At 39.8% G+C, this 261110-nt stretch overlaps 4 protein-coding genes and 2 pseudogenes across 18 annotated transcripts; 5 read left to right on the plus strand and 1 right to left on the minus strand.

Moving 5' to 3' along the window:
- The first annotated feature begins 13308 nt into the window (after positions 1-13308).
- On the plus strand, positions 13309-100087 carry GRAMD1C (GRAM domain containing 1C). 3 transcript variants are annotated; one of them, XM_032406563.1, is made up of 18 exons: positions 13309-13386; positions 17986-18135; positions 32776-32860; positions 42184-42287; positions 42892-42987; positions 48823-48903; positions 63905-64023; positions 66697-66829; positions 69979-70141; positions 77258-77395; positions 84137-84255; positions 86241-86383; positions 87159-87262; positions 88772-88948; positions 90261-90318; positions 92362-92472; positions 92694-92799; positions 98117-100087. In XM_032406563.1, the coding sequence occupies exons 1-18, from the start codon at positions 13360-13362 to the stop codon at positions 98195-98197; spliced, it is 1995 nt and encodes a 664-aa protein (XP_032262454.1). In that variant the 5' UTR covers positions 13309-13359; the 3' UTR covers positions 98198-100087. The 3 variants fall into 3 exon arrangements, with proteins under 3 accessions (XP_032262454.1, XP_032262455.1, XP_032262456.1); XM_032406564.1 differs by lacking the exon at positions 17986-18135 and having other exon boundaries at positions 13316-13386; positions 98117-98197; XM_032406565.1 differs by lacking the exons at positions 13309-13386; positions 17986-18135 and adding an exon at positions 31437-31459 and having other exon boundaries at positions 98117-98197.
- Positions 100088-100526: 439 nt separating this feature from the next.
- On the plus strand, positions 100527-108351 carry ZDHHC23 (zinc finger DHHC-type palmitoyltransferase 23). 8 transcript variants are annotated; one of them, XM_032406574.1, is made up of 5 exons: positions 100527-100777; positions 101384-101553; positions 103567-104277; positions 106039-106206; positions 108077-108351. In XM_032406574.1, the coding sequence occupies exons 2-5, from the start codon at positions 101411-101413 to the stop codon at positions 108342-108344; spliced, it is 1290 nt and encodes a 429-aa protein (XP_032262465.1). In that variant the 5' UTR covers positions 100527-100777; positions 101384-101410; the 3' UTR covers positions 108345-108351. The 8 variants fall into 8 exon arrangements, with proteins under 8 accessions (XP_032262465.1, XP_032262457.1, XP_032262460.1 ...); XM_032406566.1 differs by having other exon boundaries at positions 100690-100777; positions 101284-101553; XM_032406569.1 differs by having other exon boundaries at positions 100690-100777; positions 101284-101553; positions 106048-106206.
- Positions 108352-114302: 5951 nt separating this feature from the next.
- Positions 114303-210947, minus strand: CCDC191 (coiled-coil domain containing 191). Of its 3 annotated transcripts, XR_004299791.1 has the most exons (18): positions 210706-210947; positions 208329-208367; positions 200241-200382; positions 196517-196660; positions 192947-193125; positions 191067-191290; positions 187848-188001; positions 176196-176386; positions 160493-160742; positions 156519-156976; positions 155610-155722; positions 153129-153211; positions 152089-152190; positions 131423-131566; positions 128100-128252; positions 127426-127571; positions 126893-127026; positions 114390-114470 (listed from the first exon to the last, which is right to left on the minus strand). XR_004299791.1 is itself a non-coding variant. In XM_032406561.1 (17 exons), the coding sequence occupies exons 1-17, from the start codon at positions 210793-210795 to the stop codon at positions 114326-114328; spliced, it is 2757 nt and encodes a 918-aa protein (XP_032262452.1). In that variant the 5' UTR covers positions 210796-210943; the 3' UTR covers positions 114303-114325. The 3 variants fall into 3 exon arrangements, 2 of the variants coding, with proteins under 2 accessions (XP_032262452.1, XP_032262453.1); XM_032406561.1 differs by lacking the exon at positions 126893-127026 and having other exon boundaries at positions 114303-114470; positions 210706-210943; XM_032406562.1 differs by lacking the exons at positions 126893-127026; positions 208329-208367; positions 210706-210947 and having other exon boundaries at positions 114303-114470; positions 196517-196655; positions 200241-200347.
- Positions 135001-135721, plus strand: LOC116633839 (annotated as a pseudogene).
- LOC116633838 lies at positions 143800-144585 on the plus strand (annotated as a pseudogene).
- Positions 210441-231884, plus strand: QTRT2 (queuine tRNA-ribosyltransferase accessory subunit 2). 4 transcript variants are annotated; one of them, XM_032406576.1, is made up of 9 exons: positions 210441-210521; positions 215948-216165; positions 216956-217011; positions 218719-218795; positions 220372-220584; positions 222442-222641; positions 225297-225448; positions 227560-227677; positions 229783-231884. In XM_032406576.1, exons 2-9 carry the CDS (start codon positions 215966-215968, stop codon positions 230012-230014), a joined length of 1248 nt encoding a protein of 415 aa, XP_032262467.1. In that variant the 5' UTR covers positions 210441-210521; positions 215948-215965; the 3' UTR covers positions 230015-231884. The 4 variants fall into 4 exon arrangements, with proteins under 4 accessions (XP_032262467.1, XP_032262466.1, XP_032262468.1 ...); XM_032406575.1 differs by lacking the exon at positions 210441-210521 and adding an exon at positions 211095-211196; XM_032406577.1 differs by lacking the exons at positions 210441-210521; positions 218719-218795 and having other exon boundaries at positions 216125-216165; positions 216956-218680.
- Positions 231885-261110: the final 29226 nt, after the last annotated feature.

The raw sequence follows: 261110 nt of genomic DNA on the forward strand, positions 1-261110 counted from the left end.
ACCTATTTTACAATTTGTATGTATTTATCATTAAGTTCTAATCACAATGAGCACAGTTTCTATTCTTATCTTTAGTAGGCAGAATTAACACTTAGCCATGAATTATAACTGCTAAATTGCAAATGAGCTCACTAGAGATTTTTTTAAAATGATACTCCTGTGGCCTGTTAGATTCAATAAAATGGATAATGTAGTTTCTAAATATATCTAATTTTCAGGAAGAATGTTATATGAAAGAAAATATTGTCTCAATATGTTTGATGATCTCTAAATTTAATTACACTATCAATAGTGTAAAACATTTGCTTATATCTTTGTAAAAGCAAAGTGTTCCTATGTAAAATAGCAATGCTAAGGTTGCAAAGTTGTAGATGTGGTTAAGGCACAGGGATAGGAGAGGGTGAGAGGGATGGCAGGTCAAATTCAGGTATGTTTATTTATTTAACATCGTAAGTTATAGTGCTACATTAGATAATTAATATAAGGCATCCCATTTCAGAAATTGGCTCCAGGTGGATTTAAATAATTCACAGTTTAATGAAATGCAATCTAGAGACCCAATACCTTTAGCAAATGACGTAGCCAGTCTCTCAGTTTGCACTTCTCTCTTTTACCCCAACACTAGCTTCTACTTCACATGTATTCTTCACTTTGACCAGTCTCTAAAGTTGTTCGTCCAGTGGATCTCTTCCTACTATCCCAGGAAATGTTATCCTTTCTTGGTCTTTAAACTTCTTTTGGCTCTCTGTTAAACTTCTCTATTGGCTTTTCCCTATTAGGTTAAAAATATATTCCAGCCATTTGCATCTTACAAAAACCATTCAAATCAAAACAAATACTTTCTGTCCATCTAACATTCAATAAGCAACACTTAAATAAAAGGATCCTTATTTTTGTTAACTTTCAGTTACTTAAAAATCCCATGAAATAAATCATGCATACAAAAGAACATATAATATTTACATGGACAATTTAACAATATAAATATGTATGTATCCATTACTCAGATTAAGAAATAGAACATTTAAGTAACATAGAAACCCTCCATGTCCCTCCATCAATTGCATCCATCTCCCTTCCCTTAAAGATAAACATTACCCTGACATTTGTGTTAATCAGTTCCCTCTTTTAATTTATAGATTTGTTGGGCGCCTGGGTGGCTCAATCAGTTAGGCATCTGCCATTGGCTCAGGTCATGATCCCGGGGTCCGGGGAATGAGTACTGAGTTGGGCTCCCTGCTCTGCCGGGAGTCTGCTTCTCCCTCTGCCCCTCCTCCCACTCATTCTTTCAATTTCTCCCTCTCTCTCAAATAAATAAATGAAGTCTTTTAAAAATTTTATAGATTTGCCACCTACATATGTATCTCTAAATAATATATTCCTTAGTTAAAAAAAAAAAAGGAAAGAACAGCTGAGCAGCAAGTGAGTAGCAAGCAGCAATCTTTCTGTAGGAGGAAGGGTGACACTGACACTATCAGATAATGGTTCTAGGAGAAAATCGACTCAACAGAGCCTATGGGTCATGACTTGGCGTCAGGTTCCCTGAGCATTTATAGAAATCCTTTCTAGGGAGGTCAGTGGGCGAGGGCCTCCCAGCATCCTGGCAAGCATAAGGTTCACCATAGTTTGGGCCCTTGGACCAGATACTAGACATTTAGCAAAAGTATGGCTAGAGAGGGGCTCCTGGGTGGCTCAGCTGGCTTCGGCTCGGGTCATGATCCCAGGGTCCCGGGATCAAGCCCCGCATTGGGCTCCCTGCTCAGTGGGGAGTCTGCTTCTCCCCCTCCCCTGCCCCCGCTTGTGCTCTCTCTCTCACACACACTCTCTCTCTCCAAATAAGTGAATAAAATCTTTAAAAAAAGAAGAAAAAGCATGGCCAGAGAGAGTGGAGGGCTCTGTTTTCTGCTTCCAAACCTCCCCTGGCTACTTGCAGCCCTCAAGAGAAAGTCAAAGCAGAAACCTGTAAAGTGAAGCAGCAGAGCATGGAGGCAGAATAGCTACTTTACAAACTAAGTACAGGAAAGAATCTGAGCATGGCCTGTGGGGGGATTCTGTCCTCAGCTACAGGAGAAGGAGAAAGAGAAAAAGAGGAGGAGGAAGGCGGTGGCCGATGACAATAAGGATCCTAGGGAAGCCAGTGCCCACCGGTTTGTCTCGAGCTGCACTGCCCCAGTAGGAACTGGTTGCCTTCCACCTCTGCTCCCCAGCTGCCATCCTGGGATCTGCCTTTAGGCTTCTCTTGGGGATTCTCTTTATCCTTCTTCTGGTTCCATTTCCAGTTTTTTTGTATCCCACATTTTGTCTTTACTGGTTTCTCAGTGTGCAGTTTCTCCAGGAGCTTCTTTCTCAGGTAGGGTGGTAAATGTTTTGACACATTATACATCTTAAAATCACACAGTTGCCAGCAGTCTGGAGGTGCAGAGACGACCTAGAAACATAACTGCTTCTCAAACAACTTTGACAGTAGTCCTCCTTATTTTAGCGAACATTCTACTCCTCCTCCCCTTCTTATTTATCACTAGTTCCTGGGGTACTCTGGTGTTGCCAATTTCCAAGCCTTTTCAGGATTCTGAGGTATAAGTTAGGTTGGTCCTCAGTTTTCCCCAATATCAGTTGAGGACTTGGCTTTCTCAGTTTTATAAATCAGTTACCCCTTGTTCCACTGCTTTCTAGCTTATGAAATTTCCTTGCTCTTGTCCTCTCCTGTTCTCCCTATCCACAATTCCTCTTATTGGGGTTTTGGTGGGTTTCGGGAAGGAACAAAATTAGATATATATGTATAAGATACATTGACTCACCATTTATGGGTTAGCAGTTCTAGAAAAAAAATGATAAAAATTAAGAATGGTCTTATGAGAGACTATGGATTCTGAGAAACAAACTGAGGGTCCTAGAGGGGAGGAGGGTGGGGGGATGGGTTAGCCTGGTGATGGGTATTAAAGAGGGCACATAGTGAATGGAGCACTGGGTGTTATACACAAACAATGAATCATGGAACACTACATCAAAAACTAATGATGTAATGTATGGTGATTAACATAACATAACAAAATAGAATTTAAAAAAAAGAATTAAAAAAAACTTTTTTGGCTTTTTGATAAACCAAATTTATAATGGTAAATAATACCAATCTTATAACCACAGGGTAATGAGCCCTTGATATATAGAAATAAACCTTGAATTCAAAAAAAATAAATAAGAACAGTCTTTTCCAAGGAACTGTACTAAAGTCAGTCATACTAAACATTTAAAAAAAATTGAAAGAGTGAAATTTGTAAACTTCTTAAAATTCTAATAATAAAATCTAAGGGAGAGAGTTGTAATTCAGGAAAATTTCACTTAGTAAAGGGGCAAAAACTAATGTACGTTCTTTTTTCACTTTGTTTTTGGCCTGGCCAATGGAGCTCAATGAGAAGGAATGAAGAGGTGGTCCCAGGACCCTATGTGCTCCTGGCAATACCCATAGCTATCTCGTTAACACTCGTATCTTCACTACAACTAGCTGCCTCAAAGACATCGTGATGGTTAATTTTATGTGTCAATATGACTGGATCACAAGGTGCCCAGATATCTGGCAAAACATTACTTCTGGGTGTGTCTGTGTGAGGATGTTTGAGAATGAGACTAGCATTTGAATCTGTATACTGAGTAAAGCAGTTTGCCCTCCTTAATGTGGGTGGGCAGCATCCAATCTGTTGAGGGTCTGAATAGAACAAAAGTCAGAGGAAGGGAAAATTTGCTTTCTCTGCTGGAATGCTTGAGCTGAGATACCAGGCTTCTGCTCTTGGACTGGGATGATTCTGTTGGCTCTCATAGTCTCAGAACTGTACTGCCAACTTTCCTGGATCTCCAGCCCGCAGAAAGCAGATTGTGTAGTTGGTTATGTATATATATAAAATGGATTCTGTTTCTCTGGAGATTGATATAGCCATCAAGACTAACCTGGTTATGCCCTATAATTTTATTTATGTCAGTCAGTACAAGACATCCAAGGCTTCCAGCTCCCTCTACCCCCAAACTCTCACCACCATGCAGCTCTATCCATCCTCTTGCCCTCTCCCCCATCCCCTGAATCTCCAACTCTCAAATTCCTTCTTAGTGTGCTGTGGAATTCAAGATCAAACATTAACAAAATCCCCTATATTCTAAATGCTCAGAGGTTTTTTCCACCCACCCCCCGAAAATCCTCTAGAACTTCTCTTCACTTTGCTGTGACTGAAACGTAGCTTTCCCCTGAGGACACTGCTTTCCCTGCGGTCCTCTCAAGTGGCAGTTGTTTTTTCTCCCACACTGTCACACCGCTGGTGGGAGCTTCACCCCCAGAAGGCCCTCCGTGATCTCCGTGATCGTGCCTTCCGGGAGTCATGCCCTGTACAGTCGCCTCCCACAGTGAGTCAGCCTTGACCCTTTAACCCAATGGGAGGTGGTGTATGTGACAGTGCGTAACTCCTACTGCAACTTCCGGCTTGGTCTTTTGCATCAACATGCTCTGAGGAAAGGCACTGCCGTACTATGAGGGCTCAAAGCAGCCTCTTGGAGAGGCCCATGCGAAGAGGAACTGAGGCCCCAAAGCAACAGTCAGCACCGGGTTGCTGGTCATGTAAATGAGACACCTTGAGGGTGGATCCTCCAGTTTCAACCAGACCTTTTGATGACTGGGGCCCACATGGCTAATGAGGGCAACCTCATGAGAGGCTGAACTGCCCAAGTGAGCTGCTCCTAAATCCTTGACCCACAGAAACCATGAGAGATAATGAATGATTATTGCTGTTTTCGGCCACTTGGGTTTTAGGTGATGTGTCCTGCAGCATAGTAAGTAACTGGAACATGTCTGGGCCCAGAGAAAGCGATTGCCTTTTCTCCTGTTACTTCCAGACTCCTCTCCTTCACTCTTCCCTAAAACCCTAGCTTTGAATTTCGTGTGAGAAAACAATGCCCCATGGGGCACCTGGGTGGCTCAGTCAGTTGAGCATCTGCCTTCAGCTCAGGGGCCTGGGATTGAGTCCCACATCGGGCTCCTTGCTCAGAGGGGATCCTGCTTCTCCCTCTCCCTCCACCTGCCACTCCTCCTGCTTGTGCTCTCACTCCCTCTCTCTGTCAAATAAATAAATAAAATTGGGGCACCTGGGTGGGTCAGTTGGTTGGGCGACTGCCTTCAGCTCAGGTCGTGGTCCTGGAGTCCCGTGGGGTGTCTGCTCCCCCTCGGCGGGGAGTCTGCTTCTCCCTCTGACCCTCCCCCCTCTCATGCTCTCTCTCTCTCAAATAAATAAATAAAATCTTCAAAAAATAAATAAATAAATAAAATCTTAAAAAAAGAAACAAGAAAACAATGCCCCAGACTACCTGTCTTTATTATAATTGTGGACCAACTCATTCATGTTCCTTTTTTTATTGAAGATTTTTGTCCCTTGCTTGTGGTCACTTTCCTCTATGCAGCTGTTTTTATACTTGGTGTTTTAGTCCATTTGGGTTGTTATAACAAAATACCATAGACCAGGTGGCTTATAAACAACAGAAGAGAAGTTCACTTCTCACAGTTCTGGAGGCTGGGACGTCCAGGATCAAGGTGCCAGCAGAGTCGTGCTTTGGTGACACCCTCTTCCTGGTTCTTAGCTGGCACCTTCTCTCTGTGTCCTTACACGTAGGAGGGGCAAGGAGCTCTCTGGAGTCTCTTTTATAAGAGCACTAATTCCATTCATGAGAGCAGAGCCTCCCAAACACCCCACCTCCCAAAGGTCCCACCTCCTGCTACCAACACCTTTGGGGGTTAGGATTGATTCAACATACAAATTTTGGGGGGACACGTTCAGACCATAGCACTTTGTGATTTCAATATCCACTAAGATTATATCTCCAATCCCTGTTTTTTTAATTCCTTGACCTCACCCCCATCATTTTGTCTACTCTAGGCAGCCACCCACTCAGGCTCATATCAGAGAACTTACCATTATAACCGCAGCTTGTCCATAACCTCAATTACAAGCACCATATCTTATTTTTCCAACTCATCACCTCTGATTATTTTTTTTTTTAAAAAAATAATGTTCTGGGGCATCTGGGTGGCTCAGTCGGTTAAGCGTCTGCCTTTGGCTCAGGTCATGATCTCAGGGTCCTGGGATCCAGCCCCGCATCGGGATCCCTGCTCAGATCCCTGCTCAGCTCCCTGCTCAGCAGGGAGTTTGCTTCTCCTTCTGCCCCTCACCCCCGCTTGTGCACGTGCTCTCTCTCTCTCTCTGTCTCAAGTAAATAAATAAAATCTTTACAAAAAATGACTGTTCTTATCCATTGTGAGGAGTATCGGGTGTTGTATGAAGTGTTGAATCACCATATTGTACACTTGAAACTAATATTACACTGTATGTTAACTAACTGGAATTTAAATAAAAACTTAAAAAAATTAATGTACTTATCCAAATTTTTATGAATTTTGCCAGGTGAGAAACAGGATGAGCTTCTTCTTGTCACATTGTTTACATAGAGCTGACAACTCTTAATTGTAGCTATTACCAGCCATCCTTCAACCCCAACTAGATTTACCAGCTTTTAATCCTGGTATTATTCACTTTTCTTTCACAGTCCTATAACCTTACTTTACCTCTTACCTAGTTGGGATTCCAAGGGCAATCATTACTGCCACACACGCACGAACACTCATTTCCCTTGCTCCCCTCTTGCTTTAGCATATTCACCTGGTAAAAGTCAACTCTAATTAAATCCAGCTCAGCCTTTTCTGTGCTTGCCCTAGTGCAACTGCAGAAAAACACACACCTGTGCAGGCTGGTTTCACTTTATTTTGACAGGTTATAATAGTTTTTAATTTTATGAAATAAGGAAAGTTGAAAAATAGTATAAAGACTTCCCATATACCCTTGACTCACATTCCCCAATTATTAACATTTCTGTGTTTGCTTTGTTTGATTAACCTCTCTCTCTCTGCGCATAATTTTTTTTCTGAATATTTGAGAGTGAGTTAAACCTAAATACATGACTTAAACATAAATAAGTATACAGCAGTATATTCCTCCAAACAAGGACATTCTCACCGTAGTATAATTATCAAAAATGGAAATTAATATTGAACAAATACTATCACCTAATCTGTAGACTTTATTCAAAGTTTTCCAGTTGTCCCAATAATGTCTTTTATAGCAAAAAAAAAAGAAAGAAAGAAAAAAAATTCTGGTTCAGGATCCAATCCAAGATCATACACTGCAGTTAGTTGCCACATGTCTTTCATCTTCTTTAATATGGAGCAATAGTACAATCTTTCTATGGCTTTTAGGAGCTTGATATTTCTGAGGAATTCAAGTCAATTATTTGTAGAATATCCCTCAATTTAAATTTGTCTGATGTTTTCTCCTGATTAGATTCATAGCATGCATTTTTGATACCATATGTAGTTTTGTTCTTTAACAATATATTTTGTAGATCTTTCCATAATCAGTACTTAAGGAATTTCCTTATTCTTTTTTTTTTTTTTTGGCCATTATTTCCTCAAATATTCTGTCTCTTTCTCTCTCTCCTCTCCTTCTGAGACTTTCATTATAGGTATGTTGGTCCATTTGATGGTGCCACAGATCTCTTAGATTCTGCTCATTTTTTCTTCAGTCTTTTTTTTCTCTTTCTGCTCCTCAGAATTGATAACTTCAATTGACCTGTCTTTAAGTTTGCTGACTCTTTCTTCTGTTGGCTCAAATCTGCTACTGAATCCCTCTAGTGAATTTTTCATTTCTGTGATTGTACTTTTCAACTCCAGATGTCCTATGTGGTCCCTTTTATAATTTCTTTATTGATAGTCTCTATTGGGTGAAACATCATTCTCATAGTTTCCATGTTTGTACATGGTTTCCTTTAGCTCTTTGAGCATATATAAAATAGTTGATTTAAAGTTTTGTCTGTTCAGTGTCTGGGCTTTATTAGGGACAGTTTTAATGAATTTTTCCTATATATGGGCCATGCTTTCTTGTTTCTTCTTACAAAAGTCTTGTAATTTTTTTGTTGAGAACTGGACATTTTGAATATTATAATGTGGCAACTCTGGGAAATCAGATTGTCCCCCCTCCCCAGAGTTTGTTGTTGTTGCTTGTTCTAGTACTTCTTGTTTTTTTTTTTTTTTTATTGTGATAAAATATACATAAGATAAAGTTTACCATTTATCCATTTTAAGTGGCAGTAAGTCCATTCATGTTGCTGTGCAGTCATCACCACTGTCCCCCTTCAGAACTTCCTCATCTTCCCAAACTGAAACTCCACACCCCTTAAACAATAGCTCCCCATTCTGCCCTTCTTCCAGCCACTTGAAACCACCATTCTACTTTCTGGCTCTATAAATTTGACTACTCATAAGTTGAACTAATTTTGTAAATTTATGCTCTTTGTTATGTGTGGCCACAGAAATCTATTCTGTTAGCTTAGTGATCAGCTAGTGATTTGACAGAGATTTTTAAACTCCAAAAACCAAAGGAAGGAAGGAAGGAAGGAAAGAAAGAAAGAGAAAGAGACAAAGAAAGAGAAAGAGAAAGAAAGAGAGAAAGAGAAAGAAGGAAAGAAAGAAAGAAATGAGGAAGAAAGAAAGAAAAGAAAGGAAGAAAAAGAAAGAGAGAAAGAAGAGAATAAAGAAAGAGAAAGAAAGGAATAAAGAGAGAAAGAGAGAAAGAAAGAAGGAAAGAAAGGAAGAAAGAAAAAAGAAAGAAAGAAAGAAATGAGGAAGAAAGAAAGAAAAGAGAAAGGAAGAAAGAGAAAGAAAGAAAAAGAAAGAGAAAGGAAGGAATAAAGAGAAAGAAGGAAAGAAAGCAAGAAGAAAGAAAGCAAGAAGAAAGAAAGAAAGAAAGAAAGAAAGAAAGAAAGAAAGAAAGAAAGAAAGAAAGAAAGAAAGAAAGAAAAGATCCATAGTCTTTGCAGGCCATGTTTGGTCATGCCTACAACATTCATTCTGGCAGTTTACAACTCTGCCTTTGCTTTGCCTTCCTGCTGTGCAGAGCCTCAAGGCAAGAGTTTAGGGCCTTCTGAGGTCGTTTCTGTGCATGCTTCTGTGCGTATGTGTGACTTTCTAGATCCCCTGGAATTTCGAGGAGCTTTTCAAAGCCCTTATTCCCTAGCCTTTCCTCCCAAACTTTTCAGATAGCCCATTGTTTGCCTCAACTGTTTTCCTTTGCTCTAAGTTGCAGGGGCTAATTCATTTGCCTGCAAATGTTTGCTACCAGCCCTCCCCCGCCTTTTTTTTCTTAAAGATTTATTTATTTGACAGAGAGAGACACAGCGAGAGAGGGAACACAAGCAGGGGGAGTGGGAGAGGGAGAAGCAGGCTTCCCGCGGAGCAGGGAGCCTGATGCGGGGCTTGATCCCAGGACTCTGGGATCATGACCTGAGCAGAAGGCAGACGCTTAACGACTGAGCCACCCAGGCGCCCCAGCCCTCCCCTTTTAAGTATCTGTCCCACCCCTGGGAGAGTTGTGAGTTAGCTGAAATAAAGGCAAATCATTGAGCTGTCCTTCAGGGAGCCACTAGACAGGTCAAAGCAAGCAACCCCAATTCTTTAATAAGTTCTGTGCTACCCCTTCCAAGGCTAGGAACTTGAACCAGGAATGTGGGCTCTTGTGGAGTGGGGGATGGTACCAGAGTAGAATAAAATGTCACAGAGCTCTCTTACTGAGACTCAGCTGGTTTTTGTTTTGTTTTGTTTTTGTTTTTGTTTTTTGTGAGAGGGGGAGAGGCAGGGGGAAGAGAAGAGGGAGAGAAGAGAACGAATCTTAAGCAGGCTCCATGCCCAGCACAGAGCCCAAAGAGGGGCTTGATCTCACAACCCTGAGATCAGGACCTGAGGCAAAATGAAGAGTCGGACCCTTAACCGCTTAACCATTTGAACCACCCAGGCACTCCTGTCCTTTCTATGGTTAGGTGCCTTAATAAATCGTATGTAGAAGGTGGGAGGAACAAAGTGCAGCGAAAACTGATTGACAGAGAAGCAGCCGTGACTCCCATTAGCCAGCATAGGTGGATATTCGGTCCTTTTTGTGGTTTGAGCCATGTCCACATTTTTGTCTCTGTTGACATGACTATGGACTGGACTTGTTTTGGTCTTGCTCGGTCATGGTCGCAGAGTAGCTCTTTTAAAACACAGGTGTTGTGTGTAATTTTTTATGTTCCACAGACCACTGTGGCCTGCTAGGAGTACCCTGCCATCTCCTGGCGGTCAGGGACTGCTGGGAAGCAATCCCAAAAAACTTGCACACACTCAACTCTTCGCATCTATTCACTGGCCTGCACTGGTGCCCATATATTCTTTCATGATACTGAGGATGATGAGCCACGTTCCTATTCTAGGCCAGCCCATCCACTTGCATCGTAGATCCTACCCCTTTCCCAGTCAAGGTCTTCCCTCCAGCAGCCCTCTCTACCTCTCCAGCATCAGAAATTTTACCTCTCTGTTGGATCATTCCCATGAGTATTCAAATATGCTGTTATTGTTCCCATCTTAGAAAAAACAAATAAAAATTTGAAAACGACGCAAAAGAAAAAAACCCTCCTTTGACCCTAAATCTCCCCTCTGCTACCACCCAATTTCACTGCCTCATTTAGAGCAAGACTCTTCCAAGTAGTGTTCATACATACTACCTTCTACTCCCTTCCCTTTTCTCTTGAATCTGCTCTCAATCCAAAGTTGTTCTTGTTAAGGTCACTAATGATCTCCAGATTGCTAAATAGACAGCGATACAGAACTATTCTCGGTTGTCATCCTACTTGACCTGTTAGCAGTATCAGACATCTTCGATTTTTTCATCCTCCTTGAAATACTTTATTTGGCATCAGGGTGAGGTCTTTTATCTCACTGGCTATTCCTTCTCAGAGTCTTTGCTGTTTCCTCTTCATCTTCTCAACTTCTAAATCTCTATTTTAAAACTATGTCATCCTTGGGTGCATGGGTGGCTCAGTTGGTTATGTGTCTGCCCTTTGGCTCAGGTCATGATCCCAGAGTCCTGGGATTGAGTCCGGCATCAGGCTCCCTGCTCAGCCTGCTTCTCCCTCTCCCTCTGCCTGCCGCTCCCCCTGCTTATGCTCTCTCTCTCTCTCTCTGTGTGTCAAATAAATAAATAAAATCTTAAAAAAAATATTATGTCATCCTTTTAAAATTGGATCTAAAACCTAAATGGTGATTCACCTAGCCCAACCTCAGGATCGTTATTAGATTTTCATTATTTTCCTCCTTTACAAATATTTTAAACCATTTAGTGGGGTGTCACTGTGAAGGGTTTTAAAATCTGAGCAGGGTAAGCAGGGTGTACATGCAGAATGCAGTGACCACGATGCCAGGGCAAGGGGTGTTAGGGTGGGATGGATGAAGAGGGAGTCTGTGCAGGGGGGTATTTAATATTGCACATTGAAGGAGATATGGCAACAAATGGTAGCATGTGATTTGGGGCTAGATTCTTTTACGACAAAGGATATTAATTGGACAATTGGTGGAATTTTAATATGGTGTGAGAATTAGAAGGTAGTAATATAATGTTAATTTCCCAATTTTGTTGGTCATATTATGATCGTTGGGAAGAAATATTCACCTAAGTATTCAGAGTTGATAAGGCACACTGTTGATAGTTTACTTTCTTTCTTTCTTTTTTTTTTTTTTAAGATTTTATTTATTACCTATTTGACAGAGACAGCGAGAGAGAGAACACAAGCAGGGGAAGTGGGAGAGGGAGAAGCAGGCCTCCCGCCGAGCAGGGAGCCCAACACGGGGCTCAATCCCAGGACCCCGGGACCATGAGCCGAGCCGAAGGCAGACCCTCAACGACTGAGCCACCCAGGTGCCCCAATAGTTTACTTTCAAATTGCTCAGGGAAAAGTTATTGTAACGTATTTGCAACTTTTCTGTACGTGTGAAATTGTTTCAAAATTTAAAAAAATTTAAATAGTTTTAAAATACTTTACATATAACCACATTCATCTTGTACCATTAAAAAATATTGGCAATATTAAATTCTTTCAATCCAAAGTAGAGTTCTTGACATGACTTCAATTCGAAAAATAGGTATTTTTTGATTCAGTCTATTCTTATATACAACATTGAAGGAAAACAACTTATGCTAAGTTTTGCAGGACAAAGACAAGAGTATATCCCTTCTTGATTATCTTATTAGGTAATTATTCTTTAACATGTAATACATTTAAAAAAATATATGCAGTATCTGACTTCTTGTGAAAGTGGATTTGACTTTTTCTCTCTCTTCAACTTTTATGATTATTTTCAAACATACAGAAATAGAAAAAGAATAACCGAATAGTGGTATACCCTCCACATAGATGGAATAATTGTTAACATTTTGCTATTTTGCTCTCTCTTTCTCCTTATCTATTGTCTTAGTTTAATTAGGCTGTTAGAACAAAAAATACCATAAGTTAGGTGGCTGAAACAACAAACATTTCTCACGGTTCTGGAGTCTGGGAAGTCCAGGCTTGAGACACCTGCAGATTCTGTGTCTCGTGAGAACCCACATCCTGTTCATAGACTGCAGTATTCTTACAGTGTCCACATATGGTGGAAGGGGATTATGTGTCAACATATGAATCTGAGGAGGACACATTCAGCCTATGGTGTCTATATTTGTTGAAGGATTTGAAATCAAGTTGCAGGCATCATGACATGTCACTCTTAAATACCTGAGCACGAATTTTCTGGTAATAAAGACATTCTCCAACATAACCACAAAGTATTAATTATTCATAATGAATATCAATAACTTTATCCACAAATTGTTACTTCTTCCATAACACTAACTTTCATATATATTTCATATTCAAGCTTCCTCAATTGCTCCAGAATGTCGTTTATAGCTGTTTTTTGGGAGGGAGGGAACCAGGATCTGCAACACTCAATAGCTTTTAATCAGTAACTTCAAGCCCTTATTTGAAGGAACAAGACTGCCACGCAATTCACTTTTTTGCACATTGGAGCGGAGTATGTATTGTGAGAAAGAGAGGGTGAGGGGGTGCTTTATGAGGAGTGACTTGTGCCCGGAAGCCATTTCACCACAGGCACAGGAGTTTGAGGTTGGGAGGTAGGTAAGGACTCGGGCTCATCTCGATCCCCAGTAAAGGCTGGCCTCCAGGCTAACAAATTAACATTACATCCTTACGAGTTAGCCAAAGGCAACTGCCGCCAGAGGGCGCAGGGCGCGCCGGCAGGACCCCAGGTGGCCCTCGGCGGTCTGGCGGCGGGGGCGCGCAGGGCCCAGAGTCCCGAGCGCACGCCGGGGAGGGGGGGTGGGGGTGGGGGTGGGGTGGGCGCGGGGCGCGCGCCGGGCAGCCCCCTCCCCGCGCGGGGCGCGCGTGCGCGGTTCCGCGGCGGCGGAGGGAGCCGCGATGGAGGGCGCTTTGACTGTCCGCCAGGTAAGCGGCGCCTCGCTTGGGGCAGCTTCCCTAGCGGTGGCTGGACCGGCAGTTTTCTTCACGATAGTCGTTTGAACCCGCTCAGGTTATGATAATTAATTCGTCCCTTCTCTTGTCTTGGTGCTCTTTGGAGTAATTTGGAAAGTTGTTACCGAGGAAACGGTTTCCTGTGCTTCCTGCGAGCCTTCCCCTCTGGGCGACGGTGGAACGTCTGCTCCTCTATGGGCGTGGAGAGCTGGAATTTGGTCCCGAAAAGTCCTAGTCCAGATGTCTCAGCCTCAGGCCCCACTGACTGAGGCCCCTTGGTCGCGATTCTGACCCGACATCACGTCGATCCGGTCTCACCCGCTTCCCCTAACTATCAGCTCTTGAATAAAGGACCCAGAACTGGAGTTTAAATCACTGTGCTGTCAACCAAGCTTTTGGTTTCAACCAGTTTTGTTATTTGTTTACTGCCTTATTTGATAAAAGGAAGAACTTGCTGATTCATCTTCAGGGTGAAAGCCTACTTTTGTTGCAGGAGTACCTGCATTTCTGAACACGATACTCATTACTTTTACATTGGTTGTGTGTATAGATTTTACTTTTAGAGAATTGCAATCAGTGCGATACCTTTTATTTGAGAGGCATTTTACAGTTTACAAAATGGCAGAGGCATTCAAATAATTGTTGAATGAACAAATGAATGTACTATTTCAATTGATTCTTAAAACATTACAATGAAATAGGCGTGATAGATATTAATGAATCCAGTGAGTTATTTTTTCACCCCTGTCCCTGGCACTGGGTGTTGAGATGAGATGGTGAGCAACAGAGACATAATCCCTGCTCTCAATGAGTTTATAGTCTAGACCAGAGAGAGTTTTTACCCCTACTGCAGAGTGAAGAAAATAGATTTAGAGAGAATGCCTGCCAAGATCACACAATTAATAAGTTAAAGAGGTAGGATTCTGTTGCAGGCGAGAATGCCAGAATGAACCTCCCCCCAAAGAATTTGATTTGGGTATAGAATGATGCCACACACACACACACACACCATGAGTGTATGAAAAGGCTTATTACTTCTGTATAATGTCTTACTAAATACCTACATAATGAAAAGGGAAGAGCAGGACAGGCTTCTCAAGCAGACCCTAAATGACTTAAAAGGGCAAGGAAAGGAAGCTAGATCTGGGTTTTTATTGAGGTTAAAATTGGGGTCAGGGAGAGGGTTCCTGTGTGTGGACTGGGGCTTGCTTGGTTTGACTCACCCACACCAAAGGTAAGATCGCCCAGGCTTTCTTACCAGTTTCCCCATTTGAGGGACAGAAGAGGAAGAGGAGGGGCTTAATAGCTGTCAGCAGGCAAACGTAAAAAAATGGAATCAAACTCCTTACTATAATTCAACCTGCATGTTCGGTTAATGACTGAAATGTACTATTTTTCATTTAGTTTTTGACCTCTTGTAAGTAAGCCATCATGGCTGTCTATGAGGCCTGCAGCCTGCACCTAGTAGGAAGGTGAAAGTTACATTGAATGCCTTGTTCAAGAGCCCCTCGGTGTATTTTGAGAAATAAAATGAGTGCCTTGGTCACTGTTAGTAATGTCTGGAACTCTAACAGGGATAGGAGTGTCTTGGTGAGGCCTTTTATTATGGCTTTCGTGTATGTACAGACATGTGTGATCTTGATTTATATTTTGAATATCTGTGAAACAAGAGATTTCCAGAGTTCTTTACCCCAAAGGGTGCAGCTCTTAGTGCCCCAAGAGTCTGTAAAAACGTGCAGATGAAGCCAGTTGTTGGCCCAAGCATCCAGTAAGATGACTGTGGGAAGTTCAGCCAGTTGTGCTGACCTTTGGGTCCTTACCTTTATCAAGGACATCTTGGTGAAAAGCAGTAGATATCCGGTGAGCTCCATTGTGTGTAATGGTGGTGATGCTGTCCACTGAATAGAAAGTTTGTACATTGAACTTCAAATGGGAGTTTGAAGTGTACAAACTCTGATTGCAGTTCACTCAGTTGAACTCAAGTTACTCCTCAGGTTTTCAAGGGATTCAGAAGAGTGGTGACCTCTTCCAGCACCATGACATCTGACAAAAGAATGAGGACAGGGGAGAGCATGTCCTCCTGCAAGTGAGATATGCCATGGGGCCCAGATTTGGTTTTATCCTGTGGCAAGGCCTTGGTAGTTATGCTGAGCTGCAAGGTGTTGCTTCTAGCATGAACAGCTGGAGATGGAGGATCACAGGCACAGGGCTTGTAGATCCTCTTTTTCCAGGAGAGTCCATTATGCTGTCAGGAGCTGCCGCTCTAATGGCATAGAGTGTGGGACTAGGGAGTTAGTTTCTTGCATCGGAAGCCTATGGACAACTTACAGACACTATGGGTGGTCCAGAGACTCCAGGAGTCATGGAAAGAAGCTGCTAAAGTCTCTGTGGTGAAGGATTCTTTGTGTGTATGTGTGTGTGTGTTTGGGGTGGGGGGGGCGGGAGGGAATAGCACTAATGGGAGTGTCTGTTATATTACAATTTTGACAAATTTTAGAATCATTTTTGGGAGGGGTCCTCATTTAGCATGACTCATTTGCAAGTAACAGTGTAGATAGGCTTAAGTGAAATTTGTAAACGAGGAATATATTTCTCTAGACCCCCCAAATGCCTAATAAATGTTGAGCTTGTTTTAATGTTGTGGGTGCCGAGAGGGATTTCTTGACATTGTTAGGGGTGGAGAGGCCCTTGGTTTACCAAATAATTTTCAGGAATTTAACTAAGGTAGCAGTCCTTACGCTGTGTTTGGGCAGTGGTCCATCCCCTTTTCGTGAACTCCTTTGTGCATATTTGTATGTTCTGACTGGGTATGTCAGAAGAATGTCTTCAGAGGATGATGTAATCAATGTAATGTCATACCTGTGCTCCTGGAGAAAAATGGATACAATTACGATATTGCCTGTAAAGTTTGCATGTGATGGCAAGCCTTTTGAGGTATCCTCTGAATAGATAGGTAAAGGTATATCGTGTCCCACTAGAGGTGAAGGAAAAATGTGACTGAGAGGTTATTGAAAGAGACATTGAATAGAATATTAGCCAAATTTAGAATATCAAGTGTTTACCAGTTTCTGATTGGATAGAGTCAATAATTTCCATAGTATTGGGGACAGGGGCCTTCATGGGTAGGAGCACAGCATCAAGGACCCAGTAATCAACTGTGAGGCACCATTCATTTCTCCAACTTTAACAGGCCACACTAGGCTGTTAAATGGAGAAGCAGTAGGGATAATCACTCTTTCACTAATTAGGTCTTATATAATAAATCCCAATCCTCGAAGGCCCTGTTTTATGTTATATTGAGTTGTATTTACTATTTTACCTAGGGGTTCGCGGGTAGTCCATGGGGTCCCGCTTTTTAAAAGGCCATTTGTAAGCTCGGGTCATGATCTCAGGGTCTTGGGATTGAGTCCTGCTGGGGCTCCCTGCTCAGCAGGGATCCTGCTTCTCCCTTTCTCTCTGCCCCTCCCCCTGCTCATGCTCTCTCTCTGTGTCTTTATTTTCTTATTTTTCTATGTTTTAAGATTTTATTTATTTGACAGAGAGAGACACAGCGAGAGAGGGAACACAAGCAGGGGGAGTGGGAGAGGGAGAAGCAGGCTTCCCGCAGAGCAGGGAGCCCGATGCGGGGCTCGATCCCAGGACCCTGGGATCATGACCTGAGCTGAAGGCAGACGCTTAACGACTGAGCCACCCAGGCGCCCCTCTCTCTGTGTCTTTAAAAAAAATAAAATAAAAACCCTGAGCTTAAGTTGAGTTTGAATTACCCCTTCGCTATGCCACATGGGTGCGCTGGGTGGTTTTCTCTGTAACCCCGGAGGATTAGGATTTTTGTTACAACAGAGGCATAGAGGGCAGCAGCAACAGGGCAAGCAGGAACAGCAGAGGTATTTAAGGGGCCCGGCGAGCTCATTGTTCTCACAATGGCTGCTCCCTTCCCTCCTCCCGACTCGTTTCTCTCTTTTTTTAAAACTCCATAATGACTCTTTCACGAGTGACCACCCACTGGGCCCATATCTTGCACAGGGTATACTCTTTCCCCGAATGCTCCATAGATTGGGGGTCAATGCCTGATTCATTTATTTTTAACTCCATTGTTCGTATAAATCAGAGTGAATTTACCAACTTCCCAGAAGTGGTTAGTAAGGTTGCTTCCACTCTCTTAGTATTGCAAACATTGTTGACTCCATGTACACAGGGCTTTACTTTATACCCATTTTAGGGTATAAAGATTACTCTCCAAAGAGGTTGAACTAATTGTCACTCCCATTACATGGTATTTTTTGCTGTTTAATGTTCCTCTAGCTGACTATGAACTTCTGGAGGCTAAGGACTTTGTTTTATTCAGTTTTTAATACCCAGTGCCAGTTAAACTACCTAACAAGTAGTAGTAGTTGGAGAATATTTGTCACATGTGTAAATATATGAACTGTAGAAGAAAAAACATAAATTACTGTTTTCTAAAACCTTAAATATTGTTTTCAAGTTAATTTATTTAGCTTGAACATTAACTCTTTTCATTTTAAAATGAGCATTTCCCAGTAAGTAATTTAAATTATTGATACTTGTTTCCAGGTAATAAATGAAGGGGAGTCAAGCTTTGCCACTGAGCCACAGGAAGAGTTAGAGGAGACTCCCAGTCCAGTTGTGGATGAGAATAATATAGTTTCAGCAAAAAAACAGGGGCCAAATTTACATAACTGGAGTAGTGACTGGAGCTTTTGGGTAATATTTTTCCTTTCTTATAACTTCATTTTAATCTTAAATGCAAAGTTTCTTTAAGTTTATAGCAATTTATATAATATTTATAATATTGTCTTATTCGCTTCTAGATTTCAGATATTTAAGTTTTAGTCCAGAGTCCAGGACATTTCTGATTATGCTCTCCTTTGGCCACTAGAATGCACTGTTGTCTGGTTTGTTGGAGTGGAATTGTCTGCTTCAGTTTCCCTGGAAGAAAAACTACACCACAGAATTGGATTCCACTTACACTGTTGTTCACTGTATTGGCAAGACTAACGTTATGCAGAAACCATATTTCTAAATATTACTGAGAAATCAGCTATTTTACATAATTTTTATTTAAAGAATTAGTTTCGGTACCTAAAAGGAAGTTTAACAATGTTTTGACCTGTAGTGTATAATAATTATAAGATAGGTTTTAAAGTTAAGAGTTTCACATTCTGTTTGCACTGTACTTACTTGGTTGCATAACCTGAATATGGTTCAGGTTTCCCCCACTGTAAAATGAGACTCCTGCTTGTTGATTAGGTGCACAGAGTCTTTTGGTAAGAACAGCATTTCTATTGCTATATGAATGCTAGCATTTATTATCTTAAAGGGCTTGTTCTAAATCTAGCAGTTCCTATGAGAGTTAGGAGATATTTGACAGAATCTGGTATAATGCAACTATAAGTGAAATTTATATAAGATTATAAGGCATTTATAGTTCCAATATTAATTTATTAGAAAGCTGATCTCTTGATGATTAGGTATACTTGGTAGCAGAATTTCTTATAATTTTAGAGTAGCTTAAAAAAGACATGATATTAACGGTTATAAAGATTAGTACAAGTACCATTATTCTGTTTATAATTAGTAGCTCAGTTTTTGAATATTATTGAATCTTAACATGAATAACAGTTTCTTAATTCCTATTAAGAAACTCAACGTAAGTTTTTAAAAACCATATCCTGAGGAAAATGTTTAATTGCTAAGAAATATACCAAATAACTACACATCCTGAAAATTATGTCATCTATATTGATTATATTATTTTTGGTTACATTCAGAGAAAGTTTATGACTATTATAGTGTTTTGGCCCTTCTGCACTATGATTTTTGTAGCTTTCTTATAGATTGGAAAACCTTTATAGTTCCAAGAGCTATCTACAGGGCTGAAAAGTCACTCCACAGTGACTTTTTTATTCTTGGCAGACTTAAAGCAAGAAGAAGGGTAAAACAAGAAAAGGAACAAGCAGGGGAATGAGGATTTAGTAATAGGAGAGAGGAAAAAAAGAGGTATGTGTTCTAGAGCTTTGCTACTCAAAGTGTAGAATGTGGGACCAACAGACTTGGCATCACCTGTCAGCTGATTAGAAATGCAGAGTCTTGGGGCGCCTGGGTGGCTCAGTTGGTTAAGCGACTGCCTTCGGCTCAGGTCATGATCCTGGAGTCCCTGGATTGAGTCCCGCATCGGGCTCCCTGCTCGGCAGGGAGTCTGCTTCTCCCTCTGACCCTCCCCCCTCTCATGTTCTCTCTCTCATTCTCTCTCTCTCAAATAAATAAATAAAATCTTTAAAAAAAAAAAGAAATGCAGAGTCTTGGGCCCAACCTCAGACCTACTGAATTAGAATCTTTATTTCACGAGAATTCCAGGAGATTTGTATGCGCATTCAAGTTTGAGAAGCACTTGTTTAGACCGTTGAAGGTCTACTTTGGCTCAGTTTAGGTCTCTGTGCTGATTATAAGCACTTTATTTTGAGGAATTTTTTTTTTTGAGGAATTTTTATATGAATTCACATTGAATAGATTTATTTATTTATTTATTTATTTTTTTTTTTAAAGATTTTATTCATTTATTTGACAGAAGAGAGAGAGAGCTAGCGAGAGCAGGAACACAAGCAGGGGGAGTGGGAGGAGGAGAAGCAGGCTTCCTGCTGAGCGGGGAGCCTGATGCGGGGCTCGATCCCAGCACCCTCGATCCCAGGACCCTGGGATCATGACCTGAGCCGAAGGCAGATGCTTAATGACTGAGCCACCCAGGTGCCCCCACATGGAATAGATTTAAAGACAAATACAACATCTTAAAAGTTTTACTGACTTTTTCAGAGGTCACTTACCCAGAAACTGCACTATCAGAACTGAGAAGAAAACAAAAACAAAAAGAGCCTGAATAGCTAAACCAAAGGTCATGCTGATGTATCTTATGGAGGAGAATTCCTCAATTACTCATTTGGAATATCTTTAATATATTTTTGACATATTTTTTATAAGCCTAAATTAGTTGGTTCCCATTTTGTCATTGAATAGGGTATTGGAGATAGGGGAATTACTTGGTGATAACACATGGACAACAGGAAGAAATGACATCAGAAGGACAAAAAGTGTAGCAACGTGGACCTCTTAATGTGGAGGCCAAAGGTCTATGCGGATTAGTTGGTTCTGATATAATACGGTTATTGGTAGAAGTGATGGTTAAGAAGTCTGCTTCAGAAGCAGAAGTCTCCATCTGCTTCTACTACTGACACCACCCTGTTGGTGTTTTCACATTCTCCTGGCAGTAAATGAATTGAATGAGTGTAGTAAGATGGCTGTATTCGCTGAGGGATCCAAGATCAACACAAGAAAGACCAGTATCAGAGCAGGAAAATATTCATGAGGCACATGACCTGGTAGTTAAGCAAAGAATTGAAAAAGCATCAGAGCCATTTCACTGGAATACCCAAGGAATCTGGATTTGTGCCTTCACACTTATGGAAGGTTTCTGCCAAAAGGAATTGATAACTTTTTAAAGTTTTGGTATTTAAAGAGTTAAGCTCCAAGGACCTGAAAAACTCACTGGTGTAGAATAACTCATATATTCTGGCTTGGCTAATAACTCAGTTGTTCCACAGTAGTGAATTTAGAGGGCAGCATGAGATCATTGAATGAATTGGAGATTGGGAACAGAAAATCTGGCATAGGGGCACCTGGGTGGCTCAGTCATTAAGCATCTGCCTTTGGCTCAGGTCATGATCCCGGGGTCCTGAGATTGAGCCCCGCATCGGGCTCCCTGCTCCACGGGAAGCCTGCTTCTCCCTCTCCCACTCGCCCTGCTTGTGTTCCCTCTCTCACTGTGTCTCTCTGTCAAATAAATAAATAAAATCTTAAAAAAAAAAAAAAGAAAAAAGAAAATCTGGCATAGAGTGTACACTCTGTCCCTGGTAATTTCACTGTGTGGTGCTCTTGAGTATGTTGTTTAACCTGTCAGGTGCCTCACTTATAAAATGAGAGATTGGGCCATGGTATTGCAACATTGGTGTGTCTTGAATCAATATGAGAAAAAAGGTGGAGGGGGTGTTTGGCTAGCAAGTGCTCATAATTTACATTCCTGGTAGCTGCGTATCAGTCATAAAAAACTCTGGGCAAATACAGTGGGAATATGTTACATGGGGAACACCTTTCCTTAAGAGTGGTAAAAAGAGTTGAAAAGTGCTGGATAAGAGGACCTCCTATTTGTAATATTGGAAAATATATTTTGATGATTCCCCATAAATAAAAAAATTGTGAAAACTTGACAAAAGGATACAAGACAGTGAAACAGAGTTCACTGAAAGTTTTTTGTTGTTGTTGAGGTTGGTATCTTTTTAGACGTTATCCATTTAATCTTGTGCTGCTTAACAGATTGGCTAGTGAGTGTCTTTCTAACAGTAGGACTTAGTTTTTTAAGTTCTATTTATTTATTTAATTCCAGGGCAGTTAACAGCTGACAGTAGGACTTTTAATTTATTATTATTTTTTTTATTTAAATTTTTTTATTGTTATGTTAATCCCCATACATTACATCATTAGTTTTAGATATAGTGTTCCATGATTCATTGTTTGTGCATAACACCCAGTGCTCCATGCAGAACGTGCCCTCCTCAATACCCATCACCAGGCTAACCCATCCTCCCAACCCCCTCCCCTCTAGAACCCTCAGTTTGTTTTTCAGAGTCCATTGTCTCTCATGGTTCTTCTCCCCCTCCGATTTCCCCCCCTTCATTCTTCCCCTCCTGCTACATTCTTCTTCTTCTTTTTTTTCTTTCTTAACATATATTGCATTATTTGTTTCAGAGGTACAGATCTGAGATTCAACAGTCTTGCACAATTCACAGCGCTTACCAGAGCACATACCCTCCCCATCCCTCCCACCCCACCCCCCACTCCAGCAACCCTCAGTTTGTTTCCTGAGATTAAGAATTCCTCATATCAGTGAGGTCATATGATACATGTCTTTCTTTGTTTGACTTATTTCGCTCAGCATAATACCCTCCAGTTCCATCCACGTCGTTGCAAATGGCAAGATCTTATTTCTTTTGATGACTGCATAATATTAGTAGGACTTTTAATTTAAACGAGTTTGATTAGAGCGCTTGGGTGGCTCAGTCAGTTAAGTGTCTGCCTTTGGCTCAGGTCATGATCCCAGGATCCTGGGATTGAGTCTCACACCGGGCTCCCTGATCAGTGGGGAGTCTGCTTCTCCCTGTCTGCTGCTCCCCCTGCTTGTGCGCGCTCTCTCTCTCTGTCAAATAAATAAATAAAATCTTAAAAAAAAAAGGAGTTTGATTAAATCACCATAGACCTGATAGTGAGACCAACAGCAGCGGATTTTCTATTTCAATCCTGTAATATAGAAATAGGAATCTTAATTGTTACATTTGTTTTCTTTTTTATTTAAAAATTAAAATATTTAATCCTAGTATGTGGGAAATGAGTTTTATTAGTAACTTTTAAGTCCCAATGTAGCAAAAATTATGTGAAGGGAAAAAAAACTTTGAAATAAACTTAATGGCAAATAAATATTTATGCTTTTTTGGTCCTTAACTGTTAGTAAAAATACATAGCAGAAGCGACTAACAATAAAACCAAACCCCAAAAAACCCGCAAAACAAAACCTCTTTTTTTTTCCTGACTAAAATAATGCTATATTCCAGGTGGATTACTGTCCCACAGGAAAAGCATATAGAGATTTGCAGCAGACACATTTATTTAATGTAACTTCTCTTAGTGATGTAGGGCTAGTAAGTATTGAGAGTAGAAAAAAGCCTTTGAGATTTTCTGTTGCCTATGTTTAGAAAATGACATACTGGGGTGCCTGGGTGGCTCAGTTGTTTAAGCACCTGACTCTTGATTTCAGCTCAGGTCATGATCTCAGAGTTGTGAGGTCAAGCCCCACATTGGGCTCTGCACTCGGCATGGAGCCTGGATAAGAGTCTCTCTCTCTCTTTCCCTCTGTCCCCCCTCCCACCCCTCTACTTGCACACTCTCTCAAAAAATAAAATAAAAATAAAAAATATTTTTGTTCTAAAACATTTTTTTAAAGATTTTATTTATTTATTTGAGAGAGAGAGAGAGTGCATGGTGGGGGGAGTGAGGAGCAAAGGGAGAGGGAGAAGCAGACTCACTGCTGAGCAGGGAGCCCAGTGTGGGACTCATGACTTGAGCCAAAGGCAGACGCCTAACTGACTAAGCCCCCCAGGTGCCCCTGTTCTAAAACAAGAATAAAACAAGTCTAGATTTTGAACCATTGTATATGTACAAATAATAAATACTATACTTATGTTTTGTTAGAAAAATATTTAGAATTGAATTTTTCTAGATCATAATCAAGTTTTTTCTGATTATAAAGAAATCAGAAATATTGACTCTGTACTTTATCGTTGACTTATAGCATGATCATAGTCATGTTATTCACAAGTAAGCTTTTCTACTTATAAGTGGGGGATAAAACTTGTCACAAACCTGATTTAGAGGTAGGTACGTCATGAAGATTAATTAATGTTGCACTGTTAAATAACAATAAAAACAAAAACCCAAGAGGATTAATTAGTATGTTTGTAACATACTTTGGCAACTTTGAAGAGGTGTTTTCTGTAATCACATATTCGTCTTCCCCAATGTATCTTGGATTTATTCAAGCTAAAAAGGTTATTCTAGACTTTCACTTTGGTAACTGAGAGAAAAGAATAAATTTATTTTCCAATTTTTGTTGGATTTGAAAATCATATTTTATCCAATTAAAATTTAATTATAGATGGATTTTGTTTGAAAACCTAGATATCTTAATACTTTTAGGTTTAGTTATAAGGGAATAGGAGCTAGCATTTCTGGCAATATGGAACGAGGACCGTTTAACTAAAAAGCTCTGCCGCTACAAAGTACCTGGAAATGCTGGATGAAATGTTACAAACATGTTTTTAAAATGAATGTTTGGGCTCACAAAATAGCAAGGGAAATACCTAAGGGCTAAAAAAGAAGAGGGAATTGATTACCAGAGTTGTAAGCCCAGGAGCCAATGCTGAGGCAGCCCTGAGGAGTTTATTTGTCTCAGTAACGAAAGCTTTAATGGCCACACTGGGATCAGAGATGATGCCTTGGACTTGTAGGAATAAGATTGGTCGCTTTGACAGCTTCCTTACTTTATAAGGAACTCCTTATAAAGCCATGACTCTTGAAGAGTTAGACATTCTGTGAAAGGTAGACTAGGAAAGAAATTCACCTACACCTGCCCATTTGAAGACAAGGAAGCCTACCTGCCTAACTTGTGCTTGGAGTGGTGGAGGAGGGAAATCTTCCTGAGAGTACACAACTCTGTCAATCTCTCATGATGTTTTGGGACCTGAATTTAATATTTTATGAGTGAGCAGAAGGAGATTCAATAAATAGCATATTAGACCCTCAAAACTTCAGATAAAACTACCAGATAAAAACTATAAAACTGGGGCACCTGGGTGGCTCAGTTGGTTGGGCATCAGCCTTCGGTTTGGGTTATGATCTCGGGGTCCTGGGATTGAGCCCCACGTCAGGCTCCCTGCTCAGCGGGGAGCCTGCTTCTCCCTCTGCCACTCCCCCTGGTTGTACTCTCTCTCTGCCAAATAAATAAAATCTTTAAAAAAAACTATACAACCATCATTTGATATTATTAAAGACTTATTAGAAGGAATTAAGCACGTGATAAATGGATAAGACATTCTTTTTTCTTTTTTTAATTTAGGGAGAAAGAATGAGCAGGGGGAGGGGCAGAGGGAGAGACTCTCAAGCAGATTCTGTGCTGCACACAGAGCCCAATGTGGGACTTGATCTCATGACCTAATCTGAAACCAAGAGTCAGACACTTAACTGACTGAGCCACGCAGGCACCCCTGGATAAGCCATTCTTAAAGACACCAGGCAGATTTGGGAAACAACCAAATACAGTTTCTAGATAAAAAATATGGTCATTGAAATAATAATTTAAAAATTCAGTGGACATGGGATATAGCAGCTAAAGAGAAAAATCAGTAAACTAGTATATGAGGAAATTGTTACACTGTGCCACTGAGAGGTGACAATAGAAAAATTTGAAAGAGAATGGCTTAAGTGATAAGAAGAAAAGAAGAGGAGTCCAATATGAATCTAATAGAAGTTTCAGAAGATCAGCATAAAGGCAATATTCAAAAAGATATGCCTGAAAATTTTCTACTCTTGATGAAAGACCAGAATCAGGAAGTACAGTGAGTCTCTCACAGGATAAATGAAAAGAATATATGAGCAGAGACATTATTATCAAACAAGTGGCAAAGGTAGATATACATGAATTAAGATAGTAATAGCTTTTAAAAAAAAGTTTATTTATTTTTTTAGTAATTTCTACGCCCAGCATGGGGCTTGAACTCACGACTCTTGAGAGTCACATGCTCTTCTGACTGAGCCAGCTGGGTGCCCCAGGAATAGTAATTTAGTAATTCATTTGAGTGTCTTCTGTGCACCAGGCTGTTCTAAATGTCTCTGCTATTCTAGAGCTGATTGGGAGATGAATAGTGTACACATAAGCAAATGTGTAATATATTTTTTGTTGTTTCAAGTTTTTATTTAAATTCTAGTTAACATAGAGTATAGTATTGCTTTCAGGGTAATTTAGTGATTCATCACTTACATACAACACCCAGTGCTCATCACAACAAGTGCCCTCCTTAATACCTATCACCCACTTAGCCCATCCACTGCCCACCTCCCCTCCAGCAACCCTCAGTTTATTCTCTATAGTTTATATAGCTAATAGTCTCTTATGGTTTGCCTCCCTCTCTCTTTCTCTTTTTTTGCAGATGTGTAATATTATGTCAGGTAGTGATAGAAGACAATAGAGGAATGTAAGGAATAGAGAGTCACATGGAAGGGAGTAGCATTTTCAGTTAGGATGGTCTGGAAAAGCTTTTCTGAGGAGGTGGCATTTGAGAGAGCCCTATATCGGGGACAAGGAAAGAACACAGATGAATCACGTGAAGACAGGGAAAGGGGAGTGGTGTTCTGTGGAAAGGCAAGAGGAAGGAATAAGATTGGCCTGTTTGACAGCTTACTGATGGGGTCAGATGTGGTGAATGAGGAAGAAGAAAAAGGTCAAGGATAATGATTCCTAGGTTTCTGATCAGTGCACCTAGGTGCATGGAAACATCACTTAGGGGAAGAGAAAGACAGGAGAGAAGTAGTTTTGGGGGTTGGGGAAATCAAGTGGGATGCATATTTGATATGCAAGTAGAAAAGTCTAGTAGGCTATTGGATTTATGACTTGAATCTCAGGAGAGAGATTGAAGCGGGGAGTAAATTTGGGAGACTTTGAGTATGGATGGTATTTAAAGACAGATTTATAAAGATTGGATGAGATCATCTAGGGAAAAAGTATGGATAAAGAAAAGAAGTGGACTCTCCAATGTTTAGAACCTCTCTCCAATGTTTAGGTGGTAGAGCAGGAACTAGCAAAAGAAACTGAGATTTGGCTAATGAGATAAAATCTTAGGAAGTGTGGCATGGACAGAGTGACCTATTGTGATAGAGTAAGGTGAGGCCTGAAAATTGACTATTGGATTTGCAAAGTAAAAGCTACTAGTGACATTAAAAAGTATAGTTTGGGGGCACCTGGGTAGCTCAGTCGGTTAAGCATCTGCGTTCGAGTCAGGCCATGATCCCAGGGTCCTGGGATGGAGTCCTGGGTCAGTCTCCCTGCCCAGAGGGCAGTCTGCTTCTCTTTCTCCCTCTGCCCTTCCCCTCTGCCCCTCCCCTCCTCTCTCTCTCTCTCTCAAATAAATAAATAAAATCTTTAAACATGTATACTTCTTTAAAGATGACAACATCAACATGGAAAAATATTTTGGAAAAGTAACATGACTACTAAGAAATTATCAATAAATTAACATATTTAATAAATGACAGAGAATATGGAAAATAACTGAAATAGTAATAGTGTTATTGGGTTATTAATTAAGACTTCATCTTAAGTATATGCTTTCTATTATCTAGGATAATGAGAAATTCTAAAGATTTTATTTATTGAGAGAGAGAGAGAGCACAAGTGGGGGGTGAGGGGCAGAGGGAGAGGGAGAAGCAGGCTCCCCACTGAGCAGGGAGCCTGACTGGGGGCTCAATGCCCCCGAGATCATGACCTGAGCTGAAGGCAGACACTCAACCGACTGAGCCAGCTAGGCTCCCCAACGATGAGAAATTTTAAGTAGCACATACAAACCAAATCTAAAATAATACAAAAATTCTAGCTCAGCATTCTCTATCTGCCTTTCCAAAAAACCGTTTATTAGATATGAGATGTGAATTTAAAAGCCATGACATTGTTCCTATGAGCCACATCCAAGAGTGAGTTTCTATTACATTAGTCACATTTTGCTCAATAATTAAATAATTTTACTTGCGTTATTTCTCTGGTGATGATGTTATTGACAAGGAGTAGTAAAATAACCTAAAGATAGGTAGTTGGAGGGAGAACAAAGAAGAATGTGAAGATACAAATGGCCAACAGACACATGAAAAAATGCTCAACATTACTCAGCATCAGGGAAATTCAAATCAAAATTGCAATGAGATACCTCACACCAGTCAGAATGGCTAAAATTAACAAGTCAGGAAATGAGAGATGTTGGCGAGGATGTGGAGAAAGGGGAACACTCCTACACTGTTGGTGGGAATGCAAGCAGCGCAGCCACTCTGGAAAACGGTATGGAGGTTCCTCAAAAAGTTGAAAATAGGGGCACCTGGGTGGCTCAGTTGGTTGAGCGACTGCCTTCGGCTCAGGTCATGATCCTGGAGTCCCTGGATCGAGTCCCGCATCGGGCTCCCTGCTCAGCAGGGAGTCTGCTTCTCCCTCTGACCCTCCTCCCTCTCATGCTCTCTGTCTCTCATTCTCTCTCAAATAAATAAATAAAATCTTTATAAAAAAAAAAAAAAAAAAAGTTGAAAATAGAGCTACCTTATGATCCTGCAATTGCACTACTAGGTTTTTATCTAAAGGATACAAACATAGCAATTCAGAGGGGCACCTGCACTCCGATGTTTATAGCAGCAATGTCCACGATAGCCAAACTATGGAAAGAGCCAAGATGTCCATCGACAGATGAATGGATAAAGAAGATGTGGGGTATATATATACAATGGAATAATACTCAGCCATCAAAAAATTGAAATCTTGCCATTTGCAACAATGTGGATGGAACTAGAGGGTATTATGCTAAGTGAAATAAGTCAATCAGAGAAAGACAATTATATGATCTCACTCATATGTGGAATTTAAGGAACGAAACAGAGGATCATAGGGGAAGGGAGGAAAAAATAAAACAAGATGAAGTCAGAGAGGGAGACAAACCATAAGAGACTCTTAATCAAACAGGGTTGCTGAGGAGAGGGGGTGGGGGGATGGGGTAACTGGGTGACGGACATTAAGAAGGGCATGTGATGTAATGAGCATTGGATATTATGTAAGACTGATGAATTACTGAACTCTACTTCTCAAACTAATGATATACTATATGTTAATTAATTGAATTTAAATTAAAAAAATTAAAAAAGAATGTGGAGAATGACCTCTGAATCAGCATTAAAAGCACTTCAAACATTTCTGCCTCCTATGTAGAATTAACACATTTATTCTAACCCTACAGACTCTCTCTTTTTATTTTTTTTCCTACTTTTAGTTTGAGATAATTTTAGACTCACATGCCATTGTAAGAAATGATGGAGATAGGGCCACCTGAGTGGCTCAGTTGGTTAAGCTTTTGCCTTTGGCTCAGGTCATGATCCCAGAGTCCTGGGACTGAGCCCCGTGTGTTCCAGCTCCCTGCTCAGTGGGGAGCCTGCCTCTTTCTCTCCCTCTGCCCCTCCCACTGCTTGTGCTTGTTCTCTCTCTCTCAAATAAATAAAATATTTTTTAAAAAAAGACATGATACAGATAACCTGTACTCTTTAAACAACTTTCCCCCAATGATAACATCTTACAAAAGTATAGTACAATATCACATTGACACACATTAATATCACATTGATAAGGAACATTTTCATCACAGCAAGAATCCTTTTTATAGACACAGCCTTTTTATAGTGCCCCTTCCCCCTACTCAACCCTTGTCAACCACTAATCTGTTCTCCATTTTTATAATTATGTCATTTCAAGAATATTATATAAATGGTATCATACAGTATGTAACCTTTTCAATTTTCACTCATAATTCCCTGGCAATCCATCTATTTTGTTTTGTGTACCAAGAGTTCATTCCTTTTTAAAGTTTATGTATGTATGAATGTATATATGTGTGTGTGTGTGTGTATATATATATATATATATATTTTTTTTTTTTTTTTAAAGTAGTCTCTATACCCAGTGTGGGGCTTGAACTCATGACCCAGAGATCACGAGTCACACATTTTTCTGACTGAGCCACCCAGCACCCCAGTTCATTCCTTTTTAATGCTGAGTAGTATTCAGTAGTATTCCAAGGTATGGAAGTACCACAGTTTTAACCGTATATCCATTGAAGACTATCTGGGCTACCTCCAGTCTGGGGTTATGGTGAATAAAACTGCTGTAGATATTCATGTACAGGTTTTTGTGTGAACATAAGTTTTCATCTCTAGGGGTAAATGCCCAGGAATACAATTGCTGGGTCATTGATAGTTGCATATTTAGTTTTTAAGAAATCGCCAATCTGTTTTCCAGAGTGGCTGTACCATTTTATGTTCCCACCACAATGTATGGGTGATCCAGTTTCTCCATATTCTTGCCGCCTTGCTGAGTGTTTTTATCATGAAAGGAGCCCTTCCATGTAAATTTTAGAATAATCTTGTGTCAGATGTTTTTTAGGATACCATTTTAATTCCTTTTGATATTTCCACTTCTGGTGCTCTTTATTTCTTCTTGTGGATTTGAGTTACCATACTGTAACATTTCTTTGCAGCCTGAAGGACTTCCTTTTGAATTTCTTTAAAGAAGGTCTGCTGTCTGCATTGTTTATGATGAGGAGTCAGCCATTAATTGTACTGGTTTTTTACCTGTATGTACGAGTCATTTTTCTCCTGCTGTTTTCTTATTCTCCTTTGTCTTTCAATAATTTAACTATGATATAGTTCTTTAATTTTTTTAATTTAAAAAAAAATTTTAATTTTTTGTTATTTTTAATTTTTATCTATTTTTTATTATATATGTATATGTTTTAAGATTTATTTATTTTAGAGAGAGAGAGAGCATGCATGAGTTGGGTAGGGGCACAGGGAGAGAGAGAGAATTTCAAGCAGACTCCCTGCTGAGTGCAGAGCCCATCTCGGGGCTCCATCTCACAACCCTGAGATCATGACCTGAACTGAAATCAGGAGTCAGACACGTAACCAACTGAGACACACAGGCACCCTAGAATCTCTTTCCTTTATCTTACTTGGTTAATTGAGCTTCTTTGATCTATCGATTAATGTTTTTCCTCAGATTTTGAAAGTTTTAACCATTGTTTCTTTAAATGTTTTTCTGCCTCCCTTTTCCTTCTGTTATTCCCATTTCTTGTATTTGAATCAATTAATGTCGTCTCACAGGTTTCTGAGTCTGTTCATTTTCTAGTCTTTTTTTATCTCTATTCTTCAAATTAGATAATTTTTGCTAATCTATCTTTAAGTTCACTGATTCTTTCCCTGCCATATTGAATTTTTTGTTGAGCCCCTCGGAGCCCCTCTGTGAATTTTTTATTTCAGTGGAATGTAGTTTTCAACTCCAGAATGTCCTTTTTTTTCCTTAAAAGAATTTAAAAAATGTATTTGTTGAGATTCTCTACTTGTTGAATCATTATTGTCATATTTTCCTTTAATTCTTTTTTTTTTTAAGATTTTATTTGTTTATTTGAGAGAGAGAGACAGCATGAGCAGGAGGGGCAGAGGGAGAGGGAGAGAGAGAATCCCAAGCAGACTCCATGCTGAGCATGAGCCTGATGTGGGGCTTGATCCCAGGACCCTGAGATCATGACCTGAGCCGAAACCAAGAGTTGCATGCTTAACCAACTGTGCCACCCAGGTGCCCCTTCCTTTAATTCTTTAAGCATGGTTGTCTTCAGTTGTTTAATATATTTATAATAACTGCTTTGATGTTTTTGTCTGCTAAATGTAGTATCTGGGGACCTTGAAAGACTCTATTGCCTGCTTCTCTTTTTTTAGTATGAGTCACATTTTTCTTTTTCTTTGCATGTTTCATAATTTTTGTTAAGAATTGTACAATTTAGATGATGTATTGTAGCAACTATGGATTCTGGTCACATCCTTTCTACCCCTAAAGCTTGTCATTGATGATTTTTGTTTGTTTAGTAACGTGCCTGGAGTAAATCTGAGAAATCTATTTGTCTGGTCTCTACTCAGCTTATTGTTGTTGTTGTTGTCATTGTTTTTATTTTTAAGGCTGACTTCCCAGTGGTCACCCCTTATGTTAGCCAGTGATTGGTCAGAAATTGTGCTCAGGTGCATAGTGCCAGTGCCATTTTTCCCTTCTGAGAGATCTGTGTATTGGGGAATGCATTCAATGTTCAGGACATTTTCAAGTTTGTCTCAATTTTTATGTTTTCCCTCAGGAAACTTCTTATGTCTCTAGCCAGGAATCTGTGGATAGTTTGGGAATTCTCTAGTCTCTGCTACACATGCATGCAGCTTCTGTTTAGCCAGGAATACATGGGAAGTTTATCAGGCCCATTTATGGCTCTCTCTCCTCCAAGATCTCTTTGTTAAGTCCCCTGCTAATCTGCCAGTGTGCTTGTTTCTTGCCCCAATTGAGACTGCAACCTCACACTCTCGTGGATAACTTCAGAATTTTCCCTTTTACTGCTGGGCGTAGCTTTTCTGCTCTCCGCGCTGAATCAACTCAGCCACCTCTGTCAGCAGAGCTGCTAGTTTTCATGGCCTGTAGAACTGTCACGTCGGCTTAGTCGGTGGGGGAGGAAGAGTAATGAGAGCTGGCCAAGGAAGCAGTGCCACAGACTTCTGCGGCTCCTAAGTTCAGTAGATTTTCATGAACAAATACTTCTCAGTTTATTGTATACCTTTGGTCAGTTTCCAGTAGTTTGAGATGATGTTTTTGAGGTTTTTTTCCCAGCTGTATATTTGTTTTTGCAGAGAGAATTTGCTGAACTCCTTACTCCAGTATGCTGGGAGCTTCCTTTGCTTCCTTTTGGTGGTTTTTGAAATGTTTATGTATGTGGTTTTTCTTATAAAAACATACAAAATATTGCATAAAAAGCATGTTATTTTACAGCCCATTTTAAATTTATTTTCTAAGACACTACATTTCACTTAATCTAATGAAGATTATAAGTAAATGGAAATTTAATCTTTTTATTGTTGCAGATTTCAAGTTCCACCTATAAAGACAGGAATGAGGAATACAAAAGACAGTTCACTCATTTACCTGATACAGAGAAGCTGATAGCAGGTAAAAAAGACAGGAAGTTGTAAAAAACCATTTTACTACCTCATTATCAAAATAGAACTGACGAGTGACAATATTTGTAGAAAATTTAAGCCTTTGTGCTAGACAGAAAATATTTTTCAAGATAAGCTTCATATTAGATAATGTAAAACCAAGTTGTAATTTGGGGTGGAGTGACTTCTTTCTCTTTTTTTTTTTTTTTAAGATTTTATATATTTACTTGACAGAGAGAGAGATAGCGAGAGCAGGAACACAAGCAGGGGGAGTGGGAGAGGGAGAAGCAGGCTTCCCGCGGAGCAGGGAGCCCAATGCGGGGCTCGATCCCAGGACTCTGGGATCATGACCGGAGCCGAAGGCAGCCGCTTAACGGACTGAGCCACCCAGGCGCCCCGGGAGGAGTGATTTCTGAGATAAAAATATTAAGTACTCCCATGGGTCCTGCCCCTGTACTTTAATAAAAACCACCATTTTGCACCAAAAAAAAAAAAAAAGTACTAGCTAAGAAAATAGAACTAAAAGAAAATTATTGTCACAATTTCTTCTGGTGCTTGTTTTATATGGTTTTGTAGGAAAAATTTTAAATTTGATGTTCAATATATATTACCTTTCCCTGGAAAAAGGTACTCCTTAACAGATTGTAGAGCAGTTTTATAAAATTTCCTAGGGCTATGTTATTTTCGTGTAATCTTTCATTTCTTTAAAAGTTTATTTATTTATTCTTTTCATAATCTCTATACCCAGTGTGGGGCTTGAATTCATGACCTTGAGATCAAGAGTCACATGCTCTTCCACCTGAGCTGGCCAGGTGCCCCTCATGTAATCTCTCAGATAGATTTTGTTTGCAATAGACTTTAAGAGGAAAAATTTAGCCATTTTCCTTATAAAAGTGCTTAATTTTTGATATAAGCTTAATATAGATTCTTTGTAATCAAAATATAGAACTCAATTTTAATTTTAGTGTATATTTCATTTAAACCATTTATTCATAGAAATTTCTGATTTCTGGTACTGTTGGGCAATATACAATAAAATGTAACTGAATTTCTAGTAGTTCAGCTCAGTACCAAAATATCATTATAATGACTTAAAACAATTTCTAAGAACATTTGAAAGTAATGCATTCTCATGACAAAATATTCAAACACTGTATAACGGCATATAATGAGAAGTGAGTGGTCCTTCTGACCAAGACCACTGCAACATTCTTCCTGGGCTATATAACCACTTTTAGTGATTTCTTACGTATATTTCCAGAAATTTTCTGTAGGTATTTCAAGAGGCATATACGTATATTCCTAACAGAATTTAAATGGGAACATACTGTGCTTACTCTTTGAACCTTGTTTTGAGCTCTTTTTATTAGCATTACTTAAGGATCCACTTCATTCTTTTAATGCCTGCCTGGTATTCAATTAAATGAACTTTGTACCATAATTTATTTAACAAATCCTTTATTGATGGACATTTTGATTGCTTCTTGTCTTTTACTATTTCTGATAATGTTGCACTGAAACTTTTACATTTGTTTTGGCACATATGTGCACACATATTGTAGGATAAAAAATTTTATGAAGTGGAATTGTGGCAAAAAGGTAAGGAGCATTTAAAAAGTTTATTATTGCCAAGTTACCCTCCAAAAAGGCTGTACCAATTTGCATTTTCATTAACAGTGTATGTAAGTACCTGTTTTGCCACACCTCAGGACCTTTGCTTTAGTAAAATTTGGTAGGTAGAAATGGTACTTAATCATTGTTTAAATATGCATTTCTTTAATTATAAAGGAGATTGAACATCTATTCATATGTCTATAAACCATTTGTATTTCTTTTCCTGTGAACATTTCTCTTCAAAAACTTTGCCCATTTTTCTGGTGGTTGTTTGTCTTTTTCTTAATTTGTAGTAGCTTGTTAGATGTTTAAAAAATTAGATCTTTTTTCATGTGTGTTGCAAATGTTTCTTGCCAGTTTGTCACTTGAAATTAAATACTTTTCATGGAAACCTTTATAAAATTTATCATACTTGTCATTGCCATCTTGAAAGAATCTGATGATACAGTGATATATACTCATTATAAAACATTAAAGCTATACAGAAAAATATAAAGAAAAAAATTGAAAATTATCAGTAATCCTAACACCTACATATAATTTTGGTTAAAATTGTTTGGATAACTTTCTAGGTATTTTTCAGTGTGTAAATTCGCTTTCAAAAATTTACATTTTATAGTTTTCTCTCACTGATATAATAAACCTGTTCATTGTATAAAATTTGGAAAATGCAGACTTTTACAAAGTAAAAAACTAAAACCATGTATAATTTTACCAAGCTACAGACTGAGAGAAAATAGTTGATAATCCCATATCTGATTTAAAAAAAACCCTTGTCTTTAGAATAAAGCTATTCTTTTTTTTTTTTTAAAGATTTTATTTATTTATTTGACAGAGAGAGACAGCGAGAGAGGGAACACAAGCAGGGGGAGTGGGAGAGGGAGAAGCAGGCTCCCCGCAGAGCAGGGAGCCCGATGCGGGACTCGATCCCAGGACCCTGGGATCATGACCTGAGCCAAAGGCAGTCGCTTAACCGACTGAGCCACCCAGGCGCCCAGAATACCCTGGGATCATGACCTGAGCCAAAGGCAGTCGCTTAACTGACTGAGCCACCCAGGCGCCCAGAATAAAGCTATTCTTGAAAGTCAATAAGAAAAACACAACCCACTTTAAAAAACAGGTAAATAGGCACTTTACCAAAGATATATATGGATGACAAATAAGCATATAAAAAATGCTCAACATCAATTATTATAGGGAAATGCACCTTAAAGTACAAGTAAACTACATGCTAATGAGAATTGCTAAAATTAAAAACAACAACAAAACAACTGACAACACCAAATGATGATGAGGATACAAAGCTATAGGACTCTCATCCATTAGTGGTGGGAATGCAAACTGGTGCAGCTGCTTTGGATGGCAAGTTGGCAGTTTCTTGTAAAGTCAAACATACACCTAATCATATGACCTACTAATCCTAGTTATTTTCTCAAGTGAACTGTAAACTTATGTTCACAAAAGTCCTGTACATGATTGTTTGTAACATCTTTATTAACAATTGGGAATAACCAAGATGTCATTCAACTGGTGAATGAATAAACAAACTATGGTACATCTATACAATGGTATACTATTTAGCGGTAAGAAGGAACAAGCTATTAATATGCACAGCAACATGGATGAATCTTCAATACATTTTCCTTTTTTTTTTGTCCATATGATTCCTTTATTATCCTTTTACTTTTTATTGGATCTGTAATGATGGCCCCTTTCATTTATTTTTTTCATTTTTTAAAATTTAAATTCAATTAATTAACATATAATGTATTATTGGTTTCTGAGGTAGAGGTCAGTGATTGAAAAAAGCAAAACTGCAAAGGTTACATATTTTATGATTCCATTTATATGACATTCTAAAAATGCAAATATATAAGGATGGAAGACAGATCTGTGGGCACTGGGAGGGGAGAGTGGTTTCACAAGGGAATTTTTACAGTGATTCTATATGGTACTATGGTGGTAGTTACATAATTGCATGTTAAATCTGTACAGAGGTAACTTTATTGTATAAAAATTAAATCAATCAGGATATCAGGAGATCCCAGGTTGCAATGCCATTGGTAAAAAAAGAATCTAACTGTATTACAAATGAGTGACATAATTGCACTCAAGGGTGGATTAGCATATATACATCTATTCCCTACCTGTGTCTGTTGCTAGGGACTAGAAACAGTGATATCCCAGTATCAGTGAGCATGTCCAGGACCCAGATATTGGTCTCTAAATACCATTCCCCAATGAAAGGAATGAGAGCTCTGGGGCTGGGACAATGAAAATACAAGATGAGTGACTGTGGAGTATCATACAGTCTTACAGTGCCAGAAAGTAACGAAGTGCTTAAAAAAAAAAAAAAAAAGGAGCCAACTTGAAAGAACTCCCAGTGGTCAAAGACAGAATAATTTGAGCAATAAAATAATGACAATATTGGATTATAACCTGAAGAATAAAATAAATATCCATGAGTCTATATTGATATAAATGCTTGAAGGCTTAATAGGTTCTTATTCTCTGTGCATATAATAATGATGATGAAGAGGATCTCTAAAAGATTTTAACCAATCCATGTATATTTATACAACTGATTTCACCAGTGTGACCCCATGTGTAGCATCCAATATACTGATAAACAAGCCACTAATTTCACTAATGAAAACCCTTTTCTAATGTGTCTATGCTGATTAGCCAAACATTTGTTGTTAAACAGTAATAAAGGTAACAGAAGGGCTTATAGTAGCCCCTGAAGGAGTGTAGTCCTAATTAAATTGTTAGCTGACCTATCCCAAGGGTGAATTCCTGATTAGGACAACCTACTATACCTAGAATATTTCTAAACATCTGCTTTAGCTGGAGTCTGCCTTTTCACTTCTAATGTTCATTTGTGCCTTCTTTTTTTCTTGCTTAATCTTGGCCAAAGAAAATGTTATGTTGGGGAAATATAATTAAAAAGAAAATATCCTACCCATCCTGAAAACTCCACAAAAGTAGAAAAGAAAGAAAACAGTTTTTATTATTGAATAAGCATTCAACTGGAATGGGATGTGCATCACGGGTAATCTGTAAAAGAGATTGTGAAGAAAGACGGAAAGAAATCTCGCCCTTTTAAATAACCAAACAGATGCAACCCTTTACACATGTTCTAAAGATAAATGATAACTAGTCCTCAAGTAAGAGGACTTTATAGTACTATTTATCACATACATTTCATCATAAATTCACCTGATAATTGGGGCTACTCTCTGTGTTAGCTAACTGACTTTATGCAAAGGAAAAATAAACTCATATCTTTATGACAGGAGTTAGTTTTGCAACTTGTATCAAGATGCCGGCCGATGGTGAGCTCCTACCCTATCACAGAAACTGGGAGATAAGGGTACTATCTCTCTTGATGTTTACATTTCAAAGAGATGGCTACTAGGTCCTTGAGAAAACATTCCTGGGTTCTAAAACCGGCAAGGGCTTATTTTGCTTTTAAAAAGATTCACATAGGGGCACCTGGGTGGCTCAGTCGTTAAGCGTCTGCCTTCGGCTCAGGTCACGATCCCAGGAGGGTCCTGGGATCGAGTCCCTCATCAGGCTCCCTGCTTGGCAGGAAGCCTGCTTCTCCCTTTCCCACTCCCCCTGCTTGTGTTCCCTCTCTCCCTGTGTCTCTCTCTGTCAAATAAAATCTTTAAAAAAATAAATAAAAATAAAAAATAAAAAGATTCACGTATATCTCAAAGCAGCAAGAAAAAAAGAATTTACAAATTTTCTACAGAAAATAATCAAAGAAGTGAAGAGGGAGTCTTTTTTTCCCATTTTGCACCAGGGAAAATTAATTTTTTTCTTTTTCAATTTGTATTTACCTTTACAGTTGTCTCAAATAAAAAGCAAACAACACAAAAAATGTAAAGTATAAAAAAGGAGAATGGTTGGGGAACTGGGTGGCTCAGTTGGTTGGGTGTCCAACTCTTGATTTCAGCTCAGGTCATGGTCTCGGGGTTGTGGGATCAAGCCCCACCTCAGGCTCCACACCCAGTGTGGAGATTCTCTTTCTTCTCCCTCTGCCTCTCCCCGCTTGCTCTCTCTCTAAAAAATAAAAAAAATAAATAAATAAGGAGAATGATTTCTTTTATAACTTAAATATTAAATCTGAAAGCAATCCTAAAAATGTTGTTCCGGAGAGTATTTTTTAAAGCAATGTTAGCATTATTGGGCTCCCAAAGATGATTGCTGCTAGAAAAGAATACTTTGGGATGTGTGTTTCCTGACATGATTGTTTAAAAACCCATTCTTTTAATTCACTGTTATCTCCTTTATGGATAGATGATGTCTAAATTCTTTGATAAAACTGTAAATAGGACATCTTGTTTATTTATTGTGCAATCTTACTCTAGAAGTATATGGTGCTGATTCACTCCATCTGTATTTCCATAACATATTTCCACTGTAACCTTTGTTATGTTATAGTTAATAAAATAAATCTTTAAGAATTAGAATTGAAACAATTGAATAATTGTTTCAAAATTGATTATGTAATAGCTAGTTAGTTGATGTTAACACACACATCAAAGTGATCTATATTGCTTGGTTAATTTACTTAATTTTATTCTAACTTTCTAGTCACTAATTATAAAGTTATAAAATCCATAAAACGATTTTTGATAAACATTTCCTTATTCCATTCTAGAGGAATCAGATTGTTATTTGACTCAAATTAGGTAGAATATTGCCTTCTGAAATGATAATTACATGTTTACTTAACAGTAGAGAAATTGGGAGTAAAAAAAAAAGGAAAATCTGGCTTAAAATTTTTTTTTCATTTCCTGCATGGACCATATTGCTAGAAAGCCATTTTATAAAAAAAATTTATTGAGGTATAAGTTTATTCCAATAAAATATATCTGTTTTGGGACTCCAACCCTCCCTTTAAAAAAAAAAAAAGATTTATTTATCCATCCTAGAGGTGGGGGCGAGGAGCAGAGGAAGAGGGAGAGAGAGAATCTTCTTGCTGAGTGTGGAGCAGGACATGGGGTTCCATCCCACCACCCTGAGACTATGACCTGAGCCGAAATCAAGAGTCAGACGCTTAACTGACTGAGCCAGCCAGGTGCCCCAGGGAAACCCTTTTTTAAACCACTGAAAAAAGTCCATCAATCTATATCAAATAGCCTTCAGTTAAAATAATCCGGTTGGTTGCTATGGCTTTGAACATAGTTTAATGTAAAATAGTGCCCTGGTTCTCATGGTGCGGTCCACAGGCTAGCGATGTTGGTGTTACCTGGGATCATGTTAGACTTGAAACTCTCTACCCTGCTCCAGACTTGTTTAATCAGAAACTCTGGGAGGGGCCTAGAAATCTGTGTTTTAATAAGTCTGCCAAGTATTTCTTTTTTTTTAAAAGATTTTATTTATTTATTTGAGAGAGAGAGAGAGAGCACATGAGGTGGGGGAGGGTCAGAGGGAGAAGCAGACTCCCTGCTGAGCAGGGAGCCCCATGCGGGACTCGATCCCGGGACTCCAGGATCATGACCTGAGCCGAAGGCAGTCGCTTAACCAACTGAGCCACCCAGGCGCCCACTGCCAAGTATTTCTGATCTGAAATGCGAGAAGCACTAAATTAATAAAATGTTTCAGTGGCTTAGATAAAAATTTCAGGACACCCCAAGGTGACCTTGAGCCCAATCCCTGTTTTAGAGATGCATACTAGTAATGAGTAACTTAATCTACTTAATTATTTACTAGGATTTTTGTTTGGGGCATCTCAGTTTTGTTTTGCTGAAGGAAACATTTTGAAAGACTGAATTACTTTGCTCAATTTTTAGTATTTGCTTACAAATTTAGCATGATTAAATTTAAGTATTTTTAGGTTTATACCTCAACGATGTTTTCCTAAATTGCTAATCACTTTATATAGTTTTTAAATTTATCAGTTAAACTACATCTCCTCACAGTGATGAGGGAGCATAAGGCAAGCTGAAGACAAAGCATAAGCTGACACCCTGCAACCTCCCTCCTCCCCCCACTCCTGGGTGGAACATGTGTGACATTTTTCCAGGATTCTCCCAACTGTCTTTTTTTCTTTTTTTAAGATTTTATTATTTATTTGACAGATAGAGAGAGAAAAAGCACAAGCAGGGGGAGCAGCAGAGGGAGAAGCAGGCTCCCCGCTGTCCCAACTGTCTTAATGTTAATATCTTGCTAGGAGGGAAAACAACCTTAACTTGACAATGTGATGGCCTCTGGTATCTTGTAGGTATCTTGTAGATCGGTCCTCTTTAGCATATGAAAGTTCTTTTGAAACCTCCCTTTTCCTTACTTCCCCCAACTCCTGAGTATATTGTCAGCCACCCCTGACACCCAGTACAGCAGCTCTTTCTGCCCACTGGGTCTTGTCCCTGTGCTTTCATAAACCACCATTTTGTACCAAAGATGTCTCAAGAATTCTTTCTTGGTTGTGGGCTCTAGAACTCACCCCACCGAACCTCACCTATATTCCCAAACCCCATCAACAGTAGCCCTTTATATCTTGAATTATTGATAATTTAGCCATACTATTTACATTAGCCAAAGAGCCAATCTAAATCATGGTATTAACTTAAGTTAGTGGCATTTACCAGAACTGGATTTTAGTGCTGAGGCAGAGAGGATCAACTTTGAAACTAACTTAAAATGTGTAAAATTTTTGGAGTAATTATTGTCCCTTTCCTCACCCTTTTCCAGTGTCTACCTAATCACCAATCTCCCATCAGTGCTACCTCTTAAATATCTCTGAATCTAACTACTTCTTTCCCTTAATACTGTCATTTCTTGGTCTGAGCCACCATCAATTTTCCCCTGGACTTCCAATTCATTTATATGAATCCATTCTCACAGTGTGAAAAAAGTAGTCTTTAATAATATACATCTGGGGGCACCTGGGTGGCTCAGTCATTAAGCATCTGCCGTCGGCTCAGGTCATGATCCCAGGGTCCTGGGATCGAGCCCCGCATCGGGCTCCCTGCTCTGCAGGAAGCCTGCTTCTCCCTCTCCCACTCCCCCTGCTTGTGTTCCCTCTCTGGCTGGGTCTCTCTGTCAAATAAATAAATAAAATCTTAAAAAATATATATATATACATCTGATCATGCCCCTTCCACTTAAAACTCATCAATGGCAAACAAAACAAAACAAAACAACTCATCAATGGCTTCTTGTAAAGTTCACAGTCTACCATAGCCTGTGAACCTTACATATCTAGTTTCTCCAGCTTCTCTAGCCCAGAGTTCTTTGTATAGTTGCTTAAATGTGCTTTTTTTTCTACCACGGGGCTTTGCACATGCTCTTTCCTCATGGTCCAGCTGACCATTTATTGACCTTTAGTTCTCAGTTTAAAGACTACTTTTTCTGGAGAACTTTTTCTGATATACTCTTTCCCTGCCCAGTCCCCTCATACCTGTGTCCTCTTTGTTATAGTCTCTCAGACTTTCTCTACACTTTGATCATTATACTTATTTTTGTATTTGTTTGTTTATTGTATTCCTTCCCTTCTAGAATGTTCTATGAGGGCAAGGTCCATGTTTGGTAACGCTAGTTTCCAGCAAAATATCTGGTGTATGGTGCCCAAAGTATCTGAATGAGTGAGTGATTGAATGAACAAACTAATGAACAAAGAGTGATGACTTTTCATGTGTTAAAGTAGGATAAGATTATAAAGTTGCCAGATTTTTGTGAATAAATTGTTCCTTATTCTTGTGTATCTAGATTATGCTTGTGCTCTTCAGAGGGACATTTTGCTTCAGGGACGTCTCTATCTTTCAGAAAACTGGCTGTGTTTCTATAGCAACATCTTCAGATGGGAAACTACAGTAAGACGTATTTGGATTTGATTTGTTGATACAAATAATTGCGTAGATAGAAATATATACAGTCCTCCTAAAAACAATATACTTTAGATTCCAAAGTAAATTTATGTATATTTGTATATAATACTTGTATATACATGTAATCGATATATATACAATATGTATATTGTAGAAGTGTGTGATCTATTTTCTTAATACATCGAGCTCCATTTGTACATATTTAATACAGTTGGAGAAAGAGATTTCAGGTTGAAAAAAGCTTGAACATACATCCATTTGACTGCCAAAATCATGTCTTATGTGACAGACTGTCTGAATTTTGTTTGTGTGTGTATGTGTTAATATGGAACACGAACACCCACATGTCTTTTCACACTCTATCCTAAACTTAGAGATAAGAGCTGTGGAGGAAATTATTGATGGGGGAGAATGTCTGACTGCTTACCCTGTTTTTCTCAGAGAATGCAAGCATTTGCTTATTATTATTAATTCCTTCAGGTTTTTCAACAGAATATTCTGGATTAGATTGATGTAATACTTGGTATTTTGTGCTGTACATGTTTCTGAAAAATCCATTTAATAATTTTTCATTCTTTTGTGTGCTTAGATTTGTATTGCATTAAAGAGCATAACCTTCATGACTAAGGAGAAAACTGCTCGACTCATCCCAAATGCTATCCAGATTGTTACAGAGGGTGAAAAGGTGAAAGACTTTTCTACCTTTGCTTTGTTATATAATGTGGAGAAAATCTGCATCATACTGATTCATCAGTGTTGGTAATTCTTCTTGGAGTTAGGAATTTGTAACAGAGATATATTGTATTTAATACTAGATTTCTGTATAAATACTTATTTCTAATTAAATGACTGCTAACATTTTTTTTAACATGTAATCATGTAATCTGTTTTTTTTTTTTTTTAATTAAATCTGCTAACATTTTTTGTGCTTTATAGTTCACAGAGAACTTTCTCCCATATTTTTCACTTCTTCTGTAAGAGGTAGGTAGGGTAAGCTTTGGTAAAACATCATTATTTCTGAATACCCTAATAAACCCATGATATTGTTTAGTCAATGATACTTGCACAGTAGCAACTAATAAAAACAAATGGTTCTGGTGAACAGAGATTTGGACAGCATATAAGTAAACACATTATCACTATAATACTTTTTTTTAGGATGGCAGTTACTACAATATCTGCCATTTTTTAGTGGGGATATATGAAGAATCTTTCTGAACCCACCTGGAAGATTGATTAGGGCTCTGTGTGTGACATTAGAAGCATAATGCTGACAAAGAAAAGGAAAGAAGGAAGGAAAAGAAGGCAAGTATGGAAGGGAATGAGAGGGAAGGGAGGAAGGAGATAGGAAGCACAGAAGGAATGAAGGGAAGCAGTGAAAGAAAAAAAGGAGAAAGGAAAGAGAAGCAGGGGAGAGAAACATTATTATAACATTGAATCATTGTAATGATACTTTTAAATCTTGTAGTTTCTTTCAAATGTACTTTACATTTTATTTTTATTTTTAAATAATCTTATCCTTACAGAATGCTTCCCAGTACAGTACAAAAAACTTTCTCCTCTGAACTATTTGAGAGTAAGTTGTCACTCTGAAGCCTCATCACTCCAGATACCGCTCCAGATATTCTAGTGTGTATTTCCAACAAAGACATTCTCCTGCATAAGCACAACCTAACCATCAAAATCAAGAAGTTAACATTGAGCATTACCGCAGTTCAGTCCTCAGACCTTCCTCAATTCCCCCATTATTCCAATAATATCCTTTATAGCAAATAGACATAGTTTAGAAATACATAATTACATTTAGTTGTCATGCTCTTTAATATCCTTATTCTGGAATAGTCCCTTAGTCTTTTTTTGACTTTTGTGCCCTTGACATTTTTAAAGATTACGGGTAAGTTATTTTGTAAGATATCCCTCAGTTGTGTTTGTCTGATATTTCCTTGTAATTAAACTTGGGTTATGCAATTTTGGCAGAAATGACATGAAAGTGATGCTCTGTTCTTTCCATTGCATCCCATCAGATGACCCATGATTTCAATTTCTACCATTACTGGTGATACTCACTTGGATCACCTGATTAAGATGATGTTTGCAAGACTTTACTGTAAAGTTAGTTCATTTTCCTTTGTAATAATACTTTGTGGCAAGCTACTTTGAAACTATGTAAATATATGATTACTTATCAGACTTTAAATTTATGCATTCACTTACTTTAATCAGTATGCCCTCATAGTTTTATTCAATGAGTTCCAATCCATTACTATCATTATTTATTTATATATTTATTTATTTATTTTAAAGATTTTATTTATTTATTTGTCAGAGAGAGAGAGAGAGAGAGAGCACATTTGTGCACAAGCAGGCTCCTTGCAAGGAGCCCGATGTGGGACTTGATGCGGGGCTTGATCTTAGGACCCCAGGATCATGACTTGAGCTGAAGGCAGACGCTTAACTGACTGAGTCACCCAGGCGTCCCATCATTATTTATTTTGATGCTCAAATTGTCCCAAATTTGGCCAATGTGAGGCTGTCAGTGTCCTTCTGACTATTCTCAGCACTATTTGAGCATTTCCTTGATTTTTGGCATATTACAGGCTTTCCCTGCGTCACCCCTGGAATCAGTCATTTCTCCAAAGAGTTCTGATTTCTTTTAAGGGGAGACTGATATTAGAAGCCAGTGTGTTCATTGCTATTGGGGTGTCACTATTTCCAAGCCCTCTAAGTGGTCAGAATAAGGGTATATGTAATATATATATAATTATATAATACATACACATATATACCCACTTGCACATCAATGTCTGTCTACTTACCTGTCATAAACCATGAATTTACCCTAATATCTCTAATTCCTATCAAAGACCACAGAGTTCATTTTTGTTTTCTCCCTTTCCTATTTGTAACTCCCTTCCCTGACTGTGAGAAACCAGGTTCCTATTATCCTCAGTATATTTACCTACTTGATCAGTTGGCCTCTACGTAACCAATCTTCCTCTCCTTTGCCACTCCTTCCCCACATGGATGCCCCCTCTTTCCTTAAAAAAAGATTTATTTATTTATTTATTTGAGAAAGAGAGTCTTAAGTAGACTCTGTGCTGAGCACAGAGCCTGACATGGGACTTGATCTCATGACCTTGACATCATGACCTGAGCTGAAACCAAGAGTCAGATGCTCAGTCACCTGTGCCCCCGAGGCGCCCCACCCCCCCTTATGGATGCCCTTTTACCTGACTTGGTTTCTGACACTTCATGTCAGGCTGCTGCCCATCCCGTCACGACACAGATGCTCTCACCATGTGAAAGCTTTCCTCACTCTGCTTAAGCTGATATCCCATACTAAACACCTTTCCTGCCTTTACTTTACCCTGTGCCAGGTCACTCATCTAAAAGGATGCCCTCCATTCCCTGCTTGTGCTTAATATTCTATGACAGTTTGTCACTGTGTGTGGTTGCCCCCCTCACCCTTTCAGGCTTTGACTCCCCAGCACAAAATCACCCTCATGGACTCCATCACACTATGTCACCCTCACCCGCTCTAGCTCTAACATGCTTTTGTAGGCTGCCACCATTTGTGGTCACATTCTTCACCATGCTTGGGTTCTGATACCCATGCCAGGCTACCCCTTTACACTGTCACCCTCTGTAAGCTCTGACTCATGCCCCTTACCCTGTTCTTGTTCTAACACCATGTTCCATGGAGGCCCTTCTTACCTACTTGGGATCTGACACTCCACATATGTTAATCCTACGTGACAACCTCCTCGACTTTTCTGGTTTTGACGTTGTTTTGGGCTACTGCAGCTCCTTCTCCCTACCCTCACCTCTAGTGTGGATGCCTACTTTCTCTGTTCCACCAACAGCTTTATGGCTGAACTGTTCAGGAAGGGAAGAAGAGCTAAAAATCATATTCTTAATTTTACAATCAATACATGAATATATTGCATTCCGTAACAAAATCATCAAACAATTCTTAAACTAACATCTTCCTTCCATGCCTATAATCCCTAATCCCATTGCTTTTCTAGATGCAAACACTATTATCAGTTTGGTATGTATCTTTTCAGACTTTTTCCTTTGTGTGTTTATAGACACACACACACACACGTATATATATCTTTGTGTGTCTATATGTATATACACACACGTGTCTATATACATATATGTATATGTCTATATGTATATAGACACACAAGTATGTGTGTATACACATATATGTGTATATATATATATATATACACACACACATATAGTTTTGATTTGTTTTTGAAGTAAATGCTATTTTATACATGTTGTTTTTCAGTTCTTTCTTAAGAAGAACTTAATAGGGGCGCCTGGGTGGCTCAGTCATTAAGCATCTGCCTTCGGCTCAGGTCATGATCCCAGGGTCCTGGGATCGAGCCCCGCATCGGGCTCCCTGCTCCGCAGGAAGCCTGCTTCTCCCTCTCCCACTCCCCCTGCTTGTGTTCCCTCTCTCGCTGTCTCTTTCTTTGTCAAAAAATAAATAAAAATCTTTAATAAAAAAAAGAACTTAATATCTCTTGGAGTCACAGCTTAGCACATCTAGATGGAGCTATTTCTGTTTATTCATATGCTGTATAATATTTCATCGAATGAATTTACCATGGTTCATTTCCAATATTTTGTTATTATTAACACTGCTGCAGTGAACAGCCTGACCATGCCTTCTTAAGCCCAATGTGTGACTGTTTCTCACAGTATATATAGTATATACTGTATATAGTGACATTTCAGGGTCAAGCATTTTAATTTTAATAATGATAACAACTTAACATTTGCTGAACATACTTGTTCTAACACTGTTTTAAGTTCTTTATAGATATTTTCTCATTTAATTCTCACAAAAATTTGTTACTATAATTATTCCCGTTTTTCTCAGATGAGGAAACTAAGGAAAAGAAAAGTGACCCAAAGTCATAGAACTAAGTGGTAGATTGTATACAAGAGTGGATAGAATTGATAAGTAATTTAGTTTAAGAAGTGGGGACTAGATAGACTAGGAGATTTTACTTATCTATATATCTGAACGAAAGGTTGTAAGATTATTATAATATAAGAAAGCAAAACAGTTTGGTCTAAGAAAAGGAAATGGAGGATAGTAATTAGTCATCATTAGGCCAGATGTTATATATATAATTCCATTTGGAAAATCTCTTCGATATATCCTTGTTATGAAAAGTTTTGCTTTACGGAGAGTATTACATAGCAACATTTCAATTTATTAATTGGAAAATAGCACTTTAAAATCTTTCTATGAAAAGCGTAAATATCCAAAATAATATTTGTTTGACATTTTATTTAGCAAATCAAACATATAACTGAGCTTTCTCATCCCTAAAAATAACTACTCAATCATGAAAAGTCACTAACTATGGGGTCGGAAGAGATGATACACTGAGAGACTGTATTTAGTGCTGTCACTTGTCAGATTTTCTCATAAAAGCCTATTTTAAAACGTGACTTTGCAAAATCAGTTAAATGCAGAGGAAGAGATAGGGCTAAAAGCAAACATAGAATTATAGATTGAAACATGCTATTTTTTTTCCATAGCATTCAAAGCAAAGTTAAATTTTAACATGGGTGTTTTATATCTATAATTAGTAGAAATTAAGCATTTCTGGATTTTTTTAGAAGACTATGAAAGATGATATGATTTGAAATTAAGATCCTTAAAATAAATTGATCTCTGAAATCCACTTGAATTTTTTAAAGATTTATTCATTTATTTATTTTTAGAGAGAGAGTGCGTGCATGAGTAGGGGGAGGGTCAGAAAGAATCTTCAAGCAGATTCCCTGCTGAGCACGGAGCCCCAAGCGGGCTCCATCTCATGACCCATGAGATCATGACCTGAGCCCAAACCAAGAGTCGGTCATTTAAGTGACTGAGCCACCTAGGTGCCCCCGCTTATATTTCTTTTATTCTTTATGTATACTTGGCTCAGATGGTCACCAAATCAAGTCTCTTTGGAAAGTTCAGAATAAATAAAATTTTAATTTTTTTCATAAGTTTTTAAGATGATTGCAATAAATTATATGCACATAAATATTTACCTATTTAAGCTTCTTTTCTGAGTAAATATTGATAAAATTGTATTTGCTGTAAGATAAAGTTTTTAAAGATTTTATTTATTTATTTTATTTGAGAGAGAGAGAGCATGTGAGTGTATGTTGAGGGGGGCGGAGGGAGAAGGAGAGAATCTAAGCAGGCTCCACAATGTGGGGTTCTATCTCACAACCCTGAGATCAGACTTAACAGGCTGAGCCACCCAGGTGCCCCTGTAAGATAGTTTTTAAAGACACCTTGTTCATGCACCAATTACCTGTTTTTCTTTTATTGTAGCAAAGAGCGAAACAAAAATAATATATGAAGTAGGGAATGGTGTCCTACTAGTTTGCTTTAACCATAGCAAGTGCCAACAGATCTTCATGATAGATACTCTCCCCCACCCCGACTTTTTTTTTAATGACACTAAAATTATCTTACTATTTTTCTTTGCAGTTTTTCTTTACATCTTTTGGTGCCAGAGAGAGAAGTTACCTCAGTATCTTTAGGTTGTGGCAGAATGTACTATTAGAAAAGGTAAGTGTTCATACCAGAGGCAGGTGCTTCTTATAATATCAAGCTCCCAGTGTTTGTGAGTTGAATTTTTCTGGAGTTTTTTTTTTTCTGGAGTTAATTTTGACTAGATTATTCAAATTCTAAGATGAAACTTGAAGCAAAACAGAATCCATAGTTATGTTAAGATGTTAATTTTACAGTAAGTCTCGACCCCTTTATCTGCAGGGAATATGGTCCAAGACCCATAGTGGATGCCTGAAACTGCAAATAGTACTGAACTCAATATAGATGCTATGTTTTTTCCTATACATCCATACCTATGATAAATTTAATTTATAAATGAGGCACAGTAAAAGATTAATAAAAATAACTAATAATAAAATAGAATAATTATAACAATATATTGTAATAAAACTTATGTGAACGTGGTATCTCTCTCTCTCAAAATATCTTATTGTACTATACTCATCTTCTTCTTGTGATGATATGAGATGGTAAAATGACTGCATGATGAAATGAAGTGAGGTGAATGACAGGCATTGTGACATATTGTTAGGCTACTTACCGACATTCTGATGGTATGTCAGAAGGAGGACAGTCTGCTTCCTGACTGTAGTTGACTGTGGGAACTGAAACTGGGGAAAGTGAACCTATGGATAAGGGGGGACTACTGCAATTCCCAGGGTAACCACCAAGAAAATAACTTTAAAAATATGGTAAAAGAAACATCAAGGGAGTTAAAATGTTACACTAGAACTATCTATTTAACATATAAGAAGGCAGTAATGGAAGATGTAGATACATAGAAAACAAATAGCAAAATGGCAGACATTACATTAAATCATTAAACATAAATAGATTAAGCACTTCAATCAGAAGGCAGAGGTAGGCAGAAAGAATGAAAAAAAACAAAAACACATGATCCAACTATATGCTGTCTATATGAAACAGGTTAGATTTAAAGATACAAACAGATGGAAAAAGTATACCATACAAATAGTAACCAAAAGACAGCTGAAGTGACTGCAGTAGTATCAGACAAAATAGACTTTAAGACAAAGGTTAATAGAGGCAAGGAATGATATTTTATAATAATAAAAGGGTCAATCCATCTGGAATTTATAACAATTATAAACGTATATGCACCTAATAACAGAGCCCTAAATTACATGAAACAAAACTAGCAGAACTGAAGGGGGAAATAGATAATTCAACAATAATAGCTGGAGATTTCAATACCCCACTTTCAATGATGGATGGAACAACCACAGAGATCAACAAGGAGATAGAAGGTTTGAACAAAACTATAAACTAGAACTAAAAGACATCTATGGGACACTCAAAGCAGAATATACATCTTTCTCAAGTACACATGGAACAATCTCCAGACAGACCATATGCTAGGTCATAAAAGAAACCTTAATAAATTCAAGAGGATTGAAATAATACAATGGACTACAGTGAATGACATTAGAAATCAGTAACAGAAATTTGGGAAATTCATAAAAAGTGGATATTAAACAAAACATTCCTGAATAACCAATGAGTGAAAGAAGAAATCACAAGAGAAGTTAGAACATACTTCGAGTTAAATGAAAACAGAAACACAACATACCAAAACTCATGAGGTGCAGTTAAAGCAATGCTTAGAGGGGATTTTATAACTATAAATACCCATATTAAGAAAAGGAATGATCTCAAATCAATAACCTAACTTTCCACCTTAAGAAATTAGGGCAAGGGAAACAAACTAAACTTAAAGCAAATAGGAACAAGGATATGCTAAAGATTGGAAGAGAATGAATGAAATAGAGAATAGAAAGACAAGCAACAGAACAAAAAGTTCTTTCTTTGAAAAGATCAATAAAATTTAACTAGACTGACCAGGAAAAAAAGCTTAAAATTATTAAATTCAGAAGTGAAACTGACAACATTACTACTGACCTTACAAAATGAAAAGGGTTCATACTATGGACATCGTATGCCAACAAATTAGTTAACCTAAGTGAAATGGACAATTGTGACTAAAAAGTCATAAACCATTGCAACTGACTCAAGTAGGAATAAAAAATCTGAATAAACCTATAACAAGGAAAGAGATTGAATTAGCAATAAAAAATCTATCCACAAAGAAAAACTCAGGCCCAGATGGCTTCATTGGTGAATTCTGCCAAGTGTTTACTGTAGAATTAACATCAATCCTTCACAAAGTATTTCAAAAAATAGAAGAGGAGAGAACACTTTGCAACTCAGTCTATGAGGCCAATATTACTTTGATAACCAAGTCCAGACAAAGAACATCACAAGAAACCTACAGGACAATATTTATGTTCACTGTGTCTGTGTTCATTTTGTTTATGAATATAGACATAAAAGTCCTCAACAAAACCAAACCAATTTAGCAAATCAAATCTAGCAACATATAAAAACAATTATATGCCATGACTAGGTAGGATTTATACAAGGTTGACTGAACATATGAAAATCAGTCAATGTAATACACTATATTAGTAGAATAAAGGACAAAAACCACATGATCATCTCAGTCAATACAGAAAAAACATGTGACAATATCCAACATCCTTTCATGATAAAAACAAAAACAAAAAGTGGGACTACCAGGGAATTTCTTTGACTTGATAAAGCTCACAGCTAACATAATGGCAAGAGACTAATGCTTCCCCACCTTAGGTCGGGAACAAGACAAGGATGTCCTTTCTTGCCATTTCTATTCAATATTGTATTGAAGGTTCTAGCTGGGGAAAATAGGCAAGAAAAAGAAGTAAAAGACATCCAGATTAAAAATGAAGAAATATAACTATCTCCACTGGCAGGTGATATGGTTTTATATATGTAAAATTCTAAGAAAGTCTGTAGAAACCCATTAGAACTAATAAGTTCAGCAAGTTGCAGAATATATGATCAAAATACAAAAATCAATTATATTTTATACACTCAAAATGAACAAAAATTAAATAGTTCACTTACAATAACATCAAAAATAATAAAATACTTGGGAATAAATTTAACAAAGGAACTTTAAGATGAACACTGAAAGCTACTAAATATTGTTAAAAGAAATTAAAGAAGACAAGTGAAAAAAAATCTCATGCTCATGGATCAGAAGACTTGATATTGTTAAGATGGCAATACTCCCCAGATTGATCTGCAGATCCCTATCAAAATCCCAACTGGAATTTTTTTTTTTTTTAAGAAATTGAAAAGCAGATCCTAAAATTCATGTGGAAATGCAAGGTACCCAGAATAGTCAAAACAGTCTTGAAAAAGAAGAACAAAATTGGATTAATTAGTCTGTTAGGGCTGCCATAACAAAATACTAGAGACTGGATGGCTTAAACAACATAAATTTATTTTCTCATGCTTCTGGAGGCTGAAAGTCCCAGATCATGGAATAGGCAGGGTGAGTATCTGGTGAGACCCCCTCTTGTTGGCTTGCAGCCTTTTCACTGTGTCCTCACATGGCTTTCCCTCTGTTCATGCACACTCTTGGTATCTCTTCCTCTTATATGAATACCAGTCCTATTAGGGTAGGGCTCCACCCTCACAACTCTGTCTTAACTCAGGCTGCAATAACAAAATGCTGAAGACTGGGAGGCTTAAACTACAGAAATTTATTTCCTCATAGTTCTAGAGGCTGGAAGTTTGCGATGGGGATGGCAGCTTTGGTTGGGTTCTGGTGAGAACACTTCCTGGCCTTCTCATTGTGTTCTGACACAGCCGGGAAGGAAAGAGAGAGCCAGAGCCAGAGCAAGCAGACTCTGGTGTCTTCTTATAAGGGCATTAATCCCATCATGAGAGTCCCACCCGCATTTACCTCATCTAAAGCTAATTATCTCCCAAAGAACCCATCTCCAAACACCATCACATTGGGAGTTAGGGTTTCTTTCTGTCTTTCTTTTTTTTTGGAGTTAGAGTTTCAACATACGAATTTTGAGGGGACACAGTTCAGTCCGTAGCAACCTCATTAACCTTAATTTTCTCCTTAAGTTTCCTATATCCAATTATAGTCACATTGGGGGTTTAGGGCTTCACCTATCAACTTTAGGGGGATGCAATTCATTCCATAACATTGGAGAACTTGCACTTTTTGTTTTGATGTTTACAACAAAGCTGCAATAATCAAGGCAGTAGGTTTACTGGTGTGTCTAGACATATACATTAATGGAATAGAATTGAGAGTCCAGAAATAAAATCTTACACTTATCAGCCCTAATTTGATTTTTGACAAGAGTGCCAAAACAGTTCCACAGGGAAAGAAGTCTTTTCACCAAATGGCACTGGAATAACTAGATAACACATACAAAAGAATGAATTTTGATTCCTACTTCAGACCATATACAGGAATTAATTCAAGATGAATCATAGACCTAAATGTAAGACCTTAAAGTATAAAACTCTCAGAAGAAACTGTAGTTATAAATCTTCATGACTTTTGGATTAGACAGTGGTTTCTTAGATATGACACCAAAAGCTCAAATGACAAAAGAAAAAAAACAGATAAATTGGACTTATCAAAATTAAAAACTTTTATGCTTGAAGGTGTCCATCAAGAAAATGAGAAGACAACTCATGGACTGGGAAAAATATTTGCAAGTTCTATATCTCATCAGGTATTTATATCCAGAACATATAAAGAACTCTTACAACTCTACAAGAAAAAGACAAATAACCCATTAAGAAAATACACAAAGGAGTCAAATAGTCATTTCTCCAAAGAAGATATACAAATGACCAATAAGTGCATGCAAAGATGTGCAATGTCATTAGCCATTAGGGAAACATAAAACCATAACGAGATACCACTTCACATTCCCTGGGATGGCTGAAATAAAAAAGACATTAACAAATGTTGAGGATATGGAGTAACTGGATCTCTCATACATTCTGGTGGGGTTGTAAAATTTTGAAAACTTTGAAGAACAGTTTGTCAGTTTCTCAAAATGTTAAACATAGTTAACTGCCTGACCCGGCAATTCCACTCCTAGGTTTTTATGCAGGAGAATTTAAAGTGCATGTTCACACAGAAACTTGCACTTGAAGGTTCTTAGCATTATTCATAAAGCCAAAAAGTGGAAACATCCTAAATGTTCATCAACTGATGATTGATGAGCAAAACGTGTATTCACACAATGGAGTATTATTCATCAATAAAAAGGAGTGAAGTACCAATACATGTTACAACATAGATGAACCTTGAAGCATTATGGTATGTGAAAAAAGCCTATCCCCAAAGAACATATATTATATGATTCTGCTTTTATGAAATGTCCAGAATAGGCAAATTCATAGAAGTAGAAAGTAAATTTGTTTCCAGGAGGAGGGAGGAATGAAAAGTTGACAGCTAATGGATTTGGGTATCTTTTGGGTGGATGAAATGTTCTAAAACTTGTGATAGTTGTACACCTTAGGATATGCGAAAAACTTCTGAATTGTACACTTAAAGTGAATTTTGTAGTATGTGAATTATAGCTCAATAAACCTGTTAAATCTGTTATTCAAAAAAAAAATGGTTGGGGGGTGGAGTACAGATTTCCGGCTGATAAGAAAGGCTCCTTTGCTGCTGGAGCGCAAACATGGCAGGCCAGAACTTTACCTCCTCTCCTCCCCACTCTCCAGCTAAGACCCTCACTGGAGTGGACAAATTGTGGCCTCCGTGGCTCTTAGGGTTGAATGGTTTTCCAACCTTAGGGCAGCTGCTGTGGTCAGGGACTTCCAAACAGTGCCCCACTGGGATGCTTTCACTTCCCCGAGTGCTGGGGACAAGAAGTGGCCTGGAAGTCCCCAGATGGAGGAGAGAGGTGGGGGTGGGGGAGTTTGCTAAGCCTAGCCCCTCCTCCCTCCATAAGGGAATAGACAAGGCTGGCAGTGAAGCACCATGTCCAAGCTTGTTCTACTCTCGTGAGTCTTTCTTGGTATTTGGGCACCCTGGCTCCTCGGAGCCCCACGTTCAGATGCATTGTTACAGTTGCAGTGGGCTGCTCTTACTGGCATGGGCTGGAAACTCCAGTGTTGCCCAAGGGACCTGGTTAATGCTACCCTCCAAAGCCAAGTTTTTTGAGTGCTCTGGAAATCCCCCAGGTGCATTCCCTCATTCTAACAAGGAGCCAAAGACGGCTACTGGGCTACTGCATTTAGTTATGCACCTGATCTGAGTGTCCTCCCCAAATCCCATTTGCGCTTATCACAGGTGAGAAAGTTGGTATACATCCTTATGAAAACAAGTAACTCCAGGGAAGTGACAAAGTTCAGGTTTACTGATGAGCCAAGGAAGAAACTGAGATCTGAACTTTAATGAAAATATTTAAAAAGCTCTTTGGTTTTTTTTAAAGGTTTTATTTATTTGTTAGAGAGAGAGAGAGCGCGCTTGCATGAACGGGGGGAGGGGCAGAGGGAGAGGGAGAAGCAGGCTTCCTGCTGAGCAGGGAGCCTGATGTGGGGCTGGATGTGGGGCTTGATGCCAGGACCCCAGGACCATGAGCAGAACTGAAGACAGGTGCTTAACCGACTGAGCCACCCAGGTGCCCCAACCTTCTAATTTTTTAAAGTGATAAAGCCACATTGGTTAGATTTCCTGATTTTTTGTAATACTATTAAAAAAAGGCAAAATCTATAAAATACACAACATAACTACAGAGTTCTATAAAACAACACAAGTCATTTGAATAATACGTCTTATATATATTAAAAATATTTTAAGAGAATTTAAGTTAAGAATATTATATTCATGTTCACTTGTAATTGGGAATCTGAGAGTAAGAGTAAAGATGTCTTACTTAGCTTACTTCTTACATGAGAAGGCCTTAAAAACAAAGCACATTAATCTAGAAAAAAGATTAAGGTATATACAACAAAATGATTTTAAAATTGTGTGTATGTGTATGTGTGTTTTATTGATTTCTCCAATAAAAAAAAATCCACAAAAAGGGAAAAAAAACGGAGACAAATATGGTGCCTTTGAAAAAGAACAATTTTTTTTAAAGATTTTATTTATTTATTTGAGAAAGAGAGAGAGCATGAGCAGAGAGAGGGAGAAGCAGACTCCATGCTGAGCAAGGAGCCCAATGCGGGACTCGATCCCAGGACCCCGGGATCATGACCTGAGCCGAGGCAGACATTTAACCAACTGAGCCACCCAGGGTGCCCCAAGAAAGAATGCTTTTATTTTTATTTTTTCTTAAGATTATTTATTTGACAGAGAGAGAGAGAGAGAGAGAACTCACAAGCAGGGGAGTGGCAGAGGGAGAGGGAGAAGCAGGTTCCCCACAAAGCAGGGAGCCTGAAGTGGGGCTTGACCCCAGGACCCTGAGATCATGACCTGAGCCGAAGGCAGATGCTTAACTGACTGAGCCACCCAGGCTCCCCAGGAATGCTTTTAAAAGTACATTTTTTTTCGGGGTGTCTGGGTGGCTCATTCAGTTAAGTGTCTGCCTTTGGCTTGGGTCATTGTCCTGGGGTCCTGGGATCAAACCCTGAGTGGGGTTCCCTGCTCAGCAGGGAGTCTGCTTCTCACTCTCCCTCTGCCACCACCCTGTCATGTTCTCTCTCTCTCTCTCAAATGAATAAATAAAATCTTTTTCAAAAAATAAAAGTACATCTTTTTCATTCATAAGGTTCCTCTGATGCATGGCTTCAGAAAGAACAGTTTATTTCAGATATTTGGCTTAGTTTAACATAAATCCTCAATGTTTAGACATGTGTTTAAACTGTCAGTATGCTTATTCGTGCAGTAATTTATATCATTTCAGCTTAGTTCACAACCTTTGAGCTTAGCACCCTTTTTCTAGATAGCTCATTGAGTATCTGGGATTTGTGCGACCAAAAGACAGTGGCCACTGCATTCTTTGATACAAACAATTGATGGTTTCTGTCTTTTGTAAATAATTGTGCAACCATGGTTTAAGATAAGACTCTATAGAGGCCCTTCCCCACCCTCAGCTATTTTGTTTAGTTTAAAGCTCTTACCCCTTCCACGCTCTATATCAGAGCCAAGCATTCCTGCCAACTGTTTTTGTAAGGTCCACAAAGTAGGAATGGTTTTATTTTTTATTTTATTTTTATTTATTATTATTATTTTTTTAGGGGAGTGAGGAGCAGAGGTAGAGGGAGAGAAAATCTTAAGCAGGCCCCGTTCCCAGCGCAGAGCCCAGTGTGGGGCTTGCTCTCACGACCCTGAGATTATGACCTGAGCTGAAATCAAGAGTTAAGACACTTAATGGGCTGAGCCACCCAGGGCCACTGGCTTTACATTTTTAAACGGTTTTTCAAAAAATAAAAGGAATATTTCATGACAGAATAGTATTTCATGACAAATTCAGATTTCACTGTTCATTAATATAATTTGACCGACACATAGCCATGCCCGTTTGTTTATTATAGGGCTGCTTTCACACTGCAGCAGCAGAGTTGAGTAGTCCCACCAGAGACCGATTTGTCCGCAAAGCCTAAAGTATTTGCTATATGGCCTTCCACAGAAAGTTTTTGACCTCTGAACAATACTACAGCCAAATTTATCTTTTTAAAAAATGTATACCTACTAATATTAGCTTCCTGCTTCATACCCATTTCCCTTGGAATAAAAATCTAAAATTTTTTATAAGGTCTGCACGATCTGGTGGCAGCCCACCACTCCAGCTTCATCTCAGTACATCTTCCCTGTTCTTAAATGTTCTGCCTTTTTTTCCCCCCCTGCACTAGATCTTCAGACATGGTCTTTGTGCCTGCTTCTTTCCCACCCCTTAGTTTGAAGTGATACTCATTAATAAAACTAAGTCAGATCCATTCCTTCACCTTTCTGTAACATCTTGCACTTTTCCTTTGTAACATTCATTACACTTGTAATTCTTGTTTTATTTCTGTTCTCCTCGCTTGACTATAAACATCTTGAAGATAAGGATAATGTCTGTCTTGTTCATTGTTTTATGTCCAGTGACAAGTGCAGTGTTTACTGCATAGCTGTTTTGGCATACATCTTGATTTACCCACTATCATCTAGCACTCTGTCAATAGTGCCCTTTATTCTCAAAAGTGGACAGTAATTTATAGGGTTGTATTATAAATAGCTGATGCTCAGTAAATACTTTTTGACTCAATTTAGTAAAACCTCAATGATTTAGACTCCCGATAATCATTACATTTAAGTAACAACACTTTTTCACTTCTCTGCTCAAGGAAAAGGCAAATGATGGGGAGAAAACACAGGCATTTAGTTACAGAAACAACATTCAAGGTATGCCCTAAGTTGAATGTTCATTTAACTCAATTTCTTAAACCTCTTTGTGCCATGAGAACAAATGATTATCTTGAAACACTAAAGAATCCTCAGCTGCCAAAAGAATGTTATTTTCTGTATACTTGAGTTATTAAGAAAACAAGATGTAGGGACGCCTGGGTGGCTCAGTTTGTTAAGCGTCTGCCTTCAGCTCAGGTCATAATCCTGGGGTCCTGGGATCCAGTGCCCCGTTGGGCTCCTTGCTCAGCAGGGAGCCTGCTTCTCCCTCTGCCTGCCTCTCCCCCTGCTTGTGTTCTCTCTCTCTCTCTCTCTGTGATGAATAAATAAAATCTTAAAGAGAAAAAAGAAAACAAGATGTGTATATATAAGGTTATTACTTTTAACCGGCTTAAAACTTAAAAGACTTTTGTTTAAAGCTCAAATCTTAATATTAATCCTTTCATGTTCCTCGTGATATTATCATATAATTGGATTTAGGATTTTTGATACAATACAGGCAGGATGAATCAAAATGTTCTTTTTGCACTGTTTTTCTCTCAGATAATAGTGGTCTCTCTTGCCAGTACATAGGGGCTGCTATGAAGCTAGCTCTTCATGCAAATTTAAGAATACATTTGAGAGTGATTATTATTATTTTTTTCTTGAGAGAGAGGGAGAGGGAGAGCGAGTAGGGAGAGGGGCAGAGGGAGAGGGAGAGAGAATCCAAGCAGGCTCCATGTTCAGAATGGAGTCCGAAGTGGGACTCTACCAGAATGGAGTCCGAAGTGGGACTCAATCTCTGAGATCAAGACCTGAATCAAAATCAAGAGTTGGACCTTAACTAAGCCACCCAGGTGCCCCGAGAGAGTGATTATTTAAATCCAGGGCCTCTGAGAGCAGAAATCTGCACACATTTTAAATTGTAAGGGTTAAAGAGACAGAATGGCTTTCAGACTTAGTCCCTAAGGGCAGAAGGAGATGCATGTGTCAGAATTAGGGATGAGGTGATGAGAGGCACTCTTCAGATGTGTACAGACCCCTCCCTCTCCAAATTATGATATCTCTCATTCCAGCTTCTATTTTGGGAATTGCTAATAGGAGAATGACAAAAAGGGGTCCTGTTCCTGAGGTGCGTTGGGGGAAAAATGGTTTAAAAACAGTTGATTGAATGTGTTAGTATATATAAAGAAGGAATATGTCAGTCTGAAGGGGGTTTGGCTGGACTTAGGCCAAGAACTTAGGACTTAGGACAGAAAGGTAGAGTCACAGAGGTAGATTGTTATCATTAGACAATGTACAGAGATGAATCATCAGGCCACACCAACATCACAGTTGGTCCTTGAAAACTGTCCACCTTTGCTCTGATTCCATGCTTATCATGCAAATTTCTGATTACTAATACGTGACTGCCAACGTGTTGAGGCACCCTGTGTGGCAGAAGGAAAGATTTTGGATGATTAGAAAGGTCTGTTCCCCTATAGTGCATTAGCATATTTACCACTGAGTGAGTATATGAGGTCTGGGAGTGTGGCTTGTTACAGTCAGCCACTCTGAGTGCAACTCCAGGGCGCTGACAATGCGGAGGCCATTCTCCAAAAAGTGGTCAGTTTATGAAGTTAATGTCAAATTCTGAAACCTTTTGGAAGAGTGGCATCCCGCCTTCTGCAGACTCCTCAGCCTTATCAAATCCCCTTATTCTTTCTTGGGCCTCTCCCCAATGATCACTTCTTTTGGAATTACTTGGAAATCTAGAAGTTTTCTAGTAGTGCTATAAATCTAGTAAGTGCAACATTCAAACCTACCTGGGAAAAAATAAATGTAAAATTGCTAACTATTTTAGTCACATTTTCTATATAATAGCCTGGTAATGGAGAAGTATTTGTATTCTTATATTGTTCCCTCTTTTTTACCTTTTTGATTAGTAGAACTCCTCCACCTCTTTTCCCTTGGTCAGTGAAGTGTGCCTCCTTCTACCTGGTCCCCCAAGCCAGAAACCTGGATGTATCCTTGTTCCTTACCTCTTCTTTTCCAACCATGTCGTGTTTTTCATGAAGGCCCTCATCGTGTCTAGCTTGAACCGTTACAAAAGTCTCCTAATGATCTCTTTTTAACACTGTAATCTGTCCTTTAGATTGTTACCAAAGCGATAATAGTTTTAAAAGAGTATCTTTCAAAAACACAGTTTTGAACTTTTTACTTTTCTATGTGAAACTAGTAGGTGACTTTTTATATTTTCACAGTGTAGACCCCATATTCTTCAGCATGGCATACAAGGTCCTCATGCTCTGGCTGCTTCCCCCTTCCCACTGACTCTTTTCCTCCTCCCTTCCCCTTCTCTCCCCACCACCAATGCTAGTCATGGTGAACTGGTTTGCCAGGCTGTTTCACTCCTTGGCACATTTGTACTTGCCATGTATGTGGTCCTTGTACTTGATCTGTCACTATATACTCCCTCCATTTTGAGCACCTTCTTCCCTTGATTTCCATGACAGCATTCCTTCTGGACTTGCCTCTTACCTCCCTGGTATTTCCCTCATTTTTTTTTGTTGTTGTTGTTGGCCACTCCTCTTCTACTCAGCCTTTGTGTACCAGGCTTTCTTGGGGCTAAGTCTTAGGTTCTCTTTTCCCCCTTAAGCCTACTAAATTTACTATATACTCATGGTTTGCTATAGGGATTTTTGTATTTAGCAAAGGTATATAAAATCACTTCCAGTATAGCTAATGTATATTTTTCTCATAGCAATTTGGTTACCATAGTAGAGTAAGGATATCTATCTACAGTTTCAGCCTGTGAGAACTACCATAATATGTCAAAAGCATTAATTTTTAGACAGTGGACTCTAGCCCCCATGTGTGCTCTCTACAGTTTGAGGGAGTAGTATTCTCCATTGTCGCTCTGGTCTTTCATTCTGCTATTGCATACAATAATTAGGTTTTAACAACCCCCCCAAATGATATCGTCGCAGTTCATTGAGTAGCATTTGATGTTGTCCACACATCTTACTAAATTAAATGGAATAACTAGGTAGAAATTGGGGCAAGCTGTGATTTTTCATTTAGAAGAAAATTTTTCTTCAGGGAAATAAATTGGAATTGGTAGATGAGACTCTCTGTAGTGTTTATTACAGTCCAGGTCCCTGCCAGGAAATTATTCTGAAGAAAGTAAGAAATATTTTTAAAGGAAAGAACTATTGAGTAATAAAGATACAAACTTTTCAGTGATGAATGATGTGCTGAGTGCTTATTGGAATTGCTCAAACTGAATAGCTTGCTCTTCCTGTTATTTCCTGGCGTTCCATTTATAATACTCAAGAGATAACAATCTTTGATAGTTGTAAAGGGTTAATACACAAGTCTGATGGGGCTGCTACATCCATACTGAAGAAGTGGCATATGAAGAAGTAATAATGACATCGTCAGAGTTGAATAGAAAGTGTTAGCATGGAGAAAAAAATTAACCCTTAATATATTTAGTCTCTAAAATGAGATTGGAATAATATTGCGATAGGCATCTTACATAATTGAGCACAAGTAGATATTTTCATTGACATTTTATTGTTCCTAATCTTGTGTGGAAAAGAAGAAATTGAGAACTGTCCCTTTAATAAAATCCTGTTTACCTATCTTCTTTTAGTAGGAGTGGCTTAGGAACCTGTAGAGTGAGGTATAACTACCACTTCTGCATTCTGACCTGCAACCTTGGAAAGAGTGCTGATTCTACAGACCAGGAAGTGACAAATAATGTGCTTTAAACTCAGTAGAACATGTCTTTCATAAGGAAAAGCCTCTCATAACGAAATGAGAAGATTAAAGCAGTGATTTCACATAGTTGTCATTAAGTATTTGGAACTCTGATGCAGATAAAGACTGCAGAATACTTAGGATACAAAGCTTTCTGGGCCAGAAATTGATCTTCTGACTTTTGAGTCTTATCTGATTGCTACTTGGTTCATCTTTATTTTGTTAAAGTACTCTCTACAGGCTGAACCTGGGAGACCCTCCATTGTTTGCAGGTAGGTGGTCAGCCTTTGTTGAAAATTGAGGTTGTTTTCTAAAACAACCTAATTCAGAGAATTATTATTCAGAGAATCATGAATATCAGTCTGGGTATATGTTTTAATGTTTAAATATTCAGTATGACTACAAATAACCACATTTTTTGTGACTTCTGACCAACTTTGTAAAGTTATTTTTAACAAATTAGTAGATCTGTAAGATGGTGAATTTAAAAAAAGATGATAAAAAAAAGATAGTGAACTAAATGAGTTCTATTTTGTTTTCCATTAATTTATATATATGTACATACTTTATACCTTTTATATAAAATACTATATATACTTTTATATTTTTATATTTGTATATATAAATATATACTTTATATATAAGAGTTCATATATATATAAACTAATAGATAAAAAAGTATATTACTCTATTTACTGTTAACTTCCTGATAGTATTTGATAATATATTTTAAACATTTATTTATTTATGTAGTCAAATAAAATTGTGTTTTTGTTGTTAATATTTTATGTCTAAGTTTCATATTTTTCACTCTTAGGAAGCTGTCTGAATATTTATCATTGGTTTATCCACTTCCTTTAGTCTGTTTTTGGAATACTTTGATATTTATTATTCCAGAGAAGTTTTTATAAAAGGTTAATCTTCCACAAGTATATTGAAATATTTCTTGTTTCTCTTTATAAAGTTAACCGTCCATTTATGACACTAAAAGTATTTCAAAGATAGTGTCTTTGAAAGATTGAGTTATTAGTATGAGCTAATTGCTATTCACAAATGTCTTTTTTGGTGTGGGAGTCAGAAATGTGTGGGGGTACCTTTAGGATCAAGGACAGTGGCTCCTTAACTTTCTCTGCCACTAGTGATCCTTTTTATTTTTCTTTTATGGACACTAATCTTCAAGACTTTGCCCACCAAACAAGTGGTGTATACTAAAAAATAAAATGTTAGAACATTATTGTTCATTAGACACACATTATTTACAATGAGAGTTTCTTATCAGCCTTAGATAACTATTCTAGGCTAATGTAATTCAGACCCAAAGAGCCCTGACATTTTACTTAGTTTGAATAACTTTATTGTAGGTAACTGTTTGGATATTTTTGATTTTTTTTTTTTTAAAGATTTATTTATTTATTTGACAGAGAGAGAGACAGCGAGAGAGGGAACACAAGCAGGGGGAGTGGGAGAGGGAGAAGCAGGCCTCCCGCCGAGCAGGGAGCCTGATGCGGGGCTCGATCCCAGGACCCTGAGATCATGACCCGAGCCGAAGGCAGACGCTTAACGACTGAGCCACCCAGGCGCCCCTGATATATAAGGTTTTTAAAATGGTTGAAATATTCAGATAAATCATGAATTAAGAGGATGGTTCTGAATTGATGATTAGAACTCTGAATGTTGATCCAGTGGTCATAATAGACTGGTTGGATTGTAGAATTTAAATTGCAGATTGGTGATTGCCAGATACCGTGAACAAACTATTGTACGCAAAGACCATTTTAAACATCTTACTTCCCATTTACAGTAGTTACTATGTTACACACTTTAAAATCAGCATTTTATCTACTCCCCCTATCAACCCGGTCAGATAAGTTTTGTGGACCTGTTTTTTACAGATACAGAAAACTGACATCTAGAAAGGTCAAATAACGACCAAAGTTACACATTTAGAATCTGCACAACAGGTCATTTTGACTTCAGAATTCATGTTTTGAATCACTATGTTATCCTATCCTATATTTTCCAATACTTGGTGTAATTTTTCTGTCATTTTAGAGCTTGACCAGACAGGAATTCTGGCAGCTGCTCCAGCAGAACTATGGCAGTGAGCTAGGCTTAAATGCTGAAGAGATGGAAAACTTGTCTCTGTCCATCGAGGATAATGTGCAGCCAAGGTAGAGCAAAATGTTTTGAAATTTCACGATTTATTAATCATTAATTCAAGCAGAATTATTTTAGACTTTACTAATTTAGAATTTCTATTAATTCATCCTTGGGTAGAATTTGCCTCTTTGTTCGCTGTAGTGGAATGCAGTGAAAGGTGAGGACAGGGAGTAGTTTGCTAAACTGGTAAGCAAATACAGGACATATAAGGAAATGTTAGTTTTGTAACTGTGCTATCTAGGATTTGCTTAAAGTGTGGTTTTAGTAAAGCTTTTTTTAAGGATCTGGAGAAGTACCCAGTGACATCTCTGATCGTATGGATAACAATAAAATAAATTAGCTGGTAGTTATTTTGAAGAATACAAAGATAATCTGATGTTTCCTCGAGGAAACCCTAAAGTAGTGCTTGACATGTAGTTGGCACTCGATGAATATTGAATGCATTAATGAAAGGAACTGATAGTACTATGGGGAATGCAAATAATTATAATATAAGGTTGAAAATGATAAAGGCCCAAAGGAGCAATAGATAATGTAATAAAGAGATTCAGAGGTGAGAGATCGTTTTTGACTGATTGTGATTCATTGGGAAGAATGGACATTTTTATTAACCTGTACAAGTAAAAGTGCGTTTTGTCCAACGGTAATTGAGGTCATAGCAATAAGAACAATTAGGGATAATACATCAAATTCTATAGTAGACATTACAAGTGAAAGAAGCAAGTGAAAGGAGCAAGTCCCTGAAGACCACATATTGTATGATTCCATTTATATGAAATGGAATCCAGAATGAGTGTATCCATAGAGACAGAAGGTAGATTAGTAGTGGCCAGAGGCTGGGAGGAAGGGAGAATGGGGAGTGATTGCTAATGGGTACAGGATTTCTTTTTGGGGATGAACGTGTTCTAAAACTATGTAGTGGTGATCATGACTGTGCAACTCTATAACCACTGTATTGTACACTGTATTGGGGTGAATTTTATGGTATGTGAATTATATCTTAATAAAACTCTTACTTAAAAATTCTATAGCAAATAAATCTTAAAATAGAAATCTTTCAGAAGTCTCACTGTGTACATAATTTTTCCTTTATTTAGGTAGCCTTCTAGTTATGCTGATCCTCTTTATACTCAGCACCAACATTTTAGTCTTTTTTATGTGGTTACACATACATATTTTATTAGTTTTCTGTAAAGTTAAAAATTTCCATTGTACTGCTCTTCTTGTAAAGTTTCCTAGTCTCTCTTAGGTATTGGAGCTGGGTAGAAAAGCAATTGACATAATGCAGAGAGCCTTGGATTACGGTGGAGAAGATCTGGATACTAGTCTGGACTTGGCCACCAAGTAACTGCACAACCTCAAGCAAATCTCTTAGCCTTTCTGATCCTCACTTTTCTCATCTCTGAAATGAGATGAGCTCCAAGGTCCCTGCCACCTCGAGGCGTTTCTAGTCTTTGAAGAAGGGAATGAATATTTTTGACGAGTTGCTTTGTATACTCTAAGGTCCAGCTTTTTGAAGTCACCAGAGAAGCTGCTGTTTTCTTCTGGTGATTGAGTGCTTTCTCAGAGAATATGTGGCCAGATCCTCATTCCCTCTCTTCCTTTTCTCTTTTTTCCCATTACCGACAGAAGCGTATGTCTCAAACTTTTATTTCCTCAGCTCTTCCCATCTTCTTTGTCTTCATTTTCATTCTCTCCATCACTCTCTCCCTCCTCCTTTTTCCTTTCTGTATTTCTCCACAGCTCACCCCCATCCTTAAAATCCTCACATGCAGACACTCAGCTGCTGAGCTAGTCTCAAGGCCATTTTTCTTGTTGGGTCCCCTTAGCCCTGCCATTCTGCCTGGCCAAGAGTGACTTGGTGGCAGACCTAAGTATTATTTGGGTGGGGTAGAATAGGGGTGTTCCTTCCTTAGGATAACATGGCTAAAGATGATAGCCTGCTACTTTATTTTTAAAAAGCTTTAAGTCTCTATGTAGCAAAGATTACATAGGAATAATTGCTTAGTAAGTTTGAGACCTGGACATTAGATCAGTTGTACTCCTTTTATTTTTCATAGATTTTCCTTTCTTTATGTTCCTCCCTGAGAGAGGAAAAGTAGGTCTCAGGACATTTGTTATAGTCATGTTCCTATGACCATATGAAAGCTGTTCCTTAAACTTTGTTCTTAGGAAGGAGAAGAGCAAAAAGGCGGGCATGGACTGATTGATGGGGTCTGTGCTCAGATATCAGGAGCTCCCCCTCCTGGGAGGGACTCACCACCTCAGCTGGAACTGAATCAGAAGGAAGGAGATCTGAAACTGCCTCCTGGTGTTGACTGGCATCCAACAAACATCTACCCTGCACCTTTCAAAGCTGTGTGGTGGTCTATAACTGAAATTTAAACAAACTATAATATTCATTGTATTAGTTGTTACAGCCACTTGTACATGGTTAATTTTTTAATGGTTTCTAAAATTTATAAAATCTCATGTGAGCATATTTTGTTTTCTGAAATGAAGTCAACTTGCATGTGATTTAAGAAGATGGCCTTGTTATAAGTAGGGCTTATTTGTTACATTACAAAAACCCGTTTGTTGTCAAAATGCTTTATAATAGCAAAGGACCTCAGTGGGGAGACTAAATCACTCATTGGTATGGAATTGACCTTGATTATATTTCTATAATGATGTGTTTCTTACAGACGTCCAGGAAGAAGTAGCTTGGATGACTGTGGGGAGAGAGATGAAAAATTTTCCAAGTCTATCAGTTTTACCCAAGAATCAGTTAATCGGGTTTCAGAAGCAGAGTCAATTGATGGAAATCCACCAAAAGGGGTTAGTGCATGGTATCCCTTTTAAAATATATCTGATGCTGCTATGTGTTCATCATAATGCAAGATCAAATAAAAATACACTGTACAAAATGTTTAAAAATTTAAGATGTCAGGCTGTCCCTTTACCTTAGGAGAAAGATTTTAATTCTGTAAGTAGCAGAGGTTATATGGGAATAATATGTGGTTTTGTTCAGACCTGGATATGGAGCAGAACTACCAGACAGTTTCCTGAGCATTAGTCTATAAGGGGGTTGGACGTCATTAAAGATATAATAATATAGAGGAATTCATAGTTAGCAGAATTTTTCTCAGATTAAGTGGTATGTGTGGTAGAAAGAATCTGTTTTGAATGGGGAGATGAGAACCCTGCGCTGCATGCTTGAGTAACAACGGGTGCTTCTTAAGTTGACTATGAAAGCGGGCACATCCGGCTAATTCATAGTTACTTAGTTTCTTCCTTTATTTTTTCAAGTATCATTATAAGCCCATTGCTTTTTTTTTTTTTTTTAATTTCAATGAGTTTCTATCATCTGAGTCGTCATATTTATTTTTTTAAATACTCGGTTTGTCTCCTCTGCCAACAGGAGCCACTTCAGGTTGGCTTCTTTGTTTTTTAGAAATGATCAATAATCTTTGATGGCTTCCTTTCTTTCTAGCACAACTATGTGTCCCAGGCACACTTTGTACACTTACTGTCCCAGACTTAGTATCAGCCATTTTCCTAATGGGCCATAGTTCTTAGTGAAGAGTGGCATTTGGAGACCACCTTCTGAGTCCGGAGAGGGCTCCTGCTGCAGAGCTTTCGTTCTGCTGACTGGGATGCAGGTCTGGGCCACAGCTGAACTTCTTGGTGTAAAGCAGAGCCTTGCTTTCAGATCCAACCTCTGCCACTTGCTGCCTGAATGCCCTTAAAGAAGTTAACCTAATTACTTAACATTTCTATGCTTTCGTTTTCTCAGCTATAAGATGAAGACAATAATACCCCATAGGGGTTTTAAATAAGGATTAAATGAATTAATATATGTGAAAGTGCTTTGAACGATCCCTAACACACATTAAGTATTCAATAACCATAAGCTATTATAATTGAAGGTGAATCTGCATGTAGCTAGCAAGGGACCTTTTCTACCTTCTCCCATGGAGCTCCCAGCATCTGTGAATAAGTGTTGGGAAAACACTGAAATAGAATATGTAAAGGCCACCAAGTTATCAACTTGTTTCAGGCAACTGTCATACATCTATCCCAGTCTGATTTTGTATTGTGGATTTCTTACAAAACTATCCATCTAGAGACCCTTAGGAACTTACTATTGGTACAAGGGAGGTGATTCTGGATGCCAATCTCTGTATATGTTCTCATGGAGAAAACCAAACCACTCAATTTTAGGGAGGTACCAGGACAGGAGATCTCTTGCAATTTCCTCATCCTTTTACAAAAGCCTGACTTTGAGGACTGGATTCTCAAAACTACTAATCTTGAGTCTTTCTTACTACTGCCCTGTGACATCATCTTCTGTACCTGCTCTTACAATAGTTAATCCATTGGTTCTTGCTTCTAGTTTTATCCCTAAAGGATATCATATTTCCTTTAGGGAAAGGAAATGGAATATAGAGGAAGACTTTAATGTTTTAAGAGTGATCATATGTTCATTGATGTTTAGTATAGAGATTTTCGGGTTATGGAATACAAGTAATAGAGAAGTTCACTCCTTTTTTTTTGCATTCAAGAACAGTATAGTGAGGTTCTCAGATGTCAACAAATATCATATGTCACTTACTTTGTTTCATTTTTACTTCCAAGAAAGTTGGAAATAACAAAAAGTGAAAAATAACATTTTTTTAAACATTTTTAAATGGAATTATAACTTTCTTAGTTAAAAAATTAATATTCTTTGGAAAAATTCAGGAAATACAGAAAAGAATGCAAAGAAATAAAAGTTGTCCAGATGCCAACCACTCAAAGATAGTGACTGTTACTTTTCCTAAAAGTATCTGTCCCTATTCTTTATAATAGGAACCATATCTTAATTATAAACAACAGGAGAAATATGTGTGGAAACTTACTCTACTTAGCATTTGCTAAAGAGGTTCTGAGTCAGCTAAGTAAGCATGTTGCTTTGTAGTGTGAAACTCCAAAATAAATCAAATCTCAATTTTAGCAGTAATCTCTGCTTGAAGAATCAGTCCTCTGACTAGGGAGTATAATCCTTTCATAAATTGTGTCTTGGGTCCCAGTTGTTATTCTGCTTTCTGAGTGGCCAATAGAAACTTGTCTCCTCCTTGGAGCTTCTGCCTTTCAGTGCTGCTCAAAGATCTCACGGGGCAGGAAATGTAAGAATTAGAAATATGCTCTTTCATCTGCTTACAGACAGATAATGCAAGAAGGTACTTTGCTGTATTGTTTATATTTTTACACTGTTCTATTAAACCTAATTATAATACAGTTCTACTTGAATACTAACATAGCAATAGCATTCATACTTTAATGCCTAACATTAAATTTATTATAGAAATGACGTATCTTGATTAAATCATCCCCAGAAAGTATGGATAGAATGATATATTGAATATCTTTTAATGCCCAATTTCTTAGTCCCTTAACAGCAAAGCCAACTGTGTTCTTACAAGTTTGCTATGAAATTAATGTTTCCTGTTAATCCAGTCTCCTCTACTGTACTCTTACGTGACTCTTACCTATTTTCTTTCCCTTTCCCCTGTAGTTACTGGTCTTGAGAATGGGGGAGTTCTCTTCCTTGAGATGATGGGGCAGGTATTGTCTGGGGACACTAATCGGGTTTGATTCCTCTCCCTTTCCCATCCCAAAGAACCTGCTGTTCCATTATTTTTGTCCCCTGCTCCCCTTTCCCTTCTGCTTAAGCGATTCACATGATGCTAACTGTGAGTTCTTTTTATATGATGTTCTTCATAAATTTATTGTTCATTACTGTGTAAGAAGATGACTTTAGGATTTATTGTAAGATAATATATTATTATTTATCAATATTTTATGGACTGTATTAGAAATGTGATGTAAACATAACAAACATATTTTTCAAAGAGCTGTATTTCAAACCATCTTTATTATTAAAGATCCCTCCTTAAAATCTAAGCCAATAATATGTTTTTTTAACTGGATTGTTTGCCTTTTAGGGGTCAGGGAAAGAGGAACCCCAAAGTGAAAAACAGATGAAAAAGAGTCCTTTACTAACTTCAGAAAAGAGGTTAAGTAGAATGCCATCAAAATCACTGGACTTGAATAAAAATGAGTATCTTTCTCTGGACAAAAGCAGCACCTCAGATTCTGTTGATGAAGGTAAAGAATTTCTTATAAATTTTAATAAGATTTCAGTTGTGTCTTTTAATGTTTATCTTTGTATTGGGTGAATGCAGATTGAGAATTTAGTTGCATTAGACACATTCTCACTCTATAAAGAACCAAAAGAAAGGTGGAAGTTAATAAAAAATAGCGGAAAGAAGCTGCTAGGTCTAACCCATCTCCACTTTTCAGAAGCTTGGAATTTGAAGATCTCCATGAATGGAAAGGCAAATCTGAATAAAAATCTTAATAGTGTTATAGACACCATAATTTACTTTCTTTTAACTACCAAAAAAAAAAAAGAAAGAAAGAAAGAAAAAAAAGAAAAAAGGAAGGAAAAAAGAGAGAGAGAGATACGAAAGTAGAAAATTGCTTAAAGGAAACTTTATAAGAAATCATGTTCTCTCTACCTTCTCTAAGTTAATACCTGGGGCTTGTCATACTTATTAAGTGGGCATTTTAAGGAATCTTTTTTTTTTTTTAACTGTAAGATTGTTGACATCTGAAACAGTGAAGTGGGGAAACATGGGGAAAGATACCGAAGAGTGACTACTTTCCAATTTCAGGAAAGGGAGCAATGCCAGTGGATTTTGCTCTTTGTGCTTTCTGTCCAGCAATGCTCATGATATTAGCAATGGGGACATTATAGTGATTTGGATCTGTGGGATATGATTGTATTCGCTAGTCCAGTTACTGTTCAGATTAGACCTGGTGTGGGAGCCCCTGAAGCCTTTTTTTTTTTTTTAAAGATTTTATTTATTTATTTATTAGAGAGCGAGAGAGAGAGAGAAACAGCATGAGAGGGGAGAGGGTCAGAGGGAGAAGCAGACTCCCTGCTGAGCTGGGAGCCCGATGTGGGACTCGATCCCAGGACTCCGGGATCATGACCTGAGCCTAAGGCAGTTGCTTAACCAACTGAGCCACCCAGGCGCCCCTGAAGCCTTTTATTATAGTGAAAACCAAATCCATGAAAGCCAAAACTAAATCCAAGTCAAATCTAAAATCAAATACAAATCTAAAAGCAAACCAAGACCAAATCTATGAAAACCAAATCTAAATCAGCTTTGGTTTGGGAACACTGTAGCAGGTATCTTTAATGAAAACTAAATCCATTGCTCTTGAATACATAAATAAAAATTCAGTAGTTCCTAAAAATCACAGAATGCACTAAGAAGACAGTTGTTGAATTCTTTTGAAAAGATAGTTGAGAGTAAGTTCTTTTAAAAGGATTGAGCTCCATGAATGACTAGACTCTCTTAGTGTCCTTACCATTCATGCTTTGGTATGCAGCAGTATGAATTAGTAATCTTGCCTGGCTGAACCTCTGACTTTAGGAAGGTCTGCTCTGGCACCCAGTGGCCACGCAGGTAAGTGACACCAAAACAGGGATTTCTTTTCCTCCTCTTTCTTACCTGCTTTTTTATAAGAATGGTTCTTAAGAAGAAGTTTCCTTATTGATCCTATCAAATTAACATTAATGATAAGCTTCATAAAGGGTAATATTAAATCTCATGTGAGCTGCATTCATATCTAGAAATAAAGAATAGCAGTAGTGTAGTTGCTATATTGCATGGGAGCCCTGATCCCATTTCCTCCCTTGCTGGTGTCCCTTAAAGACTGGCTTTACAGCATTAAGACCTTACATACAGTATCCAGCCTTCTTTTGTGGAGGTTTTCTTTAAGGTGCACGGGATGACTTTTCTCTTATTAGATTATCATTACATAACGAATCAAGTACTTCCATTGCTTTCGCTAAGCAGATTTCAAAATCTCAGGCTTATCAGACCTATTATGTGCATTGAATTAATGAATCTATTTTTTAGTTTTTGGAAGTTGTGGGGTTGTGAAGACACTTGAAGTCAGTGAACTGGGGAAAATAAGAAAGGTCAAAAGAAGCAAACCGTCCCAGGAAATTTGTGTGTGGATTTAGAGGGTGTTAGGTAGGTGGCAGATTATTTTAAACCCAACATGATTTTATTTAAAATGATAGTATTTTGATCTACCATTATGAGCACTCAGTGAGAAAATGAGAGGATTTTCTTTTTTCCTCTTTTCTGCCACCTATAGATTGTAATCTTTGGGAGGGGGGCACTGGACCATTTTGAAGTAGAGACTCCCTCTAGACTCGTGTATCCCTGAGAGGAATCAGCAAAGCAGCGTATCATGAAATATCTCACAGAGGGACCGGAAGCAGCTAGTTCAGTCCCTTTGATGCAGAGTTTAACTGAAGCCTGTGTAGGGAAAGTTAGCCTAGAATCTGCTTTGACTGGCTTCTTTTTTTAATGTTCTTATTCTTTGGTAGGCAGTTTAGAACCCATCAAGATTGAAGGGTGCCTCTTTGGGGATATTTCTGTACTTCCAGAAATGGGTTCCGGGCCGCCAGCTCCTGAACAAAATGCTGAGCATTGTGTTTTAATCTGTTAAACCATGTACGAACTTAAAAATTTGATATGTAATACTTCACAGAATAAGCTGTAGAACCTTGTTTATCTAGAGTGTTGTTGCTGACAAGCTTTCTTCAGCTTATTAACTACATGCCCAGTTTTGGGGAGGAGTTCAGAGCATATGAGAAGGTGCTAGGTGTTTCCTGGCAGATGAAGATGAGTTGACACAGTGTATTCACATCTACAAGTATAAGGAAATTATGGCCATGTTTTCGGCCACAATAATATTTCTCTTGCTGTTAGGATTTACTTCTTTCACCTGCCCTGCTCTATCATGTCATGGATAGTCTGTGAAACCTCTGCCCCAGGAGGTAGAGCCTTGAGTGGAAACTGACAAACTGTCTGATGGCATGAGACACCTGGGCTGTGTCATGACAGAGTTAAATTTAATTTTATATAGCTGGGATTAGAATGTGTGACAGGATTCCCTAACCAAAGTCACTTATGTTGAGAATGGAAGCTAAGTCAGGCAAAGATTAGGCTGGGGGAGGGGCACATAAGAATAGCAAAATTGAGGGGCGCCTGGGTGGCTCAGTCGTTAAGCGTCTGCCTTCAGCTCAGGTCATGATCCCAGGGTCCTGGGATCGAGCCTCACATAGAGCTCCCTGCTCCACGGGAAGCCTGCTTCTCCCTCTCCCACTCCCCCTGCTTGTGTTCCCTCTCTCGCTGTGTCTCTCTCTGTCAAATAAATAAATAAAATCTTAAAAAAAAAAAAAAAAAAAGAATAGCAAAATTGAAATCCATGACCTATAGCTGACAGAACAAGATGAATGGGAAAGCCAAGCAAAGAAAAACAGGAATCAAATATCAGGTGATGCTTATTAATTACTAAAGGTGAGGACAAGTAGACCTCTTGAGAAAGCTTAGCAAAAGCCATGTCTAGCACATCAGGGAAGCAGCCGTGAGACTAAACCAGGTAACCCTGACATAGTTACCTGAGTCAGGTTTTTGAACAACACTCTCAATTGAACTTGATTTTTCAGATGCAAAGAAAACCCTCAATCTGAGTCAAGAAGACAGCAGGTCACCAGTTTTTGGAAGATAGAAGATATAACAAATTGTGTGTCCTTAGTTAGTCAAACTCCAATCATCTACTGTTCTTGCATACCTACCTAGTACATTTTTCATGAACCCTCAAAACACTGTCAGCATATGTTTTATTCCTTCATGCCCATGTCCTTCTCATATTTATTTATCTGTCTCACTTTTCCCATCATTTCCACTGGCCAAAAACTGATAGATTTGAATATTTTCAATTCAAGAAATATTTCTTCTTTATTGGAAATAGTAACCTGCTACCAGGTTGAGTGGTGTCCCTTTCCCCACTTGAAATACCACTTGCTAGCTTCATATGTTACAGCAGTATTATTGGTGATGTTACCTGTACAGGAGGCTTTAAAGTACTGTGAATGTCATAAATAATAATCCCAGGTGGAAATAGTTTATTTCATGTCCTTACTTCTTTGAATTAATTTACATACAAAAGGTACTAATAATTTCCAATGGTAGTACCATGAATTCTATTCTATCAGTCATAATACAGAACAATTTAATAATGGAGTTTAAGTGAAATGTGAAAATATATTAAAATGTTTATATGAGTGTAATTTTCTTTCCTTCATAAATGTGAACAAGAAACTTTTTTTTTTTTTAAATCTTTTTTTTTTTTTTTTTTTTTTTTTAAGATTTTATTTATTTGAGAGAGAGAGAATGAGAGACAGAGAGCATGAGAGGGAGGAGGGTCAGAGGGAGAAGCAGACTCCCCGCCGAGCAGGGAGCCCGATGCGGGACTCGATCCTGGGACTCCAGGATCATGACCTGAGCCGAAGGCAGTCGCTTAACCAACTGAGCCACCCAGGCGCCCAAGAAACTTACTTTTGAAGAATTACAGTTCGAGAACTCCTTAGAGAAATGACTGCTTCTAGGGCTGAGGTGGGGAATACACAAAATGAAGCTGGAGTATTTTGTAGGGCCAGAAATAAAGAAATGCTTAAAAAAAAAAAAAAAGGAATATCAAGAGGGCATAGGAGTCAACCTGAAAGAGCTCCTAATGGCCAAAGTAAAAAAATTTGATCAACAAAATAAATAATGATAGCACTGGATTATAACCTAAAGTATAAAATAACTATTCATGAGTCCATACTGATATAAATGATCAAATAAATACGTAAATGGGGGAGAAAGCACAAGTTTCAAATAATATACATAGATACTCCCCCTTCCAGGAGGTGGAGCTTAATTCTCCTTCCCTTGAGTGTGGGCTGAACTTAGTGACTCATTTCTAACAAACAGAACATGGAAAGATGAACATGGTGATGTTTACAGTGGAAGAACCTGCCAGACGCCACCTTAACCAAGTGATCATGGTTACCATTATCATAAATCACGTTGATAGCCCAGATCCCCTGAGTCTGATGAGAAGGGCACTTCACCTTTGCAGGCATTCTTCCCCAAATCCACAACCCCAGTCTAATGGTGAAAAAAACAGACAAACCCAAATTGAGGGACATTTTACAAAAATACCTGACCAGTGTTCTTCAAGTGTATAAGGCCATTAAAAAAACAAGGAAAGAATGAGGGACTGTTATAATATAATTGGAGGAGACGAGGGAGATAAACAACTAAATGCAATGTGGCATTTTGGATTGGATCCTTGTACAGAAAAAGGACATTACTGGGAAAGAGTGGGAATAACACCCAGCTTCATTAATTATAAATTAAAAATTATTCCAAAATAAAAAGCTAAAAAATATGGTTGTACAATGAAAGTCCTATAAATAAAAATTGATCCTAATATAGCATCTTCAGTAGTTATTCAAAAATAGTTAACACTTACATGCCAAGTACATAATGTATACAGGTGTTTAAAATTGACATGGTTTCTACTCACATGGAACTTAGACTCTTATGCAGGAGAGAGGCAATAAACAAGTCAATAAGCCAATAAAGATATAATTACAAATAGAGATAAGATCTGTGAGGGAAATGAGCAGGATCAATAGAATCACCTATACTTGTCTGCTTTCTTTGTGAATATATGAATTATTTTTACAATGAACATATATTCTATTTCAGAAAAAGCTATTTCTCAAGCCTAATTGGGAAGTTATCTCACAAAACCTTAGCACATTACCTAGTTTCAGTGATTTATTTCTATACCAAAGGAGCCATTATTTGAAATTGCCATGCCTAGCTTTTGCCTACATATAGTATTGTTGCAGGGAAAAGGTAAATCAATATCTGCCTGATAGCCCTAAGTTTTTTGCACCTGTAGCAAAATAGACACAAATCATTTAATGAGGGAGAAAAATCAATAGTTGGGATGAAGGCAGAGCTAGAAGAATTTTTCTGATTCTTAGACTACTGCCTTTACCTGACCAGACTGCTTCCCAATGGCTTAATATTGACAGATGCTCTACACAGATAATTCTTAGAGCATAATATCTGTAATATGGGGAGCTTTTGTCACAGTTTTTATTCTGTATTGATGGAGCATAATCTTGGAGATAATAAATAATCCCAGTCCTGAAATCATTAAAATTTCATATTGGTTGCTTTACTCTATTTCCTTTACCAGGCTCTTATTCCTGGCTGTCTTTTTCCTTCTCTTCTCTTTTTTAACCTTTTCCTTTCGTTTCGTTTCCTTCCCTTTCCCTTTCCCTTTCTCTTTTCCTTTCCCTTCCATTCCCATTCCATTCCATTCTTCTAAATTAAACTCCTGGCAGTATAAAATAGAGGTTAAGTTTGTGTGCCCTAGAGCTGCAGTGAATTCAAGTTCCATTTCAGTCACTCACTAGTTATGGAGCTTTGGCAATTCTGTTCCTCAGTTTTCCTCATCTATATGATGAGATGATGATGATACCACCCATCTCCCCGGATTGCTGTGAGGATAAGATGAATGGATACTTGTAAGATGCTTAGTATAATGCCTGACTTACAGTAAGTACCCTATAAGCATGGGCTATTTTATATAATGTTTCCAGGGAACATGGGGAGAGGTGAGCAGATATTGTTTCTTTATTTGCTACCAGTAGTTTTCAACATCATTATCATTATCAGGTTCCCAGAAAAATGTGATATTCCATTATTTAGCTTTGAAGAATACTTTTCAGAAGGATTTCTTAGTTCTTTCGTGTGGTATTGAGAATAGGTTGTGAATACGATGATACTTATCTTGGGGCAGTCAGCTTTAAATCAGGCTGGAAGCATTATTCAGCCGACTGAGTTAGTGCAGCAGATGTTAGAGCCGTTCATTATTTAATATTTACTGAATGTATGAGCATTCAGAAATAGGACCTGCTAATTGCTGTGGTAGATACACTCCTATGTGTACGAGTATTAACCTTGTCACTTATGAAATACTCTTGAGAGATATATTGTGGAAGTTTAATATCATTCAAGTTAGATATTTTTGTATCTTTTGGGTTTTGATGACTGAAATATTGATCATGTATAGTTTAATTAGATATATATTATGTATACTTACATACAGTACCTATGTATATAATGCCAATTTAGAGTTTTAATAGTGTTTTGGAATGTGCTGATAATTGTAATCACATTTAAAAACCATTTTGTGCCAAAACAAACAAAACAAAATCTTGAAATTACCATTCCTTGGTTTCTTCCCTTTCAGTCCTGTGGTTTGTTTGTTTGTTTGTTTCCCCAGAAAATATTCCTGAGAAAGATCTTCATGGAAGACTTTATATCAACCGTGTTTTTCATATCAGTGCTGAGAGAATGTTTGAATTGCTCTTCACCAGTTCACGCTTTATGCAGAGATTTGCCAATTCTAGAAATATAATCGGTTGGTCTTGTGTTTATCTAATGATAAATATGGGAGAATTTTATTATCCTTTAAGAGTTGAGCCTGTATAAATTGATTTATGTTGTCAGGCGGAAAATTAATCTTTGATTTTATTTTGGTGATATGTAAACTGGTATTTAAGCATTTTGGTTAAATTTACATGTAAACATTGACTAATTGTTCAGTTAGTCAGATCCTACCTACAATTCAGTTCAAACTCTTTGAAACTAAAACTCCGTTTATTTATTAACGTAGCAGTTCAGTTGGGTTGAACCTTATTTAAAAGGATTCCGTTGTGGACCAGTTGGGTTCTAGGAGGGTATACATTGATACGGTCACTTTGCAAAATGGTTTGGCAGTAAGCTGAACGTAAAAATTCTCTCTGATTCAGCAGTTCCACTAGTAGGTATGTATCCTTCAGAAATGGATACATGTGTACTCTGAATGACATGTACTGTAGTGTTCATGGCAGCATATTTATAATGGTCCCAAAGCAAAACAGCCCAAATATCCACCAGTTACTAGAATGGATAAACAAATTGTGTATGTTCACACAGAAGACTACTGTATAGCAATGAAAAAAAGCAAATTGCTGTTACTTATAACAATATCAGTAAATCTCACAGATTTAATGTTAAGCAAAAGAAGGCAGACACAAAAGAGTACATACTATGATTTCTTGATATAAAGTTCAAAACAGGCAAGACTAATTTATGGACACAGAATCAGCATAGTATTTACTGTGTGGAGAGTTGGGTGGGTAAAGAGTGGGAGGGAACTTCTGGGATGTTGGTAAAGTCTATCTTGATCTGGGTAGTGGTACACATGTGTGTTTTCTTTGTGTAAATTCATGGAGCTATACACTTCAGATTGCAGTATCTATGGTATATCTCAATGAAAATACAAAAAAAAAAAAAAAAGATTCCAGTTAGGAAATTAGTTATACTCATAAAAAGGATTTCATTGATTCTGTGCTGAAAGTTCTATTTTGGTAAACATCTCAAATAAGCTTATAGTTCGTTTGAAACTGAATTTATCCTAAATATTCCAATATATTTTATAAACTTTGGGAGCACATGGTTTAGCTTGCTATAATTTTATATAGCAAACAGTAGCAGCAGAGATTCATATAAGTTGAGTCATTTGATATAGTCAAAGAGAAAGTTATTCTACAGTCAATTTATTATTTTTATTTTTTATTTTTTTTTAAGATTTTATTTTTATTTTTCGACAGAGACAGAGAGACAGTGAGAGAGGGAATGCAAGCAGGGGGAGTGGGAGAAGCAGGCTTCCTGCCGAGCCGGGTGCCTGATGTGGGACTCGAGGGATCATGACCCGAGCCGAAGGCAGACACGTATCGACTGAGCCACCCAGGCGCCATCTACAGTCAATTTAAATAGTTCATAATTGAGCCACTTTATTAACCATTAAATATTATTGCTTTATGTGAAACTTCTATGTAAACATAACTACATATTCATAGAATATATCATTGATACAGATTCTAGGTACAAAAAATACTTTTTTCTTAGTATTCAGAGAGTATAGCAAAGTGATTTCTCATTGATAGCTATTGAGTCCTGTGATTATGTTAAGAACTTTATGTTTAAAAAAATCAGTTTTTCTGTTCTTCTAGATTTAAGAATGTGGAATATCTGAGGGATATAAATTTTTCTCTTCCCTCAGTAGCTTATGTTTAACTATATCTCTTCTGAATCTATTTTGTATTTTCTTGCTATTCGTGTCTATCTGGAGAACTTGATATTTCAGAAGAGTTGAATATGTTATTTTTCTTAATTTTCTAAGATGATACCTGTTGATATTACACTGCCATTGTTATGGCTGAAAAGGCCCATGAGGGACTAGCATGGTATTCCATGCTGGTACGAAATTAAGTTTTTTTTTTTTAAATAGATTTTACTTATTTATTTGAGAGAGAGGGAGAGCAAGGGGAGGGGCCAAGGGGAAGGGAGAGAGAGAATCTTAAGCAGACTCCACACTGAGCACAGAGCCCAACTTGGTGCTTGATCCCAGGACCCTGAGATCATGACCTGAGCTGAAATTAAGAGTAGGAGCCACCCAGGCGCCCCTGAAGTTTATTCTTTGACTCACAACTGTATTAGGTGTCTGATATCATATCTAGCTTCAATATGGGTGACTATATTTGCTATCTGATGTTATAAGTGGCTTTTGGAAGCAAAGGCTTCTGGCTAATTACAAGTATAAGCAGTAATAGGAATGTTGCTATCTAGACCTAGAATTAGCCAGAAGGTTTGCTCCCAAAGAGATAATCTGTTTATGATTACACACCATTCTGCTATCTTCTGAACTTGCTACCTGGTAATCAAAGTTCAGTTTCTTGAGAATGGGTTTCCAAGGCTTCTTTTTATTATTTTTATTTTTTTAAAAGATTATTTATTTATTTGAGCAAGGGAGAGAGAGAGCACAAGCAGGGGCAGCAGCAGAGGGAGAGGGAGAAGCAGGCTCCCTGGTGAACAGGGAGTCCAATATGGGGCTCAATCCTAGGCCCCTGGGATTGACCTGAGCCAAAGGCAGACACTTAACCAAATGAGCCACATAGGTACCCCACAAAGCCTTCTTTTTAATAATATTAAGAAATATTTCTTTTTAACAGAAAGATTTGTGTATAGTCAATTGTTTGTGGATTTAATCTAATTTCAGCACGAAGATGGTACTATTGGATTTTTTTTTTAATTACAGAGCTTTTAAATAGGTATTCATTTAAATTTTTGTTTCCAGATGTGTGAGTCTACTTTTATAATTCAAAACTAAGTGTTAAGTCTTCCTGTTCACCTTTTTAATTTTGAAAATTGTAAACCTTCAGAAAAGTTGCATGAGTAGTATAATAAAACCCATATGACATTCCCAAAATTCACCAATATTTTTTGTGGCAAAATGTACATAACATAAAATATACCATTTGAACCATTTTTAAGTGTTCAATTCAGTGGCATTAAGAACATTCCTGTTGTGCAACCATCACCACCATCCATCTCCAGAACTGTTTCATCTTCCCAAACTGCAGCTCTGCCTATTAAATCATAATTCTCCATTCCCCCTACTCCCAACTGCTGATGATCACCATTCTACTTTGTGTCTTTATGAATTTGACTGCTTTAGATACCTCATATAAGTGGAACCACACAATATTTGTCCCTTTGTGTCTGGCTTCTTTCTTTCTTTTTTTTTTTTTTTTTTAAGATTTTATTTATTTATTTGAGAGAGAGTGAGAGAGAGAGCACAAACAGGGACAGAGGGGGAGGGAGAAGCAGACTCCCCACTGAGCAGGGAGCCCAAAGCGGGGCTTGATCCCAGAATTCTGGGATCATGACCTGAGCCAAAGGCAGCCGCTTAACCAACTGGGCCACCCAGGTGTCCATGTCTGGCTTATTTCACTTAGCATGTCTTTAAGGTTTATCTGTGTTGTAGCATGTATCAGAATTTCATTCCTTTTTAAGGCTGAATACTATTCAATTGCATGTATATTGCACATTTTGCTTATCCATTCATACATTGATGGAGTTTTCAGTTGTTTCTACTTTTTAGTTATTGTGAATAATGCTGCTGTGAACACTGATATACAAATCTCTGTTTGTGTCCCTGCTTTCAATTCCTTTGGGTATATACCTAGAAGTGGAATTACTGGATCATAGGTAATTCTATGTTAGCTTTTTGAGGAACGGCCATACTGTTTCCCATAGTGGCTGCATCATTTTACATTCTGCCCAGCAATGTATAATTACTCCACATCCTTGCCAGCACTTGTGATTTTCAGTCTTTGTAATAACAGCCATCCTAATGGGTGTGAAGACTCACTAATTTAAAAACTTTATTATATCAAAGGATTTGCAGAATATTCTGCAGTTCCTGCCTTTTTATTACCTTAACTCAGTGTATCAAAATGGCACATGTGTCCTTTGTATATTGTTGCCATTTTTTCTTATATTTTCATCCCCAATTTTTTCTATCATGATGAGCTTTACTTAGGTATTAGGGGGCTTGATTATTCTAAAATATTGTTAATTATATGATGTTATGGTATTCAGTAGGATTGTTGGCAACATTGGTGACAATACAAGTGGAAGACATACTTTTAACCTTGTTAATAGTTGCTTTGTTAAATAGTATGCAGTTTTAACAATAGAATTCAATGATATCTTAAAATTCTGTTGCTAATTAATAATGGATTATTTGTATAATTTATAATTTTTTTGAAACAGACTGACATATGATCAAACAATTTTTTGAAAATTATTTATTTATTTATTTATTTATTTATTTTTAAAGATTTTATTTATTCATTTGAGACACAGAGATACAGAGAGAGAGAGAGAAAGCATGAGCAGGGAGAGAGGCAGAGGCAGAGGGAGAAGCAGGCTCCTCGCTGAGCCAGGAGCCCGATGTGGGGCTCGATCCCAGGACCCTGGGATCATGACCTGAGCTGAAGGCAGACGCTTAACCATCTGAGCCACCCAGGCGCCCCTGAAAATTATTTTAAAGTAAGTTTTGTATCTTCTTTCATATACAACTAAAAAAATTATTTTTTACAGCAAATTCTGTATGGTAGGGGTGCCTGGCTGCTCAGTCAGAAGAGCATGCAACTCTTGATCTTGGGGTCATGAGTTCAAGCCCCATGTTGGGTGTAGAGGTCATAAATAAATAAATAAATAAATAAATAAAATAATATATATATTACAAAATTTTGCGTGGTAGATTCTATAGTTTGTGATGCTGCCTTTTTAGTTTAAAGATTTTTCCAGATATTCAAAAGGCAGCTTTGGGGTCCCTCAAAAAATCTGGAGACCTAGCTGTATGAAAGAAGTTGAGTAAAATTGGCTATATCATAAAGCTTGCTTCATTTTTTTTGATGATGGGTAATGGGTTAGATAAAGACTTCTATATTTTAGGATGCTGACAAATAGCAGTCAAACATACTAATTGTCTAAATCCATGAGTGCTAACAGCATTAGGTGATTTAGTCAGATCTTTGAAAAGAGTTCGTGATGCTGTTACCTATATATTCCTAGTCTTTGGCTTGCTAAATGATCTTCGCTGTATGGTGCTGTGTTCTAAAAATATATATATGTTCAAAGTATGTTTTTACTCACTGTGTTATTATTGTTTTTTTAAATAAAGATTTTATTTATTAGAGAGAGAGAGAGAGAGAGAGCGCGCACAAGTTGGGGGGGCAGAGGGAGAGGGAGAAGAAGCAGACTCCCTGCTGAGCATGAGCGATCCCAGGCCCCTGAGATCATGACCTGAGCCAAAGGCAAATGCTTAACCAACTGAGCCACTCAGGCACCCCTCACTGTGTTATTATTAAGCAAATAACAGGATTTTAACCAAGATCTTGCCATAAATACAAAGAGATTTTCTTATAGCTTTCTTAATTATAGAAATGTTATATAGTTATTTATATTCCATAGCCCCCTCCTTGATTAAAGATTTTTTCAGATAAGCCATTAACACATGATTTCTCATTACATGATTTCTTATTAATGTGATTTTTCCACAAGTTAGGATCAAGGGCTTATTTTTGCATAATGGCAAATGTCTTTCAAGGTTTTGTCCTCAATAATGGGAATGTTAAAGAGTTGTTTTGTTTGTGTTTGATAAGGCAGGTGCCATTACTTCTCTTCCCAGGTATTGGGAACTTCAAAATGAAGACTAGAGATGAAACAACTTTTAATTTTCTTTTCTAAAGAGAAAAAGTGTATTTCTAGACCACAATTAGAAGTAAATGGATCAAAGATGGGGAATATGTCACATACAAGAATAGTGCCTTACGTTTAATTTTATTTTCCTTTAGTGTTAACACAGTCATAATGAAGTTAGGACTGGCCAAAAAGAAAATTTAAATAATTAAAAACTACTTCATTCCATTAATCATCAGGAAAATGCAAATCAAAACCACAATGAGGTATCACCCCACACCTGTCAGAATGGCTAGAATCAGAAACACAGGAAATAACAAGTGTTGGCAAGGATGTGGAGAAAAAGGAACCTTTGTACACTGTCGGTGGGAATGCACATTAGTGCAGTCACTGTGGATAACAGTATGGAGTTTCCCGAAAAAAATTAAAAATAGAATTACCATATGATCCAGTATTTCCATTACTGGATATTTACCCAAAGAAAATGAAAATACTAATTCAAAAAGATATATGCACCCCCATGTTGCAGCATCATTTACAATAGCAAAGATATGGAAGCAACCCAGGTGTCCATCAATTGATGAATGGATAAAGAATGGTATGTGTGTGTGTGTATAGATATATATAATGGAATATTACCCAGCCATAAAAAAGGAATGAGATTTTGCCATTTCCAACAACATGGATGGACAAGGAGGGGTATAATGCAAAGTAAAATAAGGCAGAGAAAAACAAATACCATATGATTTCACTCATATGCGGAATTTAAGAAAACAAAAGAAAAAACAAAGAACAAAAGAGACAAAAACCAGACCTAAATACAGAGAACAAGCTGGTGGTTGCCAGAGGGAAGGTGGGTGGGGGGATGGGCAAAATATGTGAAGGGTATAAAGAGTACATTTATCATAGGTAAAGTATAGAATTGTTGAATCATTATATTGTACACCTGAAACTAATATAACACTGTATGTTAATTATACTTAAAAAAAAATACCTCTGGTTCCATTTTAAGTTGTACTCTTCAGATTTTTAGAACCAACTCTCTTTTTATGTTTGCTGTGAGTAGATGTAGTGTCCACCCCTTGGAAAGTAGAACCTGGAGGTGATCAACTGAGAACCATGACCTACACTATAGTCCTTAATAATCCACTTACTGGAAAGTGCACTGCTGCCACAGAAAAGCAGGTATGTCTACCCTGCCAGTATTCCAAAATAATCATATGTGTGGGAAAAGAGAGGATGCTTGTCATAGTCACCAGTTTACAAGACAATTTTAAGAAACAAGCGGCAAGAAAAAAAAAAGGGAGGAGAAACTGTCAGATTAAAAAGAGATTTAAGAGGCATATCAACCAAATCAACACAATCCTAATTCAAACAAACCAACTAAAAATGTATTTATGAGATTTAAGGAATTACTAACTTTTACATGTAATAATGGTATTGTAGCTATATTTTAAAGAAAAGAGTATCTTTTAAAGAGATACAATAAAGAAATTACAAAGAGATACACTGGCATATTTATGAATAAAATCATACTGATGTCTGGGGTATCCTTTAAAGTTAATCTAGCCAGGCAGAGCATGGTGGTGGAGGGAGGGAATGTGGGGATGGGGTACAGATGAAGCAGGACTGAGCAAGAGTTAATGTTGTTGAAGCCAGTTGATGAGTTTATGAGGGTTCGCTAGACTTCATTTCTACTCTTGTGTGTGTTTGAATTTTTTCATAATAAATGGTTAAAATAGAACACTACTAGAATCTGATATACAGGATCATGTCAAGAGTTAGGGCCAGGGACGCCTGGGTGGCTCAGTCGGTTAAGCGTCTGCCTTCGGCTCAGGTCATGATCCCAGGGTCCTGGGATCGAGTCCCGCATCGGGCTCCCTGCTCCGCGGGGAGCCTGCTTCTCCCTCTGCCTCTGTCCCTCTCTCTGTCTCTCATGAATAAATAAATAAAAAAAAAAATCTTTAAAAAAAAAAAAAAAAGAGTTAGGGCCAAATAACTAGAGGGCTGCAGTATGGGAAAAGATTATAAGATAGTCAGTGCTGTACTCAGTGGCCAGCATGGCACTGTCTTTATAGTGGGGTTTGTGTTTGACCAAATTGTATTGAAGTAGAGTGTATCTGTTCTGGTGGCTCAGTTGGTTAAGCGTCTGCCTTCAGCTGAGGTCATGATCTCAGGGTCTTGGGATTGAGCCCCACGTTGGGCTCCCTGCTCATTCGGGAGCCTGCTTCTCCCTCTCCTTCTGCCCCTCCCCCTGCTTGTGCTCTCTCTCAAATAAATAAATAAAATCTTAAAAAAAAGAAAAAAGAAAATATCTTAATGTCTGAACTAGTTATGTGATTGTGGCTTTTGTCCAGTATTAAAAGGACTTAAATTTTTTTCAAAAGATTTTCTTTCTTTTTTTTTTTTTTAAGATTTTATTTATTTATTTGATAGAGAGACACTGTGAGAGAGGGAACACAAACAGGGGGAGTGGGAGAGGGAGAAGCAGGCTTCCTGCGGAGCAGAGAGCCCGATGCGGGGCTCAATCCCAGGACCCCGGGATCATGACCTGAGCCAAAGGCAGACGCTTAACAACTGAGCCACCCAGGCACCCCTTCAAAAGATTTTCAAACATTTAAGAAAAGTTTGGTATTTTGATATTGGGGTCTTTGATAACTTTGAAAAGGTACGGTTAAAATGAGGAAGGATTGGCCAGCAACCACTCCATATCCTGTTTAGGGAAAGCAATGTTTTCTTTGGTTGTCCTTTTCCTTCACTTTTTTGGTGAAGGGTGATTGTTAAATTTTTAAGAATTTTGGGGTGGATCCCTGCTTCCTTCAATTGGATATTGAATTGTTCCCCTATCAGCAACATTTAAAATTCTTTATAAACTAATCACATACACAAGAGACTATATGGTTTCTCTCTCCTCCTCAAACCTAAAAGAAAGAAAAAAATAATTGTACAATGAAATGACAGAGAGGCAGCAAATACTATTTCTGTAGGTCCCATCTTCTCAATTCATAGATGGCACAGCCAACATGGAGGCTCTTCTGGTTTGTATGTAGGCTTCTCATGTCTTTTATAATTTTTGAGAAGGAATTCTAGTTATATATATTCTAAATTGGCAATGAATTTAATATATTAAACTTGTACCTGCAAAAAAATTTTTAATCTTATTTTGGCAGACACTCTATAAAGAAAGTCGGGAAGCACAATTTTATTTGGTAGATTCAGAAGTACTGACACATGATGTTCCCTACCATGATTACTTCTATACCCTGAACAGATACCATATCATCCGATCCTCAAAACAGAAATGCCGGCTGAGGTGAGCTATGGTAAATGAGTGTTTTAGTCAGCCTAGGTGAGATTATATTCTGGAACACAGCAATCCTAAAATCTTAGTAGCCTTACACAACCAAGCCTTATTCTTGCTCAATTTACACATCCACCATTGATCAGCAGAGGGATGGGGTTCCTCAGTCAAGGCCCATTGCTGATGGGTGCTTTGACATCCTGGAGCAACCCAATCCAGAATATGTGTCATTTCAGTTGCTACAGGAAGAAGAGAGAGTTATAGAACTGTGTTCACAGTCCAGTGACCAGAACTAGTCGCAGGACTCTATTTAATGTCAAGGTGGCTGTGAGTTCTTGAGGAGCACATGGTGAGCACATTGCTGCAATGGGAAATAAGAAATGGTGGTGCATCAAAGATAGTGATGGGCCACCATGTGCTTTGCCTGGTCTTGGCGAATGTAGTTACTTTCACCTAATTTTTGACCACTAGAGATTGTTTTATAAAAGGCATTTAGAAAATTTAGAATTTATTTTGAGCCTTTATTGCTATTTAAATAAAGAAAATCCAGGGCTAGAGAAAGAAAAGAATAAAATGCCAAGTACTTAGAAGGAAAATTTCATGAAGTTATTAGCAGCATACAGCAATTTTTTAAGAAATCATCATTAGTGAACAAATTTTCTTTTATAATCTAATGACTTTGAGTCTTTTCGGCTTTCCACTGAATATCATCTTACACTTAATTGCAATGTTAATAGAGCTAAATTCTTTCCTTTAAATAAATATTCTTCTTTCCTCATTTTATTAGAGTTTCCACAGATTTGAAATACAGAAAACAACCATGGACCATTATCAAATCTCTAATTGAAAAGAATTCCTGGAGTTCCTTGGAGGACTATTTCAAACAGCTTGGTTTGTAAATTTCTTGATTTATCTATTTTTGTAAAGATAGTATTTATTAACAAAACAGATTGATTCTTCATTTGGATTCATAGCTGGAACTAGTAGATGATAATTGGATTGACTCCACTGAATGGTTCTAACTATACCCCACTGGGAATTTGAAAACTTCTAATTTTTTTTTTAAAGACCGAGAGAGAGACAGCGAGAGAGGGAACACAAGCAGGGGGAGTGGGAGAGGAAGAAGCAGGCTTCCCACTGAGCAGGGAGCCCGATGCGGGGCTTGATCCCAGGACCCTGGGATCATGACCTGAGCCGAAGGCAGACGCTTAACAACTGAGCCACCCAGGCACCCCAGAAAACTTAATTTTCATTGGTCTAACAAACACTTACGTTTATTATATGCCAGATGTGTCCTGTGTGCTTTATAAATATTAGCCCCTAACAACCCTGTGGAGTAGGTATTATTTTTTTTTCCATTTTACTAAAGAATAAATATTGAAAGAGAGAGAGAAGTTAAGTGACTTGTCCAAATCACACAGTTAGGAGCTATCACAGCCTCTTCAAGGAGCCAAGGAATCTGACTGCAGTGAGAGACTGCTTAACTTGATCACAAATACACACTTGTGCTCCTTGGTGCACCCCCCTTCTCCTGCAATCCTTATGAATGCAGCTTCCCTGGGTTTATGCAGGCCCACTTAGCAATGGTAGATATCATGTACGTGTATGGATTTGGTGACAGTGGGTACTAGACTGGGGAAGTGATGTAGTTGTTCTGTTTGAATATTCCTTAAAATAAAACATGAGAAAAAAATATATATATACATGAATATAATTAATTCTGGTTAAAAGCTCAGGGTAAATTAAGTCTTCATCATCTAATTTGTTGACTATTTTCCTTGCTCTTCTCTCTTGGCTATTCTTTATTAAACTCCTAATCAGGAGCAAAGAAAATGAAATTCAAAAATTAGTTTGGCCACTGGATAATGAGCTTCTAATAAAAAATCTGGTGAAGGAAAGGTCGAAACAAATGACAAAAATGAGGTTTTTAGGTTGTTTGCAGATTTTCCTTACCAATACTTATTTTTTGCAAACCCTTATTGAAAAGTAGAACTATTATATGCTGCTACTTCCTTTGATATTGACAGTCAACTACCACAATCTATCTTGGAAATCTTTCTAATGATCAATATAAGTGGCTAGCCTGTTGTTTTCATAACTGAAATCTTTATGTTAATATTTAATATAGCACATGGTGAATTTGCTCTGATGATCCCATCATTTATTAATACAGATAATTCTTCCTAGAATAGTGAAGCCTCATTATATGATCATTTGCCATCCAAAACTTTTTATTAAGAGTAAGGTTTGAATCTAGGCCATAAGAACCTAAGTAATAGTTAAAGAAAGTTACCAAGGCTTAAACAAAAACAAAAACAACCTAAAAACAAAACCCCTCCTGCCCCTATATCTTATAATTGAAGTTTCTCCACTATCTAAAGATTTTTTTTTCCTTCTTAGAATCAGACTTGTTAATGGAAGAATCTATGTTAAATCAGTCCATTGAGGACCCAGGAAAACTTAGCAGCTTGCGAAGGAGAAGGCGAACATTCAACCGAACAGCAGAAACAGTTCCTAAACTTTCCTCTCAGTGTTCTTCTGGAGATGGGGGCTTAGATGCCAAAGGGGATATTTCAGGTAGCTGTTATCTGGTAAACAGAGATGGAAGATTTTAGTTTACTTACATGAAGGAGAATATGTGTCTTGTTTATGGACACATCAGTTAGGAGGTCTCCCTTTTTCCTCTCCTTTTCTGATAATGTTTATCAAACTCTGAGTTCCTTAAAAATAACTAATGTATAAGTGTAAAGAAGCAGTCACAAAATGGCAGGCATATGGCCAGTTGATGTATTTTATTGGGCCCACGTAATATTTTAAAAATTGGACATTTTTATATAAAAACTCCAATCTGACAGCTTTGGACTCAAATCCCTTCACAGCAACAATCAGTCAGAGCTTAGTAGTAGCTACTCCAATAGACAGAGCATGTGCTCCCCAAGTCACCAGTCCCTACCACTGTCCCCTGCTGCTGGATGCTTCACTCGTGAATTTCTGACCTCGCATTTACAGACATTTGGTTTCTACCCTTGAAAGTACTAAACTGATTATATGCTTTTAATCCTTATGTACTCTCAGGTCTAGCCCAACAACTTGCAAAGAAGAATTTGACTTTTACTATCCACACTCTCAATTTTGAAGACACCTTGCCTCTACTGTTACTCCCTCCCTCTCAGAACTATAAAAGTCTTCCTTCTCATCCCTCTACGTTATCAAATCCTCTTCTAAGGCTTATATCTTAGTGTGAATGTTTGTCTGTGATGTAAGCTTAATAATGCTTTAGTTTTGGAATTTAAAAGTTTGGGCAGCAGAGAACAGGTGAGGATAATTTAAAAAAAATTTTTTTTTAAAGATTTTTTATTTATTTGACAGAGAGAGACACAGTGAGAGAGGGAACACAAGCAGGGGGAGTGGGAGAGGGAGAAGCAGGCTTCCCGCGGAGCAGGGAGCCTGATGCGGGGCTCGATCCCAGGACCCTGGGATCATGACCTGAGCCGAAGGCAGATGCTTAATGACTGAGCCACCGAGGCGCCCCTAAAAAAAATTTTTTAAGGAGAGAATCGCTGTACATAAACCCAGCTCAAATATTATTTGCAGAGATGGAACTTAGCTAGAGATCATACATGATGCATTGAATTGCTTATTTTAGAGTAAATTAAATTGCAATGTAGGCCGAATTTGCAGGACTGGTACAGGTTTTCTTTTTGTAGATTTGTTTCTAATTACTCCAGATATTAGAAATCAAAATGGGTGCAGGGAATTTACCCTACATCAAGTTGTCTTTACAAATCATGTAAAAATTTTCTTCTCCAGTTCAAGTGGAATTAAATTTTAACCAGTGTTTTTTAATCACAGTCCTGTTCTAATATATTTGTGTGTGTGTGATCTGCAGGAAAGAAAAAGGAAATGGGAAGCTATAACATTGCCCTTATTGTGGTGATGAGTATTTTGTAAGTATTTGTTTTGAATGCTTATTTTGCTTGTGTCTTCACTTATCTTTTAATAAGTTCCAAAAGGATTTGGATGCATTTGTATGTTGTGTAGAAATTGCCACTATTTGACTAATTTTGGTCTACAAAAACATTAATTTTATATGCTTCCGTATGATAGTTTTTGGTTTTCAGGAGAATTATTAAATTTGAGGGAATGCCAAGTACACATTCAATAAATGTTTTTTCATTAATTAATTAAGTAGGCTTCGCACATGGAGCCCAACACAAGATTTGAACTCATGACGCTGAGATCAAGACCTGAGCTGAGATCAAGCATCAGACGCTTAACTGACTGAGCCACCTAGGCGCCCCTAAATGTTTTATTTGTTAAATTAATCTGACTTATTTCTACCATCACAGGTTTTTATTGGAAGTTCCCTAAACTTAAAGAGAATATTTATCTAGGGGCGCCTGGGTAGCTCAGTCGTTGGGCGTCTGCTTTTGGCTCAGGTCATGATCCCAGGATCCTGGGATTGGGCCCCGTGTCGGGCTCCCTGCTTGGCGGGAAGGCTGCTTCTCCCTCTCCCACTCCCCCTGCTTGTGTTCCCTCTCTCACTGTGTCTCTCTGTGTCAAATAAATAAATAAATAAAAAATCTTTAAAAAAAAAAAAAGAGAATATTTATCTATGTAGGCTGATGAAATTCCCAATAGTGTCATTTTGCTCTATTTGATTAGACCAGTGATCTTTATCCTTTAGGATCACTTTCTAAAATGCAGATTTCTAGGCCCCAGACCCAGAGATTGAGTCAGTAGGTCTTGAGCAGGGATCAAGAACCTCAGAGTATTCTATAGGAATCTACTCAGGCAGACATATTTAGACGACTATTATCTACGTGGCTGTATTTGAGTATTGAGGTAGTCAATTAGATTTAATTGAATTGGTTCTGACTGGGTGATACATTTTTTGGAATGAAGTTCTCATATCAGCTACTTTTTCTAATTATAGATTTCAGAATGTAGAAAATGTTTGATATACCTTTGAGTTTTACAAAAGATTTTCATATTCTGCTTAAGTTGGTTTGCTATGACAATTTTGCTTAAGTTGGTTTGCTATGACAATTTTGAATATTAAATATCAGTGATCTTTTATAGTACTATGTACTATGTACTTTTATAGTACTATAGTACTATGCAGAAAATTTATAGTCAGATGTTGAAATGTTGATCTACATACCATTTTAGTGCCACAGTTATATCATAGATTTGATTTTCTTGCTCCTACCTTAGTTTTCATTTTTTTAAAAAAATCCTCTTCTGGGCAGGTAAAGATGAATACTGCATATTTTTAAGGGCAAGCCAATATTTTAACAGAAAAAATAAGAGAGATATGATGCCACCTGTATATTTGCATATATGTGTAATAAGAAATATATCCATTCAATTGAAAGGCTGCTATGAGAACCAATAGAGTAAGTCCATTTAGCATGTAACATTTTATATATGATACCATTCATGTATATTTGGGATTTTATACTTCCTTTGTCTACATTGAACTAGAAGAAATTTTTCTGAATAGTAATTTAAAAAATTTGTTTTGGCTTTCCATGGGAGTAAGGTGCCTGTTCATCCATGTAAGATCAAGTCCATATTGATCTTCATTTCCTTTTTGAAGTGCAGCATTATGGGGTGTATAATTGCTTAAGCTGAAGGCACCCAAAAATAGATCTTGAAAGCTTACCTGGTAGATTTCTAAGCTGGTGGTCACACATCAGCACTGGCTGGGATTCCTCCCAGAGAGTAGAGATATCAGGGACAATCCCAACCGGCTTTCTTTGAGGACATTACTGTCACTCTAGTTACCTTTCAACTTTTTCCTGTCTATTTAATACCTAAATGTAATTATTTCATACAATAAAATAGGAGTAACTGCTTTAAATAATAACAGTTGGAAACTAGTCTAGACGACATACATTTTTAGAGTTTTTGCGTGTATGTTCTACATGAGCTGTGCTTTGGGCCTGGATAAGAGTGGATTAACAGGTATGATTTGCTCTGCCTAGTTTGCTGTTGCTAGTTCTGTTGAATGTGACGCTGTTTCTGAAGCTGTCGAAGATAGAATATGCTGCTCAGTCCTTTTACCGTCTCCACCTCCAAGAAGAGAAATCTTTACAGTAAGTCTTTCCCCTAACCTGTTATTATTTCAATAATTCTTTAGTTGTAGAAAACTTATTCTAGTTTAGAGATTTGGATCTGCTAACTGTTCTGTAGTCATAAACTTTTTTTGTTTAATTTTTTGTTTCGTTTGCAAATTTATAGGACATGAATGATTTTTAGAAATGAAAGATTAGAAGCTATTCCCCTGATTTTTAAGATTTTTTTTTTTTTCTTTCAGTTTAGCTTCTGATATGGTGTCAAGAGTGGAAAATATTCAAAAGAAAAAGGATCAGGCCCATAGTCTAAAAGGAGTGCTCCAAGACTCCATCGTGATGCTTGAACAGGTAGGCAACTCTGTACCATAGGACTCAGTACTTTCATAGCAGTATGAACCAGTTGCTCTTCTGGTTGTGTGAGAATATTCACGATACCATTATTTGAAGAAACTCCCCTCCTAGAGGCGACTACCCTTGCCAGTTTTTGTATTATGCTTTTTATGTGTACAGTCACTTGTATTTTTTTTCAGAATGGAAGCATACACTGTTCCATACCCTCATTTTATAAGTAGTAATATATTTTGAAGATGATTCCTTATCAGCATGTACATTTGACTCTTGAATAATGGTGGGGTTAGGGCTGCTGACCCCTGCGCAGTCGAAAATTGTGTATAACTTTTGACTCCCCAGGAACTTAACTACAAATAGCCGACTGTTGAGCAGAAGCCTTACTGATAACACAGTCAAGTAACACATATTTTGTATGTTATATGTATTATATACTATATTTTTACAGTAAAGTTAAGCTAGAGAAGAGGAAGTGTTAAGAAAATCATAAGAGAAAACACATGTACAGTGCTGTCCTGTAAAAAATCTGTGTACAAGGGGTCCCATGCCGTTCAAACCCATGTTGTTCAAAGGTCAACTGTATACATCTACCTCATTCTTTTTATTGATACTCCTATATAAAAATTTATGCTTAATATTAACTCTTTTTATAGAAATGGTAGATACTGTATACACTGTTGATTATTTTATCTATTAACCAATATCTTGGAGATGCTTCCATATTAGTATATAAAGGACTTCCTTTTCTTTTTTTTTTTTTTTTAAAGATTTTATTTATTTATTTGACAGAGAGAGACACAGCGAGAGAGGGAACACAAGCCAGGGGGAGTGGGAGAGGGAGAAGCAGGCTTCCCGCTGAGCAGGGAGCCCGATGCGGGGCTCGATCCCAAGACCCTGGGATCATGACCTGAGCCGAAGGCAGAGGCTTAACCACTGAGCCACCCAGGCGCCCAGGACTTCCTTTTCTTTTAATGACTGCATAGAATTCAACTGTATAAATGTGGTATAATTATTTTACCAGTTCTCCATTGAAGAATGAACATTTAGGTTATTTTGATGTTTTGCTATAAACATTTATCTCTTGAACATGGTATCATCAATATGTGCTGCTCAGTTCCATGAACCAAAACTTAGAATTCCCTTAAAAAATAAAGATTACTATTTCCATTATGATATAGTATATGCATACTTTTCAAGATTGAAAACTAGAGAGTGGTAGAAGAGAAGAAAACCTATAGTTCTAGCATTCAGGCAGTCACTGTTAATATTTTGTTTCCTCCCATCCTTTTCTGCTATGCATTGGTTTGTTTTTTAGAAGATCCATTTATTGAGCATTTCTCAGGATATCATGTGGGGCATTAAACTACCTACCTTCAACTAGGCATTTTTCAGTTGCACAGTATCTACAGCTCCTGGTGACATTCTCCACCCCCCCACCCCCCTCAGCAAGAGTGGGTCATATTTGCACTTTTCCTCCTCAGCCTCCTATTTCTCTCAAGGAGAAAAGAGAGTTTTCCTCTCCTTCTATAACCAAATCTACAGATCTCCAATCGCTGCACCCCGTCCTCTTGTCCATGCCTGTCAGAGCATTGCTCTGCCTGTCAGTAGAGTCCCACCAGGTGTTAGTGGGAGATTCCATCCGTCACCCTCCAGCATCTGCTTTCAGTCTCCCTCAATCAGCTGGATCTTTCCCATCTGCACATAGCCCTGCTCTAGTCTCTCCTACATTAAAGCACCCACACCATCCACATCCTTCTCTGTCTGCCCATCTCTCTTGCTTCCTTTCACGGTCTGGCTCTTTCAGAGTTGTCTGCTGTGGCTGTCACTACTTTGTCCTTCATAAGCCATTCACTTTTTAAAGGTTTTATTTTCACCAAAGTGACTCCTTCACATGGTTAACTTTTCTACAAGGTTTGTTCAGAAAAACAGCAGTCCCACTATATACTTTGCCAAACACAACAATCCTTAACTCTTTTAGTTTCTTTTTGTGTTTACCTCATATTTATAAACAACAAGCATGTATTGATACTTCTTGATTTTTCAGTTTTAGACATGATCTTTCAACCTCCTATTATGGAAGACAAAGGTTTTCTTTTCTTTCTTCTCCTCTTTTCTGATTCCCCCATCCTCCCAAGGAAGTTACAATTTTGGTTAGTTCAGTATCCAGTGTTTGCTTTGTTTTGACTAAGTTTGCTATTCTGAGCTGAGCCATGGAATAAACCATGACTCCTTTTTCTTTTCTGTGCTTTTTCTTATCCCTGAAATTGTCTTATGACAGTTAATTAGTTTATTGTATTATTTATAAGTATCTCATCTCCTAAAGCTCTGTTGTAGGCGTCTCCTCTCCTAACCTTTGTTCACCTCAGGTCTTCTACGAGTGGAGCCTTCTGACTGGCTCCAGTCAGGCCCAGGGGCCCTCTCTGCAGGTGCACAGCTCTGGTCCCGGGGATTCCTGTTGAATACCTCCTCTGTTTCCTATATCCAGAATGGTTTACTCCTTTCTTTGAATGAAACATATCCTTTAGTAGCTTCCTAAGAAAGAGAACGTGGACGTAATATTTTAAGACTTCACTAGTGTGAAAAGTTTTTATTCTATTCTTCCCCTTGATTAATAGTTTGGCTGGGGGTAGAATTCTAGCTTGGAAACAATATTCCTTCAGAGCATTTCTCCATTGTTTTTCAGCTTCCAGTGTTGCTATTAAGAATTCTGAGGCTGTTAGCATCCCTCATTCTTCAGTCTGGAAACTCATGCCCTTTAGTTCTGGGAAATACTGAGTTACACAGTTAATGATCTCCTCCCCTCCACTCTCTCTCTTCTGACTTTCTACGGCTCCTGTAATTCAGATGTCCGCCTTCCTTTGGACAGGCTGTCTAATCTTATTTTTCCTTTCCAGCTTCCATGTCTTTGCCTTTTTGTTCTGTTTCCTCAGAGTTCCTCAACTTAATCTTCCTTCACATTCTTATGTCTTTCACTTTTTGCTAACAAGTTTTTAATTTCAAAGACCTATTACTTTTTTGAATTTTCTTTTTTTTTTTTTAATGGCACTGTGATCTTTTAAAATGACTATATATCTTCATCTCTCTGATCATATTACTGATGGTTAAAAATTTTTCCCCTTCTTGCCTACTCACTTTCCATCAAGATCCTTTCCCTGTTTTGGTTTTTGTCCTTAGAGTAAGAGGATTTCATTAGATGTCTGTAGTCCTTGGTTGTCTGCTTGTGTGGATCAGAAGCTCTTAAGCTCTTAAGGTGGGTTGGGTTGGTGTACCCTGAACTTCTCTGTAGATCTGGCAGGGCTATTGGTTGAGAAATCCTGGTATCACTATCTTTAGGTCTTTCCTCTTAGATTGGTCAGTTCCCATAGAGGAGCATCTGAAGGATTAAGGGCTGGCTGCCAGCATTTTAGAAGCAGAGTGAAAGTAGAGGGATGGAGGAGGGCAGGGCATAGGGGGATGGTCTCAACACTTTTTTGTATAATCCTCATTTTTAGTCCCTTTCTCTTTATTCCGACTTCCAGAGATTCCTGTCAATTCCTGAGGCTTTTGAGGATTCTTCAGGGTAAATGTGGTTGGTTCTCAGCTTTCTCCACAGTTAGTTTAGGATTCCACTTTTTTTGGTCTGCTAAGTCATCCATCTGCTTTCTAGTTTCCGATATTGTGTTGCTGCTTTTGCTGTTTCTGTTCTCCCTGTCCTCCTGGATTTATGCCTTAAAAAATCCCTTTATTGTGCTTTTAGTGGGGTTTCAGGAGGGAGCAAAATTAGATGCCTATATTTAAGCCACTTATTTGCTCTTCACCTCACTCCTGCCTTGTTTTCTTCCCTCATATCTCCCAATGATATTGCTCAAGCTAAGGTCCCCAGTGACCTCTGGCTTTTAAAATTAATATACCTTTTTTTAGTTTACATCTTACAGTGTGAGCATTTGACAAGAGCTGACCACTCCTTTCTTGAAGCGTATCTAATCTTTCCTTCTTTAAAACCATAAAAAACCCAGCCTTATTGTGATATAAATGACATACTATAAAATTCACCTTTGAAAGAATTCCTAGCATATTCACAGAGTTGTACAACCATCACCACTGCCTAAATCTAGAGCATTTTTATCACCCCCAAATGAAACCCTGTTCCCATTAGCAGTCTCTCAGCTCCTACAATCACTAATCTACTTTTTATTTCTATAGGTTTGCGCATTCTGGACATTTCATATAAATGGAATCATATACTATATGGTCTTTGTGACTTGTACCTAGCATAAAGTAAAACTGCTTTTTGCTGGTTAAAACCATCTCCTCTCCCTGGCCTAGTACTCCAGGCTTTCTCCTCTACTTCCGTTTAGGTGGTCTCATCCACTCCCCTTACTTGTGCTACACATGTCATTGATTCCCAAACCCATCTCTCTTACCGGACCTCTTCCCTGAGCTCCAGGCCCACGCAGTCATCTGCTGACTTGGCATATTCACCTGGATGCTAAGAGGCCACCACTAATTGATCATGCCCAAGACAGAATTCAGTTTTCATCCTGAGCCAGACTGATTCTCCTCTAGCTGACGTATTTCAGAAAATGACACTGTCATCCTCCAGTCAAAAACTTAATGCCTTGTGGAAGTATATATTTATATATGTGATGACTTGTTTTAGTTCTGTATCCCTCAGTAGTCTGTAAACTCCATGAAGGCAGGGATAGTGCCTATTTGGTTTACCATTGTATACCCAGTGCTTGGCTTAGTACAGACCCAGCATGTAATAGATAAACAATTAACATTTACTGAATGAATGAACAAATGAATGAATATAAAAAAGCATAAAACATAATTCTTGCTCTCAAGTCGCCTATAATTTTATTAGAGAAATCAGATGTCCATGTGTATTGTTAAAAACTATAAAAAAGTATAAAGTGTCAAGTAAGTAGTAATACTTTGGGAGTTTAAAGGCAGGATGATTAGGGAAGGTGACACGGAGAGGGTGGGGATGAGTAAGTTTTAAATGGCTGAAGACAGGCGTGAGCATAATAGCAAGCAGAGGCCTGGAGGGAGAACTTGAGTTGTTTAGGGGATAGTGGAGAGGCCAGTGCAACTTGAGAAACCATTTAAGAAAACCACCTGCTGGGAGGCAGAATGCACAGCAGGAGAGTGGGGAAAAGTGCAGGACCACAGTGGACAGTCATACCGACGCAAACCCTGAGCAGCCATGTGTTTTATAAATTCAGTCTTTTATTTGGGCATCAGTATAAACAAAACTATATTGAATATAAACTTTTGGCATAAAAATAAGAAAAAATGTAAACAAACTGATTTTGAAAATTAATTTTGTTTGCAGTTAAAGAGCTCACTCATTATGCTTCAGAGAACTTTTGATCTACTAAATAAGAACAAGACTGGCATGACTGTCGAAAGCTAGTGATCTCAAGGTCTGAAAATGTAGAGACACTTGGAACTAAAAGAAAACATCTTAAAGAAAACCAGAGGATGAAGGATTTTAATTGTCACAGGAACATTTCCACATTTTCTCATTATTGGTACTTCTAATATGAACATTCTTTTTAATAACATTAATTTGATAACTAGTTTCTGATGGCCTTACAATCCATTCTTTCACTTCTTATACATAATTCTAAGCAGTGAATTTCTCTAGTGAAGCATGAAGTATGTTGTGGATTTGAATTTCTGATACAAAAAGAAAATGAGATACTCTGAACTGATTTTTACAGTGAGGTTTGAAGTTTGATGCTTTATCTGTTAGCACAGAATCAGTAGGTGTCCCATAGGCTGCTTTCCCAGTTGAGATACATTCAAGAGGCTAAAGAAGACAACAGAAGAATAAACCTCTTTATCATTACTACTTTTGAAGGACCAATTTTCAGGCATATAACATTTCTAAGTTTGTGTACTGTAAATATTACAATTTCTTCACTTATTTAGCATGCAAATTCAATAGTCCAACCTTTTGAGTCTGCAAGTTGGTAATTATTATCTGAAACGTTCTTGAGCCATGTTGTATTTTTCTGAAGAAATGGTTGTTTCTTCTTCAGGTAGCTATCAGAGGTGAGATTATCTTGCCCCTTCATTTATCAAATGACAGAAGAGTCAGTTCTGGAAAAGGAAACATATAGGATACCAACACTCAAAATGAAGAACCATGCTCTGATTTTAAGAACCAGAGGATTATGTTAAAATCTGGGCATTTAGTGACAGATCAGATGAATACTTGAACTAAGCTTGGCTTCAGCTTAGCACTCTTTTATGGTGGAAGTGAAACACCTGGTTGAAAATAATTTGTGGATTACTTTTCAGTAGCTACATATGTCTTCATTTATTCATTCATGTGTGCGGCTTGTTTCAGCTGGTAAGTTATAACCAGACACAAACTTTAGCTCTTCAATAAAAACTTTTGGGGGCACTATGTCCCAATACTAGGGCACTGACTGAAGTTTGAAATCAGACAGAAGCTTTGGCTCTTTCATGAAAAGTTTTTAGGCATATATGTCTCAATACAAGTGATGTCTTTGGAACAAGAGAAAGACAGTGCTTAATAACTGGTATATATTCTTACTGTTTGGACAATGCTTGCCTTTAGTTAAATGTTTCTTTCTTTCCCCAGAGCCACAGGAGATAGCTAAAGTCATTTTTGAGATTAAGTACAGGGAAAATGGATTTCTCTGGGTGATTCCCAACAAACCTACCTTGGGGTACCAGTGTACTTACCTGGGGATTTTTTGATTTATGAAGTGTGGCTGTGAGTGAGTCACTGGATTATAAACTTGAAGACTTTGTTCTCTGTTAAATTCACAAAAAAGATCAGTGGCAAACAATATTTTTGTGGTGTTTCTGTAAAACTTGTACTTCATAAATATACCTCAAAGAAAATTACCAAAGTTGCTTTATAGATTAAGACTAAACATGTATGTATGCAGAACTTAATTGCATTTGAGCCCGTTACGTAAATTGAATATCAATAAAACCCAAAATGTCTTGAGTTGTAGTTTTTTTTTTTTCTGTTAAAAAACCCCCCAAAACACAAATAACTAGAAACCTGCTATAGTGAAAACGTGTATATGGGCCTACACTCTTTAAAAAATTTTGTGCAAAAATAAAACTCAAAGAGGACTCATTTCATTTCAAATATGCAGACTGTTTCATTTCAAATATGCAGACTGTTGGAACAAAAGTACTAGTCGGCCTGCCGGTCGAATGTAGAATCTGCTCGCCAGAAATCATGAAAATGAACAAGCTTTATAAATGAACAGATCAGGGACAGCGATGGGCCTCTAAGGGAAGGCTGGAGAATTTGGGGGCGGTACCTCGGTAACAATTTGCGGTGGAGATCTCCACCTAAGCTTGTGGCCGGCGTCCGAATGAAGACTGGCCGACCCACGGGTCTCCGGTGCTTAGGAAATCCTCCGGGTTCCCGGGTTTCCCGTCTTTCCATCGGCACCTCCCCCCGGCCCAGGGCTCTGGGGTTGCCCCGCCCACGTACCGCCCGCAGCCACCGGCGGGGCCGCACCGGCGCCGGGCGGGGCGGAGATGCCGGCCCAGCCCTAGGCCCCGCCGCCGGCACCCACTCCCAGGTGCCGGTCCTCAGGTCCTCGCTTTCTCCCGGCGCCAGGGCCTCGGGCCGGGGGTGGGGCCTGACCGGCGGGCTCCGCCGGGCGCCGGGCGGTGCACGTGCGGGCGGGCTGGGATCCCCGGCGCCGGGGGCGGGGCACCCGGAAGCGCGCGCGGACTTGCCACGCCGAGCCGCCGGGCAGGAGAGCGGCGGGGAGGCGGGCTCGCTGCCCGGGCCGCGGCCGCCTATGCTCACAGGTGGGCGGCGGCGGAGGCGCGGCGGAGCGGAGCCGGGGTCTCCGGTACTCCAGCCGTCATACAGAGAGCCCAGCGGAGCAGAGCTCGGAAGACGCGTCCGCGTCTCGGGAGGAATCTACCCTTCTCCCCTCCACCTGGGCCTCTTTGGCTGCAGCCGCACCTCGGCCCCGGAGCGCAGGTAACTTCCCTTCCAAGGTCATTCTTTGGGTGGGGCGGCGCTCGCGGCCCGCCCACGTCCTCACGGTCGGCGGGGGCGGGAGAGGTGCGCCCTGCGCGGAGCTGGAGACGCGGGGCTGGACGGCGACCCCGAGCGCTGCACGGGCGTCTGGTGGCCTCACCAGAGCCGGGTGCGGGCGCCGGCCCCGGCGGCACACGCTTTTCTCCGCCCGCAGCCCAGAGGGCGAGTTTCCACCTGCACCCGGGCTTTGGGCGGGGACCGCTCGGCCCTCCCCATCCTGCACCGGCAGGTGAGCGCAGCCGCCCGCGCCCCGGCTGTCTGGGCCCGTGTGGTCGGCTGTCACCATGGGAACCGCTGGTACCCAGACGGCGCCAGCCCTGGTGGGAAGGGGCGGTGAAGGCGGCTGGGAGCCCCTAGAGCTCCCTGTCTGGCCGAGCCGAGCAAGAAAAGCCTGATGAAAATGAGACTCCCCCTCCCCCTCTTTCCTCTCCTGTTTGATTTCTCAGGCGTTGGCGGATAACCAGAGCCGTGGATGTGTTTACAAGATGTGAGTCGTGTTCTTTTCACCTTTACCTACTGAGTGCTTCTTACACCTCGTGGTGACAGGTGGAAATCGTGACACAGAAGGGCAGTATGAAGCCAGTGAAGAAAAACAAAGCGGAAGAACCTGAATTGGAGCCCCTGTGCTGCTGCGAGTACATCGATCGAAATGGGGAAAAGAACCACGTGGCCGCTTGTTTGTGTGATTGCCAGGATCTCGATGAAGGGTGTGATAGGTAAGGGCAGAGCCTTTCTTGAAGTTGACCCCACTGGCTCTTTTGAGAACTACCATGCTTACTTTAAGCTTAGCCATCCAGAACACTAGAATTTGCTCTTGATGCTATTCCCAAGGATCTAAAATTGAGAGTTGTCTTCTGTGTCAGGTGTGAGGATTTTATGAAGGTGAATTACTCAGTAGTGCACAACTGTGCAGCTATCTATTCCTCTCAGTTTAGTAGGGCATTATTATTTTTCACTTCAAGGGAGAAGATGAGGGAGAGAACAGGCAAATAAAGGGATAGTGGCAAGTTAAATGTATAAAAAATAAAGTGCAGACCAGCAGAATCTGTACATTTAAAGTGAACACATTGGTACCAGGACATTCCTACATTCTCAGTGTTCTCAGTATCTAGAGATCGACTACTTGAGGCTGGACTGCACCTGGCCACAAAGGGTTGAAAGATCATGTTCTTGCTGTTGGCATTAGTCTCACCCCTTGTCCCTGGGGAGGAAATCCAGCCAGGGGGCATGTCCCTGCGCCGGACTGGCTGTTTTCAGCATGGGCAGCAACACTGTCTTGACTGATAATCATTGTATTTGGCTTTTATTTTCACCGTTATCCCAAGTCTTGGAAATTACTATCCAAAAAGATGATTTTTAACATCAGAGAAAAAATTTTGTACCAAACAGTAATAACGAGGTTTTAATCCATTTTCTAAATAATTATATACCTAAAATTGTTGCCCTATGGAAAGCACAATGTGGGAGGAGAATAAGAATGTTGGAAACTTGCTTATCCCATTAATGATTACTTCCGGTTAAAAAAAGTCACTGTAGTGGCACGTTGCTGACTTAGAGCTTGGTGCATTCATCTAGACATGAAGAGCGTCTTGGGACCACTGTAGTTTACTACCAGATACCTGAAGGCCCTATAGACCTTTTGTAATTCTTCCTTGATAGTGTCTTTGGTCTTTTTTACAGGTATTTTTAAATGGACTTAGTGTAAAATCCATACGGAGAAAATGGAGCACTCTGCTTTAATGAATGGAAAAATGATGCTGTTTCCATAACCTCCATCACTCGAGACCACAGCTCTTCCATTAACCTTCTAACTCTTTCTGTCTGCTAGCCCTTGAGACCTGGGCCGTCCCTGAGCTCTCTCGCCTGCTCCTGCCATACCCTTCCCTGGAGATAGGCTCCCAGTCTTCCCTCTGTCCTGCTGCTCTGTGTGACTCCCATGTACTTACCTCCTCTCATGTCCAAGTTGTTGCCTTTTCTAAATTGTTTGTCTACAATCAAGAATTCTTGTTCCTTGTCTTGCTAGCCTAAGTGTGCAAACATGTCAACAAATACCGTGCGTCCACGAAGCTCAGTCATTTCGCTCTGACTAGTTTGCTCTCCACTCTTCCTCATGCAGCCCCCTGGCCCTGCTAGACTGGTGACTCCCCGGGCACAGGACGGGTTCGTGCTGTGCACGTGCCGCTCCACTGGAACGCCTCCCTGCCTCCCCCCCGCCACATGCTGGCCTGCCGTCGAGGTGGGGCGCAGATCCCACCTTTTTCACAGCGATCCCTCTCACGACTCCACCCAGCAGTGTCCACTCTCCTTTGAGCACACCTTACGGAGTTTGGCCACAATAGTTCACCGGGCGATTTTGCTGCTTTGTCTCTTCTCTGATCTTTCCCGAATTCCCATGTTGTCTTCATAACTAGATTATGAAATTTTTTGGGGGGATCTTAAGTCTCTATACTCACCCAAGTCTGAACAGTACTTGTACAGAGTATGTGTGTATTCCTGTGTTTGCTTCGTGGAGAAATAGTGTTAACTGTTAGATTTCCAAACATTATCTTCTCTTTTGTATTAAGTAAATGCTGTGTGATCCGAAGAGCTCGTGTTTAGTGGTACGGAAGTAGAGTACTTGGCATTTAGCCTCTTTCATCATTTCTCCTGCTGTTTAGCCTACAGTGGTCCGTGGTTTTGAATTTAGCAAACCCATGTGAAGTGCCTTCTCTTTGTGCTCTTCTGACTAGATGGATGACATGTAAATCCGTGCAGCCAGAGACTTGCGAAAGAATCATGGATACTATTTCTGATCGCCTCCGAATTCCTTGGCTTAGGGGAGCCAAAAAAGTTAACATTAGCATCGTCCCCCCACTCATCCTCCTGCCCGTCTTCCTCCGCGTGGCTTCCTGGCACTTCCTCCTGGGGGGGCTGGTTTTGAGCTCCCTTCCTGGGCTGCTGCTGTGGTACTACTACCTCACCCACAGGAGGAAAGGACACACTCTGTTCTTCCTGAGCCTCGGACTCTTCTCTCTGGGCTACATGTACTATGTGTTCCTGCAGGAAGTGGTCCCCAGAGGGCGCGTGGGGCCCACTCAGCTGGCTCTCCTTACCTGCGGGTTATTTCTGATACTCTTAGCCCTGTACAGAGCCAAGAAGAATCCAGGCTACCTCAGAAATCCAGCAAGCAAGGACAAATCTGTCAGCAGTAGCCAAGTTGAATGCCTGAGCAGAGACGGGCTGGAGAAGACCAGAGGGCTCCCCGGCGCGGGATCGTCGGGCAGTCTCAGCAACCGCACGCCGAAGGACGATCTTAAGGGCTCTTGCAGGGTGTTGGCCGGAAGCCCTGCCAAGGCGAAGGAGGACTGGTGTGCCAAGTGTCAGCTGGTGCGGCCGGCCCGGGCGTGGCATTGCCGGCTCTGCGGCGTCTGCGTCCGGAGAATGGATCATCACTGTGTCTGGTATGCTGGAAAGATTTGGAGGCTTGCAAAGTGTGAAGTCCCCTAAGACCCTGGCCCTGTTTGATCTTCCTTTGTGCCATCCTAAAATTTCACTCCTTCCCAGCTTTACACCTTGCAGATATTCGTGGGCTGGTATGATGTTCCCACTTAGTCATCCGCTTTCCCAGTTCCACAGATGTAGTTCCTTCAGTCATTTCCCGAAGGGCTTTGTTGTTGTTGTTGTTGTTGTTGCTATTTTGCTGTTCTCTTCCGAGCCGCCCCTCAATGACTTTCTCCTTTGTAAAAGAGAAGTATTTGCAGGTGAGTGACGTTTTTTAAAAAAGAATTGGATCAGAACCAATCTAGGTATATTTCCCTGGGCGGTGCCTTTTGAACACGGAGCTCAAGAAAGTGTTCCCGTACTTGTAGGGGACTTTGTCCCCTTGCCGTACACCCTTCATCGTTTTGATTTCTCCTAGCCTACATTGTTGAGGTAACGCCCTGCCAGGTAACTCCCTATTTTGTTATTTGCTATTCGCAGAGAAATGGGCTTTTTTAGTGCCTGCCACCTGGCCAGTGCCTAATGAGGACACGGAAGGCCCCTGCCATGTGAAGCGCAACTTTGAAAGATAATGTTGCTGCTTCACGGAGTAAATCTAAAAGGGGGTAGCGTTTATTCAGATGTGAATGCTGTAAGTAGCATGTTTGCTACTCTCTAGCTCTTAGCTCTCAAGGCACTTGTGGTGAGTGAAGTATGCTTTTTATGGCTAGGATTCCGGTCATGTAGCATACCTTCTTCCCCACATGGGAGGGGATGTAGGGGACGGAGAGGGTGCAGGAGGCCAGGAGGGCCTTGGAGTGGACCTCAAGCACAGGGATACCTCTTTCCTGGAGCTTTCTTTAGGAATAAACAGATATTTTCACTTTTAGATTTTAACTTCTGAGAGTCTTCATCATGTATTCTTGTGTGCGTGCGTGTGCGTGTGCGTGTGTGTGTGTGTGTGTATATGTGGTGGCCCATTTACAAGAGTTGGTTTGCAGAGGGCCTGATAGCTCTGAATAAAAAGCTCTCTGCCCACTGGGGCCTCTTGGTGTGCGGTGGGCTGGAGAGATGCCTGTACATTCCGCCTGACAAATGGCCACGAGACAGAGCTTTCTCCCTGACAAGTAGTCTGCGTGTTATCGAGTTGTTCTCCACCCCACAACACATTTCTAACCTCTTGGGATCTTTGTATTAATATATGTATTTAACATATATTTTCCCATAGTGTGTAATACTTTCGGTTTTTTAAGTTTTCCTAACTGATACCAGCCTTTCCTTATTGTGGTAGTTACAATATTAACCCTCTTCATGGTTGGGTAATAGACTCGTTATGATTGAGAAAGATTTGTTAGCTGGGTTCTGCTTTTTACTTAGCTTTTCCTAATGATATGATTTCACTTTGGAAGGAGTGGAAAGTATAAGACTACACCTCTCAGTGGGCAAGTTTTTAATTCCCTAAAGTTGAAAAATAAGAGAACTTACTTTTTAATAACTGAAATTCACATGATCCCTGTTTTGAAACTTTTGCGTTTATTATGTGAGTTATATGGAGAACGTCTTTTTCCTTTTTCATTGAACTATAGCGGATCTGCAGTGTTATGTTAAGTTCAGGTGCACAGCACAGTCGTTGAGCATTTATATTCATGATGCATTGATCATCAGCATGATAACTTTAGCTCCCGTCTGTACCAAGAACTTTAAAAAATGTTTGCTTTTTCTTCCCCCTCTGCTGTTTTGAGGATAAATAGCTGTGTTGGAGAATCAAATCATCAAGCATTTATACTTGCCCTTTCGATCTTCCTGCTCACCTCGGTGTACGGGATAACATTGACTTTGGACACCATTTGTAGAGATAGAAGTGTCTTCACAGCTCTCTTCTATTGTCCTGGAGTCTATGCAGATTACAGGTGAGATGTGACTACCAGAGCACGAGGCCCAGAGACGAGGGAGTGGGCGTTGCTATTAATGCAAGGGGCCGTGCTTTGCTGCTAGGTTAGGAGTTTTCAACCAAAACATAGGACAGGTTATTGGATGCTGGGTATCTTTGAAATGGCCAACAAATTGTGTGTTTTTCTAGGGTGATGGCAAAAGGATCCTTGACCCTTACAGAGTGAGGAACTAGTACCCTGCAAATAGGCCCGGGTCACTCGCATGACCACTGGCATGCCCCCCGGTAGCAATGGTGAACCAAGAGCTGTCAACTGAGAGTCCCAGGGGATGTGTGGGGTCTGTTTTGTCGTAAATGATCATGGCAAGTCACTTGATTGCGGCTTTCTCGTGCTCTTTAGCCCTATCTTGATTGATTGCTTCTGACCCTTTTGTGGAGCTCTCACAATTTCTATAACATTTACTTTTTAACTTCCACTGGTTTGTCCTGTTCTACTTTTTAAAAAAATCACCACTCATGATTACTGTGGTATCTAGGTCAAAATTTCCTTTGTTAGGTTGGGGCACATTTATATATTGTGAAGATCTCCATGCCTTGTCAGAAGCTGGGGTTTTGCAGCTTTGGGCCCAGCGAGCCCCTCCCCAGATTGCTGTGGGCCCCCTGCCTGGTTTCTTTGTGCCCTCCTCCTCTCCTTTTCCTCTGATGCGGATGCTGTTTGGTATCTCTGGCCAACCCCTCCCCCACTCCCCCAGTCTGAGCTAGGACAGCGCTGCCCCCAGGGTCCTTTTCTTTCTTCTCACTCTGTTCTCAGAACAATCCCTGCTTTACCCACCTAGCGCCCCTGTGAAGGTATTTGCTTATTAGTCTGTGGACAGATCTTCCATTGCCATCATAGATCTAGATATTTGTGGGCATTATTAGAACACACTGGTCCTCCTCCTCCTCGGGGTAAGTTCCTTTTATTTTTCTATATTGAGAGTGTTAGTAGGTTGTGAAATTCTGCAGTCACACTGCGCATGATAAATGTCCTAACAGCAGAGCACGTCTGTATGTCACTAAGCATGAATTTTGTGGACTTTGTGTGGGCCACTGATGTGGAATGAGGAACACAGTCCGCCATTGGTACCCCCCGTCCGTATAGGTGCTTCACGTCACCCTGTTGAGCCCTGGTGTTCCTCATCTTTATGGTGGGGTAATCATCTCTGAGTCCCTTTCAGCTTAACAAGTGAAGATTCAGGATGGGTTCATTTCCAGCTAACTCATTTGCAAATGTTTGAAAATAATCATTTGGCGGACATTAGTCAGCCTCTCCTCCTGTCTTCGTAAGGAGCTGAAAGGAGCTTTCTTGTCCTGTGTGATTCGGTTTGGCTGGAAGAAGCTGGACCGGAAATGTGACGGTGCTCCTACATAGAAGTAAAGGACTCGCGTCTCCCTTGTGTTCACCAACATTGTACTGAAAAGAGTGGAGACGAACAGCTTTAGCACCGTTCCAGCTTCCTGGGGGACGTTTATAGCACGTCATGGTGCCTTCGTTTTCCCCTCGGTTAAGAATAATTTAGGAATTGTTCATTCATCTGATAGCTTTTGAATGCTGTTATGTCAGGCACTGTGTTGTTTGTGTGGGGGATACCGAGTGCAAAAATGTCCTTGCTATTCTAATATAACATCCTAGGAAAAGAGGCAGCAAGAATGACAGCATAAAACAGGACATGAGTAGTCAGAGGTTAAGCATTTTGGTGTTCTGAGGGTAGAAAAGCATCTTCCAACTGGGATAGTTGGGGAAGGCCCCAGAGTCCTTGGTGATGGGTGCTGTGTGTGTCAGACGTGAGGATGGTGCCGGCTTTGTGACTGAAACGGTCGGCATCCTGACCCGCCCTTTGTCCTCCCAGCTCCGCCCTGTCCTTCACCTGCGTGTGGTACTCCGTGATCATCACGGCGGGCATGGCGTACATCTTCCTCATCCAGCTGATCAACATCAGTTACAACGTCACCGAGCGGGAAGTCCAGCAGGCCCTGCGTCAGAAGACGGGGCGCCGGCTCCTCTGCGGGCTCATCGTGGACACGGGCCAGTACAACCGGGGCTTCCTGCGGAACTGGCACCAGTTCTCCACCCTGGGCACCGCCCCCTGCCACCACCCCGCCGAGGACATTGTCTGAAGTGCCTTCTGTGTGGCTCTGTGAGGGGTAGCTCTCCCCTCTGCGCCCTCCCAGTGTACCCGTCGGCGTCCGTGCAGGATGTTCGCTTTTATCCCCCGTTTCTTAAAGGCTGTCTAGGGCCATGCTCAGGTTTAGACACAGGACTGGGAAGAAATGATTTTTTCTGACTTCACCTTAAGAGATTTTTATATCGAAGCAGTAAAAGTAGAGTCATTCTTTTCCAGTCACCTTGTTCACTAACTCAGTCACCAGGAGCGGGAGAGGATGCAGATTGCTAATGCACAGCTTGATAGAAGCCATTCCCATCCATTAGCAGGGGAGAAAGAGTTTGGATTAGGATCGTTTCCAGTCCCTCTTTCAATTCCTGATAGCCATGTGACCCTTCGTTGAGTCACTTCCCCGAGTCTCAGGTTCATTCGTAAAGTGGGGTGCCGCCGCCTGCCCTGGCTACCTCACGGTCGTGAGGGTCGTGCGAGGGACCAGGCATGTGGAAAGCACTGGAAAATGACGGAAGCACCCAAGAGGGATGAATTATTATTAGGAAAACTCAAAGACCGAGAAAAATGTTTGCAGGTCAGAATATGGAAGCCAAAACTATCCGAGGAATCCATTTTCAGCATTTCAGAGTGAAAGAAAGATCCTGAAATACCACATCGTACCACATTGTACAGTTATGGTAATTTCTCTTTCTGAAGTATTAGACATTAGCTACTCAAACAGAAGATGATTGGATGGATTCACAGTGTCATCTGATCCTGAAGGGACAGTCAATAACAGTTCTATTTATCGGTAGTGTAAGATACAGTGGTCATGAGTTTAGGTGGTGAGTCCTTACATTTATCTCATTTCTTCTATATTTATTGTTTGGATTTACTCTGAATAACTCCAAACTCTAACAGGCATTACTGTTTTTTTCCTCTTTCCATGTTTCACCTGGGAAGGTGCTAGCACACTTTTGATGAGGCTGGAAGAGGAGAACAGACACTCCTGTGGGGGAACAGTTTACACCCTTTCCTGGGTAGGGTGACTGGTCAATATCAAGGGCTCGATTTTTTTTTTTTTTTCATGTAAGTAATGCAAACACTGTCAGTTACAGTACTCGGTTGCAAAAACCAGTTTTCTGGCATTTATATTCTGGCATGAACTCTGAGGAGTTGATGGACATCTTCCTACTTGCACATTACTTCTCATTCACCTTGCCCTAGACAAAATATCTCACTTGGAGAGAAAAAACAGGGTATTTATGGTGTCCACTAATTAATGGATTATGGTTCTTCCCTAGCTCTTCCTAAAATCTTTTTTATCATATCTTGAAACTGAAAATGTATAAAAGATTAAATATTTATAGAGAATGGGTCTGTTCTGCCAAGGAGTTAGGATGAGGCAATTTCGGATGGGGGAAAATACCCTCTTGAAATATTTAGTTTTTTACATGTGCTTATTTTGCAGTCCCAAAGAAAATTCATGAGTCCTTAAGTTTGCTTTGGTTTATAGCTTAATATCGGGGAAATATTGCCAGTTTTTTCAGTCTGTCTGTGCATGCTGTTGTCGTAAGAAGTTCATAAATGTTGAGAGGAAATACTGGTACTTCCTGCGACTCTGCCCTCTGCAGCTAGCACCATCCCTAGTCCTGCCGGGAAACAAAGCTGTCCTCAAGACAGTCAGCACCTCCTTATAGAGGCTTGTCGCTGCTCTCCCCAGAGATAGATTGTTTAACCAGTGAGAGGCTCTCTATTCCACTGGGATGAGCCAAAGAGCAAGTCTGGGGTGTTAGTCTGTGGTTTCTACAGTGATGCCCTGGCTCTGGCCCAGAGTCAGGCATTCATTTGGAATTAACATTGGATCTGAGAGAACTAATTCCTTCCTGCTAGGTTTGAGATAAGAGAGAGAGGAATAATGTCAAGGACAGCACATGCGGCCAGAGCTCTCTAGTTGTAGTCTCTTGAATGCCAGATGTATAGCCAACTCTAATCGTCTAACAGTTGATAACAGAATTCATAGAAACAATAGTATAGTCGGTAATTTTAGCCTCTTGCCAAATCTTTAACAACCATCAAAATATGACATGATAAAGATGAGTAGTACCCGAGACCGCAGTCATGTGGGAGAATTAGGAACGACTGCCATTTTTATAATAACACAGCCCTAATGTTTTCTCTACATGGGGCGTCTCAGGTTCCCTCACCTGCATAAGGACTCCTTGAATATTACTCCGGCTGGTTGGGATGAAGTTGCTTGTCTTAAGTTCCTTGAGATCATGATTGGCATTTTACAGGAGAAAGCTCAAACTTTTGAAAAAGTTCTGTGGTTTTATGGGGATAAAAGCCTACTGAAGTATTTGTACCACAAGGAGCAGCAAACAAGGGGCTCTTTGTGAGCAGGGTTTCTGAAGGCCCCGGGACACCCTAAGTCTTAAGTCTACGCTCCTCGATTCTTACACCTTTTTATGACCTGGAACTATTTGAGGGATTTTGTCCTTTTAAAGGACAAAGCCTCCAGGAACGAATGAGTCCCAGAGAAACCTGTGGTGGCGGCGGCGGCCATGGGAGAATTGCTCTGCAGTCCTATAAACCAGCAGTTTGTTGGCCAGAGAGGCAAGTCCTCCCCCAGCACAACTCCCTTTTCTCCACCCCCCTCCCGCCCCTGCCCCTCCATCCTCAGCCTGTTAATAAACATACTGATATGGAGCTTTAGCAAACCATCTACTATATTCTGACCACTTACATTATGGTCATGCCATCGTGTGCTATTCCTGAGGAAGGGAAATGGGCCCATTCGCAAGATTTAAGGGAAAAATAGTTAAGGATCAGGATTGCATGAAAGGAGAAACGTCCTTTAGTATTTAAAATGCTTTTTTAATGATACCCAAAGAGTACTTCGTGGTTCTAGCTGGGCCCACCTGAAATGAACTGACCGTGAACAAGTCTTAAGTGAGTTTTAGGGACACTGTTGGTCATCTCACCTCAGCCACCTGTGTCTGCTTAGGATACATTCAAGTAGTGTTGTCCTTTGCTGAATGAAGTAATTGTTGTCATCCACTGTGCCACCTGCCTAGCAGAAAGACTGCTACGAACTTTCTCTTATGCAATAGTCCTTGGTACTTCTAATATTTTTAGTAAGAGAAAATTTTCTATACTAGAATCTTCCACTGCCAGAAAACACAATACCAGTAAGGTTCACTAGAATACTGACCCATCTGCTTCGTAGACTATATTTCCTTTGGGTAGGACATTAGCTTTTTATTACAAAACTCAACTACCATAAGCAAAAATATGACATCTAGAAGCACAGTTTTAACCAGGATGTTTAACAGTGTTTTGTGAAATTTAAGGGTCTCTTTAAACTTGGTAAGTGGGTTTATAGGACTTCATTTTAGCCATATGTAGGTACCCTGCATTTGAAAAAAGAAAATTTCCTCAAGTAAGGGAGGATAGAGACTTTCGTTGGGGCACCTGTGTGGAATCTGGTTTTCTCAGCAGCAGCGCAGCAAGTATGGCATTTTATGTTAAACACTGCCAAGGTGTGATGCAGGGGAAGGAGGAGAGCTATGCTTAACTCTAATAAAGTCCCCTGGGTTCCTGTGGGTGTTTGCTGTGATTAACGGAAACTTTCTGCGCAATCAGCTACCTGTAATCTTGTTGCTAATGGGCTGTTAGCCCACTCGCGTCGGCACCCCGTGCTTCTCTATAATGGCGGCAGTAGCCACAGACTGAGTGGTTCATGGAGACAAATCTCTCAGAGGCTGCAGCTAATTCCAGCTCTTTCTGAGTTGGGCTTTTGACTTACTGCTACTCTAGCCTTCCTGGTGGCACCTTCTCTCCTAGAAAATTCATACTTTAAAGGCAAAGCTTTAAAACCAGAGCCAGTCGACTCCAGTTACCGATGCAGCACACACCCTGGATTTATTCCCGTGGCACCACTGACACGATGCCATGTTCTAGAACGGGGAAGCTCAGTCTGCTCTGATCCTGTGGTCTGGGTGGATTCGATGATTTGCGTTGTTAGGACTTTTGAACCTTTTCACCTGATTACATTTCTGGGTCTGATGTTAGGCTAAAGGAAATCCAGGAATATTTAATGTTCGCTATTTAATGCAACTGGCCCAGCAACATTAAAGGGGATTCCTGACGCCAACTCCGGAGGCTGCGGGCTAGACGTTTTGCACTGTTTTTATACATGTATTCATATCCTTTTTATCACCTCAGACTCAGACACAAGGCCTTTTAAATGGAGATTTAAAAAACTACTGCCATTTATGTAAAATAATGTACCGTGACCAAGTTGCTTTAAATGGAAAATAAAGTGCTTTCTTTAAGGGAAATAGTTGGTGTTTATTGGTGTGTCTCCTGAACTCTTTTGCCTTAAGAGAAGCCTGTGTTAGAGCTGGGCCGCTCCACTGGCTACCGAGGTGTCCCCGTCCTGCGGACCTAAGTTATCCCTGGCCCTAAACACTCCGTTTCCTGGTGGTTACTTTGTCTAGTTTTATAGGCCAGGGATACTGCTGCTTTGGGCATTTTGTTAGCAGTACTGTTTCTAATCATGTCTTTCTTTAGGATAGCCCAGCAAGAGCTACAGATCATTTACTAAGGGATTTTCCTGTGGGTCTTTAGGAGGTTCCATAAGTAGGTAAAAAGTCCTCACTGGCCCAGTCAGAATATGGGCTGCCAAAGACTCAATGGCTAATTGATGCTTGAGGTGAAGTAAAAATAAAGGAAAGCTTAAGAGAGGAAACTTAAGCTTTATGGGATTTAAGACTAAGTGGCTTAGTCTTAAAAAGAGTTTTTAGATGACAACTGTATAATCATATTAAAGGAAAAGACATGTGAGGACAGGGACACTGTAGAAGGAATAAAGTTCAATTTAGGGTGTTCTGTCATTTCTGAGTAAATCCTCACACATGTTCCACAGGAAAAGGATGTAAGTCATTGTGCAGGTGGTGGAGCTGGATATCCCTTCTAGGAAGTAAGGACAACAACAATTTATTGAACACATATTCAACTTTATCTTACCAACTCGAATTTTCAACCTAGCAACTACTAGCAGTTACCTCGGCTGCAAGGGACTTTCTTGTTCTACCGGTGCACTTGTCTATTACTTAGATTTGTTTGTTATAACGAACATGTATTTTGTAATGAAAATGTTTTTTCTAGCAGGTAATTCAGACAATTCACAGAAGAGCATTTTGTCAGTCTCTATAGTCATCTGCATCTTAAAGATGAAATCGTTCTTTGAATTCATCTCGATATGTGGATCAAACCGAGCGGAGGACTAGAAGAGAGACGGAGTGTATTATTTAGAAGCTGCAGTTGGAAGCATGCACAGACGTTTTAACGAATTGCTGGACTGCCCCTGAGAGAGCCCTTAGCTTCTGGAATTCCCTCCATGCCTGTCAGCATGCACTGAAGAGAAGGATCTTTGGTGCCACAGTTGCCCTGCAATGAGACAGTCGCTGCCCTTTGCAGCAGCTGACTGGGTCCCATTTGGGATGCGGCTTCCCAGCAGGGTGGGCACAAAGGAGGGCGTCTGGCAGAGGGCCTCTTGCCAACGCTACGGTACTAGGTCACGGACCACCTGTGACTCCTTTTCTGCGTACTCACTGCCTTTAATTTCTATTAAGTTACATTTGTCAACAACTCATATGTTAAACTATAGGGACACATTTTCTTTCAGAGACTGAGGCAAGCAAACACTTGTCCTCTTTAAAGTTTCTGATGCTAAAAATATATAGGATGCATTTGAATAGTTGAGCTTTACACTGTTCTTTGAATGATCCTGCTGTGATAAATTCTTTAGTGAACTAATTAGCAATCCAACAGAAATCAAAGAAGGAAGTAAAAATTCCCCAGAGAGGCCCTTTGATCCAAGAAGTGCCCGGCAGGCCACAGAGCAGGTGTCTGCGTGAGCATGCGGATGCCCGGCCCGCACGTGGCACCCGCTCTCTCAGCGCCGGTGTCCGCCGCCGCCGCACCCGGGCCTGGGGCTCAGCGCAGCGCGAGCGGCTGGAAGTCTGGGAGAATTTCAGCCACCTTCCGGCGGAGTTGCTCTCGCCTTTCTTCTTTTATTTTTTCCTCTTTCATAAATTTTACAAACTTCTTCCATGTCTCAAAGGTGATCCAGAGAGTCCTCCTTTAAACGGAAAAGGAAGAAAAGTTAAACACGATGGAAAAGTTGACTTTCCATCTGAAGTACATTAAAAACTGTAGAAGAAGAATTCTTTGAATACAGTGTTAAAAGATATGGAGATCAAAATTGGAAATGGGACAGTGAGAAATGCTAATGAAGAAAATACAGCGGCGAAACAGGATGGAGGGACTGATAGGTCATTTTTATTTTCCATCAGGTGATCAGGGAAACCCTCCGTGAGGTGACATTTGGGCAGAGCACCCAGGGGCCTCTGAACACGCAGGCCATGAGACACCCCCAGGTGATCTGATCACAGCCTGTGTCTTGTGCTCAAGACAGGATCAGTGGACCAAAGGCTCCAGCAGCCAAAGCCCTCAAGGCAAAGATGCTGGAGAAGCAAATGGAGCACCACAGTTACAGGCACGGAGGCCCAGGTACTTGGACGTCCAGACCGACCTCACTGTAGTGCACTTCGCAGATACTGCCTGTTTTATAAACTGAAGGTGTGCAGCAACCCTGCACTGAGCGAGTCTTTCGGCACCACTTTTCCCAATAGTGTCTGCTTACTTCGTGTTTCCATGTTGCATTTTGGTAATTCTCGCAGTATTTCAAACATTCTCATTATCATGGTATTTGTTACGGTGATCTGGGATCAGTGACGAACCATGCCCATATGAGACAGCAAACTTAACTGATAAATGTGTGTGTTCTGACTGCTTGACTAGCCATTCCATCTCTCTCCCTCTCCTCAGGCTTCCATATTCCCTGAGACACAATGATACTGAAATTAGGTGAGTTAATAATCCTGCACTGGCTTCCGTGTGTTCAAGTGAAAGGAAGAGTCACATGTCTCTCACTTTAAATCAAAAGCTAGGAATGATTAAGCTTAGTGAGGAAGGCATGTCAAAAGCTAAGACAGGCCAAAAGCTAGGCATCTTTTGCCAAAAAGCCAAACTGTGAATGCAAAGGAAAAGTTCCTGAAGGAAATTAAAAGTGCTAGTCCAGTGAACACACAAATACTAAGAAAGCGAAACAGCCTTATTGCCGATATGGAGAAAGTCTGAATAGTCTGGAAAGAAGATCAAACCAGCGATGACATTCTCTTCAGCCAAAGCCTAATCCAGAGCAAGGCCCTAACTCTCTTCAATTCTAGGAAGGCTGAGAGATGAAGCAGCTGCAGAAAAGTTGGAAGCTAGCAGAGGTGGTTCATGAGGTTTAAGGAAATAACCATCTCCGTAACATAAAAGTGAAGGGGAAGCAGCAGGTTCTCCAGAAGATCCAGCCAAGATAATTCATGATGGTGGCTGCACTGAACAACAGGTTTTCACTGTAGATGAAACAGTCTTATTGTGGAAGATGATGCCATCTAAGACTTTCTTAGAAGTCAGTGCCTGGCTTCAAAGCTTCAAAGGACAGTCTGACTCTCTTGTTAGGGGCTAAGGCAGCTGGTGACTTGAAGTTGAAGCCAGTGCTCCTTGACCATTCCAAAAATCAGGGCCCTTAAGAATTCTGCTAAATCCACTCTGCCTGTGCTCTATAAATGGGACAATAAAGCCTGGATGACAGCACATTTGTTTACAACATGGTTTACTATCTTAAGCTCACTGTTGAGACCTATTGCTCAGAAAAAAAAAAAAGATTCCTTGCAAAATAGGACTGCTCACTGACTATGCACTTGGTCACCCAGGAGCTCTGATGGAGATGGACAAGGAGACTGTTTTCATGCCTGCTAGCACAACATCTATTCCACAGCCCATGGATCAAGGAGTCATTTTGACTTTCAAGTCTTTATCATTTAAGAAATACATTTCTTAGGGCTATACCTCTCTATATAGTGATTCTTCTGATGCATCTGGGCAAAGTAAATTGAAAACCTTCTGGAAAGGATTCACCATTCTAGATGTCATTAAGAACATTCATGATTCTCAGGAAGAGGTCAAAATATCAACATTCACAGGAGTGTAGAAGAAGTCAATTCCAGCCCTCATGGGTTGAGGGGTTCCAGACTGGAATGGAGGAAGTAAGTGCAGATGTAGGGGAAACAGCAAGAGAACTAGAATTAGAAGTGGAGCCTGAAGATGGGACTGAACGACTACAATCTCATGATACAACTTTAATGGACAAATGGTTGCTTCTTATGGCCGAGCAAAGAACGTGGTTTCTTGAGATGGGATCTACTCCTGGTGAAGATTGTTGAAATGACAACAAAGGATTTAGAATATTACATAAACTTAGTTGATAAAGCAGCAACAGGGGATGAGAGGATTGACTCCAATTTTAGAAGTTCTACTGTGGGTAAAATGCTACCAAACAGTATCATATGCTACAGAGAAATTGTTTGTGAAAGGAAGAGTCAATTGGTGCAGTCAACTTTATTGTTGTCTTTTTAAAGAAACTGCTGCAGCCACCTCAACCTTCAGCAACCACCATCCTAATCAGTCAGCAGTCAGTAACATCGAGGCAAGACCTTCTACCAGCAAAAAGATTATGACTCCCTGAAAGCTCAGATGATGGTTAGCTTTTTTAGCAATAAAAAATTAAGGTAAGTACATTGTTTTTTAAAACATAATTCTAATGTACATTTAATAGTATAGTATGAACATAACTTTTATGAGTACTGGGAAGTAAAAATTCACTCGACTCACTAATTACGATACTCGCTTTACTGCAGTGGTCTGGAACTGAGCCCACGATACCTCTGAGGTGTGCTTGTGTATATTGTTTAAAACGCCCACTGGTAACATCACCTCCAACAATGAATACCACCACCCTTGAATTTTAGTTGAGAAAAGATTACCCTAATGTCCAGGTTCTGGAATCACAGTTCTGGAGGATCACAAGTTGAAGCGAGGATTATCTGCTGTCAGAGGGGAGACATGCAATGGCCTTTTAGGATAACACAACTACCTGCACACTAGGGATGTGAAGGTAAGCCAGATAGTCTCTGCCCACAGAGGGAGTTACCCTGGTGAACAGATCACTTCAATGCAGTGAGGAGCTGTCATGGTGGAGATACGCACTGGGTACTTCCCCAGTCTGGTGGTAAGGGACATCACAAGTTTTTGAAAGAGATTATCTGAACTGAATTTTTGTCAGACAAAAGGCTTTCCTAGAAGAGGGCATGTCTTGAGTAAAGGCAAAACAGGCAAGAATAGCATGGTGTGTGTAAGGAATTATAAGCAGAGTTATGTTGCTGAAACAGAAATGCAGAGTAGCTAAGTTTGTATTTTCACAACTCGAGGCATAGATGGGATTTATTCTAGCTTCTTGACCTTCTCATGAAACCCTGGAATGCATCACAGTCCCCATTAACTCTATGGTTGATGGTGGTTTGCTGTTTCTGATAATGTTGATTTTTGTTGCTGGAAGTTAAAAACTAAAAGGCTACAAGGAGTGCAGCTGCTTCATTTGCTTTCTTCCTTCGTCCATCCAGGCCTCCACTTACAGCCGCCCGTCCTCGGCTATCTGCCCACTCAGTCCTTGCCCGTCTCCCACTCTTACCTCTGTTCACATCTTTCTCCTGGCTACCCTCCCACTTTTGACTTCTACATTTCATCTCGTACTCTTCTCCCCTGATGGAAATGCTCTGCCCCCGCTGGAGGAAATCTTCCTAGACCATCATTGCCTGCATTTATCTTTTCTTCCTCTGAACTCCTACAGCACATGGTCACAGTCACTGGTTCACTGGTTTGGTACTTACTTAGGTATGTGTGTAAGTATGTATCTAATCTGTTACATTTCTACTGAATTATAAGAGCCAGACACCATGTTATTGGGTATTTTTTATGCTTGGCAAATATGATTTGGTAGATGAGCTATGGATGTATTATGTAATAAATGTGATTTAAGTCACAACATAAGAGTTCTTAACCTGTGGTCCACAAACTCCTTGACATTTTATGTAACACTGTATGGGATGTGCACAGGTGCATTTTTGGGGGTCTTGGTGTGTGACTTATTACTGTGACGGGACCTATGACTCCAAAATGCTTCAGAAATATAGTACCGAGGCAATATTGGAAATATAAGAAGTACTTCTTTGTCGCTTGTTATAGTCTTTGTTTTAAAATGTATTTTGTGGGGCGCCTAGGTGGCTCAGTCGGTTAAGCGTCTGCCTTCGGCTTAGGTCATGATCCCAGGGTCCTGGGATCGAGCCCCGCATTGGGCTCCCTGCTCAGCGGGAAGCCTGCTTCTCCCTCTCCCACTCCCGCTGCTTGTGTTCCCTCTCTTGCTGTCTCTCTGTCAAATAAATAAATAAAATCTTTAAAAAAAAAAATGTATTTTGTCTGATGTAAGTATTTCTACCCCGGTTTTCTTTCCACTTCCTTTTGCATGATAAATGTTTCTCCATCCCCTTACTTTCAATCTTTAGGTGTCTTTCGTTCTGAAATGAGTCTCTTGTAGGCAGCATATAGATGGGTCTTGCTTTGTTTTCCATTCTATCATCCTATGTCTTTTGATTGGAGCATGTAGTCCATTACATTCAAAGTAATTATTGATAGGTATGTGCCCATTGCCATTGTTTCATGGTTGTTTTTGCAGTTCTTTGCTCCTTTCTTCTCTTGCTCTTCTCTCATGGTTTGCTGGCTTTCTTTAGTGATATACTTGGATTCCTTTCTCTTTATTTTTTGCCTATCTATTATAGGTTTTTGATTTGTGGTTACCATTAGGTTTACATATAACATCTTCTGCATATAGCGGTCTATATTAAGTTGATGGCTGTTTAAGTTTGAACCCATTATAAAGGCACTAAATTTTTACTCCCTGCTTCCCCCAACCACCATGTTTTAGGTATATGGTATCATACTTTACATTCTTTTATTTTGTGAGTCTCTTGACCAATTTTTATAGATATACTTAATTTTATTGCTTTTATGCTTCCTACTGTTCTTACTCCTGATTATGGTCTTTCCTTTCCACTCAAAGAGTCCCCTTTAACATTTTTGTAAGGCTAGTTTAGTGGTGATGAATTTCTTTAATTTTTGTTTGTCTGGGAAACTGTCTCCTATTCTGAAAGATAACCTTGCTGGATAGAATATTTGTGGTTGCAAATTTTTTTCTTTCAGCACATTGAATATATCATGTCACTCCCTTCTGGTCTGCAGTGTTGCTGAAAAATCAGCTGATAGCCTTATGGGGTGTCCTTTGTATGTAACTGTTTTCTCTTGCTGCTTTTAAAACTATCACTACCTTTTTGCCATTTTAATTACCATGTGTTTTGGTGTAAAAAGAGACAAAGGAGAACACTACATAATCATAAAGGGAACAGTCTAACAAGAAGATATAACAATTGTAAATGACTATGTACCCAACATGAGAGCACCCAAATACATAAAGCAGCCAATAAACATAAAGGAAGTAATCGATAGTAACAGCAATAATAGTAGGACACTCTAACATCCCATTTATATCAATGGATAGATCATCCAAACAGAAAATCAACAAGGAAACAATAGACTGGAATGACACATTGGACCAGATGGATCTAACAGATATATTCAGAACATTCCATCCTAAAAGAGCAGAATACACATTCTTTTCAAGTGCACATGGAACATTCTCAGAACAGATCAGATGTTAGGACACAAACCAAATCTCAACAAATCCAAAAAGATCAAAGTCATACCATGCATCCTTTCTGACCATAATACCATGAAACTAGAAATCATTCACAAGAAAAAATCTGGAAATAACACAAATACATGGAGGTTGAATAACATGCTACTAAACAATGAATAGGTCAGCCAAGAATTCAAACAGAAGTCAAAAAATACATGGAGGCAAATGAAAATGAAAATAAAATGGTCCAAAATCTTTGGGATATGGCCAGAGCTGTTCCAAGAGGGAAGTTTATGGCAACACAGGCCTACCTCAAGAAAAACCTCAAAACTAACCTTACACCTAAAGGAGCTAGAAAAAGAAAAAAACAAAACCCAAAACCAGTAGAAGGAAGGAAATAAGACTACAACAGAAATAAACGAAATTGAAGCTAAAAACAAAAAACAAAAAAGACCACAATAGCACAGATCAATGAAACCAGGAGCTGGTTCTTTGAAAAGATCAACAAAATTGCTAAACCTTTAGCCAGACTCATCAACAAAAAAAAGAGGACTCAGAAATAAAAGAGGGGGTGCCTGGGTGGCTCAGTTAAGCGTCTGCCTTCGGCTCATGTCATGATCCCAGGGTCCTGGGATCAAGCCCCGCATCTGGCTCCCTGCTCAGTGGGGAGTCTGCTTTTCCCTCTGCCCCTTCCCCTGCTCATGCTCTCTCTCTCAAATGAATAAAAAAACAAAAAACTTAAAAAGAAAATGAAAGAGGAGAAATAATAACACCACAGAAATACAAAGGATTGTAAGAGAATATTATGAAAAGCTCTATGCCAACAAATTGGACAACCTAGAAGAAATGGATAAATTCCTAGAAACATATAACCTCCCAAAACTGAATCAGGAAGAAATAGAAAATTTGAACAGACCAGTTACCAACAATCAAATTGGATCAGTAACCACAAAACTCCCAACAAACAAAAGTCCAGGACCAGATGGCTTCACAAGTGAGTTTGACCAAACATTTAATTAATTTTTTTATTTATTCATTCGAGACAGAGAGATAGAGAGCATGAGCAGGGGGAGAAGCAGGCTCCCCGCCAAGCAGGGAGCCTAACGTGGGCCTCGACCCCAGGACCCTGGGATCATGACCCGATCCAAAGGCAGATGCCCAACCATCTAAGCCACCCAGGCACCCTGACCAAACATTTAAAGAGGAGTTAAGACCTATTCTTCTCAGTCTATTCCAAAAAGTAGTAGGAGGGGACGCCTGGGTGGCTCAGTTGGTTAAGCACCTGCCTTCGGCTCGGGTCATGATCCTGGGGTCCTGGGATCAAGTCCTGCATCGGGCTCTTGCTCAACGGGGAGCCTGCTTCTTCCTGTCTGCCGCGCCCCTTGCTGTGCTCTCTTTCTCTCTCTGACAAATAAATAAAATCTTAAAAAAAAAGGTAGTAGAGAAAGGAAAGCTTCCAAATTCATGTGAGGCCAGTATTACCCCAATATCAAAACCAGATAAACATTACAAGAAAGGGGTGCCCGGGGGCTCAATTGATTAAGCATCTGACTCTTGATCTCAGGGTTGTGAGTTCAATCCCCACACTGGCCTTCAAGCTGGGCATGGAGCCAACTTAAAAAAAAAAAAAAGACACTACAAGAAAGAGACCTACAGGCCAATATCTCTAATGGACACAGACACAAAAATCCTCAACAAAATACTAGTAAACCTAATCCAACAATACATTAAAAAAATCATTCACCACATCAAGTGCAATTTATTCCTGGGATGCAAGGGTGGTTCAATATTCACAAATCAATGTGATATATCAACAAGAGAAAGGATTAAAAACTACACGATCATTTCAGTAGATGCAGAAAAAGCATTTGACAATGTACAACATCCATTCGTGATAAAAAACTCTCCACAAAGTAGGTTTAGAGGGAACATAACTCAACATAATAAAGGCCAGATACGAAGAAAAGGAAGGAAGGAAAGAGAGAGAAAGAACAAAAGGCCATACATGAAAAACCCACAGCTAACATCATACTCAGTGGTGAAAGATGGAGAGCTTCCCCCCAATCAGGAACAAGACAAGGGTGCCCCACTCTCACCATTTTTATTCAATATAACACTGGAAGTCCTAGCCACAGCAGTCAGACAAGAAAAAGAAATAAAAATCATCCAAATTGGTAAGGAGGAAGGTAAAACTCACTATTTGCAGATGGCATGATACTATCTATAGAAAGCCCTAAAGACTCCACCAAAAAATTAGTAGAAGTAATAAATGAATTCATAAGGTCACAGGATACAAATTCAATATACAGAAGCCCATTGCATTTCTATACACCAGTAATGAATTAGCAGAAAGAGAAATTAAGAAAACAGTTCCATTTACAAGTGCACCAAAAATAATAAAATACCTAGGAATAACTTTAAGGAGGTGAAAGACTTGTACTCTGAAAATTATAAAACATTGATGAAAGAAATGGAAGATGATGCAAACAAATGGAAAGATATCCCAAGCTCATAGATTGGGAGAACAGATATTGTTAAAATGTCCATACAACTCAGTTAATCTACAGATTTAATGCAATCCCTATCAAAATACCAACAGCATTTTTCACAGAATTAGAACAAATAATCCTAAGATTGGTATGGAACCACAAAAAACTCCAAATAGCAAAAGCAGTCTTGAAAAAGAACAAAACTGGAGGTATCACAATCCCAGATTTCAAGATATATTACAAAGCTGTGGTAATCAAAACAGTATGGCACTGGCACAAAAATAGACACACTGATCAAGGGACTAGAATAGAGAGCTCAGAAATAAACCCATGATTACATGGGCAATTAATCTTCAACAAAGGAGGTAAGAATATGCAATGGGAAAAGGACAGTCTGTTCAACAAAAGTGTTGGGCAAACCGGACAGCTATATGCAAAAGAAAGAAACTGGACCACTTTCTTACTATACCATTCAGAAAAACTTAACATATTTAAAGACCTAAATGTGAGAACTAAAACCATGAAAATCCTAAAAGAGAGTATAGGCTGTAATTTCTTGGACATAAGCCGTAGCAACATTTTTCTAGATAGGTCTCCTAAGGCAAGGGAAACAAAAGCAAAAATAAACTATTGGGACTGCATCAAAATAAAAAGCTTCTGCAAAGGAAACAATCAACAAAACAAAAAGCCTACAAAATGGAGAAGATGTTTGCAAATGATATATCCAATGAGGGGTTAGTCTCCAAAATATATAAAGAACTTACACAACTCAACACAAAATACAATCCAATTAAAAAATGGGCAGAAGACATGAAGACATATTTCTCCGGAGAAGACATACAGATGGCCAACCAGCGCATGAAAAGATGCTCAACATCACTCATCATCAGGGAAATGCAAATCAAAACCCTAAGAAATAACAAGTGTTGGCAAGGATGTGGAGAAAAAGGAACCCTTGTGCACTGTTGGTGGGAATGCAAACTGATGCAACTGCTGTGGAAAAGGATGGAGGTTCCTCAGAAAATTAAAAATGGAACTACCCTATGATCCAGTAATTCCACTGGGTATTTGCTCGAAGAATATAAAAACACTAATTTGAAAAAAATATAAGCACCTGTTTATTGCAGCATTATTTACAATAGCCACATATGGAAGCAACACAATAGAACAGACCGAGAAGATGTGCTATATACACACACACACACACACACACACACACACACACACACACACAATGGAATAGTATCCAGCCATAAAAAGAATGAAATCTTACCATTTGCAACAATATGGATGGACCTAGAGGCTATAATGTTAAGTAAAGTAAGTCAGAGAAAGACAAATACCATATGATTTCACTTATATGTGGAATTTAAGATATAAAAAAGAGACAAATCAACAACAACAACAAAAACCCAGACTCTTAAATACAAAGAACAAACTGGTGGTTGCCAGTGGGGAGAGGGGGATGGGGATGGGTTATCTAAGTGAAGGGGATTAAGAGTGCACTTACTGTTTAAGAAGCAAAACAGATGAACATAGGGGAAAGGAAGGAAAAATAAGATAAAAACAGAGAGGGAGGCAATCCATAAGAGACTCAACAATAGGAAACAGAGAGTGGCTAGAGAGGAGGTGGGTGGGGGAATGCGGTAACTGGGTGAGGGGCATTAAGGAAGGTACTTGATGTAATGAGCACTGGGTATTATATGCAATTGATAAATCACTGAACTCTACCCCTGAAACTAATAATATACTATATGTTAACTAAATTGAATTTAAAAAATAAAAAAGTTTAGCAACTTATAAAACTACACACTTATTCCCTTAAAGACTCACAGTGCACATTTAATAATATTAAAGGCTCTGAGATTTCTCTTAATAAACCCCTTTAATTTTCATTAAAAAAGTGCACTTATTGTTATGAGCACTGAGTAGTGTAAAGAATTGTTGACTTACTATATTGTACACCTGAAACTAACACCGTATATGAATTATACTGGAATTAAAATAAAACAATGAGGATAACAATAATAACCGCTCACTCATGGAGATGTCATTTATCCAGTGCCATCACATATGTAAAACAAATAGAATAGTATCTATAGTATTAAAAAAACAACAACAAATGTGAGTACTGGTTCATGCGAGAGGAGCTGGACACGCATAAAGCTGAGCTCTAACTGCAGAACTACACAGGAAGTACTGATAATGAGACACTTAGGTCTGGCTGACATCTCGTCCCACCAAGTATAAAACTGCAGATTTATAGAATTGTAATATAAATTTATAAATTAATATATTGAGAAGTGATATAAATATGTAAGATTACACCTCATGTTCTTATTAGGATCATCTTTCTCAGTGTTACTGCAATTTTAAGATGAGGCCTCACACTAATAAATGTCTCTCCTTCCTTCCTTCCCTTTCACCAGCTTTTCTACATAATCTTTCATTCATGCAACATTGAGTAAGAACTTGAATATCAATTTTTAAATGTTAAAGTTCCTTTTAAAAGACCCGTGACTAAATAATAGTGTCACTCCTGCAAGAAAATGCATCCATTCATTTATGTACCAAGTATCACAGTATCTACTGTGCACCTGTCCTGGGCATTGTCACCCCCTGTGAACACAGTAGTGAGCAAGACGTGGTGCATCTACTGTTGGGAGGGACAGACAATAAATGTGTAAACAATAAAATGTGTAATTTCAAGAGAGTCTACAGGTGCTATGAAGAAAACAGGGCAGGACAGTGGATAGACAGGGATATGGAGACGGGGTGGTCAGGGAGGCGCACTGATCCAGGTTGTGTGAACGCTCCGAAGAAGCCATGAGGTCTGTCTGAGGGACACTCGGCCAGTGTGGCTGGCCATGGAGAATGGAGCAAAAATGGAAGCCATGAGGTCTTGGCGATGCTTTTTTTTTTTTTTTTTTAAAGATTTTATTTATTGAGAGAGTGAGTGTGAGAGACAGAAAGAGAGAGAGAGAGAGTGCATGAGCCGGGGGAGGGAGAAGCAGACTCCCTGCTAAGCAGGGAGTCTGATGCAGGGCTCAGCTCGATCCTAGGACCCTGGGATTTCTTGTTGAATGCATGGATTCCCATACTTCATTCCTAACTTCAAACCCTGAATAGGACTACCCTCTTACTACTGTATCTTACAGTTTACAGATGGGACTGAATTAGAAAACTGGGGAAGGAGATGGGCTACAGCAAGGAGAGAACGGTTTGGAGTCAGAAAGCCTGACTCCGAGCCCAGGCGCCACCATTTGTTCTTTGTGTACTTCGGGCAATCGACCTGCTTGTAGCTTCAGTGTGCCTGCCCGACAGTGGAATTCCTGACCCGGCCCCCTCCTCTCTGGCGTGTGCGAAAGCCCTGTCTAGCTGTCCTGTGCCGCATCGGGTAGCCGCCGCAGGGAGTCTCTCAGTCTGTACACGGCAGCTGAGAAACAGAAAGAAAATAGAGGTGGGCAGACGGGATGTTTAATAACAACACTTGAACAATGACAGTACACAAAACGTAGCTCTTATTTGGGGGCTAAGCATGTGTCGAGTGAGGTACTGTGTTACCCTGTTTAGTCTTCTCAACAACGCCCTAAGATTGGTTCTGTTGTTATCCTCATTTTCCAAAAGAGGAATGGGGAGGCTCCGAAAGGTTATCTGTCCAGGGTCACACAGACCCTGAGTCTCAAACTTCAACCTTCAAAGTGAAGCATTTATTCAAAGGCAAGTCCTCTGAGTACCCTCACTCATTGCTTATTTTCTTCTAGATCAAATCAGAATCAACTTGCTTATCGTTTTCCCAGCCCGCAGATTTCGGTAACGTGTAAAGTAAGCAAGGGTGAGCAGGGTTTGCTGGCGGCGGCGGCACCTCGGCGGTAAGAGAGGAACACGTTCATAACACCAGACATTAGCACAGGCACATACACACAAATGAAAACAAAGCAACCAAAAATCAATCTGGGTGTAGTGAGGAAGGGGTCCCTTCTCCACCTAAACTATAGTCTTCCCGCCTCCGAGCTTGGAGGCATATGCCCACCACGTCGTGCTCATAAGCAATGACTACTGATCATTGAAACAGAGATCGTTTGTTTACTCGCAAGGGGAAGTATGTAATGAAATTTAGAACATCTCTAACCAAAATATTTAAAATTAGAAATCCAAGAAAAAAAACATATATAGAATAGCTTATTCCCCAAGGACACTGGATTAAATAAGACATCACTGTATTATAAATATTAGTATGACATACAGCATGATTCCACTTACATACGGTTCCAGACCAGGCAACACGAAATTAGAGCCTTGAAGGCTGCATCCTTAGGTCAAAGTGAAAAGCAACCCAAGGACATGCTCATTATAAAAGTCAAGAGAACAGTTTACCTTTAGGAGGGAAGGTCAGGGCCTGTAATTGGGAAGGAGCCCGTGGGGATTTCTAGGGGCCAGCAGTGTCCTATTTCTTGACCTCAGTGGTGGTGACATGGGTGTCCACTTGACAGTAATTCATTAAGCTGTATCTGTATGATTTAAGTATTTTCTATATTTGTGTTATATTTCACAACAAATGTTAAAAACAATTGAACTTCAAAGATAAACCTGTACGACTAGTAAAGTAGACAGTACACTTTGCTCAAGTGTGATTCATGTATTTCTCATCATTTTACCCTCTGGACAGCCCCTGTGAGGCAGGAAGGGCAGGCATCCTCCTCCTCCCCCTTTTAAGATGGGGACCTTAGAGTGCCAGGGGTTTCCACACAGCCAGTGGGTGAGCTGGGACTCTCCCCGCTGTCTGGTATATCTTTGAGTACCCAGCTCTCCCAGCCCCCACCTCATCTTTCAGCTGTATTCCAGGCATAGAATATACTGCGGAAGAGTTGTGCAGTCTGAGTGAGTTTCCTCAGAGATCGGAAACTCACCTGTCATGATGTTCCACTGCAATCTCACGCTTGTTCTGGGAATCGATCTTGGCCTCCCTGACCATGTTAAACCAGGCCCTGAATATCTTCTTCTGAAGAAAATGCACCCACAGTTTTTGTACTTCTTCCTCCACATCAGTCAGGTACTGGGGATGAGGACAGGAATAGAAGTGAGACAATATCATAGACAAAGAATTAGACCAAATAAACAGTACAAAAGAGAACTGCAACAAATACAAAAGAACAAAGGACACTGGGGGCATAAAGAGAAAAAGATAACATGGCAGCCAAGATAATATCCTCTGCAATGTATTAAAAAAAAACAATGGAGGCAGAGGTGTGGAAACAGTTCTAAGCCTGAGGGGGTAGGTTTCTAGCAAAATTACTTGAGCAATTATGGGACAAGAAACAAGAAATGAGTATAAAAACAAAAGCTGATGTAATGATACATTACAGTTTATAAACAGTTTATGGACACTCTATGTGAAAAATGTTTTATACTAAGAAAGAATTGATTTGACATTTTCATATTCATTTCAAAGCAAGGAACTGGATTGACTATTCTATATTGTTCTTGAAAAAACAATGGTTATGGGCATCTGGATTGCATCTCATTTTCTTACATAGGATTGAGCAGAGACATGTATTTAAAGCTTCCTTCTCTGTGGCCTTACCTGTAACCAGCTCCGGATAACTCTCCTAAGCAATATTTGGCAATAGAGTTGATCAGCCCAGGCTGTGTTCCTAGCCAAGATTTCCTGACTATACTGGAACCAGGACAGCAGGCATTTTCTCTGTAGAGCCAAAGAGTGATGTTCTTCGGCCACCTGGACAATTTTTTAAATAAGAAAAGGAAATTATTCCTTACTTAATCATTTAAGGAAATACACATCACCTTGGCAAATGATGCTATAAACTACATGTAGGCAGTTACAGAGGGAAAAATCTTAAGGGCATTCAGACTATGTCTTAAGAGCTCTGACTACTGACCCTATCTTATGGGGGTTTTAGATGCACAGCCTTTCAGCACTGACTCCCCGAAGACCACAGCGACTGGCTGGTTATTAGGAAAATGGAATAAACCTCCAAAGCCATTATTTCACTTGCGTCAAGTTTTGAAATGCGTAGCTGATGATATTCTCAGTTTGTTCTCCTGGAGCTTGGACAGCAACTCCATAATAAACCTCTCTATTATGTACTTAACCACCGTCTAATTGGGGAAATGCCAATACTTTCAATTAGTTTTATAGTATGAGCTGTCACCAGCATTGAAATTTAGACATTATCAATAAACCACAAAACCATTTGATAGGAAAACAACATGATGAATAATTAAATGTCTTACCAACTTAAAAGGTTCAGACAGAGTATCATTCTATCAAAATAAACATGTAACTCAGAGTTTATGAGTTTTAAAAGATAACTGTTCTATTTTTTTAAGAGGCAGGAGGGAAAAACCCTTCTCTCTCAATCCTGTCCAGGCAATCACACATTTTTCTAAGCCTTGCCTAGCCAGCCAGCACCATGAATGGGAATGATCCAAGTGAATCTCTTAACAGTCCAATTTCTTGGCCAAAATGACCATCCAGGAGGCCACTGTGGCACCTGAGACCGCTGTCTGGCCTGACTCATCCCAGCCTGGGAGCCAAAAGGCAAGGGGAGTCTCCTAAGCTTCTTGCTCTTTGTCCTCTGGGAAAACAGAGAACCAGGAAGAAAAAGATTATCAGAAGGTCTCACGGAAGTTCTGAAAATGGTTTTTGGATTAAATATCCTATAGTACACATGAGTTTAAGGGAAAATGCTAAATAACTCTTCCGAAAAAATGTTACAAACAAGGCAGGGACTGTTCAACTGGACCTTTCTTAATTTTTTTCTATCCCTTCCTGGAAGCCAACTCAGATGGGTAAAGAAGCTACCCCTTCCTTTTACTGTCCTCCAGAACTTTTCCTTTTACTTCTTTTTATTTTTTAACTTTCAACTGGTGGTTGCCATCTACATAAACCCTCTGATTCTTACATAGTTTAACGGTGTGCCAGAACCGGGCCGCGTTCCTGGGCTATGTTCACAGGTGCTCGCTACACTTTAGCTTTGTAACCAATATGCTATGTGACTTTAAGCAAGTCAGTTCTCCTCTCTAAGGCCCAGTGCCCTTATTACAAATGGAAAGAGGTGGAGAGGACTGCTAATGTTCTAAAATTCTCTTATCTTGTTGTGATAGACTTTATAGTGGCCCCAAGGGATGGCCACGTCCTGATCCCTGGAACCTGTAAATGTTACCTTAGGTGGTAAAAGGGATTTTGCAAATATGATTAAGTGAAGGATCGTAAAATGGGGAGATTATCCTGCATGATATGCAAGAGCCCTAAATGTAACCACAAGAATCCTTGTCAGAGGGAGGCGGGAGGGTCAGCATCAGTATGTGTGACATGAAAGCAGAGAGCGGAGTGATTCAAGGAGGGAGCTGAGAGCAGCAGGATGCTCTTCTTCACTCAGAAGACTATAGAGAGTCAGCCCTCCCCTCTCATTACGAGGAAAAAGCCACAGCAAAATAGCAATGGCCTGGGGTACAGATGGATCCTCTTGCCCTCAGGCCTGATCACCACAAATGGGCTTCCTCAGCCGGTTTGGAATACTCAGTAATTCCAGAACCGTTGGTAAGGAGGCTGAGGACAAAAAATCAGGGACAGAGAAAAAACAATGGGAAGGGCATTTTGGGAAGGTTAAAAGAAAGTATGAAAAACAGGAAGAGAACAAAGAATGAAGAATGAATAGGCAGGGAGCCTACGTCATGTTTCCAGAGGTATAATCTGCAGCATTACTCAATTTAGTGGGACTCTTACGCTATTTGGTTTTCATAACCCAAAATGCTAGTTTTACTTTTCAATATTAACCTGGCCAAATGTGTAAGTAAGAGTTGTCATACCTAGAATAGATTACTGTGCTTATTTTTATACAGAATTCTAAAAATAACATTTCATCTGTTTTGAGCTTCTGATCATTTAGTTTAGAATGCCCTGCCCTATGTACTGGGTAAGTTTGAAGTTTCATGTTATTTGATTTTATATATCTCTGTGTGGCAGAGTAGGTTATTCCCTATAATAGGATTATATATCCCTACTCTTTGTATGTGATTTCATAATGTCTCCCAGTGAAGTAGATGGAACCTTTTCCTCCCCTTAATGACCTTGAGTTTGGCTCTATGATTTGCTTTGGCCAATGAAATGTCAATGGACCTGATACAGGCAGAGGTATCGCATGGGTTTACGTCACTGGGTTTAGTTGTTGCACAATAGACATTTGCCAGGTGAAAAGCATGGACCGAATTACTGCTGAAGTCAGAAAGAGGCTGTGGAGAGACCGGAATGTAATCCACAGCTGGCCCACAGATGTGTAAGAAATAAATGCCTAAATTGGAAGCTGCTGATTTTTGAGGGCTGTTTGTTATGCAGCTTTATTGAAACAGAAACCTAATACTTTATGGTAATTATTTCCTTTTTATGACAAACATGGCTAAAATTGAGAGAGGCCTCTATTCATCTTACTTTGAAAGTCTTTTAATAAAAAATCTACTCATTTTGTTCCCAACCTATCCAGTTATAGAAATCTTTCTCCATCTTGAAGACCAAATCTGAACTCTTACCCAAAACAAAGAAATACATATACACTCAATTAGCTTATATTTTTGGCTTTTAAATCACCAAACAACCCTCAAATCCTAATTGGATGTTTATGCCACTTGAAAAGTCCATTTTGGGGCTCCTGAGTGGCTCAGTCATTAAGCGTCTGCCTTCGGCTCAGGTCATGATCCCAGGGTCCTGGGATCGAACCTCACATCGGGCTCCCTGCTCGGCGGGGAACCTGCTTCTCCCTCTCACACTCCCCCTGCTTGTGTTTCCCTTTCTTGCTGTCCTTCTCTCTGTCAAATAAATAAATAAAATTTTCAAAAAAAAAAAAAAGTCCATTCTGTAATTTTGGGAGGAAGTATGTGACACTGTACCTGGATGTTTTGCTTGCTTTGCATTCTCAATCTCTTCCAAGGCTCCAGGCCTTTTTTTCTTAGCAATACCCTTTCATAATGTTCTTTGGCTACTGCTTCCAGCTGCTGGTTCCTCTTAATTCTCTTCTGCTTCTCTAGTTCTTTCTGGGAAAAATTAAAAAGTAAAATTGCTGAGGAGGGACCAAGATAGTGACATAGGAGGTCCTGGACTTCCCTCCTCCCTTGGATGCATTCAATGTATAGCTACAAATGGAGCATCTCCCTCTGAAAGAAATCTAGAAACTAGCTGAGTGACTCTTCCCTATCAGGGAAATACCCACATCAAAGTGGGTAGGAAAGGCTGAAACACACTCTTGACATAAACCCCATCCCTAGCACAGCACCATACAACAGGGAGGGAATTCCCAATTCAGAGCTTCTCTCTGAGGAATGAAGGGTTTGGACTGCACACCTAGCACCTCCTCTTTTAAAACCACCACCCAGAGGATGGGCCCCTAAAATGAATGGCTCTGAAAGCCACTGCTGGGGCTTGTGTCCATGAGATACATAAAACGATAGAAAACAAAGAAATGGTTCTTAATGGATGTGTGCGCACTCCCTATGGCTATGCCCCTAGGGCTCATCCCTGAGGGAGCAGACAAACATGCCCATCTCCCACTCTCTGAAAGTGGTTTGACTGTATACTTTATAAGCTAATGCCTGAGGGTCCAGCTTCTTATTTAGCACACATTTAGGGGTTGGCTGTGGTCCTCTCCAAAGGAAGTGCCCAATGGACCCTTCCCCTGCCTTCTCCCTCTAGCTCATTCCAATGATCAAACCAAACCACAAGCATCTCTCTGGAAGGAGCTTGGACACAATCTGGTCACCCAACATTTATGATTACCACTTGAGGGATGGGACCCTGGTTTGCCTGGCTCTGAAAGCCAATGGAGCTTCACAAGTCCTACAGGACTATAACAAAGAAGCAATTTTTAAATGGATGTAGGAGCACCCCTCTCCCCTTGTGGCTATATACCGGGCTCAGTGCAGAGGGAGCAGGCAAAACACATCTCATAGGTTCTCCCTGGAAGGGGCTTAGTTACCTACATTCCCAGCTGCTGCCTGAGGGTACAGTTTTTAATCAGCTTGCATCTAGGTGCTGACTGAGATTCTCCCCTTTGGAACACTGGCAGGTGTTGGTACAGCTCAACTACTGGGAGCTAAGAACAAGGACAGCAGATTGGATGATCACAAAGGTTTGAGAGACAACCAAGAACCTGGGCGAGGCTGACTGACAATGTTTATCTCCCACATGAGACCACTCTGTAACGACTAGGAGAGGTGGCTGCTTTATCTAATGTGCAGAAACCAACAGGAAGAGTCAAGAAAAATAGAGAAAGGGGAATATCTTCCAAACAAAGGAACAAGATGAATCTCCAGAAACCAATCTTAATGAAATAAATGATTTACCCAATATTTCAAAACCGTGATAATAAAGATGTTCACTGAGGTCAGGAGAGCAATGCATGAACAAAAACAGAATTTCACCAAAGACATAGGAAAAAAAAAAAAAAAAACCCAACCCCAAACATAAATTATATAGCTGAAGAATACAGTAACAGAACTGAAAAATTCAGTAAAGGGGTTCAACAGCAGACTATATCACGCAGAAGAAAGGATCAGCTAACTTAAAGACAGAGCAGAGAATTCATCCAATTAGGGGAAAAAGAAAAAAGATGAAGATAGCATAAGGGACTGATGGGACACCATCAAGGGTACAAATACATGCATTACAGGGGTTCCAGAGGAAAGGGGCAGAAAGCTTACTCAAAGAAATACTGGCTGAAAACTTCCCTCACTTGGGGAAAGAAACAGACACCCACATTGAGGAAGCCCAGAAAATACCAAACAAAATGAATCTAAAGAGGCACACCCCAAGACAATTAAACTGTCAAAAGTTAAAGACAAGGAGAGAATCATAAAAGCAGCAAGAGAAAAGCAACTTGTTACATATAAGGGCATTCCCATAGGACAATCAACAAGTTTTTCAGCAGAAACCTTGCAGGCCAGAGGGAGTGGGATGATATATTCAAAGTGCTAAAAGAAAAAACCTGCCAAACAAGAATACTCTACCCAGCAAAGATGTCCTTCACAATTGAAGGAGAGATAAAAGGATTTTCCAGACAAACCAAAGCTAAATGAATTCATTACCACTAGACCGGCCTTATGTCATACCCAACCCTTAAAAGGACTAATTCAAGGGGCACCTGGGTGGCTCACTCAGTTAGGTGTCCGACTCTTGGTTTTGTCGACTCTTGGTGTCCGACTCTTGGTTTTGCCTCAGGTAATGATCTCAGAGTCCTGAGATCCAGCCCCGCAACGGGCTCCCTGCTCATCGGGAGTCTGCTTCCCCGCCTCCTCTCTTTCTGTCCCACTCCCCACTCGTGCACTCTCTCTAATAAATAAATAAATCTTTTTTTAAAAAAAGGGCTTCAAGTTGACGTGAAGGACACTAGTTAGTAACATAAAAACATGAAACTATAAAATTCACTGGTAAAGGTGTATATATAAATAGTTTAATTGAGAATAATATGGTGATGGTGGTAGGTGAATCTCTTATAACTCTAGTATAAAGGTTAAAAGACAAAAGTATTAATTAAAACAACTATAATAATAATTTGTTAATGGATACACACTATAAAAGATGTAAATTGTGGGGCACCTGGGTGCTGCAGTCAGTTGAGCATCTGACTCTTGGTTTTGGCTCAGGTCGTGATCTCAGGGTTGTGAGATCAAGTCCCACGTTGGGCTCCACATTAGCACAGAGTCTGCTTCAGATTCTCTCTCTTTCCCTCTGCCCCTCCCACTCATGCTCTCTAAAATAAATAAATAAATCTTAAAAAAAAGATGTAAATTGTGACATCAAACACAAAGTGTGGGAGCAGGAGTATAAAAATGTAGAGGTTTTGTATACATTTGAAGTTATCAGCTTAAAACAGACTGTTAAAACTACAAGATGCCTTATGTAAGCCTCATGGTAACCACAAAGCATAAACTTATAGTAAATAAGCAAAAAAAGATTAAGAGAAAGTAATCAAAGCATAACACTATAGAGAATTATTAAATCACAAAGAAAGCAAGAGAGGAAGAAAGGAATATAGGAACTACAAAAGAGCTAGAAAACAGCAAAATGGCAATAATAAGTCCATGCCTATTAATTATTTTAAATGTACACAGACTACATTCTCCAGTGAAAAGCCATACAGTGGCTGAATGGATTAAAAAAACCAGGACCCAACCTGCTGCCTATGAGCGGCTCATTTCAACTTTAAAGACACACAGAGACTGAAAGTGAAGAGATGGAAAAAAGATATTCCATGCAAATGAAAGCCAAAAGACAGCAGGAGTAGCTAGCCTTACATCAGACAAAATAGACATTAAGCCAAAAACTGTAACGAGATTAAAAAAAAAGGTCATTATATCACGACAAAAGGGTCAATTCATCAAGAGGATATAACAATTATAAATATTTATATACCGGTCTTCCTCCATGGTTCCCTTGGCTCTCCACCCCTCCTTCCTGTGGTGCTCAATGGATCATGGTCAAGCCTCAAATGAGGTAGATGAAGATCAAAACCGGCATGGTGAAACGATTGGTCAAAGAAAAAATTATGCATGAAAAAGAAGCAAAACAACAAGAAGAAAAGATTGAAAAAAATGAAAGCTGAAGATGGTGAAAATTATCCAATTAAAAAGCAGGCAGAAATCCTGCAAGAGTCCTGCATAATGATCCCAGATTGCCAGCACAGGTTGGAAGCCACATATACTGATCTTTTGCAGTTAGTAGAGAGAGGAAAAGACTTGCAAGAAGCTGAGGAATATAAGGAAGCATGTTTAGTACTGGATTCAGTGAAGTTAGAAGCCTGAAGTTTTCTGTACAGGGTGTTTTTTGCATTAAATCTTGGGATCCATTCCACAATTCATTATTTTTGACCACTGCTGTGTGTTCAAGTAGTATGAGAATGTGCTTCTTTTTACTCAGTTGCATATATTTTTCTTTGCCTAATTTATCAAATGAGTTCATCTAATAAAAAAAATTATGCACCCAATTTTGAATCACCTAAATACATAAAGCTAATACTAACATTCTGAGGGGTGATCTAGACAGCAATACAATAATAGTAGGAAACCTAAATAACCCACTTTAAACAATGGATAGATCACACTGGCAGAAAATCACTATGGAAACATTGGACTTAAATTATATGTTAGACCAGATGGACCTAACAGACATATACAGAACATTTCATTCAACGATGACAGAATATGCATTTTTCTCAAGTGTACATAAAACATTCTCCAGGATGGATTATATGTTATATGCTACAAAACAAATCTTAATAAATTGAAAAAAACTGATATCATATCAAGCATCTTTTTCAACCATGGTGTTATGAAATTAAAAATCAATTACAAGAGGAAAACTGGAAAACACACAAATACGTGGAGATTAAACAACATGCTTACAAACAATCAATGAGTCAAAGAAGAAATCAAAAGGGGAAATCAAAAAACATCCAGGCAAAGGAAAATGGAAACAAAATATACCAAAACTTACGAGATGCAGCAAAAGCAGTTTTAAGAGGGAAGTTTATAGCAGTAAACCCTTACATTAGAAAAAATGAAAGATCTCAAACAGCCTAACTATACATCTCAACAAACTAGAAGAAGAAACTATGCCCAAAGTTAGCAGAAGGAATGAAATAAAGATCAGTGCAGAAATAAATGAAATAGAGACTAGAAGAACAATAGAAAAGATTTAAAAAAAAAACTAAGAGCTGTCTTTTTTAAAAGATAAAATAGACAAACCTGTGGCTAGACTAAGAAAAAAAGAGACAAAATCAGAAATGAAAGAGAAAACACAGGAATAGTAAGGATCATAACAAACTACTATGAACAATTATATACCAACAACTTAAATAACCTACAAATGGATAAATTCTTAAAAACATACAACTTTTACTAAGACTGAATCATGAAGAATTAGAAAATCTGAACAGACCGATTACTAGTAAAGAGATGGAATAAGTAATCAAAATCCTTCCAACAAAGAAAAGTTCAAGACCAGATGGCTTCACTGGTAAATTCTACCAAATATTTCAATTAATACCAATCCTTCTTAAACTCGTCCAAAAAATATAAATCCTAAATCATTTTACAAGGGCAATATTACCCTGATGCCAAAGCCAGACAAGGACACAAGAAAATTATAGGCCAGTATCCCTGATGAACATAAATGCAAAAAATCTCAACAAAATATCAGCAAATCAAACAGAACATTGAAAGGATCATACACTATGATCAAGTGGGATTTATTCCAGGGATGCAGGGATGGTTCAACATCCACAAATCACTCACTGTGATACTCCCATGTTACAAAATGAAGGATAAAAATCCTATGGTCATCTCAATAGATGCAGAAAAAGTATCTGACACAATTCAACATCCTTTCATGATAAAACCTCTCCACAAATTGGGTATAGAAGGAACGTATCTCAACATAATAAAGACCATACTTGCGAAGCTCACAACTAACATCACACCCAACATTGAAAAGATTTTCCTCTAATATTATGAACAAGACAAGGATGCCCACCAATTTTATTCAAAATAGTGTTGGAAGTGTCAGAGCAATTAGGCAAGAAAAAGAAATAAAGACATCCAAATTAGAAAGGAAGAAGCAAAATTGTCTCTCTCTGCAGATGACGTGATATTATATATCAAGAACCCTAAAGACTCCACTAGAAACTGTCAGAATAAATGAATTTAGTACAATTGCAGTATACAAAATCAATTGCACGTCTATACATAATAATGAGTTATTAGAAAGAGAAATTAAGAAATTAATCCCATTTACAATAGCATTAAAGAGAAAAAACTACTTAGGAATAAAATTTAATCAAGGAAGTAAAATATCTGTACATTGGAAACTATAAAATATTGGTGAAAAAAATTGAAGAAGACACAAATGTTCGATATGGATAGATTTTTTTCCTGTGATTTGTACTGCATAACCAGCCACCTAGATCTGCACATACGTAGGCAGGCTAAGGAATGTTGTTTGTGAGACTTGTGATGTGTGAATAACCTTGGGAGCCCGGCTGTTGAAATATATTATCTGGCCTCCAGGTCAGAACTGGCCCTTCTGTTCTGGATGCCAAGATCTATAAATCTTGTCTCACATCCCCTCCTGCTCCAGGCTGCATTGGCTCCCTAGAATGGAATCCAGGCAGGGAGGCAGACACACATAGCCCAGGCTCCTTGAAAACATAAAAACATGATAACATAGAAATGCAGCTCGCTCCAAATTGCATGTAGACAAACAAATGTTTAACTTCAAACCCTGTTATGTGCCCTGTAAATATTGTCAGTTGGAAGTCTCACCTGAGGGGAGGATGCTCTGCCCAGACCTCTCAACTGGGACTCCAGCCTAGCTGTTTCCACGGGGCTTCCCCAGCTAATGAGGTTGGATGTTGTTAAGTACCCAATTTGATGTAACTTTGCCTTATTCTCATTTCTTGCCTACTATTACCTTCATCTATGTGTAGATTTCTTTCCTCTTCTGTTCCTATTAGCTTTCTATATTAACAATAATAAAGTTTTCTTTCCTTTTCAAAACCAAAGCACACCTGTTGTGAATCTTTTCACAGAACAATAAATAAATGGAAAGATTCACTGTGCTCATGGATTGGAAGAATTAATATTGTTAAAATGGCCATACTACCCAAAGCAATTTACAGATTCATTGCAGTCCCTATCAAAATTCCAATGGTATTTTTCACAGAAATAAAAAAAGCAATCCTAAAATTCGTATGGGACCATGAAAATCCTGAATAGCCAAAGCAGTTTTGAGAAAGAAGAACAAAGCTGGAGGCATCATATTTCTTGATTTCAAACTATATCACAAAGCTACAGTAAGCAAAACAGTATAGCACTGGCATTAAAAAAAAAAAAAAAAAAAGACACAGATCAATAGGATAGAGAGCCCAGAAAGAAACCCATGCATATATGGTCAATTAATTTTCAACAAAGGAGCCAATAATATACAAAGGGGGAAAGTCTCTTCAATAAATGGTGCTGGGAAAACTGGGTAGCCTCCTGCAAAACAATAAAACTGGACCTTTATCTTACACCATCCATAAAAAGCAACTAAAAATGGATTAAAGACTTGAATGTAAGACCTGAAACTAAAACTCTTAGAAGAAAACATAGTAGGTAAGCTCCTTGACTCTGGACTTAGAGATGAGTTTTTGGATTGAACACCTTAAATCAAAGGCAACAAAACAAAAATAAACAAGTGGGATTACATCAAACTAAAAAGCTTCTGCACAGCAAAGGAAACCATCAACAAAAAGAAAAGGTAATCTATGGAATGGAATAAAATATTTGCAAACCATGTATCTGATAAAGGGTTAATACCTAAAATATACAAGGAACCTATACAACTCAATAGCAAAAAAACCCCAAATAACCCATTTAAAAAATGGGTAAAGAACCTGAAGAGATGTTTTTCCAAAGGAGACATACAAATGGTCAACAGGTACATGAAAAGCTACTCAGTATCACTAATCATCAGGGAAATGCAATGAGGTATCTATCACCTGACAACTGTTAGAATGGCTATTATCAAAAAGATAAAAAATAAATGCTGGCAAGAATGTGGAGAAAAGGGAGCCCTTGTGCATTGCTGTTGGGAATGTAAACTGGTGCATGCCCTATGGAAAACAGTATGGAGGTTCCTCAAGAAATTAAAAATGGACCTACCATATTATCCAACAATCCCAGTTCTGAGTATGTATCCATAGGAAACAAAATCACTATCTAAAGAGATATTTGTACTCCCATGTTTATTGCAACATTATTCACAGTAGCCAAGATATGGAAACAACTTAAGTTTCCATCAATGGATAAATGAATTTAAAAATATGGTATATATATACAATGGAAGATTATTTAGCCTTAAAAAAAGGAAATCCTGCCATTTTTGACAACACAGATGAACCCTAAGGACATCATGCTCATTATGCCAAGTAAAATAAGCCAGAGAAAAACAAGTACTAGGTGGTATCACTTATATGTGGAATCTTTATTTTTTTAAAAAAAAGAAACAGAGAGTAGAATGTGGTTGCAAGTGGTTGAGGGGAAGGGGGGAAATAGGGAGAGCCTGGAAAAAGGGTACAAACTTTTAGTTGTGAGATGAATGTAGTCTGAGGACCTAAAGTGTAAACATGGTGGCTGTAGTTTTTAATACTATATTTTATAACTGAAATTTACTGAGAGAACTTAAGTGCACACACACACACACACACACACAGGTGTGTAACGGATGTGTTAACCCAATGGTGAGAATCCTTTTACAATGTATAAGTACATCAAATCATCCTGTTGTACATTTTTTTTGGGGGGGTTCCTTTTTTTAATTTAAATTCAATTAATTAACATATAGTGTATTATTAGTTTCAGAGGTAGAGTTCAGTGATCATCAGTTGCATAGAACACCCAGTGGTCATTCCATCACGTGCCCTCCTTCATGCCCATCACCCAGTTACCCCATCCCTCCCACCCACCTCCCTCCAGCAACCCTCAGTTTCTTTCTTATGCTTAAGAATCTCTTTTGGTTTGTCTCTCTCTCTGATTTCATCTTGTTTTATTCTTCCCAGGTTGGTTTTTTTTTTTTTTTTTTTACTAACCAGAATCATGCTGTATGTATTGTTCTTTGATGTGCTTGCTGGAGATGTTCTCAGCCTAGCACACACCTTTTATCCATTCTATATTCCACAGAAATAGTGTCACTGTTTGGGTTGCTTCATTCTGCTGTTATAATTATGCCCACTTCTGTGCACAAACTTGAGCATAGGGGCTGGAATTTGTGGGGAAGTGTGTCAGTTTGAGCCCCTGGCAATCTGAGGTGAAGGCATGTTGACTTGGCATTGGGCATGCTGACTCGGGCAGGAGGGTGGCTGGACTGTGAATTTGGGACCCACAGGCTGATGGCATGCGTGACAGGGATGTGGCCGGTTTTGCTTTTAACTTTTGTTTTTCTGGGAAACTCTCTCTCTCCTTCTATTCTAAATGAAAGCCTTGCTGGATAGAGTATTCTTGGCTGTAGATTTTTTCCTTTTAGCAGTCGGAATTGATCATGCCGCTCCCTTCTGGCCTGTAGAGTTTCTGCTGAAAAACCCACTGACAGCCATATGGGGTTTCCCTTGTATATCACTGCTTTCCTTCCCCTTGCTGCTTTTAAAATTCTCTCTCACTACTTTTGGCTATCTTATTTACTTTGTGTCTTGGTGCAGACCTCTTTGGGTTGGTTGTGTTGGGGGCTCTCTATGCCTCCTGGATCTGGATTTCTCTTTCCTTCCCCAGATTCAGGAAGTTTTTAGCTATTATTTCTTCAGACAAATCTTCTTCCCCCTTTTCCCGCTCTTCTCCTTCTGGGATCCGTATCATGCGACTGTTATGCTTGACAGTGTCGCTGAGTTCCCTGGGTCTATTCTCATTTTGTGTATTTTTTTCCCCTCTCATCTGCTCATCTTGATTACTTTCCATTACTCTGTCCTCCAGGTGGCTGATCCGTTCTTCTACTTCCTCTTGTTTGCTATTTATTCCAGGTGGTCTATTTTTATTTCCATTTAGTGAGTCCAATAGCTCTAATTGGTTCTTTTTTTACATCTCCTATCTCTTGGTGGAGGGTCTCATGGAAATTCTGCACTCTTTTCTCAAGTCCTATGAGTATCTTTATGAGCATTACTTTAAATTCTCTATCAGACATATTACTTATCTCCATTTCGCTTAGGTCTACTGCTCTGATTTTTTCCCACTCTTTCATTTGGGATATATTCCTCTGTCTCCTCATTCTGTCTATTGCTGTGTCTGTTCCTCTGTGTTAGGAAAGTCAGCTACGTCAACTGTACTTGAAAGTAGTGGCTTTATGAAGAAGAGGTCCTGTAGCGCAATGTCTCCTTTTCACCAGAAAGTGGTGCTTCAGGGGATGTCTCCTATACATGCGTTGCTCCAGGGGTGTCCTACCGTTGTGGCTGGGATGTGTTTGCCTTCAGTCCAGCCTGTGATGGCTCTCTGCTTGTTGTGGGCAGAGTCTGGTCTCCGTGGTGTTAGTGGGCTGGTCCGGGGCTGCCTTGGGCTTGAGTTGAGTCAGACCAGGTGCTTGCCAGAGATGCAGTAGCACCAAACTGCAGGCACTTTCCCTGTGTTGTCCCCTGAGAAGCTTTTGTTGGTGGGTGGGGCCTGCAGACAGACCAGCTGCCTGCCCCCAGCCCACCGCTGGGGTCACAGTCAGACTGGTGTGTGGTTATCTTCCCCTCTTCCTGGGGCAGGACTCACTTTGGAGTAGTGCTGACCCTTGTCTGGGCTGCGTGCACACTGCCAGGCTTGTGGCACTGCTTTGATGGGATCTTGCCAAGAGCGATCGGAGGGGGTGGATCTGCTTCACTGTGGCCTCTTGTCTATGCCGGGCTGTGGAGTCTGTTCTGCCAGTTTTTGGGCTGCTTTCTGGATTATTTATGCCGATGTGGGTGCTCTCTAGGCAGCCACGTGGCAAGAGGTGAGCCCAGGGTGATCCTACTCCGCCATCTTCCCAGTAGCCATCCTGTTGTACATTTTAAGTACCTTACAATTTTGTAAATTATACCTCAGAAAAACTGAAAAAATAAGTAAAAGTGCCATGACCAAAACACTAATGAATTTCATATCAACAAATAGCTAATTAACTTAATTTGAACATATAACCACTAAACAGTGTGCTAATCATGGTAACAGAACTCTGGAGCATTAAAGGAAACAATTCTGCCAAGTGGGTGAGGAAAAGGTGGTCATGAGTACTACAAGAATCAGTGCTATACATAGTCTTAGATATATTCAGTGTTATTCACAGATGATCTGTATCTCACTCAGTTACTAAAAAGTAAAGTATCTAGTTAGGAGAGCAATCAATATTTCTCCCTCATTATTATGGGAAACCTAGCAATACAGCCCCTTCATTTAGATTATAGAGATTTATATGTAAATAACCCTATTTAAATTTAAAGATACTCCATACTGCATTAAAAGCCTAGAATAATATTCTTACACTGTGCTCTTTTTAAAAGTGATGCACAAATAAAATAAGTCCAGAAAAAAGTTAAAAGTATTTGATGATCATTAGGCAGCCCTCCCTCCTCTGAGAAGGATTAACCATTTCTGGTAATACCCTGAGAAAAGACAGCTCCCATGCTCCTCAAAGAAGAATGTACCCCTTGAGGGGCTGACTGAGAAAGATGACAGAAGCGTAATGGTTTACTGTAGAGATATCATTTTTTAATTTTTATATTTTTAATAAAAGTAGGCTATAATAAAAGTGAGAGAAAAAAATTACCTAAAAATGGTGAGTGGTAGCAAGTGATACCCCTTATGAAAGTCACAAGAGCAAAGCAAATACTTCAGACTGTCTTCACAATAGTTGTCATTTATGTAATATAAATACAAAAACATTTAAGCTTCTCCCCCCACCCCGCCGCAATTTCACTTCAGGAAAAGTGTGGTGAATTGGCTGATTCTGACAAGCTACTTAATTGCTGAGTCTTCTGTGAGAAAAAAAATGAGAGCACGCAGTGGAACATTTCTACTATGGAAGGGAGATTTGCCCTGATCTTCCAATCCAAACTACCTGTTTCAGTACAAATTCCTCAAGATGAAATGTCCACATTCTCTAAAGCACTAACCCCAAATTATCTTTGTAATCTTCATTTCAGACACCTGAGATGTTGAACTGGACGGCCAGAAATAAAAATTATTTACAAGAATTTTCTTATGAGTAACAAGTACAGCTGAGGGTTATGTGGGGGGTGAAAACAGAAAGTAGCCATTTTCACATCCATTGAAATGTTCCTGTAGCACTGAGATAGCAGTTGTGACTTACAGACAGGAATCTAACACAGATAATAAGCCTTTGGAGAGATCCTCAGGCTGGCCAACCCTGTTCACATGCACACCTAAGTTACAGTGTAACTATTTTCCTAGAAATATAACTCTGTGGCTGGTGGTGTAGGCTCCAAAGGAAATCCAGTTTCCGATGGAGTGGGGAAAAATAGCCTTCTTTTATGTCTACTTTTCCATGAAAAAAGAGAAAGGAAAACATTTAACAGAGATCTGCTTGAGCCAAAATTTTGTATTACACGCATTTTATACACACACACACACACACGTATATATATATAAATTTATATATATAAGATTTTACCCACCTATTTGACAGAGAGAGAGTGAGAGAGAGCACAAGCAGGGGGAGCGGCAGAGGAGAGGAAAGCAGGCTCCCCGCTGAGCAATGGGATTTAAGAGGAGTTTAGATTTTTATTTTCAAAAGGTCATTACGTGAGGCCATCATACTGCTACATCGGACAGGCTATCCTGTCAGGGCCACAGGAGCACTAAAACACACTTGCACATCAATGACCATGCTGTCCCAGGTGGTACTTCCTGCCATGGCTAGAGTGGCCCCCCCTCTGAAGAATGCAGCACTTCTAGGTCCAGGGGCATTGTCGGTAACAAGGATCACAGAGGGCAGCCATGTCTTAACCCTGAACCACTTCCTGAATATGGAGGACAAATTTGTCATGGGCTTATCCCTGAGGAATTCTTCCAGTTCCCTTATCCTAAAACATGTCGAAGGCCTTATCTTGAATTTTCTATCCAAAGAAATACATGTGATTGCCCTAGAGAACTTCTCTACCATATTGGCACCTCATCTATATAATTAGAAAATATGGTACTGCACACCCTAAACGAATAAACTTAATGAGTAAAACAATGCCCAACTAGAAGAGGTGAAGCAGGCTCCCATCAAACACGTCTGGGATGGGACTATTCAGAGAAGTCATAGCAGGTACTGGCTCAGAAGTGTCATTATCTTTTTGATGTCCAGAGGAATAATGCTGCCATGGCCTTGGTGACTGCTTACTGGGAATGGCTATATAAAGTATACAAGGAGGTAAAAAATCGCCTGTGCAGAATATGATGCATCAGATGGAAAAAGACTCGATGATAAACTGGGTGGAGAAATATACTATGCAGAGCATGATTGTCCAGAAGCAAAGGAGGTAACTGCCAAGTGCATTTTTGTTTTTTGAGAGAGAGAGCACATGCAAGTGGTGGGTAGGGTGGGGTAAGGCAGAGGGAGAGAATCTTTTTTTTTTTTTAATTTTTTAAAAGATTTTTTATTTATTTGACAGAAAGAGAGAGAGGGAGCAAGTGAGCACAAGCAGGGGGAGTGGCAGGCAGAGGGAGAGGGAGAAGCAGGCTCCCTGCCGAGCAGGGAACCCGATGCGGGGCTTGATCCCAGGACCCTGAGATCATGACCTGAGTCGAAGGCAGGCACTTAACCGACTGAGCCACCTAGGCGCCCCAGAGAGAGAGAATCTTAAGCAGGCTCCATGTCCAGCATAGAGCCTGATGTGAGGATCGATCCCACGACCCCAAGATCATGACCTGAGCTGAAACCAAGAGTTGGGACACTCAACAGACTGAGCTACCCAGGCACCCCACCGAGTGCATTTTAGATCTGAAGCGCTTGCAAAAAAGCTCAAACACCATCAATTTGTACATTTACTAAATGGAAACTAGTCTATGTGATAAAGTCTCTTTGTCTACTGTTATGGACTGAAGTCGGATTTTATCTGGGGGTCATAGTCATAGGGACGTTCCCGCCTTTTTGCAGGCTTTTGCTCTAGGAACTCCATAGAGTTCCCACCTTTTTGCAGGCTCTCACAGAGAGGATCAGGGAGAATCCAGATAAAGTTCCTACCACAGTTCTGGCTGGTGGAGAGGAACAGCAACCACTGTAAAATCTGCCCAGACCGTTCTCCCTTGGAAAACAAAAGCCTTCATCTGTAAGTGGCCCCACCTGAGGACACTAGTGGAATGCTACTGCAGATGGGGGGAAGGGCTTCCTTTCACAGAGGGAAGGACTTTAAGGTTAAAGACTGAGCCAGTGGATACTAAAAGATGGGAACAGAGGAGTAGGAGCAGATATTCTTCTGACTGCCCAATACTGTGCACTCCAAAGACTGAGATTTAATAAGAATGTTACAGAGTGCTTCCCCTCATCCACAACCCACCAGCATGCAAACAAACCTCCAGTAATAACAGTGGAGTACAAGTGAGAGACCTGCAAAAGAGACAGACTCTCCCTGGGGAACAGCACAAAGGAAAGACCTGAAGCCAAAAAAAGGAGACAAAAACAAAGTTGCTAGTGTAAATTGAAGTGTATGGTGCTCATAGTAATAGCAAACCTCATCAATGGTAACCATGGCAACAACAAACTTGTAATCTAGCCAACTCCTGGCTAGATTAACACAAATCTCCACACTAAAGGCCTACTTATCTCAGTTTCTATTGCCCTGTACAACAAGCCTGGGTTTCAACAACAACAGCAACAACAAAGACATGTCAAAAGATAAGCAATAAACACAGTCTAAAAGATAAATCAATCTTTACAACAAGACTCAGATATGACAGAGATTTTGGAACTACCAGAGAGGGAATTTTAATTTTTAAATAACTTATAATAACATTAAAGGCTCTAATGGGCAAGGTAGTCATCATTCAAGATCAGATATGTAATTTTAACAGCGATATGGAAACTATAATAGAGTCAAATGAAAATGCTAAAAAATAAAAAAACATAATAACAAATGAAAAGAGCCTTCAAACGGCTCATCACTAGACTTGACAGAGACAAGGAAAGAATCAGGTAACTTGAAGTTGAATTAGCAGAAATTACACAAACTGAAAGGCAAAGAGAAAAAAGAATGAAAAACATAACAGAGCATCCAAGAGCTGTGGGATAGTATTAAACAGTGTAATGCAAGCATTGCAACTGGAATCCCAGGAGGAGAAGAAAAAGAATGGGACAGGTGAAATATTTGAAGAAATAATGGGTAAACATATTCCAAAATTACTGACAGATACAAAGCCACATATCTAAGAAACTTAGAGACCACCAAGCAGGGGAAAAAACAAAGAAATCACATTTGGGCATATCATATTCAAACTGCTGAAAACCAAAGACAGAAAAAAATCTTGAAGGCAGCTGGGGGAAAAGAACCTACCTTACCTTCTGTTATAGACTGAATGTTTATAACCCCCTCTGGATTCATATGTTGAAGTCCTAACAATCAGGGTGCCTATTTTTGGACATGGGGCCTCTAAGGAAGTAATTGAGGTAAAATAGGTCCTAAAGGTGAAATTAGTATCCTTTTAACTCACCAGAGAGCTCATGTACTCCCTTTCTCACTAGCAAAGGTCACAGGAGGACACAGTGAGAAGGTGGGCATCTATAAGCCAGGATTAGAGCCTTTACCAGAAACCAACCATGATGGCACCCTGATCTCAGATGTCCAGTCTACAGAACTGGCAACCCAAGTAAGACACCTACAATAAAGGAACAAAGATAAGAATTACAGCAAACTTGTCAGAAACCAGGTAAGCAAGAAGACAACAGAATGACATAGGTAAAGTGTTGAAAGAAAACTATCAACCCAGAATTCTATATCCAGTGAAAATACCTTCCAAAGTGAAGGAGAGGGGCACCTGGGTGGCTCATTTGGTTAAGTCGGTTCTCTTTCTCCCTCTCTCCCTGCCCTGCTCATGGGCTCTTAAAAAAAAAAAAAGTGAAGGAGAAACAAAACCTTTCTCAGACAAATGAAAACTAAGAGAATTCACTACCAGCAGACCTATCCTACAGGAAATGTTAAAGGCAGTTTTTCAGGCAGAGGGACTATGATATAGGTTACAATCTTAGATCTACACAAAGAAATAAAGAGCACCAGAAATGAAAGAAATGAAAAACTATAATCTTCAGCTTTTTTTTTTTTTTTTTTTAAGATTTATTTATTTATTTGAGGGAGAGAGAGAATCTTAAGCAGGCTCCACACCCAGCATGGAGCCCAACACAGGGCTCAATCTCATGACTCTGAGATCATGACCTGAGCCAAAATCAAGAGCTGGATGCTTAACTGAATGAGCCACCCAGGTGCCTCCAGCTTATTTTTAGTCACACTAAAACACAATTGTTTAAAGCAATAAAAGTAACAAGGTATTGGGTATTTATATTATATATAAAAGTAAAATACAGGACATATATGACAGTAAAGATGAGAGAATGTAACTTCCCCCTGAGATCTGGAACAAGGCAAGGATGTCTTCTCTCACTACTCCTATTCAACCTTGCACTGGAATTCCTAGCTAGTTCAATAAGGCAAGAAAAATAAAAGGCATATAGATCAGAAAGGAAGAAATAAAACTGCCTTTATTGGCAGAGAACTTGTAGAAAATTCCAAAGAATCTACAAAAAAATGCCTAGAACTAATAAGTGAGTTTAGCAAGGTTGCAGGATACAAGGTTAACATACAAAAAATGGACTGTGTTCTATATACCAGCAATGAAAAAACTGAATTTGAAATTTAAAAAAAGCATCATTTATCATAGCACCAAAAAAGATGTAGGTATAAATCTAACAAAACATATACAAGATATGTGAAGAGCTATAAAACACTCATAAAACAAAGATCTAAATAAATGGGGAGATATACCATGCTCATAGATTAAAGAAACAATGTTGTTAACAAAGTTGTTAATTCTCCAATTTGATCTGTAGATTCAATATGATCCCAATTAAAATCTAAGCAAGTTTTTTTTTTTGTACACATTGACAAGATTAGTCTAAAACTTATATAAAAAGGCAAAGAAAACAGAATAGCCAAATCATTCTGAAAAAGAATAAAGTAGAAGGATTCACATTTCCCAATTTCAAGATTTACTATAAAGGTACAGCAATCAAAGGCAGGTGGTAGTGGCTAAGGAATATACATAAAGAATAAAAGAACAGAAAAGAGATCCAGAAACAGATCCACACAAATACAGTCAACTCATTTTTGACAAAGGTATAAAGCATTTCAATGGAGAAAAGATAGCCTTTTCAACAAATGATACTGAAACAACTGAACGTCTATATGCAAAAGAAATAAACTTATTACAAATGATGCAAGGAGGTGGGAAAAAATAGAAGCTGACCTAGAAAACCAAATTTTAATTGAAAACTATAAGGTTAAAAGCAAAAGAAACTGTATAAATACTGTACTCCAGTTGGTAAATTTTTTCATGGGGGTACAGTTCTGAACTTGCTTTACATGTATACGGGAGCTGAACGACTTAGGTAAGTGGATGGTGAATTGTGGGAACCAGATCTTACACTGTCAAATAGGGAATTTACAGATAAGCAAGAAGGGAAGGGAAAAATAAATCATCTGACGCGGGATTAGAGCCCGAGATATTAGTATGAACTTATGTTCATACTAATGTTTACTCAGATGGATAGATACAGAAATGATTATGGATAGGTGTGTACATGGTTTAGTATACATACGTATATTACTTAACTCTCTCTGCCGAGGTGCTAAAATTAATGACATCCCAGAAGCAATGAGTACCCTCACTGCCCAGATCTCGCTTTCCAAATACCATTTAGAACCAGGGCACCTTGGTTAGGGTAGTGAAAATACAAGAACAGTGTTGGAAAGTAAAATACCCCAAAACCAAAAAAGGATGAAGGCATGTCAGAGGGACACAGGAGCCAACATTAAAGAGCAACCCATAGCTAAAGTGGGAACAATCTGAGCCACAAAATAAATAATATTTTTTAGAACTCAGAGTATAAAATAAATATTCATGAATCCATGCTGATGTAAATGATTAAATCTTCCTCACAGAAGAATCCCAAATAATATGTGTAGATACTCGTCCCTCCAGGAGACAGAGCTTAATTTCCACTCCTCCCTACCCTGGGAGTGGACCAGACTGAAACACCTCCAAAGAACAGAGTATGAAAAGGGAAAAACAGTAACTTCACAGTGGAGAAACGTGTCAAAACGCTGCCTTACACAAGTCATCAAAGTATCACCAGAGATAAGTCATCTTTTTATTTATTTTTTATTTTATTTTATTATGTTATGTTAGTCACCATACAAGTCATCTTAATTTAATGTAGCCCCTGCTGTGATGAGATTAGGAGGGCCTTTCATCTAGGTAGCATTCTTAAAACAAAGACCATAACCCCAGAAGAATTTAAGAAAAACCTCAGACCAACACAAACTGAGGAACATTCTACAAAATACCTTATAGGTACTCCTCAAAATTGCCAAGGCTATAAAAAAACAAGGAAAGATTAAGCGCTATGGTTTGAATGTGTGTTGTCGTTCCCCACCCCCTGCCACCCCCCCCAGCCAAATTCATATGTTGAAATCCTAATGCCTGTGTGATAGTGTTAGGAAGTGGGGCCTTTGGGAGGTGATTAGGTCATGAGGGTGGAGCCCTCATGAATGGGATGTGCTGTCATAAAAGAGACCCTATGAAGCTCCCTAGCTCCTTCCACCATGAGAAGACACAGTGAGAAGTCAGAAAAACGGAAAAACTGGTGAAATCTGAATAGTCTGGTCTTAATGTACTAATGTTGGTTTCTTCGTTTTGACAAATGCACCATGGTAATGTAAGGTGATAATATTAAGGAGAAACTTAAACTGAGTGATGGGTATACGAAAACTCCCAGTACTACCTTTGCAACTTCTTTATAAACCTAAGTAAACCAAAACAAAAAGTTGATTTTTAAAAAAATAATGAGTATTAAGGAAGGCACTTGTGATGAGCACTAGGTACCGTATGTAAGTGATGAATCACTAAATTCTGCACTTGAAACTAATTATTACACTGTATGTTAGCTGGAATTTACATAAAAACTTGAAAAAAAAGAAAAAATTTACCTTAAACATATAAATAAAAGGTTTTGGAGAATTCTGAATGGTAAGTGAAAATACTGACAAGAGACTCTTAAACGCAAAAAAAGCAGATTAAAAATTATATACACCTCCCCCCCTGCAAATTATCAATCTATTAAGAGATGCTTAGAGAAAAAGAAGTAAATATACTAAGATATTTAGTTACCTCTTACTGCTGAGCTCATATTTTTCCATTTTTTTTGTAGTTCTCAAATGTTCCATAATGAATATAAGATGTATTGACTTTGTATCATTGTGTTTAAGTATTTTTAATTTTACATCAGAGTATTTAAGTTATGGAATATCAATGAGAAGAGTAAACATCATTCAAGGACTTTATCTGCTCTTCTGGGGAAGGGGTTAGTACGTTTTTGGTTGTATGCAGGATAGTTGAATCATGTTAAGCAGAATTATGATCTTGTCTTTATCTGGAGATTAAGTATGGTTTAAGGAGATGTGTATTGGTGCCAAGTTGATAAGGGGTAGACTTGTGATGGTTAATTTTATGTGCCAACTTGAATGTGCCACACGGTGCCTGGATTTATGGGTGTATCTGTGAATGTGTTTTGGGAGGAGATTAGCATTTGAATTCATGGAGTCTGTGGGACTGCCCTCCCAAATGTGGGTGGCCATCATCCAATTCCTTGAGAGCTAACTAGGACCAAAAAAACCCCCCCAAAAACCCAAAAACCGGAAGGAAGAATCTGCCCCCTTTTCCTTTCTGCCTGCCTGCTTGAGCTGGGCCATCGGTCTTCTCCTGCCCTTGAACTAGAGTTTTAGCATCCATTCAGATGAGGACGGGAATTACATTGCTGGCTTTCCTGGGTCTCCGGGCTTGCAGATGGCAGACTGTGGGACTTTTCAGCCTATATTATCATATGAGCCAATTCCTTGTAATAAATCTCTTCCTACACATACAACTTATTGCTTCTGTTTCTCTGTAGAATCCTAATACAATTTCCAATTCAAATCTCTTTTCTATGAAAATGTCTCTACTATCCCCTCCATCTTTATAGGTCTTGCCTTCCATGGCTCTCTTGATCTCCTTTGGTCTTTTTTTTTTTTTTTTTTTAAGTAGGCTCCGAGCCCAGCATGGAGCTGGGTTTGAACTCATGACCTGAGATCAAGACCTGAGCTGAGATCAAGAACTGGACGCTTAACTGACTGAACCACCCAGGCGCCCCTTCTTCGTTCTTTGGGGCACAAGACAACATATATTGTACTATATTGTCTGACAGGTGTGCATATTTAGGCCTTATCTTTCTAACTAGAATGTAATAATCTTGAAAGTAAGAGTTTTCTCTCTTATCTCTTGGGTGTTCTTTTCTTCCATTTGTTACTTTATTTGTTCATTCACTTACTCACTCATTCAACACGCTTGCTGAGTTTCTATTATATGTCAGGGACACTGCTCACCAATACAACAGTGAGCAACACCAGACTGCTCCCTTTATTCTCAAGGAGATTCCAGTTTAGTTGGGAGATGCGGAAATCAATAAGACAACCACAAAACATATGCATAATTATAAGCCCTGGTAATGCTTTGAAGGAAATATATTTCAGAATCCACAAAGGGGAACATAACCTAACCTTGGGTGAAGAAGAGAGTGTACAAGGCAAGAAAGGGTCATCTGGGTTTGAGCTACGATCTGAAGAATGCGCAGGTTTTCACTAAGGTGGGTGAAAGGGTGGAGGTGCGAGAAGAGTGCTCTGGAGGGAAGTTCGGGAATGGAGAAGGTGCACAGGGCCACGGTACTGCACACAATAGGCTTTAAGTAGGTGACCGACCAAACAGACTCTACGAACCATTTTCTGCAGTCTCTTCTCTTCTCGTTTTTTCTTAAGCTGAGCCTCCTTTTCTTCTGCTTCCCTCTTCTGACGCTCCTCCTCTTGGGCCTTTAACTGGGCCTGGTCAAGATGAAAGTCAGTAAAAAATAAGAACACTATGTTTGTATGGAAGTAAGATTTTTTATGTTGAGGAAAGTCAAGTATCTATCAAGAGTGCCTGTCCTGTCTCTGAAAGAAGCCCATACTTCCTGATAAAAGTAGAAAATCGAACCAACAGGTGGTCAGTTGTGTAACTTAAGTTTCTCCGAAAGAATCCTCTTCTACTTGGGAAGGTGATACTGAGCAAGAAAGGAACATTAATTTTTCATCAAATAATGATTCCTTTTTAGTTATTTTTACCTGTGAAATACTAAGTCCAAACTCCACATAGCGTAGGAAAAATTTTTTCTTTCGTTTCACACACAAAAAACCCCCAAACTGTTGGAACTGTTTATTTTTTCTTAGTAGATATAAAATTTGTTTTTGACAGTCTAGGTCAAAACTGTGCAAGAACTACTCACCTTTGCAACTTACCAGGCTGGACATCTAAATCTAAATGTGTAAATCTTCCTCATTGCTGGCTCCCATCAACTTTTTAACATTTCCGTCTTGCTATACTAATGGTGTTACTGTTTTCTCCCTTTCTTTTCCTAAAATTTCCACAGAGTTCAGGCCAGTGGATAAAAAGCTATTTCTGAAGTTGATCTAGCTCGATTGTCTCAAGACACTTAAGCTAGACTTCTTTTTTTTTTTAGAGGGGGGGGGGGGGACGGGGGGTGGGGGGGGGGGGGGGGGGGGAGAGAGAGAGAGAGAGAGAGAAAATCTTAAGCAGGCTCCATGCCCAGCATGGAGCCTGATGCGGGGCTCGCGATCTCATGACCCTGAGATCATGACCTGAGCCAAAATCAAGAGTTGGATGCTTAACCAACTGAACCACCCATGAACCCCTAGGCTTCATTTCTTTTAATAAAGACCTATATAAATCCTTTTTCTTGCCTCAGATTTCATTCTTGATTTACCAATTTCTCCTCTTCTTGTTTCTTCTTCCTCTCTGCCAAGATCCGCCTACGTTCAGCTCGCTGAACTGCTCTCTCTTCCATGGCTAGAAAATAGTAACAGAGTTCCAATATAAAAAATATAAGGAACACAGCAAGAGAAATGTCTCCACATTTTATAGCAAAATTTTGTGTTATTGTTAGGGTTTTCTTGCAAGTTGAGTGTTTACAATTTCAGAAATGTTTGTTTATAAATACATAAATATAAAATTTATATTTTAAAAATATAAGTTGTAGTTGTATTTATAAATATATAAGTATATATATGTTATTTATATACCCCCTACAGGTTAAAGACCTACAATCCTATCCTCAGCAATGATAAACAATTGGCAAATTGTTTTTACTTTTCTATTAGAATAACTGTTTACTGGTTTAAATAAGATAATGTGCCTCGATGATACTTTTGTTACTGAAACCCAGAAACCAGAATTTTAATTTGATAATTCTTTAATGAATGGAGGAAACTTTCATTACATCTAACAAATACTTTGACAATACAGTCAGTCTTCAAATCCCATTGAGTCTGTTTTTCCTAAGTCATTATACATATGTCTGTGTATGTAACAACAACAACAAACTAAAGTTTAGGGTCACGATGAATACATTAAAATCTAGTTTTAAGGCCTGGATAGATATCCAGATGGGCAGGAAATGGAATTGTACTAGGCATTTGGAGAACTGGCATCTGAATGAATTCAAGTGTCAGACTCCTGTTCTTGACAGTCTATTAAATATCGATCCAAAAGAAGCAAATGTGCAAGATGGTCTGAAAATACGACTCTGTCATCATTCGGGGCTTTTACAGGAAGAGGGGAATGGGTGGGAGGAGTATCAAGTTCTGCTCACCTAAGTCAGCCAATAATTACTTTTGCTTCCTTGTGCCATGTTATAGAGAAGAAAATTTAAGTCCAAGTTTCAAGAACTAATAAACAAAAAACTCACCAGGCTATTTCTTACAGATATTAAGTGTTTGCGTTGCTGAAAAAAGAAGAGAGGGGGTGCCACAGATGGCGGCAGTGAGCTGTCCTGGAAGAGGCAGAAATAGACTAAAGGATTAAAGTGAGAGCCCTGGCTCAGTCGTTAAGCGTCTGCTTCGGCTCAGGTCATGATCCCAGGGTGCTGGGATCGAGCCCCGCATCAGACTCCCCGCTCTGCGGGAGGCCTGCTTCTCCCTCTCCCACTCCCCCTGCTTGTGTTCCCTCTCTCGCTGTGTCTCTCTCTGTCAAATAAATAAATAAAATCTTTCAAAAAAATAAATAAAGTGAGAGCCCTGAGAGGCAGAGTCTGCAGTAATAAGCGCGTTTCCCATCTTTTCTAGAGTTAATCGTTAAAGACCACTTGAAAAGTAGCCTGGAGTTCTAAAATATGGTAACTCCTTGATCAAACAATAATTAAAAAAAAATAACCACACTGAACTGGGCATTTCCTGATCATCCTCAGTGGTAGGCAAAGATGGCATAAACTGCTGTCCTGGCAGAGAGTCGACGCAAAGACTGCTAATTTCTTCATTAGGAATCGACTTTGGGCATAACGTGCTTCAGATGACATCACTTCTTCTAAGGGCAGCAATTTTGCCAAAGGTGAAAAATCAGACTTATAACCACAATATAATTGCCAACGTGCCTACCTCCATACACAAATATATGCACAGTGCATGACTACGTATACAGTAAAAACAATTAGTAGATTCACTAGGTGGCGAATGCTTTTCTTCTCATAGTATTGTTTGGTTTAAATAGTGATTTTTTTTTTCTTGAAGATTTTATTTATTTATTTGACAGACAGAGAGACAGACAGAGAGGGAACACAGCAGGGGAGTGGGAGGGGGAGAAGCAGGCTTCCCGCCAAGCAGGGAGCCCGATTCAGGGCTCGATCCCAGGACCCTGGGATCATGACCTGAGCCGAAGGCAGACGCTTAATGACTGAGTCACCCAGGTGCCCCTAAATAATGATTTCTACATGCATCAAAAATGTTATTAAATTAAAATGTCTGGTTTGTAGATTTCATTACTAAAAGCCTATCATCAAGGTACAACTCATAAAATGATGTGGATTGCTATAAATGGATCAATAATTTAAGGTTAACAAAGTATAATGATAGGTGATCTTTATCAATGTTTGTCCTTAGCAGCTACTCAAGAGTTTTCTCATTTGTGTAACTGTCCCATTTTTTTTCATAATCCAAACCAATCCAAAATGATATACCTTTCAGCCATTTTTTTTTTTTTTTTTTGGTATTCTTTGGGAAGGCCAAAAAGTTTGGCAGAAGGAGCAGGAAAAAATGCATGGAACTCTCTGGTGCATTGCACTCCTCACATGTCCAGCCATCTTTGACCAGGTTCTGCCAAGTCTCAAAACCTGAGTTTCCTGGATTCAGTCCTGGCATATTCTATTTCAGAAAGGAAGATAACCACCACCAGACCACCACCAAGACCTCCCTGCCTTTAAGTATGGGGTGGGATGCCATCAGCTGCCTTGGGTTCCTTCTGGGTCCAGAGAGAGAATTTGGGGAGGCACTTCCTCTACCATCAGTCTCAGGGGAAGCAACAGGTGAACTGGGGGTTAAAAAAAAAAAAAAAAGGAAAAGAATTCAGACCAACAACCAGCTCTGTTCAAAGCTCTTGAACCTGAGAAACTCAAAGCATTTCACACATTTTAATTAATCTTTACTCTCTAAGATAACTATATATTAAACCCACTCGATATACTGGTGTAATGAGGCATAGAAAGGCTGAGTGACTGGCCGGAGTCTGCAATGAGTCAGGTGCTCTGACTCCCATACCAGTGCTTCAGATCAATGCGTATCTATCACCCACTTCTTATCCTTATCACATGTATTGAGTATGTCTCAAACACATCTGAAAGCATCGTAAGTGGCTTCTGAGAAATTTGGACTCTTATTCTAGCCTCAAAAATGTTTACTTTTATCCAAAACAACTACAGATTTAAGCTAGGTAATTAGCCAGCCCAGAGGCTGCTCCATTTGTACCTGACATTGTACAACCCGGCTTCTCAGAACTACACATAATCAGAAACCCAGAAATTGAGGTAGAGCATGTAAGCATTGTTCTCTTTTACTGGGATAGTAACAGAGCTCCTCAGACAAAGGCAGCACAACACAAATGCTAACTGTATAATTCACAGGTAACTGGTTGCCTCAAATACTGTTAGTACCTGTCACGGACCAATCACAATGTAGGGGGGCTTCTTTGTTTTGAAAGTATACAATAAAAGAAAGGGAGAGATCATGGAGTCTGGAAGCTGGGCAAAAGAGGTTCAGGGGCCTCTCTACCACAAGGTGAAAAAACCCAAATCATGAGTCCAAAGCATGTTCTGATATAATGGACATACTTTGGAAGCACGTGGCACGTTCTCTTGGGTTCTTTTCCTCTGGGATTTGATAGCAGGCAGCTCTGGGCATCTGTGACTGCTGCAGCCCGCTCTGCGGCCCACCGAGCCTCTGCCAGCCGCTGGCTTTGCTTCAGCTCCAGAATTGTTTTCTGCTGTTCCTGAAGTTTCTTCTTTTGCTTTTCAATCAACTGTTGCTGGAAGACATGGCGGTTGTGGAAATGACCCATGCAAATGGATTCTGTTTTCTGGCTGGTGGTTCTGAGCTTCTTGCTGCTTCTAGGCTGTTGGGAGGGCTCGACATCCCTGGTCGTGTGCTGCTTATTGTCGGATGTGTTCAGAGGAACATGCTGGAGGGGAACCTGCAAGTCGCTCTTTGTTGGTCTTCCTAGGTGGAGGCTGGGCATGCAATCATGGCTCCCTGAGGGAGACTTTTCCCGCAGAGGCGGCCCGGCAGTCACCTGAGAGAGAAGGAGCATGTTACAGCTCAGCTGTTTAAAGGACTGTGCAATAAGAAAACCGTGCTCTTAGAAATGTCTGATTTGGATAGTTGGTTTGTGAATGAGGCCGGATTACTCCAGGTACATACTACAGGAATTTTAATCTGCATGAATTAACTCTGAATTTTGTAGTGAAGAATATATTCTCCCTCAAGAATGTTCGAAACTAACAAATACCTTTACAAATCAATAACAGCTCTGTTCTCTCAATGCCTTTCTTGCCACTAATAAATTAATCACAAGGTATGTATGTATGTAATTATGTATTCACTCTTTAATTCATTCATTCATTCATTCTCAGGATCAAAGCCTGGATTAAAGCTTACAGTCTCCAGACTATTGCCAGACTATCTGTGGGAAATATCTGTAAGCCCAGGATTACTGGGCAAATAACTGCATTACATAAGAATATTACCAATAATATTATATTTTAGCATATGGCTTAATAGTTTTCAAAGCTTTATCATGTAATGGATCTCATTTAACAGACTGAGGTATCATACTCAATTTTAAGTTCTATATAGAGGGGGAGGAAACAGAATTCTTAATCGGAAAAACTTTTCCTGGCCAAAATAATGCATAGTTAAAATGTCTCTTTTAGAATGGTTTGATTCTATGGCCTAAGGTCTAACCAGCTTTTGATTCTGCCATCTGCAGTGGTACAAGAAGAAAAATACTATGAAGTATTTGTATCTTAGAAGCTTCTCACTCTAAGGTACTCAAAAATATTTTTCATGATGATGGAAATATTTCCTATAGATTCAGCTGAAGTAAAAAATGTGATATATGACATGCTAAAGACTAAAAAATAACCTTCTATTTCAGAAATGTCAATGGACATTTATTCACGAGAACACCTGCTTAAGTAATTTAGCATCAAGCAGGGTATATGTTTTAGGCCCTTTTAAATTTTGTGATAATGGTACATTATTAACCCAGCAAGACTGTAAAAGCCTTGAGTATAGCAAAAAGATTTCTTTTGGATCATGGTAACTTTTCAAGGTGAAAATAAGAGAATGAAACAAAGCTTAATGGTGCAGATTGTACTTACTAGAACAGGACTGAACAGTCTGGCATAATTAGCGAAAAGTCATCTATTAGCTATCTGATAGTTTTGAAAATTTTCAAGGTATAATATGCATTTGTGGTACTTGAGTCCCCATGATTGTATAATTAGTGGGCATCTAACTAAAGATATCATATTTTATTTGTTCATGTTATACTCTACACTCTGGAAAAAATTAGGATTTATCTAATAACCTAGAGAGTCCATTACATCCTTTTATTTTCACTTGCTCTATTTTTTATAACATCCTTTCTTTATAAAATTCTCTTCAGAGTTAACTTCAGAGATTTAAAGGTTTTTATTTCTTGAGTCATATATATATACACACACATATATATACATTGTGTGTGTACATATACACACTATATACACATAGTAATTTTTCTGTTTTATGCAAGTAAAAAATACTTTGTTGACTTTTTAAAAATTTACAGATAATAACAGTGTAACTTTGTAAAGTAAAAGGTTCAGACAGCTATTTCTTAAGACAGAATACTCTGCTGTCTTAATGGAAACAAAACTACCTAACTGACATAAAGGCAGATAAATTGCCTAGAGGACATCAGTCCCCCTAAGGATCTTCATGATACCCCTTTGCTGAGAGGCTAGGCTTAAATTAAAACCAGTCTACTTGCTGGCAGTAATCAGGGTAAAAAGCAAGACTGGGGCCCCTCTGGTGCCCAATTTAATTTTACATGTCTGAGTTAAGTACCTAATAGCATATGTGGAGGGGTCTAGGATGAAGGTGAGGGGGTAGAGGATCTTCTCCAAAGGACTTTTCAAATATGACAAGTGCAATTATGAAAGCAAAAACTGATAGGATTCACTTTATAAAAACTTAACTCTGTATAGTACCAAAACACCAAAAATTACCCAAAAAGACAAATGAAAAAATGAAAAAAAATTTGCAAAATATATAGTAATAAAAACACCAATAGTTTTAAAAATATAAAGAGCTTCTATAAATAAGAAAAAGATATATAATCAAGTAGAAAAATGTATAAGGGCAGGAATAGACAAGTCACTAAATATCCATCTATATCCATTTTCACATACATATATATGTAAATGGCCATTATAAAAAATGTTTAACCTCACCAAAAAAATGCAAATGCTGAAGCAATAATAAGATGAAAATATTTTCCTATCAACTTAGCAACAATGAAAAATGTGTTAACCAGGCAGGAGAACAGGCATCTCTTTGGCACAACCTTTCCAGAAAGGCAATTTGCATTCTATTTTTAGGTATTTATTCTAAGTAAAGCATTTAAGTAAAAGTGTATGTGTGCAAAGATTTTGTTACAAGGATGATTACTGAAGCATTGTTTGCAATAGTGACAAACTGGAAACAACTTAAATGTCCAGCAATACAGAAAAATGTAAACAGATTCTAGCTTAGGGTTCATGATTGAATATCTGAGAGCCATTACAGAATGATGGCACAGAACAGCAGTCCTTAATCACAGGGTATTCATCAGGTTCACCTGTGAAACTTAAAAAAAAATAATACAGGTGCCCCACAACCAGAAATGCTGATTCTGCAGGTCTGATCTGTGGTTTACTGTCAGTTGGGCACTAATGTTGCAGCAGATTTAGTAACACAGAATATTCTCATGTTATATTGTGAAATTGCAAATTTTTTTTAGAAAGACAGAACAGTTATATTATTAAGAAAAAAAATGGCCTTACTTTCTCTGTATTATGTATTATGAAAAAGTAGATATCCTCAATAACTTGACTGAAGAAAATTTAAAAGCTAAATAAAATATTACAGAGAAAAATTTGCATATGCCTGAATAGAGAAAAGACTATATGGCTATTCAACATGTTACTTGTGGTTATCTCCAGATGACGGAATTAGAGGCTACTTTGCTTTTTCCTCTGTCATTTTCTCCTATCAAATTACCATAATTAACACACATGATTTTTCTTATTAGAAAAATAAAAACTTAAAAATTTCCCACACATATGTATGTATGTATGTGTGTATGAATGTATATCTATATGTATGTGTGATTGATATATATGTATATATATATGAAGCTCATTTAGATAGGAAATGTCTGATGATCAAGTAAGAGGAGTTCAAGAGTTATAAATAATGCTTTATATAACTGTTCCTGAAGGAGTCTTTCACTTAGTTGTTTTAAATTCCCATCTCTATATTATGTCCCTACCAAGTCTCAAGTATACTGAAGTTTATATGTGATATATAAAATGCAGATTTGATTCAAGAAAATAAACACTGACTGAAAGGTAACCTTTGTGCACTGTACACAGCTCTCATCCTCTAGATAGTCCAGGCAAGGTAATCTGGACAGTGGCTAATATAACCCAAGCTGTACCCACGTGTGGAGCTCAAACGCCACTGCTTAATAAGCAGAAGCCCGAGCAAAGGAAAAACAGTGTACCTCTCCATTTCTTATAGGCGGATCCACCATAGCTGCTGCCTCCTCAAGTAGACTGATGCCTGATGACCCGTTTGTGCTGAGTTTCCCTAGCGATGCCGCCTCCAGCAGCTCATTCATTTTCTTCCTAGTTTCCTCCTTTGTTAGAGCCAGCTCCCTCTTCACGATCTCCGCACGGTGCCAACGCTGCCATTCTGTAAAGCGGTGTCGGAGGACTTGTTTCCGGTTATACTCAGTGGCCAGGTGTTGTTTTCTAAGCAACAAAGTATTTCCCGTTAAAAAGAAGAAGCCATTTACAGCTCGTTTGTTGATAATATAAATGAAACACAGTCTAAAGGAGTCCCAGAAATGTTCCATCTTCGATCCAGCATATCCTTCTATTTAAGCTAAATGGAATCGCTTTATCAAATTCCCGGGTGCAAAAGGTCTGCTTGTAGAGGCCGTTGGCACCTTAAGAGATTACCTCAGAAGAAAGAGTTCTATCATGTCACAGAGGCATATTACATTTTTTAAATTACCACAAAATAGTTTCTGAGAGTTTTTGGAGGGGAAGGAGCAAAAGAAATAGGCATATAAATAGCTACTTTTAAAAGGATGAATGCGTGAGGGAGATTTCAGCCATGCTTGCAAATCTAAGGAAGACAGAGGTTTGGGAGAAAGGGAATGGAACAAGATATAACAAGTGAACTGTCAGTAACGACTTAAGTATAAGACTTATAAAAAGTCAATATGAAACCATGAGGGTGGATCTTATGAAAGAAGGACTTGATCAAGGACAGGATCTCTAAAGAGAAGGATTCATTTATCAAACCCTTAAACTGAATGAATGAAGCACTGCTTTGTGAGGAGACTTGCTGAACACTGGAAACATATGAAAGACGTGTCAAAGACAAGGCACTTGCTCTCATGGAACTCATTCACACCCTCACAGTCCAGTAGAGGGTCTGGTTCATTCTCTTCGTAAGGAAGAGCTCCTTTTGATTCCTGGAAACTTCATGATGTTAGGCGACATCACCGAGTGGAGCTGGGAACCGCCTGCTTCATTCCCTTCCCAAAGGGGATCACCATTAGGAGACATTTTTGTGGAGGTCTCTGAATTCTATCTATAAGTGGATGATTACTGTCTCTGAAGAAGTAAGGTGTAGAGTTTGGAACTTATTATATTGCATCAGGGGTCAGTTTTGAGGTTTAAAATCTATTGTATAGACATCTATTTGATTTTATTTTGTAAAGGTGACTCAAATAAGTTCTCTATAATACTATTTGTATACTCATTTCTGTTAAACATCCCTTAATGCTTAACTCTCCTTATGGACTCTTTGGGGTTATATATAAAAAAAAAATCATAAAATTCTTAAGTCAATGCATCAGGAGAACATTTCTAGAGTTCTTAAATGCTTAAGTGACTTAAATCTTTTTTGACTGGCACCTACAGTAAGAAAAATGTTACACTGTGACACAATATGCAAGTTTAAGTGTGAAAATGTGTATGAAACAAAAGTACATATAATTGGAACATAAGTTTCACCAAACAATATCTATCCTTACTACCAGAGGTGCATTCTGGATTTTCTGTTCCATTCCATTTCTTTGAAAAATACAGCTCATCTGGAGCCTGATTTCAGGACCCATTAATGGGTTAAAACCCTTAGTTTGAAAAAGACTACTCTAAAGTCACAGAATTTAACCTATGTCAGAGGAGTTGGATGAAACAACCAATTAGTGGGAGTAGAGTCAACTGAAATAGTGAAATTCAGGACAAACACTAACAACAACTCTGCCAACAGTGTATTTCATTGTATTTAATTGCTTCCCTCTACTGTATTAATGATAATTAATACTTGATTAACTGAAGTTTTTGTAATAAAAGTACAATATAAGTGGTAATATAAATATTTATACATGGAATTTAATTTGATGGAAATAAATTATCTAATATGGGACTGAATAACCTCAAAACACAAACTTTAGAGGAGAGAAGGATAACAAACCAGGTAGCAACGCAGGTAAGAAAAAAGCTCCAAAAATATCAATGTTTAAATAGTGAAACAAATAAAAAGCATACAGCACTTTTCTTAAGTAAGTGAAAATCATAAATTCCCACTGGACAGAAGATGTATACTGCTCTGTCTGATTAATGTGAAATTCAATTTACATCAATCTGCTCAGGAAGGGGGAGTGTGAAATTTATCTGATGTGTTAATTTCATGTTTTTAGAGCATAAACAGCCAAAAGCAGCACTAGGGTTTCGACTGTCACGGAAGAGATTATTTGGACGCTATAAAAAGGCAAAGAGAAAAATATTTCTGCAACTATAACAAAAAGACTAAACAGTAAAAAAACGGGTAAAAGTTGCATGTTGACCATAGTACCTAGAGCCCACTCTATAGTGGTTATGTAGGGGATTTCACAATGTATTGGAGATATCCACATTTGTGCGTTGAGAGGGAAGAGCTGAAATGCAGAAGCTAGGGATCCAGACACAGGCTGGTTTTACTCCTGTTCCTCTACAGTTCACTTCGGCAGAGTGATAATATTCCAAATAAGCTAGTTTCCATACTTTTTAAAAGATGACACTAAAAACATAAATATTTCTGAAAGAAAAATCACTCAAACTTCTTAAAACCTCAATCTGATACAATACTTAGGTATGCTAACCAAAAGAATGGTTTCAGACACAGTTCCCAGATAATCATACAATGAAGGACAGAGTTCCCTTATGGAAAACACCCTGTCCCAAGATGCTTCCAAGCTGAAATCTGGGAATTTCTAGCAAGAGTATATAAATTGATCATCACAGTTACGTAACTGCATGCACAGAAAGGCTGTCCCTAAAGACCAAATATAATGGAAAAACTTCATTTTCCTTCCTCTGCAGGGAAAAACCTGGTTCTTCCCCACTGTCTTTGTCTCCTGTGTGTCTCCTTTACCCTTTCAGAGAACACCTCACTTCTGGCACTACGGTCACCAAATGTGTTGAAGGTTCTTCCCCACACCAACAAGCAACTAACTCGGACATGCAGCATGGTATCCAAGAATTCAACTCAGTTCTGATACTATCTACCCCAAAGACAGTGTCAGATCCCACAGGTTAAGGGCTCAGTCCCTTAAGACTCTCCCCCCTCCCCCCACTCCCCAGCTTCAGATGCCAGTCACAAACCCAGGTTATCTATCACCTGTGCTTCTGATCAATTGGCTATAGATCAGAGGTTCCAACCACCCCGTCCTTGGGTTTGATAATTTGCTACAGTAGCTTACAGAACTCAGGGAAACATTTATGTTTACCTGTTTATTAAAGAACATGATGAAGGATACAGATGAAAATCCTTTCCCTCTCTCTCTTTTTTCCCCCTTTGCTAGTTTACTGATGGTTACCAGAAGGGAGGTTGGTGGGGGGATGGCTTAAATAGGTAATTGGGATTAAGGAGTGCACCTGTTGTGATAAGCACTTTGTGTTGTAAGGAAGTATTGAGTTACTATATTGTTCACCTCAAACTAATATTACACTGCATGTTAACTAGAATTTAAATAAAAACTTTATTATTTTTTTAAGATTTTATTTACTTATTTGACAGAGAGAGACGCAGCGAGAGAGGGAACACAAGCAGGGGGAGTGGGAGAGGGAGAAGCAGGCCTCCTGTGGAGCAGGGAGCCCAATGCGGGGCTCGATCCCAGGACCCTGGGATCATGACCTGAGCCGAAAGCAGCCGCTTAACGACTGAGCCACCCAGGCGCCCCTTAAATAAAAACTTTAAAAAAAGAGGGAAGTTTATAGCAATACAGGCCTACTTCAAGAAGCAAGAAAAATCTCCAACAACCTAACCTTATACCTAAAGGAGAAAAAGAAAGAACCCCAAAACCAGCAGAAGGAAGGAGATAATATTAGAGCAGAAATAAACCAAATAGAAACAAAACAAAACCAAAAAAAGAACATATCAGTGAAAAGATCAACAAAATTGATAAAGCTTTAGGCAGACTCCTCAAAAAGGAGAGAGAAGGAGGGCTCCAGCAAAACCAGAAATGAAAGAGGAGATATAACAAACCCCATGGCAATGAAAGATTTAGAAAGTAACCTGCTTGCCCGGGACAGGACACATGTTCAGAAAAGACCTGAGAAGACCCTAAGCTTTCCCCACCCACCGGAGCGCACCCCAGAGGAATCCAAAGAGATCTTGAGGAGGGCCACTGGCCTGGCGGATACACCCCTGTTCTCCTCACGGTCCACCACTACGGCAATACTCCTTGGGTAGCCTCGCTCTGTTGTTCTTTCTAAATATAAATAATCCTTGACCAGGTAACATATTCCATGAATTCACCCTGAGGCAACTCCCTAGGCTAATCCGATCGCCTCCCCCCCTGAAGAGTGGCTCAGGAGCTCCGCCTTTCGGGGGCCTGCCACAGACACAGTGCAGAGGAGGCCAGGGATTCGAATTTCTCCTACTTGCCAGCTCAGCTTGCCCCTTGTGCATAAAGTGAGGTATGGGAGGATCCTGAGCACAAGAGCTTCTGTCCCCATGTACTTGGGGTGTCAATGTGGATGTGTTCACCTGCCTGGAAGTTCCTTGAACCCTGTACTTTTGGGATTTTATGGAGGCTTCATCACGTAGCTATGACTGATGTTAACTCCATTTCAGCCTTTTTCCTTTTTCAAGAGAATGGGGGGCAAGGCCAAAAATTCCAAGTTTCTGATCATGGCTTGGTCTTTCTGGTGACCAACCCTCATCCAAGAGCCATCCAGGAGCCAACCCAGAGCTATCTCATTAGAACAAAAGACACTCCTATCACTTAGGAAATTACAAGGGTTTCAGGAGTTCTGTGTCAGGAGCAGAGGTCAAAGATATTAGAACAAGAGATGTTCCTAGTACTCTTATCATTTAGGAAATTATAAGGGTTTTAGGAGCTCTGTTCCAGAAACCAGGGGCAGAGACCAATATGTATTTTCTACTAACTCACACGTAAGAATATAAAATATAAAGGTTTAAATAGAAATTGAAATATGAACTGTGCTGTTTAGAATGAACACCTCAAATGATGCTTAGTGATCAGTGCATGTTCTAGAACCCGTAAGTCAGAAGAATACTAACTAGACAGGGGACACTAGATAAGCACCTGGAAGTTTCTAAGCCTCAGTTTCCTCCTAAAAATGGTATCACCCTAAAAAACAAAAAACGAAACCTACATTGCCTGTCCTACAGGATTTTTTTTTTTTAAAGATCTAATTTAAAACACACAGACACACACCCACACACACACCCCTGAATATATAGAACAAATTATCATGGAAGATAACACTATCTTAGGACAAGACCACCAGATATCTAAAAAGTGTCTTGAAGTTTTTAAAAGGAAACGAGAAATGATAAATAAATAACCCACACACTCGTGATTTGACTGAGTGCTGAAATCTGCTGCAGAACGCGAAAACAGTAGCAGGGTGGACAGCTGCATTTGGGATGAATAGGAACAGGGATGGATAAGCTAATGCATTCAATAATGCACCAGGCAGCCCCCAGGGAAAGAGTGGAAGCTAACAACGATTCTGTCTGAAAGAGTTTTAAAGCGAGCCAGGCAGTGCAAGTGTGGGCCCCCTGCCTGTCTGACAGACCTATGAGGAGCTTTACCAGCTTCGGATGCCATGCAGTTTCTAGCGTCTCGCCTGGATACCCAGGTGAGCATGGAGGGAAGGGCACCGAACATGATTCACAGAGGGGCTCCACTCCATAAGTGATTGCCCAAAACAATGCTAAAACGAGGAGTGGGGATATGGGGATACCTGACAGTCTATTTTCAATTCAGCTTCCCCACCTCTAGGCTAGCATGTGGGCTCACCCCAGCCTGCTCTCCCACAAGCTGCCTATGTGCTGGTTTACCAGTTTTTCCCCCAAATTAAAAAACTCCCTCTTAGGATAGGAGGAAATATGGCGGAGGAGTAGGGGACCCTATTTCAACTGGTCCCCGGAATTGAGCTGGATATCTATCAGACCACTCTGAGCACCCACGAAACCAGCCTGAGATGTAACAAGATCTGGATCTCTACAAACAGAATATTGCAAGCGGTTGGTTTGAGGTAGGAAGCGGGGAGCGGTGATCCCGCGGGCAGATATCGGAGAATAAACGGCAGCGGGAGGGAGCTGGCCGTGGAGATCCTACACCGCCGGTGAGCGACAGCCTCGCGTGCTGGGGACGGGCACAGACTCGCAGACCGGTAGCGGTGGGGAAAGGACTTTAGGGCAGCCGCCGGGGCAGAACCCCGGAGCGGCGGGGTCGCGCGTGCGAACTGGGGGCGGCTGGCGGTTTTAGAAGCACAAAGGGCAGAGACGTGCCCCGACCTGGAGGCAGGACTGGGAGCGCTGCGGAGGGGCGCACAACCCAGGACGCTGCAGTTTATGGCAGCACGGACAGAAACGGAGACAGTGTGGCCTGGAGGGCTCACTGAAGAACAGACTGCAGTCTCTCTGCTCTGAGGCAGAGGGTTGGAAACGGTCTCTTCTGCTCTGACTCGCGGAAGAGACGCGGAAAGCCACCAGGGAAAGCCGCCAGAGAACAAAAGCCCCCAAAACTGATTCCCACTGAGCCCATCCCCCGCCAGAGGGGCGCAGGGCAACTCCGCCCAAAGAGGGTTGCCTGAGTAACAGTGCGGCAGGCCCGTCCCCCAGAAGACAGGCTGGGAAAACAAGAGGACAGCAACCCTAAGGTCCCAAGAAAACAGGTCCATCTTGCTTGGGTCCTGGTCAATAATTTGGACTCTATACATTCCCTCAAACACTCATCAACAGAATGACTAGGAGGAGGAGCCCCCAAAATAGAAAAGACTCAGAGATTATGACTTATGCTGCAGATTTACAAATGGATGCAGATATAACCAAGATGTCGGAGATGGAATTCAGGCTAGCAATTGTGAAGACAATGGCTAGAATGGAGAAGTCAATTAATGGCAACATAGAGTCTCTAAGGGTAGAAATAAAAGGTGAATTGGCAGAACTTAAAAATGCTATCAGTGAGATCCAATCCAATCTAGATAATCTAACAGCTAGGGTAACTGAGGCAGAAGAGAGAATAAGCGACCTGGAAGACAATATAATAGATAAAAAGGGAAAAGAGGAGGCCAGGGAAAAACAACTCAGAATCCATGAAAATAGAATCACAGAAATAAGTGACACCATGAAGCGTTCCAATGTCAGAATAATTGGAATCCTGGAGGGAGTGGAGAGAGAGAGAGGACTAGAAGATGTATTTGAGCAAATCGTAGCTGAGAATTTCCCTAATCTGGGGAATGAAATAAACATTCGCATCCTAGAGGCAGAGAGGACCCCTCCCAAGATCAAGGAAAACAGGCCAACACCCCCGCATGTAATAGTAAAACTTGCAAATCTTAGAACCAAGGAAACCATCTTAAGGGCAGTTAGGGGGAAGCGATTCCTTATGTACAGAGGGAGGAACATCAGAATAATGTCAGACCTGTCCACAGAGACCTGGCAAGCCAGAAAGGCCTGGCAAGACATATTCAGGGTACTAAATGAGAAGAACATGCAGCCAAGAATACTTTATCTGGCAAGGCTTTCATTTAGAATGGATGGAGAGATGCAGAGCTTCCACGACTGGCAGAAACTGAAAGAATATGTGACCACTAAGCTGGCCCTCCAAGAAATATTAAGGGGGGGGGGTCTATAAAAGGAGAAAGACCCCAAGAGTGATATACAACAGAAATTTATAGGGACAATCTATAAAAACAATGTCTTCACAGGCAACATGATGACAATTAATTCATATCTTCCAATAATCACTCTCAACGTGAATGGCCTAAATGCTCCCATAAAACGGCACAGGGTTACAGATTGGATAAAAAGACAGGACCCATCCATACGCTGCCTACAAGAGACTCATTTTGAACCTAAAGATACATCCAGACTGAAAGTGAAGGGATGGAGATCCATCTTCCATGCCAGTGGACCTCAAAAGAAAGCTGGGGTCGCAATTCTTATATCAGACAAATTAGATTTTAAACTAAAGTCTGTAATTAGAGACACAGAAGGACACTGTATCATTCTTAAAGGGTCTATCCAACAAGAAGATCTAACAATTGTAAATATCTATGCCCACAACATGGGGGCAGCCATCTACATAAGCCAACTGTTAACCAAAATAAAGAGTCATATTGATAACAATATGTTAATTGTAGGAGACCTCAATACTCCACTCTCAGCAATGGACAGATCATCTAAGCAGAAAATCAACAAGGAAACAAGAGCTTTGAATGATACATTGGACCAGCTGGACCTCATAGATATTTACAGAACATTCCACCCTAAAACAACAGAATACTCATTCTTCTCGAGCGCACATGGAACTTTCTCCAGAATAGACCACATACTGGGTCACAAATCAGGTGTCAACTGATACCAAAAGATTGAGATTATTCCCTGCATATTCTCAGACCACAATGCTTTAAAACTGGAACTCAATCACAAGAAAAAATTTGGCAGAAATTCAAACACTTGGAAGCTAAAGACCACTCTGCTCAAGAATGTTTGGGTCAACCAGGAAATCAAAGAAGAACTTAAACAATTCATGGAAATCAATGAGAATGAAAACGCATCGGTCCAAAATCCTATGGGATACTGCAAAGGCGGTCCTAAGGGGGAAATACATAGCCATCCAAGCCTCACTCAAAAAAATAGAAAAATCCCAAATTCACCAACTAACTCTACACCTTAAAGAACTAGAGAAAAAGCAACAAACGATGCCTAAGCCACGCATTAGAAGAGAAATAATTAAAATTAAAGCAGAGATCAATGAATTAGAAGCCAGAAACACAGTAGATCAGATCAATGAAACTAGAAGTTGGTTCTTTGAAAGAATAAGATCGATAAACCACTGGCCAGACTTATCCAAAAAAAAGAGAAAGGACCCAAATTAATAAAATTATGAATGAAAGGGGAGAGATCACAACTAACACCAAGGAAATAGAAACAATTATTAGAAATTATCAATAACTATATGCCAATAAACTGAGCAATCTGGATGAAATGGAGGCCTCCCTGGAAACCTATAAGCTGCCAAGACTGAAACAGGAAGAAACTGACAACCTGAATAGGCCAATAACCAGTAACGAGATTGAAGCAGTGATCAAAAACCTCCCAAAAAACAAGAGTCCAGGGCCTGATGGATTCCCTGGGGAATTCTACCAAACATTCAAAGAAGAAATAATACCTATTCTACTGAAGTTGTTTCAAAAAGTAGAAACAGAAGGAAAACTTCCAAACTCATTCTATGAGGCCAGCATTACCTTAATCCCCAAACCAGGCCAAGACCCCATCAAAAAGGAGAATTTCAGACCGATATCCCTGATGAATATGGATTCCAAAATCCTCAACAAAATCCTAGCTCATAGGATCCAACAATACATTAAAAGGATCATCCACCACAACCAAGTGGGATTTATCCCTGGGATGCAAGGGTGGTTCAACATTCACAAATCAATCAATGTGATAGAACACATTAGTAAGAGGAGGGAGAAGAACCATATGGTCCTCTCAATTGATGCAGAAAAAGCATTTGACAAAATACAACATCCTTTCCTGATTAAAACTCTCCAGAGTATAGGGATAGAGCGAACATTCCTCAAGTTCATAAAATCCATCTATGAAAAACCCACAGCGAATATCATCCTCAATGGGGAAAAGCTGAGAGCCTTTCCCTTAAGATCAGGAACACGTCAAGGATGCCCACTCTCACCACTATGGTTCAACATAGTACTAGAAGTCCTAGCAACAGCAGTCAGACAACAAAAAGAAATAAAAGGTATTCAAATTGGCAAAGAAGAAGTCAAACTCTCTCTTTTCGCAGACGACATGATACTTTATGTGGAAAACCCAAAAGACTGCACCCCCAAATTACTAGAACTCATACAGCAATTCATTAATGTGGCAGGATACAAAATCAATGCACAGAAATCAGTTGCTTTCTTATACACTAACAACGCAACTGTAGAAAGAGAAATTAGAGAAACGATTCCATTTACAATAGCACCAAAAACCATAAGATACCTCGGAATAAACCTAACCAAAGAGGTAAAGGATCTATACTCTAGGAACTACAGAACACTCACGAAAGAAATTGAAGAAGACACAAAAAGATGGAAAAATATTCCATGCTCATGGATCGGAAGAATAAACATTGTTAAAATGTCTATGCTACCCAGAGCAATCTATACCTTCAATGCCATCCTGATCAAAATTCCAATGACATTTTTCAAAGTGCTGGAACAAACAATCCTAAAATTTGTATGGAATCAGAAAAGACCCCGAATCGCCAAGGAAATGTTGAAAAAGAAAAACAAAGCTGGGGGCATCACGTTGCCCGATTTCAAGCTATATTACAAAGCTGTGATCACCAAGACAGCATGGTACTGGCACAAAAACAGACATACAGACCAATGGAACAGAATAGAGAATCCAGATATGGACCCTCAACTCTAAGGTCAAATAATCTTTGAAAAAGCAGGGAAAAACATGCAATGGAAAAAAGACAGTCTCTTCAATAAATGGTGCTGAGAAAATTGGACAGCCACATGCAGAAGAATGAAACTTGACCATTCTCTAACACCATTCACAAAGATAAAGTGGATGAAAGACCTCAATGTGAGACAGGAATCCATCAAAATCCTAGAGGAGAACATAGGCAGTAACCTCTTTGACATTGGCCACAGCAACTTCTTTCAAGATACATCTCCAAAAGCTAGTGAAACAAAAGCAAAAATGAACTTTTGGGACTTCATCAAGATAAAAAGCTTCTGCACAGCAAAGGAAACAGTCAACAAAACAAAGAGGCAACCCACAGAATGGAAGAAGATATTTGCAAATGACACTACAGATAAAGGGCTGGTATCCAAGATCTATAAAGAACTTCTCAAACTCAACACCCAAAAAACAAATAATCAAGTCAAAAAGTGGGCAGAAGAGATGAACAGACACTTCTCTGAAGAAGACATACAAATGGCTAACAGACACATGAAAAAATGTTCATCATCATTAGCCATCAGGGAAATTCAAATCAAAACCACACTGAGATACCACCTTACACCAGTTACAATGGCAAAAATGGACAGGGAAAGAAACAACAAATGTTGGAGAGGTTGTGGAGAAAGGGGAACCCTCTTACACTGTTGGTGGGAATGCAAGTTGGTACAGCCACTTTGGAAAACAGTGTGGAGGTTCCTCAAGACATTAAAAATAGAGCTACCCTATGACCCAGCAATTGCACTACTGGGTATTTACCCCAAAGACACAGATGTAGTGAAAAGAAGGGCCATATGCACCCCAATGTTCATAGCAGCAATGTCCGCAATAGCCAAACTGTGGAAAGAGCCGAGATGCCCTTCAACAGATGAATGGATAAAGAAGACGTGGTCCATATATACAATGGAATATTACTCAGCCATCAGACAGGATGAATACCCAACTTTTACATCAACATGGATGGGACTGGAGGAGATTATGCTAAGTGAAATAAGTCAAGCAGAGAAAGTCAATTATCATATGGTTTCACTTATTTGTGGAACATAAGGAATAGCATGGAGGACACTAGGAGAAGGAAGGGAAAAATGAGGGGGGGGGAATTGGAGGGAGAGATGAACCATGACAGACTATGGACTCTGAGAAACAAACAGGGTTTTAGAGGGGAGGGGGGAGGGGGGATTGGTTAGTCCGGTGATGGGTATTAAGGAGGGCACGTACTGCATGGAGCACTGGGTGTTATATGAAAACAATGGATCATGGATCACCACAGCAAAAACTAATGATATATTTTATGGTGACTAACATAACATAATAAAATTAAAAAAAATAAAAAAATAAAAAAACAAAAAACAAAACAAAACAAAAACGCCCTCTTCTACTTAGCCATATTTTTCTCTCTCTCAGAAGATGGGGCCCATGAATTCCTATTTTTAAAAAGCTCCTTGGGGGATTATAATGCACGATAGCCAAGTCTATGTCATTCCTAAGTATTTTTCTTATGGTGCCTTCTGTTGTAATTATTTTTAGTATTCGGGTACCATTTTTCACTTCATTTAGACTGAAAACTCCTAGAAGGTAAGTGTTTAACACTTTTTTCCAAGTCCCCCTCCCTGGACTTAGGAGAGAGCCTAGTACCCAGTAAACGTCAGTAAAGCTGGTTGGCTGAAAGAATAAATTCCATCAAACAGAATCAAAGAATGAGTGAACAAATGAATGCCATGGTTTGAGGGATGTCAAAGGGCCAGTTTGTCCACTGGCTGGCCATAGGACCCTCAAATCCTCAAATCCCCATCACTGACATTTTGGGCACTGTTTCCAGACAACACCTGTGAAAATATAAGAAGTTTCCTGAGAGGGATAACATCAACTGAGGATCACAGTAAAAAAGCATGTGGGGCTTGAGGGACAAAGGGAAGAGATAAAAGCATATTCCAGGAAAGGCCCTGAGCTCTGGTGCAAGAGAGGGCAGGACTGCAGGCAATGTGGAGGTTAATAAGGGAAGGACAGAGGTGCTTCTCAGGGAAGAACTGAGAAATCAGGGGCTCAGGAAGGGCTGGGGGAGGATGCTGAAAACAAACCCCACTTCTTCCTAATTTTATCCAGGGCTGGCCATAAATTTGAGAGAGGAAGGGAGAGAGGAGCAATGGAAGAACTAAAGGCAGCTTTGAAAGAGAACATGCTAACAAGCAGATTAAAAATACAGTTCAAATTCCAATACCACCACATCAAAAGGCCTAACTTGGTGTGTACACCAGGGTTTTGTTGTATTACCTAAGCAAGTGAATTCTCAGGGTCTGGGAATATTTGTTCATGTTGAGATTGTATTACGATATTGTATTGAAATTTTATAATACCATTTCCATAACTACTTTTAAAAGAAAAGAGATAGATAAAAATAGGAGGGAGAGAGAGAGAAAGAAAGAAAGGAAGAAAAGAAAAGAAAGAAAATTAAAGAAAAGAAAAGAAAGAAATAAAGGAAGAAGGGAAGGAAGGAAGAAGCCAGGAAAGCTGGCCCTTGCACAGGGGACAGGCCAGTGAGGGGAAAACCCCAGGTGTCAAAAACAGATGTGGATGCAGGAGCTGGAGGATGAGGACACAGCTGACATCCGAGTAATGGGCATAGCAAATGATTTCCATGTCCAGGTGGATAGGCCACAGAACCACCTGTGTTTTGCCAATCTGGTGAGAGTTTAGTTTCTACAGTGAGTAACCCATTATATTCCTTGAGCTCATTATTAGAAAAAAATGCTTGAAGACACTATCAAGTTAAATTACAAGAGAGGAAGCAAATGAACTAATTCACTCACTGACTCATTTATACTCAACAAATGTATACTTGGTGTCCACTGAGGTACTAGGAGAAACTCTGATAAACACAAAAAAGAGGCTCTCCAGACACGCTCAATCCCACTGACATTTCTTGGTTTCTGCTCACAGTATCTACCTCTGAGCTTTTTCCCCACCTTTAATATCCCGACCTTCTTGGAACAAAATCACCCAACTTAATTTCTAGAACAAAGAAAAACATGTAGAGAGCCAGGGATTTGCAGGAAGGCAGCACAAAGGAGGTTTGTATTTAATAGCTCCTTTCTTCTCATATGTTTCTGGCATTACTTGTCATTTGTTAATTGCTACTTTATTTTTCATCTGCAACCATCTAAAGTAAGTTGCCATATAACTGAAAAATATGGCTGTCTTAGGGAACCACCACCTAGATGCAATTTAACATTTAACACAGAAGCAGGGTGGTATAGGAAAAAGTATCTGACTCAGAATCAAAAAGACCAGACTCTCGTTGTGGATTAGCTACTCTTACCTTATCTCGTTTACTCTCTCCAGACCTTACTTTTAACATCTGTAAAATGACAGGCAGGATTAGACGATCCTTGAGGTGACTTCCTACTCTAAGATTTTTTTGCTCTAAAGTTTTGTAGTAAAAAAATTATTATGTGTTTTCTAACTCTGGCACTTAAAAAAAAAATGTAGTACCCATTCTGAACATTTAAAAATAGACACCTGAAAATAATTCACAGATACGAGACAAAAAGTTCTAAGATCTTTAAAAAAAAATTGGCACATCATGCTATTATGAAATCCCCATTTAGTGATTTTTATATTTAAACAGTTTAATTGGAATGAAATCTCAAGTTCTTCAGATTTTTCTTCTACAAGTTTCTTCAGGCATGTAAATTTCACAGGCCACTTTTAACTTCACCACTGAATTTCCACTCCCTTCATGCCCTCACTTATGTTGCTTCCCCTTTATAGCACCTCCAGTTTCCCTCCTTTATCCAGCAAATCCTGCTAGCCAATCCTTTTTCAGTAGGCTATCATTCCAATTCCTTGTATCAGTCACTGGATCCTGAGAACTTAGAAACAAATTATGGGAAAGAGTTTTCTATGCTGCCTTTTTCCCCCCAACTGAAGATTCCCCCTGGCATACTGTAAAGAAAGGGAAATTGACTAGGTCATCCTTCTGCTTAAAATCTGTCAAGAATTCACCTTTATTTAACAAAGAATCCCTAAACTCCTTGTCTTGGCATTCAAGGCCTTTCACAGGTTGATGAACTTGAGAACCACATAGCTGATGATCTTCCAACCAACCTGGATGGCTACACTACACGCCATTACCTCATCTCCTCGTCCCCACCTAGGAGCATTCTACTTACGGTACGGAGTCCAGCTCATGACCCACCTTCCTGATAAAGCCCTTCCTGGCACTCTGTAGGAGCCTCCTCAATCCCTGTGACACCTCGTTCTGCTAAATTCTCAGCAACAGAGGGGATGCACTGTGCAGTTTATGATGCTGCTCAACACCTGTCCTATTTCTAGATCTTGTCTTCCCCACAGAACTGTGAGGCCAGGCATTAGGCTCCTGTGTATCCACCCCAGGGCCTGATGCTGTCACAGGGTTGCACAACTACTGGGGGCACCATTTCCCTCTACGTAACAATGATTTCACACACCATTCATTCAAGTTTCACCCTGAATGGCTAACAGAGTTGCCGGTGAGAGAAGTGAATACACACAAGAACATAAACTGTACCCGCCCCCAAATAAACAAATGGTTCCTTTTAAAGCCATGATTTTGGTTCAAGGGTACAAAGTTGAACTTGGAAATGAAAAGAAGAAAATGTATTTAATTTTAAGATGATAGGACAAAGCAAGTTTTATTTGAAGACAAATTCTATGTCATTCACAAGCCTAAGAGGGAGCTGATATAAAGGTATCAAAAATCTCTAAACAAGGTGTGGAACAAAAGATGGAGGAGTGGGAGAAATCACCTTGGCAGGTCTGTCCTCCTAGATGAATGTTCCCTGTGTCCCTAATTAACATGCTCTGTGCAGACAGGGATTTCTACCAATGAGAATTACTGGCGTATAAACCAAACTCTGTCTTCTGAATTGTAAGATGGTCCAAGGTGCAATGCTAGGACACCAGAAGACAAGAGAAAAAGCATAATACTTGCTTCCATCAAAAAGGAAAGCATGGACATTAGCATATTTTAATTAAAATTTTTTTTGCTTACATTTTTCAGTTAAAAGTTTCTAGTTTGGGATGTAATACAGAAAAACAGGGATTACCACATTTTATAATGGATGACGTACTTTTTAGAGTTTATTTCAGAATTCTTCAGGAGGAAAAATGTCCTAAAAACACCACGGTTTTCATGATAAAAATAACAGTACCTGTTTTCTTCCCTAAGGTCATTCTGCATGGCTTGAGTCTCCCGCGCCAACTTCTGGGATCTTGTGTAGTCTCTCCAGGCCCGCAGGACCTTCAGTTGGAACTTCCAGTTGGACAGGGTCCCAGCTTTTCCCAGCTTAATCCTGTGATCAAGGATCAGCTCGTGCCAGGCAGAGAAATACCGTTTTTGACACTGCAACGGAAACATGTGGAAAATCACCATGGATGAGCACTAGTTTCTCTAATATCTGATACCGAGAGCTGTCACCTCAGATTTCCCCCTCACACTTCTTCTAACAAATCTAGGAACTGTTGTCTTGATGGAAGAGAAGCAAAGTATAATTGCTTTCTGCTAATAATGACGACAAATATTCAAGTCATGCAGCTGAGGTACTCTCGGGCTCACGACTTAAACTCCAATACTTAGTTCTCATTGTAAGGCATTGGTCCGATGGGGATCCCGAGTAACAGTCACTTCGAAGACCCGAGTTAAGGGACTCGTTTGAAAAGCTTGAAACACCTGCTTCCAGTAAGCTTGCCAGCTTGTCTTGGAGTGTAAATACCACCTGAGTAATTCATTCCTATTACTAACGCTGCTGATGTCCTGCACAAAGGAACATGGAAGATCCCATGAGGAACAGAATGGGGGACTCTGGTCCCTGGAAACAAGACAGCTAAAACAACAGCTTCAGCTGAGCCACCACTGACCATGACAGAGCTCTGGTGAGTGCCTAGAGAGACCAGATGCTCAGGATGCTTGGGATCTTCCACTACATGCATCTGACAACAAGACAGGTTCTACTGAGCCTAAGGATGTCCCTAGAGAAGAACTTTACTCACGGTCCTAGTAAATCTCTCTAGCCCTTGCCTACATCTCCTACCTTCAAGGTAAACTTAATGTTCCCACTACATCACATAACTTTCAGCTCTTGACCTTACATCAACCACACTGTTTAATACTTTCCTATGTTCATACTAATTTCTTGGTCCTCCTTTTCTGCCCTTTCTTTGACTGACTACTTCAGGACTCACTTCTCTCTGGAAGTTCTCCTGTTACCAACTGCTCTCCCCAAATATAAGTGTCCTTCCACTATGTTCCCAGAGCAACCTCTGCTTTCCATCAAAACACTCATTACACTGTATTATAACCACCTGTTTACTGGTTTCCACTAGACTGTGAGCCTCCATAAGGAAGGGACTCGGTCCCATGAATGAAAATGGCAAATCTGAGAGTTGTACCAAGTGTTGATAGCAATAAAATAGAAAGTAACCTCATAGAAAGTGACTCTGTGGGAGACAGAGGGGGTGCCTGATGACCAGCTTCAAGCACTTGCTAGCCCTACCAGGGTCAGCTGTTATTTACTGCTTCTATCTGTGTAACACTTATCTTTCACTATTTCAACATTTAGTAAGCAGCCACCACTGGGTTTAAATTGGGGAACTCTGAACAAAATTAAGAGGGCAAATAAATTAAAAGACTAATAACCTAAGGGAGCATATGTTAGAATTCTTAGAAATAGCCCATTTGGCTAGGAATGTTTTCTTACACAAGAATTCAGTTCTATTCCCATTTAGACAAATTACAGAATCTTCTTTTTTTTTTTTTTTTTAAAGATTTTATTTATTTATTTGAGAGAGAGAATGAGAGACAGAGAGCACGAGAGGGAAGAGGGCAGAGGGAGAAGCAGACCCCCTGCTGAGCAGGGAGCCCGATGTGGGACTCGATCCCAGGACTCCAGGATCATGACCTGAGCCGAAGGCAGTCGCTTAACCAACTGAGCCACCCAGGCGCCCCCAGAATCTTCTTTATTATTATTTATTAGGAGAAACCATGGCAAACTTTAAAAAGCTCTCATTCCCTTTCCATTATGTCAAATGAGGGCGTACTGTCTAGACCTTCACCTTAGATCCCACGGAAAGAAGGGAAGAAGAGAAGACAGGGAAGGAGGGAGGAAGGGAGATTTGCTGAATACAGGATATGCCTGCAGTCATAAAAAGGCAAAGACACACAGCTGCCAGCTTGAGTTTTTGCATTATTACTTGTCTGTCTAACCCACAAAATAAAGCATGAAAAAAATATATTGTTAACTTGTGTGCCATAGTCAAAAGAAAATATCCTCTGTCTACCAGATTCATTTAAGAGACTCCTATTGATGTACAGCTATCTCTAATTTTAACTCCTGGAATATTTCTAATGATGAAATAGTATAAACATAATCCACCTGGACAATAATAACACTATTAATAGCGTGCTTCTTGGATTTCTACATTCCTTGTCTATTAAGTTCAAGGCATTACTGTAAGCACAATATTACATGCACTATTAATTTGTAGACCATCATTACAAAATAGAGAGACTGCAGATATTATTATGATTTACCTTACCAAGCCGAACTTCAAGGAGAGAAGAGTTAATGACTAAATTCACAGAGTGAAAAGTTAGTGGTACACCTAAGGCTAAAACCGAAACATTCTGGCATCCTGATGACCTAATCTATTAGGCAAAACGTCTCCTAAAAATGAAGGGTGAAATCTCTGCTTCTTTTATACCGAAAGAGAAAGAAGTCAGTACATAACTAACTATGGTAGAAGAGCACCACTGGAACATAACTGAATTTAAGAAGGGAAAATTTGAGTTCCTAAATGCTATAGTCAACATATTTCTTTAAAATAGTTAAGTTTAGACTTTGAAAGCAAAATGATCAGTTTTAAAGGTCTATAATTCAGTTTCACTACATAGAAGTTAGTAACAGCAAAGTGACAGACTCATAGCAACTGCTTTCTTGAAATCAAATTACTGGTTTTTCCTGCCTATTCAAAAGAGCAATCCCATTAAAATTTAAATGAAAAAATACAAGTGTGAACCAAGAATAGCCACTTATTCTTGATTCAGAGCAAACGTTATTCAGGCAAACAGGAGTCCCATAAATGTGCTTGGAGGAAAATATTTGGGAAAGGAAAATATTCTCAGTCCTGTCTTCTCTGGAAGATGCTAGCACTCTGCTTTTATTTAGAAGGGATGAGAAGTGGCATACTTCCATAGTCATGATCTATTTATTCTTTCTATTACCTCTCCCCCCGCTGAGTCCCTGCTGTTCCCAGGCCTGCTTCTCCTCTTCAGTACCACACTCGGGAGCGACAACCCTGCTCTATCCTTTTGCTCTCGGAAACAAGAACTATTATTTAAAAGCACAATCGGGTTGGAAGAGGAATACACTCTCTTTAATTCATTCTATTTAATAAGTTCTATTTCAGAATTTAATGTTTTAACTAGCTGGATGACTAGGCTGACCTCCGTCCCTGTCTTACCTAGTTCCTTTATTTCTGCACCATGTTTTATTTCTGAAGGATTTTCAAATACAGTCATTGATTTTAACTTCCACATCGCTTTAACATAGTGGTGGTAGTGAAAATTAAGGCTTCCTACAGGTAAGTAAAATACTGAAAATCACGGTGGGAAGAACTGTTCCTAAATACTTTATCTCTAATAATTTATAAAATAAAATACTACAAAGTGAAATTTAGAAAGTTTTTAAGGGAAATGCTCTTCTCGTCTCAAAATCTTCTACAAGACATCATTTGATCGTTAAGGATTCCACTCAAGAGAAGAAATGACAGCTCGCCCTGCTAAATTTATTACCTGCACTGGAGTTGCCCTCGTTTTGTTGGCAAGAAAAGCTCTTCCCTGAAGTGTAATCACACTGCTGTCACGGAGAATGATTGACGTTAGGTGGAACAGCAATTTGCTATCTAATCCTCATTGTAATTCTAACCCCGTCACTAGAGATGCTTGTTCTGATTAATGAAGTGGGTAACTCATCAAAATTCCTCAGCTATTTCCCTTTTGTCAGAAAGCTCAATGATAATTGCATCAAAATTCTCAGTCATGGAAAAATAAACAATGCATTGTAAAGAGGACAAAAATGTCAACAAGTTTACAATTTATTTCTGCTGAACACAACTAACTGTGGTGCAACCAGTGGTCGAGGGGAGTTGGCCAAGGCTCCCCTCCACGTTAGCAAGAAAGCTACACGCCCCCTAGGACCCCAGGTGACTCCTTGCTGCTCCCTGGCTTTTAAAAGTAATAGGCGCTCTAGGGCGCCTGGGTGGCTCAGTTGGTTAAGCGACTGCCTTCGGCTCAGGTCATGATCCTGGAGTCCCTGGATCGAGTCCCGCATCGAGTCCCGCATCGAGTCCCGCATCGAGTCCCGCATCGAGTCCCGCATCGGGCTCCCTGCTTGGCAGGGAGTCTGCTTCTCCCTCTCCCGCTCCCCCCTCTCATGCTCTCTCTCTCATTCTCTCTCTCTCAAATAAATAAATAAAATCTTTAAAAAAAAAAAAAAAAAAAAAAAAGTAATAGGCGCTCTAAAGCTACCCAAGGAAGTAACTTTTTTCCTTTTGGGGACCACTCCAGCTATGCAAAAGCCCCACGAACCTTTGCAGTCCCTGGGGGTTGGGGAGAGGAGGATCCTATCAGGGCAAAATGAATGCCCCTGGGAAGGGGTATCCTGTGTCCCACCCTACTCCTGATTTTCATACTTATGCCCCAAAGAAAAGAGAGGAAGTCATTGTGCCCCCTACCCCAGAGCATAAATACTCCTATAACTAATTACATTAGGGAAAATAGATTCAGTTCTCTGCACACAGTGCTAAGACCTGGACAATGCCTGGTTCCATGGAAAAGCCCAGAGGCCTACACTTTGACAACCACTGCTGTGTGAAATGCTAACCCTGGTTACAGACAAAAAGCTATTTTGTTATATCCTGGAAGATGCAATGCTCTTTTAACTTCTGTATTTAAGTTTTTTCTCTTTCCTTTTTTAAACTTAAAATAAAAACAAAAAACACCCTTATTACAGAAATTTAACAAACATACCCAAAAGTAGAACAGAAGAATAAACCCCTCATTCAGCTTTTAAAAATTACCAACATTTTGGGGCGCCTGGGTGGCTCAGTCGTTAGGCGTCTGCCTTCGGCTCAGGTCATGATCCCAGGGTCCTGGGATGGAGCCCTGCATCGGGCTCCCTGCTCAGTGGGGAGCCTGCTTCTCCCTCTCCCACTGCCCCTGCTTATGTTCCCTCTCTCGCTGTGTCTCTCTCTGTCAAATAAATAAATAAAATCTTAAAAAAAATTAAAAAAATAAAAATTACCAACATTTTGCTGATCTTATTTTCTCTTTCCATCCATTTTTTTTTCTGGAATATTTATAAATAAATCCCATACATCAGACATTATATCACTTCACTCATAAATGTGTGAGTATGTACTGCCAACATTAGGACATTTCGTAAATTCTTCTTAATTCTGCTAAGAACTTTAATCAATAATATTGCTTTTATTAATCTAATTCTGTTTCACTTCAGAAATAATACAATTTCAGAAAGCAATTGCTTAGTCTTACCATACAGTAAATTCTTAATGAGCAAAACTCTCTGGGATCTTGTAAAGAAGAATGATCACAATACAGCCTATAACCTGACTATTCATTAGGACAGTCCTCCTTCCCCAACGTAGCTCAGGGCCTCGTGTCTTTAGGGAGGGCAGACCTGCTGCTTCCCATGAACTCTCCTTCTTCCTCTTCCAGACTTCCTTCCCCCCTCCACCAATCCCCACTCCCTGCCCATTCTCCCCCACCCCCAGCCACACATACTCGAACTACCGAGAGTAGAGCTCACCTCAGAATATATTAGACAAATGTTAGGTTCACCTCCAGGGTAGTCTGACAGTAAGGCAATGATGTGATGTCATTTGTTTCTATGTTTCTATGTCATTTGGTTCTCAAGATCCTTAAAAATAGTCACCTGAAATGTCTAGTATTTAGGGGAAAAGATATTCTACGCTGTAAAATTTTACGGAATGGGCTCCATTTACGCTAAAGGCTCTTATTTCTTTAAAAGCAGAATTTAATCAGTACTTTTTTCAAAAGACAAAAAATTACTTATACACGAATTGGAACCTCTGGCTCAAAAACGGCTTCATGGCATTTTGAAAAGCAAAACACCAACATGATATTTTGGTAAAATGGCCTTCACTGTCCCTTCTGGGAGAATGGGAAACGTGAGTGACTCATAGGGCGAGGGTAAGGAAGAAAGAACAGCAGAATAAACAACCTCCTTACTAATGCCGATAAAATTTTACTTGGAAATTTCCCAGAGTTAGCTGTATGAAGTAATATATAATAATGTTTCAAACCCCTCCTAAAATGCATACCACACGTGCTCTTTGGCAATAAGCTTAGAGGGAGAGTTACATGAATCCCAACGTCCTTCACGTGTGTGCCTGACATTTCTTTCTCTGAAGTTTTATTTGCAAAGAGGCTTTTCCTTCATTTCCTTCCTCAAACATAGAGAGGATGGTTGCTATGTTTCCCCTTAGAAATGGCTTTACTTCAGTGGCATGTAGGCAGTCCCGACAGAACGAAGATCTTTGGGGATGAATCGTGCTATATAAATGAGGTACTTAACTACAGTTTTCATCATCTTGTCAGAAAAATCCAGGCTTCTTTTCCATATATCTCCATGTTCCCCTGGTTTAGTGTGGGGTGGCCTTTTGGAAGGTGCTATGCCGTAAGCACAACATTAACAATGATTCCTTTGGGTCACTATAATCTTACTCTCTAACAGAAAAATCCAACCAAACAAGCAAACCAAAACTTCCCGCACAGAATTAAGATTTGTTAGTATCAACTCATCTTTCATTGTTCTCTTCAACTTTCACAAGCAGCAAAGATCACAGACTTTTTTTTTTTTTTAAAGATTTTATTTATTTATTTGAGAGAGAGAGAATGAGAGACAGAGAGCATGAGAGGGAGGAGAGTCAGAGGGAGAAGCAGACTCCCCGCTGAGCAGGGAGCCTGATGTGGGACTCGATCCCGGGACTCCAGGATCATGACCTGAGCCGAAGACAGTCGCTTAACCAACTGAGCCACCCAGGCGCCCCAAGATCACAGACTTTCTTATCTTCTTAAGAAAACATAAAATGTATTTCAGAACAGGGTTAGAATTAAGAAGGCCATTTCCCAAATAGTATAAGAGTTTCACAGTTAATCCCTTGTTGTTTCTGCTAATTAGCAATGATATGAGGATTGCTGTATCTCCCCAAGAGATTTCACTGCAAGATCAGATAAAATAGGATGGAAAATGGAAGTAGAAAGTTTCTATACAGAAAGAGATGTTTGATATCACAAAGAGACCAGGCAATGAAATATGTGGGGAAGATGCATGCACAGCACTGCACCTGAACCTCTGTTTGGATAAGAGGGCCAGCTCTGTTTCTCTCAGAAAGTCTCCTATTGAATAACTGGGCCCACATGTGATGTTAAAAGAGACTGTCTGGGGGAACAAATACAATCCAGAGTCAAAGCACAGAGAATTACAAGAATTAAAGGAGCTTGAACTGGAACTCCTCCTAGAAACAGATTCTTTAAAGTCTTCCTACAAATACTCTATATAGCTTGCTATTGGGCTTGTGCCAGTGAACCATTTTGAGGGTGCTGACAAGAGTTTCCTGTTATCTAGCCACTCACTGCAAGCCAGCTAGGCATTTTCCCCCTTTTTATCCTGTGGTCATATTTAGGCTGCTGAGTGTTCAAGTTTCATTACCCAAGGGCAGCTTTAGGCTCCTTTAGAACCAGGCTAGGAATGTGGACTAGGGCCAAGGTAATGAGCCCAGGGGTCTGCTACTCCGTGGCATTTACCAGAGGACTGTCCTGTCTCCAGCCAAGTCTACGTAAAAGCCTGAGGAGTCTGGTAGGGGGATTTTCCCCATGTCTCGTTACACTCATATACATGGGGGAAATCAAAATTACAGGTTCACTAGCCATGTTGCAAATAAATAACATAATCACACTGAAATGGAAGGGGAAGAACAGAACCTAACCTATAACCTACGTAATAATATTCTGGCTGAATGCAACTGAAAATGAAAATAATGTACCAATATTGTACTCTGGTTAGCGAATTTGTTTACGTAGCAGTATGGGTTAGCAATTCTGAAACTACTTTTATAGTATAGCAGGATTAAATAAGTAAATATATTTTGGTAATGAGTGCCAGATTTCTCACTGCCAGAGAAAGTAATTATAAATAAGCAAGGGGGAAAGGGTACACTGAAACATGTGGTGCTGGATTAGGGTTGAAGGCATCATTATGAACTCATGATTATTTTAATAAACATACAGATAGTTATAGAAAGAAGTTATAAATAAGGAAGAGCAAAGGATACCATGGCCCCTGTGTTACTGCACTGGAATTCGAGGTATCAGTATGAACTCACGGATTTTAACATGTCTACAGACAGACAAACACAGAAATAATGTGTATATATGTGTGGGTTAGTATACACACATTTCCCAGCTCTGTCTGCTGAATAATGACACCCCAGTAGCAGTAATAGCACCCAGTATTCATATTTGGGTTTCTAAATACTATTCTCCAATAAAGAAACTAGAGTTCTGTGTAGAAGTGGTTGATTCCAGGGCTAGAAAGGGAAAATACAAGATGGGCCTGAATGTCCCATCGTGCCAGAAAGAAAGGAAGTGCTCAAAAAAGCATGGAAGCATTTTGAAAGAACAAAGAAGTCAAGATTTTCCAATGGCCAAAGTCAGAACAATTTGAGTAATAGAGTAAACAATAATAATAATCACCCACAAACTAAAATAAATACCCATGAGCCCATGCTGCTAAGAGGACATAACTGAATAAATAAATAAATAAATGGGGAGAAAGGACAGGTTTTCTTTCTAGAAGAATTTCAATTAATAAATGAAGAAGAAATGAGGGAAATACAAAATCATCATTAGACAAATACATTAATGTTACAGGCAAGACCTACCAATGGATGTTAAAATTAATAAGTGAAAGTTTAAGGAGAAACAGGATATTTGCATAATTTTACTGTATCTCTTCTAAGACATTCCAAAGGAGATATAGTAACTTTACAGTAGAGGGGCACCTGGGTGGCTCAGTCGGTTAAGCATCCGACTCTTGGTTTAGGCTCAGGTCATGATTTCAGGGTTGTAAGATCGAGCCCTGCAACAGGCTCTGCACTGGGCATGGAGCCTGCTTGAGATTCTCTGTCTCCCTCTCCCCCTCCCCCCCACTCATGCTTGATCTCTCTCAAAAAAATAAAAAAATAGGGCGCCTGGGTGGCTCTGACCGTTAAGTGTCTGCCTTGGCTCCGGTCATGATCCCAGGGTCCTGGAATCGAGTACCACATTGGGCTCCTTACTCAGTGGGGAACCGGCTTCTCCCTCTGCTTGCTGCTCTCTCTCGCTCTCTCTCTTCCGACAAATAAATAAAATCTTAAAAAATAATAAAAAAATAAAAAATAAAAAATACAATAAAAAATAAAAGCAACTTTACAGGACAGAAACCCAGCATACTAATACTGTGTACCCCCAGTATGATCCTGAGAAGGGCACAGCATCACTTCTTGTAGTAAAGTTGCCAAAAATGCATAATCTCAATCTAAGCAGGAGAAAATATCAGAAAACCCAATGTTTTCAGAATGCTGAGAGACATTCTACAAAATACCTGATCAGTACCCTTAAAAAATGTCAAGGCCATAAAAGATAAGGAAAGACTGAGGAGCTGTCATAAAGCTGGAAGAGGCAAAGGAGACATGACAGCTATATGAAACAGAATTATGGACTGAGTCCTAGATATATACTCCTAGGCATTCTCTTTTTTTTTTAATTTTTTTTTATTTTATTATTCCTAGGCATTCTCTAATGTAGAATCATGGGCTAAGTCCTGGAATAGAAAAAGGACATTAGTGGAAAAACTGGTGACATTCTAATAAGGTGTATAGTTTAGTTAATGGTATTTGATGGTATTGTACCAAGGTTAATTTCCTAGTTTTGATAATTATGTTACATTTACATAAGATGTTAACATTGGGGAAAGCTGCATGAAGGGAATTCAGGTATTCTGTGTCCTGTTTCTGCAATTTTTCTGTATGTCTAAAATTATTTCAAAATAAGAACTTAACAACAATATAGTATAGGTTTAGATCAAGCAGAATCTGTGAAGAGTGGAGATAATTTATTCATAATCTCACATTTTTAAGTTACACTGGTTGGTCTTTTTAAAACTGAGTAATCGGTTTTAGGTGGACCACTAATTTTGTAAAACTCTTCTCAAGTGTCTAAAATTCATAACTAGCCACTTCTACCTAAAACATGTATTATTTCTTCCTGTACAGTGAATTTAAAAATTAAGTTTCTAGAAAACACATGTCTTATTCATCTCTCATTGGATGGGTAACATATCATGGCACGTTTTCCTCACTCCTTCTCTAGATGGCCCCAAGTATTCATCTCCTTTCCGATTTTCCTTCAGAAATCTGAACTGTTATTGTAGGACACACCAATTCGGTCTTGTGAAGGATACAACATCTGAGTCCTTGCCAATCTTTCTCAAAATGTTAATGTCAACTCTTAACATTTCCTCCTGCTAACTCTTCCCTCACTATTCCTAAAGCCAAAACTCTGACCAAAGCTTTTGTTGTTTTATATCTCAATAATTATGACTTCTTGCCCATCAGTCCAAAATACCTCCATCAAACATATCTCTCTCTTTTTTTTAAGATTTGAGAGGGAGAGCATGAGGGAGAGGGAGAAGCAGACTCCCCGCTGAGCAGGGAGCCTGACACGGGGCTCAATCCCAGGACCCTGAGATCATGACCTAAGCCAAAGGCAGACGCTGAAGCGACTGAGCCACCTAGGCGCCCCATGTCTCTTTTTAAATTGTTTAGATTACATTACTTTCTTGCTCATATCCCAGTTATCAATATTATATTCAAATTTCTGATACTGATTTCCAGGGCTTCTGTAAGTCTATCCTATATTTATCAAGCTCCCTCAATATCATCTTGATATTGTCTTTTCTCTTGTTAAATCTGTGCATTCCTGCATTCACTTCACTAACTTTCACTGAATTTCAGCGAAGCCTAAGGCTTTGGGTGGGTGTTACAAGAAATATAAAATATCATATTTATCTTTTCTCATCCAACCTTCTCACTTTACGTATCTTCCAACTAATCCCTTTTACCTGAAATGTTATAAGTTCCAAATGCATACTGCTGTCAATCCCACTTCACTGAAAGAAACTTCTGCTTAAATGGCCTGGAAAGGATGCTCATTTGTCAATAAAAATAGACTAGTTTTTTTGTTGTTGTTTTGTTTTGTTTTTTACAAAAAGTAAAAGAGAGGGAGAAAAGAGTAAAATAAAATGCAGACCATGAAAAGGAGAAGTGTATCACTGCTTTAAGATCTTAGCTCCCAGAAGGCAAGTGACTTTTCTGAGTAATTCTTCTGAATAATCCAGGAGACTGTGGAAGCCAAGCTTTCAAAACCTACCAGAGATCTACATTAGTAGTTACATGCTATTCTGAAAAGAGTAATTTAGGAAGCCACCCTAAATTCACACCCGATTTCCCAAGATCAAAGTATCTATAAGAATAGCCCCTGCACAGAGGACTGGAGCACAACCCCATGCCCTAGGTCAGGTGGGCAGCATAGAACCAACGGTGTGGGCAATTTGGTATTTGCGATGAGGCTCAGTTGGGCTTAGTGTGACACTGGCCCATCTCTGATGGAGCCCTCTATCATTTACACCACAGAATGCTGAAAAAAGAGAAGTTATAATTCCCACCTGATGATTTTCCTTGAAAGTTTGGATTAATAACTCTCTCAGTTTCTTCTTTCTTTCTTTCGCCATTTTTTCTTCACCCAGAAGAATATAATCACTCTGAACCATGCCTTTTTCTGTATTTTTGGGAGAGTTTTCTTCCTGCTTTTTCCTCTCTCTGTTAACAATTTTAAAAAATACACGTATGAACAACAGAATTAATGATGGGTAATTACAACCTACTATAGTGGAATGAACACTGAATTTTCCATCAGAAGACAGATTTTTATTTTTTTAAAAGATTTTATTTATTTATTTGACAGAGACACAGCGAGAGAGGGAACACAAGCAGGGAGAGTGGGAGAGGGAGAAGCAGGCTTCCCGCGGAGCAGAGAGCCCGATGCGGGGCTCGATCCCAGGACCCTGGGATCATGACCTGAGCCAAAGGCAGACGCTTAACGACTGAGCCACCCAGGCACCCCCAGAAAACAGATTTTTAGATTTGGTTCTAAAACTACATTGTAGGGTGATTTTTTTTTTAAGCCTTAGTTTACTCCTTTATAAAATATAGATTAAATAAGAGACTGTTATACTCTGAAAAGTAGAAAGCCCTATAAATATTTTGGTAAAGTATTTTTACTGAGTTTATCATCGAGGGATACTTTGATCAAAATTTGAGAGTTAACAATATGTAGACATAAGCTCTCTCTTTTCTTCTAAGGGAGAGACCAAAAAAAGGACCCTCGTAAGAGAGGGATGAGATTTTTACCCCAAGGCTTTTACAAGGCTTCTAGGGAGAAAAATAACAAAAGAATCAGGTATTCTTGTATAACGGGAGAGTGAAATTTATATTAATTCTAAAATAGCTGAAAAGAGAAAAAATAGAACTTAATAACAATAAGGAAAAAACTTTCAGGCAAGTGACAGGAATCGCTCTGTAACTTTGTTGCTCATTTCTCTGGTCATCCGCTGTCTCACCCACATATCCTTTCTCATCCAGGTCATCCCTCTTCCACATGCCAATTCAAGCAAGCTCACAGTCACTGCCTTCTTACTGGAGCGTACTAAAGTATATGTATGTATATGTGTGGAAGGTATATATACTACCAATGATACAGTAGAAATAGTCAGGAATCAGGATTCATGGGCTCTGGCCACAAACCAGCTGTGAAAACTCACACAGGTCACCTTATCTTTCTGAATTTCACTTTATAGTTGTGGAAACTCAAGTTGAGAGGGATGCCAGGATACTCGATAGACATTCTCATTAATTCTCATATACATACAGAGGACACACAGTGTTATATCTTATTATTGGTGATGTTAACCATCATTTGGCTAAGGGGACCTCTCCAGTATGAAGTTGCCATTTTTGCCTTAATTAGTAATTAATAAATCTCTTAGAGGAGATATTTTGAAACCATGCAATAAAGCAGATTTAGGATAGCTTACAAAGAAATTAAAAACTCTATCAATAATGATTACTGACTCTATCCAAATGCCATAACAGTGTTATATTAGACAGTTATAGGCTGACCACAGTGGCCATTTAAAGAAATACAGTTCTAATACCACGGATCTGATTTTAAAATAACATTAAAATATGTATCTGTTATAAAAGGGATAGCCGCTTATTGTGAAAAATTGGATATAAAAGCCATCCATATTTCCACCCAGAAAAATACACTGACAACAGTCAGTGCTGCCTCATTGTATAACCATTTTCATTAATTTCTCCAGTATTTATTAATGCCCATTATAAATAATACTATATTATCTTTGTGCACAAATCTTTGTCTGGATTTCTGATCATTTTCTTAGGGGTGTTTTCCTAAGACTGGAATTTCCAGGTCAAGCGGTAATACCATTTTTATGGCTCCTGTTGTTTATTGCCAAATTGCCTTGTGGAACGTTTAAATCAGTTCATCTGCTAGCAGTACAGCATGTTACCTGAATCACTGTAACCATGGATAAGATTTTAATGAGTGGTCAGTGAGCATCTGTTGAGTGCCCACTATGAGCACAGCGTCCCGCTCCCATCAAATGTTACTTGTTTTCACTATTTATTTTAGGTCAGCCTAGATTTTTCAGGGTTTAAAAGCAATCTAAAAGTAAGGTTGACCTTAGCAAGAACTCACTAAAACACCGGTGATTGCTTTCTAAAAGGAATGGTGTCTGGAGGAGGCCTGAGGCTGGCACTTGAAAGAGTGAAGCACTCGTCCACTGCCAAGCTGTTTTAAATTGGGTAGAATAAGAGCAATCAGGAACACAGGGGGAAAAGCTGTGTAGGCTGATGGGGGCGGGAGGGATTATCGAATAGGTCTTTCTGGCCTCTGAGTTTGAGTATTCAGTCACTTCAGGCACGTTACTCCAAGGCTTTTTGCAGTTCATGCATCAGTGCTGTTTCTCAGAATAAATACATTAGTTATTTCATTTAGAAGCTCATTTTCTGCATGAGGATATATAACAGTACTACATCCTGTGAGGACTATTTTGATTTTCCTCTTAGCTCAGATACTCCTGTTCTTTGTCAGTGGTTGGAGGGCAATGATGACTCTGTATGATTATCAGAAGGTAAGACACTCACACCCTTCACATAGGCTGAGGCACAATTAGCAGACAATTTTAACAATGTGCAGGTAACCAAAGAAATGCAAACTAACCAACATAATACCTATTGAAAGTGCAAAAGTATTGAAAATGATAGTACTTCCCAATGTTAAAAAGAGTGTGGTAACCTCGTCCACTGCCAGCAACAGTGTAAATAAGTACAACCCATTTAGAAAGCAATTTGCCAATGTTTCAAGAGTCATCAAAGGCCTATACCATTTAACTCAGTAATTACATGCCTAAGAATGTAGAAAGCTCTATGCTTAAGGAAGCTCACTGCATTATTATATGGTGAAAAACCTGAAATAGTTGAAATGCTTATCAGATTGGGGGGAAGCTCATTACATAAATTACGGTCTAGGAACTCAATGGAGAAATAATATACAGACCTCAGGACTCTGGGCAATGTGTTAACTAAAACAAGCAAAATAAATGTACTTTATGGTTGCAATTAAGTATGTAAAGGGATCAAGACCCAGAGGAAACAGAAAAACATAAACAATTTGTTAAGATCATGGAATCGTGGGTGATTTCTTCTTTGTGTTTTGTTATCACAATGTCCATGTTTTTAAACTTCCAAAATGACTGCTTAGACAAAAAAAAACTTCACACCGCTCACCACGGCTGGCTTACATTTTCCATGCTTCTTCCACAGTTCGTCTCCTCTCAATTATCTCCCTCCGCAGCTTTACCATCTCCCTTTGAATCTCCTCCTCCTCTTTCTTGGCCTCCAGAGCCTTCTTTCTCTTCTCTTCCTGCACCAAATACTGAGCCTCTAAGAAGACCGATTTTTTCAGGGTCTTTTCCATTCTCCGGCGCTCCAGTTCTTTCTCACGTCTCATGCGATTTTCTTTTACCTTAAAGAGAACACAGTGAGGGTGGAATGCAGCCTTTCAAGTAGAAAAGGATACACAAAAGCTTAGAATACATTTCCAAGTTCACAATATGCCCAGTTGGAAACATTCTGGCCCAGAAGCTCACTGTTCATTGGAAGAATAGGAAGAATTCATTTGTTTACTTGGGTAAGAGCCAATACAAAAGTATAGATGAAGTCAGGTCAGAGGACTCCCAGCACTCTGGGAATGATCTGCACCATGTAAAAGTTGAAAATTTACTGGGTCAGATGCCAAGTTCTGGATTCTTACATAGTAATGATATCCCACCCCTAAAATTTTCCAAGGTGTATACTACTGCTGTTTATTTAGGCCCTCTGTGCACGCCATTTAAGAAAGAATATGGATATTTTGGGGAGGCTACATCGTGAAAGATACAACAGTGATTTACTGCCTGAGGAACACAACATTATTCATTTTTTTAAAAATATTTTTATTTATTTATTTGACAGAGAGAGACACAGCGAGAGAGGGAACACAAGCAGGGAGAGTGGGAGAGGGAGAAGCAGGCTTCCCGCGGAGCAGGAAGCCCGATGCGGGGCTCGATCCCAGAACCCCGGGATCATGACCTGAGCCGAAGGCAGACGCTTAACCGACTGAGCCACCCAGGCGCCCCACAACACTATTCACTTTGATCGTTATTTAAATGTATCAATGATTCTGGCTCATATTTGGAAATCAAAACCATGATATTTCTGAATAAGCACAATCAATTTTTCAAACCCATTAATTCTCTAGCGGCTCTTCTAGCTATGAATTAAGGAGTGCTCCTTTACCTCCCTCTTCACTGACCTTATCTTATTCTTTACTTATAAGACTTCTAGATATTGGCAATCTCTTATTGAACCTTCCCTCCTCCCTTTTATCACAAACCCAAACTAGGATCATACTTCTACCCCTTTTTCTAACATCCTCAGTGCTGATTAGGCACACCTTAATGCTTTAAAGCAATCAGAAATTCAGGGTTATAAAAAGACAACATACAATGTATAGACATTCATTCTAGTTCAGTCTTAGTTCTGGACATGTGGAAAAGACTTGGTCATTCTGATTTCCTGAAGCTCCTCTACAAAGAATTGAGACGCATCTTTTCCCTATAACCCACTGTTTATTCCCTTTGAAGAAAAGAAAGTTCCCATATGCCTTTCTAATTCAAAACAGCTGAACTAGATTTAATTCAGATCTGTCCTCCCTTTCAAATTATAATCACAAAATGAGTGAATTTTTCAGTTGTCTGGAAAAGAATTATCATTATAACATTCACTAGAATATTCATGATACTAATATTTTGATGTCACAGTTCAAAAATCAAATTCAAGCAAAACCAATCTACATATTTATAATAGTACCATATACAAACTAATAAAGTTTAGTTCACCACTCCATTGTTCAAAATCAATTATTCCTTCTTTTGGTTTTTTTAAATAAACTGTTTCCTGTCCTCAGTTTATGAGCATTATTTTTCTTCTAAGTTCTTATATTTTATTTTTATTCTTTCTAACCAAACCACAGATGGCACTCTTTTTCATAATAAAACCTAAGTCTTTATTTAAGCTTATTAAATGTGCTACACAAAGATTGCTTCCTGTTACCCATTTTAATTTTGTTTTTCCCTCCCACCTGCTTATGTCTCATCTCCATGGTAAGACGAGGATCCTTCTGCTGCTGCTTGTCTTGGTTTCCATTCATTCCAAGATCTTCCAACATTCCAGAATCCACCACTTTTTTATGGAGCAGATGGTCTATAAATTTTTGAACGGTGGTACTTTCCTCTTCTTCCTCCAAATAGCCACACAACTCTGGAGGAGACAGAGCAACAACAAAAAAAGGGAAAATTAAAAAAAAATTTAGTACAATTTCCATATTTATATAAATAATCTTGGTACAATAAAAATATGAAGCTGTGAGTGTTCAATAAATAGTAACTGATAATGCCAATTGGATGAGTATAGCCCTCAGCAATTAACTACCTTCAACTGAGAGGAAAGAAAATTTTCCTTGGGTGATGATAATCACCCAAGACATGAAAGACTCCTTCACTGCCAAATGTAAAAGATACTACTTCAGTCTAAACATCCTTGAAGACTCCATTGTTTTTTTTAAATGGCTTTATTGAGGTATAACTGACATACAATACACTGTAAATATTTAAAGTCTACCATAAGTTTTGACATATACATCTACCAGTAAAACCATCACTATAATCAAGATAAAGAACATGTCTGTCAGTTCCAAAAGGGTCCTCAAACTGATTTGCAATCTCTTCCTCCCACTCCTCCCCATGTTCTCGGTCTTATCCCAGGCAACCACAGACCTGCTTTCTCTCAGGATAAATTAATTTACATTTTCTAGAATTTCTTATCAATTAAATCATACACTATGTACTCTTTTTTTGGTCAGGCTTCTTTTACTCAGCACAATTATTTCTGAGATTCATCATGTTGTTGTATCAACAGTTCACCACTTTTTATTGCTGATTAGTATTCCACTGTATGGGTATACCATAATTTGTTCATTCATTCATGGATAGACATTTGGGCTGTTTCCAGATTTTGGCTATGACAAATAAAGTTGTTATAAACATTTGTGTACAAGTTTTTGTATGAACATATGCTTTGTTTTCTCTTGGAAAAATGCCTAGGAGTGGAATGGCTTGATCATAGAAGTATCTGTTTAAGTTTTTAAAAAACTGTCAAGCAGTTTTCTAAAATGGTCACAAAATTTTATATTCTCACCAGCAGTATTGGAGTGTTCTGGTTCGTCTACATCCTCACCAATACTTAGTATGGTCAGTCTTTGGATATAAGCCGTATGTAGTGGTTACTCAAGGTAGTTTTAATTTGCATTTTCTCAATGACTAATTATAGGAACATCTTCCTTGTTGATGTTCTGTTTAGTTCCATACATCACTGAAAATGGGGTATAAGGTCTCCAAATAATTTGGAGAATTGTACAATTACCTATTTCTCCCTTCAGCTTTGTCAGTTTTTGCTTCATGTATTTTAGGGCTTTTTTTTTTAAAAGATTTTATTTGAGAGAGAGGGAGAGAGAGAACATGAGCAGGGGGAGGGGCAGAGAGAGAGACGCAGCCTCGCCATTGAGCAGGGAGCCCGATGCAGTGCTTGATCCCAGGACCCCGAAATCATGACCCGAGCTGAAGGCAGATGCTTACCCAACTGAGCCACCCAGGCGCCCCTATTTTGGGGCTCTTTTCTTAGGTGTACGTATGTTTATACTTGTTATGTTTTATTGATGGCTGACCCTTTATCATTATAAAATGCCCTTCTTGGTCCCTAGTAACAATTTTTTATGTTACAGTCTATTTTTTTCCTGAATTAGTAAGCTGCTCTCACTTTCTTTTGGTTACTGATTGCATGGTATAGCTTTTTCCATCTTTTTACTTTCAATCTATTTGTGTCTTTGAATCTAAATTGTGTCTTCTGTGGATAGCATATAATTATGTCATATTTTAAAAATCATTCTGCCAATCTTTGTCTTTTAATTGGACTATTTAATCCATTTACATTAGATGTAATTCCTGATAACGTATAGCTTATGTTTGTCATTTTGGTATTTGTTTTCTGTATGTCTTCAGTAAATGCCCTTTGTCAGGTTGAGGAATTTACCTTCTATTACTAGTTTGCTGAGCATTTTTATCAGGAATGGTTGTCAGATTTTGTCAAGTACTTTTTCTGAGTCTATTGAGATAATCCCATTCATCAGTATTTTTGGTAAACATCCTTTTTAAATGGCTACATAATAGGAATGTTTCAATCAAAAAAAAAAAGGAAAATAAAACAAAAAACTCTACAAGCATAAGATGAATGAGGCCTGGTATGATACTAGATGGTAATTGCCAATCTAAGTAAAGAAATATAACTAGATCTATTAGCACCATATGAAAGGAGTCATAGTTTCACTATATTCCGTATATGCTTCAGAATAAATATGAAGTATGAAAATGCCTCACTTTAATAACGACATTAATAAATTAGAAAACATCCAGAAGGAGGCAACCAGCATGATAAGATTTAGAAACAATGTGATATAAAGAACTACTGTGAGAATTGGTATATTTAAGCTAGGAACATTGAAGTATATGAGAGATCAGACATGATTATATCACGTGCAAACAACAACAACACTACTACTTTTCTTTTTCTTTTTTTTTTTAAAGATTTTATTCATTTCTTTGGCAGAGACAGAGGCAGCGAGAGAGGGAACACAAGCAAGGGGAGTGTGAGAGGGAGAAGCAGGCTTCCCGCGGAGCAGGGAGCCCGATGCGGGGCTCGATCCCAGGACCCTGGGATCATGACCTGAGCCGAAGGCAGACGCCTAACGACTGAGCCACCCAGGCGCCCCAACACTACTACTTTTCTTGGGAAAGGGAACATGGTATTATTTTCTCTTATACTAAAGGGTTACAGAGGTCAAACTCCTAATTCTCCTGAGAGAAAAATGTATGAGGATTAGAGCCCCACAACAAGTGAACGGGCTCCTTCTATCCTGGGAGATGTGCTGGCAGAGATTGTATCACCCCACGTGAGGGACACTACAGAAGGATCTCTATCTGAGGGGGTGAAGCAGGGAGATCAGACTAGGTGATCTAGAAGGATTCCTCTAACTTTAAGAGCTCATGACTTTGTGATTCCTGGGCTGGGGATTTTGTAGATTTTTGTAGAGTCCTAAACAAGGGGAATGCTGCCAGGTGAGATTACCAAGGGTGTGTGAGTCACACATGAGGAGCTGCTGCCCACCACCATCACTAGGCCTACCTTCATGCTGAGGAAAAAAAATACCAAATTCTGAGTACATTCGAGGAACCCTCACTCACTAGTTGTGTGTACAAGTAGTAAACTCTTTTATAAATATAAAATGTTTAAATGTAGCCCCATCAGAGTAAAGAGTCATCCAACAATATATGGGAAGAGACACTCAAAGAGCACTAATTGCTATTATAATCATAAGGAGAATTAAAATTGAATATTTTAATTTAAAAAACACCATGAACATACTGAGGATACAGATAAGTAATTTAAATTGAACCAAGAAAAATTAAAGCCAATTATAAAACTAAGCAAATCATAGAAAAGTCAAATAATATATCATTTATTATTTAAAACAATTAAAAAGACTTCTTAGATACATTCATTAGATGTTAAAGCTTAGAACAATCAGACAAGTTCTTACCATCAAAGTTGTCATATTTCAAATGATCACTGGCTTCCGGCACAGGAAGGATATTTGACACAGTGTCTTCAGCACCATCTTCACCATCACTTGCTAGTTCTTGCTTAAGTTTGGTGTCTAACCAGTCATTGACTAGCTCCTGAGCTATCAATAAAACAAAAAAATCTTTTTAATATTCCTATTACTTCAGAGACTTTCTTCATTCACTGTTTTCATTCACTTAGTAATTACTGAGCATCTATCATGTGTCAGGTACTGTGTTAGATGCTGGGAAAAGAGCAACAAATAGGACAAATAAAACTTATCACCAACGAAGTTTACATTCTAATTGGAGAAGAGAGACAAAAAATAAGTAAATCTGAAAAACAGAGCAGGCAAAGGAGAAATGGTGTGTAAGAAATGGAAGGTAGGTATTGATAGTTTTAAATTTGGGGTGCAAAGAAGGCCTCACTGAGAAGACATTTGGGCAAAGAAGGGAAGAAAGTGAGGGAGTGAGCCATATGGTTATTCCATGCAGAGGGGAAGCATTTGCAAAGGTCCTAAGGAAGAGAACGTCCAGAGTGTTGGAGAAGTAGAAAGGAGGCAGTGTGGCTAGAAAGGAGTGAATGAAGGGGTAATAACAGGAGATAAAGTAAAGAGGTAATGTGGGGATCAGATTTAGAGCACTGGTTCTAGATCAGGGATGATCTTGCCCCCCAGTGGACATCTGGCAATGTCTGGAGCCATTTTTGGTTATCATAACAGGGATAAATGATACTAGCATCTGGTAGGCAGAGGGCAGATATGTGGCTAAACATCCAACAATGCATGGAACAGCCCCCACCCCAAAGATAATTATCTGTTATATCATCAACAGTGCTGAGGTTGAAAATCCCTTGCACAGAAGCAGGGGACACCAATTGGGAGGCAAATGCAATAATCCAGGAAAGTGACAGTAGCCTGGACCTGGAGAGGAAGTATTAAAAATCGTCCAATTTTAGAAAGTATTGTTTTGAGATGCAATTGACGGATTTGCTGATGTAGTAGATACGGGAAATGAAAGAAGTCTACAAGGTTTCTGGCCTAAGCAACTGCAAAAATGGAGATGCCATTTACTGAGACAGGGAAGGCTGAGGGAGAAGCAGGTCAGGAGGGAAGATCAGGAATTCAGTTTTAGACTCGTTGGGTTTGAAATGCTTAGGAGACATACAAATAAGAATGTCAAACAGGTATTGGCTATACCACTCTGGATTTCTGTGGAGAGGTCCAAGCTCAAGAAATAAATGTGGGTGTCATCAGCATATGGATAGAATTTAATGCCACAGAAGTGGATGAGAGCACCAAAAGAGGAAGATGGGTAGAGAACTGGTTCCAGGAATAAGCCCTGAAGAACTCCAGTATTAGGGGTTGAAGAGAGAAGGCAGAACCGGAAAAGCAGACTAGGAAGGAGAGGCCATTGAGGTAGGAGGAAAATCAAAATAGTGTGATTTCCTGGAAGCCAACTTCTATTTGAATTTCTTTCTTGGTGATATTCAGAAAATCTTAAATATATAGGTATGAGAGAAAATGTCTACTTTAGCAATACCTTCATCACTATCATCATTATCAAACAGCTCTATGGGTAGGGCATAGGGGTTTCAAAGAAGAAAAGTATATATTTCAGCACTATCTTCATCACTGTTACCATGATCATATAGCTCTGAGGGAATGGAATGTTTCTTATATTAAATGAGGCCAAAAGGCATTTAAAATAGGAATGCGGGACATATAAAATAGAAAACAATGAATCAAGATAGTAGAAACCAAGTGTAAAAAGTATACTAGCAACAAATATTATTGGCTTCCAGAGGAAGGTAGAGAAAGGTGACAGATATTTACTGAGTAACCCTGTGTACAGTCAGACATTTATATGTATAATAATTTATATGTAGAATAATTCAGATCTACTCAATGCCATTCATTAGTAAAGAGGGGTTTGCTATGAAGTGCCCCAAAAGCACAAAGAAAGCGAACTACCCTTGGAGAGTTCAACTGCAGGAACATCTCCTGTTGGATCAGAGGCTCTAAGGCTACATTAAAGCAGAGTTTCTCAAAATATGTTCCTCAGAACACTGGTTCTTATTGAATATTAACAGATGATTGATGAGAGGAGAAAAAGGGATATAAACCTTTGAAAACCATGTTCTGTTCATACACTAGTACTTTCTAATGTGTATCACTAACTCTTCAGGATAGGAATATGGATTTCAGGCTAAAAGGAGTTTCCAGGTATAGGAAGCTGGGGATTTGGGGTAAGTAAACATTAGTTTTTAGACAGCATGACTTCTCAGAAACTTTAAGAGGCTACAGTATATTGTGTATTCCCAACAGTGGGTTGGGAGATGGGGTGGGCAAGACATAGCCTTGCCAATTTCTGAACCAATCTCCTTTTTCCATCTCCAGTTCTACCAACCACCCAAGACCAAGGGCCTTTACTGCTCACCCAGACCACTGCACCAGCCTCTCACAGATCTCCCTCTTCCCTCCTTTTCTCCCCTATGATCCACTTTTCATATTTAAAATATTGATCTGTTGTACCACTGCTTAAAACCCTTCAATGATGTCTCATCATACTCAGAATAAAATCTAAATTCTTTTACCAGGCCTATAGGCCCTATGTACTAGGTCTTCTGCTCACTCCTGCACGCTCATCTCCATTGGGATGTTCCAGCCACACTGGTCTCCCTTCAGCTCCTCAAGCACACCAAGCTTGTCTATACTTTAACTCTTGATGCCACCTTTCCCTCTGTCTAGGATGCCCCTCCTCCATTACTGCTTAGCTGGCTCCTTCTTATTATTCAGGTCCAAACTTGAATGATTATCACTACCTAATAATTTTAAGTTTCCTTTATTCTCACACTAGCATGTATACCCCATGAAAGCAAGGGCTTTGCCTCTCTTGTTCAAAATTTTAGGTTCCCCCAGTACCTAAAATAGTACCTGGCACAGAGTGATAATTTTTTAAATATATATAATAGATTATATTATAAACATAAAAGTTTTTATCATATACATACTTATAAACATAAATAATTATATATGTATATATATATTTTTTTTGAATAAAGACATGCTATGAATAAATAGAGACATTTATTGGAATAAGTTAATGGAATAAAAAGAGACAATCATCCAAATGGAAGCTGGCTTCCAGGACATGGCCACTCTGACCTTCTTCCCCTGTGGCTTCTCCTTTCCAGTCTTTGCTGGTTCCTCCTGATCTATTCATCCCTAAATGCTGGAGTTCCCAGGAGCAACAGAAACTAAAATACTAAATTCCAGAGGAGTAAATGTTTTGGGGAGGTAGGAAGGTTAGATCAATCTTAGACTCTCTTCATAAAGAATAAAGTGGATTTACAAACTAATGGTCAAATGATCTCATAATACTAGATCAAGTGATCATGTTGCCCTCCATGCCACAGGACGAATACCTTATAACACTCACTAGTTAGCTGTGTCATATCAACCTGCCTCTTGATGTGGTTCCATTTCAGGAGACAGAATGAGCCTTAAATATAGCCTTACTTGTAATATTGGAGTTCACTCCAGGATAGATTAGTTTCAGGGAGGTGGAAAAACATGAAACTTAAGCGCAAAAGAAAGAAAAATTTCCATTCTGTACTTTGAAATGCATTATAGGTTATGCTTTAATAAGCTGTATTCTAAAGAACTGCTAACACTGCAGCAAAAAAATGTATTCTCTTACCTTCCGCATAGACTTCATCACGATCCTCTATTTGCTCAGATGTTTCCAAATCTATGACTTGGCTCCAAAGCCTTCTGGACAAATTGGAATTTGTAGGAGAAAATGCTTTCGAAACTGCAAATTCTGAGGCTTTCTCCACCTTCTTCAATATCATAGAAAAAAAAAAATCCATTAAGATGATGACAACTTTGTTTAGGGCTAAAGAATTTTTCTCCTACTCAAGAAAACTGATTTTCTACCACCTACTAAGATACTTCCACTGTTCCATTTTTAAAGGAACTCTGGAGGCTTAACCACCCCAAATAATTTCATTTTTTAAACATAAAATTAATTGCAATATTTTACCAAATTTTAACATGTATTCACAATGTTTATTTTTGAACAAAAGGTTATTTAAACTTTAGATAACTTTTGTTTAGAGCATTAGTGATGGGATCATGACACCTGGATATTTTATTTTAAATAAAAAATACAATATTTTATTAACTCCCATTGCCACTAGGATTTGCATATGAATATGAAGCAGAGGCAGAGTAGCTATACTTCCTCAAATTACTACCCCTGGAATGAACCTCCCATCATATATTAAATAAACTATAGGCTCAATAAAATTGGGATAGAGTCACTGAACTGTAGTTATCCAGAAGGTTTTATTTATTTTTATTTTTTTTATTTTTTTATTTTTTTTAAAGATTTTATTTATTTGACAGAGAGAGACACAGTGAGAGAGGGAACACAAGCAAGGGGAGTGAGAGAGGGAGAAGCAGGCTTCCCGCCGAGCAGGGAGCCCGATGCGGGGCTCGATCCCAGGACTCCGGGATCATGACCTGAGCCGAAGGCAGACGCTTAACGACTGAGCCACCCAGGCGCCCCTCCAGAAGGTTTTAAATCAAGAGTAAAAACACGGCCCAATTCATGGGATTGGTGGAGGTGGGCAAACTGTGTTGGCACTTTGGTTTACCTGCACAATATAAAAGAACTTCTTGGGGCGCCTGCGTGGCTCAGATGGTTAAGCATCTGCCTTCAGCTCAGGTCATGATCTCAGGGTCCTGAGACTGAGCCCCATATCGGGCTCCCGGCTCAGCGGGGAGTCTGCTTCTCCCTCTCCCTCTGCCTCTCCCCCTGCTTGTGCTCTTTCTCTCTCTCTCAGATGAATAAAAATCTTAAAAAATTAAATTAAATTAAAAAAAAAAGAACTTCTTTTACAATTAAATCCCTTTCTCCCTCCCTACAAACTTGCTTTCCTCCACATCTGCTGCGTTCCCAGGCTTCCAACCTAGGTGACAATGCCACTCTTTCAGTTCTCAGGATGAAAACCTTGGCATCCTTGAATCTATTCTCTCCCTCTTACCCCACAACCAATCTGTTAGGAAATCTGTTGACTCTATTTTCAAAATATATCCAGGATCTGACCCCTTCTTGTCACCTCTACTGCTATCACCTGGTCCAAGGCACCACAATTTCCTGACAGGTTTTCTGTGATAGTCTCCCACCGCAGCAGACAGTCCCTTTGAAATGAAAGCCACACATAACTCTGCTCAAAACCCTTTCATGGTTCCCTATTTCACTCAGAATAAAAATTAAAGTCCTTACTATGTGCTTCAAGGTCCTGCACCATCAGGCCCTTTGTGAGCTCTACAACCTTCTCGTCTGCTACATCCCTTTGCTTACTTGACTTCAGCCACACTGACCTTGAGTATTCCTTCTCAAATATGCCAAGCACAGTCCCACCTCAGCGCCTTTGGCTTACTTCCCCTCTGCTGGACTGCTCTCCCTTGATAGCCATACAACTCTTTCTCTTGCCTCCTCATGTCTTTACCCAAATGTCACCTTCATAGTAAGGCTTTCTCGAATTACCCTACATGAAACTGTAACCACCCTCCTCACGGCTCTCCCTATTCCCCTTCTCTGTTCTGACTTTCTCTACAGCACTTATGACCTTGTAACATATTTTACCATATACTATCTCCTCTTAGTAGAATGTGAGCAGGCATGTTTGTCCTCTTCATGTGTGAAACCCCCAGTACCTATTACAGTGCTTGTCATATAACAGGTGCCCCATAAATGTTAGTTAAAAAATGAATACATGTAAAATTTTATTATTTTATTTTTTTTTAAAGATTTATTTATTTGAGAGAGAGCTTAGCATGAGTCGAGGGAGGGGCAGAGGGAGAGGGAGACAAGCAGACTCCCCACTCAGCGATCCCAGGACCCTGAGATCATGACCTGAGCCAAAATCAAGAGTTGGACACTCAACCGAGCCACCCAGGCGCCCCTAAAATTTATTTTATTTTTTTAAAGATTTTGTTTATTTATCTGACAGAGAGAGACACAGCGAGAGAGGGAACACAAGCAGGGGGAGTGGGAGAGGGAGAAGCAGGCTTCCCGTGGAGCAGGGAGCCCGATGCGGGGCTCGATCCCAGAACCCTGGGATCATGACCTGAGCCGAAGGCAGAAGCTTAACGACTGAGCCACCCAGGCACCACCCCTAAAATTTATTTTAAAAAGCTGTACTTTCCCCATAGTTTATATTGCTGCCTGACCTATTTTGAAAATGATTTTTCCTCTTGCCCGTCATGGAAAGACTGGTAGTACCTCTGCCAAAACTTGCCAGGGACTTTACCTTTTATTTTATTTTAAAGATTTTATTTATTTATTTATTTGACAGAGAGAGAGAAAGCAAGAGAGGGAACACAAGCAGGGGGAGAGAGAGAAGCAGACCTCCTGCTGAGCAGGGAGCCCGACACGGGGCTCGATTCCAGGACCCTGGGATCATGACCTGAGCAGAAGGCAGATGCTTAATGACTGAGCCACCCAAGTGCCCTGGGACTTTACCTTTTAAATTCTCAAGGGTTTCATATATTAAGTTTGAATTAGAAACACAGGAATAAAGTTGAAAAGCTAAGGGTAATTTGAAAAAGATGTAGAAAATAGAACACACAGGAAAAGATATGAATCAGAAGAAAACATGATCTAATCAGGGTTAGAATAAAGAAAATATCATTCACTCTTTATGAGGTCATTCTGGAAAGATCTGTCTCCCATACTATTTCTTGGCCTCTGATGTACCCAAATTTATGATGGTCGATATGCCATTTATTGGATGGTCACATTATGCTTGGCACACAGTCCTTCCCTTTAAGGTTTTAAAAATTTTAAGACAGCAAGATGAATTTCGCATGTATCATTGTGTATGTTATCTACACATATATGTAAATAATGTACAAATAAATAGATCAACTTTCAGTTTTTAAACCAACATTCACAAAAAAATTAAACAACAAAACAGGATTGTAGACTTAGTTCCTCAGGCTATGAGTGAAAGAAAGAACTCTGTATGATAGGTCATCTCACCTGAATTGGAATTGGTACAGATTCTTAACAAAGGAGGCAGACAGAGCTTGGACATAGGGGAAGACTGATTTTGGTACTCAAGAAGGACACAGGCTGGTACTTACAAGGAAGGGAGTAAGGAGAAATGTTTGCTTGGCTCTCACAAAGCAAGTGTTTGGGATATCACTTAAAATGAAGATTTTGGTAAAAAAAAATACTAGATGATATTAAGGATTAGAAATAGTCTCATATTTCCTTCTTTAAAATATTACATCCTTACCATTTCATTCAAAATAAGTACGTGAGAGACAGAAGAGGTCTATCTTAAATTATATTTCAATAAAACAAAGTGTCAATTTAACAACTTATTCTTTAAGCACGTTGACTGAAGGACTGAAGGCTAGCACTGTTCCCACTACCTTAGTGGACACTGAGGGGAAAACAAAACTAAAAGCGACCATCAAAGAGTTCACTTTTATCTACCTACCTACTACCTACCTATTTACTGTGTCATGTGCCACACGTGCAAGACACAGTTCAAGAAGAGTTCTAAAGGAACACAGGGTGATAAGAAACCCAAATACCTTCAAAGGTTTCCTACTCAGTAACTGTGTTACATGTAAATATATAATTTGTAAAGGAACTATCTTATTCCCATGATCTTATAAATGCTCAATAAGCGCTCCTTACATCCCATGACACACATCAATCCCAGTGTCCACTGGATGGCAGGAACAGCAGCTACAAGGCACTCTTTCATTTCCTCAAGGCTGGGAGGTACAAACAAGTTTCTTCATATACCCTCAAGTGCAAACTCCATGTTTATAAATAATAGTTTTGGGAGTAATGTATTTTTGAAAGTGTCCAATTCTTCTTAAATCTCTCTGTATACAAGCAAATGCTGGATGCAGTTTCTGTTGTATATGAATGCCAACATAATTCCAAGGGAAAAAGTATTAGAAGATGGGATTAGGTGGTTGAGGTGCATCAGGGGAGTTGTTCACTGAGAGGGGCATCTCAGCTGAACTTTAAGGGAAAGATCTGGATTGGCCTCCAAGAGAGGAATGGTATTCCAGGCTTGGGGGATCAGTGTGAGTCAAAGTGAAGGGAAGATAGAAGGGGAAGGAGACTGGCCTGATAAGAGTCACACAGAGTATCAGCAAAGGGGCTGTTACAGGTAGATTGATATTACAGCTAGATTGACAGAGGGCCGTAAGTGCCCATCTGGAATTTACAGTTTCATCAGATGGCACAATCCCTGAAGGTTCCAGAACAGAGAATTAATGAAAATGTTTAGAAAGCTTAAGTATCAAAGTAACAGAATGCACAGGAGTAAAAAGATGAGCCTATCAAGTCAGGATGAGGATAAATTATAAATCATGGTGAATTGTTGCATTTTGGGTGAGCTGCCCCAGAACTCACAGTTCTACTCAAGTATCTGCCTGATTCTAAGTGACTTCAGCGTCCCTGAGGAAGACTCACCAACATTTCAGCCTCAAGGTTTGCTTCATCTCCTGTATTCCAACGGCCTTTCCCGCAATCGTACTTCTGCAACCCACTGACATGGTCATCCTGAACCACATCACACAGCATTTCCCATTGTTCAACCCCAAAGCTGATAACATGCCCCCCAACATCAGCCTCCTGTCCATCTCCCTGTTTTGCTCCCCCTCCTCCGCTACATTGGTGTTGCACCTAACCATGTCCTTCGTCACTATAGGCCTCCTCTTCCCAACCTAGGAGTTCTTTAAAGGGTCCCCTCCTGGGCGCCTGGGTGGCTCAGTTGGTTAAGCGACTGCCTTCGGCTCAGGTCATGATCCTGGAGTCCCGGGATCGAGTCCCACATCAGGCTCCCTGCTCGGCGGGGAGTCTGCTTCTCCCTTTGACCCTGCCCCCCCTCATGCTCTCTCTCTCTCTCTCTCAAATAAATAAATAAAATCTTTAGAGGGTCCCCTCCTTCCTACTCTGCATGGATATTCAGATACTCTCTTACATAAGCCTCAGATCACTTGTATCTTTACCTCTCCAATGAAAACTTTCAAGGCCGGGTCAATCTGATCTACCAATTTTGGGTACCTGCTTCATCCAAGTCCCCATTGCTGCCCTGGTGATCTCTTTTGTTCTGAAGAAAGCCCTTTCTTGATCTTCACCATGCTTCACACTCTTTCCATATTCTCCCCCTTCTTTCATGTAACAAGGTCTAAGCTGATTTTGAGAGAGTGGTGCACTCAAGGGGATTTGGAAGTCTTAGGTTCAGAAGTCCTAACTGTTTAGGATACACCCTGAGTTGGGATACATTAGGGAACAAAATCAGAAAAGAAGACAGGAGTGAACAGAAAAGTAGTAGAAGAGAAAACAGGGTTATAAGAAGATAACGAAGGAGAAAATTTCTAGAATAAAAAAAGTGATAATTGGATCAAATGAACCTTACAAAGTTTGAGGATGAAGAAGAGAACACTGGATTTGATCAGGAAGTCATTTAGGACAACCATTTCTGGGGAGTGGTGAGAAACAGAAACAGGAGGAAATTACTGTAGACAGCAGAGGATAATAAAAATGCAAGGGCAAGGAGTCTAGGCTATACACTCAAAGACTTGGATAAGAAAAAGATGTTGTACCATAATCAGAATGGACTGCAGGGTCAAGTAAGGACTTACTGATTTTTTTTTTTTTGAGATGGGAGATTTGAGGGCATAATGGAGACAGAGCTATTGTGGAAATTTTAGAGGAATGATAAAAGGAATGATAAAAATCTAACCGGTCAAGCTGTCTGACAAGCGCATAAAGTCAGAGCAGAATTTTTTTTTTTTTTTTTTTAAAGATTTTATTTATTTGACAGGGAGAGATAGCGAGAGAGGGAACACAAGCAGGGGGAGTGGGAGAGGGAGAAGCAGGCTTCCCCGCAGAGCAGGGAGCCCGATGCGGGGCTCGATCCCAGGACCCCGGGATCATGACCTGAGCCGAAGGCAGACGCTTAACGACTGAGCCACCCAGGTGCCCCAGAGCAGAATTTTATCCTTCTCTTTTACTTAAATCTTTCCCTCTGGAGGAGACAGTAACTAAATGTGCAACTGAGCCCTGCAGGGGCTTGGCACTGGGACACTCAGCACGGACATGGAAACTAGGCTTAGTAGGAGGCTGAGGAGTGGGCTTCCCAGAGGCCGGCCTCCACAAGGGCAGATGTTTTAGTGGTCTTCTAAGTCAGACCTTCTGCAGGAACCAGGAAGCCTTCTCTGGCCTGTCTAGATTAGCGTCCCCACCACCTGCTTCTATTACATCTTTAATTCTCCCACTGGCTTTAAGTAAGTTGTTTAATCTCCACTGGACTATAAACTCTGGGAAGGCAGGGATTATACCTGCCCAGAGCTCGGTTTTATCTTCAGTGTTCAACAGAGTGGACTACTACTTAGAAGGCACTTAATAAATACTGGCTGGATAAATAAATAGTTAACAGTGATTACATCTGGCCTAGGTTCCATCTGGACTTATAATGCCTGTCAATTTTGATAAGTAATAGCTCTTCAAAATACTACCAGGCAGAATGATATTTTCCCAGGAAAATGCCGCATGATTTTGAAACATATGCTGCACAAATGAATTGAGTATGGCAAGTTGCCAGAATGACACTCAGAGGCATGCACCTGAAGTAGTTTAATAGTACTTTCAACTTAAATGGTACTTGGACTCAAAAACACGTATCTCAGGCCTGGAAAAGAGCTCAGAAAGTTACGTAATTCAATCCCCCCCTCACAGAATACTTAAACATAGTCTTCATTAGTCCTAACATTAAGTGGCCATTTAGAATCCACTTGAACACTTCTATTGATAGAAAATACATCTTTTTTTTATTATGTTATGTTAATCACCATACATTACATCATTAGTTTTTGACCTCTTTATGAGAATGCTGCTCCATTTTTGGATCCCTCCAGGTATTAGAAAATTCTTACCATGCATGCACAGCTTTCACCTAATGCGCTGGTCCCATAGATCAATGTAACTACAGTACAGTCTTTCCAGTATCTGAGGAAGGCCACCACATCCTCTCTTACAGCTTCTCCTCCCCTGCTCCTTTAGTCCTCTTCATGGGATCCTCACAGCATTTGAAAGAGCATGTCTAGGGGCACCTGGGTGGCTCAGTCAGTTAAGCGTCTGCCTTTGGCTCAGGTCATGATCACAGAGTCCCAGGATCAGGATCATGCCCCATGTCGACTCCCTGCTCAGTAGGGAGTCTGCTTCTCCCTCTCCCTTTGCCCTCCCCCTGCTTGTGCTCTGTCTCTCTCTCTCAAATAAATAAATAAAATCTTTAAAAAAAAAAAAAAAGCATGTCTATACCCATTTTCTTGTCATTCATATTTTCTTTTTTTTTTTTTTTTTTTTTTTTAAAGATTTTATTTATTTATTTGAGAGAGAGAATGAGACAGAGAGAGAGCATGAGATGGGGGAGGGCCAGAGGGAGAAGCAGACTCCCTGCCGAGCAGGGAGCCCGATGCGGGACTCGATCCCGGGACTCCAGGATCATGACCTGAGCCGAAGGCAGTCGCTTAACCAACTGAGCCACCCAGGCGCCCGTCATTCATATTTTCATGAAAAGCAACAGAATAATGAAAAAAAATACTAAGGAATATAAAACTAAAGCAACACAGTCACGTGAGAAAAATAGCAAAACATGTGCAAAATGGAGGTCTATCAGTATTCCTTCCCATCAGATTATGTCTGACTCTTAACTCTATCTTAACTGTGCAATATCCTTACCTTAATCCAGTGTTCCACATTGTCAGGGTCAAAGGCAGGCTGTAGATAATATACAGAGAATATTAATACACAGCAATAACTTTATCTACTTTGCCATTTTATTTTTTTTCAACTTTGCCATTTTAATCTATCCTTCTGACTAAAGCACATGGAAAAGTGTCCTTTTTCCTTCCCCAAGCCATTTCGTCAGCAAGTTCAGCAAGGACACAGAATGATGGTCAGAGGAAGATACGTGAAGCCTTCTCTGGGATCTCTTCTGTTTTTATCTCCTGCCTAAGCCCACCTGGAGATTCTAATTTAATTGGTCTGGAATAGGGCGCAGGTGTCAGTATTATTTTTTTTTAAAGCTCTTCAGAGGGACACCTGGGTGGCTCAGTCAGTTAAAGCGGCTGACTCTTGATTTCGGCTTGGGTCATGATCTCAGGGTCCTGGGATCGAGCCCTGCGTCTGTCTCTGCACTCAGCATGCAGTCTGCTTGTCTCTCTCCCTCTGCTCCTCCTCCCGTACTCTCTCTCTAATAAATAAATAATATCTTAAAAAAAATAAAGCTCTCCAAGAGCCAAAATAGAGGAATGCTAGATATATTCTTTATAAAAAACCAAACAAGCACTGATTAATGAGCCAGATTATTCAAATGTCATGGAAGCAAATCTGCTTGGAGAAGGGTATGCCCCTTTCCTCAGGTCCCTCTTTTCAAGAACAACCTGTAGCAAGGGGCTTTCCTATCTTACCTATAGCAGGAATATTGTTTGGTCCAATAATAACTGGGGGAGGGGTGCTGGCGGTGGGAGGATGTAGTGGGGGATAATCTTCTGTCTTACAAAGCAGAAAATGAAGTAAAGATCACATATATTTTTACCCAGGTCAGTCAGATATTAATCTGAAATTAGAAATCAAACCAGTAGGATACCTCCTTTCTTCACTCTCTGTAACTCTTAGAAGCTTGTGGAATTCCCTCTAACAGTCACTTAACAAATAGAGGTATTTGCTTTGCTAATAATTCAGGTGGATCTTTAAATAAAGAAGGGAATATCTAAACTAGCATACCGTCACATGGAGGAAGGAAAGGTATAATACTCTCTTTCACTTACGTAACACTTCACCTTCAAAGCACCTTAAGATAACTAATTAATGCAGCTGTACTGCTGAATAATTTTGTCACTGCAGCAAAGAAAGAGCTGATCCTATTAAAACACAACTAAACTTCAAGAAGCTCTTGTGCTTTTTCTTTTTTATCCTCTAGGCAGTAACAAGGAGCACTAGCAGCAAAAATCTTTCCTTTTGGAGTCTTAAGAAACTGTCCCAAATTTTTACATTTCGTCATCAAGTCTATACCCATAACCTATTTGGGATCCAATCTATTGTGGAACTAGCACATTACAATAGGAGCTGACTCTGTTACCAACTCTCTCTAGTGCTCCTATCTACACCCTCTGGTATCTGGGCCAAGATATTCACCAAGTGGAATATGTCCAGGGCATTATTTAACAGGTATATTTAGAATAAACTGCAAGCACGATTGCCTAGAGCCCTAAAAATGCCACGCGTCTAGAGATTTTTTTTTTTTAAGAAAGTATAACTTAAGGGTGAAAACAGCTGGTGAAAGTGCTCTGGAGCTGGAAGCTGAGAAGCCACTCTATTTTGGTACTCTCACTTACATTTAAAGCAGTTATTTTTGTGACTGTTAAAAAGGTAGTCTGTGGAAAGCACACACCGTGTGACTGTGACTGCACATGGCATTTATGTATGTTTCAAGTTTAAAATAGGCTTACCAGTTTTCCATGTCTTTGGATGCTAAGGCATCAAAGGAGGTAACAGATATAAAAAGGAAATGTTGGTTGAATTCAAAAAAATTCAAGTGAATCAAGTATTGATATGTCCAATATCCACTTGCATTCCTGAGTTCATTTTTGATACTTTATGAAAAATTAGAAGGGGAGGAATATGAAGCAGAGGATTTAACATGAAGGTGTTCCCTCTCCAATAACGATCTAAAATTAGGAAAGGAAGGGAAGGGGAAGGAAATGGGAAGAGAAGGGAAGAAAGAAATGTGCGAGAAATTCCCTAAAATTGCGGGGGTGGGAATGCGAGGCGAGGGAGTTCGAGAATTCTCTTCACCGGGATGGGCACTACCAGACCTCTCCTGTTTAATAAAATGGAAATAGTTCTTTCACGCTACTGCCCAACAAAGCCGTAAGTTATCCAGACCCCAAAGTTCGTAGGCCCCCTTCACCAGGACAATGCTGGCTCCAGGGCAGTCAAGGCAAGGGGCAGCCAGCTAAGGACGCCCCTGGGGGAAGAGGGAGGTAGCGCAGCCCAGCCGGTTGCCTCGGGGCCGGTCCCCGCCCCCCCAGAGCTCCCGATTGGGATGGATCACCTTGGGACTCGGCTTCCTTGTAAATTGTTTCCAGCGATTCGGCCCCGTCCTCTTCCTAGAGGAGGACCTTTCCTGGGGCGCCAGCAGCATTTTCCAGGTTCGGGCCTGGACCACCGCAATGCTGGAACTACCGCTCCGTTGCCTAGGCCGCTTCCGGGTCGTCCTGGGAGTCGTAGTTCCTCCGGCCGCAAAGAAGGCAGGTGTGGGGCGCCGCCGAACCACTACTCCCAGGAGGCTTTGCGCAGGCGGAACGTGTTAGCTCAGTAACCCATGGCAACGGCAGCGGTCCCGCGGCCTCGCAGTCACCAGAGCTCGCTTTGATATTACCTTTGCCTTTTACTGGCGCCCGGGGATGACGCAGTGCTCCCTGATTGGCTCTGCAGCGGAGGCGGTGGTTTAGGGGGCCGAGAATTCTGCTAGCCGGACACGTGGTAGCGAAATACGAGGAGTTTGAGGGGTCTCAAGGCCAAAACAAGGTGGGAGGTGTGCAGGTAAGTGCCCCCTTTTCCTGTTAGAATGGGGGCTACCACGGGTGGATAAGTCGCGTCGCTCTCAGACGCGTACTCGTTGTGTTGCAGTAACTGTAGTTGTACCCCTGACATGTTTCTCCTTCCCTTTTCTGGCTCTCCTGGTGGATCTTGGCTTCTCTAAGTCCAGATTCTCCCAAATCGTGTAAGCTTCACTGCATCTCAGAGAGAAAAGGGCCTCTTTTCCACCGGCCTCTGCTCAAGAATCAGGCTCTCAGCCGGAAGTGTTTCCTGGACTGCACAGGATACTTAGGAGGGTTGGACGATCTCGAATCCTTGAGCTAAGGGCTTCGCGAGGTCTGGGGCCAGTGGAGGGGGCCCATGGAGTAAAGAAAAATCCATCCTATTGACTGAACTTAGATGTTCCAGGAGGCAGTACTTTCTAGGATACATGGATTTGTAAGGAGGGGTAGTGGTTTACGTGGGAGCTTTGAACCCAGCTTTGTGGCTGTATGACCTGAGGAAACTTTAATAACGCGAACCCCGGATTTACTCATCGGCAAACCTAAATCACTGGAATATTATAACGAAGAAAAATCAATGTAAACATAGAGCTTTGCCAGGAAGCATAAACTATACTAGACTTGAGATTGGTGAAAATGAGATCAGGGAAGTTGTGTCCTCGTACTATTGCAGAGATCATAGGACCTGCTCTGTAACTTGAGTGTCTATCAGAAGGGTGATGGTTGAATAAATTGTGTCACATCCAATTTATGTAATATCATGAAGTAGTTATTTTAAAAGGGTAAATTAGTTCAGTGTCTCTTCTCCAGGAAAGATATCCATTTCCTCCTGGGAAAAAAGCAAATTGCAGAGAAGTGCATACAGTGTGGTATGTTTCCATTAAAAAAAAAAAAAAAAAATCCCCTCCCATATACGAGTATGTTTAAATGTTTGTATGAGTATGGAGAAAGGTTGTAGAGGCTGGGAGGATGGATAGAGGCAGAGAAGAAAGGTAAGGGAAAACAAAGAAAATAATAAGAACACTATAGCAAAATGGAAAATATGACTATAAAATTGTATCTTAACATTACAATTAATATAAACATTGCATAGGTGTATGGACAAGATGAGACTTCTAATAGGCTATCAGCCTATTAGAGTACAACCTCTAAAGCCAGAGTTCCGTGATTTAAGTCCTGGCTCTGCCACTTCCCAGATGGTGACTCTATTACCCTCAGTTTTCTCATGTAAAATGCACTTAATAGCATCTGTCTTACAAGGTCGATATGATGATACATTTTAGCAGGGTTAATATGGAAAAGACAGTAAATGCCCAATAAATGTTAGCTGCTACTATTGTCATTATGTGAAATTGTTAACTTATATTGTGATCACTGACAAATTTAGGTTTACTTCTACCATCTTATTTTGTATTTTCTATATTTGATGTGCTTTTTGGTCTCTTTTCCTCTTTCTTGCCTTTTATTGTATTAACCAGTTTTTCTTTTATCATCCCCCATCCCTCACCAATGGTTTCAGAAATTATGCATTCCATCATTAATCTTTTAATGGTTACTTTAAAAATTTTGGCACACATACTTAACAGTTTGACATGATTCATTATCTCTCTCCCCCTCCCAAATAGTATAAGGATTTTAGAATACTCTACCTCTGAATAGGCTGTCTCATCTTCTGTTATTGTTTTCTAGAATTTAAAATCCATCATTTCTGTGTCTTTCTGAGTCAACTCAGTGCACCATATTGTTTAGAAGTCCTTCAGACTTTTTTCTATGCATATATAAACATTGTAGCGTGTATGTGTACATATGTGTTTATAAATATGTATACAGTTTTTCTTTCACAAAAAAAATGTGCTCACCTAAGCTTACTCTTTTCCCTTAGCATATCACAATCATGACAGTCAGTAGAGAATTCATCTAAAAAACATTTAGAAATCCCTTCTTCTGAGGGAATGCTGGGGAGGCGGGGTGGGGCATGTGTGGCACTGGAACTGTTAGGACATGTCGGTACAATGCTACCAGAGGTGCAGGGAATCTCTTTTAGCCCTCGTGAAGGCATAGATCCATTGCCAGCTTATCACTTGTCCTTAAAGTGATAAAGTTTTTTCCATGAACCATTTCCAGGTGCCTTTTGCTAATGGTTTTTCCTTAAGACTTTCCTAGGAACTCCCTTTGTAAAAGTGAAGTGTGAATGTATATTTAGAAAAGCATAACACCACAAATCTTAGAAGATACCTTCAGTGAGTGACCCACAGGGGAGAGGGTGATGATGAAGGCAAATAAAAGTCCGTTGGTATTTTGGAGACTATTGGTTTGTTTCTTGAGAAATTTGCTTGGTTTAGATTATATCCCTCCCAAAGCATTTTTTTTTTTTTAAAGATTTTATTTATTTATTTGACAGAGAGAGACATCGGGAGAGGGAACACAAACAGGGGGAGCAGGAGAGGGAGAAGCCTCTTAATGACTGAGCCACTCAGGCACCCCCCAAAGCATGTTTTAAAAAAACATGTACACGAATATGTGTATGTGCGTATTTATGTTTACATTACTCCGTGATAAAAACTTGTTGTATTTGAGCCCTTAGAAAATGGGTGCACTAATAAAAATTATCATAAACTGAACAGTGAATGGGGAAAGGAAAGTGCGGTTCTTCTAGCTCTGGGCAAAGTTGGATTTTTTTTTTTTTTAATGTTGATTTCCAGCTGAAGGGCATTTTCTAATGCCCTCTAATATTTGTATTCATTCTCGTGTTACAGAGAATCACTGACAATAGCAATTTATCTATTACAGTACTTTCTCTTGGGGCACCTGGGTGGCTCAGTAGTTAAGCGTCTACCTTCAGCTCAGGTCATGATCCCAGGGTCCTGGGATCGAGCCCCGCATCAGACTCCCTGCTCGGCGGGAAGCCTGCTTCTCCCTCTCCCACTCCCCCTGCTTGTGTTCCCTCTCTCGCTGTGTCTTTCTCTGTCAAATAAATAAAAAATACTTTTTCTTAAATGCAGCCGTCACTTTTCCTTGTTTGCTTTTTTGTTTGGTGACATGTTGATTTATCATCATTAGGATGGGACTTTTAAGAAGCCCCAAACAGCAGGTGTGAGTACATAGCATCAAAGTCCTGCACTATGGAGAGAGCCAAGTGGATACTCCTCTCTAGCTGACCTAGTGGGTTCAGTATACGAAGCTGAGGATTTTGAATTTTATCTTTAAAAATATGGGGATTAAACTTTTGTGCATTGTATCACAGGAGAACCCATCTCTGCATCCAAGAACATGGCCAGTGTCCTCTAGAGCTCCCAAGGACCTAATGACAGACCTTGCGTTAAGAATGAAGAAATCTGTTTCTTCAATTGAGGGAACAGTGGGAAAGGGAGATAAGAGAAAATGCTTTCAGAATTGAGCGGATTATTAATCACAATTGAAACTCTTCTGTTAGAAGATGGGGACTCCTAGAACCTGTTCATTGTTTCCTTCCGCAAGGATAGGTCTAAGAGGTCCCTAAGAGAAAGCTAAGTGTTGGAAGCCAAGAGTCTGGGCTTCCGGATCTAGTTGCTGCTTCCCTCTTTTTTTTTTTTTTTTTTTAAAGATTTTTATTTATTTATTTGACAGAGAGAGAGACACAGTGAGAGAGGGAACACAAGCAGGGGGAGGGGGAGAGGGAGAAGCAGGCTTCCCGCTGAGCAGGGAGCCCGACGCGGGGCTCCATCCCAGGACCCTGAGATCATGACCCGAGCCGAAGGCAGATGCTCAGCGACTGAGCCACCCAGGCGCCCCGCTGCTTCCCTCTTGGACAGTCCCTGTGTCTAACCTTGGGGAGTCTGAGGACCAGTGGGTTTCCTTTCAGTTATCTTTACATAGATATGTAAATCATTACTTACCCTTCCTACTCCAGATAATATGCTCGTGTGGCATTTGGATTCCTGTGTGGTACCCCACGGGGCATGAATACAGGAACTGGTCCTCTTTCCTTTTTTGGTTCTCAGATTAAATAATGTGCATTCTTATTTTGTTGTTCAGTCTTTGAGATTGGTTTGTTTGAGCCTGACCCTGAGGGTGGATCTGTGCTAGGTGTATAGACAAGATCCAGGGCTTGCTACACAAAAGGACCAGGGACTAGTCGCCAAGATCCCTGATAAAAGTAAAGCTGAATTGCTTATGAATTGCATGTATGCTCCATGTGGTTTCTCACTTCTATTTGGACACCATATAAGAACAAATTGGAAAATAATCTTACTTCTCAGAGATAATCTCTATCTTTTGATGCATATTGTTACATATAGTTCAATAAACACCAGGATGCTGTTTTGGAACCTGCTTTCTTTACTTCACATATTAGGAGAAATTGCTATGTTGCCTAGCATTCTCTCAAATTGAAGAAAGGAAAAAAAGGATCAAATCAGTAATCAGTATAGCCTAAGCAGTGTGGCCTTCTTCTATATACATTTTCAGGGCTGAAAGCTAGCCTTTGGCAAAAGAATGCACACTCTTTCTGTGATTAGTCCTTATTCCTGTCCTTCCATTTGTTTGATTTTCATCAGTGCAGACAAAAATTCCATGACCGAATTTAAATGTGGTTGATGTCATCATTTTGCTCTGGGTCTTTGGGGAAAGATATCTTCCCTGATATCTAAAACAATTGTATACTGGAAGTAGTAATAAACATGCTGTCATTCATCATCGTGTAGGTTACTTTGTAAAATGCTTAGCCTTTAGATGTCATGGAACTCCTGAATTTACTCTTCTTTCCTTAATTAGGTAGAGGAATCTCTTAGGATGAAGCTGAGTCTTACCAAGGTAGTTGATGGCTGTCGCCTAGGAAAAATAAAAAACCTGGGCAAAACAGGGGACCACATCATGGACATTCCAGCCTGCCTTCTATACACCAAGACCGGCTCTGCCCCACACCTGACCCATCAGACACTGCATACTATCCACAGGCTTCCTGCCATGGCTCAGCTTACGCTGTCCTCGTTGTAAGTGTTAGACCCGATCACTTAAGTATCAACTCTGGCAGCAGCTCAGATACCTTAATAAGGTGCAGTAAAGAGAAAGACTTTTTTGATTATATGCACAAAATTTATAGATTTTTAGAATGAAATCAGATGTCAAGTGTTAATACGTCATCTGGCCCTAATCTGGAAGCCATAGGCCGGACCTGTATGTCAGCTGCTTCACTATTCCTCTGGCCCAACTGTGCCAGTATGGTGGTCCTCGCCGAGGAATTGCCTCCCAGAGGTGACAGGGCACAGGGCAGGGAATGCTCTGTGAGAACTAAACTTGGTCTCTAGAGGCTGTCTTCATGCACCAGCCTCAAATGTTTCCCTGTATCTGCACATGAACTTGCTAGTACTACGTTATGAAAACAAAACTAATGGAGTTAGATCATTTTATGTAATGTACATACTGACTTGATGCTTAATTGAAGAACCTGCTGTATGATGAAATAACTGCAATATTGTGTTAATCATAGTGATTTTAAAGGGGAGAGGGGAGGAAGAAAATTTGGGCATTTGGAAGCAGTTGATCTTTGCCAGTTTCTGTTCTCACAGAACTACTTGTAAATTGAAGATCTGTACTCTGGCTAATGAACACAGCCTAATGAGTTGGGACTCTTGAATATGGCATCCTTTTTTGTTCAAGACTACTACTACTACTACTACTACTGTCACATAGCTTGATGGGTGCAGGGAAGTGGGTTACAGTTGTTGCACAGAGTGTCTGTAGAATGATTCATTATTATGTATTTTTCTGTTTTGCTTACAGGGCAGAACACCATGAAATCTTGGCAGACTATAAGGAAGGAATTGGAAAGTTTATAGGTAAAAATCAAGTTATTTGTGTTTGCCTCATGACATATTAATTTGAAGTTTGGAGGCGCTGTTGACTGATCTTTCATTCATACATTTACTTATTCATTAATTTAATGAGCATTTATTGGGCATCTAAGAACTACGCATTGGGGATTCAGAGATGAGTAGGAACAGTTGCTTCCCCAATGGAACTCAGAGCCTGTCTGAAATAAAGATAAATAGGTAATTCTAGTAGGATGCAGTGACCGCATTTGCAGGATTAGGAATATGTACATGTACCAGGAGAGCCCAGAGGGAGGAGCACATAACTTGCTGTAGGGTTCATGTGGACAGAGGTCAGACTAAGGAAAGGATTCTTGAGAGAGGGAGGAAGAAGGGGTACCTTATCTGAGTCAAGGAAAAGTAGGACTTAGCCAGGTCGGGAGGTGGGCGCAGTGGTGGTGGTAGACAGGTGTGGGCAGACATCCCAGGCACAGAGCAAAGACCCAGAGGTAAGAAACTGCATGGGGCATACCTAAGATCCAAAGCAGTCTAGCCGTGTTTGAGCCTAAAACGTAAGATGAAGCAGAAGATGAAGTGTTTATCTATAGCTATATTCTGGTATGTTAATATTATCTTTTGTTCCAGAAATAGGATTCTATATACAGATGCATGTGTCCATTTGATTATAGGAAAAGTTTCGCAGTGGCAGCTAGAGAATCCATTCTTCTGTAGACCACTTTCTCCTGAGCTTTCTCCCAATATCTAAGACTCACTTAAGTGAATGAAAATTCTGTTTCCACTGGTTATTCAGTCCTCTGCTTCTCTGGAGAATAGCATGACGACTTGTTGGTCACAAGGCCCTGTTTTCAAGTAGAAGGATTTATGTAATGTTTTCCTCGGCCTGAATCCAATTTTAAAACCAGTTTTAAAGTATACAAGCATATAATTAAGTGAAAATGCTTAAAAAGTTTTCTAGAGATAACTATAATAATTGAAATTGTGGAAAAATAGGTGGAGAACTGCAGAGTTGTTTTTTGTTTTTTGCTTGCTTTATTTTCTGGTTTTTTTTTCAGTGAAATCCTTTTTTTTTTTTTAATGAAAATATAAGGTAGCATAGGAAATTTAAGCACATATGGTTTAGTAAGCACTTTAAAAAATTTTTTTTATATGACTATATTTTTGACTAAAGAACCCAAGAAATTTCATCTTGAGTCAATGAAACTTACTGAGAATTCGATCCATTTTTATTCAGTATGCTATAGCTTCCCTGTAATTCTGTCCCGGGGTCCCATGATGTGGGATAGCTTTATTATTAATCAGATTACCTTTTGACCATATAATTTTGTCTTTCCAGTAGCTTGTTCCTTTGGATGGTACCTAAAATGAACATACTAGATATTGTATTTTTCTTCAAAACAAATCAAGTAGGGTCAACATAACATGCCACTAAACACTTTTATTGTATTTCATACTTTAAGAAACACTTCTCCTTTGTAGCAACTCAGTCATTAGACACGAACCTTTAATTCTTTTTTCAGATGAGTAGGTTTTAAAGGTAATCTTTTCATTCATGTTGACAGGCCTCTTATAATTCTAAGATCGGGTATGAACAGTTTACTACGTCTAGCGATACTTACTTTATCCAGTAGTACACATATGAAGCTGCTCTCTGTTACAACACAGTGTAATTGTTGATGTAAGTGCTTGCAAGAGTTCTTTTTTATGTTTATACAGGCATGCCAGAATCACTCTTGTACTGTTCCCTGCATGATCCAGTGAGGCCCTGCCCAGCCGGTTATGTAACAAACAAGGTGTGTTCTCAGAAAGGCCTCCAAGGCTGCAGCTTCGTCCCAGAAAGTCAGCCTGTTGTAGCTTTCCAGTGCTAGATCCCACTGCCTGGGATGCTAGCCCATTCCTGACCCCTTTATACCTTCTCCTTATTTCGATGAATATAGTGGGATGAGTGGTTTATAGGAATTAGAGTAGGGCTGCCTGCAGACGGGGTAAGGAATATATCCTCAGCATTTTCATTGTTGCAAAAAAATTTGGGGATGAAGGAGGGTCAAGTACATGGCAAAAAAAGAAATTGCTATGATGGTAGAAAGCAATAGTTTTTTTGTGCCATGCTTTATTTGCAGTTTTAACAACCTCAGGAAGCGCTAGGAAAGTTGCTGATGAGTGTTATCACATGTATAACTATATATAGTAGAATCTCCGTGTAATACTGCTTGCTTTTAGAACAGCATTTGAAAAAGCTGGGTGCACAGCCAGAGATTTTAGCTAGTGAAGAACAGTATCAAAAGGACTTCATTAAAAGTCCCCACCTGAGACATGGCGCGTTGGTCTTGTACCTGCGGACTACATTCTGGCAAGCCCTCCATATATGCTGGTGCTTTACGAATGCAGCTACTTTTCCTGCACCCGCTTTATCGATGTCAACGGTATCTATTAATCTTACCGAAGAGAAGTATTTTAAATGAGTCTTCTGCTTTAAACTTCTTTTTATTTTGTAATTTTAATCCAAAAGAGAGTATTTTTACCTCAGTTATCTACCCCATTTGTAAGGGAGAGAGGATTCATTTAAACAGTGTTCTTAAGCCTTAGGCCAGAATAAAAAGGCTCTATGTGGCATCCCCATTCATGTCCTTGTCAATCTCTTCTAAGAAGAAAGATACTATAGGGGAAGGAGTAACCAAAGAAAGAACATTATATAGAGATGTTTACGTACATTCTGACTTCTTTGTATCTGTATCTAACTCAATCCAGTAAAAACTTACTAACCTTCAATAATGTGTGAGGCCCTAGACTAGGCTTTTGGGGCACAGACATGAATTGGGATACTCAGTACTATCGTTTCTATAAGAGAAATAAGTACAGATTGCTGCAAGAGCTTAGAAGAGTGAGTGATGGATTATGCCCAGATAGGTTTGGGGGGCACAATAGAGTAGATGATATTTGGACCTTTCTTGAAGGATGCATAGTATTTTACCAGGCAGAGAAGTAGGGGGAGGGCACTTCAGCCAAAAGGAACAATGTGATCAAAGACAGAGAAAGATCAAAGTCTGTGGTGTGTTTAGAGACAGCATGCATGGGGTGGGGTCTCGGAGAATGGAAGACTGGGCTGGGAAAGTATCCCAAAGAATTCATGGGGCTAGCTCAGAAGCTGGCTGTGTGGTCATTGAAGGATTCTCTATGAGCTATAAGGTGCTCGGAGAATTGGAATATAGTACAGGAAGCTTCTTCTACCCCCCACGTCTAAGATAGTGAATGCCACCATCTCTGTATTTGTAAGGAAGGATTAAATTTAGTATTGCTTTATCATTTTATTACTTCCTTTTGATTTGCATTTCACTCTTGCTGATTCCTCATCATTTTGTTCCATGGCAGTCTGTGTCCGTGTGGGGTCTTGGGGGACGAGTGGAAATGACTGCTTCCAAGTTCATGGCAATTCAGCAGACCCTTCAGCCAGACTGGTTCCAGTGTCTGTCAGATGGAGAGGCATCTTGCGAGGAAGCAACTTCCATAAAAAGAGCCAGGAAGTCTGTTGATCGATCGCTTCTATTCCTGGATAATTGTCTACGGCTACAGGAAGAGTCAGAGGTAAGGCTGCAGCGCCCACCACTCCTTGCTGTTTGAAACTCTGGCTTACTGCCGTTCTCTGCTCCTCCTCCTGCTTCCCTGCTTCTCACTTCCTGGTCTCTGTTACTCTCCTGTTTTCTTGTCCTGACCCATACGTGTTCTAACTCTCCAGAATTCTGCCTTAGGCTCTCTTTTCTCCCCACTCTGGGTGTTTTCCCTGGGCAGCCTCCCCTTGGTTTTAATTGCTGAATAATTCACAAATTGCGTGGATAACCAAGCTCACTCTGCTTAGCTTCAGAATGACGTAAAGTGGACTGCAGCTGGGTTCTACTAGAGTATCCCTCACATGCACCTCAAACTCAGAAGAAACCAAACTCAGTATCTGATCTCCTCAAACCTTTCTTTTCCTCTCCGTCTTAGTTCATAGCGGCCAAGTTCCTCAGCCCAGAAATTTGAGTCTTTCAAGACTCCTTTTTAAAAAAGTTTTATTTAAAATCAATTAATTAACTTATAGTGTATTATTAGTTTCAGAGGTAGAGTTTAGCGATTCATCAGTTGCATATAACACCCAGTGCTCTCATTACATTATGTGCCCTCCGTAATGCCCATCACCCAGTTACCCCAGCCCCCCTCCCACCTCCCCTCCAGCAACCCTCAGTTTGTTTCCTAGAGTTAAGAGTCCCATATGTTTTGTCTACCTTCCTGATTTCGTCTTTTTTTTTTTAAAGATTTTATTTATTTGACACAGAGAGAGAGCACAAGCAGGGGGAGTGGCAGGTAGAGGCAGAGGGAGAAGCAGGCTCCCCACAGAGCAGGGGCAGCCTGATGTGGGACTCGATCCCAGGACCCCGGGATCATTACCCAAGCCGAAGGCAGTCGCTTAACCAACTGAGCCACCCAGGCACCCAAAGCATTGACATTTTGAGAAGTGTTGTCTCCTTGCTCTCCCAAGAAGCTGAACTAATCTTTACTCTCTCTAGTTATCAGAGTATGTGTCATTTCTCTAATACTTTACCTCTACAGTGTTGCTTTCTGTCTTTTAACTATTTTGTCAGAGTGATGGGCAAAAGTGGTATCTAACTATTTCTAATTTGTATTTCCTTCCTGGTGAGCTTTAGTTAGCTCTCCACATGTGTACAGCGTATTCACATTTACTTTTCTGAAGTTCATATTCACATATCTGCCCAGATTTCTATGGGGTTGTCATTTCCATAGAAGATTTGTTGGAGGTTTCCTATAGTATTTGTCTATTCCAATGAGCAGTGAGCTCTCCTTTGCCTTTGTCAAGAGTATATTTCACTAGAGAAGTTTTGTACTTAAATACATTAGCCTTTTCTGGTAAGCTTTAGCTTGCTTAGGGAGGCCTTCCTTACTCCAAGACTATGAAAACTTGAATATATCTTTTTGAGACTTGGGTAACTCTTTTGTATGTTTAGATTAGAGGGCCACTGGGATTTATTTTTGAGGATGGTGTGCAGTGTAGATTTATTTTTTCCAATGGATTGTCAGTTATCCTAACCACAGAGTTCTTAAAGTTATCTCTAACAGCGAGACTTGGAGGTAGCTTAAAGTGGGCCTGGATAGTCATTTAAACGAATGAAAACTGATACTTTTGTCCTTTCCCTCTCATACTTGCTCGGTGTGTGTTTAATTTAACCTGAGCTCAAACATGACTGCATGTACTGATTGCTCAGTTTCTCTTTTCTTACCTATTTGGGTGGCTTTCAAGTGGTGTGTTTTGGGGAGGAGGGAGCCCCATCCCCCTTTCATGCTTCAACTGTAGCAGCTGCACCGAGATCTCTTCCATGTGAAGTTCATTTAAATGAAGGTCTCCACTATTGGAAACAGTTAAAAGCATTTAGTCCTTTCTCCCCTTAGGTCCTTCAGAAAAGTACCATCATTGGAGTGATTGAAGGTGGAGACGTGATGGAGGAGAGGCTGAGGTCAGCACGGGAGACTGCCAAGCGGCCCGTAGGTGGCTTCCTTCTGGATGGCTTTCAAGGGAATCCAGCAACCCTGGAAACTAGACTGTACTTGTTGTCATCAGTCACCGCAGAGCTGCCGGAAGACAAACCAAGGCTAGTGTTCAGTTAGGATGCAGGCCACGCCTTGTGGGCTGCAGGGCAGGAGTGCTGGTGTTGTGTATTATGCAGAATCTCTACATGGGCATGTCTTTTGATGAACTGATTATGTCCTTTCTGGGCTGCGTCTGCTGAAGCAGACTATGGGGGGAGTTTCCATCACAGCTGTCCCACCTTCAATTTCAGAACGTAGATGAGGAAAATTGCCATGTGAATTAGTTTATTTTATTGATTGATTGATTTAAAAGATTTTATTTATTTATTTTGACAGAGAGAGAGATAGCGAGAGCAGGAACACATGCAGGGGGAGTGGGAGAGGGAGAAGCAGGCTCCCCGCGGAGCAGGGAGCCCGATGTGGGGCTCGATCCCAGGACCCTGGGATCATGACTTGAGCCAAAGGCAGATGCTTAATGGCTGAGCCACCCAGGCGCCCCCTGAATTAGTTTATTTGATCTTCATAAGTGAGGGCAAGTGTTATACTGTTTCACCTCATTTTTATGCCAAATGCAAATTTTGTTCTTTATTCATTATACCATGGTGCCTGGGGACAGGTATAAAATCATGTGGAACTCTGGCCTTAATCAAGGAAAGTTGAGGACAGATCTTGGGTGCCTAGCAGAATGAACATGGGCTGTAGTAATAATAAGGACGTTGAAGAAGTTCTTAGATTTGAGGCAGGTTGTTAAGTCACTTTTTTGAAATCAAGAGGACTGGCAACACTAATGGGGCTGGTTCTTTCCATAAACACGGATTCACTATATACTGGTGTAGAGAAATGATCTGCAAGATTCAAAGCTCAAAATCCCAAGGTTCTGAGTGCAGCTGATGTCTTATTAGACTACCCACATTTTTCTTTTTTTTTCTTTTCTTTTTGTTTTAAATCCCTAGTCTTTCATCCAACTTGGTATGAATATTCATGATTTTTTCCTACAGATCTATTAAGGGGTTTGATTATAGGATGCTGCTTTATGCCCCTCAGGCTGTTGAATGGTATATAGTATATATAAATTTTACCACTTAAAAAAAAAATCCAGGTATAACTTGCGATAAGGTGTGTGAATCTTATATACAGTTTGATGGATTTTTACACATGAATACAACCTGGAAACATCAGCCAGAGCAAGATACTTCCAGTAGCCCGGGCAGTACTTGCCCCCCAGTTTTAACCTAGCTCTCTTGTGTTCATTGCTCCCCATCCTGTGCTGATTTTGTTCTGATGCAGATAACAATTCAGCACTAGTATTTCTAGTTTTTTCTAGACTTCTTTGAGCTAAGTGCTCACAGATGTCTGTTACTGGATTTGAGAGCTGGGATTGTTTTCATTCTATAATGTGCGTAGAAATGCCAGCTTCAGTTGGAGGGGAGTTCTAAAACATTACATTAGTTGAAGGAAACTGTAGTCAGAAAAACCGGCATATATTTAAGTGTTCTGGTTGTTTAATATTACATAAGCCTTTTTTGGACTTCTCTTAGAAATCAGGGAGTCTGTAAGCTTTTCTCCACCAGTTCATTAAAGGGACTATGGGTAGAAAAACAAACAGAAGATAGCAGCCAGCCAGCCAGCCAACCCTGATCAAGTGCACCTCCCCCTCTTGTTTTAGTGGCAAAACCCGGTTGAGTGGTATGATAACTCCCAGAATGCCTTACGGATTACCTCTGAAAATACCATCTCATCCCACCATGCAGACTTTTTATTAATGGAGAAAATAAAAGAAGAATAAAGAAAGTCAAATAGAGTCTCAGATCTTATGGGCAGAGTTGAAATTCTGAGAGCAAGAGTTGCTTTGCAAATGAACCTATAAAGAATACAGTAGATAAAAAATGTCTTTCTTGAGCCAATTATGAAAAAGAATTCTAGGCAAAATATAGTTAAAACATGGAAAGTATTTGAGGGGGAAATAAAGCACACAGCTTTGCACTCTTAAAAAATTTTTTTAAAAAAATTGATGTATAGTTGACATATAGCTTTGCACCCTCAAAAAAATCTTATGTCATGGATACACAGGCTGTAAAGTTCGGTTGAAGACTAGGGAGGTTGTTTAGAAGGAATGGGAGGGGAAAGGAAACTAACCTTTATTGAACTTCTCTTTGGGACCCGAAACTCCACAGTGTGCTTTTTCACATGTCTCCTTAATCTTTACAACAAATCTGTGAGGTATGTATTACTGCTCTTGTTTTTAAGATTAGAAAACTAAAACCCAGAATGGTTAAGAAACCTTCCCAAAATAGCACAGTAAGTAAATAAAAGGCAGAGCTGGGATTCGAGCCCAGGTCTCTCTGCTGCCAAAGTCCTGTGTCCTTTCTATCACACCTTATTATCTGTTGCCTGCCATGCAACTGTGATTGGTGGGTTTCATTATTACTACTTTTTTTTTTTAAAGATTTTATTTGAGAGAGAGAGTGCGCATGAGCAGGGGGAGGGGTAGAAGGAGAGGGAAAGGGGGAGAGGGAGAAGTGGACTTGAGCGTGGTGCTGGACATGGGGCTCAATCCCAGGACCCTGGGATCATGGCCTGAACTGAAGGCAGACGCTTAACCAACTGAGCCACCCAGGTGCCCTCATTATTACTACTTTTAACGCCCTCTGGGAAGAGTCTCTGCTTCCATTCCTGGCACTGTCCTCATGTCACTGTTCTTACTGTTGTTTTCACAGGCTCATCTGTGGAGTCAGCCGGCCAGATGAGGTCCTCGAGTGTATTGAAAGGGGAGTGGACTTATTTGAGAGTTTTTTCCCTTATCAAGTGACAGAGCGGGGATGTGCCCTGACTTTCAGCTTTGATTACCAGCCGAACCCTGAAGAGACACGTAGGTCTTCTGAAGTTAGTCTCTGTTATCCTCAAGTTTCTTCTATTTCCTTTTCATTACTGGCCTTGAGTCGCAAGCCAGAAATATGTGCATACTATAACGCCAGCCTTTTATAAAACTACCGTGTTTGTTTCTTATCTGTATGCTCTGGCATGTTGGCATACAAAACCGTAGCTCCTCAATATTAGGGAGTGATCTTAGAGTGAGCAGAACCAAGAAAAACAAAACCCTTTCTATTAACAATCTGAAAAAAGAACATTCAGGGTGAATAGTGATGAAAATCTAAGAACAGAAAACCTTTGAACTACTTAGTAAAAGTTAATTTAGTTTTTCACAAAAGAGTTCTTGTCTGCTTTTTGCAGACCCCATGCTATCAAAATACAGGGAGTCTCTCACCCCCTCTGATCCTAGTGTTACTTTTGCTTTTTTTGTTTTTTGTTTTTTTTACACACAGGGATGTGAAAGCTAATATTCTTTGAAGCACCACCATTTTCTTGTATTGCTTAGTTATTCAGAAGTCAAGAATATCAGTTTCAGAGTCTGACATTTGACTGACAATAGAAAAAGAACTGGGATATGGGCTTTAGGCCGGGGTCCCTTAGAATATCTACCCAGTTTTTCTGGAGAGTGTTGCATGCCTTGTCTGCCCTCTGGCCTTCACCGGTGTGATTTCCTTTCCCATTTCCTGCTGTCCTTTGAATTCCTCCTCTGTCACCGCTGGCCCTACATGTAGCTTGGGCCAGAGACTTCTTTAAAGATTCATTTTCTTCCCCACAAGTTATTAAAATTTCATCCAGAAGATGTTACAGTTTTGTAAAGTAATCTAACAATTAACAGAAATTGAATTACTTCTGGAAACAAAATAAATCAGATTGGTCAAATTCTTATATATAAGAGGTCAGTTTTGCTGTCCTTTAAACTGCCTAGAACATAATGTATATGGGTAGAAAAGCATACCACAAACACTATAAATGTTCATTTACAAGCTTAATTATTTCCACAAGGACATGGGTAACTGTTAATCATTCTGTACCATGAATATGCAAAACATAAGAACCTGATATTGAGTTCTCCAGAACAGACAAATTCCTTTTTGGCTAGAGAAAGCTGTTTCTTTATGATCAGGAAAATTGAAATAGTTTGAACATTTTCCACTAAAGTATTATTATTAATCATATTTGTGTGTGTGTATATGTAGTAAATTAAAGTCTTTTGTTAATTGCAAAGTGAAAATTACAAAGGAATAAGTTGCCTAATATAGGAACTAATATAGTTCCCCCTAGTGATAAAGATTTTCCAGAAAGCCAGGGCATTATTGTGGTTTCCCACATCAGCATGCAAATTCATGGCAGCAAAATTATAATAGCCCTCTGCTCAGTGCTCAGGTCACTTCTCTTTTTCCTTTGATCTGGACAAAATTACCTTCTTAGGACTGTCTGCCCATTCTCCTTGGGCTGACCCTGCGTTTGTTACTACTCCTTCCCAATAAAACTTCTCTACTTGCCCTTGTTCAAGACAGCTGGCTCTTTGCATAGTAACTGGTGTTTTCCTTATATATCCAGGAATGTTCTTTCTTAAAGAGTTCAAGGGAACAACTCAAGTCCCCATATAGTTCTGGATAATCTGAGTTCCCTGGAAGGCTAGGGTCCCCATAAAATACATAAATTAAAACCATATTGTACTTTTAATCTATTTGGAACATAAGCAGTTACAAAGCACAATTAATTTGCATGGATATGATGATGAGACATAACTCCAATATACACTCACAAATTTATCTCTGTCTCTCTCTCTCAAACACACACACACACACACACACTCTCCCCAACTGTTTTCTTAAAATCACTCCTTGACAGTAAGATTATATATTATCTACTTGTAACCATAGTTTGCTTAGACATTGTTGAATCTCCAAGTTTTGATGTTATAGAGAATATGTCAGTGATCATCTTGACCCATATTACTACTTTTCTTATGTCATTTCCTTAGGATAAATTCTTATGAATGGAATTTACAGGGTCAAAGGCCATAAAATAGTTACTGAAATAATCTCCCAATGGCCAGTCTTTATCTGATTTTTATTCAAGACTTATTGTTGGTTTGTCCTTCAGTATTACAACAAAGTGGGATACAGGAAGAAATAAAATATGTGGATCAAACAAAGAAAATTAAAACAACCAGTTGCAACCAAGAAATGACATCATTTGAAATTAATCTGAAGGAAAAAAAGTAAGGAATTTTTTTTAGATTTTGATTTCTGACTTTTTAATTTTAGTCTGTTTTAAAAGTTTATGTAACCGTTCCCTTTTCAGTTTATGACTTCATAAAATATTTATAGTTGGATATTATTTGGGCCTTCTTAAATTCAGTTCCAGAAAAACTCATTTTTTCTGCAGATGAGTTTGTGTACTTTGTCTTGTCAGAAAACCGAGGCTAGAAAACTGGTGTTTTAGAAGAGCTGTCAGAAAGATTAGACCAAATCTATTGTCTGGTGTCTTTTACTCTTTCCGATTACTTTAAATAATGTCAGAGCAAAATAAAGATTTAAAGATAAAAAACAACAAAGTGTTTCAATTCTAAGGAACTTAAGTCATCTTGGTTATATACAGGTCATAAATCTTAATAAAATATTTCCCTCTATAAGGAATGAACTAAGCGATCTTGTAACTTTGTATTTGGCCCAAAGTAGTAATTATTAGTGAACCACTGAGAGGTTTTTCTGTGAGTTTGGTATTCTCACTTTAGTGCTGGGTGTTTTTTGTCTTATGTAAAGGAACATTCTAGGGATTCAGATTTAATTTATGTCCATCTAGGAATAGTACAGACTTGAAAATTTATGAAAGAATATGAAAATCCTAGGTCTGATCTATATTCTATAGAGGCTTCTTGATTGTAGGTCTGAGATGGTGATGTTTACTACATTTAACTTGAAAAATAGCCAAGGAGATTCATTTCTGTTTTTCAAATGCTAGGGTAATATAAATGGGTTACTACTAAACTTCTCTCACATTATAGATTTAACTGGAAATTGTAGTTCTTTTATTGTCAGCGCTAGACTTGAAGTTCAGAGCCTAGCACTACTCATTGGCTCTGTGACCTTGGTCAAGTCATTTAACTTCCTTTTTTTTTTTTTTTTTTTTTTAAAGTAAGCCCCATGCCCAATGTGGGGCTTGAACTCAACATCCCTGAGATCGAGAGTTGCATGTTCTACTGACTGGGCCAGCCAGGCGCCCCTTAACTTCCTTTTAATAGCTGATACAAAGTAACACATACGTAGTGCTCAGTATGTGCCCAGCAGTGTACAAATCCTTTGGTATTGTTTTTTTTTTTTAAGATTTATTTGACAATGAGCAGGCCGGTTAGCTCAGTTGGTTAGAGCGTGGTGCTAATAATAAGATTTATTTGACAGAGAGAGAGAGAGAGAGAGCGCACAGCAGGGGGAGCGGCAGGCAGAGGGAGAAGGAGCAGCAGGCTCCCCGCTGAGCAGGGAGCACGATGGACGTGGGGCTCAATCCCAGAACCCTGGGATCATGACCCAAGCTGAAGGCAGACGCCCAACAGACTGATCCACCCAGGTGGCCCCCCCTTTTTTTTTAAGATTTTATTTATTTGACACAGAGAGAGAATCCTTTGCTATATTAACTCACTTAATTCTTGTAATAACTCCCTAAGGTAGATGCTGTTATTATACTTATTACCACTACAGATGAGAAAACAAAGACACAGAGGCAAGTTAAGTGACTTGCCCAAGTGAGTTGTGAGCTGGGCATCAGACCTAGGCCCGGTAGCTTGGGAGCCCTTCCTCTCGACCCCCTTAGTAGTTTTCATTGGGAAGTGACAATAAAAATGCCTGTCTTCAAAGGTGTTTGCAGAGGTTAAGTGAGACTGTGTATGTCAAAGTGCTTTGCAATCCACACACACACACAAAAGCTCTGCAAGTGAAAGGTCGTACCATGTCTTCTGTACTAGTTCTGGTGGTGAGTGGGAGATGTGTGTCATGCATCAGAACAGCATTTATTGTCCTTGTGTGCCGTTACAGTGTGACTAACAAAGCTCAGCATGAGGGAGTGACCCTGGGACTCTCTCCTGATGCTCTTGTGTAAGCCTCAGTCCAGGAAGTTAGATCTGTCAGCGGAAGATTCCCGAGTCTCCTGACTCATCGTGCCCTAGGTTAACTTTTCACCACATTGTCATCCTAAGCAGGTGCCCAGCACTACATTTGCCAGTGAGGTTATTAATTATTGGTTATGTACCAGCTTCTGAATAGATAGCCAAGGCTGTGGATCGCTTGTATTCCTCATTTTCTCGACTATTGTTGTAACTTCCTTTCTCAGGTACCAGGAGGACTTTGATCCACTTGTGAGAGGGTGTTCCTGTTACTGCTGTAAGAATCATACTCGTGCGTACATCCACCATCTGCTGGTGACCAACGAGCTGTTGGCTGGGGTCCTGCTTATGATGCACAACTTTGAACACTATTTTGGATTTTTCCACTCCATCCGGGAAGCACTAAAAAGCGACAGACTGTCAGAGTTGAAAGAGCTCATCCGCAGGCAAGCATCTTGAGACCTGGCATACGCAAGTCTGACTCTTTACACTGAGCCTGTCCTGCTGTTGGAATGTGGGAAGAAGAGAACAAGAAATGATCTTAGCTTTAATCATTTATATTTGAGAATAGGATCTACTTATAAATAAGGAACATTTGAACAAACTCTGCTGACTTGAGGCTAAAGAGATTTCTTCCAAAGACTTAAGTGACCCCAACTGATCAGAAAGAATTGAACCATGACCTCTAATATTTCAGTGCTAACTCTTTCAGTCAATGGAGATTCGTTTAGTCAAAGACAAAAGCTTTAGTTATGAAGGGGCAGCCCTGAAGCAGGGTTGATGAGATTGTGTGGGTTCCGAGAGTTGGATCAGAGCTTGAAAAGGGATGATTGGTCACGAGCAGCATGACTTCTGTAGACACATGACTGCTGACTGTAAAAGCAATCTGGCTAATTTGAAGAGTTTCCTAGTTTTAATCCTTATATTCTCAGGAGCCTCTTAGACACTTGTGCCTTTCAAGCCGCCTCACTGCTGTAGTCAATCAGAAAAGGCTCTGGTGACTTAACTAGGCTCGCATCTTCATGGAATGTGGGGCTCACACATTGCTCCTAGGATCAGTTGGCCCAGGGCACCTTCGTTTGACCGCATGATCTATGTGTGACTTGTCTCCTGAGAGCCCATGCAATTGCCTGTTATGAGGTGAAAGTTTGCCTAGATGCTTTCATTTGGTCATACAGATCCACTTTGGTCTGCCCTTCAGGCCATTAATAGTCTGACCACATAAGAACTGTAGCCCCATCAGTTGGGGAGATTCATTCACCATGTGTTCACTTGGACAGAGCCCTGGCCTGGCAAATGGAAGCTTGGGTTTCAGTTCTACTCAGCTGTGACACCAGGCAAATCACTTAACCCCTCCATGCCTATTTCCTCCTGAACAAACATGGACAGACATGGGGGGTAGGACTACATGAACTTCCAAGATTCTATCTAGCTGTAATGTTGGGGGAACAAAAAGTTGTCGATGACAGTCGTAACCTTCTTGTGTCCTTGTTTACTGATCACTGTTGGCCTAGTGAAAAGTGCAGTGGTACCAGGAATCAGGCAACAGTGGAGATGTTTGAGAGCCTAGAAAGAGGTTTGGCCTGTGACTTCTGAAGTGGTTGATGAGTTGGCATCAGCAGATCCTGAGACTGGGAAGACCTTCCTGGATCATCTCTGATTCTATGAGTTTTTTCTGCTCTCACCAAAGGAGTGACATTCGTGTTGATGGGACAGGTGATTTTTATTTTCCTTGGGCTTTTCTATATTTGTCATGTTTTCTGTAAGAGTACATTCACACATAGTTTTTGTAAAAACAACCAACAGAACCAAAAAAATGCCTTTGTTTTTGTAGGAGTATGGAATATATTTGTTTTATATTCTTAGGCTATATTTTGCTATTTTTTTCATTTCAGTGGGCATTACTGACATTGTTTTTAATTATTATGTGGTTACTCTATTTTTATGTGTTAGGTATCTATATGTTTTTCTTTTATTAATGATTTAGGAATGTCCATGACATTCCTATAGTCTCTCCATGAATGGCAAGGGTAGTTAGGAAAGGGTTCTGTTCTCAAGGATCTGCTTGCTTTGAAATATATTGGACTAGACTCGTTCATATGTTTATATTCCTGTTCAAGGCCAAATCCTTTGTTGGAGGAGTATTAATATCCCAGAATCCATATAAAATTTATGAGTTTTATTTATGTTCAAAACACTGAATGTTCTGCTCAAGCATTGTTCATTTTTCTGGGTCTTTTTCTTATTAGCACATTTGGAAAAAATGTTTTTTTCCTTTAATGTAAGTCAATTAAAGTCAATAGCCAATAAACATTTTTAATTAAAAAAATATACTGTCTTGTTTCCTGTAAATACTAGTGAGTCTGTTAGGCAACCTATTAAATTTCCATGGTACTAGAAATGTTCTCCATTGGAAAAGAATTTTTTTCTACATTTATTTCATCTGTGGTCCATTGTTTTAAGTGCACTCACACTAAATGCAGAATCCAAGGAGATTCAGCAATGTATCTGTCTCTTTAAATTATATAATTAGGGGCCTTAAGGCCATGCTAGCACATAATAAAAATAATAATAACCATAACCTATGGAGAGCATTTTTAACGTACCAGTCACCTTAGTAAATGCTTTCCTTATATATCTCGTTGACCCTTAGAGCGCGGTTATGAGGTGTGGATATTATTCCTATGTTAAGACCTAGGTTTCAGGAAGGGGTGCCTGGGTGGCTCAGTCGTTAAGCGCCTGACTTCGGCTTGGGTCATGATTCCACAGTCCTGGGATCGAGCCCCGCAACGGGCTCCCTGCTCAGCCAAGAGCCTGCTTCTCCCTCTCCCCCTCCCACTGCTTGTGTTCCCTCTCTAGCTGTCTCTCTCTCGCTCTCTCTGTGTCAAATAAATAAATAAAATCTTAAAAAAAAAAAAAAAGAACTGGGTTTCAGGAAGGCTAAGCAGCCTGCCTAAGGGCCTACCAGGAATTTCTGGAAGGTTGAGTAATTTGCCTAAGGGCCTACAACTAGTCAGCTTCCAAGTTAAACTTTAGCCACATCTGACTAACATTCTGCAGTTAAAGCATTGCACTAAATAGCTTCTTGTGACTTGCCCCTGGGTTGAAGTAGCCCCTAGTTCCTCTAGGGGGAGAACTAGAAGGGCCATATGGCCCTGAGGTGTTGGGGGCTTCTGGAGCCTCACTGCGGCGTGGCCTGGCTCCCACTCCTGCCATGGGGAAGGGCCCATGCTGGCCCCTGTAGGTGCTCAACGTGAGTTGCCATTCCACGTCCCCCACTTCTCCCGCCCCCAATCTGGGGACTGTAATCAGACCCTGAGTGGGTGTTGAAAGGGTTGGGGTCTGCAGTCAGTTCAAGCGGACTCAGGAAATCAATGGCAGTCTGAGGTGTCCTAAAGTGCCCTGGGGCACTATTCTTCTCTGGGAATAAAGGGGAAAAGATGCTTCTAAAGTATTTTTTTAAGCCAAATACTTGGGTAATTAAAGCATTTTAATAAAAATTTCAAACAAAGACCATCAAAAGGTCAAGATTCGAGAGTGTAAGCAACTATCTTATGCAGGATTTTTTTTTTTTTTTCCTGTCAAGGCAGCTTGGAGCTCACTGAGAAACCACAGAGTTAAATGATGATCCTGTGCCTTCCTGATTAGGAACAGGCTGCTCTCTGCAGTTTGATTAGTCTCGCTCGTAGCTATGGGATTACAGCTTATTAAAACTGACAGTGCTGTGGAGGGCAGGGAGCCTGGAAGGTCAAACTTACATGCTGAGCCAGGCACCAGCAAGGCTCTGCCTCCACCTGAAGGTTTTGTGTAATTGGCATTCATTTGAATATTCTTTTTCATTTCTTTCCCTGTTTTTCGACGTTCAGGTCTCATCCTCACTTTATACCTTTTCTCTCCCCATTTTCCTCAGGGGATCCCTGACTTATGACCACATAACCCAAGTAACAGTGGGCAAAAAAGAAAAGCAAGCCCAGTGTAAGCAACAGGAATTAGGGTAACCATACATCCTCATTGCCCATAATAGCCCTGGTTTGTGTCTGTGCATCCGGGCATAATTACAAACAGCACCCTCTTTTACTTTTAAAAGTGCTTTAGTTTGGATGACAAATTATATGGTCCCCATGATGAGTGGTAGAGATGGCCACACCGGAGAGCAGGTGCCGCATCTAAATGGGACAGCTGCTACCCACCTCTCACCACTTGCTGATGTGGGGCCAGCGCCGTCAGATCTTCCAGTCTCTCAGCGAAGCCCCAAATCTGGATTTTCAGAAATCTCACAATTTGTAAATGCTGGTTCGAGTTTTAAAAAATATTCTGCTAGCAAAACAAAACCTAGGTGCTCTGAGTTGGCAGCCTCAGGTTTAGAATTTGGAGCGAAAGCTTTGTGACATCTTTAACATTTTAAATTTTCTCGGTGACTCATCAAAACATACAGAAAAAGCACCTCTGGTTTCTAGATTCCCACATTAAGAGACCCCCATGTTGTCCCAACTCCATGGCGCGATCCCCAGAAAACTCCCAGCATCATTTCGAATCTGCTCAAAGGGAAAGAATGCATCATCCTGTTCAGCCATTCAGCCGATTTTATGGGTGAGAACTGCTAGGCCCGGAGAAGGAAGACCAGCAGTCAGTGGGTCTTTCCTCTCCAGGATTTTAAACAGACACTTGTTTCTTTCCAGTTACCACTTTGGCTCTCCTACACTTCCTGCATTTTCTGCTGAGCTGTGCCCTTCCAGGGTCAGCAGCGATTTCCCAGTACCCACTTTCCAGTGATCCTTTCTGACTCACAAAACCGGTTGGTACCAGGACATAAGAGCTCCTATTGCACCTTCCAGCATTAACAGCAATAGTCCTGGCTGACACAGTAAGAGCTCAATTATGGTTTGTCAAGTGAACGAATATTCTTGGAGCAGCTGAGGCCTTCTCCTCGGATTGTAGCCAGCTCAGCACAGGTTAGAAGTGGCTCGCACAGCAGTGCGTGGTGGGACCTGGGCTGAATGTCTTGTCAGTGGTGGTTTTATCTCGCTCTACGCCAGGCAGGCTCCCGGTGACCTGGCACATTTTTTTTTCTTCTTTTACTTGGTTCGCTTTCTACCATTAGCATCTCCTAGTGCTGGCCTCAAAGCAAATTCCCCTGCTTTGACAAGAGGAACTCGGAGTGAACTTTTCTTTTGTTCTCATTCCTCACGATGTACTTTGAGACCAGGCTGCCGCTGCCAAGGAGTTCAAACGGCCCTGAGCTTCTGCTGGTACAATTCAGAGGGATTAGCACGTCCTCTCTGCACACTCTCCCTGATGGTCGCCTCCTTCCCTGAGCCGCTGTCCCCTGCTGTCTGCTCCTTTGTCTGAGAAGCACATTTTCTCTTATTATCACCTAGTTCCCTGCCTGTTTCGGATGGCTTCAGCTCACCTCCTAATGAAATCAAGATGTTGCTATTAATGGTCTTCTCTTTCCTAACAGCTTAGAGTCACTTCCTTTTATTTAGTCCTTTTCCCTTCCCTCCCAAGCCACATACTCATCTCTGCTTCAAATAAAAATTTCCTAACCCTTTCATAACTACTGCTTTAGAGCTGCTACCAATAAACCATGAGAGGGAGGAGATAAAAGTAAGGGGAGAGAACCCAAAAGGTTAAGGGGGGGAGGGATCCTCCAATAATTGAGAAACAGGGCAAGCATCTTCAGGAGGCTTCTTGAGTGAAGAAATTAAGCAATGTTAGCCCCCAAGACTGAACATTATAAGCCCAGTGGTCTGGTGAAGTTTTCCTATAGTTTTTACAGATGGAATGGAAAGATGGTTTCCCCTCTAAGGAGCTGTCTTCCTTCCAAATAGTTAAAATAATGCTTTAGCACCATCCTAGTATCATTTATATTAGTCATAAATCCATTTTTAGGATCCGGTGACATAAGAGATATAAGAGTTTTTCAAATCATGCCCCCCAGAAGTTAAAATACTTACCCCCATAATCCAGCATTTTGCATTCCCTACTTACTCATTTTTATTTTGGTTTAACAAACTTATATAACATTTCCATCATAATTCTGTTTATCATTCCCCATGCTGAAGAAAATACAAGCTATGCAAATATACTCAGTTCCCCCACATGGTAATTTACACATCAAAAGAGAAAAAAAGAGAGTGACAGAGTATGTTCAATTTTTTCTTTTTTTACCCTATATCTGATTTTGGTTAGACTCTCCAATTTCATGTTGAGTAGAAAAGTTGCTTCTAGTCATGTTGAAAAAGTCAGTTCAACTTTACTTTGTCACTTGAACATTCAGCTATTACCCCAAATCCCAAGTGTCAAAAACCAGATTTATTCTCCATCGTCAATGACGCTGGTTCTCAACTTCAACTGCCTTAACCTCTGTCAGTGGCATCTGTCTTCCAGTCAATCCAGCTGGAAAACTTATTCCTTGGATGAATGATATAGTTCATAGAAGGGATGGGGATGAGCTATTTCAAGGGAGAGATCAACCAGATTTGATGACTGGCTCAAAGGCAGGATTCAGTGCAGATTACCACCTGTTCTGTCCTCATCCCCTTTCTGGCCTCCCCCACTCCTCCCTTCCTCCTTTACCTTTATCATTACTGCTGCTAGACTAAGCTGTTGTAAGTATTATCTTCCATAGGATACTCTTTGACTCAAGACCTTCAATGGCTCCCCAGTGCCATCCAGGGCAAGGGCCGGCTGGCTGATGAATTCCTCGGCCTGTCATGAGCTGACCCTATCCAATCGCTGTGGTCTCTCCCACTTTTCCCCACTGGTCATATCCTAATTGTACCATTCTTCAAGGTCCAGCCTGAGAACTAAATCTTCCATAAAAACTTGCTCTTCTAGAATCCTAGACGCTCAGGATTGAAAGAGGAGGGGCTTCTATTCTGGTTTTCTTGGTCCATCAAGGCACCAACAACCAGTTGCTCTAGGCATTTGGTTTGCTCAGGTCATCAATTCTGTAAGCCTCATCTCCCAACCAGACTCTCAGCTCCGTGAGGGAAGGATAATTCCTCACGGAGGAATATATTCCCTGTCTGTGTCCTCACCCCTGCTCTATCTTGCAACAGTTGTGTCCACTGAAATCATTAAAGGGGGAGCGTGAGACTAGTTTCCTTCCCACCATATGTCTGTGGTGTGTCTTCTGCTCCTCTGTCTTAACATATTGCTTGTCCCTTTCCTCTTTGCATTACAAGTTGTCCAATAATTCCTGTGCTTTAGCATACTACCTTCTTTACTGCGCATGGCGGACCTCCGAAGCTGCTATTCTCCCATTTACAGAGAAGGAACGGACTCAGAGAGGTGAAGTGACTTGCTTGAGCAGACAAAGCAGGAGACCCAGGATTTGAGCTGGGTACTATGACTCCGAAGCCCAGCATTTTTCCATTTCACTCCCTGACCTCCCCAAATCATGTTTTTCTTATACAGAGCATCTGCTCTACTTCAGGAACAAAGGCCAGAGGTAGGTGAAGGCCTGTGCCAAATAAAACTTCCTCCTGTGATCCATCACCTCTCCTGGTTGTCCCCTGGGCTATTACCCCCGTAATTACTCCCTGGCACTCCAGGAGTGGCAAATCAGGATGACTTTGTAACTGTTTTTCTATTCCCCTTTTTGTTCCCAGAAATCTGCAGCTGCATTTTAATGATGAGAGGGCTGAGGAGTGACCCAGAGATCATAATTTTGTTTTGGTCAAAGGCTCATACATTTATATATAAATGAAAAACAAAAGGACATGTAAATTGTAGAAAGGGGTGGGGAAATTAGCTTAGCCTTTCTCCTTTTCTTTGGTGACCCAGAGAATATAATTTTAGAACCGGAAGGAATGTTACAGATCATTTATTCAACTTCCTCATTTTACAAAGGGGAACCCAGGCCCGGACAGAGAGTGTGACTAACCCGAGGTCCAACAGGACCTGAGAGGCAAGGCTTCCTTTCTCAGTCCCAACCCTTCTGCCCGTCCCTCTCTCTTGTTCTGCTTGGTTGCGGCCTCAGTATTCTACAGCTCCTACATCATATACAAGGGGCTTATGGTGGTTAGTTTTATGTGTTAACTGGACTGGGCTAAGGGATGCCCAGAAAGTTGGTAACACATTATTTCTGGCCATGTCCGTAGGGGTGTTTTGGGAAAAAATTAGCATTTGAGTCAGTCGACTGAATAAAGATGCTATCACCAGTTCAGTGAGCTTCATCCAATCTGTCGAGGGCCTGTATAAAACTGAAAGGTGGATTTGCTCTTTTGCCAGAGCTGCGACATCTATTTTTGATGGATCAGTGCTCCTAGTTCTTGAGCCTTCAGACTCGGATTAGAACTCATACCATTGGCTCCCCTGGTCCTCGGCTTCTTTGGGCCTCTAGCTTGCAGATGGCAGATCAGATCTTGGGACTTCTCGGTCTCTATAATCGTGTGAGCCAATTCCTATACTAAATCTCTCTTTCCTATCTATCATCTATGTGTCTCCTATTGGCTCTGCTTCTCTGGAGAATCCTGACCTATCATATTATTTCACCACTTGGGCAGTGGCAATAGCCCTCCCAGCTGCTGGGATAATAGCGATTCTTGAACATAGAGGTTGTTAGGGTGGTTGGTGATGCGGGGGCGGGGGGGGCACAGAATTGCACAAAGAGGGGAGCAGCAAGCAGCACAGAGTTTATTCTCTCTCCAAGGGAGGAGAGGGGCCAGACATCTAGAGAAATGCCAGCGAGTTTCTGTCCAGCTGGGCCTCTTAAGAGGTTTTGAAGGCTGTGAGAGGGTGGCAGCTGTGCTCATGGTGGGTGTGGGGAGGGGGTCAGCTCTTGGCCAGGTAGAAGAGCAGGTGGCAGGTTTTTTAAGGGGCTCTGTCTGGGACTTGTCCAGGATGTGGGTTGTGGTCAGGCCCGAGAAGAATATGTTTTGTAGTTGTGGTCTCTTCTCTGAGAATGTAGGGCCCTGTGACCTAGAAAAACAAAGAGTTAGGGCCAAGGGCAGATACCTGTGAGTTTTGTCTGTCAGCTTGGCTGGGGCTGTGGGGGTGCTTTTGAATAGATTCCTTTCAGAGGTTATTCTGTTTGTAGATACATTCTTAAAAGACTTCATTGACCTCATTATGACTGTGGGCATCATGGAAAGATGTCTCAAGCCCTTTCCAATGTGCGATGCCATTTATAGTCTCCTATGCTCCTCCCATAATTATAAAATGCCCACCGATTTTTGTGGGTTGCTGGTTTGTCTCAGGAGAGGGGAAGGAGGGAGCAAGGGTGTTCCTCTTCTAGGGTCCCATCAGGTGATCCTATCTTTTTTTCATGGGTCCTTGATGGCCTATGGAATTTAGTCCAGCCAATCAGTACATAAAAACCCACATCTTGATCGGGGACTTCCCATATTTTGTCACCAGGAATATTGCTCGGTCACATACATCCTCCTCACCCTAATTCTCTTTAATACCTAGTATTCATTCTTGCATCCAGTCAAGAAAAAGTTATCTGCTTCCAAATAAGTGTCAGGCACTCTTGACACTCGGGAGTCAATGACAAACATCCCACAGAGAGCACCTGCCTTCTTGGAACTTTCAGACCAGGAGTAAACTCCAAAATTGCATGTATTCTACAGAATTAGAAAGTTTACTTTGCTCATGTAATCTACTAAATCATATTCCAACTACAGAAGATTATAAAGCTGTCCCTAAGAGATGAGAAAATGTGGAGAATCACTAGATGACAATTTTAGTAGATAAAGAAAATCAAAATGTTAGAGATTTTTACAATTCATCATCAAAGGAACAGAACTATGGGCCAAATCAGTGAGCTGAGTTTGCCTCTGAGCTGGTGGTTGGGGCACTCACACCAATTCAGTCTGCATAGTCTTCATGGTAAGGCTCCCAACAAATCCATAATCCCTCAAAAAAGTAAAATCATTCCCATTTAATATTTGGGGAAATAGGCTGAAACAATCAAAACGACTGCTTCAAATTACTTTGATTTCAGGAATATCTGGTTCTGAAGCCTGTGCTATTATTTCTACCCTGACCCTCTCCTTGCTCACTGGCCCTTGGGCCCAGGGTAAGCCTCTGCAAAGGGTATAAAGATAATATAACCTGCCTACTCTTAAAAACGTCTTTCTGGGCACTTGACTGGCTCAGTCAGTGGAACGCATTACTCTTGATCTTGGGGGTATGAGTTTCGAGCCCCACGTTGGGTGTAGAGATTACTTGAAAATAAAATTTTTCAGAAAAAAGTAAATAAGTATGTTTCTATGGAGCCATGTCACTGATTTTTTAAACAAAATTTTGAAAAATGCAATTTAATCTTGATGTCTCAGAAGATAATCATGGGAATAGAGAACTTTTCCAATGACCCCGCAATTACTCAAAACCTTTTTGGAGCAACATCTGGAAATCAAGTTTGGAAAGGAGTTCAGACCAGAAAGCATATTAGTGAGTACTTATAATGATAACACTGTATACGTGCTTTAAATTTTAGAAAATAACAGAAGGTCATTTAAATCCATGTTCCATGAGAAGGTCAAGCTAAGTAATTCTGGTTATGATTTTTTAAAGGGTGTGGGTATATGGGTTAAAGTGACTGCAAAGTAATGTACTTTTCTTGTGTGATTTTTAAAGTCCATTAACGAGATCCTAGTCACGTAGCCACATTTGGAGTGTTCATTTGGAGATTAAAAAAGCAAAAAAGCTGCCATTTCATAGTATCTGTTGTGATGATATCTGTTGATGAATGATCTATTCATTCCACAAACATGTATCGCCTGCTTATATATCCCACATTTGCTAGATGGTGGAGATTCAAAGGTGAAAATGTCAGGGTTTTTGCGTTTGAAATCACAGCTTAGTGGAGAAAATAAAAGCTTCACTGCAAAACAACACAGCAATCACGTTGCTGGTGGGATATACAAAGCACCATGGTATGAAAGTGTGGAAGTTTTTCTCATGGTGTTTTCTGAACCAAAATAAGAACATGTAGTCTGTGAATCTACTTACGGGTGCCATAGGGAGCATAGTTGACTTGGCAACTTAAAAAAGGATGTATAGAGTTTTACCAAGGGAAGAAGGTTCCAGGCCACTAATAAAGTGGTCTGAGAATTCCTCCCAGATCTGCCTTGTGTTCTCTCCACAATGCCCTGTTGCCTCTGATTATCATTCTGTTACTTATCACAGACTCACTCAACCAAAATTTGCTGACTGACGAGGCAGGCAATGTAAGTGATACAAAAGAAAGGAGCATTGCCTTTTTTGATCAAACAAAACCCAGAACCTCCAAAGTTTAGCACTGGAGGAAGGTGATGCTCCGTCAGGCGATGGCTAGCTAGTAGGTCCAGTATCCTCCCTCTGAGATGTAACTTCCTCTGGAGGTCTTGGGCTGTCTCCTTCCTGTGAGTTTCTCCCAAGAAACACTCTGGCTCTCGCTGGATTTGAAACATTTGTTTCCTTCCCAGAAAGCAGTTGAAATTCCATTTTCTTCACATAACTGAACAGATTTAGACCCACAGTCTTTTTTTTCCCCTCCAGCACTGGGGATGATGCAGGGTGGCAGAGGGAACACAGGGGAGATGGTGCCAGTAATTGGGTGTCTGCTTCCAAGCCAGGGAAGCCGTTCCAGCCACTGCCGTACCACTCCTGGAGTCAGAAGGGACTGATACATTAACAGCTGATTCTACCTTCATTATCTCCTTTGCAGTGGTTTCAGTAAACAAGACCCTCTCCATTCTTTGACGGTAACATTAAACAGCGAACAGGTGCCATTTTCTTAGTGGTAGCCAATCAGCTCATGGCCACTCTCATTCCTTGCCCTTACTCCCACCTGGATTATTTTGAAGCAAATCTCAGACATGTTATAATTTCACTTGTAAATATTTCAATATGTATCTTTAAAAGATAAGGACTCTTTTTAAAAATGTAAACACAGTACTGTTATTTCACTTAAAAATTAATAATACCTTACTATAGCCAAATACCCAGACAGTATTAAAATTTCCTCCATATTCTCATAATTTTTTACAGTTGTTTTGTTTGAATTAGCATCCATGCAGCTATTGAGTTCTTGAAATGTGGCTAATCAAAATTGTGATATGCAAGTATAAAATATACAATGGATGCTAGAACCTTAACACATAAAAAAGATGTTAAACATTAATAATTTTACATTGATAATGTTTCAATAATGATACTTTTCATATATTGGGATAACTAAAATATAGTATTAAAATTAATTTCACCTATTTATTTTTACATTTTAGATGTGGCTAGTAGAAAATTTTATATTACCTATGTGGCTTACGTTCTATTTCTATTGGATAGTGCTGATCTAGAGGATTGATCAGTTTGTTTGATTTTTTTTTTTTTTTTTTTTTTGGCTAGATGATTTCATAGGTGGTGTTGTGTTCTTCCATGTGGAGGCACATAATGGTTGGTTCAGTTTTTGTGCTGTTAAAGATTGATCAGTAGTCCCAGCATTGCAGCTGATCCCTCTGTGTCTAGTACTCCATCAGCTTTTCACCTAGTGCTTTGAGCAGCCACTAATGATCATTTCCCAGGTCCACTCTTTCATTAGAGGGTGCTATGGACTGAATGTTTGTGTTCTTCCCCAAATTCTTATTTTGGGAGAAATAAGCAGGGGGAGCGGCAGGCAGAGGGAGAAGCAGTCTCCCCACTGAGCAAGGAGCCTGATGGGGGACTGGATCCCAGGCCCCTGGGATGATGACCTGAGCTGAAGGCAGATGCTTTTTTTTTTTTTTTTTAAGATTTTATTTATTTATTTGACAGAGAGAGACAGCAAGAGAGGGAACACAAGCAGGGGGAATGGGAGAGGGAGAAGCAGGCTTCCCGCCAAGCAGGGAGCCCGATGTGGGACTCGATCCCAGGACCCTGAGATCACAACCCGAGCCGAAGGCAGATGCTTAAGTGACTGAGCCACACAGGTGTCCCCCCAAATTCTTGTTAAACCCTAACCTCAATGTGATGGTATTTGGAGGTGGGGTCTTTGGGAGATAATTAGGTTTGGATGAGCTCACAATAGAGTCCTCATCATGGGGTTAGTGTCCTTATAAGAAGAAACCAGAAAATTCTCTCTCTCTCTCCACCCTGTGAGGTTACAGCAAGAAAGTGGCCATCTACAAACCAGAAAGAAGCCTCTCACCAGGCCCTGAATCTGCTGGCACCACCGGCCTCCAGAACTGTGAGAAATCAGTGTTTGTTGTTCAAGCGACCCAGACGATGATATTCTGGTATAGCAGCCTGAGTTGACTAAGACAGTCTGTCATTCTTTCTGCCTTTATTAGTAAGAATATTTCTATAAAAAAAAACTTGCCTTCATCAAAGATTTGGTTATAGTAAAGTTCAAATTATACGGAATGAATGATTCTTTCCTGTGTTTACCAGTTATCAAAAGAATGGGTTGGTTCTTTGGCGTCCTCTAAAAGTGACCAATGAGGATTTGAAAAAAACTTACGTTTTAAGTATTATAATGAACTCATGGATTTTAACCGTTTACTGTTTTAAAAACCATTCCAGTTATCTTTTTTGATGCTCAAATTGTTTTCACTTTGGCCAGGGAAAGGACTATCCTGTAGGCTTCTGATTCTGACCCAACCTCAATCTTTTTAAATTTTTTTCTTTCTGGTATAATAAGATGTTCCAGGATCACATTTTAAATTTCCTGCCCCCAACCGGGAATTAATTATTTTCCAAACAAGTTCTGATTCCTTTTATTGGGAAGTGCTTTTTCAGAGGCTATAGTCTGTGTTCTAGGAGTATTTATTGCTAAATTTATGGTCATTGCTTCTAGTTCTTTAGTGGAAAGAGAAAGGAAATACACAATTATTTTTTTTTAAAGAGAAAATACACAGTGGATTCAGGTTCAAACTTAGATTATGGGGTTTTTATAGAACTTTCGTATTTTATATTTGTATTTCTTTACACTAAAAACTTAGGTCCTAATGGCATCAGTCTAAATACTTATTTTGCTTCATTTACACACAGACATATATAATAGAGTCAGAATAACAACTTCAGCGTTATTACTGACAAGTAGTATCTCATAACAATTTTAAGGTTCTTTATAATTCTTCATGCTCTTGGAGAGATACATGTCTTAGAGAGGTACCATCAAATTACTAGGTTTTTGAAGTCACTTGAACTGACTCCTCTCTCTCTGATTAAATTAACTCTCTTCACAGATTCATTTATTTCATTTTGCTTTTAATTTTTAGAGGTTGCTTCTTATCATGAATATTTAATCCAGATAAGGGTGTTTTTTTTTCCTTTCAGCACTTCAAATTTTCCATTCCATTCTCTTGCTGCTTGCCTAGTTTCTGAAGAAAAGTTTGTTGTAATTCTTATCCTTGTTCTCTACAGGTTAAGTTGGTTTTTTTCCTCTGGCTTCTTTCAGGATTTCCCTCCCCTCTTTGTCTTTGGTTTTCTGCAGTTTGAATATGATATTCCTAGGTGTAGATTTTTTAAAATTTATTATTTAAAAATATTTATCCTGTTTGATGTTCTCTGAGCTTCCTGGATCTGTGTTTTGATGTCTGTCATGAATTTTGGACAATTCTTCTGTTGTTATTTCAAATATTTCTTTAGCTCCATTTATCTTTCTTCTCTTGGTATTCCAACTACTGATATGTTATACCTTTTGAAATTGTCCCACAGTTTGTAAATATTCTGGGTTTTTTTTGTTTGTTTGTTTTCTTTCTGCCTTTTTAGAGAGGGACGGGGGTGTACAAAGGGAGAGAGAGAGAGGGAATATTAAGCAGGCTCCATGCTCAGCATGGAGTCTGATGTGGGGCTCAATCTTAGGACCCTGAGATCATGACCTGAGCCAAAATCAAGAGTTGGACACTTAACTGACTGAACCACCCAGGCACCCCTGTTTTTTGTTTTTATTCTTTTTTCTCTTTGCCTTTCAGTTGGGGAAGTTTCTACTGACACATCTTCAAACTCACTGGTTCTTTCCTTGGCCATGTCCAGTCTACTGATGAGTCCATCAAATGTATTCTTCCTATCTGTTTTTGTGTTTTTTATTTTCAGCATTTCTTTTTGATATTTTCTTAGAGTTTTTATCTCTCTGTTTCATTTCTCCCATCTGCTTTTGCATCTTGTCTACTTTTCCCATTCGAATCTATAATATATCAATCATAGTTAATTTATTTTTATTTTTAAAGATTTTATTTATTTATTTGACAGAGAGACAGAGAGAGAAAGCATAAGTAGGCAGAGTGGCAGGCAGAGGGAGAGGGAGAAGCAGGCTCCCCACCGAGCAGGGAGCCCGATGCGGGGCTCGATCCCAGGACCCTGGGATCATGACCTGAGTCTAAGGCAGCCGCCTAACCAACTGAGCCACCCAGGCGCCCCTCAATCATAGTTAATTTAAATACACTGACTGATAATTTGAAAATCTGTCATAGCTGGTGCTTACTTTGTTTCTTCAGATAAACAGTACTTTTTCTTGCCTTCTAGTATGCTTTGTATTTTTTGTTGTTGTTGAAATCCAGAAATGATGTATCAGATAATAAGAACTAAGGTAAATAGACCTTTAGTGTGAGGCTTTATGTTAATCTGGCTAGGAGTTGGGCTGTGTTTAATGTTTTTTATAGCTGTAGGTGTTGAAAGCTTCTAATTCTTTCAGTGTCTGTTGTTTCTTCCCACTGTTGTTTTGGGTTTCCTTAAGAACTCCTTTTTTTTTTTTTTTTTTTTTAAAGATTTTATTTATTTGTTTGAGAGAGAGACACAGCGAGAGAGGGAACACAAGCAGGGGGAGTGGGAGAGGGAGAAGCAGGTCCCCCGTGGAGCAGGGAGCCCAATGTGGGGCTCGATCCCAGGACCCTGGGATCATGACCTGAGCCGAAGGCAGACGCTTAACGACTGAGCCACCCAGGCGCCCCAAGAACTCCTTCTTTTTTTAAAAAATTTTTTATTGTTATGTTAATCACCATACATTACATCATTAGTTTTTGATGTAGTGTTCCATGATTCATTGTTTGTGCATAACACCCAGTGCTCCATGCAGAACGTGCCCTCTTTAATACCCATCACCAGGCTAACCCATCCTCCCACCCCCCTCCCCTCTAGAACCCTCAGTTTGTTTTTTAGAGTCCATCGTCTCTCATAAAGAACTCCTTCTTAAATAGGGTCTGTGCCTTGCAGCTCTTTCAACTATAATTTAGTTCCTACCCTGGGGCCCTGTTGATATGGCAGTAAGGTGTGTGGGAGGGAAAACATTTTATAATCTTATCATTAAATCGCAGTCTTTTAGTGAGGCTGTGTCCCTGAGGTGACTTTCAGAATGTTTCTTAGTTTTTTTTTACTCCCTACCTCCCTGCTCCCTGCCCAGTAGGTGAGACAGGAAGGCTAGAGAAGGATTTGGGTAATGACCCTTCCCATGAGGTGGTATAAGACTCTGGTAAAGAAAATCTTTCCTCTGTAATATAGGCCTTTGCTATGAAGAACACTCTGGACATATTTCAAAATGGTTATATTTACCCTCTGCTGCAAGAGACATGAGGAGATTTTTCTTGGTTCTTCATTATGAGAAGCTAGTGTGGGAGCCTCCCAATACCGTGGCCCCTTGGAGTCTCTCATTCTCACACTAGTTCATACTTAGCCTCGAGCAATCTGTTAAAATTACCATTTAAGAGTTCCTCTCAGTTTATGGCTCCAGAAGCTTCTGCCCCAGGTGAGCTAGTATCAGAAAAGCTGTGCGTTTCTGGATTTGCTTGTATTGCCAGGTTTCTAGGCAGTGCATTGCCCAGAGGCCTCAATTCTCTAATGGGTCCAAGAAAAGTTGTTGATTTTCAGTTTGTTCAGATTTTTTCTTGTTGTATGTATGGGAGTAATGTCTACCACCTTTTTACATGTTGGAGCTAAAATTATAAGTCCTAACACATTTATTTTACTTTATTTGGGATCATTCTTTGTCCTGGCTTGTATACTGATATAAAAAACCCCTTGAACTTTCATTTATCATAAGAATGTTCCCATGTTATGAAAATTCCATATAAATATCATTTAAAATATTTTCTAAATCCCTACATCTGCTCCGGACCAATGCTGTCCAGTAAAACTTTCTGTGATGATGGAAATGTTCTAATATGTGTTGTTTCTAGAGTGGCCACTAGCCACATGTGGTTACCGAGTACTGAAAATGTGTCTAGTCCAATTGAGGAACTGGATTTTTAATTTTACTTATTTTTAATTAATTTAAATTTAAATAGCCATGTATGGCCAGTGGCTACTGGATTAGATAGCACAACTCTTGACATACCAGGTTTCCTTCAGAGCTTCTTTTAAAAGCTTGAACTCACAAATGTTTTTTTCCCCTTCTGGGACCTTCATGTATGTTCTTTGCTTTGCATGGAACAAGCTTCCCCAGACTCATTTCATCGAAAACTTTTCTATCCTAGAAGCTTCTCTACGTATTGCTTCCTCAGATTGGTCTTCCCTGGCCCCTCAGTCTATAGAAGGTTAGTTTCCCCTATTATTCTTGCTCATAAAAACCTCCTTGCCTCTTTTATAATATTTACCCCAACTGACAGTTATATTCACGTGTATGCATCTTAAATGTCTGTTTCTCCCACCAAGTTATCAGCTCCGTGAAGACAGATACCACACTTGTATCGTTCATCATTGTGTCTCTGGGGTCCAGAACAACTTCAGCAATCAAAGGCAAACAGTGAGTGGGGTTGTTTGTGCAACTACCAGGACAACATAACAAGAACCAACTAGTTATTTGTTCTCATTATGTTTTGTTTTCTTTGACAGGAATTAAAACACACATTCCGATTTCAACCGCCATGATATTGCTTATGTTTAGACAAAATTGAACAAATAATTTAAGAACTTTGGAATTTCTCCTACCTTGCCCCAGGGTGAAACCTGGCAAAGGTTTGAAGACAATGGTGGTAGGTGTGAGTGGAGAGGTAGGTGGGATGGAGTTAGCAGGCACGCTTTAGCTTTCTTCTTCATTGAAAGGATTTACTCCTTCCAGTTTTCCAGCTTTGTTCTAGAATTGTCACTGAATTCTTTCTTTCCTACTAACATGTCTCACAGCTGCTCTTTCTTGTTTCTCTACCATTGTTTAATTTATTTTCACTTGATAAAGCTATTTTCCTCCTTCCTTTCTATTTCTACTCTACTAGAACAACTTTCCTTAACTCACAGGAACTTGGCTCCTTCACTTCACCTGCCTTTGCAAATCCTGAGCAAGCCTTGCCCTTCTCTCCATTCTCCTCTCTCTATTTCAGTCTTCTAGACAGCTTTGTCTTTATAATAATTTCAAAAGTGAAATAAATCATCTAAGAGGATCATCACTTTGTTATCTCCTACTTCTTCAGCCTTTTCTCAATCCCCATATATGTGGGGACAGGGCAATTCTTGATTTAAAAAACTCAATGCTCCTTGTTATGATGAGCACTGGGAATTGCATGTAAGTGATGAACCAATGAATTCTACTCCTGAAACCAATATTGCACTGTACATTCACCAACTAGAATTTAAACAAAAATTTGAAAAAAGAAAAAAAGCCCTCAGTGCTCAATGTTCTTTGCTCAAAATCCTCCCTCAAGACAGTTCATTTCTACTCCATTTCACACTCAAAATCTCGTCCTTGATATTTTCAGGCAACATACCTATGATTAAGCACAAGTAGTAGATATTCTTTTATAGATAGATTACACTTTCCAATCTAAATTTTCTTACACATGATTTTTTCCCAACAACTCTGTAAACTATACAGGACAGAGATCATTGCCTTCATTTTACTCCTCAAGAAGCTGAGGCATAGAAAGATTTACTCTTTAGAATTTGTCAGCAGAAGAAGGTGGACTTTGATTGAAGTTTATAGACGCAGGTCAGTGAGGAAATGGAAATCCCCAGTTGTCAGGGGTTACAGAGACAGCCAGTTCCCTCTAGAAGTGCTTTCTTCCCTTGGCTCCACTCATGGACTTCTCTGGAGGCAATGCTAGGTGAGTTTGCCTGGTACCAACTAAGGCTTGCTCCATACATGAATGGAAAGTATTAAAGCCCAAGGGGCATACGCGAAACCTGGAAGGAAGTAGGAAAACAACCAGAGGGGAAAAGGACAGGAGGACAGTGGGAGGGGGGAGGAGAATAAGTGACAGAGGAGGAAAAAGGTGCGAAATAATTTGCCCCTAATTGGTCCTTATGAAAATTTGATATATGAAAATTCCTACTTGAAAAGGAGATAAATAAAGAGGTAATTATTTGCATTACAAATTAACTCTTCACTTCAAAAGAGTATTTACCACAGGTGTGATTCTGTGATGTGAGAATTTAGAAAGGAATATGACTTGGGGGAGGGAGGAGATTTAAACAATAAAATCCTGATTATATAATATAATAGGAAATAATCCGCAGACAAAGGGGGAGACATCTAAAGAAAGAGGTGGTTGTACAGGGAACTCTCTGCAGAGCTCAGGTTTTTAAAAGGTACATGAACAAAAGACAGAGAGAAAGGATTATAGATAAGCTTAAACACAAAAGACTATCATGCACCTTCAAGAACAAAATAAAGAAAGCTAAAGTCAGGAATAAACCTAGCTTTACAAGAAGTGCTAAAGGCTGCTATAAGAATGTGAAAGCTTTGCTTAGAGTTGAGAGAACAAACGTGGGGCAACTTGCTCTTTGAGTAAGTGAGGTGGTGCAATGTTAACAGAAGTTAGGTAGTTCTTATGTTTTTCTATTATTTATTTTGCTTCTGTCTTTTCCAAGATGCAAAAAGACAGAGGAAATTGGATTTTTCTTAGAGAGATGGTGTGGAAGGAGTGTATTGATATTAGCCCACCTGGGCAAGGAATGGGGATTCCCAGGGTCTGGGCATCAAAGACAAGAGAAGACGTGGGGCCCCTAGGCCAGATTTGGGAGAAAGGTGGGGAGAAGACATAGGAGAGGGACAAAGCCAGGAGGATGGTGATCTGTCCCTTCCTTCTTCCACAATCTGCTCAGATCTTGAGTAAATTCCACTAAAACTTACTAACTGCTTAGTGTAAGTGGATTTCTTATGGAAATAGAAGATGGAACTCAGCTTGGCTCCCAAGGGGACCTGGGGAAAATGAAAACCAACTTTCAGATGCTGGGGCCAGAGGAAAGGGACAGCAGGATATACCACCTTCGATTTTGAAAGGAAGGTGCAATGAGAATTGAAGTCCCATGTGGGTGAGAAAGTAAGAAAACAGGGAACCTCTCTAAGTGGATTTAAGTTTCTAGCACTAGAGGAATTAAATGCCAGGAAATGGAAGTCATGTGCAGTGCAGAGGGGTTCTCACAGCCTCTATCAGTAATCTATTGGTGATGACTGCTAATGGAAGAAGTGCCTAAAGGCTAAAGATTTTCACAAAGGGAACAGGTTAGAGTCTACAACTGTGGATCGGTAAGCCCTGATATCCATTCTACTGCAGATGATTAGTATAAACTGAAGCCAATCATGGTATTCCATTCACTTTGACGGTGTGGATTTTAGAGTGCAACAGTGACTTACTCCTGGTTCATAAGACACAAGCAGAAGTCTGCGAGGGGTAACAAGCAAAGAAATGACACGAAGAAGAGGAGAGAGGGTCTGCTGCTGGTGGACATCGTTGTGTGGGATGGGACTCCTGGAATTACCCCATCATTACCTCATACTAATGGAGGTAGGGGGTGAGGAGCCAGTTTGAGCGCAAAGCCAATACAAGATTCCCCTGGGATCTGAAAGTGAGTATTCCTATGAAGTCTTTTATAAGCCGAGGTGGAGTAAAGTGAAGAAGCAATTACCATTAATTTATATAATCTATAGAATTTATATAGAATTTATATAAAAACATCTTGAGCATTCCCTATCCCCCCGAATAACCTCGTGGGCCCTTTCTGATACCTTAGGACACATCTTGCTAACAGATGCATGAAAGAAATCAAGATAAAGCACGGAGACTCACAGACACCGTTCAGAGCTCTGACAGCTGGCTGCTGAGATGCTGTAAGGAGTTCCTGGGGAAGGAGCGTGGCGGGGCCATTCTGGCTGCCCCGAGTGCGTGCATCCTCTGTAATGGCTGGCTGCAACACCAGCTCTGAACACTATTTTTGCTTTTCACCTATTTTTATAGAAGAGAAAATCCTCTCTGGATTTCTTTGGTGAGCAAAAACAGGTACTAATGTAGGTCTTTGCGAAAGCAAAATGGCATAACTTGAAATTTCAAAAAGCGGGGGATACCTGTACTCTGAGGTGAGCAGAGAGGTGAGCTGGAAAGAGCCTAAATCCATGATGACATTGATAAGCCACTGAATCTGCCAATCTGAAGCTCATACTACTTAAAGTGTTCTTCATAAGTGATAATAGTAAACTTGCTCCTTAAGGCAATTGGAGACAGGGTTTTCTGCCATTTGGGGCAAAGAAATCCTAGCTGATACAATGGTATATATTGAATTCAACAAAACATTTTACAGATATTTTCATAGCATCCTTGATATAAAGCTAAATTGGGGCTAGACAACAGTGGCAAGTGTATTTATGGATGGCTGAAAAGTGGTGATAACCAGTGCATATCCTACAAACATTGTTTGACTCTGAGGATTCGAGCCTCGATGTTTTATCAATAACCTGACCACATTCCCTTTGATATCTTCTTCCATTTGAAGATAATTCAAATCTCAAATCCAGTCTAAGGCAGAAGATAGAGTTATGATTCAAAGTGACTTTGCAAGCTAGAATGCTAGGATACAACCAACAAGTTGAATAGATGACAAATACAAGATCCAGCACTGGCTCCAAAAATCTAGGACACATCTCAGGACACAGAAGTTCAAGATGAGGGAGGCTTGGTTTAGTAGAACTTTAATGGAAGACATCTGGGAACTTTAGGTGAGTATGGATCGTGGATATTATTGTCTGCTGCCTAGATTCCTCTTTCAAAACTAAGGCAACAATTCTCCCAGCTGTGGGTGTTTTGGTGGCTAATGGCCAATGGCTCTCAGCTGGGTCCCTCTCCAGGCATGGTCCTCAGCTGAAGAGAGCCATGCCTCTCATTCCCCAGGTTGGGCCTCTTCCTTGGAGATAGCTGCTTTTCATACTTGATCGATATGGGTGTATAAAGGCCTGGTCCATGTACCTAAGGGTGGGAGAAATCTGAAGGGCCATCTCAGATCCAGAGAACCCTATGTGATCTGCTAAAGTCTTTGTTATAATTGAGTCGGAGTGACTTGGTTCATTTGAGCCGGGGAACTCTATGGTATAGGAGATACCACTGATAGGGAAAATGCCCTGTAGATTTTATGGTAAGCCTCAACAGGAAAACCCAAATAGACCTCTAGGATTCAGAAGTGAGGCAAGCTACCTATAGCAGGGAACTATATACCTTTTGAAAAATAGCTCCTGGTATGCTACTGGTTCTTAGCAGAATCAGAGAACCTGACCATGTGATACCAAGCATCCATGCAGCCAGAACTGCCCATCATAAGTTCTTTCAGACCCCCAACAACAATCAAAAGGAAAGAAAATTGTACATCTGGGGTCAGGTATGAGCAGAGCTAGAGAGCAATAATAAGCTGATGGTAGGTGGCCCAGACTTCTATGTCATTCACCACTCTTGCACTAGTACTTCACACTTAGCTCATAATTATGGCTACCTGGGGTGAGGGGAAAAGCTGAATTTGGTTTATGAGTAGGTAAGATCAGTATGTGGTTGAAAACAAAAGTAGACTATTGCTGTACTTCATGGGTGCAGCTCCGCTCAGGGATGTCTCTGAAAGATGGGGATGAGGGGAATTCTTCCTAATGGACAAAGCCTGTCAAGAGAGATACTTTGAGGTAAGAATATATATCACTCATGGGCAGTAGTGAATGACTTGGCCAGTTAACTCTTCACAACCTAGGAACCAGATTGTCTTAGCTAGTTGATGCCAGCCAGCTTCTATCAGTGCTGGCACAGTGGCAACATTAAGGGAGAAATGGAATCACCATCCTAGCAAGGCTAATTGACCTTGGTCATCAGGAGGAGGTAGTTCTGCTCTTACATAATGGAGATAGAAAAGAATACTCCCTTGCCCAATTTTGATGGTAAGGGACAAATACCACAAACATGGCCTGAGAAATGGTGGCAAGGATGGAGGCTATGTGTGGCCCAAAAACGTGGGCTCCCGCTTGCTAAGGCTGATCTAATTACTGCTACTGTTGAATATCCAGCCTCCTAGCAACAGACACTTGCGCTGAGCTCCCAATATGGCCCCAGCTCTTGAAAGATCAACCAGCTTCTTAACAGCAAGTTAATTACAGCAGGTGCTTTCATATTGTGATTCATCTTGATAAGAATTGACTGGAATTAATACTCCGATATGGACTTGCCCTTCTTACTCATATAACCTCAGCCAGGCAGTGCTTATGTAGCATTTGATCCACTGGAATAAAATCCTGCCAAACGTTGCATCAGACCAATGTAATTGCTTATATCAGTGAAGGTATGGCCATGGGCACAAGACCATGAGCTTCACTGCTCCTATTACATATTACACCTCCCAGAAGCTGCTAGCCTGATGGAACGTGCATCAGCTTTTTGGATGCACAATTGAGGCATCAACTTGGAGATCATATTCTGATGATGGGGCACCAGCCTTCAGACACAGGATACACTATCAAAGTGTATGATCAAAGACCATTAATGGTGCTTATCCCACCAGTAGAATACATGGATCTAGGAGACAAGAAATGGAAGTAGAAGTGCCCCTGCTTAACATTATTTTCCCTGACCCACTTGAGGAATTTTGTATTTCTTGTCTCTGCGCTTTTGGACTCTGCAGATTTAGAGGTCCTTGTTCTTCTTCTTCTTATTATTATTATTTAAAGATTTTATTTATTAATTTGAGAGAGAGAGAGAGAGAGCACATGAGAGGGGGAGGGCCAGAGGGAGAAGCAGACTCCCTGCTGAGCAGGGAGCCTGATGCGGGACTCGATCCTGGGACTCCAGGATCATGACCCGAGCCGAAGGCAGTCGCTTAACCAACTGAGCCACCCAGGCGCCCTGTTCTTATTATTTTTAAAATAACTTTATTGAGGCATATTTTACATAGCATATAATTCACCTACTTGAAGTGTATAATTCAGTGATTTTTAGTAAGTTTACCAAGTTGTACAACCATGACAATAAATCAGTTTTAAAATGTTTGTATTGTCCCAATAATATCCTCATGCCCATTCACTATTAATCCCCATTCCCACCCTCTGCCCTAGGCAACCACTAATCTACTCTCTATAAATTTGCCTTTTCTGGACACTTCACATAAATGGAATAATACAATATATAGTCTCTGGTGGCTTACTTCTTTCACTTAGTAAATGTTTCTGAGATTTATCTATGTCATAGTATGTATCATTAGTTTGTTACTTTTCATTGTTGAATAGTATTTTGTTATATGGATATACCACATTTTGTCTATCCATTCACCAATTGATGGACATTTGGGCTGTTTCCAACTTTAGGCTATTGTGAATAATCCTATAAAGAATATTAATGTACAAGTCTTTGTGTGGATATTTGTTTTCATTTCTTTTGGGTAAATGCCCAGGAGCAGAATCACTGGATGATATGATAAATCTATGTTTAACTCTTTAAGAGACTGTCAAACCATTTTCCAGAGTGACTGCCCATTTTGCATTCTTACCAGCAATGTGTGAGGATTCCCATTTCTCTACCTGCTTTCTAACATTTGTTATTCTCTGTCTTTAAAAAAAAAATTTTTAGGCGCTTTTGGATGACTAATGATGTTGATCATGTTTTTAATGTGTTTATAAGTGATTTTTATATCTTCTTTACTAAAATGTCCATTAAAATATTTTGCCTTTTTTTGGATTGGGTGATTGGGTTGTTTGTTTTCTTATTATTGAATTATAAAAGTTATTTGTATATTCTGTTATACTTTTTTTTTTTTTTTAAGTAAGCTCTATGCCTCATCATGGGGCTTGAATTCACGACTCTGAGATCAAGAGTTGCATGCCCTACTGACTGAGCCAGCTAGGCAGCCCCTGTGTATTCCAGATGCAGTCCTTTATCAGATTGTGTTTTGCAAATATTTTACAAGCCAGTCTTATTGTTTCTAAATGATGTCTTTTGACATGCAAAGTTTTGAGTTTTCATAAGATCTAATTTATCTTTTCTTTCTTTTTTTATGGTGCTTGTAGTGTCATATCTAAGAAATCTTTGCCTATGTTAAGGTCTCAAAGATTTTCACTTATATTTTCTTTTAAAAGTTTTATTGTTTAGCTCTTATATTTAATTCTATGATCCATTTTGTGTTAATTTGGGGGTATGGCATGAGGTGGGGCCTAAATTTGTGTGTTTGCATATGAATATCTAATTGTCCTAGCACCATTTATTTAAAAGACTGTCCTTTCCTCAATAGATTGCCTTTGTTGAAAATCAATTGACCATAGATATAAGGTTTTGTTTCTAGACTTTCAGGTCTGTTCCATTGATCTATATATCTATCCTATGCCAATACCATACTGTTGATAACTGTAGCTTTATAGTAAATTTTGAAATTGGGAAGTAAACATCCTCCAACTTTGTTCTTCTTTTAAAAACTTATTTTGGCTCTTCTGGATTGTTTGCATTTCCATATAAATTTCACAGTCTGCTTATAAGTTTCTGGGGGTGAGGGGGGAAGGACTGTTGGACTTTTGGGAAGGATTGCATTGCATATACAGATCAATTTCAACAGATTTACCATCTTAACAATATTGAGTCTTCTGATCAGAGAACATGGAACCTCTAGGTCCTGTTCTTTTTTTATTTTTTTTAAAGTTAAGAAAAATTATTAAGGCAAAATTCATATAACAAAAGTAACCATTTTAAAGTGAGCAATTCAGTGTCATTTAGTACTTCTATCTATTGTGAGACCACTATCTCTATCTAGTTCCAAATATTTTCATCACCCCCAAAGAAATTGTATATCCATTAAGCAGTTACTCCCCACACCCTCCTCTCCCACCCTTGGAAACCACCAATTTACTTTTATCTCTATGGATATAACTATTCTAGATATTTCATATAAATGAAATCATACAATATGTGACATTTTGTGTCTGGCTCCTTCCACTTAGCACAATGTTTTTGAGGTTCGTACACATTGTAGCATGTATCAGTACTTCATTCCTTTTTATGGCCAAATAATATTCCATTGTATGGATATACCGCCATTTGTTTATGCATTCGTGTGTAGATGGCCACTTGGATTCTTTCCAAACTTTTGGCTATTGTGAATAGTGCTGCTATGACTATTTCTATGCAAGTGTTTTTTGTTTGTTTGTTTGTTTTGAACCTTGTTTACAATTATTGGAGATATACACCTAGGGGTGGAATTGCTGGATCATGAAGTAATGCTAGATTTAACTTTTTGAGGTAAAGATCTTTGTCCTTTTTTTTAAAAGATTTTTTCTTTATTTGTCAGAGAAAGAGGGAGAGACAGAGAGCGAGAGAAAGAGAGCAAAGGAGGAGGAGCGGAGGAGTGGCAGGAAGAAGGAGAGGGAGAAGCAGACTCCCCACTGAGCAGGGAGCCCGATGCAAGACCCGATCCCAGGCCCCTGGGATCATACCTGGGCTGAAGGCAGACGCTTAATCAAGGCACCCCAAGAGCCACCCAGACACCCCAAGATCCTTGTGTAGTAGGGGATGAAAACCCCATTAAGCTTTTTTTTTTTTTTTTTTTTTTTTAAGATTTTATTTATTTGACAGAGAGAGACACAGCTGAGAGAGTGAACACAAGCAGGGGGAGTGGGAGAGGGAGAAGCAGGCTTCCTGCGGAGCAGGGAGCCCGATGTGGGGCCTGATCCCAGGACCCCGGGATCATGACCCGAGCCGAAGGCAGATGCTTAACAACTGAGCCATCCAAGTGCCCCCCCATTAAGCTTTAAGTTATGGCTTTCACCTAGTCATTTGGAGCTCCTTGTGCCAGGAGACCAACAGATAAGTGATGGAGCCTCCTGGCAAGGATAATTGAATCCTGATAATCAGGAGAGGTTAAGGATGTTGTGACATAATGGGGACAAAGAAGAATACATTTGGTGCTGGATGATCCACTGAAGTGTCTGTTTGTATTCCTTTGTTTAATTTTACCACTACATGGATAAGTGTAGCAGCCACGGCCTGAGGAGGTCACCATATACCTCAGGGTCACTCCATCAGATATGGCCCTAAACCAGGAGAGTGCTAATCAGTAGTGAGAAGAATCTAGAATAGATGACAGAAGAAGGCAATGATGAGAATTATTTTGGCATTGAGACCAGTTGCTTTGACAGAAATTATAGTCCATCCCACTCAACTTCCATAGGAAGAGAGACCAACTAGATTCCTGATGAAGCTGTTCTAGAATTTATTAGATAAGGAAAGTGGACCCAAATGGCATACAGTGCATGCTGCAGTGTGCACCCAGATCCCCCTTTCAGAATTGAGGAATTCGTTCCCCCCTAATTGCCAGGAGAGTTGACGGTGAAAGCTTTCAACTGCACAGAGCTTCCTTGCCTAAGGCACATCTCCTTCCTGGGGAATAGTCCACCTCCAGTTACTGGCTGGGGCCATAAAAGGCCCTGCCCCATGAGAAATCCCAGTGAGATTGTCTGTGTTCCTTTTGTGACTACATCACAGTTCAACTCCTCCCTCTGCTAAATCCTACTTCCTTCACATACAGGTGTCGATCCCTGAGGCATATCCCATTAAATTTATCCATTCAGCATGCAGATCTCCTTCTTAGGGTTTCAATATGGGCCCTATGAGTCTGTGTAATTTGTTGGGTCATTAAAAATTGAATATTCCAGTCATGCAGAAATGAGTCCATGGCACTCTGAACTGGTTAAACAAACAACATTTGGAAGATTATATTCTATCTGGGGCCTCGTATTTTAACAGAAACACTAACATGGCTATATCCAGAAGAAATCAACAAAGATGGAGAGTGTAAGACAATGTTACTTGGAGTAGAGAAAGAGGAATTGAGACTTTGGCAAACTGTCTAAATCCCACAAAGGTTGTCATTGGGGATATGGAATAGAAGTTTCTATGCTGGAGGAGAGAATAGGGGGCACGAAGGTAGATTTTATAAGAAGGCAGATTTTGGCTAAAAGGAGGGAGGAATTTTCTAAAGGATAACCTGTTACATGTCTTGGGAAGAAGTGATCCAGCTTTTTAATACAGCTGGATGATGATCATGGGTCAGGGATATTAGAGAGAATTTCTGCAATGACTTGGAGACTGGGATAAAATCCCTTCTAGCTTTCAAATCCCATGATTTTAGGTTGTGATAAATTGCAAACTTTATGGAGTCTTATGGAATCTGCTCAAAACATAATGCAAGACTCCATTATGTAAGTTTTTCTTAAAGGCAAAACACCATCCTTCACCTTAGCCCATCCGGAGTGGTGCTACATGAAGTAGGAAAACTACATGATATTCCCTCAGCTTTCCTCAGCTCCAATGAGTTTGCTGTTGAGTTTCTTTTTCTGTTCTTTTCTTTCTTTTCTTTTTATTTTATTTTATTTTATTTTATTTATTTTTTAAGACAACTAAGGATGGTCTTTGAACAGTTTTGACTTTTATTAATAAGCATGCTTGTAGGTTTTTAGGGCTCAGAAGATAATTTGTGTCCTTCTAGAATTATTTTTAGCTTGTCTTATCATAGCTAGGAATTCAGACTTATCACTTTTATTGATAACAAAGTTGAGTGCCAGGAAGTTTGCACACTTGACTCAGGCCACTAAAAAGACTATATGCCAAGGCTGGAATCTGACCTCTTATGCTTCTGAATGACAGAACTTTTGTGCATTACCTCAAGTCATCCAAGTTCCAAGTCCTCTTGCCTTCCAAATTGCTTTCACCATATTTTATGGATTGATTTGTGTCCCCCCAAAAGATGTGTTGAAGTCCTAACCCCCAGAATCTGTAAATGTAAACCTATTTTTAAATAGAGTCTTTGCAGATGTACTGAAATTAAGATGAGGTCACATCAGATCAAAGCAGGTTTTAATTTGATGACTTATAAGAAGAGGGAAACTTGGACATACACACACACAGCGGGGGAATACCATGTGAAGATGGAGGAGAGATTGGAGTTATTCCGCCCCACTTAAGGGACACCAAAGATTGCTGGCAACCACCAGAAGCTAGAGAGAAGCAAAGAAAGATCTTCCCCTACAGCTTTCAGAGAGAGCATGGCCTTGCCAACACCTTGATTTTGGAACTGGAGCTTCCAGAACTATGAGAGAAGTCTCTATTTGTTAAGCCACACAGTTTGTGGCCATTTGATATGGCAGCCCTAGGAAATGAATGCAGTATATCCAGTGCACTTCTCCCAGGAAGGAAGAGATGGAGCAAGAGGAAAGGTGTTAGGCTCAGACATCATGAGGAACAAAGACGGAAAGTCTTGAGGAGTATGTGCATTCTGCTTCTCATTCCCTGGCCAGGAGAGGAACAGAGACCCCCAGGTCACCCTTAGCAAGCACGAGTCTGCCATCAGCCTGGCATCAGATCTTGCTATACTTGGGCACGTGGTTGGGGGAGCAGGGAAAGGGTGTGCTGTTAGGGACTAGCCATTTGCCTAACAACTTCACTACAAATCCAGCCAAGTATCCTGGGCACATGTAGGGAATAAAAGACAAGAGAAAAATCAGATTTCATGTGGGAGGCTGAACAGATTGTGCCTGATAACATGAGACAATTAGAGAATCAGCAAAGAGAAAGAAAGATGGGCTGTGAACCAGATAGGAATAAAAATAGCTGCTTAGGGGGGATGATGTTGGTGAGGATGATGATGATGATGATGATGATGATGATGATGATGATGAGACTATCAATGATAACAATCTCTCACATTTGTTAGAACTTTATATTTGGCAAAGCATTCTAATTCATGATGTTGTCTAATTTTTGGCTAGTGAGGAAGGCTACTGGGGTGGGTGGGGCAACAGGTCCTGGGACTTGTGCTTGGCACCGACGCCCAAGTTCTGCCTCTGTCAGTGTGTGCAACAGAGCCGAGCTGACGTTGGCATCACCCTCCACTGAGTCTCCGTGTCAGGAGGTAGTCATGGAAACTCACTCTCTTCCTAAGCTGATGAGGAGAGAATTAGGTAGAAAGGAGGAATCAAGTTAATTGCCTGTCATCCCCTCTCTGCTCTTTGTGTGTTGATTCAAATTAAGCTTTTTCAGTTTTCTGATGTCAGCAGATACCAAAGGATGAGAGCACAGGCCTGGGAGTCAGGACCTGCAGGAAACAGCCAATTGTGAGCAAATCCCTGAGCCTTTCTGCTTCTCTGTTTAGTTCTGACCCAAGCATTCAGGAAAACAAATCTCTTTGCCTGACCCTGCCACCCACCCACCCCACCCCTTGATTTCTGACCCAAACTCTCTGAACTGCTTTCATTTTAACCATCTCTGACTCTACATCCATTCAGCCAGCCATTCCTCCTCTTGCAGAGAAAAGAGCAAAGAATTCAAATTGAATTCTGCATTTATTGAAATTCACTGTAGCTCAGAGGGAAGTAAATAAGTCAGTTAAGTAAGTCATCTGTGATGTGTGTTGCCCACATGGAGGGAAATGGAGGAAAGATCTAGAGGTTTTCTGCAAGTGGTATCACCACTAGCTCAGTTGTCACCTGAACAGAGCTGGAGGAGGTCTCCAAAGATGAGGCCCTTTCCTTTCCCGTCCTATGGGCTCTTCTATACAGCCAGATGGAATTATTTGAGATTCCTTGCATGCTCCTTGCTTGTTCACATCTTCAGCTCTTCAAAGTTTTTCTCTGCCTGGAACACCCTTCCTACTTTTTAATTATGTCTTAACCCTGACAATACTTGTCTGGGAAGCCTTCTTAGGGCTGAATATAGGACTTCCAAAAACCATGAATTCCCTCTACTATAGACAAAAAGCAGGTCATCAGCGTACACACAAATGCGGCCTCCCCACTGTACTACAAGCTTTGGGGGCAGGGACCCTGTCTCCCTCGATGATGTTTCCCAGCACTAAGTACAATGCCTGGCACCTAGGAGATAGTAAATCAGTATTTATTGAATAAATGGTTGACTTAATAAATGGGCCATGAAAGGAATTTTAGAGGATGGTGTTCTGGAAGAAGGAAATATTTACTTATGATCTAGAGTTGAATGTTGGTTGTAATCTCTCTGGATTTCTGTGCTATTTGCATTTCACCCAAATACTATGGCCAGCTCTGAGGCTTCTTTAGACCCCAGAACAGGTTTGCCCCGAGAACTCTGCCCTGCTTCATTCAGGCCAATGTCTCTCCTGGAAGTTTTGGCCATGCTGCTCTGAAAGCAGCAAACTCTGAGGTTAAGTGCTGGCTCATGGTGGGAACTACAGAGGCAGAAGGGGTAGAATGAAGAATCCCAGGATGGAGAGGCTGAAGAGAGTGTTTGGAATTCCTCTAGAAGGCTCTTCCTGGATCAGAAGAAAATTCTGGGAAGGGGATGTTGTCTCAGATTAGGAATAAGAGGCCACTGGGCTAGGGGAAAAGATGCCTCTCAGTTTAAAGATGAAGGTGACAGGATGACTTTCTCCTTGTATCTATCTGGAGTTTATAGTTTTTATAGAAGAGTTC

Source organism: Phoca vitulina, unplaced genomic scaffold, assembly GCF_004348235.1.
Source record: "Phoca vitulina isolate PV1807 unplaced genomic scaffold, GSC_HSeal_1.0 scaffold8, whole genome shotgun sequence".
Taxonomy (NCBI): Eukaryota; Metazoa; Chordata; class Mammalia; order Carnivora; family Phocidae; genus Phoca; species Phoca vitulina.

Bases quoted from the DNA above. Each gene is read 5' to 3' on its own strand.
- GRAMD1C (XM_032406563.1), top strand. From the start codon at position 13,360: ATGGAGGGCGCTTTGACTGTCCGCCAG. The intron at 70,142-77,257 runs GTAAAGAATTTC...TTGTTTCCCCAG, and splicing joins CTCAGATTCTGTTGATGAAG to AAAATATTCCTGAGAAAGAT. The intron at 92,800-98,116 runs GTAGGCAACTCT...TTTTGTTTGCAG, and splicing joins CCATCGTGATGCTTGAACAG to TTAAAGAGCTCACTCATTAT.
- QTRT2 (XM_032406576.1), top strand. From the start codon at position 215,966: ATGAAGCTGAGTCTTACCAAGGTAGTTGATGGCTGTCGCCTAGGAAAA. The intron at 218,796-220,371 runs GTGTGTTCTCAG...GTTCCATGGCAG, and splicing joins CCGGTTATGTAACAAACAAG to TCTGTGTCCGTGTGGGGTCT. The intron at 220,585-222,441 runs GTAAGGCTGCAG...TTCTCCCCTTAG, and splicing joins GGCTACAGGAAGAGTCAGAG to GTCCTTCAGAAAAGTACCAT.
- CCDC191 (XM_032406561.1), bottom strand. From the start codon at position 210,795: ATGCTGCTGGCGCCCCAGGAAAGGTCCTCCTCTAGGAAGAGGACGGGG. The intron at 176,387-187,847 runs GTGGGAATTATA...TTTCCGTTGCAG, and splicing joins CTTTCAAGGAAAATCATCAG to TGTCAAAAACGGTATTTCTC. The intron at 131,567-152,088 runs GTTCGTAGAGTC...AATTTTTCCCAG, and splicing joins AGAAGAGACTGCAGAAAATG to AAAGAACTAGAGAAGCAGAA.
- ZDHHC23 (XM_032406574.1), top strand. From the start codon at position 101,411: ATGAAGCCAGTGAAGAAAAACAAAGCGGAAGAACCTGAATTGGAGCCC. The intron at 101,554-103,566 runs GTAAGGGCAGAG...TCTTCTGACTAG, and splicing joins CTCGATGAAGGGTGTGATAG to ATGGATGACATGTAAATCCG. The intron at 104,278-106,038 runs GTATGCTGGAAA...TGCTGTTTTGAG, and splicing joins ATGGATCATCACTGTGTCTG to GATAAATAGCTGTGTTGGAG.